This window comes from Danaus plexippus, chromosome 5 (genome assembly GCF_018135715.1).
Source record: "Danaus plexippus chromosome 5, MEX_DaPlex, whole genome shotgun sequence".
NCBI classification, from domain to species: Eukaryota; Metazoa; Arthropoda; class Insecta; order Lepidoptera; family Nymphalidae; genus Danaus; species Danaus plexippus.
This window is the reverse complement of record NC_083539.1, coordinates 3228108-3516465: the sequence shown is the minus strand read 5'-3', so window position 1 is coordinate 3516465 and position 288358 is coordinate 3228108. Positions and strand designations below refer to the sequence as shown.

The following is a 288358-nucleotide window of genomic DNA, read 5'->3' as shown; positions in this document are numbered from 1 at the left end:
CAAATGTCGAATTATTGGGCAGGATCAAAGATAAGTCTATTCTCAAATACAGTTCATTTTTTCGTTTTAAGGATAATCAGTGTATATATTAGGTACCTTAAAATTTATTAACAAAAACACTATGTACATGCAGACTTCCACCGCTACATACATATGTATACTGTGTTTTATAGTCAAGTTTATGTTTAGCCGTTTTATTAATTAAGTTAATTATGTATCTTGATTATTTGCATGTTCATCAACGTAGTAATTTTAATCATATATCTTTCTCTATTCGAGACTAATCACAATTATGGATACTTTTAGCAAAATTTGAAAGTAATGTTTATAATAATAAATTACCAAGAATAGAACTGTTCAATAAGAATTTACATTAATATCCAACGTATTGAAAAGCAAAACTCCTTGCTTTGTTTACGGTAGTGGTGAGGTCTAAACAAATTTAGCCTAGAGTCAACCTTACAAGGGCCTATAGTTTTACAGAACAGATCTTCCACAATTCGTCTTCTTTCACACGTTTTTTTTTTAAACTGTCAGCATCCTACCAAGCTGTGGCCACAGAGAAAGTCCATACGTTGACTAATATTTCTGAGTTTTACGAAACTTTGACAGTAATTAGTTATGAAAATTTCACAAATTCTAGAGAAAGTGTTTGCCTTACGATATTCTTTCCAGTTACTTTACATGTATATGTCATAAATTAGCTGATAAAGTTCAGATGTCTTAGCATTATCATGGTAAATAGGGATACACTAATAACTCAGGGTTTTGCTCTTCTTAGACCGTAAACACTCTTATCTCAAGCATGCATCTGGAGATAGTTTCATAAATAGGCACTGGTTTCCAATATTTTTTGAACTAATGTATGTTAAAGTTATTAAGATTTTAGTGGGCAGCTCGTAAAGGACGTTTGGGTCATAATATTATTTATAATAGCGATATCAGATCTCATATTGCCCAAAAAATGTTGCTTCTGTAGGGTTTCATTTATAACGTTAAAACGTGAAGTGAAATCTGGAGCAACAGATATGATTTTTCTTCCAAAGTTATACAAAATGAGAAAACCACTGTGAATGCATTTTCTCATACAGATCTAAAGTATTATTGCTATTACTGTGTCGTCAAGAACATTATTGCTTGGACGATAAAATTTATCCTGAGTTTTAATTATATAAGAGATAAGACAATGATCCTCATAAAGACAAAATTACAAAGAGAAATTTTTACAATCCAGCTGGTATGGAATGGAACATTGTTCCTAACGTCTTCAGAACCTTTCCAGTACAGGCAACGGTTAAAATTAATACCTATTATGATCAAAACTCCTCGAGGTCGACTGGTTAGGACCTAGAAATTTTATTGCTGCAACGAATTACCTTATAGAGACTATCCCATTAGAGGACTGAACTCTGTCCTACCGTATTTTTTTCTGAGAGTGTGATGTTGAACCAGAAATATTTTATTATAATTTTTTGCATGATTATATCAGAACACAGTATTAAAAAAATAAGAAAAATTAAAACCTCTAACGATTCATTGATTTTTTCCTCGGTCAAGAAAATATCTATTATGTCACAGTTATTTATGTAGATATAATTATAATGCATTTTGACATTTTGACATGGTGACATTTTCAATCTTTTAGCTTTGTCATGCCACCGGTCGTGATGTAACGAGAACAATGGGTACTCACCGCGCGGCGGTTCAATTCGCCCACGTTTTGGGAGCGGTTTGCGGTCCTTTGCTATACCGCCATCTCGGTTTCTACGGTGTGTTTCCACTCGTATTGTTCTTGCAGGTACAGTTTGTATTAATAAATAAATTATTGTGGGCTAAATTATCTTTTAATTCACAAGAATTCTATTCCGCAATTCTTATTCAGGTCAAATTTTAATCCGCAGGTGGCATCCCTTATTTACGTGGTGATAACGGTCAAAGATGTCAATGTCAACAGTGACAACAAAGTTTCAGTTTTCAACTGGAGATTGCCATTGAACGCAATACAATGTTTGACGAGGAAGAGAGATGGCTACAAAAGACTTGTGATACTTTTAATGCTGATTGTTGCTCTTGGAGACAGAATGTTACTGTCAGGTGAGTTATATAACTTTAATGTCGATATTAATTAAACAACTATAAATTTGGTATGACATAACAATATGATCGGTTTGAAAATTTGAATTTAGACCACTTAAATTATTATATTTTTCAAGAAATGAGATATATATTCGAGTTCAAAAATTATTTTTTTTTTTATTATTTTGACTATAAATTTTTATTATCAGCGGCAATAAATTAAAAACCTACAACTCGGAACAGAATACTATTTTCTAAAATTTTATAGACTAACTTCCAACTAATATATCAAGACAACTTGAACTGACTCACTCTAGTGCAATAATTTAGTTTGTAAAACGTCTGAAATACTTTTGTGAATCGTGAATAGGAAGAGAAACTTTCGCGAATGATTGCAGGAAATAAATAATGTCTCTATAAAGAAGTATCGATTTCAGTTGTTAAATTTACAAATGCAATATTATATCAAGGTTTTGCGCAATAATTACATATTATTCTCTAATTCATATTTTATACGACTATTAAAGTGTGGGTGCGGCGTAGGATTGAATTTAAATTGTATTTAAATGTTTGTTTCATTATTTTAATATAACATATTTCGCTCACGGACTCTACAACTGTTGTTATAATTACTGACACAGCAATACTAAGTAAATTAACAAGACGTTTGCTTCACAATACATATGTACATATATATTTCACGCTTTATTATTTAAATTGTTAGTTAAAACGTTCATTAAACGATTTTGATAGGAACGTTACTGTAAATAAAAATATATTCGAAATAATTGCTTCAGCTATGAGTGGTATGATGCTTGAACAATGAATAGTAATTATCGTGTCATTTCATTATTACTATTTTAATGAATAATATATTTTAGTAACAGATAACTAATTGTTTATTTACATTATTGGACATTTAATAGAATATTTGAAGTCTAAAATGTATTTTGACAGCCAGTTATTGGAAAATTTAATATTATAACGGAATTTTTTGTTTATGATAATATTGCATGATTTTACTATACGTGTTTATGTCACTCTACTCCTCCCAGAGAGTTTGAATATTTTTTTAATGCATTTGCGTGTCGATCCAATTGGTATAGATTCACAAAACAGCCCGGCAGATGGCGTTGCAGTCGGTATCTATATTATATAAAACGAAAAGGCTGCCGTAGGTTACCTTAATAATTGTTTTATACATTTCTCTCTAAACGCAACTCGGATGTCAAAGCGGACGCAGATGCGGATAACAAATTATATATATGTAAATACATAGACGTATGTTACAAAACTTAGACTCCGACCTTTTGATTACCGTCCAAAGTTCTTGAAAATTATTTAATGTTGTTACAATTATTTTTATATTTTATTGTACATTACTTGAATAAATTTGGTTTCCCCTTCTTCCTCATTGTTTTCGGCATTGTGTTCAGAGAGGTCCGAACTATGTGTACTTTATTTTAAGTGTAAATTGTATGCTGTTTTTTATATTATATATAAATATCACAATAAGTCCTCTAAGACACGTTAACTATTGTGGATTGTACTTTTAACGCCTATTTGTAACGTCAAACTGCAAGAGAGTTTTTAGTTTTCAATTCTTAAATTTTCCTTCGATTATATTATCAACTAACATATAAAAATGCAAAACTGACGAGGCAAACTTGTCGCACAGAGAAGCATTCCATATACTGAGCTTGACAAACAAGTGCACTCGGCAGCAGTGCTCAGTCTAGACTCTAGACTACCTTTTAGCAAAAGTATTTGAAGCTCAGAACAATACATGATTTTCATGGTCAAATCTAAATCTAGACTCTACAAACTCTAATGACAATAAACAAGTAATTAGAAAATCGTGAAAAGTTTTCTATCAGACAATAAACTGATATGAATCATCTTTCGACCAAAAATATATTTTAAAGTATTTGTCCTTATTTTAAGTACTTGTTTATAATAATTCAAATATTCATTGTACACAAAAAAAAAACAAATAATTAGGATAGCGTATAGAAGAATTCGTTGTAATTAATCTTGAATCAACGGAAGAATACAAAAAAAATTATTAATACTTCCGAGGCTTATTTAAAACAGCTGTCATACAAATTAAAACATAAAAATGCATTCTTCTGTATCACAGATACATTTTCAGTTTGTTTTAGTGTATTCCACTCTATGTTAGAGATTACAATTCCTATTTAAATGAAACTGAGGTTTTCGGATAGTTCCATATAAATGAAAATATTAAAATCTTAGATATCACTATATAATTCCTATTCTTTAATAATAAGTAATTACATTATGTTACAGCGGAGGTGCTACTCTCGTACATGTACTACAGATACAAATTTCAATGGGACGATGTTATGTTTGGATCATTCCTAGCTTACAGGAATACTATTAGTTTCGTGGGTAAGAACAAAAAACTTTTTACTTCTTTTAATATAGTTTTATGAGTTTATATATGCAATCATACGCAACGCATAGTAAGCTTAGTGAGATGTATCCTCCTATCCTAGATCCTGTGTATAGTAAACTTTGCTTGCATAGTCAAAAGCAAACTTTCCCGTTGCCACAGCCTGATGTGGTCCTCTACAAAGACTTGATTTATTCTCTATTTACAGTTCGTTAGGACAGCTTGTACAAGGATGCAGATGAGGCATCATTCTAAAAGTAATATAAAATATGTTAACTAGCCTTATTTGTGGAAAACTCTTTACAGCATAACATTTTTATTTTTCTTTTTCTTTTTTTTTATATAATTATTTAGATTATTGTGAGTCATCCTAATAACATGGAAGAATTAATACCAGTCGATTAACCGCCTACATCAACAACTAACTTCTATACTATCAATATATCTAACAACGCAGATTTTATCGTATTAATGTACATTTTAATTTAATTTGTACTTCAATATTTTAAATGACCGATACAAGAAGATCACGATTTTCGAACCTTGCTTTATAACATATTTAATGTAGGCTTATAAATTTTAACACTTAAGTGTTTCAAATGTAAGTTGTTTTTACATTTCGACTGTTATTGGTGGGTGGGTAGTTTTAAGTGTTCACTATATTTAATAGAATTTAATTAAAAAAAATAATTTTAATTCACCTACGCACGTCATGGTATGGCACAGCTCTATTAGAAAGCAACTTGGACATATTAATTCAAATTTGCTTTAACATTAAAAACATAATATAAATAAGAATTGAGTAGAATTGTTACATAGTATGGAGTAAAAATTGTATTTTTTAATCATGTTATTGGAGAGTCAAACACTAGATTTTATAACAGGATAAATAAGTTACTTCTAAAGAATTTTTTCAAATAATAAGAATAAAATTTTGCCTAAAATATTTTGGTGGCACACGAAGTAATTTAAATCGTTTTTTATGCTATTCCTGCTCCATTAATTTCCCAATACAATAAACCTTATTTTTTACTTTTTAAATCTTAATTATTTCCTTTATTCATTGTCGATGTTACGCATAAAGTGGAGCGATCGTAATTTATTTTTATAAGAGAGTTTCGCTCTATTTATAGAAATCGTATTCCAGTTGTTCAGCTATTGTTGTATTGTAAAAGGTGGAGGGGTATATAAAAGTAACGTGAAAAAATACGGATCGTGTCCCTTTAACTAAACAATTTTGGGAAAATTATTTGGTTCAAGGGAAAAAATCGTATTTACTCTGCAACTTAAATAGAGTACAAACCTGAAAGAACTAATTTGAAATGAGCAAATACATGTTCGTTACATCAAGTGATTTGTCAAACTTAGGTTTTTTATATAGACGTGAGGTTAATTTAATATTCGTCATGAAGAGGTTAAAGAATGTTGTAATCGCTTCATTATTAGGCACTCATATCTTTAAAGCGAACCACTGGCTATAATAAAGCATTTTAACAAATTACTCAATGTTTTTTGATTTATTTTTGTCAGATGTACCTATAACCATAATTAAATGCAGTAAAACTTGTATTCAGGTATTCAGGATGGTACGTACATCAAGTGATAAAAGTAACTTAATGTCGATTTGAAACTTCAACCACCAGGACATGAATCACATAGCTATTCGCACTATACATAATAATTGAATGCCATATATATAGTTGGGATTTCATATAAAGGTTTTTTAATACTTTAATACGATATTAATTAATTACAAGTATTTTTCTATTTTTGAATGTTAAAAATTAAAAATTCTCATGGACAATTCGAGGATAAAACTCTTGTGGACATTTTATAGGGGATCACGATTACTTTCTTGAATCGAATTATTTATATTAGGATAAGTTACATAAAGAGTATACTGATTTTGTAACGGAGAATCATTAGCATATAATATTATTGAAATCATAATTATAATGAATACAATAAGGCCTGGAGGTTAAAGGCCCGCCTCTCATACGTGAGGACGCGGGTTCGAAACCTGGCAAGTACCAATGTGATCTTTTCTGAGTCATATGTACTTTGTAAGAGTATTTTTAGACACAACTGACAAGAGGTGAAGGAAAACATCGTGAGGAAACTTGGTCTTATAATTTCAAATTATAAGATTGAAATCGCCAATCCGTCTTGAGCAAGCGTGGTGATTAATGCTCTAACCTTCTGCATGTGAGAAGAGGCCTTTGCTCAGCAGTGGGCTCCTATAGGCTGATGATGATGATGATGATGATGAAAAATTCCAACATAAATTCCACCACAACTTTTTATTGTTACACTACATACATTGTTTCCCGTTTCTCCTTCAATTACCCACTACATATACTAATATTTATGAATTAAAAACTGAAAACGCTCCGTATGTAGTGTGACACTGAAAACTTATGATAAGCATACATTTAAATGAAACTAGTATCTTTCGTATTATACTACGCGTATTTTATTGTAAGAGATCATCTCTTCTGCCCGTGATCACAGTTGCTGCAAAGTAACCGACACCTCGGGACTATGTTGTATAAAATAATAAAATATGCGCAATATAATCCGAAAAATATTAGTTTCATTTAAATGAATACTCGCGAGAGTACTTACATCTCATTAGATTATCATTAACTCTCAGTTGTAAATTTAGAAAACGGTTTGAACAAACAGTATCATCACAAATTTTATATCATTTTAAATATTCCTAAGAAACGATTTTTTTTTCTACTTCAGGTACGTTGTTGATCTTGACGGTGTTGAAGCGTCGTCTCAAGCTATCAGACGAGGCGGTTGGCGCAATGAGCTGCGTATCTTATATGCTAGCTACCTCTTCACTTATAGCTTCCAAAACCACCTTACTTGTGTTTATGAGTGAGTTTTAATACTTGATTCTTTAGAAAGTAATACCAATAATATATTTATTTTACTCTAAAACGATGAAGTCCACAGTGTAATATTTTAAATGGTTTTCATTTTTGGATTCAACAAACAAATATCAAATTTTCACAGCTAACAAAAAACAGGTTGTTTTGAAAAATTGTTCTATTTAATTTACCTCAGCTATTCGCAAAGTTCACCGATACCTTTTATACATAGTTTAGAATTTTATATGTTGCAAATCGATCTATGAGTGATAAGTATATAAGTTGTTTTTAAATAACAATCAAATTAGTTTATTCAGACTAAACAGCCATTATTGGCCCATATGACTTAGAGTATATGATGCCTTATCAATACCTGAATTTATCTCTTTAGAATAAATCAGATATTTTTACAAAGATTCCGTCTCACCTACACTGCCGGTCAAAAGTTTGAGACCACTAATAAAGAACTTTTGTTATTAGTAAATATTTTCAAAACATTGGTGATAAAAAGTAATCTGCACACCTGCATATTCTATTGTTTATAAAGATCACCTAAAAGCTTATTCTTTTGTATTTAAGATAAGAAAAAGGCAATAAACAACCATTGTTTCCAAACCTCAATGTGAGCCCAGGAAGAGTCCGATGATAATTGCCTGTCAAAAAAATTATTACCTCGTTGCAGCAACTGACAATTATTTTATTTTACTTTAACTTACAATGCGATTGTTTTAAATTCTTAAAATATTTTAGAATTTTTATTTTAACCCCATATTTTCATGGTTATCTACGAATATCTGCAGGTAATCTGATTTCGTTGTTCCTACAGTGAAGACGTCTCTAAAATGGGTAAAGTTCGCGAAATTAGTATTGAAACGCGAGCTGCCATCGTTGTTCTCCATAAAGAAGGCAAATCTGAACGTGAGATTGCATCTCAACTCAAGTTATCGAAGACTTGTGTTCATCGCAGTATTGTGCGGTACAAAGAAACTGGCAGTAATCAAGATCGTCCGCGCTCCGGAAGACCAAGAGCTACTACTTCTAGTGAAGACAAGTTTATTGTGGTAACCAGCAAGCGAAATAGACGCCTAACGGCCCCACAAATTCGTGTTGAAGTCAACAGGTCTCGGGAAAAACCTGTGTCAGTATCTACAGTGAAAAGACGGTTGCGAGACGCCAACTTGTTTGGTCGCGTTGCTGTTCGAAAACCTCTTCTAAAACCGCAGAATAAGAAAAAACGGATGCAATGGGCCCTAGCCCATCGAGACTGGACCGAAGAAGATTTCAAAAAAGTACTTTGGAGTGACGAATCTAAATTTGAAATATTCGGTTCAAAAAGAAGAATTTTCGTTCGACGTTCTGCCGAAGAAAAGATGATGCCACAGTGTGTAGTCCCGACTGTCAAGCATGGTGGCGGATCTGTTATGATCTGGGGTTGCTTCTCAGGCTATGGAACTGGAAATATGGTGCAAATTAAAGGAATTATGAAAAAGGAGCAGTATAAAGAAATTTTGGAGAAAAATGCTATTCCCTCCGGGCTTAGGTTAATCGGCAAAGGATTTATTTTTCAACAAGACAATGATCCTAAGCATAGTTCAAAATTATGTAGGGGCTATTTAGACAATAAACAATCAGAAAAGGTGTTGAAAAATATGACATGGCCACCCCAAAGCCCCGATCTTAACCCTATAGAGCTTTTGTGGGAAGAGCTGGACCGAAACGTCCGGGAACAATGTCCTTCTTCACAGCAGGCCATGTGGAAAGCATTAGAAGAAAGCTGGAGTAATATCTCGCAAGAAACCATAATTAAATTAATTGCTCGCATGCCAAGGTTGGTTAAACAGGTCATTAAATGTAAAGGAGGCTATTTTGATGAAAAATGTGTATAAAAACACTTGTGTATTTTTTCAAACATAGTATTTTTCAAGACTTCATGTAATATAATTTTAATTTTGAATCTTGTGAGCAACATGAAAATAAAAACTATTTTTCAAAAAGTATTAAAAATATTGACTTTTATTTCTTTTTCTCCACTTTTTTATAGTGGTCTCAAACTTTTGACCGGTAGTGTATCTAATATTTGTAAAATTTTTAACTTTACAATGATCACGAGGACTATATTAAACAAGTGTCGACATCTTGCTTATTTCTAATACAAATAAATTTAAACTAGCAAGAAGATATATATAAAAATGCACAAAAATTAGGCTCCTTAAACATATTTTCGTGTTTCTTACATAGTAATTAATCTATTTAACATTAATTTCAGTTCCGATCGTAGGCATCATATCACAAGGCTCGCAAGTGGTACAGCGGCCTTTATTGAACAAACAGATCTTGCCAACAGAACAAGGTATGTTAAAAGCAACGTAATTAGTGACCAAACATTCATTTCCGGTTTACACAGACTAACGCCGCGATACTCCTAAAACAGAATCTGCATTACATTTGGGCATTATTATTGTTAACCAACAAAATGAATGTTATAAATTAAAAAAAAAATGTGTATGTAAATGAGTCCACTATTGTTCTTATAATTTTTGTTTTGCATAAACAAAAAAAACATAGGACTATAAAATAACGACATGAAAAATGAGGATACCGATTATTCGTATACATTTCGCACCGTCTCAAAATACAGCCTGCTTATTTATCTACTATAGAATATCATAAACACATTTATATGATTTCATATATTCACGTAAAATGATTGCATACGTTCCAATAATTCATTTTCCTCTTGTCAAATTCATCGGCTTAATAATGTGTTTCCGGAAACAGTTTCATCATCACTCTATAAAAGCAAAACAATATATATCAAATATCACATCAATCTATTATTAGCTGTAAGGCAACAGTTGTATCTTTATCTGTGACTAAATTTATCTGATGTCATTGATATTGATTTTTAAAATCACCTGACTTACTACGGTTACTTGCGCAACATATATATTATAAGGTGATATCTAATCAGTGAATAGCAAATGTATTGGTATAAAAATCAATAATACAATTCTAATTTCTAATTATTTAATTTTAGGTAAAATATACAGTGTTCTGGGAGCTCTAGAATCTGCGACACAAATGCTGTCGTCTCCATTGTATTCGCTGCTCTATACGAAAACTGTTTCCACTATACCGGACGCGTGGCTCATACCCGGGATCATTCTAGCTATGATACAACTCCTTTCATATCTATACACGAGAAGACTGCAACGATTAACGCCAAATGAAAAAAATATACCCCTACCTGTCATAAAAACAAACGAAAAGGTAGCAGATCTCAAGAGCTGATGTTGAAAATGTTTTATTTAAAATATATATTCATATACATTGGATTTATTTGTTTCTTTCTACTTGATATAACACCACAAATTACATATAAATTTATTTTTTTCAGAATACAACTGTATATGTCAATTAATTCACATTAGGTTTAGGTTTAAAGAATATTTATTTCTCATTAAAAACATACAGTCATTTACATGAGAAAATAAATAAACAAAAAAAAAATATTAATAATAATGTGGGTAGTATACAAAAGTGTTCAGGAGGCTTAATTCGCATAGGAATGTACATGAAAAATTATACAACTTATTGAAAATGAATTTAGTATATGGTACTTGAGCCTGTTCTTAAAAATATTTAATGATTCAATGTTTTTTATTGCGTCTGGTAATTTATTGTATATATTAAGGTATTTTTTTTGTCTATTTTTAAAACAAAATAAAGTCTTCGGATTTGCTTTATATGCAAAAAATATCACATTTATTAATGGGATAAAGTTTGCTAAAAAGACTCACGTGCTGAAGTGACATCATCCCTTAATTTTATGAAATACGTACATTATACAATTAGGTCGTATATCAGTCGTTTTTACCTAGTAGGTAATGTGACGGTATACAATATTTTCAAAGTCTCATGTATTAAAACAAATGTCTCTTATAATAATAAATGAGAGTCGTGGTGTCCTGGAGGTTAAATGCCCGCCTCTCATACGTGAGGGCGTGGGTTCGAAACCTGGCAAGTACCAATGTGATCTTTTCCGAATCATATGTACTTTCTAAGTGGATTTAGACACCACTGACGGACCATGAAGGAAAACATCGTGAGGAAACCTGGTCCTATAATTTCAAATTATAAGACTGAAATTGCCAATCCGTCTTGAGCAAGCGTGGTGATTAATGCTCTAACCTTCTCCATGTGAGAAGAGGCCTTTGCTCAGCAGTGGGCTCCGATAGGCTGATGATGATGATGATTAAAATAATTGTTTAGTGAAAAAATGAAATGATTTTGAAAATAGATTATACTTAGTATCATTATGACGTCATATCATTTGTACATTGCTTATTGCACAAGAATTATTACATTTAAGTTTAGTTTGCAGAAATAAAATTGATTCCCTTAGTATTATTCCTTATTTGAACAAAATTAAGTTTGAGCTAAGTTTTAACTTGCTATTTAATATTAGCAACTATTAGAAAAACAACTTTGTTTTAGTATTTCACTGTCCCATAAAGAAAACACTCCATCATTTTAATAACAACTTTGTTAGTGTGCTTAAAACTTAATTTAAAAAAAAACAGACAAATAAACACTTAAAACTAATTTAAAAGTTCAAAAAACAAGAAGTGTACGATATATTTAGATCTTAGGCATAATATTACGTAAATTAAAAAAATAAATGAAATAAAAACTATGTTTTACGAATATTTTATTTTCACAATTTCTTGACGTCTCGATTACTTTACAGCTACCGTAATCACGGGCAGACGAAAAGTCTCTCTTTAAGTATTGTTATTTGTCATCTATAGCCAAAGATTTCTTAATTTTCTAACATACTGCTCTGGATGCACGCAAAATGCGCTAATTGTGTTTTGAGGTCTTGCGGTGTGGTCACGGACATGGGATTTTATATTTTTGATTAGGGGGTCCCGCGCGTTTAATAATAATACCCTCTTTTGTTATTGTGATGTTTATTAATTTTGTTATGTACCTGTGTTCACGAGCGAGGGTCTGTGGTTGTGGATTGGTCTGTGGTTTGTCAAACTGAATGTGGTGACTTGGTTTGTTCATATTGTGTTCACACAATGCTGACTTCGACGCACGCCTATGTTTAATATATGAGATATTTTCTTTAACCCTTGTACCGATGCACAGTCACAATTAAGTTTGTATACACAAACTTTTTGCAAGGGAATGGAACTCTCAATCGGTATACTCACGTTGACGTGGTTTAAAAAAAAAAACAAGCAACAGATTTATACGTCTTTATTAAAATTACTGTCTATCATAATGACATCAACTGACATATGACATCAATTCTAACTTTAAGAATCTATTCTTATGCAAATTATCATTTAGCGACGTGATCCAGACACTGATATCATTATTATCTTATCTAAATAGTCAATTTAGGCAACGTTTCTTTTTCCAGGATTTGTTTTTAACTGTCTGTTTCAGATAATCATTTCATATCAGTAGTTTAAATCATAGGTTTGTAGACGCAGCCGAATATACGTAAAGGCAACGAAATGGTTTGCGGAGATAGTCCTTATTTATTGAAGAATATCCAAAAAATATTATTATAATAAATGCATTCATATTTAACTTTATCAAGATTCAAAAAGCAGGGTACAGAGGTCGCTACAGTTAGAGATTGTAATGAATATAAAGGAAATAAAATTAACTATGTGAGTATGTTGAAAGAAAAATTCTGAAAATAACTCGTTTTTTTAAAGCTCGGATAGTTTTTACTTATTATAATTTTAGCTGAATCATGATAAGTAAGTACCTTTAATATGGAAAACTGTTCGATTACACTGTAACAAATCGTTTAGACCCTGTGGTATTAAATATATATTAATTAAACTTCCAATACAAAATTATGAAATAATATTCTTCAAAACGATCAGTTTTTGGGCCAGCAATCTCTTGAATATTTGTTGCAGTTTACTCAGAGTCCGGAAAATGATAAAATATATTTTAATTTGTTATGTTATGAATTTGTTATGAAGCGACATTCATCACGTAAACTATTACATGATGAATTAATGATGTAAAATTGCAAAATATTACTTGACACAAATATACGTTAATGGTTGACTCGGTCGTTGGTCAAATTACGAAATGTAATTTTACATAAATAATAATTACAGAAACTAATATAGCTTTCATTTCATTTTTTTTTTTTTGTAAAACGTTTAATATATCAATTTTGACATAAGAGTGGCGTTCAGAAATTCAATTATATTTGTTTTTATATAATGTCGTATTCTGACAATCGACTTCTAACGTTTAGCTGTATATATTATATAGTAATTTTTGGTATTCTTATTGCAGTACTTGAACAAACTTGTAAAACGTATTATTGAACATTTTATTTTGTTAAAATTAAACAGATCTTTTAATTATTTGCATTTTAAAATATTAAAAAGAGAAAACTAAAAAGCGGATTCGGTAATAACAATGAATTCTTTGTTAACTGGAATATAAATTCTGCGTAATAATTGGCTGTTGCTGTAAGTGCAACAAAAAAATATCTATATATATTTAAGTAAACATATGTTTATCTATTACACACTTTTTACCACACAAGTTGCTTCATTGAAACGATAAATCTTGCGTGTTTATTAGTAATGTCCCGGATATTCGTATCCGCCAATGTTTCTTACTTTTTAACCAACTTCAAAATTCGACCGTATATATATTTTTTTGATAGAAATTTATTAAATCTTTTTCCTTAATAGTTCAAGGACAATTAATTAAAAATCCTCTATAAGAGGATTCTTTTAAATTAAATTATAATTATTATTTTTTAAGTTTATATAAATTGTTAAATTTTAATTTACTAATACCGTGAAGAATCAAACATAAATTATCGTCGAAGGTTTACAATCAACTACCGATTGAATAAAATAGTTAAAATCTGAACCCGTAACCTCGGATCTTGACAATAATTCAAGTCCACAGATATTGGAGTGCAATATTTAGCGATTATCGCTTCTTCCACTATGGTTCGTATGTGTCATATTTGTAATAACCTGTGCTATTTTTAGAATAGACGTTTTAATCTCGCAATCTAAGATATAATATAAAGAAAATTGATCAGACTATATATAGATTGATAAGTAACTATATATATTAAGATCGATAAGCTCTCGACGACAGATTATAAGTTGACTACATACTACTAAGTCCCCCGAGGAAAAGTGTCACAGAATATTTTAAAGTCATTGATTTACGTGAGTATTCCTTAAGATATATTGATCATCGGATGACATAAATTAATGCTTTAAAGAAAATTAAATAAACCATCCTCGTAATATTTTAGTGTTATATCTAAACAGTAAATATTGTTAAATTTTAACAGCAAAATGCAGCGGCCAATCAAGAATCCTTCGATGACTAATGGAGAGCCAACTGTTAGTAACATTGCGATGAGCAACTCTTACGAAAAACACCGTATCCACGTCTTTGATCCTTGCTTCAACATGGCTCCACCTGTCTTCCAGCCCAACTCCTGCTTCATGAGTGCCTCATACCTCAGAAAGACCTGCCCTCCTACGACACCGCAACGGCCACGATACGATCCTTGCTTTAACTAAAACATTATTTTAAGTTCTCGGAACCGAATCTCGTGATTGGATTAATTATTTTTGAGTAATTGTGGAGAAATTTATAGCACAGTATTATTCGAGTCGTGATAGTGCTGTGTGTACTTTTGAGGTGATTAATATAAATTGATTTATTGACAGATTCTCGAAGGAAAATAATTTAATAAAGTATTTTATTTTTATATTTGCATTTACTTTCACTACTTCCTGGTCCGAAATTGAAACTCTTAAGGCAGAAATAGATTTTTGCTCCGAATATGATATTGAGTTATCTTATTTATTTTTGAAGCACCAGAAGGAAAATTCTAACAAAATTAAGTATTAATATTTGAATGGCTTGAGATAATTTTGAACATTGAAAATATAAAATTCCATTTGTGGGACTTTTTTATTAAAATAACAGAAATGAAGGCATATGATAGCCCTTAATCGAAGATTTCTAAGTTAGAGAAAAAAGAATATCAAAATTTATAACTATAGTCTATAAAAAGCAGTCAGTTGAATAAAAAAAATCTGGCACTGACATAGCCTTGTAAAACCGGAAAACTCGAATACACTAGTTTATTTATTAAATTATTAAGTATATTATTCTTACCCTCTAGAAATTGCTTTATATATTGAAAATTTAACAATTTTGCGGTATACATTCCGTGCTGTAGTTTTAGATACTGGATCTTAGCAAAGTTTAACATGAATATTATGTTACGTCTTATCTTTTTAATAAGACAATTATTCAATTAATTTTTTTGTATTTTGTGTGTTAAATTTTTATAAAATGACTTCGTGTTATGATGTTTTCAACGCGTTGCAGGGGGATGAGCTTTAACAGTGCCTGGGACTTACGACCCAGGTGTAGGTTTAAAGGGACCTCTGTCCAACCTCGTTTCTTTACCTAACCAAATTTGAATCGAACCTACTATGTCTGTCTTCAAAGTGAGCTCCAAAAATGAATTGATGTTAGTTCTGGATGGTCTTTTAAAAATATTTAGTTTTTATGCCTCTTGCAACCAATTCTACCGCGTACAAATCTATGACGAAACTGTTCCTAGCGAGTACGTTAGTTAGCTCGTAATACTTATTGACCTTAACGGTCTTAGTTGATGTAGGTTTCGCAAGGAACCATAAGCTCTATTAACACAACGTTCTTTAAAATTTGCGAATACAGAAATATGTCTGGTCTGGACGCCGACTCACAAATATGGTCTGGGATTTTGTATTGTTTTTAATTGTGTTATGAAAATTTCATCGACATGAAGAGGATATAGAACCTGCAATCTCCGGAATATTGCGTTTCAAATTCCACTTGCTTTATCTATCAAGATAATTGTTTTAAAATTAATGTTACCATCTCTACAATGATTGTTCTATATTGGAAATTTGGAATAAAAAAACTTTGGCTAGGATCTTCATTACAAATTCAATAGATATCACCTTAGTAATGGTGTGACGGTTAAATATATAGGGTGCTCAATGTACAGATTCAAGTAAGAACTAAAGCTTAATCTGTACACTGAAACACGATATTAGGGATGATCAAATTTCGAATCCTGCTAGTGACGAGTAATGATCATTCTAAATTGTCTAATTTTAATTTTAAAATGAATATAAAAAATCGCCATGTTTGGTTCGGACCATTCTATTTTTAGGATAGACATTTTTATCCCACAATCTAAGATAGAATACAAATATTATCTTTATCGTGATCAAACAATACATAAATCGATAAAGTATAATTGCATCATTTCCTAAACACAGGTGATGAGTATCTTTCCAATAAAAAACCTTCAGGAGTAACCAACAGGAGTAAATAACAATAACGTAAATAGTTGGAAAAACAAAAAAATTAGTAAATCGGGTTCCGACGTGTATCCTATAAAATATCGAGAGGCTGCCTAGTTTAGGGATATACTCGAAATGCTTCGATAGGTTATAACTATATGTTGGCCACAAATACACCGTTTTCCTCAGTTCTCATTGCCAACAGTCACATCTGCTCAAATATGACAGTTGCATTTCACTCACGACCGGTTCTATGATTACTTTGCAAGAGTAATTCTCCTGAAGTAAAGTATGTCGGCACTACTGCAAGGACGTTATGTTTTACTGCAGCTGCCTCATCATTGGAATTAATGAATCAGATTAATGAATTTAAGACGCCAAGGTGTACCTAAAGAAATTCTAAGATGGTATTTTGATTCACACTGTGCTCCCCGAGCTTGAGCAACAGCGTTTAGAATGTTCTGTACGCAACCGTTGCTATCGTATTTCAAGAGACTAAGCTTTATCGCTTTGATAATGCCAAAAATGTATAATGAATTTCAATTTCCTGTCATAAATCATCCGAGGTTTATTATCGCTACAGGGGGCGTGTCATTTTTTGTCATGATTACATTAAGGTAAATTGTTTATACAACAAACATAAATATCATGGTTTTATATTTTGTTTTTTTCCTTATTTCCATGATTTATTTTCCATATTTGAGAATAAAGATACAAGAAGGTTTAAGAATTACATTTTTTTTGTCAAAGAGGCAAACGAGCAGACGGCCTACTTGATGGAAAGTGGTCACTGTCACCCATAGATGTCTACAACAGTCCTTATATTACAGATGCTTTGCCAGCATTATTATTGCCAGGTTATTCAGGAATGAAGAAAGGATGGGAACAGGGAAAAGCAACCGGCTCTCTCACTCATCAGACGAAACGAAGCCATTAAAGATTACTCCACTTCGATCTTCTGTAAGAGAGTGGTACATTCTGGTCGAGCCAGACCATGTTAAAGCTGCAGTAAATTGACCACAGCTAAGTTCTACCGCCTTATAAAATTAATTATCACCGCCTGAATACTACCACATTTTAAAATACATGTCAATAGAATTACAAAAGGATTATAAATTAAATAAAAACGTCTTCTCGTTATCTATGAACTGTAATATAATTTTTGCAAGGTTCATTCTATTAAATGAAGTATAACAAAAGAATCTATTACATTAAAAATTATGAAATTTTATTGCTTATAAGTATATTAATTCGTTGAGTCATTTATATATTATCTGTCATGATTGTCACAACCTGTGCTATTTTTGAAATAGGAATTTTTATCTCACATTATTATATTGAAAACAAAGAATATCAGACAATACAAATATTGATAAAACACAAATATGTATGTATTAAGTTCAATCACATTTACTATATAGGCATGGCATAAACTGAGCCCAACAATTATTTAAATAATTAATATAAAAGTTTCAAATACTGTAAATTTCTTGTTAGAATTAGTAAGAATATAAATATTTTAAGTTTAGCATTTTTGATCTTTACTATACCCCCACTCTTGTCCGACTGTTACGCGACATGTATAATAGATAGGACATAAAATTCGAGAAAAAGTTTAAACCTTCATACTGATTAATTTTTACAGTGACTTCTAAATCTATTTATATTCATTACACTTTATTCAGTTGCATTAATTTTATAATTTTTATATCATGTAGTATTAAGTGTTATTGATAGTACCATAACCAATTCTCCAGGACAGCAACATATCAACTTAATGGATTCTTGCTTCACGTCATCTTTCACTCCAACTCCACGTCTTGGATGCGGATTTTCCTTCATCATTACTCCGGAGGATCTGCCAAGCTTTGAAACCACTACGCTTCTTGCTTCAACTAAACGTTTTTCTTTATCTTTTGTTTGGATATCATTATGAGCCGATTCTTAGAAATATGCGAAGTTATTTATAGCACAATGTTATCTTAGTCATGAAAATTCACTTTTCTATATATATTATTAACATATCAAATATCAAATCAATATATAAGTTGATTTCTTGATGCTATAAAGTTTCATTTTATATATATTTCTTAAATATTTATTCCCAAAAACTCATGTTATTCACATAATGAGATCTAAGATTTTCGCGAGATTTATTCATTTAAATGAAACTAGTATTTTTCGGATGAACTACGCGTGATTTATTTTTGTAGAAAACTACATACTCCCGACGTTTCGGTTATTTTTCATCAACCGTGATCAGGGGCAGACGAGATGTTATTTACTATTTTGGAGAAAAATCTCTTAACATAAAGTAAAGTTGAAGCATAAATGTTATATATTGATTCTTAACTTTATAAGGACAACTCTCAAAAATTCAGTAATTCCTATATTCGGAACTAGTCAGGAAAAAAGATTTATTTTTTATATCTGGTCTTATTGTTAGATGTTCATCTCTTAAATTATTTATTCCTCGGATATTAATTACCAGCCTATGATCCCACTTCTAAAATGTTAATGAAATTCAAGTTGATATAATTTTACATTTCGTTATCAAATTATTATTTGTTTTGGGTGTGACAAATAAATTGAAAGAAAAATATATTTATCTTCTTTATTGCGAAGTATTTGATAAAAGGTATAAACGTTTGGTTATCTTTACAATATTTAGTCATTGTTTGTCACTTTTATTTGTAATGGATAATATTTGTAAAGTTTGTTATAATTTTTGCCAGTTGTATAGAATTTTATTCATACATTATTTTATATAGATTACAAATAATATAACGGTCAGATAGTATATTAATTGATAAAGCACATAATAGTCAATAACAGATTAGAAGAGGACAACTTAATAATACATAGTAAAGTAAAAAGATATTCTCATTTGAATAGACTTTGATTTACACTATTGATATTATGTTTTTCTTAAATTGAAATAGAAAATTTATTAAAAAGATATGATAGCAAACTATTGAATAGAAATGAAAATGAAGTAAATAGTTCTCATATTTAAATAGATATAAAATTATTGAATAACTATTTCAGAATATCATACAGAATTGCGAAGTGCTAAGTGTTCTAGAATTGCTATATCCATGGATCCCTGTTACGTTATGTAACGTAAGAGTCGCAATGTAAATTGATACGTAGAAATTAAAATCGTTAATAATAATTTTTGTCATTGTAATACAAGAAGATATCTGATATAAAATTCAACTCACGAAACTAAAACGTACATTTATGAATTGATAAATTAGCAGCCAAGAATTAGGTACATTCTGTCGTGGTGGCCTGGAGGTTAAAGGACCGCCTCTCATGCGTGAGGGCGAAAGTTCGAACCTGGTAAGAACCAATGTGATTTTTCATAGTCATATGTACTTTCTAATAGTATTTAGACGCCTCTGACGGATCGTGAAGGAAAACATCGTGAGGAAACCTGGACTTATAATTTCAAATTATAAGTTTGAAATCGCCAACCCGTCTTGAGCAAGCGTGGCGATTAATGCTCAAACCTTCTCCATGCGAGAAGAGGCTTATGCTCAGTAGTGGACTTCCGATAGGCTGATGATGATGATGATGATGATGATTTCTTGTAATTCATTTTTCTCACCGTAATACAATGTGTAGAATTTATACAGAATTTTCATTTATCGAGATGGCTTAATCACAACTTAAAAATTTAATAAAATTAGTATTACAATTTTACTTTCCATAGCATTGTACAGGAATACTTCGAGTAGGTCGTACATCAATCAGTAGTATTAAGTGTAATTTAAATTAATAAGTAACCATTTTATAATACAAACTTACCTACATGGAATACATAGTTATGTAACATTAAGTTTAAAGTATGAGATTTATTTTAATAAAAGTAATTTGGAGGCGGTTTAAGTTTTTGTTCGGCATCGGTTTTTCGGAAATTACTACTGAAAAATAATTTCATCTCTTCTGCCTGTGATCATGGCTGCTGTAAAGGAACCGAAACGTCGCGTCGGGATTATGTAGTTGTAAATTACTAAAAAACGTGTAGTGATGTCCCAAAACCGTATTTTTTTTAAATTAATACAAACGAATCATACAAATATCATTATGTTAAACATACATATTAATAAATATATAATTAGTTACATATAAATTTATGATATAGAACGTAGTATGATAATATCGTTAATTACATTTTAATCAATATTAGAAGTATCTTTACGATTGAGATTAGTATCATGAAAATATATTTTGTGAGCGGGGCTTAATATAAGTCTAACAATTTATCTATCTGTTAGTATATGCCGCTCTGATTTTTGTTAACGTTGGAATGATTACGTAAGCACACTTTGTACACTTAATGATTCAGTTTGAGATCAATCTGCAACTAAATAAATTACATCGTAAAATTATACTATCCGCAATATGTGTTTATAGGATATGTATAATGGGGATATTACATAGTGACGTCGTTCATCGTTCCCAAAAGAAAAAGATGACCAAAAGCTAAGATCACGACTTCAATTCAATAAACAGTTTATGATAGGAGCACAAAGTAAAAGAGTAAGGTTAGGATGAAGTAAGAAGGCAAACGATACTGATATATTAATGTATTTTATTCTGTATGAAGAGAATGCCAAAAATAAGATCCATGCAATGAGTTAAGAAATACAGAGTGAATGGTTAGGACCAAAATTGCTCACCTTAATTCATGATTGGTCTCCAGCAGTGCTACAATTTTATCTCAATGCGCTCCAAATGACTCTCTCAGAACGAAGTAATTTAGTAAGGTGGGGTAAAGGTACAGAACAAACTTGCTATATCTGTGGGGAGGAACTGCTAAGCATTTGCTGGTGGGATGTAAGCTACTCCCGGGTAGCAGTCTATACTCGCATTGCCACGATAGGATTATAGAAATCATACGTGAAGCGGTTAGACTTAATAAATAAGCTTTGGTTTTGGAGTATTTGATTATTTAGAGAAAGGAGTTTGGATTGTGGAGGCGAGCGTTTAACGCGCGTAATGGGTCGCAAGTCCCAGACACTGTTAAAGCTACTCTCCCTGTAACGCGATGGAAACGTCACCCACAAGATGAATCCATGGAATACTGAGAAGTTATAACAATAAAGATAATTTTAAACAGATTCGGCTGATTTTAAAAATAATATATTTACAAGTATTTAAATCGATCACATATCTTTAAAAGTAGGAACACACTTCCCTTTCGAATTGCAAGATAAATTTTGAATTTATAGTACTAAGTCATATTTTCAATTAATAGGAATGTCGGAGCAAGTTATCTGTCATAAAAAATATAAATCGGAACTCGATGAATTTATTCCCTGCTTTAAAATGTAACTTTCAAGTTTCAAGATTTCTGTATAAACAATGTACACATAGTCACTTAATATTAATATAAAAAATGTTCTTTTATTGACTTTCATACAAAAATATATATTAAAAAATTAAATTACCATTCGTTATAATCATCACTTTCTATAGCTTAAGCACTTGGTAAAGTATTTTTTTTGCATCACATAAATTCTCCAGGTATCCAGATTCCAGTACTATAGTACTATGAGTTAATGGCCCATAAAAATATAACTAGTGAGGGTCAAACATTGTATATTATAAGAGCACTCAATCGCAAGTAAATAACAGATTAATAAAATATTAGAAGCAATATCTCAAGAAACCAAAGAAATACTTAACAAATGATATGAATGTAAGAAACATTATACTTAATATTCGGTCGTTTGTAAAAATATTGTTGTCACAATATGATTTTTTCCTATTTTGTATGTTTGTTTTAGAATAAACATCGTTATCAATATTAAAATCCAAAATCGAACGAAACATTGCTAAAAATAGAATATTAATCAAGCGGCAGATCAGATCAGATAATGTGTAAACTGATAAAAAAGCAGTATAAAATAGGTGTGATGCAAAATAATATATATCTATTAACAAGAACTCGAGCTACCAAGTGACAGTTTTGTAAAGAGCAGTCGACAATTTTTTATTGGCATATTTCATCAAAATAAACGTGAGTATTTTTTTTTATTCACATTCGAATATGTATTTTTAGATTCCAAATTATGTCTCATATATAAAAAATATTTTATTATTAAGTCATTATCATTATTATTTTTAGAATGCAGCGTCCAATTCAGAATCCCATGATGACTTGCGGAGTACCAAGTGTTCCTTACAATGTTATGCCCACGCCTCAAGGACAGCGACGTATCAGTATGGGCCCTTGTTTTAACCCAGCGCCGTCCACCTTTCAGCCCAACTCTTGCTTCATGAGTGCGTCGGCTCTGAGGAAGACCTCGTTACCCTCTATGATGCCGCCACGAACGAGATACGATCCATGCTTTAGAGAAATGTAAAAATGTATATGATTTATACGAATCTCGATCCTTCTGGAATATTTATTGCAAATGGAAAAGTGTTGATAATAGGATATCAGTAAATTTTCTTCTTATCTGACACTGATTATGTTTGAAAAGTGATGCGTTATTGATGAACGAATATTTTTTACAAAGGAGATAATAGTTTCCTTTATGGCATATTAATTTTAATTAAACTTATTATTTATTAAAATAAACTAAGATTATAATTAATTTTTATTTTATCACTATACTTAATCCTAATTCTTATGTTATTGCTCACATGCCTTAACTTTCTATTGACATATTCAAAGAGAAGGCGTTAATTCAAAAGTGGTATCGATTTAGTTTTGCTCAGTCAACAGTTCCTACCTAAACAAACTTCCTTAGTCATATGCAATTTTCGTATATTATTTTAAATTTTTGGTAATAGAAGCAATGTAACTGGAGAGTCCTACTAGAACGAATAAATATTTGAAAGTTCAGATACCTCCAGATAAGATGAAGAAGAATTACAGACAGAATATAAGACAGAGTATAACCTTCTAAAGTATATTACAAGATCTTCAAGACTAACGACGTGTGTTGCAGTTTTTGTTATTCTACTAAATTGTCTCTACTCAAAGCCTACGTGATACAGGCGTGAAATTATTATGAATAATCAAATTTAATCTCAAGATAAAGTTTTTTTTACAAATGATATTTAGATGAAGTTACGTAAATCGCTAATGTTTGAATTTGTATATTACAATTAAATTAAAACTAGCATTTTTGTAATGATTGTTTTATAATATTTTTTTTATCTTAAAGACTAATACTATTGTAATCTATTTTAAAAGCATGACGTATGAGGAAATTTAATACTTAAAAATTAATTTCATGGACATCCATTTACATAAACTATGTTATATCATACGTTAAAAGGTACATTGTATAAAGTTCAACTAATATTATAATAATTATTTGTATGAAATATAAACTTATTCATATGCACCTAATATAGTCTACACACAAAGGGAAAAAAGAGAAGTGCCGTCATTAAAACAATTTGCAATATAATTAACACAAGGCGTTCATATTATTTAAATATAAAGTATGTTCTATAAGCAATTAATACACGTCTAAAATGTCCTAAATATTTTTCATGAAAAATAAATAATTGCAGTAGCGATAAAACCTCATACACCTAATTGAAATGGATCTTATTTCATTTTAATTAATATTTAAGGCTTGGTCTTATATGAAAAAGTAGTGTAAAATGACCAGTTCAATAAAATTATTTTGTAAACATAATAGCAAGTGTAATTATATTAAATAAAGAATAAGATTTTTTACAACTAGAAGAATATAAACTCATACTAGAATTTCAATTTAAATTTCGAGATAACTGATATAAAAGGTGACAAAATACGTTTAAAATATTAAAATAATCCGACGACGCTTAGCAATAACAAAACAAAATATAGTTTCGAAACTAACAAAAATAATTTTTTTTGCATTGTCATTAAAGTCTATTAAAGTGACAAGCTTTCATTCCATACATTTAATATTATTTTGTTAAAATGTTCATGCATTTACAACAGTTGAACCGCTATAATACTGTAAGTGATGACGCTAACAACAGTCCCAAGGATCGTCCCATAATTCATACGATAGAGATTGCATGCACGGAATTGTAGGCGATTTGAATTTATCACTGTATTAAAAGTATTCAGTACTTCTTTTCTGTTCTTGTCTGAAAAAAAAATGTTAAATGTATTGAGACTACGCCACCATAATCTGTATATTGTTGTATCAATTCGTCCTAACTAATATTGTAACTTACACCTACCGCATTTGAAATTAATTAAATTTTTTATTACTAGCAGTTGCGTGTATTCGACCTCTTGAGTCATTTGCTCGTCTATGAAGCATCCAACACAAAACCATAATATAACTTCAACAGCCTTTATTATCTCTAAAGATGGCTCTGTCGTCTGTAACCAAAGTACTATTGAAAGAGAAACAAAATCTTTTTCATTGTATAACAAATTAAAGACAGCTAGTAATAGTTTTCTCTTAGATATTCATTTGTGAAAGAAATTGTTAGTGTTATTAAAGATATACTTACCTCGTTTTTAGTAATTATAGTTACTGCAGCAACAGCATTTGTAAACATTAACCAAATAGTTAATAGGACCTTCAAAATATGTTCATATATGCTACAGTAAATAAAATATTAATCCTACACTGTGTCCACATAATAATATTTAATACAATATATATAAGTTACATGTATAAATCTGTTTTAAAAACTATAACACCAATATCATCATTAGATATTATTATTTAACAAAAAATATATAAAAAATTGTATTGTTTTAACCCAAAATATAAAGTGTTATTTAAAATCGAAATTTAATTTAATATTTTTTGAAACTTACATCAACTCCATGACATTTTTCTAATAATTGCAAACAGCTGCACAGATCATCGTATATTTTACAAAGAATTTTTAAATCAATAACAATATCAGACTTCACATAAGGAAAATAAATATTGTAGTTGAATATATATGACACAGCGCCTGTTGTTGTTTCATAGCTATATATTACAACGTCATCTGTGCTATTTTTTTTTAGAAGTTCTAGCATATTAAAATTAATAACTTTCAAAACCGATAACATTAATGATAAATGTACTATTAAATGGAATATGGAAAGAAAAACTGGTATCCGAATGATTATAACATATGGTTGAACGACGTATGTAATTTCAAGAATAGCAAATATCGATAATAAGGACAGTTCAATAAAAAACCATACATACAACTTTAATGACATCATTTTTATACTATTTGGTCTTAATTTCAGTTCACGGTTAACCTTGTCAAATACGTCATACATTCTATATATTTTCTCCCAGTTGGTAATGTTGTTTAGAATAATTATAACGCTAACAATAACGTTGTTTGTGTACGATATTTCACTGTGTATTGAATCTACGATGGAATTCATATCTATTTTCATTTGAAACACACTAAATATTATTAAAGACGCAACAACAACTAACGACCATAATGTTCTCCATGAGAAAATTGATGGATTATAATCTGGTTGTGATGATACAAGAGGTTTAGACAAGCCAAAAATAGAACAAATAATGCTAAAGCCTCTGAAGTAGAAATAAAACATTATGGACTTCTTAAGCGACTGGAGTGGCCAAATAGACTGGTAGCCATTTTTCAATTTCATTTATTGTTTAATTTTTTTTTATTAATAAAAGTAATATTTAACTAACAATAGATGTAATGACAGAAACATGTAATGACATTTTAATTATATTCCACTGATATGATAACGAATGAACACGTTTTTTTAATTACCATTTCAAACAATTCTCATCGACTAGCAAAACCGTATTTAAATATAAAAAAATACTGCAATACTTATTCATTTTCAATAGAATTTTCAAATTATATCTAATCAATTATTCGAAAGATAAATGGATTATCTTATCGGCAGGTAGAATTTTTAGCGTCTGATATTGGTTGGTTTCCACAAAGAAATCGATGGACATATCGCCAGGAAGCCTTCTGGCAATACTGTGAAGTTATATAAACAAAACTAACAAAGCAAATAATAACGACGTAGGCTTATTTAGTTAGTGCCGTCGAAACTTTTCTGATTACTAGCTAAGAAATGGCTTATCGTAAGTACCTATATATAGATTAAAAATATATTTATAAAAATATAAAAACTAATTATGTTGATGATGTAATCAAATCAATGTATTTATTATGAAATAATTTCTTTTGTACTTACCATTAATATTATATTTTATATATTGAATTGATTGATTAAATAAATTTATTTCAAATATTTGGCCATATAGTCGTATTTTGAGATTATGAAGTTAAAATCATTTCTGATGCTTCTTTGTGAAGTGAAACCTTTAATGCTATATTAATAGATTTGATAATAAAATTTCAGATCCTCCTAGTGGGCCTCCTCCATACTATGGGTACCCGCCACCCCCAAGCACAGCCCCCGGGGCGTTTACGTACGTTCCAGCCCCCGTTATGATGCCGATGTACCCTGAAAGTAACAATCCTACCTACGTGACTAATTACATTTATCCCCCGCAACCAGCGCCCGAACCTCCTATAGTTATTGATAGTAAGTGTATATAACAAGAAGAGATAAGACTTATTATAAAACGACTCTTCCAAGAAATTATATAATCCAACCTGAACTAACAGAACTTAAGAAATTGAAAAAGAATTATTAACAAATGATTTAGATTAACGTGCATCTTAAAATGTCATATCGTTTTCGATTTGCCTCTATTATAAGGGAGTGAAAATAATGAAAATATATTTAAATTGTTATATACTTATTTATTTTAGATATTGAAAGTGACGTCATCGATTGGGTGCCTTCTACACCTCACGAGGCGCATTCCCTGTACGGCAGGGCCTTTCTGGCTGGCAGAGAAGGTTGGGATAACAGCCCCTTGTGGGCCATCAGAGCCCACTACAACGGGAACCTCGTGCCTGGAAAATTAGCCATTAAACATCGAGCGGCCTACATTCCTTTTGGTGGCAGAGAGGTTCCAGTACATAACTTTGAGGTAATGACTGAATCATTATAATTGATATTCCTTTATTTATTATGGTTGGACTAAATCAATTTGTAATATTATATATATAAAGGTGTTGTGCGCACCACAAATCGCTGTAAAATGGGTGCCCATGAGCCACGGTCAAGTGCCGTCGGGAGGCATCATAGCTGGGAACACTCAAGACGCTGAACCTCTCTACCTCGCCAGAGTGAGACACAAGGGCTCTCTGACACCTGGCAAGGTAATCACCAAGCTACAACTTAGAATAGAATATTTAATTTGAACAGGCAAATTAACGATTAAAGATTTAAATTTTAAAAAATCTGTAATTAAGCAATATCCCTATAAGTGTTTGGATACTTAGATTTATTAAAGTATGACATTATTCTAATAAAATTCTACGTCTAATTGTAGGGATACATAAGAAGAAAAACAAATCTTTCAAACAATAACCATTTTTGATTTTCATTTTATGAATCACACCATACAGACTAAGTTCTCTGTATGAATTTATATAAAAATTTTAATCACATTAAAACCTTTTTTAGTTGAAGAGATTTCTTGAAATTTTTTACAATCGTCTTTTTGGGTAAATATTTTTCTTGATGATTACTTTCGTGTATGTTGTGTGTTCCAGGTTCAGCCCAGCAACTCGTGTTGTTCCATATCTTACGGTGGGGTTGAAATATCCTTCGCACAGTACGAAGTTTTATGTTACGAGGAAGGTTATAATTAAAAGTGTTTAATAAACATTATTTTTTTTCACCTTATATTTTATATTTTTGTAAATCGTATAATTATCATGTATTACGTAATAAAAATTTAATTATCTAAAGTACGCTCCCTCTAGGTCTCTTACTGAACGCTCCCTTTTTGTTTAAGAATTTTACGAAAGGCAAAATATCTATACCATCATCATTTTTAATAATCGTATTCATGGAGTGGAACTTGTTTTTGGTATAATAAAATATCGTAGTCCTAAATAATAATAAAATGTCTTAAAAAACATAATAAAACGGAAGGAACTAAAAAAGTCTTGCTGACTACTTAATAAACTTATCATCACTTGTTATTTTAACAGAAATAATGATAAGAAATGCAGTAAATAATTAAAATGAATCATTTATAAATAATGTTAAGTCTTTGTCTTTAAAGTTGTTATTTTTTTTAATTACCCATTCCCATAGTAAATATAACATACAATTTAAAGTTGCATTTCAAAGGAAAATTTTCAACCTAATTAAAGAATATATAATTTTAAATATATTAAAGAAAGTATATTGATTTTCATATTATCATTTGAGAAAATGTATGAATGAAATACTGCAAACGCTTCGTACTCGTACGTATTGTGGTAATGCAAACGTATGGTAAGGCTACCGAGAAAGTAATCCAAAATTATACAATTCTTATGTAAAGTCAATTGTATCAGCTTATCTAGATGCTATTGTGAATTACTTTTTAAAATTCCTGATACCAGAATAGCCATTGTAAATAAATATGTTCCAAAGGCATATATTGATAAATAAAAGTTGAAGAACATAAAATATTTGAAGGTTCGTGGACTATGATAATTTTAATTATTTATAAAAATGTATGAAGTCTATTTAAAGACATAATGGACCTGAATTTCTTTATTTCATTATTTACAATGTAGAATGTCTACATTATTGTTTTACGTGAATCTGTTATTGTAAGTACTCTATTAACAAGAAATAGAATGATAAAGATTATAGCTATATTTATTTGATACACAAACAAACATAATACATGTATTTTTTGTTACACATTACATTATATGATAAAAACTATCACGTTTCTTAAAGATTAAAAATCAACAGTACTTTGATCCCTTCCATTATCACTTAGACGAAAATTTACTGATACCTAGAACCGTGATTGAAATCACTCAAAATAAATTTACAATCGGTATAAATTTAAAAATTGAGTTATCCGAAAATATTTTAAATTACATGAAATGCAATTTAAAAATTGCATACAGTAAATATTCAAGAAGTTATCATTGAAATAAGTATAAGTTAAGAACTATGATTGATTTGACTAATTCATCAGTAACGATAAGCTAGAAGTCCTGTGAAGTTGTTATGCTATCCTTGGTTAACAACGACAGTTCCTCCTCCAGGATTGTTGTCGTTAATAACAACTCCGCCGCCTCCGTCATTATAGTTGCTGTCATCGTTGCAGCAACAACAGCAAGGAAGACAAGCGCACGGATTACAGTTGCTGAAGCATGCACCCATTTTTGATCTGTCTGGACATTAATTAAAATCAGCAAATGTTGTTTAATCATGGATATTTCGTATAATTCCTATTCCCTAACGTTTTTACATTAATAAGGTAAACCTTCACGCCTGAGGTGAAAGTTATAAAATGTGACTAGCCTTTGAAGATACAGAATACAGATACAGATACGTACTATACAAAAATCATCTTAGGAATTATATATAATTCCTAAGATCATCTTAGGATGATTTTTGAGTATATTTTATAATAATGAACATTATACTGGGAGATGCACCTTCGCATTTTTTCTCTCTATGCTCAATAAAAAATCTACGATGCAAATTGTATGAAGCGACCTCAGCGTTTTTTTCTGGCTTTCGCTTTCCGGCCCTAAATTTGACTTTGGAGATCTAATCAAATTTTTTTTTATAAAAACAACCCCAGATAACTGGACTATCGAACAAAAAACCTCCTCTCGATTGGACCTTCGGTTGCTGAAATCTCCGTGGATGAATGACCTGAGTGGCTAGTATGGAGTACCGCTCGCTTCACTTAATAAATTATTTTGAAAATACAAAGAAAATGAATGAAAGCAAACAAATGTGTTAGGGTTTTCATTAAAATAGACACAGTTAAATAATTTAAATGAAACTATATACACAAATATAAAGACATAACAAGGACCGACTGACAGATATTCACATTTCGTCAGCCCGTGATCACGGTTGCTGAAAAGTAACCGAAACATCGGGATTATGTAGTTTTAAAATAATATAATCCGCGTATTATAACCGAAATATATTAGTTTCATTTAAATTAATAAAACTCGCGAAAGTCTTAGATCTCATTACAGTTAAATAATTATTAACGTCCATGATCGATGTTAAATAAGCTAAAGTTACTCACCAGGAATTACTTTTATTTTCCTTAATACAAATTGTTTCAGTAACAGTGTGTTACCAACTATATATTCATTGAGTGTTTGCTCATATATTTGGGTATTGGCATTTCAAAGTAAATGTGTCAGGGCGATTAGATAAATACAATCAAAAAAAATTTTTTTTTTCAAATTCATATCGTTATGTCGACAATGTACTATCTGGTGGAAATACGTACTTTAGCAGACTATGACGCTTTTTAGGTCTTAGATCATACTTATTTTTGTAAAGTTGTTAGGTGACAGACAAACAAAAAATACTATTAATTAATTGTTATCATATATTAGGAATATTTTATATCAAAGCTCTTGATGGTTGCTATTTAGATAGACGGTTCTAAGTAAAAAATATTATTAAAAAAATATATATTTTTATTTTATTTATAAAAAACATACACAGTTTTCAGTAAAATAATCAAATATTAATTTACAAAACAAATGCTGTTCAATGAAGGTTGTTTAATTACAATTCTATCGATATTAGTTTATCACCATCTTCCGCCAGGTCTTGGTTCAACAATGACGACTCCACCGGGATTATTATCGATAATCTCAGGGCCAGGATTCCAATTGTCGTTGTTGTTTCTGCAACAGCAACAGCAACCGCAGCACGATCCATTGCCGCTGCTGCAGCCTTGGTTACAATTGCACTCGCAGCAATCACAGCAATCGCAGCAACCGCAACTACAGCAAGACGTGCTACAATTTCCCATTATTCAGTCTGGAATATACAATTATTATAAAAAGTGTTTTTAACCCAGATTTCAGTTGTTCAGTGAAATAAATAAAATGTATTTCCAAGTAACGAATGCTTTGTATTTCTTATTTTTATCATAATTACTTGATAACGATTGTTGTTATCTCATACACAGTTTTGTTACAATGTTAAATGCTTAATATTAACTATATTAGTATTTAGGAAATGACCAAAAACATTGAAATCTTTGAAGGATTCCATGGTAGTCAGTAATTCGATTTAAGAAATCGTATTCCGAACATAAAACTCTGTTGAATTGAAGACCAGCACTAGTTCGGTCAGACTACCATAACACCATGTATGTTTTAAGTAATATTCCTATATACAAGAGGCTAAATTCAAATATAAAATGTAAGAAAAACAATTTCATCGCCACGAGCGGAAGTCTCGAACCTCCAACCAGAGCAATAACACTTCAAGGCAAGATATTTCATTCTAAAGGAACTAGAAAGCAACATTTCAAATACTAGCATTCTGTTAATGTCAGTGATTTTTTTATTTTTCATACTCCATTTTTGAATATTACATATATGTAGTTATTATGTTGTGTTTATAACAATAGTCTGAAATGTTTTAAGTAGATATTTAATAAAAATAAAATCGAAGAAATTTAAACACAATACGTTCACTGGATAAAGATAATCAGAATAGATATTTATTGATAAAAAAATTTATACCAAAGCCAATATTATATACAAGCATATCACTATAATATAAAAACTTACCTTCACAGCTTTTTCCGTAAAAGAAATTGTTTGAAAGAGTTCTAGAGATGAGACTAGGGAAGGAAAATCCAAAGCAACAAAATCAAAAATTTGGCAATACTATCTTATCTTGAGTCGTTGATAACACTCACAGCTGGACTTTTGAAATAATATATCAACACACATACCAATGACTGCGATATAATATACTGGCACATTTAAAAATAATTAAATATAATTAAATATGAAATACTTAATCAATAAAAAACAGACATTATTATCATTTACCAATTACACTAGGGCGCGTGAGGTACTGAATCGAGTTATCATTCGGATATGTAACTTAAAATCATTCTGTAAACGAGCTGATACTGTAAATCTACTGGACCGATATTATTCTAACATTGCTAAGAACAGTATGTAGTAAAGAAATTGGAGTCTCTATTAAATAGTAGACGACGAGCTGTAATTAATTAAACAAGAATTCTATCTTTTGGTCACATATCACAAGCCACGATATTCCGTGCTGCCTCAGCGCTTACATGAAATTTGGTATCAGAAGGTTTTACTTCTACAAGTTTGTGTATTTAAGACAAGTTCTTGTAAGCAGTATTAAATATATTGAATTAACCAAAAAATAACATAGAGCATATTTAAGAAGCTCACAAGTATAGTCGCTCTTATTACAAAAACTTTGGACTCCACGCCTGTAACATGATGCCATTGTTAAAATGAGACACTTTGAGAAAACTATAATTTTTCATACTAACTATACTTCCAAATTAATAATCTTAAAATGTGAAATTTATGGTTTGTCTGTTAATGTGACTAAAGAATTTATTATTTATTGTTATGGTAATCTGAATCGGGTGTAATATTCTGCAACTTTACCTATTGATTGTTGTGTATAAGATATATTCAACTTATTGAATAATTACTTATTTACTTCCTTTCAATTATTATATTTGATAAAAAAGGAATTTACAAAACTTGTGAGTCTATTGCCTAATTAATAAATAAATATATTTGATGTCTGAAATCCTCTTCGGGTAATCTTTTGAGACTTTTACTGAGATTTGTTCAACATTTTCATTGAGTTTAAAACGTTGGTAAAAATGTAAAAACATTTAGTTTGGAGTACAACAGTTAAATGTAACAACAAGCTCCCTTTATAAAATAAATTCCCACTTGAATAATTGAATTCAAACAGTAGACATTAATGGGAAGCTGTTTGGAGCCATAAGCGACCGTGGGGTTTTATCATCAATTTTGGGATTTTTATTAACTTTCATACATATATAATATCATAATTGAGAATACCGTTCAAAAATCAATCCAATTCAATCAAAGTGAACAATGGAATATAGAGATTTGACATCACTTTTATTTCACATATATATAAACTAAATAAAATATGGAAAAATTTTGCTCCAAGTATAAGATTGATTGAAACCTTTAAACATTTAATAATAAAGAAATTAAACTGTGACATAACTTTGACTTTGGCTAAACAGACTTTCTCCTTGTTCTCTATTATGCCGATAATTAATACGTACTTTGTATGAAATTAAGTTATTGGCAGTATTACAATTACAGTGCATTGTCAATGTAATGAAAAATATATATATATTTATGGTCATTAAAACTATAGAAGCTTCGTTGAAAGAATACTCATACCCTTGTTGTTATTGTACAAAGGGTTGAGTTAGGTTTCAGGTATTTTTGTTAAGTTTAAAATAATAATGTATATAAACAACACACATATCATTAAAATATTATAGTTGAAAAGGTACTGTGAATTAAGGAATTACTATATTTTATTGTAAATATTAAAGTCCAAACTATTTTTCTATTTGATTTGGGCTTTTTAATTTATTAATTATCTTTAACTAATCAGCAAAAAGGGTAAGTTTAGAAAACATATTTCGAGCGCCTTCGGTGTATACAAAAGTATTAATATAACAAAATTTAAAGACGTTTGAGAACTTCATGTTTGTAAACAAGAGACAACATGGTTTCTAAAGTGTATTTCTTTAGAAATCGATTCTTCCCTATCTTTATTTAAATATATATGAATCTTTCTTTATAATTACGGACTGGGTGGAACTTGACTTTCATTCCAACTGATGGTAAGTGGAATAAAACCATAGATGAAGAGCACTATCCCAGCAATATCCTTTTTACTCATGCCTTAAAATCGTAGCGGCAAAATTTTAAACGATTGAAATCATCTCATTCTACGATAGCCTAAATTAAAAAAATATAAATTAAAAAAACTCTGTAATACCGGCTAGCTCTAGAGAAAAGGCACCCAGAAATGCTAAATAATTTTCACTTAATAATTTTTCGAAAAAAAAAAACAAAGATATGATAACCCCCTTTTCCACGTGATCAATAAAAATATACTTTCAGTAATTATTATCTGTACAAGTATTGCTAGACAGAGGTTAAGTGAAGTAAAGAGGAGTATAAACAGGTAACATTTATTATGAAAGAACATTCTTAAAAAGCTATGAAAGGGTCAACATTATATATACCTACATCATGTGACATTTTTAACTCGTCATGAACAATTTTCATTATACATAGTTCTTTAAATTTTATCTAAAATATTTAAAAATATGACTTGTGATATATACCTACTGTGGCAGGTTAAAGTTATATTTTTAAACCCTCTTGGATCCAATTATTGTTTAAGTATCGACTTTCCAAGTAATACTATAGCCCGGCCATTTAGAGATTACGTTTCTGACAGATCGTGATTGGCCATGTAAAATTGAACTCTCAAAAATTTACTGCAAAATTTTATGTATTTGATAATAAACGTATTACGTTACGTTACTAAACTTTAAGTTTATAAATATATACGTAATTAAAAAATATAATAAAAATAATAGTCTTTAAAACATGACTTGACTTGTCAGACTACATTTTAGTAAGCTTAATACCATAATAATTTATTAAAAATTATACATATATATACATTGATTTACATAAATAAATACAATGAATGTTATAAACAACGTTACTCAATATAATTAATATTATTTATTGTACATTACTAGTCAATAGTCATGACGAATTTAAAGACGTCAGGAACGCAAACACTAAGCGGCCGGGGTATACCCCTGTATAACAAAATAGTACATTCTAAGTTTAAAAGAAACTATAACATTCAACGCCTCAATGTATTAATTTATGTGTATTAAGAATAACAATGTATTTTTTGTTGGCCAATAAATTTAAATTTATTTTGGGTCGTTATATCCCATATTTATTTGTTTTTAATGTTATCTGTATGCGGGAGGAGGTTCATGACGTATCACGGTGACCGGAGGCGATTGAACGACGTGGGTGGTGTGAACAACCGTAGTACGTGGCGGCGGGTCCGAGCAGCAGTCGCAGCACAGACAGGGGATGCAGCAACAGCAGCACGGACGACACGATATGTTGCAACCCATTCTGAAAATGAAATTAACAGAGTTGAAAAATTCATTCTGAAAATGAAATTCACAGAATAAAACCATATTTATTAATAGTGCTTTGTTAAAAACAAATTTCTCTTAAACGATACAGACATGGAATAAAACTATTTAATAGGTTTGAAAATATAGACATTATTTTGGTAAGATTTGCTACTATTTAAGGTATAGGACGTACAATGATTACTGTGTCTTTATTTATCTAGTATGGCAATTATGATTTTGTAAACGAAGGTGAACAAAAAACAAAAGCAACATCGTGATGTGTAAGTGACACTTTAATGATATAGATGATAATTTCTACATTCCCGTGTATCACGTCCTATATTAAGTTATGATTTGTGAAAACCTTATGTAAAAATCGTAGTATTATGTGTTAGCACTTATGTATTAGAAATATCAATTTCTTTTAACATAATACAGGTGTAAATACACCACGCTTTCTCATCTAGTTTCCTCTATCAATAGGGTTTCTGGTAGAGATCTCTTTTGAGAGATAAGTTATCCTTTGTGCATCACTTTTCTTTTGTAATTAATTTTGTAACTATTTCTACTCTTGGTACAGAAATAAATAAATAAATAAATAAATTATCTTAACCACTTTAATACTAAATTCGTCATCGAAATAGAGGAAACTTCGTAGAACAATAGTTTCTGAAATGACAATGCTTTTGATGTAGAAATCAATAAAAAACATACATCGTTTATATATTGAGAAAAAATTAATACAAAAATATATTATTAAATCATCTCTTTTTGTTAGTAATAATGAATAACGGTCATGCTTGAAAGTAATTAATATGGAAAAATTTAATCATTCCTTATCAAAAATATGATTGTCAACTCAACGTTTATCTAACCCATATGAGATCATATCCTTAATAATGTTATCAGTAAATAGAATTTAATTATTAAGCATAATTAGCGTGTACAGAACAAAAAACACAAAAGAACAAACACAACTTCTACGTGTCTTACCTTATTTAAATAATATAAGATCTTATCCTAGTTTCAGACTATCTTTGCATTGGATGGGGATAACCGCCTTGAGGTGGGTATCCGGGATATTGAGGGTAACCGCCTGGAGGAGGCGGAGGGTATCCCCCTTGCGGGTAACTTCCTGGAGGGTATCCTCCCGGAGGGGGATAGGGGTAACCTGGTTGTTGCTGGTCTATTACAACAGGAGGCTGTTGAACGATGACAGTTGGTGGTTGATTCCTGTTCTGATCACCGCAGGCGTTGGGGCATAGGCACGGTATTAAGCAACAAGCACTCAGGGCCAAGCAACATGGATTGACGCAACCATCACAATCCCCACAATCAAATGAAAGACACAGGCCCATTTTGTGTTGTACTCAGTGTTAACTAAAACGAACGTTTATGTATGTCACAAAATGTCGCCGTGATATCTTATCAGGAAAATATATTTGTCTAAATACTTGAAAATCAAAGGAAGACTCTATTGTTATTGTGGTAGAATTCAACGTAGTTTGAGTTCTGTTACTCTTTTTATCAATACTTAGTGAATTTATCGTATGATAAAAGATAGTAAGGCTCACAACACAATCTTAAATTCTTGTTTTTCATTAGTATATGCAATGGCACAAATTACCATAGACGAATCTAACAGTTCACATTCCGAGGGAAAACAATTACCAGAAAAAAGTTTTAATAAAAAATAAAATAAGTGCTGCAGTTCGTTCAAAATAAAAAGAGAAATCATCGGAAATGTATAACGTGAAGGCTATTTCATAGAAATATATTATATGTATAGTATCAATAACACGTTTTAGATAAAAAAATGTTTATTACCAATTTAATTCCTAAATTCATTACGAAAATATACATTTTCTTCTTACCTAATAAATAGACTTCAGACACTGTCACTAAATCCTAGCACATAATGTAAATAATAAAAAATAAAGCAAATTATTTGCCAATATTGTGCAGTCGATCACACGGAAAATGAGCGACTAATGACGTAAGTATGCGCAAGCGCAATTCCTCTTGAGCGCTCCTCACTGTAGCGGCTTCAACGCTCAAGTGAAAATACAGTTACCTTATTGCCCTAATGACTAGTATAGCTTGGAAAATATACACATACTCATCGGCCTTGAAGCAACGGACAGTGTTATATGTAAAATAATTAAGGTTTTGACGTAAATATGATGACAACTTATGATACACCTTAATTGTTCTGGCAATTCAAATAACATTTGTTTTGATTATCAATTACGGTTCTACTAAAATTAATAAACGATAAAAATACTTGTATTTAATGAAATCTAAATTAATTTTCTATATTTCTAATAATTGGTATCATAAAAGAAGTTTTTAAATTTAATATAAATGTTTTTCTTTGTCAATATCAAAGAAAAACTTAGCGTTTCTATTGCAAAGAATCTAAATAGGAAGGTTAGAAGGCATTGACATAAAACGTCTCATGGTAAATGCGCACAAGGTTGGAACCTTGTGATACGTAACAATTGCATTTTATACTTTTTTCATTATATAAATACATTTAAATTTCCTTTCGTATATATTACAAAACATGATTTCCTATTAAGACGTTGATAGATTAGTCACATCTATAACCTTGCTCTTCTAAAGACGAGTGCAAGTACGATAAATAGGATTATATGAATCATCATACATTATATAGTTAAGCCAACATTTTATTGTTGTTGTCATTAGGTTGGTACTTTTGCTAAATGTAGAGGTTGATTAGGTGACGGATTTCCCGACATTAAGGAATGAGTCAATATAAGCCTAGAAATTAAAAATATTGTATATTATTTAAATTAAAAACAAGACGGCTTCATACAAAATAAAATTCTCATCGTCCCACACTAAAATGAATGACAAAAACAAAAAGGATTATAAGAACACTGTGTTATAATCTATCTATAGCAAGGCATTCGTTATTATGAGGCAGAGAGTATTGTCACAAGAATAAAAAAAATGGGGGATAAGGGAACGTTTTCATAAATGAATGCTAAATCATCTAAGAATTTTAATGTTAGGCGTTAAGTAAAATAATAGCTATATTCTATGAATTCTTTTTCACGTAATATAAGAACATTTACACTGAACTGATATCAGTATCCCTTACATAAATAAAGTATGTCGCGTCTAAATTTTACTGGTGATATTGTAAGTCTTGTAACGACTGGATACTATATAAAAAGGCATATAACATTTTCATTCAAAACACCGGGAAGATGTTGCAAATGCCTGCTTACAATCTTAGTAGTAACTTATAACTGTCTTGGTATATTACTCAGAATATTAATATGAACATTTTTTTTTTATTTAATGTAAAATATTTCGAAATTTCAAAATTACAATGTGGGATAACTTACATTTGAGTAGAAAGACCAATAATCACAATATTATTGATTTCCGAAATCTCTGTCAACTATTCTGCCGAAAAGCTCGTGTGAAAATAATAGCATACTGGATAAATGCGTAAATTAGGTACCTTTTAATTCAAGGCAGCGGCTCCGCCTTTCATTTTGTAAACACAAATGGCGCTATCAGACGAACAATACTTAAGTAGCCATTATCTAAATAGTTATCAAATTAAAGTAGAACTATGAAACGGTCAATAAAAAATAGCCCAAAATATATTGTTAAACATAGTATGTTACGGTATAGTTTTGCCAATTTCTCAAAATGAAGTATGCTGTGAAATCTAAAAAGCATTTTACATAATCTTTTCCGAATTTTACAATACTTACTAACGTTTAATGCTTCAATATTTTTGTTTTCTTAACAGTTAAATAAAATATGTTAAGATTGTCTTAATTTAAAATATATATTTACTTGTTTTTATGATATAATATATAATAATATCATATAATTTTCATAAAATGTGTTAATAGGAACTACCTAAAATTGAAATAAAGTGAATGAATTTATTTACAGAAATAAATATTTAAACAAAGACTCAGCAACTCTTTTCGACTGGGCAACGATTGTAAATTAATTATTGCATTATGTTATTTTTTCAAGTTTCCGGCTAGCAATGACAAAGTTAAATAATGAGCTACAAATCAGAAGTAACAAATCTGCATAATATTTTATTATAGGACGATCAAATTAAGTTTTAGGACAGCCATAATAAAAGAAATCAACTCCTGTTGTTGGTAGACTAGCAATCTCTATTTACACGTATTTGAACAAAATTGTTAATAGGCGTCTTTGTAATCAGCGGTATTTAGTTTATGCCTGATATTTTTGAAGCAACAATTTCATTAATAATTAATTACATAAAAATCATAGTATTAAATTAGCGTGTGCAATATCTATAATGAATATGGAATTGAGCTATAATATTTCCCAATAATAATCTTATGGTAGTAATAACCTGTTCACTTCAAACTTTTAAGAGTTTAATTTATTTAGTGATATTCACGCGAAAACAAATTTATATGTCACATTTGTCACATTCGGGTATATAATTAGTTCTTTATTGAAACTTAATAGAATTACATTTCTTATCATGCTCAAGGATATTCACATTATTTATTTCTAGGAAACAAATACCAACTGCTGAAAAATACATATAAATAAATTATGTATGTATCTAAATAGTTATCAAATTACATATAATTATATAATATAAGGAAATCATTACATATACCTTTTCCTTTATGAAAGAAACGTACCCAGTAATAGGTAAAAAAATAATTACACACCTGTACAAAGACAAACTTCGAGCTTACAGTTGCTTATATCATTGCTTTAAACTTTTAGTTCGATAATAGTTTTAAAAACAAAATAAATACTAAATAACATACAAACGTACCTTCTCTGGCCAATATGAATCATTTTTATATTAAAATATAATTAATTAGAAAATTTATAAAAAAATATGGGCGTAATCAAAGCTCCTAATCTTCATAATCTTATCACAGGCACGTCATACTCAATCAATGCCAAAGTTAAGTAGGATCTTCTCTGCGATATACCAAACTAGTAAACGAATATACTGCGCACAATAATGTGATGGTTCAATTATGAGTGAGGAAGAGTGTGCTTTGATTTCTCCTACTAAGAGAAATAAGGAATTTATGACTCTCTTACTTGATGACAATAAACAATTGATAGAAAAAGATAAGAAACAAGGAAAAAGCAGAAGCTTCAGGAACTGGAAGCTATTTCTAAAAATTCCTAAAATTGGATTGAAGCCTAATTTCTCCAAAGTTCATAGGACATTTAAAAACATAAGTTGTTTTAAGGGCGAGGAAGACGAAGAAATTATGATGGATGTTCAAAGGCACAGGAGTATAGATATAAACGTTGGTCTGGCGCGAAAAATGTCGCTGTTCCTATTTACAAGGAAAACGGTGTGCATACATCCATACCATCCGTATACTCCACAACAGACGACAAGAAAGATCTATTTCTTCCACGAAGAAAAACATCACTGACTTTATGTAAACAGAAAAGTACAAAAGCCAACGTATTAAATAGAGCCCAATTTATTTCTTGTATCATATAAGAAATACGATAGGGAGGAATGTGACGGTTTCAAGAAAATGCTACCTGCATAAACCCGCTGTTTGGTTTCCAACGTTGATGAATTAAGGAAAATAAGGAATTGGCTTTCATAATTATAATTTATAAATAGATTTCTCAATGAATCTCCACATTTTTATATTGAATACTGCATTTAGTTCTTACCTCCATGTCAATGACGTAAGTTATAGTTTTTCCAACCTAAATTGGTAAATTCGCTTGTGAAGTCAAAAATGTAACTCAATCAAGGAGGAACAAGAATAGTTTGAATCACGAAGAAATGGTTTGACTTCAAAAATCATAAAAGGATTGCCAAACACGATTGGAAAAGAAAATAAAACACAGGATATTTTTCAATATTATGGATTTTTAGTGGTAACATTTAACATTTAACTCCATTTTACACTCTATATAAACTTTAAATGTAATACATTGTACATAAAACATGTAAGAAAAAATAATAAGCGTATCAAAATAAATATGTAACATATAAAATACTTTGTACAATACATGTAACATAAAACGGATAAGATTAAAAATGGCTATCACACAAATTATAGATTATAATGTCACTTTGATTATATTAAAATATTTATTTTGCACTAAAATATATATATATATATATTTAAGAAATATTATAAGTTCCATTTCTTACCCATACATACATTTTTTGTTAGTCTCTATTAAGTCACAAACTATAAACAGGTAATACTGTGTTCATATCACAGAAATAAATACTAAAAGTCGAGATTCACAATAATGAGATACAATACTGTTCAAAAGTAATACAAAACTATAAGTATTGCATATAAAACATTCTAAAATGCTATACCCGAAGAAATTACAAATACATAATTGAATTGTGCAGAAATACTCAATAAATAAATTGATAATACATATTTTATGTCATTAAATACTTCACAGATAATAAATATGCATTGATGAAATTAAAAAAAAATTAAATCACTAAGTGTCAACTGTCATGTAATGAAGTATATAATTCTATTTCATATAGTGATTGTCATCAATACTTCTACTAACTAAGGCCCAAGACAAACTATTAATTCTTGCTCATCTCCTTGACTCTTAATGTCGCTGCTTCTATAGCATTGATCATTGTAGCCCTGAAATAAGTTACAAATATATTATAAAATTAATATTATATTAGATTAAACTGTTGTAACAAGAAAATATAAAGCATTTAAATTGGTTCTAAGACTATAATTTCCATGTGAAAACAATATCAACCATTATGTAAAAGTTAAATATACATGCATGAAATTGAAATTATATATGCATATGCATGGAATAAATTTTTCTATCTCATAATTTTGTCTTATTTGACCAATGTTACAGTGAAATTTAAAATGTGTGAACAGTGATATCATTTTTATTCACAAAAATTTGTATATAAGTATGCAATCCAAAATGAAAAATAACACATTTATAGATACATGAGACAATTAGTGTATAAGTATCTGTCTGCCCGTGATGATGGTTGCTGCAAAGTAAGCAAAACATCGGGAGTGTGTAGTATAAAATAATAAAAAAAAAGTAATAAATCAGAAAATACTAGTTTTATTTCAATGAACACTTTCAATAGCCTTAGTTCTCATTATATAAATATTTATATTAATATCAAATACTTATATCAATGTCTCTTAATACAAGAGATGGACAATTATGACACTATTTCTTTTTTATAGATATAAAAGATTTTTATATAGCAACCCATACTTATTTAAATTCTTTTTTAGAGATTACCTTAGTTTCCCATTCTCAAGGGCAGTAACTCCAGCGATGGTACATCCTCCCGGTGAGCAGACTTCATCCTTTAGCTGTCCCGGATGCTTATTGCTTTGTAACACCATGGTTGCACTGCCGGCCATCATTTGAGCTGAGTGTCGGAGGGCCATAGCTCGGGGAACACCCTGTTTTACTGCACCATCAGCCAGGGCTTCAATTACCATGTACATCTGAAATATGAAATCAGGTATTTGTAATATTTTTCCTTCAAAAAATGTTGTTATAATAAGACAATAATTGTATTCAGTAATGTCATAGTATGGTTTGGATTACTTTGTAAATATTATAATGGTATTTAAGGCCCTTAATTTCTTTTTTTGACCTTTAACTTACAAATGCAGGTCCACATCCTGTCAGAATTCCCAACGAGTCCATCAATGGTTCAGAAACTTTTTCACACAGTCCACAGCCGGCTAGTAATTTCTCCAAAACAGCACACTGTTCTAGAGTTACATTTTCATCTATGGCATATAAACATGAACCCGCACCCACCGACATAGGTGTGTTTGGAAAAATACGGATCACATTGGAATTAAAAGGCAACTGCTTCAACACCTGATAATAAATTAGAAAAAAATATTCATATATTATCAATTGTTTTCAATTTCCAGGTTTGTTTGTCAAATGAATTTACATAGTGATCATGTTATATTATATGTGATAAAGTCAAAGACATACCACTTATTATTATAAATTAAAATTAACCTGTTTCAATTTTTGTATGTTCACTCCAGCAAGCATAGATATGAACAGAATATTTTTAGGATCTTTTGTAGGTAAGTAGCAATTACATAAAGCATTATCCAGCATTGCAGGTTTCACTCCAATGAATACTATATCACAATTACAAATAACTTCTCCATTGCTAGTTGTTACATTCGCACCATATTGTTTCCAATGTTCAAGATTTTCCTTATGGGGTCCTGAGACCCAGATATTTAAGGAATCGCGGATTTCTGTAATATTTATGAATATGTAAGTCATTTTAAATATTTAAAAACTATAACAGTAAAATGGAAACAAATGTGATTTTTAATATGGTTAAAAAATGCTTGATCACAAATTTAACCTCATAATATAATTATCATACCATTTTTGCATATCCCTTGTACAATCGCAGTTGACATATTTCCACCACCAACAAAGCCTACCTTTAACTGCATTTCTATTATTTCTCTACAGTAAATGTACGTGAAAAAGTATTGATATAATATAGTATTATAATAAATTTCTATATATTAAGACAGACACTGACAAATAACCTAATAAACTGCTTACTGCAATTAAACCACAAGTAGGTACCTATTCAAATTCTTCAATCGGTCGGTAATTTAAATTGCGACTTTTCGCTGGTGACATTAGGAAATGTCATTTGGCAACCTGGGTCGTGTCGAGAAGAGCCCATTTTAATATTATACTATAAAGTACTTAAAATTATAAAAAAATTAATAACTTTCTTCTAAAAAGGTGTAACAATTATTTTTTAGTTAAATAAACACTTATATAGAAAAGTCAAGCCAAGGTCAAAACTAGATAGAAATTAATCATTTTTTTTTAATATAGAGCAACTAAAAATAATTCATCAGTTTTGGCACAATAAATGTTTAAATGCTAAGTCTCGAAAATAATTCATTAAGTTTTATTTTAACAATTCACATCCTAACTATACATATACATATTAATTACAAAAGAATATGTTAATATATATGTTTATTTTCTATCAAATAAAATAGAGAAAAAAAAATATAAACACTATGAATATATATATTTAATACAGCATGACTTTCGCTTACTCATCTAAATATTTCCTTATTATTTTATAGTCTGTAATTCCCAATTTCATTGGGTTTGATTAATTTAACTGGCAATTCCTTTAGTTTGTGGCTTCATTTTCGAGGGTGAGGTGTTTTTACCAACTTTTGGCGTATTTTGATATCGTTGATCAGTTTTAAAATGCTGAAGTAGTGCTTCAATTCTAAAAGTGTTCAAATATGTGTCGTGATAGTGACTTAATAATTAAAAGTTTGGTTAAAGTGTAGTGTCCAACATGTTTCGATGTATACCTTTGTTCAAATGTAATCGCCAAGTGGAATGTGTAGACAAGCGGCATTGCTCCTTGCCAACAGTACCTGAAGACATTTTACGATATTCCAGGAGTTTGGAGGAACTTTTTCTAGATGCAAATCATATACGAGATTTACCGAAAGTAAGTTGTGTTTTGATTAAATTACAATATTCTTGTCGTGGGCGTTCACCTTATCAGTAGATGTAAATAGCGTAAACATTCTTACTTAATTTTTCTTGTATACAATATTGAATAAATTGACATCTTTTTGAAAACGTATCTGTAATTTTTTATACATTGTGGCCACTTATTCTTTACATTATTAAGATTTTAGCTATTTTGGTCATACAAAATTATTTTAGAACTTGTTTTAGAAGCTTCTTGTTTTAGAAGCTTCTCCCTCAGTAGCCATCTATATTTCTTTGCTGTAAAATAACTTATAATTTTTTTATGTTATAAAATATAATTTCATTTATTATACATGACCTATAAATTTAGCAAATTTTAACAAATATAAGTGGAGAATATAGATTTTATTTATTTCATCATATAAATCTTAGAATAATATACCTTATTTTTTTTTTGCACATTGAATAAAAATGTACTATAATAAAAATTAAAAATATATAGCAAATTAATTCAACAAATACCACTGTCTGCATTATTAAAGGCTGTAATGTGAATAAACTTCTAGTACTTCTAAATATTAGGTACAATTATTGAGTTTTTTTTGGATTCTAGGAGCTATGAGTGATATTTAACCATAGCGACAGGTACAGTCTAATGTAGACAAATGTATTTCAATCAGTTGTTGCTGGCTTAGCCGCCTAATTTCTCAAATACCTTGAGAAACATCTATTTCTCATAAAAATAATTTCAAGCTTTAGAATTTGGCATTTATTACTTTAAAATGACAAAAAGAGTTAACATTAGAAAAATGGAAGGACATTAGAATTCACAGATATCATACATCCATAGAGGTGTATAATAAAAATGGTTCATTTTTGGTATTTTAAGATAAGAGCTTGTATATGTTATTGTACTGCATAATTTTATTTTATTAAATATTAACAGCGGAAGTGATGTTTGTATATCATTATATATATTTTGAATTATATATAAACTTTGAATTGATACTAAAGATGTATTTTTACTCTGTATAAATAATTGCTATTGATATATATGACAAGAAATCCTTTGTATAAACAAAAATATCTTTCATTGAATGCCAAGATTACCATTTATTTTCCATTGGTATTCAAAATATAACATTGTACAGTCATTATGGCTTTATTCAATTACCGTCCTAATAAATTAATAGGAGTTTAGAAATTTCAAACTATTTTGTAATAAAAGTGATTTGTAACAACCGACATTAACTAATATTGGTTGTTAATTGGTTTTCTTTATGATTTAAATATAATTTTACAATTTGATTAATATAATTATCATATGTATTTGAATTTTACTCATACATTTATAAATAAATTATACCTATATAAAATTTAAAATTATTTTTTGTTTAGTAAGATTATATAATATTTTTATGTATTTAATGAATGTATCTGTTTTTATTTATTTTGTGTTTTTTAAATGACTTATAAAATTTTCGAATTTAATTTGTTTCAGAATTTCTTCAGACTTCACCGTCTTAGAAGACTAGGTTTAAGTGATAATGAAATTCACAAACTTCCGCCTGATATACAAAATTTTGAAAATTTAGTCGAGCTAGATGTTTCAAGAAATGGTGAGTTCATTTTCTATTGTTTGGTTATTACTTGTTTTTTGCTATATATAAAATTCTCCAAACATACTGATGCTGATACATGCATATTGTTTGTGGAGGATAAATTAATTATTGATATATATATATGACTCTTATAAACTGTTTCCTGTCCGAATTATTTAAACACATCCTTTAATGTGTCAATACTAAGTATATGAAATGTTAAGTTTCAAAAATGGAATCATATCAAGCAATATATATAAGTGAATTACCTACCTCGGCTTTAAGGTTTCGATTAACCTATGAGCACATCCTAAGTACACCTCGTTTATCCTATAGTACTCCTTATTCCATAATCAGGATGTCATCATTGCTTCATTAGAATTTAACGGAATAAAAATACTTGTCACATATAATAAGTGATAAAGAAATTGGTATTTGCTATGTCACAATGGGATCTTTGGAATCATGCTTAATCGAAAACTCTTTTACATCATAAGTAGCTCAATGAATTTTTTGTATGACTTATAATATAAATATATTTATATTAATACAAACAACAACAAAACAGGAATAGAATGAAGTAGTATACATTAACTACAATACAGTTTATTATATTGGAATATATATATATTTGGGTTTTATTATGTCATTGAAGTTTTCTAAAATGACAATACTATTTATTCAATTCCTTGAAGTGTTGTGCAAAAACTTTCCTTATAAATTTCTTATACTTGCCAGTCATAAAACACAACCCTAAGTACTATAAACTTAACGTGTATAATCAAATATAAACGTCACGGTTATACTAAAACTATCGGTCGAACCCATTTGATCAAGTTTGGATAATTTGTATGCGTATAGCGTGCCGCTTCGTCACATCGCATATCAAAACGTATTGGGCAGGTGTTAAATGTATATCGGGAAAATTATTCGCAACATGCTGTATATACTGTTTTGTCAAGCGTTATCCAATTTAGTACTGGAATAATACGTTTGTTAAGTTTATATTGTCAGACTAAAGAAATAGTTCATTCTATTTAATACTTAAAATAAAATGATTACATTAATTTTGATATTATATATGATAAACTGCAGACTACTAGTTCGTTAGTGTTAAAAGTGATAACCGTACTTATAATAGTAAATATTTTAAATACCCATGAGTAACAATTAAGGCTCATAATAATCCTTCTTTGCTCTTTAAATATAATAAGAAAGGAACGACTCGGCATTCAAGTTCATAGAAAAAAGTCGTCTTATGAAACCACTTTTAAATTGTTAAGTGTTACACATACGGCCTTTATAATTTATATAGCTTTGTGTTAATAATTACGTAAATACCTTCAAGAATTTATTAGATTTAATGAATTAAGATTTTCCTATGTATTTTTTCTCTAATTTTGATTTGATATTGTCACTTCTTCTTATTAGGATATTAATTCAACACATAAATAAAACATAATAAAACAAAAATATGGTATGTTCTATATTGGTATTCGAAACTGAATTTCAATATGAAAATAATTTTTAATAGTGAATTAACAATTTATTGACAATATTTAAATGAAACTAATATTTTTCGGATATACTACGCGTGCTTTATTTATTTTTTGTTCAAACTATATACTCCCGACGTTTCGGTTACTGAAAAGTAAGTAGTTTTAACAGAAAAAAAAAAAATAAGGCACGCGTAGTATATCCGAAAAATATTAGTTTCATTTAAATGAATAAAACTCGCGAAAGTCTTAGATCTCATTATTGACATTATATTTTTGTTATATGTATAATACATGTAACAAAAATATAATTTTTATTTTCTCTAAATATGTTCACGTTGATTTTATTTGTAATGTATGATGGTGATGTATTCGGGGCCGGTGATGAATTCAAATGTAACGTCATAATACAATCGAGTCGATTGTACACAACCCTGGACTCTAATAGAGCTGCACAATTAGCAAGCCATTGAAAATTCACTTTGATTCGGGCCTTGAAGTGTAGAATTTAGACGATTCGGTAACACACTCGTGTGTATATAGCGTTCAAGAAGTATAATCAGTGAATTTAATTTAACGGTTTATTAAAAATTACTGGTTTTTTTAGGATTTTAAACTGTACATTGTTCATATTATATCTTGTCATTATTAAAATTTAAATGTAACTTAGTTTACTGAAAAAAAAAGAATATTTATTTGTGATTGATATCACTTAATTTTTTTTTTTTTATAAATCGACATTATTTTCATACTTTTTTAAGGTACAGATACATAATATTATAAAGAATATACACTATACCGTCTTATTATTTTTAGTAGCGAAATAAATGTATTATATGTTTAATATTCAATTTATAATTTGTGACCAAAAGCTAACATGTCATCGCTCTGTTCGTGACATACTTATAAATTACCCGTCTTATAAATAAAGAAGTGAGCATCATATTTAAATTGACTTTCTCTGAAATCGGTCTCTGTGATCTTACGTCATAAATTTTGTCAATAAAAGTTCCATCGGAAACAGAAGTTGTGATATTTTGTTCTTGAGGTTGCCATTGTCTGAGTGTAGCATATAATTATTTCTCTTTGTAAATTGCTTTGTTCTACATATCTCTATCCTCTTATGGGCAATTACACTAAAAACCACTGGACGTTTCGCAATAAATCTTAAATAACCTAACATCAGTTTTAACGCGGTATCTCGAGACAGCTGTACAATTTTAAAACGTGATATCTTTACGATTTAAAACAAGTACGAATAAATATTTTATGGAAAAATTTATCGTCAAAGACAAACCCAACCCTCGGGTCACTTCAATAACATTTGTTGTTTGGATCTCGTTGAGTTCGTGGACCTTTTATGAGAAACTTTGAATCAACAAAATAATTGTATTCCAATATTTTTCTGAAAATTTTTATACTATTATAACGTGTCACACCCAGAGCACTGATTATAATTGATTCAGATTTTTTTTTGTTTCAAGGAAGACATACAAATTAGATAACCACCACTATTCTTCTCTGTTCTATTTTAATATATTTATCAAATGGTATATTAGTAAAGCAATATGCGTCGTCCTAGTTTGTATCGTCACAACTTACGAAGCGTTTTTCCGTTTTTCATTCATTAATCCAAGTTAATACTATATATGCGTATCTTTATGAATGAAAAACTGTTAATGTGTATGTAGCGTGAAGATGATACTTACTGTATTTTATGATATACTGCAATATAAATCGTAACACGGCGTTGAGCTTGAGGTGTGAGTGTGTTTGAATTAAGCTCCATCGGAAGCACCCAAGTTCACGGTTCGTGGTTTAATTGCAATCCCAGCGACCCGTGTAGATGGACTAGATTTCCTGCGGACTAAATGTGTTCGGTGTTATTCACAGTTAACTGCCTCCAAACCAATTCAATACAATACGTTGGCTCCAGTTCATAATCTAGTTGAGACGGGATTTTAATGTTATTAATGGAATCTATCGTAAGAAAACGATTTATTCATATATACAAAATTATTAAAAAAAAAAAGTATTTAAACTTTGAACATTAAATATTTGTAGTTATTGTATTTATTCCCGTATACTTAAACTAGGCTTAATTTACATATATTTCCTATATTCCGCTGCAGTGCTTGGAATGTGTAAAGCGGGTTAAAGTTGTTATCCGTAAGATATCAATTTCCTGATTTGTTACGAAATAGATAAGAGAAAATCCAAGCAGTAAGTTTTTAAGAATTTTCTCAGTAAACGGCAAAGTTATATAACATTAGATTTAATCTCTTATTGGTTGGTTAAAATTAATGTAATAAACGATCAATAGGGATTCGTCGGAATTAATTATAACCTCGTATATCATACTGCCAAATATTCGAACGAATAAATACAAATAAAAATATAGGTATATTCGTTTGCAAGCCATTTCTGTTTATGAGTATATTTAAATAACATCGATACATAATATAATAATTTTAATGGTATCAATACAGTGTGAATGAATCGTATAGTAATTTCTAATAAAAGAAGTATAAAAACTTTGTCATAACTGGTTTATTCGTTTATACTTTAGATGGTATAACTTATTCGGCTATTGAACCTCTCTTTATTGTCGATCGTCACCGCTCCCACGCCGCATCGCAATCTCGGATCGTATCTCCCATAACCTTCTATGCTTCAGCAAACCACCTAGATTTCTCTTTTATTTACTTAATTTAATACATAATTTACAATTTCCAGACAGTTGTTTACGCTTATCAGATATAATTTATTTGTATCAAAATTTAAAAGTTTCGCTATTGGTATTGTATTGGAAAAATTTTTGACTATAATATTTGTTAAATCAATCAAATTATTTCAAACAACAAACGTCGGTTAAATGAGCGTGATGTATTCACGTACGTTTAATGTTATGACAAACGATACAAAATAATTGGTACAGTTTAGAAATTAATTACACCGTTATATGATCGCAAATATTATGTCCATATTGTATATTAGGATTATTGTATTTCTTATTTTTGGACTATATTATTCATCGTGAAGTTATCGTGAAGTGAAGTGTAAAATAATAGTTAATATTTTAAGAACAAAAATAACGTTTTTTCTTATTTTATTTTAACAGTCCAATATGCTTTGTTAGTGATGCTCAGTGGACGACAAAAGTGTCTAGATTCAGTTGTATAGGTATCGAAATAAGTTTTTAATTTAACACTGTTTTGTAGATGAATGTATGTGTGTTTTGTTTGCTATGTTTTAATATACTGATCGTTGGTTCGGGCCGTCACGTAACACCATGGAATCACCAGACAGTGAGATCACACTTAAACCGGTTCCAATTCCGTGTTAATCCCGTATTTCGTAATATAGTTTGCTCCATATATGAAAATATTCTTCAAACTATTCCCTAAGTACACCATATTATATATATTTTTTGTCCCGTTGTAATCTTTTATTAATGTATGTATTATATACCTTTTTTGCTATTTATTTTTAATAAATTGTATTTTGCTTCCTATCTCGTTAATGTATTATAATTTTTCTACATAAAATCCTACATAGGGCTAGAAATCAGTCTATGTTAGAATCTACATTAGCGAGACGAAAGCATTAAATTTTAATGAGTTATATAGGTGAGCAAGTCACATATTAGAGTGATTCATAAAATTTTCAACTGAGAAGCAATAAAACAGAGTTATCTCGCTGAAAACGAGTTCAAATTCGCAGGTGTTACTGAAACGTGTGCGTGTTCGTGTTGCGAGCTCGTTACAAACGTATCGGAATAGCACATTAACGTTATTAAACCACACAAACAAACATACAAGCACTAATAGTTATACAATCCTCATCAAGATCAATGAAAATTAAATTATAGAAAAAAATACTTTAAACAAATTATCAGTGCATTTGATTCGTTGTATGTGTCCATATGTGTATAGTACAACACATGTATTGTGTTTTCGTTTGTAACGGTAATAAAGTTATAATGTAGGGGATATAAGGTATATTTAGTGTGTTACTAAATAGAAACTACATACTATTCGATATTGTTCAATTATAAATCTATTTTAGTAGGTACATAATTATATATCTACGTTGTTTCAGTACTCGATCAGACTACGTATACTGTATGTGTTGGTTTATATGAACAAGCTATGTGGTAGTGGAGCGTTTTGTGGCTAATGATATAGCGATGTAACTGTGTACGTTTATAGAGACTGGGAATGAATTTTCATCCGCAGGCTATACATTGTGTCCGGGGCTTCTATTATTGAGGGCGGTGGATCGGCACAGTCCACTTGCTCATAGCTTTTGTATTACAAACAATTCAATAACACTGTAATGGGATTCAACTCTGTCTAGAGCAAGCCACGCGAGACTGCCTAACTCGCTATATTGTTTTTTTTCTTTCTTTTCTCATTGCATTCGAGGTATAAAAAACGTTGGATTTTGTTATCTACCTTATTTCTATAGATGAAAATATTTACTTTTAATTATTTTGGGCTTTTTAATTAAATATAAAAGTTATTTTAATTATGTGAAGATGCGATGTAAAAGGTTGTTCTCTGTTTTTATTCTATAGTAATGTGATGTTCCGTAATTTTATAAACTTAAAACTAATGTAAGTTAAAAGTAGCCGAGAAAACTTGCGGGAATCAACCAGTGTATTTATATTTGTAATAACAACTTGTGACTCTAATAAGTACGATGTTAGGTAATTTCCTTAAACACCTCGCATTTGATGTTTTGAGCTCCGCAACGGATGTTATGCCTCCTCTTAAATGTACATGGAAATGATTGTCCGTATGCTTCACAAACAATATTCTATATATCTTAATTGCTATAATACTTAATACCTCACAATATACCTATTGGTTGCTATTTTCATATACACATTACAAAGCTAATGTTAATAAATAAGGAGTTTCAAATAAAATATCTCGGCATCTATAGGCGTTGAATATATAAGAGAATTTACAAATAACCTACATATATTATTTAATCGTAAGGTGCTTCGATTAGTCTCAGATGCGTGTTATCGTTTTAAAGGTTTCACACTATTTATATAGAAATTTATCTTCTTACCAGTTACATAACTTGTTAAGAAAATATATTCAATTTTTTACTATAAAAATTATATCCAATACAACACGAGACGTATATAAACAAACTTGTGACGTGCACCAAAACGGTTTCTTTTCAACCGGGATCTAAGCGGGGATCTTCAATCTTCTTCCAAAGACATTTCAAATAAAGCTTGACATGATACAGGCTTCATATTTCTTTGAAAAGCCATTCACCCCTAACATAAACAAAGAAATGCACTTAAAGACATATTCTCAGTAGCTGGGCGCAGCACACGGAAATAGCCTCACTTACATCCAACGTATAACGTAAGCGAACCGTTTTACCGGCAACGTTAAAAAAAAAACTGAAATAATAAACCATTCTCTAGCATAAACATCGGTCAGGTGATGGAAACCTTGATCTCGGAGATTTTTAAACTGTCTGGCTTTTGTGAGTGACGTCATCATCCGACGAGTCTTCAATACGACCCAGATACTTTCTATTGGGCGTCCACTGACGATGAAATGCTTATTGTTAACGCGTCCATAAATGTACTTCCAAGTCCGACAAATGATATTAATGATGGCAAACTCGTTGGAATGTCAGCCGCGAGACCGGATATCAATGCGCACTACCGTTAGTGTTGTGGAATTATGGAACCGGTTTTTGTAATATTAAAAGTGTTGTTTATGGTGCATCTAGTTATAAATAGTATTTCCGATTTATATAATTTACATTTATGTAACCATAAGGTCACTTAATACCAGCCTATGCTCACCTTGAATCGTCCTTTTAGGATACTGTTTCTGATAATTCAATAACGTTAACATTGTGAGATACTTTGTTGTCTGTCACCGTCAGGAATCAATGGAGGTCGATCAATATAAAATAATTTTGAGTATTTAATTGAAATTCACCCAGTTTGTAGAGCGGAATATAAAATCATATATAAGTCAAAACAATTTAGTAAAACGAATCAAGTAAGAAGTAATTTAAAAAGTTAAGTTTGTTCTTCAGTACAGATTGTTTTCGCCCGAGCCAAGTTCGTTATTTTAATAAGTTATCTCATATATTATTAACAGAATTACCGCAGTCGAACTCCTGGCGTATAATCTGTTCTTCTTTAAGAATCCTTCTGAGAATGAGATTTAAATTAGTCTGGTTTTATTATAATTAAAATAGAAAATAATATTAGTATATTTGGCAGTTTTAAAAAGAGCATTCGGCGTCGTTCGAAGCTCGTAACTATGTTTTCATGTAATTAATAAATGCATACTTTAGTTGTTATACAAACTATGGCAAAACTAGGTCTCTGGTATGCGACGTACGAGGCCGGTGTAAAGTTTACTTCAACTGTATACAATACGTTTTACCCGTTATACGATATATTTGATATTATACTTATACCTTAGTAATTCCATACTTAGACTTGTATGCTTTTTCATTATTATTCACTGCATAAAATTGATCATCAATGTTTATATTAATTATTATTAATATTCGCGTATATTTTTAGAACTTAAATTTATATTTTTCGAAAGGTAAAAATATAAAAAGAAATGAGAAGAATGAAATATTTTTTAATTAAAACTAGCGTCTCGTCTCGCGAAGCCTTTGAAGATTTTATCTATAATAAAAGTTTTATTTACAACTGTTGATTAATGTATTTTTAATGTACTAACAAACTGCTAATACATAACAATAAAAATATAATACGTTTATGAATAATTCAATTAAACTCATACTTTAACACTGATAATATAATGATGAAAATACATTTCATTTTCAATTTGTTGCATCACATCGATATAAAAGTTAGTATTAGTTAAAGATATGGAAATAAACGAGTTTCGAAACTGTTATTTTTTAGCGGAAGTGTAGTAAATGGTGAGATCTAAGATTTTCGCGAGTTTTATTCATTTAAATGAAACCAATATATTTCGGATATACTACGCGGATTTTATTATTTTAAAACTACATAATCCCGAAGTTTCGGTTACTTTTCAGCAACCGTGATCACGGGCAGACGAGATGTGAGTGCCTCATCAGTGAGTGTCACATCTCGTCTGCCCGTGATCACGGTTGTACCGCGAAATATAGTAAATGGTTTTGATTTTATTGTATTTTAAATACCTATCATTTAATATACGTGTATGTATGTGTTGCTATTCTAATAGTCACCGATACATTGTTTACGTGTTCCCGAAAATGTTTCATTACAGTGCGGTGTTCGTTACACCGCCTACCAACGTTTTTGATGTTTATTTTAATCATTTCACGTGTTTTCAATTGAAGCCAATCGTATCGAACAAATTACATGTCATAATATTAATATTGGTATTTATCTACACATGAACATTAATATTATGAAGCGGAAAAAACAAATATTAAGGTGAGTGTGTGTTTGTAATGAATATACTCGAAAACTACTGTGGTGATTTCAAAACATCTTTAACCATTGGAAGGCACATTCTTTCTTAGTTACATTTGCTATATTAAAAATATGTATGAATAGTCTCTCTCAATAAAGATTAAATATGTTACTTGAATAAAAAAAAAGCAAGTAAATAATCAGTTTGTCAATATAAACGGATAATGTGGTAACGCGTTTGAAAAATAAAACGGCAACAAAAATATAAATAAGCGGTAAAATAAAAATAAAATATCTTATACCCACCCGTGTAAAGCCGGGACCGGTCTCTAGTTCTCTATTTCATCTCAATCTTAGCACACTTTCAGCTTTAGTTAAACAATATCATTTTAATACTCTTAATTAACAAACCATCGACGATTTGAATATGTGATGAATTATGTACGTTGAAAGTGTTCTTGTTTATATTTACGATGGATTCTCAAATTAAGAACGAGGAGCGTTGGAATGTTCAGAGTTCCTAGCCATGGGAATTATGAAAATGTATTGTCTGTTAAATATTGTGGTGTATACGACCTTGTGCTAAAAATCTGAACGTTTACATTAACGCTATGTAACAACAGAACAATTGTTTATTACTTTTATAATCGCCGCCGTCCGTGTGTCTACATCTCAATTCATATGATGTAACCAATACAATATCCTTGTTTCGTCTACGAAAATATTTAGAAGAATAAAACTATTTTTCTTTGATAGCACAAATTTTACATTGTTTGTAAGTTTTGCAAAATACTTAATAACAGGAAAACGGTTTTAACGTTCGATTTATATTAATTAAAATTTATAATTAGATAGCAATTTATTGCGTCTATCGAGAAACTCCAGTTACCTTTTAAGTGTATAAGCTATAGCTAGCTAGTTGTATGACGATATGGATGTGTGAATAAAAAAAAAATTCTTAATCCTAAAGTGGATCGTATTTTTCATAACAATATGAAGAATTAGAATATAATGTGTGAATGATCACGGTTATTGCGAAGTACATAAAAACTCTGCTCAAATATAGAATAGTGGAAGACTCTAAGTAAATCCGAAGACAAATAGTTTTATTTATATATTAAAAGCATAGGTATTGATAGAGCATTTTCATTAATATTAATTCTTTATTCTTTATTTAAATTATTAAATGTATTGCACACTAAAAGTCACATTAAAATGTACTCGCTTACGATTACGCATTCTATGTGAATTTTGATCGGTATTACCTCCTCTCTTAATCGTAAGATTTGTACATAATATGTAAATGACATTATTTTACTTCCATATTCAAAATCAATTTATACATGATGTAATAGATAGTGGATTTTATACATGACAAGGTATCAGCCCCAGCTTTGCACGGGCTCTTTACAAAAAATATAAAATAGCCTATTTAATTTTGGGAATAACTAAACTTATATTATGATAACTTTCAAATGGTACCCCCGATTTAAATTATCTAAAGAGTAATTAACAGATATTAATGTAGGCTTGAAAACGAAGAAATTTATTTTGATAAGACTTGCCAATTTTTAAAAGTTCCAAAATGGATATAGTATATTATCCTTAAGGTATAGATATATGCCACCGCGGACTTTTCTATTGACCTATATAAGATATACAATTTCACCACGTATTATTTTGTTATATCTCAAAGACTTTAGGCAGCGTTTTCGTTAAAAGCTCTCAGACGGCTCATTTTTTCCCGACATCTTCAACAAATATCGTTAATGTACACACAAGTAACTACAAAAACTTAACAAATTATATACTAAAACCTTCCTCGAGAATCACGGTATCGCGTGGTGATAACTGTTTGATAATCGGTGCAGTAGTTTTTCCGTTTATCGCGAACAGACAGACAGACAGATGGGGAAAGGGACTTTGTTTTATAATATGTAATAATGAATCATCTTGTGTATGGGTGGATTATATTTTATTTAATAAATAAAGTGATTTTAAAGTTTTTAAATATATTCAGATATCTCTTTGTTTCTATAAAATATTTAGATTCATAACTCAACTTCGTTTAACGAAAGTAACAAATGTTTTTACTAACTTTCGTCTTTTGCGGTTCGCGAATTCTCTCTTTTATAAAATGTATTAAAAGTTACATAAACTATATTTGAAATATGAATTATTAGAAATAATAATAATAATAATAGAATAAGTCTTATTGTAATCATTTAAAAATATTTCAGACATTCCCGATATACCTGAGGATATTAAGAAACTTCGGGCACTTCAGATCGCTGATTTCAGCAGCAATCCAATACCTCGTCTGCCGGCCGGCTTCAGCCAGCTACGAGCGCTCACCGTCCTCGGTCTCAATGATATGTCACTGACTAGTTTACCCAGCGATTTCGGCAGGTGAGCTATCCTTATACGGACTGTTGTGAAAGTTTCCTTTCGATATTAAATAACGTGAGTTATTGCAAAGAATAGTTACTCGTCTTATTGTTGATATAATATTTGCTTAACTTATTATATATATATATATATATATATATATATATATATATATATATATATATATATATAATAAGTTGAGCATAATACTACTTCATAGTCTTATTGCTAAATATATCGCAATTAGACGAGTAAATACTCTTTAAGCTATAGTAGTTTAAATAAATATATAAAATCTGCATCTTTATGGTTTTGTTGAAATGTAATTAGAACTTTTTTGTAAATATTAAATCATTTATATGTTAATTGACCGTTAGCAATCCTACAGATAAGAATAATATGACACATCTTGCTAGAAGTACCTCTAATTTATTTAACAAGTAAGAATATATAACGATACTAGAAAAAAGTATGACGTCAATTTATAGATTCTTACTTTTAAAAATAAATTAAGTTCAATAATAAATTCTCATTTCAAACAATTCATTCATCACTAGTATAACTAGAGATCAACCTTTGTCTAAGTCTTTTCTTAAATCATAACTTTAATTAGTCACGATACTTATAACAACCTTCAAGAAGGTTTTCAATTAACTTACGCGTTGTGATCTTAATAGCGTGCTAATTCGGGTGTTAGAAGCAAATCTGTTCCTACCTGAAGCGAAAGTCCAGTGGAAAGTTACTGTCCACCTTGGACCTCACCAGTCTAATGTTATGTAACATCACGTCCAATGACCCACAGATATAAAGCTGCCAAAACAAATTTCACTTACGTCACAGACATCACTGCTATCGGTTAGCTCTTTTTGTTGTCCAAAATAAATTGTTTTATGGCTGTTAAAGCGATGAGCTTTTTGCTTTGATAGTATGAAAAGAATTTTATATTGTATTAGAGGATTAATAAAAAACAATATCATATATATTTTTTTGTAGAGCATTTCAAAAGGTCTCGATGTTCGCGGTTTGTATGACGTCATAGTCTGTGGCAACAAGTTGTTTAATATAAACCCTAAAAGTACACTGATAAAAATAAGCTTCTTTTATATCACAGTCAGTTTATATGCGTAAAATAGTCGTATCTTAGAAGCTAAGTAATTATTCTATGTCCTCCACAGATTATTAAACTATTATATAATAAATCTATAAATGGATTTATGGAAATGTATACAGATTTATATTTCGTTATAACTGATGGAGTTTATATGAAAATTCCATGTAGTTTCAATATCAGAGTAATTAAAGTAACAATTTGATATTTATATTGTGATATAGCCATAACATCGGTGTACACAATCGTAATCACTGGAAGCGGCTAATACGGTATACCGATATTAAATTTCACATAGGAATTTCAAATTAATTAAATATCAGACATATTATGAGTGAGATTATAACACGTTGTTGTAATATTTAAACATAAAAATGTTATGTAAGGTCATACGTGCAATTACTGTTACCGCTCCAATGATAGCGATGCGTTTTATTCACGGCCGTTGTTCGTGAATATATTATCATATATATTAAACACGTTGTTGTACTTATAGGAGATTGTTTTAAATGGAAACTTTGGGTCCGATGTTTTAACTTGAATATAAAAACGATAGACGATATTCGTCCATTTCAAACTCATGTCGAGGGATTTGAGAAATTTTCTTTTTTTTCTAAATACATTTGTGATTTCAACGGACATTGGATTCTGACTGTGGATGGTCTTAATGTATTTTTGTATGAAAATCGTTATTCCTTTTAAGAGTTTAAATCTTTATTTTATGAAGGGTTATTAATATAACAGATTATTCGCTTCCTTGTTAGTTAAAATAGTTTTGACTTTATCAATTCTAAGTGTATAATAACTTGTTTATATTAACAAATATTATTACCATTTGTTTTCTACTCGAATTAATTTTAGAATAAAATTTAAAGTCGGTGATAAGATATGTCAAGTGTATAAAAATATTAAATGCCTAATAATACAAAAAAAAAAAAATTAGTACTATAGGTAAATGCACATAAAATTTATATATGTTCGATCGCATATATTGAGTGTAAAACACACAAGTTCCATCAATGGAAGAAGATAACTGATTTCTCTTATGTACATATCAACATAAAACAAAACTACTAGCATCGGTAAAAATATTCATAGTAATTGTGAAGATTACGCCAAAATATTCAATCGAATGACTATTGTGGGATATTTAAAAATTCAAATTTGGAACTTAAAAAATATTTATATATAGTTATAAATTAGTACGTATTACAAACTTCTATCGTAATGATTTAGAATTCTGTGGTATTATGGAAATTTTAGACTTGTAAAATAAATATCATGAAGTGTTTAATGCTTTAGGAGTTTTTATCCATCTTACGGTAGCAAGTACCTATTGTGTTGGTACTTTCTGTTGGTAACCAACTGCACACTGATGAGAATTATGGTCAAGGTGAACCACGTCAAGCATCTGACCTTTATAGTTGGATATGTTTTATAATTGTTTGACTTCTGATTAACGAAATTACATTACACTTTAATAAGGCGATATCGGGTACACTATTGCTCTCTATATATTCCGATTAATTTCACGTATTAGTTTTTATATGATAACATTCGGGGCGTGCCGGCGATGTTCATTATCACCAGAGACTCCTTCTTATCGTTCCTTTTTCTTTTATTACAGCGATATCCTAGTTATATTAATATGTAGCAACATAAAATACTATGAAACGTTATCATTTAAGCATACCGATTGTCACGGAGGTGTACGTTTGAAATATAAAACATATCAAACCTTTAGAATCTCTGTAAAATTGAAATTCGTTGTCGGTTTTGAGGTGATTATAAAGTATTCTGGGTTTAACTGAGCCGTTAAAAGTAAAAGTGTTTTATTGGCAGCCGTAAACCCGAATAAGTTCGTCTTACTATTTTATGGGTCTGATATAATTAATTGTTGATTTTGGTTTGATTTCGATTTATAATTCGTTATGTCTCCAACGAAAGATTTCATTTAAATAATTAACTTAAAATATTTATTTTTTTAATTCGTTCCAGTCGCTGTTTGATGACTGTGTTCTGTTCTATCTTATGTACACGTATATATATGAGTACTTTGACATGCTCAGGTATGCGCGACCAAGGCTTTGTAAATTAAACGATGTACATAGCGAACAAATTATTTATATGTAAACAATACGTGATTCATTTATTAAATCGATTCCGGTTTTCCATAATAAAATGCTAAATGAAAAATAATAATAAGCAATCTAATACTGTTTGGCATTGCATTGATTTCGGCTTTATATGTATATAAAAATTTGGAGTTGTCCTTGTTGTTGTATATAATAAAATACATATAAATATTATCCATATAAGTAAATTTATATAAATTTGTAACATTAGGTTTAAAATTGTTCACATACCCAGTTAACCTTGTATGGGTGCAGTGCAATGAAAATTGATCTTCCATTAGTCAGCCATTGTGTTTTTATTCTCATTAAGTGTGTCGTGAATCTCAAAACGTTCAAATGTTTGTAGTAACTAAGTTTTGTAACATTATTATTGTAATGTCAGTTTCTTGTAAGAAATATTTTATATTTCAACACATGTCGTAAAATTTTGAGAGTTACGATCTTAATACATCCCGGATGAATAGTTACTTGTGACGAAATTTTTATTTTTATATAGTCTGCTGAATTTCTACATTATATTTCTAAGTAAATTAAATAATTTATGTATATGTTACAGCTTAATATCTCTCCAATCTTTGGAGCTGAGAGAAAATTTGCTCAAGTCATTACCGGAGTCGCTGAAGAACCTTACGAAATTGGAAAGGTTGGATTTGGGAGATAACGAGATCGAGGAATTGGTGAATATACTGTTATACTATACTTTCCTAATTATATTATTATATAACTATTATTTCTTTGTCACTTTCAGCCTGGTTTTATCGGTGAGCTACCAGCTTTACAAGAACTATGGTTGGATCACAACAAACTACAAAATCTGCCATCGGAGATAGGAAACTTGAAGGCTCTCATATGTCTGGACGTCAGCGAGAACAAGCTAGAGAGGATCCCAGAAGATATCGGTGGTCTTTCATCACTCACAGATCTCCATCTATCCCAGAACATGTTAGAGACGGTACCGAACGGTATTGGAGATTTATCGAAGCTAGCTATACTTAAACTCGACCAAAATAGACTTCACACTTTAAACGAAAACGTCGGAAGGTATAATTATATTCCATTCATCAGTAATTTAACAAAATACTATCGGTTTAATGGGAATTTTTCTTAACGATATCATTAATTCCAGGTGTACGAGTCTACAGGAGTTAATTTTGACGGAGAATTTTTTAACGGAACTGCCCAAGTCAATAGGCAATCTTAACGAATTGACAGTCTTGAACGTCGATAGAAATTCATTAGGTGATATTCCGTTGGAAATTGGAAATATGACCCTCCTGGGTGTTCTGAGTCTGAGGGACAACAAACTAACCAAATTGCCTAACGAACTCGGCAACTGCAAGTCACTCCACGTGTTAGACGTCAGTGGGAACAGGTACGGTTTTATAGTGCCATTAATATTATACAACTTAAGATAAATACACTTGTATGATTGTATGTATCCGAACTGGCTGGCTTACTGTTGACGATAAGCCTGACTTTAAATTTCTTGCACCAATAATGTATATATATATATAATTAAAATTAAAATAATTATATAATTTTATATATTGAGTTTAGTGTAATATCAACCTAATAAAAGGAAATTTAAAATCGTCAAGAATATAGATGTTTTATTGATGTAATAGTTATGTATGAAATATTTTCAGATTACAATACCTGCCTTATACTCTGGTCAATCTAGAGCTGAAGGCTGTTTGGTTGTCAGAGAACCAAGCGCAGCCCCTACTAACGTTCCAGACGGATAGAGACGAAACCACCGGCGAGAATGTACTCACGTGCTTCCTGCTACCACAGCTGAGTTACACGCAACAACCAGGCATGTTTATAATAATTATATAGAAAATTTAACGCTTAAGAAATCAGTCTTATCATGTTTCTAAAACATGTAGTAGGAGATATTGAATACAATAATATTTTTCCTATTATTTGTCTCGTTTAACTCAAACATAATAAGACTATGACTTAATACAGCTTTATGCAAAATGTTTAAGCTTTCACCGCTATATAAAAGTTTAAAGAACGGGTTGTAAAAACACGAGGTCACTTTAAGAGTTCACATTACTTCAGAGTGTTTAAGTCGTGAGGTCAACGTACTCTTAAATGTTTTGTTACGCTAAAAACACGCAATCATTATGACATTGCTATAATATAATGTGTGTCCGTCTGTTCTTTACGCTTTATAGATGCACTTAGTAGATATTTCTTTATAGAAAACGCTGACATATCTTTGACAGATAAAGTATGGAAATTTAATGTATGTATGAAATTCAGTGATGTTATTCGAATTTTACCTGTCCGTTTTGCTTATTCGTGCTTCCATTTTAATTGTGCTACGATCATCGGCTATTTAATTTTAGAGGAATTAATTCTCATTTTCTTTTTTTCCTATTGTATGATATAGTGTGAAAACAGCTTTATATTTTGTTATAAATTAATTTATTGTTTTAATGTCGTTTGTATTAAATAGCCGTTGGTTAGTTTTGTTTTTGTTTTTTTTTTTGCTGTGTAAATACTAAAAGTCACTTTCCACGGAACACACTAGAGTTGGAACATACATCAGAGGTCGGCAGTGGCACGTGGTTCAGGGATCACAGGTTTAATTCCAATTCACAAGAGCTTTATAGGATTGATGGTGAGTTCACACTGAGGGGTCCATACACATAAAACGTAGGGACGTTATGCACTCTACCTTATATATATTTTTATCATGTAGGTTAGTTAATAAGTCTTTATTGTCTTGTAAATAATATAAAGAATTTAGTTTTTGTTATGTCCCAAGTTTTTGTTGCTTTTTTTGTTGTTATCGTGAGCGCTAACGGCATTCGTTCTGTCCTTATATACTTTTTTTTATATTTAATAATTATTTTATTAACTGTTGTTATATTTTATATTAGAAGCAAACTATTCCCGGGACCGGGATTCAGATGACGATTGGGAGGAAAAGGAAGCGTCTAGGACGATATCTGTCAAGTTCAATGAAGATGTTCCGGAAGCAAAAGAGGTGAGGATATGTTGTTGTCTCTTTCACACACCAGCTACTAGTGCTAGGTTCAATTATTGGCACAGTCTTTCTAGTGCGAGTACACGTCGATATAAGAGAAGTAGCAATTGGTTTAGGAGTTTGTTCAATGTAATGAATCGCCAGAGGGCGTATCTAGCTCTAAGTACGATTGCAGTGTCACTAGAATAGAATGTCACTAATATTATTTGTTTTTATACAATATAAGTCTAATAATATATAAAAATTCACGATGATTGTTTTTTTTTTAAATTAATATTGTAATTATTGCCATAATAATAAAGGTGTATATTAAATTTATGTTTTATTTTTATTTGCATGTGCTGTTATTTGTTATGTAAGGTTAAATGTTAATATATTTTTTTATTATTATATTGGAATGGTGTTATGATTTTATTTTTATCTCTTATTTTATAAATGATTTTCTTATTTTTATTTTTTTACATATGGCGACATTGTTTAGTATATGACATTTGATTATACACCATAAATTAATTGTAGCTCACTGTACTGGAATGTTAAAAAAGAAATGTTTTTTATCTGATACATATGTACATTAGCATCAGCTATCTTCACGTCGTCTTAAGATAATGCAATGAGCTCATGATATCGTCTCAGATAATGTAAGGATTTACAACACCATTTTTTTTCTCCAATAAAAATTATTATGTATAATTTTAATTTTTTTTTTTATGTTAAATTCATATGTACGTTATTTTAATATCAAGATCTGGGTAAATGAAACGCAATCAGATGCCGGGCGTTTATTAGTTACGGAGGTTCCTTACGTAGAATGGGCTTGTTGAAGGTGAATCACGAGGATGAAGAGGCCGATACGTTCTTCGGAGTACAAATGCTAGGGCTGAAGCGGCCTTTAGATGTAGTCCGCAAGCTAGTTACAACACAGCGGAGGGCATCACTACAAAGACTATCCTCGTCTATAACAAACCTCTCTGAGGTACTGCTGGAGTGCAATCACGGATTTTATTATTAAAAACCTGAAAGATATTAAACGGAAATTAGTTTTATATTAGCTATTGATGGAAGTCACTGTGTATGAGATATTTTGTACATACTTTAACGTCTCTGAATGCACTCCCTTCACGTATACCGCCGCATACAGCCTTGGAAGTATAACCAAATTATAGATTTTGTCGCTGCGAGTAGAAAGCATAGAATAGTGTTAGATAATTTTTTTTTATTTTTTTGTCACCTACAGCTATTGTAATATAATTTTCATACCATCAGTATTTATACATCAGGACTTTCGCGACTATTTATTTAAATGAAGCTATGTTTTTTTCCGGATCGTAGTAACCGTGGTCAGGGTCCAAGCAAAATAATCATAATTACGTATAACTATACGCACAATAATGAAATCGGCGAAGTAAATCCGGAAAAAAATCTAGTTACATTTGATTATTTATAGATCTTCAGACATTTTATTCTCATTCAGTCTCACCACAGCATGCTGAGGGTTTTAGGACCATTAAAAGCACATCACTAGGAGTATCGTATATGTAACTCGTCTAGCACTATTTACACAGCACTGATGAGGTTATAACGTATCTCATGATGTACGTCCTCCTACTCGTATGTTTCAGATGCGTCTGATATCATATCCTGTGATTCATCTGTCGTTTAATAGGTTAAATGCCAATTATGATTTTTCGTGTTCATCAAGGTCACCTGCATACATTTCATTTTTTTGTAGCAAATTTTTTCATCACAAACAGAATAAACTCTAATGTAACTTATTGCGATTATCTTGTGTTTTTGAAAAAAAAAAATTTTATAATTTTTAACGGTTGTTTTTGCCTATGATTTTTTTTTAATAGTTGACATTTACGCTATAATAATGTTCGCTTAAAGGCTTACCTAAACGGTCCTTCGCATATTGGATATTTTTTTTGTAATATATTCATAAAATATGATTTAGGCCAACATTTAATATTTAATTGATAATTTTAAACGTATTATTGCCTGCCACTTCATACGGACTTATTTCGTATACCATATTAAGTAGAATTATTTTTATATTATTAAAATTTAATATGGAATGGGCATGCTGTTAGTATTTTCTTGATAACAATAGAGTAATTATAATTGTATTTAATACCTACATATTTTTCAGACGCCGTTCGTACGTCAGAACACTCCTCATCCGAGGGAGTTGAAGGCAAAAGCTGTCAAGCTGTTCACGCGAACACCTGAACAACAGCAGGAGAGAGAGATCGAGAGGGAGAAAGAGACAGAGAGAGAAAAAGAGAAAGAGAAGATCAATGAGATACCGACAACAAACGGCATTGTACTATCACCGCCGGACACACACGCACCTGATGTTACTGAGGTATTTATATTGAATTAGTTTATAGTTGTAAAATTTTATTATATACAGGACGTTCATATAAATGAATGGATTTTGAGTGATATTAAACAAGAGTATGTGGTCATTGTACCTTCTAATAAATACACTCGTATAGGACCTCATTTCTATAGAAAAATTATTATTTTCAAATCTACGCCACTAACGTACAAAGAGAATAGATTTTTTGTTTATTATTTTAGAACCTTACAATTTTGTATTTTTTTTTGTTGCGTAATTGAAGCCTTAAATCAACTGTCATATTTTATGTGCATTATCATTTGTTTGCATATAGTCTTATAACACATAGGGAATGTTTCAGCCACCGTTGGCTTACGTACACGAAATAACGAGGGACGATGAAAGCGATAGCCAGACAGCTCACGAGAAGGAATCGTCTGATGCTGAGAATGAAGACGAAGATTCGGACGAGTTAGAGGTAACGGTTGGACGGAATTACTGCATACAGCGCTTATTAAGGCATAACATGTGAATTAATAAACCTTCGGCCTGCCCCATTGTTGTTTCGAGAAAGTTATGGGAAATGCTTTATGTGTAGCATACACTAATAACGTGGGATAAATTTTTAGTACTGTTGTCCGGTTTGAATAATATGGTGATAAATGCTTGGAATTAACTTACTAAACTATTGTATAGATAGTAATTTAGTCTCGCTATCATCAGGTTTAGGTTACTAATAATTTTGAAATTTTCATAAAATAATATAGAAATAATGCGTTAGTTGGTTTAACTTAATTAAAAAAAATATATTATTTTTAGAATTAATTCTAATATTTGATATTAATAATACAAATATATAAATGTATGTATTTATATTTAAATCCATTTATATATTTCAACTTAAAAACATTTAATGGTGTGAAATACAAATAATATATAGCATAATAAAGTGGTATCACAGTAGTCCATAAGCTACTATTACCACTTGTACTAAAAAAATACTAAGTTCCCATATAAGTGACTTTGTATAGCTGTATATATATCAATATTGTTAGTACGTGCTATATACTGTTTGTATACGTGGGGTTACTAACTGGTGTAGGGATCGGGGCGTCGTGTAGCGTGGGCCGGTGTCCGTGAGCCGCGGGGAGCTGGTCGTCTCCATCGCCGGGACACCCCCCATCATTTGAAGAACAAACGCGTCAACCAGATAGACGCTGGACGGGCGAGGGATCTTATAGCGCAGGTGCTGCATGGAGCGCTTTAGATCTAGCTACAGCTAGCATGCATGTGTTGAATAATGATTAACTATTAGGATAGGTTGAATCGCATGAGTGTTTTTTTTGCATGCCATAGTCCCACTGTTGTATATGATAGTGAGTGTTACTATTAACTTACACAAAGAGAGGAGTGTTGTAAACTTAACTTCGCTGTGTGTGTGTCTGTCTGTGCCATCGTAGCTCTAAAATGGTTCATCGATTTTGACGCGGCTTCTCAATGTAAGGCAGTTTCCTGATGTTTGGTTGTTATCGGTTCAGCAATGTAAGAGTTTGAGCTTTTTCCAAATTATGTTAAGCAATTTTGGCCTATGATTATTCCAATCAAGTCCCCTACATTACAGTTAATGTGCAGTTGTTATATTTCTATTTTTATAACTTTTAGTTATTTTGCTTCATACTGAAGTGCACCTTCATTATTCGCACGTCTGTATTCAACTGCTCTGTCGTGTCCTATGTCATAAATATATATGGTTATTCACTATTACAAGGACTATAGCGGAGGTGTTTGTGTATTGTAGTCTTCCTTGTAGATGTCTGTGATGACGTGTCCTATAATTTACATTCATAATAAGGCAGAGAAATCACCACAGAGTATTGAAGCCGGGCTACTTGATGGCAGACTGTTTTAAATAGTTAATATAAAGCTAGTACTAATTTATGTTCTTACGACCATTGTACGAGTTGTTATTTTGCGGTGCTTCCTAACTGTACCTCCTTCACCGTTTATTACTAGTATAGAGTTTTTTGTGTTGCAACCCATGATCCGTCTTTGCAATGCCTTAAAAGTGTCATATATTATAACTCGATTCATATAAGTTTCATGCAAATGCCAGTACCATTCTGTGTTTTGACTTTTTTGGTTTTTAGTTCCTGGGTATTGACTTTGCGAATTTGGCACTGGTTGTCTCATCCTTACTTTTTTCGTTGACTCATCTTCCATACAACCGTTCATTTTTATTGTCCTTCGAATTATGCATTTAATCTGAACATTATTGTACGTAACAGTGTTATAACGTATCTCTAATCAACTTGGCCATGCCGGTGTCAACTGTGAGGTAATCGCATAACTCGCCAGGCTCAAGACTGTTATATTAAATCAATAAGAAGCCAATCATTCGACATTAAAAATGGATCTCATAAAAAATTCTAGCCGTTTGTATCAGATTATATAAAGAGAAATATATATATATATATAGTGACCGGAAAAATGTGGTGTTATTGTCTTTGAAAACAGTTTTAGAATATTTGCACATCTAGTTCTGATTATTCTGAGAAGAAAATTAAAGATCATTTTTTGTTTTACTGTCCCATACGTAAATAATTTATTTTTCTGTGATTTCTTTTGTATCCCACACTGTTTAAATAATATTTATAATGTTTTTTATTCCAAAATTAAATGTTATTAAACTCGTGCAACTAACTGAATTAAAAACACCGAAATACAGTTCAAATAAATTTATAATGTATAATAGTAATGATAAAGTTGACTAAATTTTATTAGAAAAGAAAATAAGTGATAACGTCTCCAATAAAAAAAAAACAAATATTTTTCTTTTACTTGAACAATTCTTTCCACCGTGACTTTCTAATACTAATAATATATTCCGATTTCTGCTGCATATTTATTACAATGAGTATTATATTGTTTTCAATACGAAAACACAGCCGTTACTTAGTCGCGACTAGATAATTGCCAACTATAGGACGGATACGTTGCTCATAACGAACGTATCCATGACAACGGTACTTCTGTATTTAATGCAATAGAAAATTGGGTTAGAAGTATCAAATTGTGCTAATGACCAATAAATAAAGAGTCGAATGTTTGTGAAGCACGACTTAAGCGTGGGTAATTGTTGGAATAGTATAGCAGTTCCGGGCTGATGATCGCGGGCCCTCGACCACGACGCTAGCGGTAGACGGTATACCCTCCTAGAGGTTCGCAGAAATGGCTGTATCTCACAGCGCTCGCGACAATCGTTTGTTATTGATGAAACAAATGAATTTTCCCTTGTGATAATATCTTCCTAGCTGTTGTTTATGATAATGAGGTGTTTGAAAGCGGCTGGTGGATTTCTTGCCCGGGTGAGATCTTTGTTCGTTCCCTTGAAGATTGTTCTAAACATTTCTTGCTTTACTTAGCTTTTGTTTTGTTTATTAATTAAATCATTGTGTGCAATTAGTGTTTCGTTTTAATTTTTTTTTGTATAGTGCTCCTCATATAGTTAGTCGAAAATCTTTGTTGGTGTGTGCAATATTTTGAACAAGAATTTCCATTGCAGGCTATAAAGAAACGAGATCAACACGAAATTAGAACGGACGAAGAAGTCACTGACGACGTTCCAGACGGTGAGTTCGTTTTTTTTTAATGTATGTCATTTATTGTATGAAATTAAGGGGCCGGTGATACAGAAACAAGTGGTCTGTGAGGTGTATTTTTCATTGTTTGAACAAATATTTCGTAAGGTTCATGTAGAACATGAATCTTTACAAACTGTTCGGATTGCCAAGGATGGTGACACAGTGAGTAATGTTAGTACCACAGATAACGCTTGCGACATAACTTCACGCGATCGTGACCACATTCTCTTGTAATGATCACGAAGCATCACTTCCATGACAACGTCAAGCTTTAAAAGGTTGTTATTACGAAAAACTTGACACAAAAATACTAAACACAACGTGTTTACAGGATATATACCACGCCCGAAAATGTGCGCCAGAAAGACGCTAACGGCCTTGACGTTTCATATACTTTTTTTATATAAAAATGTATTCGTAAAACAGCAATGGGATACGCAACCTGTACCACGTTATCTGTTATCGCGTTGTTATCGTGCTATCAAAACACTCTACGTGCCAATTTTGTAACTCGCCCATTTATTCGTCACATGTGCCCAGTTGGCTCTAGTTGCATTCATAAAAACATAATCTGTTGTGCGTGACGTCTGAAAATATGCGATAGAAAATTATCAACGTTCAATTCTTTCAGTGTAGTGCGGTGCAGCGTTTTGACTATGTGTTTTTCATTTACTCAAACACGTTATCTGTAATCAAAAATAAATATCGCGAGTGATGTCATCGTAGAAAAAAAATTTATGGTGTATTTATTGTTAACAAATGTACGTCACGGTACGTACAAAATAATCGTCCGTCCTTCTCATATCATTTGAATGTCGTATTCTTGAAAACACATTGTTGAAGTAGCTCGTAACATTTTCAAATACACTCGGCTGTTTGTTTAAAACATAACACCTTGTATTTGTTATTACATTGAAGGTCAAGAATATTGCTAGCATTGTCTTCACCAGCGTCTACGTCGTGTGACTTGCACTAATGTTGTTAACAATACGATCTTATAGTTTTACTGGTCGTGATGTACTGTTTTCTATTGTGAGAACACTATAATTGATATAAACCTGTACTTTCTCTGTTACAACCGCATAATACCTGCGCTAGTGTTATCCATAGCTATACTTAGATTAATTCCACGGTATAGATTGGACAAAAAGTTATTGTACTTTCACATGAGAGGTTAATTATGTTTTTTTTTTTTTGTAGTAAACATCTTATTCTTTATATTCGATTGCTATGGAAGCCGTACCGTATGTATGCCTTGATGGTTCATGTTTTTAATAGCTTTCCATTACTTTTATGATAATTTACTGAGTTTTCTAAGAATATAGCTTTAAATATAACGACTATTCCTAATGAAATGAAGTATAGTTATTTTTTATCTTTTACGTCGAATAAGTAATAGTGAGAATAATTTTTACAAGTTTCATATTAATCAACGTCATATATTCGTCTGATTAAGTCATGCTATTGAACTGATATTACCTTATCACTACCAATAACAACGGTCGACCAGGCATTCCAATTGCTAGTCTGGAGTGGACTCCCTTCGGTCACTTACTGTTAATTATCACGCATATACAATACGATCTTAATTTTTAATATTGTATTTGTCTTTTATAGTTTAAACATAGTTTCAGTTACCGATATTTTGTTTTATAATAGATTTTTTTAGTTATTTATTTTAAGTGTTTTAATTTCTTGGACCATCCAATTTTCTCTATCCATCAACAGCATCTTTGTCTGCGTGTCAGTTAATGTTACGTTCAATATTTTAACCTCCATTAATTTTGACAATGCAGAGACTGTTCTCGGTCTTGTAGTCGTTTGTAGTACAAAATACATTAGTCATGTGCTGTACTTATTCTATGTAACTTTCCATGCTAACAATATTAATAAATCGTCTTTATCACTTTGAGAATGCGTTTGTAATTACTTGGAGTGAGTTGTTTGAATTCTCTCATAATGATTAAATATTCCGTATTTGTATGATATACAGTGAAAGGCAGAAGTGAAATATTAATATGAAAGACAAAAGACTTGAGTTGAAATTGAGTGTTCGTGGAGATGGTTCGTTGAGTAGGAACAGTGCGAGGAGCAGCACTAGGAGTAACAGGAGCAATTTGAGTAATTCCAGTTCAGCATTACCTGTGAGTGAGATATTTGCAACCGATCGCTACCAAGTGCCGAACCGTGCTTTTGATATACTCGACAAATATAGACAACAGTCAATACAAAACGAATATCCAGCGCAGAGTTTGCAAAATTTGCACCATCAACCACAACATAGATATGGATACAGAAATGGAAATTTTCTGCCAGATTATGTGGAATACATAGATCCAAGATACGCTCCGACAGAGTATCCGGTGCGAGGTGGTTACCAGCCAGTGTACCGTGACTCTCCCGCCGGTGTCTACAGCACCGTACCGCGGATCCCGGTATACACACAACAAAATATAATCAACCCAGTTCATTATACTCTGCCACGAACAGCCAGACGTGTCAGAATAAGCGAACATGAACCAGTCGTTTTCGGTTATGGTATGTTTGTTTAATAATTTCATTGTAATTATATATCATAATTTGCAGATTTTTCTATTAATATAATATTCATTATCGTTTTGTATAAATTTGCCATAATACATCAACTTTCATATACAAGTTTGTGCAGCAATAACTCTTGATATAAATGCATTTACTTTCTCACTATTAGAATATGAATTGATCTTAATGACATGATTGCTATATTCTATGATTCCTTCAATTTAACCAGTAGGGATGTTTTGCAAGTTTATCTGACATTTACCAAGAGAAATTGGCCTTAGAAAGCTGCTTAGAATAGAAATTATTTACATCGACCCGCAAGAGTTCCTTATATTCTATAATATCTAGTTGCAACGGATGTTACACGCGTTAAAAGGTTTTGTGTGAATTATTGCTGGATAATACAGAACGGTTTAATGTGGTATGTCGACAAACTAATAATTAGTACGGGACAAGTGCAAGAGATTTACCACAGCGATCTGATCTCTGAATATGACATGTGACTACAAAACTATATGCATTTTGCTCTGGACAGACATTTATTTTGTCATTTTCATCGTGTAAGCGCCATTAATTCAAGCTGAGTGTTTCAAACATAGGACTATTTATAAATAAAATTAAAATTCACAAAAATTGTCCTCCAATAAGTTTTGTAATAGAAATGTTGCAGTTACGTTAATTAATATTCCATACAATAAATTATTTAATATTTATGCAAACTTGCCCATGTAGGACGAGATATCGGTCAGCCGTACCTAGGGACGTACAACAATAGCACACGCACCTGAGTTAATTGGTCCGGTCCAATGAACCAGCCGTCGGGCCCATGCTCAGTCCTTTATAAGTATCGGACCTAATAACTTAGAACAGCTTTGATTTTTTTGCACCATAATGGCTGCAACCAAATCGGCAGTACGCGGCATCATGTGTTCGATCATGGAGCTCACATTCAAAGCAAGTAAGGCCTGTTCTGTGCACGTCTTCCTGAGGTCAGGATCCGCATTCGTTTATGTTTCTGGTAATTTCCTTCCTGTTTTATTTAATTCATCATGCTCATCGTGAAGAACTAATCGAATAATCTGTTTACATCACCTAATAGTTATGCCCTTGATTTTGGTTATAGATATTTTTATTTTTATTATTTATTTTTAAATAACGTGATCTTATAAATGTTTTGTTAAAATTTCTTAAATTTTTCATAATATTTCATATGTTTCTTAAATTATTTTTATTATCTCAGAAAGCTTAATATATTCTTGGATATCGTCTCGTTCTAGATAGAGAACCGTTAAGTTGTGAAAATAATTTAATGACGCTTAAATAGTTTTAGTATTTAAATTCAGATTTTTGAAGGTCAATGAAAAGCAGTAAAAAGATAAAAATATGCTAATGTATCTCGACGTTTTTATATAAATAGATAGTGTTTACACGAATCGTTAAAAAAATTCGTTGTTTGTCTCATATCTTCAATTATTTCGATTGATATGTATTTTTGATTTTAAACATGCCCATTATATGTAAAAATATATCTCTTACAAATAGTCAAAGGTTACACGGGAACATAAAAGATAAAATAACTTCAATAGTTCTTATATACAATATATTACATACAATTATACTTAAGATCATAACTAATTACCAATTAAGGTACCTAAATGTTCTAGGCGTACTTTCTAGAAAATTAAATTTCAAAGTTGTATTTTATAATGGATACGTAACATTTAATCAGTAAATGGCTTACGTAACGGAAAATATATTGGCTAACCTTTTCCGTTCTAAAATATAATGTATTTGAAATCTTTATCAGATAGAAAGTACATGTACTATTTGTGGAGGCTGCGTCCAAAGAATATCAAAAGAGATGATCGTGTAGTTATTACAATTTATTAAAATTTTATATCGTTTTGTAAGCTGAGAAGTGAAATACATTGCAATGAGAACGGACTCGAACGGCATCGGAGATTTGTGCTCGGAATATTGGTCCAAATAATGCTTTGTACCGCTTTATTTTCAAGGCAGGTTTATTTGGCGATACAATCAAATGTTTATTTAAACAACATATCGTGAGAGCAATGCAGAGATTTCTTTAAATAATTCAAACAAAAAAGTTTAAAATTCCGTTTCATATGTAACTGGCAATTATAAGATCGGGTCCGAAATGATTGTTAATTTGATAACTGACTGTCGATCTTTGATTACTAGACGAGACCGTTTCCTTTGCAAACGACGAATTAACTAATCACCCAAACAACAATTACGATACGATGAAAACACTGATATTATCTTGACAAATGAGACACAGTCGTTTAAGTCCAGTACCTTAAATAAACCATATACGTTATCTTGTATATAACAATCATATTTTGTGTATACTCCGTGATATATCAAGTGTCGTGTGGCTTTATCTGTAGCATTTATCATTTGCACATCGGTATGCTATCTGTAGGAAGTGATCTTAGCAGACACATTCACCTTGCCCATTGTGTTTGTAAAGTGCACCTTTCTCTTCTAATTTATTTCATCTGTATGGATCAATCTCTATGTAGCGATCTGTATAGGCTCCAGTTTCGTATATTTCGCCTTATGTTGACCGGTAGTTTAACCACAGTGAGACATCATTGTGGTTTATTTCCAGTCGAGGGTGAAGATCTCGAAAGTGAACTTGTGAAATGAACTAACGAAGCGAGTCCATAATCCGATATTTTATATGATGGCTAGTCTTACAATGTTTATGTTTAAGCAAATAGAAAATATCATTCTGTCGCGTTTTAATAAATAATGTAAAATATGCGTCGATGTATTATAAATTTTAAGACTTAAGTCCACCGACATCCGCCCACTGTGATGTTTTTTGCATGGAATTCTTAAAAAGCTACATCATCTTAACAGTTATTTGTACAGTAAAATAAAGAAACCCGTAAGCAGCAATCCTCAGACATGTCTCTTTAATATTAGAGGCAGGTTAAAGAGTACAATGTCTGACGTGTGCCGCATCTCATTGACATACATACATACATTAATCGTCTATTGATAATAATCTAACATCAAAAATATGGTGTTTATATGAAGAAATAAAATAAAGCAGCCACTTATAAGGTTTCACGACGAATTAGGTAATAATGATTGATACTTCCTTCGCTGACGGATATAACCACACAAAAAAAAAGCATCTGTAAAGGATATACATAGGTTTCAAATTTTATAGCCGTGGTGTATATTTATAATTAATTAATAGGAAACTATAATTTCCATTTGTGTCATGCAAATGTCTGTTCAAATAATGGAAAGTAAATTCAGCCGTCACTATAATCTACTGTCGCACTGAAAGGTATATCCCGGTAGTTTTAATTCGTAGTTTCTAATTTTCTCCTCGCTGGACTATTAAAAGCACTTGTTGCTTATCGACTGTACATGATGTTTGAAATTAACTTTAGATATATTTAATGACACTTGGCACAAATAGCCACTTCTATTTGAAACTTTGTATTCAGTAGCCATAATTATACTCTCCTTGTGGCGTATGTACGAAATTGATTGATGTACGTATTTCATATAAATTTGATATTTGTACCATCTTTTGTAATGACTTGAATAGTGGAGTCGAAATACTTTAGAACATTCTTTCGACTTTCCGGTTTAAAATCCATCAAGAATCAGCTTGTCCGTAGGAATTCTTTGTTTATTTAGTTAATTAACATTACTCTAGTAATGTTAATAAAAACGATAGAAAGTCTCTATTGTTAAGTTTACTTTCGGTTTTGTTTTAATGCTTTTAATTGACACTTCGCTGCAAATGACTTTATATTTTGTTTTGGTAAAAGCGTGACAGCAAAACTATAATAGTCTTAATCTGATGTGAGGATATTTCATCTTTATGTCATCCGCTATAACCGGTATGAAATCTTTTAACTCAATAGCTATCAGTTATTAAGATTAAAAATCGATCAACCAGCGACATTCGTCTACCTGTCTATAATAACATGAAAGTTTCCACCTGTAAATTGTTAAAATTACTCTGATGCATAGATTTAACTTTGAAAATGTTTAGTATGATTAAATCTATGAGGGTAAAAAATATATTAAAGAACGCTATGCGTTGGGTTACTTTCTATTTTTAATGTAACGGGGAGGCTTGCTCGGCGCCGGCGCCACAGCCTCTAAAGCGATTGCAGAACATTCCGTGAGCGCAAGCGCCCCGGGCTGCGCGTGCTTTTGACGCCAACTTATTGTCTAACCTTGCGAGTATTTAGTGATCATATTCTAAATAAAAATATTATTGTTTAATGAGCGACATTAAGGTATTATGTGAAGAAGACTTAGTTTTATTGAATGAATTGTAAGACATTGCCTATTCAGAGCATTCGTTACAACTTCTTTATTTTCATTCAGAAACATAAACAAGACTTTGTTTTACTTGAAATATGGGTGTGATAAGGAAGAAGAAACGTAAGTTTACATTTATTTTTTTATAATTGTATCACAATAAATGTTCATATGACTGTTATTTTTAATATAAATTAAGCTGAATAAATATTTTTTGATATTTTTTATAAAAAAAATGGTATAAAGATAAAACTAATGTTTTTGTTATATTCATAACATTTACATCTTTACGATCACTTGATTATATTTTCACAAACAAACCAGTCGAGACAAGACAGCTGTAGTTCGGAACATCCATCGATACAAATTCTTTGTCTCCAGCTTGTCAAGCATAAAATACTTTCAAGGTATATATAACTATGTCACAGAATTAAAACAGACGTTTAAATTAAACGGTCTGTAGCTCAATATCAATAGGACGATTTATTTCTGTACGTATGTAAACCGTATTGTCTCATTTGAAGGTGAAACTGTGGTAGTTGCGTGCGATGCGGTCATCATTGACCGAGGACTGAGGTGCATTTCTTTAGAGCGTAAATAAAACGTATTTGGAGTTAAAGTTTTTACGGTTTTGATGATATGTATTATGAATATTAAGCTTAGATTGACATTTTAAAAATAATAGCGTGTTTTGACTCTAAAAGGATTTCAAGCTTTATTGTAACTGAACTAAGTCTTAAATTCCAGGATTATTTCTGTCACCGAGATGCAAATTATGATGTACGTTGAACAAACATTGTAGTATATGATTAAAGCAAAGTGATTATTACCTTGGTGTTAAATTCGTCACAATTAGCATCTTCGTAAAACGCAGCGATTCCATAGGTTTGTTACTTTAACTATGTGTGGGTATAATTTTTAAACCGAGGTCTATGCTGTTACAGTTTGTCAGTTAGAGCTTAAATCAAACTAAACTTGCCATCGACCATATATAATATGATAAATCAAATTATCTTATATAATATGTATGTTGAAGTGAAAAGGCTTGCAGTAATAATCTTGAAGCCAGATGCTACTCCGATTTTATACTGATAGTTTTATTTTTTATGAACACCTGTTATAAAACTCTTTAAACTATTGACCTCGTTTAATTAAAAAACATGTTCTTTGTTAGAAATTTATCTCTAATCATCTTATATAATTGTCCGTACAAAAAATTCACTAACCTTAATATTATTGAAAATTCAGTGATGTATATTGAAAAAATTCCAACATGTATAGACCATATGTGCATGCCGTGTAGCGAAGTACACCTGTCTCTTATACATCCTTTGCATCGAGATGACTAATGGATATACCATCCATGTCTATTGACACTTACCATCAATTTATCAACTTTGAACTCGACAAAAGCCACATATTTTTTATTGCCTTTTCCATGCTTTTCACTTTTAATGTAAATCGTCTCAATAAAACAACAAAAATCATTCGGTAGCCATAACTATTGTTCGGAATTATATACGCTACCATAAGCGTTGCTTTCTTCAGAACGAATCGGTTATTGCTAACATTAAAAACCGATAAAGCGATTTGCAATTTATCATTGTTATGTGATTGATAAATGGAATAATTTATACTTTCACTTGTTCATAAAATTCAATAAAGTTGTGTTCCTAGAACGGACTGTTTCCCGTTGAAACGAGTCTACATAGATAGATGACGGTCACGATGCTGCGTCTCAACTATCACGACTCGGCTCTTGCATACAATGGGTTTTGCTGTTACAGCGTTTAGTTTATGGGGGTGGGTGAAAGTACGATTGGCCATTGTACGGGCTTAAGCGAATGATTTCTGGATATAATTTCATTGGGCTGCATTCCTTTATCTCTTCTCGTTGATTGTCGTGTGAACTGTGAGAGGCTCAGTGAGATCATTTATTATTCGATTCAGTACCGTCTCCGGTAGGGATTTGTGTTAGAGAAACTACGAGTGTGTTTTATTGGCGGCGTATATGTACTCTAATATTATGGTCCATGCTGTAATATATCTAAGAGGACGTTATCTGTTAGGTATTGTATGTTATTTTGATTTTAATAGCATGTCATTTGACTTTTTCATTTATTAGTACTGAAGTTTTTTATCTATGTTTAGCTTGACTTTGAAATTAGAATGCAAATAATACAATACATCGTCTTCCAAGGTATCAAGGGAGAACTATACGACTAAAGGTCCCAGTTTGACGCCCAAAATTAATTATCTGGGGACCTTGTTTATTAATTACGACTACATCTTTTAATGAAATAACTCATCTTAAATGTACTTTGGTTAGAAGTAGAAAGCAATGGAATGTGCCAATATGTGATCAAAGCCCGCCGGCTAACATTTATGTCGTGCCTTTGCTGTGCTAAAAATATTTTCCTCTATTTATAAACCTATCGACGAGGTGACATTAAAACGAATTATGTACTTTTATAATTAAAGTCTACATAGCAAGACTTCCCCGACTCTATCATTATAGTGTAGTAATTTTTTACTGTTTATCTATAAAAAATATTAGTATGGAATATTTATGAAATCCGATTACTTTGAAGCATAAGGACAAAATATAGTTATATATAAGGACAATATACAATATAAGGACAATATATGATACGTTTGTACAGCATGGAATCATAATACGAGCTCTGTATGTACATACAAGCCACTCGGCATTGAATAAACAACGTGTTGTACATACTTATGGGTTATATAACTGAGATTTGCTATTGCAAAACAAACTATTGAATAAAATATAAGTATTTGATGTTATTATTGGATTTTAGTTTCAATTATTTCAACTCTATGCTTAGACAATTTTTGACGCAACTTCATAAATCTATATTGTTTGTTCTAAAGGCGAATCGGTATCGGAGCGTGCTGACAGCGAAGTACGTATAGTGAACGACCAGAAATGTATAGAGGTGCGTATAGCACGGGCGGCTGGTGGTCTGGGTCTCAGTATAGCTGGAGGAAGAGGATCCACACCATATGTAGGGGACGACGATGGCATCTTCATATCAAGAGTCACTCCTAATGGACCCGCATATCTCGCTGGGCTTAGGGTGAGTCAGACTAACGTCTTAATTCTATTGGATGATATACTACTTAATTGTCCTGTTTTAAAAACCTTCGTTAAGCCCATACATATACTTTTATAAAACGTTTACCTATTGACGAGTGACACGGAATGAATTTATAAAATGGAAATAGCATACATGTCCGCTGACAAAACAGGTGCAACTGCTAGCACTACTAACATACTGTGTACATATTAGAACTTTAAGATATATATCTGTGTACACACACATATATATATATATATATATATATATATATATATATATATACATATTGCCTTAAAATATTGTTGTTTAAACTATAATATCGGAATTTTAATATCGTCTAGCATAAACAATTAGCAATATTTCATTTGGTTAATTTTTTTTATATAATAATGTTTTCGAGATAGAAACAAATATGACTACTACATATAGATACATACATATGTATAAATTAATAATACTATCTCCTTTACAAACGGTTCAACATAGTGTTTATATGTTTTGCTTGCATTATATTTGTTCTATGTAATGTCAGGTCGGTGATAAAGTGCTGTCAGTGAATGGTACGTCAGTGGTAGATGTCGATCATTACTACGCTGTTGAGGTTCTAAAAGCGAGCGGACAGACACTCACTCTGGTTGTTACTAGAGGCTCGCCAACGTCCACTAGGTACAGTTTTCATATAAATATTTAATATTTAATAACTGTTTAATCTTTTAATGTTATTTCTTTTATAAGAGCTGGTAGATAATTGAATTATGAAGTTTTAAAAGATTGATAAATGTTGATATAATTAATGTATGGTAATGTTGTTCAGAACTCACAGTAGAGCCCCGAGCGGTGCAAGTCATCACTCTATATCCAGCACCACGGACACTGTATCCACATTGGAAAATGGACAGGTATTGAATATATATTATATATATATATGTATATAAAATTTTGATTCTGAAATATTTATATACATATACATGTATATGACTGAGTCAATTAATTATAATAAATCATTAAAATTAAATTAATTCTATATATTTTTTGTATACACGATCAGGTTCCGACCGGACGCGGTATATTATCGAAGCCTCTCATTATCAGCAACCAGTACGCTGAGGAGTTCGATCCGGAGATCAAGGAAACTGTCAGCAATCAAACAAATATAGGATACGGAACCAACTATCAAAGACTACAGGCTTCACCTCCACCTATTACACAGCCTTATGTACCACCGGGTAAATATGTTTAGCTTATATTCAGCCAGTTTTACAACCACACTAAGGAGGTTTAAATTATTATTTTTTTCTTTATCTATCACCTGTATATTCATCTATGTATATATAATTTTATATTTAATTTTCTATTTAATTCTAATATTGATGTATTAATTTATATTAATGAGATAAGACGCAAATAATAATCTGATCTTATAAAAGCCAGTACTTGATTCGACATGTTGATTTCTTATCTTCCAATTACTTTAAAATTTTGTAGTATTTTTTGACAGTACTCTTAATTGGTCGGTTAAATTCATAATTGAACACTTTTTTATTTAATATTATCTTGAAATTTAATCAAATTTAATTTAGTCTTGTACATACATATGTAAATGTATCATAATAGTGTGTGTGTGATAATTTGTATGTGTGATGTTTGGTCGACGGCGACGTCATTCGAACGTTTATACCCGCGTTGTTTTAGTAAATATTTTGCATATGACGTAATGGTTAAGGTCATCGGTTTATATTTGAAATTTCTGTTACAATTGTATATTTTAAATAAAATTCTATCGCAGCAGGTGATGAAAGAAACACGCACAGACACACACACACACAGACATATATATATATATATGAATATGAATATTTAGATCATTATCATGAAGGTCATTTTTGACAAGTTGATAATAATATGTGTTAAATATCGTTCAAGTCACATAAAAATGTTTTGTATTATCTCAGACAATAAATATTTATCTCTTATAGAGTCTTGATATAAAATAACTACAGAAAAGATTTTAGTTCCAAAAAAATAAATACTACTCAAATATAATGACTGCAAAGTTTTAGACAGAGCATGCCCTGTAAAAGAAAGCTTTTTTAAGGATATTGATCCGTCTAAATATTACTAACACCAATACAATCTAGAAATCTAGATTTATTCGAGTATAAATATGCATATGTTCTTCATTCGTCAGTGTTAATAATTTTCCATACACGTATATAATAAACTCAAACAATTTTTAGAAATCGCATGCTCTTTTAATGTCATTTACGAAATGTCCTGTCTAAACATTACAAAGCTCATATAATCTTGGTACATTTCAGCGTATCAACAGAAGGTGCTAGTTCATACGACGCTGATCCGGGATGGGACTGGTCTTGGGTTTAGTATTGCTGGTGGCAAAGGTTCCCCGGCTTATAGAGAAGACAGTGACGCCATCTATGTATCCCGGATAAGTCCTCAGGGAGCCGCTGCCAAGGATGGGAAAATGTTGGTCGGGGATAAGGTCGTCTCGGTATGATCTCGGATATATACTTGTATATTATTTTTGAATAAAAGCTACATTCTTTAATTTCTTTATTAATTCTATGGATCCTCTATAACGTATATGAAATTTATAATACTGTTTATATTTTCTTATAAAACCTTAACCTTTTTAACTGTAAAAAGGTTTTTATCTCTCATCCCGTTATTATATAGTCTGTTAAATTATAAATAACACTTCATTTCAGATCAACGGCGTTGATATGGAGCAGGCGACTCACGAAACAGCTGTCTCCTTACTGACGGGTCACGAACGTTTCGTGAGACTTGTACTACAACGGACAATAACACAGGAACAAGGTATTATGATGCTGTTAACAAAATGTTACCATATAAATTAATACTCGGTATCCTTAGAACGAGTTTGCAAAGTTGAAGTATATACGACACGTTTCCAGTATGTTTTTCGTAAATCTACGTTGATAGTATGTGTGAGAAGATTTAGGATTTAAAAACTGGCTAATCTATTTAAGTAAACGTCTTGTAAGGGACACATTTATGATCGATTGTAAGCTTTCTGTGTATCATATTCATTTCATGTTAATCAAGAATTCATTTTCTCATAAGTAACACATACATTCACCGAACTGTTTGTGATTAATTCTATCTATCAAAATTAATGGTATGATTATAATACTGCTATTGTCTATAGGAGATCTTATACCACGGAAGTCAACATCGGAAGAAATAAAGGAGCACAAGACGAGCCTGCAGAACGTGAACATCACGCCGGCACAGAAACCCACCGCCAACCACGTGCCATTGATTGGCAACCATACAGCACCACGCGCGAACACACACGCACCGCAACCGAACACGCAGACAAACACGCAACCAACAACGCAACAACACACACATACACAAAAACCGTTGATCACACAGACACACACATTCGCAGCACCACAGCCAGCCCCAAGAAAACTAAGTCAGACTAATGGAACGGTAAGGCTTCCGCTTTGTAGATCGGCTTGGATTATATGTATATAATAATAGCAGTAAAGTATATAGATTATGTACAGATCAGCATATAGTGGTAGTAAGCTAGGGTGACGCGTTGAATGAGGGCGCTAGAGCTAATGAATTCCATGTTGACTCCAGGCGAGACCGGCAACTAACAGTACGAGCACGCCTCTAACTCCCGGCGCAAATAAAATGCACGCATCTAGCGACGACGTGTTCGAAGATATCCAGGTAAGATTCATCCCACGGTGGCGGGCTAGGGTCATAACACACACGAGACGGTCACATCCATCACCGCTTACACGATCGCCGTCACGGCGGACGCTGTCGTTGACGTCGCGAAATAACGAGCTCATATTTCGTGAACGTGAACGTCTACGTCCTACGTGACGGACGGTCCTATGATATAATGTGGGCGTGTCGGGTTAGCCGCGGGCGATCACCAGCGAGGACTTCCAAGCGATGATACCGGCGCACTTCCTCGGCGGTGGCGGCGGTGGCGGCGGTGGTAGCGGCGATGGTGGTGACGGTGGCCGCGTGCGTGTGGTGGTCGAGCGCCCGCGGCCGCCAGTGTTACCGCCGCCGCCTTCCACCATCGGCCGCGTCACCGAAACCATCACCAAGTCGACCTTCACCGAGACGACGGTCACACGCATCACTGATAACAAACTCGTCGAGCCACTCATCATTGAAGTAAGATATACACAATAAATGAATAAATGAAATAATGAATAAACGAATAAAGGAATAAATGATAATAATTATTTATTAATATATTTATGGCCGTTTATAACGACGAGGAAATTGAGAAACTTTATAGTTACACGTTTATAAAACGCTATGCTATTGTATTTAACGATATATTAACTATTCACATAATATATTCATACGTAGATATAGATTTTTTACGTAGTAAATTTAATGGCTATGTTTTAAGTAGTTATTATTTTGAAATTTATTTTTTTTAGTAGGAGCTATGAAAAAATAATTACTCCTATATTAAATTTTATGCAGGTTATACTGGCAAATATAGGTAAACCAAAGAAAACATGGAGAATAACTTAATTTCAGAGATGTTTTACATAATATTGTCCCCTTGCAATGCTCATCTTTATTACAATTACAAACCATTACCACGGTTTCTAAACTGTTAATATGAAAATCGGAGCGATCTTCAGTCAATCATTAATTATTTGCTCACAATATCACATTATAATTAAGTAAAAACAATTGCATATACGAAAAAATAAGTTAAATATTAACCTTGAAAATATATATCTTAACTGTATTCATTACGTTATGTTAAAGTTATATTTAGTAAGAAGTTTTCTTTAAGACAGTTTGATGGATAATCAAGCGTTATCTTAGTTTTTTTTCAAATACACTATTTTATATGTCATTGTTCCAAAGTATTCCAAATATCTTAAAAGTTACATACACTTTAATGAGATCTAAGATTTTCGCCAGTTTAATTCATTTAAATGAAACTAGTATTTTTCGGATAAACTACGCGTGATTTATTTTTGTAAAAGACTACATACTCCCGACGTTTCGGTTACTTTTCAGCAACCGTGATCACGCGTAGTTTATCAGAAAAATACTAGTTTCATTTAAATACATACACTTTCATTGAGAAGATTTTTTTTATAAAATTAAGCTAAACACTTGCAATACAGTTGTGTTAGTGTGGAGCTGAGTCATAAAAGACAGTTATATATATTAGTAGTAATAGCTCACGGTATGTTTTTAAATAACAGTACATTAAGTGAAACTCGTAAAATACCTTATATTTATTGCTCTAACTATGAAAGTTCGCGTTTAAGTTGTAATGTATTGAAACGACCGTTATAGTTGGTCTCTGAGATTAGTTGCACGTTCTCAGTACAACGGACTAATGACGAATATTTAAAACAGTTCTTGTAACAAATTACTACGTTATTTTTTTTTAATATGAAGAAATTATACTACACTACTTAACGGAGTTGTTTCACTTTCCATTTATTATAAATTTCAATCGAATAATAAATAAATATAATTTTTATTTTATTATCAACTGTTATATACACGTAAATTGCAATACTAGAAAGTGCTATTAAATTAAAGTTTTCATATAAAATAAAATAACTTTTCTAATTATTAAGTGAATTATAGAGTTAAAAGAGAAAGCAATGTCATATCGTAATAAAAAAAACAACATAGAAGTATATAAAGAAACGTAATTATGATAGCAGCGTAATAGTAACCTCATGTATACCGTACACGTGAAAGTAATGAAGGCGTAAAGGCTAACATTGACTCTGAAATCATATTGAGATCATTACGTAGGACAATTGCCGTCAAAACGAAGACTACAGAAAAACTAATATATATATATATATATATATATATATAATAATTATTTTGGTTTCTTATTAATAAAACACTAGGCTTACTATTAAGTAATTATTTAATTTAATCTCAGAGGGGAATATTGCTTTAATTCCCTAAGGAATGTCTCTAAAGACACGTTCAGTACCAAATTGAATTGTCGCTTTGTGTATTTTTAAACAAAGAGTTATAGCAGTTAATGTTAAGCAAATTTTTTTATTATGTTTTCTTATATTGTAATTATAAGTGTACGTAATATATTTCGTACCTGTCCCCAGAATACACTCTTTTTTATTATTTCTCGGTTCTATGACGTGTGTAATAAAATGCTTCTGTTCTATTTACATTGTAAATGAGGTAGTTTGTGAGGATGTATGTATGTTTATTGTTCTTTCAAGCAAAAACTGCTGAACGGATTTTAATGAAATCCATTGCTGTAGCAGGTAGCGTATACAACAGACCAATATATAGGCTAGTTTTGTTACCTATATGGTCTTTTTAGGAACAAAGTATGTTGTATCATGTCACGTATCACAGATTTCAATCTAAGTATACATTAAATTCCTCTATGAATTTAATTCTAGTCTTCGTGGACGAAGCCGCCTTTATAAAGAAGTTGTTCATAAGTTATTAGCTGAAAAAGTATAATCGCATCAAAATCTATAAAATTTTTGTTGCTGTTGAGGTTTCAATCGAATAATATTTAAAAAAATATAATGTTGATTGAATGTTCCATTAATTCGATTTTAGTAAATTAATTAAGTCGTGGTGGCCTGGAGGTTAAGGGCCCGCCTCTCACACGTGAGGGCGCGGGTTCGAAACCTGGCAAGTACCAATGTGATCTTTTCATATGTACTTTCTAAGAGTATTTAGACACCACTGACAGGCGGTGAAGGAAAACATCGTGAGGAACCGAGTCATATAATTTCAAATTATAAGATTGAAATCGCCAACCCGTCTAGAGCAAGCGTGGTGATTAATGTTCTAACCTTCTCCTTGTTAGAAGTGGCCTTTGCTCAGTAGTGGACTCCGATAGGCTGATGATGATGATGATGAAACTACATCAATAATTGTATTATTATAGCAATTATATTTTTGTACTTCGAAATAATAAGAACCTATTCTTGAAATAAAACTAATATTTTTCGGATACTACGCGTTTATAATTATTTTCAACAACATACTCTCGACGTTTGGTTATTTGTCAGCAAACGTGATCACGGTCAATCTTAGATCCCGTTAAGTATCTATTCTTCCAATTTAAACTATGAATTTATTTAATTGAGGGCGTAATTAAATATAAAATTTAAAAAAAACGAACAGTATTTACCAAAACAGGGAGATATTTTTGCTTAGCCTTTTTAGTAGCCATGTATAAGTCGGTAATGAGACATTATTTTAAATACAGAAGTTATTTAATTGTCCCATAACTGCAAATTTTGCATTTATTCTTAATTATAAAATTCTCACGCCTTTTTTTAGTAAGCACTCTACTTACTAAAGATGAAACGGATTTGTATGTGACTTCTTACGTAAATTTCTCTCGGTACAAAAAGAAAAATAGTGAATGCTTTTAAATATTATGTATTTATCGCTTCTATGACACGACAGCATTACACTCAAATTGTTACTGTAGCTTCATGGAAATAAGAGCTACTTTCCATAAAGTTCGGTGACGATATTTGTATGTTCGTTTTATAGTATCGGCCAAATCTATCAATAGATAATTTAATATGTATGTGTCTCAAGCGTAAGACTATAAGGCGGTTTCTGTTTGTTGCAGGATGTTATATTGGTTAAGGACGGCGGCTCTCTCGGGTTCAGTATAATCGGTGGTACCGACCACTCCTGTGTGCCATTCGGCGGCAAAGAACCCGGCATATTTATATCACATGTATGTATAACTAACTGATCATATTATCAAGCAATTTTGTAATGTTTATGAGGTTTGAACGTAATTATCCTTTAGCTAATATTCTGCTTTATTTGTCCTATATCAGTCTTCTTATAACTATTGTTTTAATATAAATTCAAGTAGAAAAATTTTGTTTAAAAAAAAAATGTCGTCATCCGAGAATCGAATCTGTTATCTCCGATAAGTCATATTGATTTTGATATAGAATTTAATTCATACTATTAATGCTTATATCAAAATTTGCATCTTCACAGATTGTTCCGGGCGGCGTGGCGGCTAGATCTGGCAAGCTTCGTATGGGCGATCGTTTGCTTAAGGTGAACGGCACCGATCTCCCCGGGGCCACTCACAGGGACGCCGTCCAACTGCTCCTACAGCCGGGGCCCACCCTCACACTCACAGTACGACACGACCCGCTACCGCTAGGATTCCAGGTTGGTACATGTCATTACACACGTGACACAGGAATCGCCATGTTACACACCATACTGACGATATATAACAGACCCGCTGTTTCACAAAGTATCAATAAAAGAATTCATGTTTGTTAATAGCATAAGGTAGAAATTAATTTAATGTATTGTTTGTAGTTTAATTTTAAATTAAAGTATAAAAATTTATCAAAACGTAAGGTTTACAACATACCTACTGTATATTTATTTGTTCTGGCGATCCTGTGTCACGAGTGCAGTAAGTCGTTTTGAATGCCAAATGGGTGACGAAGCTTTAATAATTTTTGTGAATTTTAAGTCGTTGCATTGCAAGTCGGTAACATTTGTATGTCATAAAATAAAACACCATGCGCAGTTTCCAATAACAGATTAACGATTGTCTCATGTGCATGACTGCAAGTTATGGGAGAGAAGAAGCGATTATGTTATCATAAGTATGTTCGAAGTAGTATAACGAACGCTTAAGTAGTTTGGAGAACAAATATGTAGTGCATCATATCAACTTAACTAGGCCGTGGCAGAGCTGCCGGGACTGTCGCTTATGAAGAAATTATTAATATGTATCGTTTGAGTAATATAATATATATATATTTTGTTCCACACGTGCACACTACGGCCATCACAACACACATACAGGGTCTCATTCAAGTTGAGATTGTTAACGCAACTGTAAGTGATCGTCAGACCAACTCGAAACTATGTGTTTTAAAAACTATTTATGTCCCCTCCCCCGCCACGCCCCTAGTCACGCCCCTCCCCCTTATACAGCGTGTTCAACGCGATAATTACCGCTTCCATAGTTGGTTATTTAAACCCCGATGTCTCAATTGCTCAGATATATAAATTAAATAAAGCTTTCTTCCCATTTTACCTTTTGTTTATGAGCAATATTAAGTGTGTCCTATGAAATTTTACGTGGATTATTATAATAGCTGTACTCGACCGTTCAACTTGCATGTTTTGTATTTGCTTTGCATGTTCTTGTTCTTGTCAGCACAATGAACAGCTTGTGTGTGAGTATGTTTGTGTCGAGATATATTTAGGGTTAAACCATAAATGTTGCAGCTTAACGACGGTTATACCGAGCTTTTTAGACATCTGAATTTTATTTATCGGTACTAAAATTTACGTTATGTTGCAGGAGTTGACCATAATAAAGCAAGAAGGTGAAAAACTGGGTATGCATATAAAGGGAGGTTTGAACGGACAACGCGGCAACCCTAATGATCCAAATGATGAAGGAGTGTTTATATCGAAGATAAATAGCGGCGGAGCAGCCCGGAGAGACGGCAGACTGAAGGTATGACAAATTCAAATAAAACTATTATATTCATAATCATAATGTTGCGTTGTAATAAAATTATCGTTTTGAAAGGAAGAAAACTCAGTTTCTCTATATCTAATATGTAGGTATGTCTCATTAAGTAATTTGTGTGTGTAACACACAAAAACATATGATTCTTGGTAAGATGATGTGTCAGGAGTCTGCTTGGTCATGATAATTCTTACTCTATAAAAAATTCTTACAATGTTCAAAAACCAAAGATCTTTGTCCGTTAAAATTGTATGTGTAAAGTTTGAGTACCATATATTAGCTCCAAATGATAGTTCTCAGTGACAGGTCGTGAAATTCTATGATACATAATAATGCAATTGAAGTTTTCTTTATCTCGAAATTTATTAGGTGTTTTTTATATCAATATCTTATATATGTTTTATGTTTAAGGCTGGCATGCGTCTGTTAGAAGTGAATGGCATTTCCCTTCTCGGTGCTACACACGCGGAAGCTGTAAACGCCCTAAGATCTGCATCGGACGCCCCACTAACACTAGTCGTCTGCCATGGATATTCACGTCCGGAGAAGAGTACTGTGAGCATAAGATCATTTAACAATTTTATAGACTGACGCTATATTATTTACCAGTTTATATACAGGGGTGCAAAATGCTACTATAGCTAGTTGTTCAATTTGCACATCATGTATTCTATAGCCTATAGTTTAGTTGTATCACAAGCTAGTACACGAATACCATTCACACAGACGGGCAGTGAGAGCGGGACGGCTGATACCGGCGGCTCTCTGTCTCACTCTACCTCCAGTCTGGATAGAGACGAGTCCTTGCATCAACAACAGGTTTGTTAGATAAAAAAAACACGTGCATATTACACTGATTACTCTAATTATTTATTATCAAAGTATCTAATAGTTTTGTATTTATTTTTAACGTAATGATATTCACAACTTAGTCAGTTTCATTATAAATATTACTATGAACAACTCTATCATAGGAACAACATATCCGACAAGATTTAGTGGAGTTTGAACATGAGAAGCAAGTCGCCGAGGTGAGGGAGAAATCCACCCCTGAAAAGGTAATTTAAACGCAAACTTTGTAGTACTATTTGCATAGATAGACAACTCTATCGCACAGTTTGATACATAAAGTGTGAAAAGTTTTCTAAAAGTGCTGTACCTTTCATCTTATAATACACATTAATTTCTGTATAATGATACTTCAAATAACTTTTCCATGTACAAAAATACATTAATACATACCATATAAATATTTTTTTATGTACAAGGTGCTAGACATAGTGCATGCTGTAGAGAGTATCGCCCTTGATCCTTCACCACCCACGCCGGAACCGCATCAGAAGACCACTACCGTCGTCATGTCTAAGCACACTCTGCACAACCAGGTATGTCCTTAAGTCAATTGTGTACACATGTCCATAGTGTATATGTTGGTATATAGTGTACATAAACTACTTTAGTGCCTTAAAAATAATCGTTTTGATTTTTAAAAATTTAAAAAAATATTTCCTCTACATATGTGACCTCTGTGTTCACTTGTATTTTATATTTGAATTATTGATTTAAATGAACATATTAAATTCCGTACAGATTATAAAATTGTTATTCCAAATAAGAGTAGCTTATATTTTTTCCGTCTATTTCTTTTTGAGAAATTAACAATAAAAAGCATGGAATTGAATTATGTAGATATGTAGAAATAAAGCTTAATTACCTTTAACATATTTGAAATGCACGTCGGTCTATCGATGGCATGCACCCTGTATAAAATAGCTTGCATGAAAATATTATAATATATGAATATAATATTTAATATATCTTCCAAAATAAATGTTATTTATTGTTTTATATTATATAAGGGAACGGTTATATGTGGACTATTATTTATAATCATATTCTGTTACTAGAATTTTTTTATATGTATAATCTGTAGTACCTGTATCAATGGTATGCATGTTATCTTGTTTATGTAAAACTTAAGAACTGTAATGGTCACGTGATCTCCCCAATTCTCTTCTGCAGCATCAGTATATACTCCATAGTCGATGTCGTTATGTGCTAGTTAAGAGTTGTGACAGAACAAACAGATGTACTGACAAAAGGTTTACGTCCATTGCAGAATGCAAAGCCAGACGGAATGGAAGGGAACACATAATACATCAAACATCTGTCCAATGTACATAGTTTTTAATCTATGGACTATATAATATGAATATCATTATTATTATATTACACTTTTGTGTTGCGGGTGATGTGTATTTACTTGAGATTTGTTTCATAACCAGCTAAATGACGGTCATATTTATATGTATGCTTATGGATTTATAATTTTACTATACAAACCACACAATCTTCACACCATGTCATGGACAGCATTAATTTTATTATTTAACTCCATATGTAAAAATAGTATCTGAAATAAAAAATATTTGTTATTTAAATCCATGTAAGATGATTTTATTGTCATATATGTAATGTTATTTACAATATTATTTAATTCTTATATATATCATTTAGTATAATAATAATTATTATCATTAGTATTAAATATTAACTGAAATTCATACCAGCTACTCTAATGTACCGTTTCTATGCTCATGACAATATATTGAAATTAAACCAAAGTAATCCTACTTGATTGTGTTATGGAGGGTATGTTGATGTTATAAATGTATAAATAATTGTTATATTTCTAAAAGTATATCATTATACTCTGTTTAATGTGTAGATGTTTGTATGAACACCCTGTATTATGAATATCCTGATTCTAAACAGCCTTATTGCTTTATCAATTAAACATAAATTGCTTTATCAATAGCCGATCAGTTAATATAATATAATATAATATTAAATGACCAATGTAGACTCTTAGTGAACTGTCTAATGTACTGAAATCTCATCCTGATTCTATTTGAAATGCCTTTTGTATAACAATTTACATATATGTTAGTGTAAATAAATCTTTTTAACGATATATACATACAATCATTATTTACAATTGATATATCATGTCGTTTCTTCCATGAGGATTTTTGGATTGTGACTGTGTTAAAAAAAATATATGTCTTATGTCATAAATTATTATGGAATAAATGTAATTATGTAAAATTACCTTTTAATGATTTGTATCTATGGTATATATTATAAGTGCTTGTTTCTTGTATTGCTGTATTGTATATTATGCTTTTATAGTGCTCCTAGAACGAAATGGCACATTTAAATTTAAGAGTTGCTAAATTTTTTTTTTGAGTAAGACTTAAGTCATTGCTACAAGGCTAATAAAATATATTTTGCTTTTTGGAGAGCTATAATGTTATGATATGCTCTTGTTTCGCTAAACATTTTTTTATGTCCAAACTATTCATTTACTTTAACTAAGGCGGTTCTATTGATCATGTTTTTTTGGTCTACCTTTCATGATACTTTTGATTTATGTAAAAAAAAACAATAACATATCAAATTAAAATTTCTGTAATGTTATTTTCATTAAAGATATAAGCATTATATTATAAAATTTGCCAAATCTTAAAACTGCCATTTATTTTGGAATTTTACAAATGGAATATAGATGTATGTAATGTAAATGGATTGGCACCTTTCTTTGTATACAAAATTATTCTAATTGATCTTATACTTTAGTGTTGAATTTAAATACACGTTGTTTTGAAATTGGTGTTTTTATATGTACTTGTAAGATTTTTGTTAGCAATTTTCCCGTAACATTTATTTTGGAAGATTTAGTTTCATGTTTAACGGTCAATTATTTTTACCCCGTTTTAAGTTTTTCTTTTTGTTATTGAGGCTGTTTTCTTGCAAGTCGCTTCCGCTAAGGTCCTTTAGAACAAGCACAAATAGCTAAGTAGTATAAAAGCAGTGTAGTACAATTGTTGGTTTGGTTAGTCGTCTAGTGCGCCGGTTGCGGTGTCACCGTTGGGGGTCACACAACACAAGCCGAAGAGTCCACCTGCTGATAGTCTTGGAACATCAATCGACCCACCGACTAACCCACCGCCGGTCAAACAGAAACCACAAGTGCCTAAGAAGCCACAAATGAAGCGAGTTAGTTTCACATCGGAAGCACAAGATATGACGAACGAATCGAACGAGCGAAACATAACGCATCTATCGCATGATACATCCCCGATGGATACTACTAACGATGCATGTCAGGGAAATAGCTCTTTACTAATAAAACATCGACCCACTAAAATTGTGAATGAAACCAAATCAAGTATCGTACGCCCCGAAGAATTTATCATCCCACCTCCGCCTTTATTCGCGACTAAAGTAAGTTTAAGTCATTTAGTACATGAGGCGGCACCTCAGCTAGACGCCTCCCTCATCACTGTTGTCCCTGAGAGAGTAGTCCTGCCAGAACCTATAGTGGCCGAAACAACTGTGCAGTCTAGTAACTCAACCAATTCACCAGAAACAGAATTCCCTCCACCCGTCAACTACAATGCGCATCCGATTTTAGATAGTTCTTTAAGATTAGATAGGGATCCTCTTGCAGCACCAATATTTTCTGAAGTGCCTTCACCTCAAGTCTTCCGTAATAAATTACCGTCTAGCGAGAGTAGTGAATACTTTGAAGAATTATCAGTTAGTCCTGTAGGAGAGCCAGAGCCACCGGAATTGTTGTATGCTCAATATAAAACTCTTCCTTCTGTATCACACGTACCGAATTCACCTTGCTACTTGCATCCTATGAGAGGCCAGTTCGATGACTCAGATGCCAATTACTACACTTTGCGCGACTTACGAGTTAAGAACATATCGCCGAACATGGTCCATTCTATAACTTATCCTCCTTGTAATCCATACCCCTCGTTAACGACGGTCGCGGGTACATTCAATCCATATACTTGCACGGTCCCATCAAGGGCATCTAGCGACGAATCGTTCTCGCCATCAAAACCGCAACTGTCACCGTCATTAATTAGTTCAGTAGGAAAAGATATAAACGCCAATGTCACACAACTTGTTACGATTAAAGAGGAAGATGCTCCTAAAAGTGTTCAATTAGAAAGAAGAGTCCGTTTCGGCGAAGTGACGACTGCGCCAGAAATTAATAGATTTTCAATGGGTTCCGAAACTGCGAGAGAGGGAAGTACCTCGCCCGCATCCACCCTGAAACCCTCATGGAGCAGCAAAATCAAATCCTTTGCCATCGGCGAGGTAATCATTATTGTACGGCATTACCCACAACACTCAGCTTCTTATGATTGTGTTCGTCGGCAACCCGTCTCGATATACTAAAACACACGTTATGTCATCGTCCCATACATACCATTGTTTTACCTCGTTACAGACATTAACAGGCATTTTATTATAGTTTGCATGTTTTTAATTTATTTTTACTTACTTTATTAATATTGTTATTTTGCATATAATTTTGCTGCCACCAAGGATTAACTTATTGACTGCATGGGTGTTTATAGCCGGATATGGATTTTAATCATAGCTTGTAAATTGTGCTTTTTTTATTATTTATTTTTATTATCATCACTATATATGATATTGCTATTTTTTTGGTTGTCACTTTTTATATAATTAAATATTACAGGCTTCCCCACCTCAATCTGGTAATTTTGTGAAAGCATCTGTGAGCGATAAGAAAAAATTCTTTGAGAATGCTATGGAAGAAAGTCACAAATCATCACCCAAGCCAGGTAAATCAAAGTTATTAGTAATCTCATACTTTTAATTACATTTAAATTGGTTAGCGTTATGAGCAATTTAATTATAGTCAGTGATATTAGTGTTAACTATTCCATTATGCGTGAGGGCGCGGTTTCGAAACCTGGCAAGTATCAATGTGATTTTTCATAGTCATATGTACTTTCTAACAGTATTTAGACACCACTGACAGACGATGAAGGAAAACATCGTGAGAAAACCTGGACTTACAATTTTAAATTATAAGTTTGAAATCGCCAAACCGTCTTGAGCAAGCGTGGTGATTAATGCTCTAACCTTCTCCGTGTGAGAGGAGGCCTTTGCTCAGCAGTGGGCTCCGATAGGCTGATGATGATGATGATGATGATGATGATTCCATTATCTGTATTATATGTAACCCTTTTTTTGTATAATGACAAAAAAAAAATTATCCATTTTATTTGTAAATACAAACGAAAATTTTTTTTTGTTACTTTCACTAGTGTCTTAATAATGTTTAAATGCAAAATTTAAAAACTAAAGCTATGTTTGGTTTAAGTAATATTTTATATGTTCACTTTTTAAGTTACTAATTTGGTTCAATATGTATTGATACATTTTAAAGCAATGACCATTGTGGAACATTAACAAGGACCTACTGGGTTCATCAATCATGAATCATTTTATCAAAACTCCTTACACCTTCCAGAGAAAGTATTCGCATTCTTATCAGCGGATGAGGTGGAGAAATTGAAGCAGGAAGAGGAGCGGAAAATGGCGACGCTCTCCCGAGCTGAGCTCGCCTCGTGGTCGCCCGACCGCCAGAGCGGAGACAGCGAGCATTCAGACGATGAACCGTATGAGAACGGTCACAGGTAATACTAGTGCTCTTTATGCAATACATTGATATTCTGCACTATAGGAATTAGGGGGTATTTTCTTTGGTACATTCAAGACATCTAGAAAAATTGGTCTTTTGTATCAACTGATAGAGACGTAACTTGCCTATTAAATTGCCTTTATATACATTTGGTCAGATATGTCTTTGGAATTATTTCATTTTCATACGATGTAATAGTATAACTCTGTTCAGTTAAATGATGGCCTTTTAAAGAATTGATACAAGGAATGCGGGTCTCGTTCAAAAGTACTTTTTTTATTATGTGAAATATGGCAAAAGAGCAGACGGTCTACTTGGTGGGCAGTAGTCACGGTCGTTTATGGACATCCGTAACATCTTTATTGCGGTGCGTTGCCAACCTTGGTTGTTTAGGAATAGGAGGGGTGGGCATAAGGAAATGATAGAAAAGGGTGGGAACAGGGAAAGGGCAACCGGCTCTTATTATTGCTATAAAAAAAGAGACAGCTTAGCGACAATTTTTTTACTTCAAAAAGGCTACTTCTGATATCTATCATATATATATTATTGACATAATATCGAATTAATTCAAATATTTTCAATCTGTTATCGCTAGCGCAGGTGAACAATAACTATTATATATATGACATAAATCATTCCAGCGTTTCGTTGGGTGGTGTTTCCCCCTCAGCGAAATCTCAGCGTCGTGCGGGACGCGATGGTTTAGACGCTGAGGCTCGCGCAGCACGACGAGCAGCCTGGCGAGCAGCCCGTCTGCGCTCGCTAGAACAGGTGACGACCTCTACCATGTTATACCTTCACTGCGTTTACACTTAAGAACTTCGATACGAGGCAGAGATAAATACGTCATTTTCGTACATACAACCATCGAAATTGGCGACGTGAGGGAGACTTGGTAGTGAGGCTGGAAGTTCATTATAATCAGTATAATATCTGAAGTAAAACTCCATTGATGGTATTATTCCCTGCCTTGCTCAGTTCTGGTGAAAACGCAACCTAACCAACGAGCTATTACTAACTATAAAATCAATTGCTTGCAAATATTTCAGAATATTCTGGATTATTTTGCATCAGTAATATATAAAAGATGGCATGTAATCTAACTGTATGAAAGATATGTCGTCTATGAAATTCTATCGTTATCGTGAGTAATTTATGATTACAATCGCGTCTTAGAATTGAATTGTAATGGGAAAATTAACATTTTAGGACGCGATTGAATCACAAAAAGCAATTAAAAGCATGGTGGGTCCAGCGCATGAAATCATAGGAGAGGTGCCGCCAAGGGATAATTCTCCTTCCGAGGTAAACATTGTATTGGTACAGTAATATGTATACACGTTGTTCTAATATACTAAGAGATGGATAGAATCAAGTCATACATGTGATTTAATTCCTTCCAAATAAATTTGTATGTTCACTTTGTTTTAAACCCAAACCTAATGTGTTTTTTACCTGTGAGGGTATTTATTAAATATAACGCTGGGGTAATCTCAATATCTTGGATGAGTGATCCAACGATGCCTTTGATGATATATACAATTCACTGTTCACTAATCAGATACAAATAGCACTTGATGTCGCGCTTCGTAACGCGTTGTCCAAGAACGAGACTAAAACTGTCATTGTGTTAACTATATACCTGTCACTGGTTGGGTGTATATGTCCGCTTCGCATAATATGGGGATGTGTATGTGAAATTGGCTTTGAATTATAGAAATGGCCCCTGCCTCGTATCGCGTTACGTACAAAGCCGGGGCCAATACTGGCCGTGAAGGAGAAGGAAAAGTTGTTAGACGAGCGAATAACACTGCGAACTGAGGAATACGTCTGTCCGGCTACCGGCGAGACTAAAGTGCGAACCGTCGAGTACATTGAGAAAGTTATTGAGAAAGAGGTACGCGACTGTACGCGACTGTACGCAACTGTACACGACTGTACGCAGCTGTACCGTCCGCGATTGTACTTGTCCTATATACGCCGCTGTACACAAGCAATGCGTTTTAGTGTGTGGTTTCTTTTTTGTTATTTCTATGCAGTGTGTATTATAGGGAATATGCTTAGCTTATACGCAAAATATACGACTCTGTCTTGACATATGATCGTTTAATATTTATATGACTTGTGACTGTGACTGTTATACGCAGATGAAGGGGCGTGCACATTAAACAAAAAATTTTGGCATTTTATTACGTGCAACACCGTATATATACGCTGATTTAGTAAATAGTAGAAAATGGTAGTATTTTAAGCAACTAATTTTGTATATATGGTGGGAGATAGTGTATTGTATATATAAAAATAAAATTAGGTATAGAAATAATGATTTCATAGGAACGGTTATCGAAGATTTCTTTTTATTGTAAGTTTTTGTTTTTTTATAATTACACCGTTATTTAAGTGTGTTGCATGATATACTGGCATGGCATGCTAACATTAATTATATATTTGTCAGACAATACCCGGATTCTAGCCACGGAATCTTCACCCAACAAATGGTTTGTTTCGTTTTAATATTATATAATGCTTGATGCGATGATTTCATTGTTTTTTTTTTGTTATAAAATTATTAATATCGTATATATTTTTATAATGAAATTGTTGCATTAATCTCGCTTACTGCTTGCTCTAAAGCCTACCTGTCTCACTGTAGTTGGTGTCGTGTTGCATGTTTAAATTTACATTTAACATTATTTTAAACATTAGAAAAATAAATTAAAAAAAAACAATTCATTTATCAATTTAAAATTTAATCATGAACATAATTCATAGAAATAATATATGAAAATTATTCATTGTGTAAATAATATGAATAACATTTTGTTATATCATTCATACAGTTTGTTCATATATCATTAGTGAATTTATTGATGAGAGTGGAAATTAAATAATTTATTCAAATAAAGGTGGAGACGACTCAAGAGAAGATAATATCATTGGAATTAACAACGAGTCCGAGTAGTGAGACGGCACCGGATTTAGAATTGGGAGCTAATCTGGAGGCAGAAGAATCCGGGGAGAACTCTCTTCAGCCAGATATCATACAAGTGGTGAATCCCATACTCGATGGCGGAGCCGGTCACGTGACTTCCATACCCGTAGGCCCCGCCCACAGGCTCACCTACACAGATAAACAGTAACGAGGGTTGCCACCTCTATGTTGTAGAGTTGGTCTTAACCTTCGACGTTATATGGAATTCATATTATTTATTTCAATTTGATGATTTATGTTGACTTGAAAAATTATTTGTTTAATAATAATTTTAACTTAAAGTTGGCAACCCTACGTCCGTGACAACGCTATCGGCTAGACTAGTCGACTTCACGTCGAGGATCAAACTCGATCGTAGATTTCTTCAAGGGAACGAACGAAATTAAAATATTTTACATCCATTTTGTATTATAACTGTGATAATAAGTATAGAATTCCACCGATTTTTGCTCTTATTATTGATATGGAAATCGTTGAAGAAATCCACCAGCGAGGTGCATCTACGTGGCATTTTTATTTCGATCACAATTTTTTTTTCTATATATATATATCTTGTCATTATTTTCCGCGACGGAGATTTATATTTGATCTTAGATAGTTTTTATCTATTTTGATAATAAAATTTTTTCTTGATGTACTTTACGTATCGTAATTTTTAAATGTAACTTCATTCCGTGCAAGTTTTATTGTCTGACTGAATGTTGACTGTACCTGCTAACGGAATTTGCTAGGTTCCGTTGGGTATCGGATTTTTATTCAAACACGGCTGCGTTGCCTTATACAAAATGTAAATAAACACGGCGCATTGGCATCACACGACTTACTATATAATACATTCATGTTATATACTTGGTACAAACTCATATGTACATAAGTGTAATTTCAATCATTGTCGTTATGAACTGATGTATTAATATTATAATTTTGACATTTTATTTTTCTCTATGTAAGTGGTGCCTTAATTCCTCAGATGTACTGTATTCATACAATTCATATTCATTTTATAATAGAAGCTTGTCGAACGTTTTTATTATAATGTAAACTAGTTTTAAGCGATTTTATAATAAATAAAATTTATTTGTCGTATACAGATAGTGATCTATTCTGCATTTTCATTGGATGTGTGTAACGTGTCGAGATGGACATGCCCTTACGAAATGTATATTTACCTTGGTGATGAATTTGTAATAGATTTTGATATTTAAATTGAATAACAGTTAAAATTTTAGTATTATTGTATCGGATGGGAGAATGGTATGGTGTGTTCTTTATATCTTTCTAAGGATCTTTAGTAATGTGGATTGTAAACTAATGAAATTATTGTATGTTTGTCCAATAAATGGTTTAATATATATTTTAATAAAATTACATAATCCTTTTATTCGTAGGGTTTTCTTTTTGACAAAAAAAAAAATATATACTTTGAAATGGTAACATTTAATTTAAATAAAATTAACATAATTCTGACGACGTTCTATACATATAAATGTATTATTTCTTCGGTGCTATAATTCCTTCCAGTTGTGCCTGTAAGAGGAAACGTTGGTAAATATTATTATGTTATATTAAAATCTACCCACCTTTCATATTGTTTTTTTAAATTAAGAATAAAAGAAAAATATAAACTTGAACTATTGTGGAAATGAGTTCTGGATACGAATTTTTGTCAGTTTTAACATTATTTGGCTTTAGTATAATGAATATTTTTTACGAAAGATATGTTATTCCTGTATCATAATGTAAGTATAAATGTTTATCGTACCTTGAGCTGAGCGTTAGTCTTCTTAAGCGCAAGTAACTCTTCTTGATGTCTTTTCTCTTCTGCTGCTCGTAATTCTGCCGCACGTCGCTCCAATTGCTCAGTCTTCTGTTTTAGTTCTGCACACTGCTTCTCTAATGACGAACGTTCTGCTTCCAACTTCGCCACTTGTTCCATTAGATCGGATTTTCCTTGTTCCGACTAAAATATTTACGTTATTTGTAAAAACTGTACTATGAAAGAATTTATTTAACTTGAATAATAGAAATATGAAACTCGTTCGTTTGCAGAAAGTAAATAAAGCTTTCCTTAACAATACAATAAAAAGACAAATTTATATTTCTTTGATTAGTTTCTTTAAATCGCTGTAACCTTTGTGTTCTCGCAATAAAGGTTACATGTTAAAAAAGGTAAGACATACCTGCAAAGCTTTCCTCATGCCGAATGCAATGGAACTGCAATACAAAGTCTGATAGGCTTCCATTGTTATCCTCGCTTCATCACGTACTCTCAATAAAAGAAGCCCTCTTTCACCACAATTAATAGTAACCTGATTAACCGAATTAATTAAAATCATTGTATTTTTAATTTTTATGATCCTTTAACATATAGTTTAATATCAATCCTATGCCGACAATTTACCAAAGAGGCTTAGAAATTACCTGACGTATAAGTTCATCGAAACACTGAGTATAAAGTTGCCTGCGAACCGGACATATTCCCGTTTCTCTTGCCTGCCTTTGCTGTAGACGTGTATCCAACATTTCTTGAAGATTTATCACATCTAATCTCGTTGCTGGAGTAGACGATATCTGATCGTAAAGAAAGCAATCACTTATCTGTCCTTTGGTATATTAAGTGGCTAAAGTTATTTCACCTTCTGAGTCCATATCTGTCCATCTTCTTCCCATTCTTTAGGTGGTAAAATCGCATTGAGTATTTCTTCAGTTTCACGTTTTGCTTCTGTAGGTATACATGGCTGAGCTATCGTACCAGTTGTTGGGGATACCTAAAATGTTCAGGATATTTGAAGGTTTTCTTTCATTTTATACATAATATTGATTATTGAAACTACTGAAGCGATATGAAACAAACACATTTTTAAACAGCGCTTTACAAAAAGAATATTTCTTCCAACAAATACTTACTATTTTCTCTGGTTGTTTTGTAACTAATACTGGATTATCATAACGAACTAATGTATCTTCAGCAGAAACTGGAGCTCTTTCTGCCATTTTTCTTATAGCTCTTAATGTTTATGTATATCACTTAGATAGATTCACCTATTTTTAAAAACACAATTGTATCCTTGACAACAATGCGGTATCATAGCAACGACCGCCGGGATGCTATTTCGTATATCAGATTAGTATATCTAGTGGAGAAAAACCTAAAATTCGATAGACATAGGTAATACCTAAAAAGGAAGAAATAAATTTAAAAAAGTAATACCAGTTTACGTTCGCTGGGACCTACAGGTTGCTGCGTATTGTATTGTAACTGTAATGTAATATGTCTTGGAATATATACGATGCTAAGTTAATTAAGAAATTCAATATCTCTTCGGATCAAGGCCGTTTTACTCAGATTTCATTTCATTATCAACTGTTTCTAAAGTTTCCATGATGATATATTTGATAAAAAAGCGCTTAATTCGATTCATATTTTCTTACATAGTTAGCCTAAATGCATAGCTAAATTGCGTTAAAACACGCAGATTCATATCGTAAATAATTTCGATTGTAATACGTTTAAGAAAAACGTTTTAAAATTAATTAATGTCTTGTGATGTTATTTGTACGCTTTTTTGATGAAAAATAACATGTAATAAGCAGCGACAACCCATAACTATAAACTCATATATCATTTTTAATTTTTTAACTATAACTACGACAAAAATACAAAATGCTTAATATAATTACCGTTACCTACTGCCCTATCAAGATATATTTTTTAAATAATAAACCTTATTTTTATAAAGAAATAAAAATGTAGTAAACATACATTACTTTTTTTACAACAACATGTTATGTGTGTATTTGTTTCTGAGAACAAATAGCGTAGAATCCACAAGTTTGGGTTATTTAGTTGCAAAAGTATATTTCCCAAATATAAATCGGGCTTTAGCTTTCCTTAATCGCGTCTATAGCTTGCGGTATCACGTAGCGCAAATCTAGCTTATTGAAGAGACTCGGTCTTTATTGCTATATAAACAGGATAAGAGCCAACCCTGGCCAAGAGAATATTGTTAAAACATAGTTGATCCTGTCTTTTTGGGACCAATACTTAGATTATATTCATATTTTTAATGTTGAAATTCTTAGAAGTCAACAATAAATTGATTTATTTAATAAAATCCTTAAGATCGACTGAGACGAAATCTCTTAGCATTCCACTGATTCACCGTGCGGGTGCTGGGTCCATCGCGTTGCAGGGAGAGGAGCTTCAACAGTGCCTGGGACTTGAGACCCAGGTGTAGGTGTAGCTTTTTCTATCGCGCGATAAATGCCCATCTCCACCGTCCAAGCTCTTCTCTCTACCTAACCACATTTATAGGTTTATAAGGGCTGCCTTCGAAGTACGTTCTAAGAATGAATTAATATTAGTTCTGGACAGTCAAAGTCTTTTAGCAGGTTTTAGAGAGATTTAGCTGTTATACCTCTCGCTCCCACTTCTACCGTGTACAAATCAACGACGAACCTTTTCGAGTGTTAGTGAGCTCGTAATATTTATTTGCCTCGATGGCATGGTCTTTGGGGATGTTTGTTTCCCAAAGAACCGTAAGCTCTAATATTACAACCCGCTTAAAAATCGGGAATACATAAATATGACTAGTCTGGAGGACGACGCACAAATATCCTCTGATATGTTGTATTATTTCTATACATATCCATCATTATAGTCCAATCCGAAGCCGCTTTTAAGTAGTAAGTTGTAAGAGTAAGGTTTGACGTTTGATTTTATAGCCTTAGTGCCTTCTCCGACAAAACCTACTGATCGCTCGTTTGTGGTTATTACCCTTTGCGCTCTAGCTACCTACCGAAAGACTAACGGCTTCACGTATGATTTCCAGAACCCTATCGTGACGACGCGAGTATTGACCGCTATCCAGGAGTACCTTACATCCCACCAGCAAATGTCTTCCTACAGATATAGCAAGTTTTTTCCCACAGATATAGAAAATTTTCCATACCTTTACCCCATCTTACTAAATTACTCTAATATGGGAGAGTAATTTGGAACGCATTGAGATAAAATTTTAGCTTTGCTGGTGACCAATCACGAATTAAGGTGTGCCATTTTAGTGCCAAAATTATATTTCATCAAAAAGTTTGTAACCTATCATTCAATTTTACTAAGGAAGGAAAACTGTGTTTTTTCTACAAAACTTCTTATAAAGTAAAAAATTATGGGAAAAGATTTTTATTAAAAGGAACTAATAAAACTTACTTAATAATATAAACACATTGTATATACGAGAGTCATTTTGAATTAATATCTTACACGTTACTAATTTTTTTTATTCAAATAAAAAGATTTTGAGAAAAAGTTATATGTAAGGAATTGTTATTAGATGAGAAAGGTATTAGGCCTTAGGTTGGAATAAAGAATTCTGTATGTCTTTTAGAAACAACTTGGTTTCAGAACTACTGTAACCAGAGTCGGTGTTCTTGTTGTAGACGATATAACTTATACATGTGGTATAATAATAGGATCTTCAGCCAATTAAATAATTCACGAGCCATTTATAACATCTTCTGTCTCGTGAGCTTGCTATATATATAGGACTATTCATATTCGGCATTTCATCATTGCATATTCGTAAAGTTTTAATTATAAATTTGTTGTTGTTGTAAATTTTTATTCTCTGGTGAATTACTTCTGAATATACATAAGTACCCAGTATTTAACATTAATTTCTATGTTCTTTCTTAAATCTCGGTGATCCAAGTCTCAATAATCCCAGATACAACTGTCAACCAGTTCGATCATTCTGTAAGATCTTTGTAACGAAAAACAAATCTTTAAAGTCGATTGTAAAGAAACTTGATAAGGATAAAATAAAAATTTTGATTAAATTTCTGAGACGGCCATGTTTGACGACTTTAGAGATTTCTTTATGAAGAGTCCGTTAGTGATTTTTTTTTTAATTATTTTTGTTTTCGACTTTATCCGTAAAGTGGAATTTTATTTTATCAATATTCGAAAGAAAATCGTAAGAAAGGTTCCGAGGGTTCCCTATAATTACGACTAAGGCCTTTTAATTAGCCTTGTTAAAAAATTTGTTATTATTAGCGATTTATTCTTTGAAGCTTAATACTTTTTTAATTTGAACAAGTCAATAATAAGGCTGTTGCTTGATAAACTTAGAAATCCTTATATTTTGAAAAAAAAAAAAAAAATGTTAAAAACGATTATTTGAAGGTATTTAATTTTGTCATGATTATAAATAATCGAATAGGATTACGCATTGTACTTTTAGTCACTTTAATATGGCTTGTGTGTTCTACCGCAATAAGCGTCATAAACACATGTGTTGAAGATTGTTCATCATCTTAATGAATTTTCAGTGATGTTTAACAAGAGGTCAACGAATATGTCGCTGTATGTACTAAGTTGATATTTTAAAATGCTTGTCTTTATTACTGATAAATATTGTAAAGTTTAACGTGAAGACGATATTTTTATTATAATACATTGTATATTAGTTTGTTTATGTTATGACAAGCTTCGTGATAATGAATATTTATCATACATTGGCTAGCGGGAATAAACTAAAAATAATGCTGATAATTTGAAACTACAATGGACTGTGCCTGTTCAAAAAGCTACACGTATTGCTCTCCTTAAACATTTTTAAATTCTGCACTGTGTATACGATAGCTAATAGTATTGTTGGTAGATCACTTCAACTATTCAACTTCATCCATTCCCCGAGGGGATACTTCACTTTAAAGGTATCGCTATTACGTGTTGGATCTAACATAAAAATAAATACTATTTAACTTAGAATTTAAATGATTGTCTTCAATTTCACGTAAGACTATAAACAACTAAATGAATAAAATTTTATTTATATCTTTTGATAATGTTCCCCAAGGAATTGATATGAAGGAGTTTTTAATGATTCAATCAGCTTGTAAACATCTTAATATCATCAATTTTTTTTTAACAGTTTATTTTATAACAAATGCTAATTCTAACACGGAACTAGAACTGTAGTATTTAATAATTAATGGCTATGACAATCAGATCACTCTCCTTGGAAGATTTAACTTGGGACGTATAATAATGTATTTGTGTATTTCTAAACAAGCTAATTTCATACAATATCACTTGTAAAAAAAAACGAATTTAATCCGTGCATAGAAAAAATTACATGATAGATATTATTAGCCTTAAAGGGTTGCAAAAGTCATATTATACGGCTTTGCCTCTCTTTATTTAAAATGCAATTTTTTAAATGTCGTCTTGGCTCAGGACAAACTCTTGGGTCCTCACCGACGCGGGGCTCTTTAGCAGTTTCTCGTAATTAAGCTTGGAACAACTAAATTGAATGTTGTTTTTATTCTTAAATCCAGAGAGAATCGGTATCCCAAAAAGTTCTCAGAGGTATTGTACTTATTACAGGAGAGGCTTTTCCGATTTATTTTGTATAATGTTTTAAACCCAATTTGTTAGTTACCTCGTAAAGCGGATAACAATTTTTATGCCTGATACAAAATAATGAAGTGTTGTGTAAGATGCTATATCTGTACCTAATACAATATGTAATGAAATCAATGATATGAGCTTTCCTTGTAATATTTAACAATTGATTAGATTACTTTTAGTTTTTATTCTTACAGAACTTAGTATACGCATTTAAATTATCATAGAGAGAATAAATATAATTAAATAAGTCAAACGTAAAAGCTTCTTCATTACTTCTAATGTATTGAAGAATTTTCTGCCTTGAGTAAATTGATATACATTAAAAATAAAATTTTTATTGAACCAAAACCATAATAAGTAGACGAGAGTTGAAAAATAAAAGTGGGAAATCTAATTGAGTTGATTTATTTGACTTGGTATTGGCTTCAAAGATTTCGTATCATATAAACAAATTAACCAATATCCAAACCAGTATTTGTGAACTCAAAATAAAAAAGTTATCTTACACAGAAGAACCACTAAATAAAGGAAAAGAGTTACAGAATTCCCAATATATTAAATGCCATGGATTATGGAAATGGTTTTATTCAAGATCTAAGTGGGACATGAATATAATACGTACTATATTATGATACCCGTTCCCGTTACTGAAATGGAAAATTTTATTAGGAATATAAATGATATATTCATTTGCTGAAGATTTCGTTTTGAATAAAATTTCACAGACGATATTAATTAAAAAAAAAGTAAGTAAAACGTAAAGTAAAATTATTCAAAATATTATTCAGAAAATTTATAATAGTTTATTACATCAAATAGAAATATTGATTAGTATAGTTAAAATGATGAAAAACATACTGAAGTATTCACTATATTAGGTTTAGGCCACAGTTTAGAAAAGCGAACGATATTTACTTAAAACCGGGTTAAAGAAAAATGAAAAGCACAATATTTTCGATGCTTCCAATTACAAAGTTGCTGGAGCTGTCAAGGAGTCGATAAATCTCTGTAGTGAACCAGCGAAGAATGCAATCCAAAAAATCCTACTTACTTAGTGCTAGTGAGCCAAGTTAAGTAATTTTATGAAAGAACGTAACCTGCACTAAGTTTGTGACACCATTCTACTTTTTGCAATTATGTGAAAGAGTAATTCAAAGCAAGGCTTAACTAAAATAAGTCTAACGTCAAAATTTATTTACAATATTTTTATATTTTATTATTTTATTAATAAATACATTTAATTCAAAATAGGAAAATAACTGTCACAATATTTTTTCTCTTTATTTTTTTAAATTAAAATTATGGCTTTATTAGCACTGAAATTGTAGAATATTTTGCCATTGTCAAAGGTTGAATTTGTTTGACGAATTATAATCATGAATTTTATCTTTTTCGTATTTTGTATCATCGATAATGAAGTATTGACTTCTACTGTCATTTGTCCTTGTCAAGGAATGGTAACACTGATCTAATATTTCTGATTATAGGCTCAAAAGGACTTGTATCCAGAGCCGTAAAAACATTTACAAAAAAAAATCTGATTATTTCAATCTGTGGAGGGGAACAAGTGACGCATTCTAAACCCTACATTTAGCAGCAGTTGTCTTTGGCGCCATTTTGTATTAATTTAGTAAGTACTACTTGCAAAAATAATGACGTAAGATTAAGCAAATAGTAAAATAGTTTATTTTATTCAGATGCAATTTTACTTTGCTAACTTGTAGGTAAGCTAAATGTTTCAAAACTTTTTTCAATCCATGAAAAAGTCTTAATAATCACAGACAGATATAGCGGGAATGTTTGAGTTCTCGAATTTTATAGATTTCTTGATAAAGAATCCGTGATTTTTTTTATTTTCACATAATTTTTAGGGTGTTTATTTTTAGAAGCTTAATATATTTTTATATTTAATAAGACAGTGTAGGTATTGTAAGGCTGTTTCTTGATAAAATTAGAAGTTATTATTTTAAATTAAAAAAAATACTTCAAAGATGGTTGCAAAATACTAATTTTTTAATGATAAATAATAAATAACATTCACACATTGTACGTTATGTCACTTTAATATGGCTTGTGTGTTATCGCAATAAGTGTCATAAACACGCGCGGTGAAGATTGTTAATCATCTGAATTTTCAGTAATGTTTGACAAGAGGTCAACGAATGTGTCGCTGTATGTACTAAGTTGATATATTAATACTTTAATATAATCACTGTGAGACGTGTGTGTCAATAAAATTATGGCATATTTTTAAATTTTGTTTATTTAAAAATACTATATACTGTAATGTACAGTATATAGTATTTTTAAATAAACAAAATTTTTAAAAGTACATGTACATCAGTATATAATTCAAAAGTGAAAAAAAATAAAAATACCTTTTTCAAAAGTTTTTTGTTACGTAAGCTTTATAGATTTTAATATGTTACCTATAGAATGTTACTATAGTTAAGTTTGTTCCTTAGATTAAGGACATGACAAAATTTTATATTTCTTTTTGCTTATTTACATTCAAAGGTCACTTTAAACTTAACAGCATATAAAGATGTTTTTTTGCAGCGGGACAAACTTTGGGGCCTCCGACGATGTGCGACCTTTCGCATAGTTTCTCTTAATTAATCTTGTGACAACGGGATAGAATGCTTAACAGACTACTTACAGAAACATTATAATAAAGAAGGCATTTCCAAATTAATTTAGTATGTGCATTAAAACCTAGTTAGCTAATAAAACAGAACAAATTAATCACTTGCCCATAATGTAACATACATTGTTTACTAGCTATTGCCCGCGGCTCCGCCCGCGTGTTGGTCGCTTTTCATATATATATCAAACTTAAACCATTAACATACAGAAAAGGGATGGTAACAAATGATAGATAAACTCAACTAACAAACCATAGTAATCTCGAACCGCATGGTAATCATTACACAACGGAGAATCTTAACACCACGATCTAGGTTGATAACGTATATTAAAACGCCATCTATCGAGCACAGTGTTCAACGCTTCAACCGCCCCCGCGCGCACCTCGTTATTTTTTATTTTTGTTACGTCTCATAAGTTTTAATATTAAGATTAACATATATTAGAAAATATGTTTTAATAACTAATATAACTAATTAATTATTAACTAATATATAACTAATCAATATTAAGTTGTAGTGTTTAAAAGTTTTGAAGCAGTGCTTGAAATAAATTTTCAATTGACCATAACTTCTTTTTCGCTTAACCGATTTTGACGAAACAAAGTTTTGACAATGCTCCTAATTATATGTAATCCAACTGTGAAAACCGCGGTCAAATCCGTTGAGTAGTTTTCAAGTTACGCCGTACCAGAAAGACAGAAAGACAGACAAAAATTCCAAAAATTGATTTTTTTGGTTTCTATAACTCTTCTTTCATGGCTTTCTATCAGTTTTTTGGAAAAATATTTCATGTACAGTAAGTAATGTACATTTTATGTAATGTACATATTTATCTACATTTGATTTTTATTGTCTTATTATATGTATAGATTTAGGACAAAGTGAATTGGTAATTATTTAATACAAACTGTAATTTATTTCCAATTTTCTTTTCATGGAATATTTAACGGTGTAAAAGAGCAGATAATAGCATCCAGTACTTAGTATATGGACTTTGAAGTATGCCTAAGGGAAAAAAATAATAATGAGAAACGTCTAACATAAAAGCTTTATCTATTAAGTATTTTCTAGTTCGAGTAAATTGATCTTCGTGCACTTTAAAAAATTTAGAAAAAAAAAATTGAGGTAAAATAAAACTTTATCAGTTTCTCAATGAGCATTAAACTGTGATATATTATTTTAAGAGATGTAATTCCTTTCTATATTTATTTATTTTAATTATGAACAATACTGATTTTTCCTAAGATAGAAACTCATTAGAACTGATGAACAAAGATCTATACGTAAAATTCAAAACTAAGATTTTGATATGTTATGTTAAAAATATTATATTTTAGGTTGTGGCATTGGATTTATTTGATGAAAGGAACCTTATATTCGTTATTAATAATGAAAAAATTAAAGAAAGAGAATGAATGAAAATTTAACGTGATATTGTATTGTAAAGTCGTGGTGGCCTCGAGCTTAAGGCCCGTTTCACATACGTGAGGGCGCGGCTTTGAAACCTGCTAAGTACCAATGTGATCTTTTCCGAGTCATACGTACTTTCTAAGAGTATGTAAACACCACTGACAGACGGTGAAGGAAAACATCGTGAGGAAACCTGGTCTTATAATTTCAAATTATAAGATTGAAATCGCCAATCCGTCTTGAGCAAGCGTGCTGATTAACGCTCTAACCTTCTCCATGTGAGAAGAGGTCTTTGCTCAGCAGTGGGCTCCGATGGGCTGATGATGATGTAATGCCGTTATATTAAGATTCCCCTAATCTATGTTGGTCGTTTTGTTAATAATTTCTTAATATATAAAAGTAAACAAATATATTTTTTAACTATATTTCCCGTCATAAAATGATCAAATTTAGTTTAAAGTTTAGAAATAAACTACTTAGTTAGTTCAGTTAATATATAAAATAAACTATATTAATGTCGAATAATTCTTGATTGCTTTTATGTGGTAATCAGTATTTCACGCACAGACCAAAAATAGTGTGAAGGATTCTTCTTGAAGTCTTTTTTTAGAAACGCAATATTCTCAATGGTTTCAATCACAAAGCTGCTGGAACTGTCAGGCAGTCGATAAATCTCTGTAGTGAACCATCGAGAAATTAGATTTCAAAAAATTCTATTACTTAGTGCTAGTGAGCCAAGTTAAGTAATTTGATGTATGGAAACAAACTAAACTTTCTCTGTTTAATTTTTTTACTATCGTAAATCTTTGTTTGGATGACACAAAGCATTTGTAATTAAATTTGTTACTGAACTTTTTGAAACATGGAAAAAGATTAGTAATTGAAATAGTTTATGTCCTAGTATTATATAATTCTTCATATTGGATTTTGTATCTTGTGTTACATTGAACTATAGTAACTATATAATTAAAGGGTAATATTTTTTCATTTATCACCTGTGACTTATCCTACCCTCGAGTAGTGTCAGCTTGTTATCTAAAAGATCAGTCACAGTTACTTCAGCTACAGTGTATTAGACTAGTTCTTCTGAAGTGAAATATTGTGAGTTATACTATAATGAGTGAAAGTGTAATGCATTAACATTTTTATGATTTGGAATAAAGTGATTCATAAGGAGAAAATTGTTCGTTTCTACGTCTTATAACTTCAGACGCGGGATAATGATAACAAGGTAATCAAAAATTATTATTATTTCTGTTCGCATAATCCTCTTATTATCCTAAAATATTTTGTCATGTGTATTGTACGTTGCTTCTTGAATTGGTCAAGGCACATTCTGATATTAATTAAATGATCCACTATTCGGATGAAATCTGTCCGGGACAGACTTTGGTGATCTGACTGCTTTTAAAAATATAAATTTTAAATAAATATTAATGCGAATTGTTGACACGTTGATAATTGGTGCTCCCTGTAACTAACTTATAATATAGTATGCTTTAATTTCATTTTTAATGTCGACCATAGCCATAACATAACGTTACCTCCAAAATTGAAAAATTTTAAAAATATACTGAATTGTGCTAATACAACCATATTCATGAATATTGGAACAAAATTGGTTTAATCTTGATCTGAATCCGAAAATGAAATAGTAAGATGTGATGTAAAGGAAAATAATCATCAGGAATATCAAGACAAAAATCTTATTATTGTTGTCATTTAACAAAGTTTTATTTATTTATAATAGTAATAGTGGTTGTGGTTGCTACTGAAATGATATTTTTAAATGTGACATGGGTTTTTTGTGCCCGCAACTAGATACATACGTAAGTACTCACGATCAGAGAGCGATTTAGATTCCCTATGAATAAAGTACTTTGAGGCGACAGAGCGTGCACGATGCACGCTACAGAGTCTATTAAAATTCTGTATGAGAAACATCTCAAGAGATTTCGAATGATGGAAGTAACGGAGCGTAGAATACTTCACCTTTAGTATTTTTATTTACATGCTGGTCGGTTAATGAATTCAACTTAAATTAGAAACTTTTAACATCTGCTGTGCAAGAATTATTATAAGGAAAAAAAAAATGTGATATCAAAGTTATTATTCCAAAGAGAGTATTGTTTCATAGATGAAAATTTAAAAACTTGTTTAAGAAATAGTCTTGATAAAAACAAAACGAGGGAAATTGACAATTTCTTAAGCAAAGTGTTCTCGCTATTAGTAATGATTATTATCTATTATTATCTCTGATTTGGCTATAGTAATGAGTCCCATATAATATTTAATTTTAATTGTTAATAAGTTCTGGTCAGGCTTTTTGAGTACTTTTTTATATTTCAATGTGTTTTAGATTATAGGGCACTATTTGTCTTTATGGTAGTATATTGATTTTGTAAATGTCTTCTTTTTATAATGCATAACAATATATTTACATGAAAAGTCACTCCAATATTCACATCTGTAAGATATATCTCTTAGTGTTTTCTCCCAATTTACTTGCAAAGTGTTTCTCCTTAAGATAATGAGCCTTATATCTTTTGTTAAACTAACCAGCAAACTATCATTAAATCTGGAAGGGAAATGAAAGTTGTACGGACGTTTTATGGCCTCGACTTTGGTTAATGTCGGCTGACCAGGAGGTGGTAACTAATAATGGCATAGATACATGTTATCTATACTTATATCACTAAATATTGAACTTTTTAATTTTACCGTATGCCTTATGGATGTAAATAATTTCATTTAAGATTTAGTTTATGAAACATCCATAACGTTTCCTCTCTCATCTTGATCTACATACTTTATCGACATAAAAATATTGTAATAACCAAATTTCTACGAAATCGTTAAAAAGTTTCATTGAAGTGAATTTGTCAAAAATATATATAGGCACATGTTTATAAATATTTTTTTAATGATATTTAATAAGTAAAGAGAAGTATAAACATATTTTAAAATAAAAACTTCAAAACAAAAATACTCGTAGTATGGAAGGCCTCTTTGTTTAGGATTTATGTTACGAATATTGAGTAATAAATGTTAGTAAGAAACTTCCTTATGTTACATGTATTTTAGAATTGCGTAGAAAGAAATGGCTATAAATGATGAATTCATTATATTTTGAGAAAGAATGAGTGTATTTACATTAGACACAAGTTTGTGTCTAGAAGATAAATAAATTAAGTTAAGTTTAAAGCTGAATAATTTCATTAAGACTGGGGATTTAATAAAATTTATAATACCTATGTACACTCATACATAGTTTTTATATATTAATTGATAACTAATCGAATAGACGTCTTATAATGTACTTTGTGTCACTTTGATATGCCTCGTGTGTTCAAACGTAATACGCGTCATAAACACGTGTGTTGAAGATTATTCATCATCTTAATGAATTGATGAAGTCGCTGTATGTATTGCATAAATCTCTGTTTGCGATTTTTCTTAGAGACTAATCCTTGTTCATAAAACGTGTTTTTGAATTGAAATCAACTATTAAGAAGCTCCTGTAGGTTATTTTCTTTTAAACTTGTAAAAAATGATTATCAAAAGACTCTTTCCGTTCAAAGAAAAGCAGGTTTCATTTTCCTAAGTCGTATTATCTATACATGCACTTTATAAATTTGTTTGGACCTAAAGACATTTCCATCTTCATTCATTAGCAGCGATCACGTTCTGATTTGAGAGGTTTTCGTTTTGGGTGTGTGATCTTAGGCTAATATAAATGTGTAAATGAACATTTAATCAAAAAAAATTTAAGGCCTTGAAAATTTATTCTTTGTAAATGAAAATCACAAAAACTAAATATACTTAACTTAGTCTTACTTACAAAAAAACAGTAGTGAATATTATATTCTGTAAATAAGATATACAGTAGATAACTTATTTTTTCTTAGTCATAAGTTTTGATAGCAAAACCCTAATGACATTACCATAATGAGTAAGAGCAAACTTAGCTGTCGGTTTTTGCAGTTGGAAAAAGTAAGACAATTATCGAAGTTGAAAACAGTTATATTACTTTACTTAAGTTATTTCCATAGTGAGTGTCTTCTGAGCTATTGGACGCTACTTGTATATAATGTAATTTTTTATATTACAAATAATTTCTGTCTAGCTTTATGTGAACTAGTTCGAAATTCTTTGGAATAATTAGAATTAATAAGTCTGCGTAACAGCCTACTTACACTATCAGTTTCAATAACTTTTAAATTTTAACGATTCTAGTAATCATCATATATATAGGAATTTCAGGAAATACCTTGTTACTACTGTTTAAATACGTGTCAAAATGGTGTAAACATTTTTATTGGTAATTAGTAGACATTTTTTTATGAATATCTACAATCGCCTGATTTTAAACCAAAATCGAATATTTACTACGTCAAAGGGTACCCATACAGCAAATCTGATTTATTTGTATGTTGAACAACTATATTCATAGATTATTTTACACTTATAGAACTTTAAAAAACTGTTCTACTTTAATACCAGAAACAAGTATCGATTTGTAGAGGATATTAGATGACTGAAATAGATTGTCAATGCCTGAGGGCAAACATTTGCGATCTTATTTTACTTAAACTGTAGAAATTGGATGAGGATTAAGCTTAAGACGGATGTTTCAATCAAAGTAGATAGTTTTGAACTTACTTCACGAACGGGGACTTTGTAACTAGTGTTAATTCAAACAAGGAACTTGTCGAACGCTATTCCGGAACACCTTGACTTCAATAACTTAAACTGTGGTTTTCCCTTTAAAAACTTGTTGTTGTACAATACATGGCAGATAATTTTATTGATGAATTATGTTGTAAGTGTATCTCATTTAGCGTACAGTAAATTGAATTCTACTTGACGTATATTTTTGAAATGCATGAAAGTTTAAATAAAAAAAACATTTTAATGTAAGGATATTAAAATATTATAATATATTGATTCAATTATTTACATATATCTAGATTTTTAAACCCATAACCAAGTATTGTGAAGCTATAGTCATGCCACAGGACGAGTTCTTAGGATGTATCTCTTAATTAATCTTGTATTAACTAAATTAAATGAAGTTGAGAGCCTCTCCGGACTGTTAACTTCCTAGAGGTCTTGTATGATAAGGAATGCATTCATTTAAATAAAGTTTACTGCAACTCAATTTAGTATACAAATTAATTGGTTTACCCTTACTTCAAAATAAGAGCTTGTTTTGAATTATTAATTATGCTAAAAATCAGCTGTTAGCATATATTTTGCATTACGTAAAGCATATCACACTAGTTATTCACGTTATTTATATGGCAATTCCCTAATATATGTATTTTACAAATTGAATATAATACATAACGTTTATTATCGACTTAAATTAAATCCTTATCTTAAAACAACTCCAGTAATATTTCCTAACAAGTTAATATTCCGCTGAAGCTTGTGAATTCATCTAATCTATTCCATACATATCAAATAAACTTGAAAGATATAGTCTATAAAAACTGTTACACGTATTTTTTTCAAAAGTATCCTTTTTATATAGGTAATAAGTATAATAAGAACCTAGGATTTGATAAGCCTCCCTTCCTTTGATACTTACGTACGTATTAGTGGCGAAATTTGACTATTGCTTACGGTCGAATGTAGTCAGGTTGAAAAGTGCAAGAATCAGCCCTTTCCTTCCTGGGTAGAATTTCCAAACAGCAGAGCTCCGGGCATTACTTTTAAATCGGTATTTTTTATAAGCGATAAGGATGAGCCTCCTTCTTAAGGTTAAAGTCAATAAGAAAATAATACAACTGAAAGGTTTTCAATGCAAATGTTTAATGTGTTTATTAGTATCATAAAAAAAAAATGTCATCAATAATTGTTATCTTTCTTAGACAAAGAACAGTATTGACCTTTTAATTATTTAATTACATATTTTTCTTCAAACACGAGTACTTTGTTTGAAAAGTCTTGGATCTTCTCAAAGAAACAATAGTCTCGTAACTTGATTAAGTCATTAGGTAACATTTCTAGATGTTTTAGAATTTAGAGCGTACTCGTTAGTTCTGGACATCATCTGATACAAGTTTTTACTTTTCATTAACACCGGTTAATTAAGAAGTGAACTGTCATCCAATATCTTATTTCCAAACTTTTGCTGTTTGTTTGCATTGAAATAACCGTCTAATATTATAACTCATATATTTAGACTTAGAAATTTCATTATTTCAGTTTTAGTGTATCATATCAGTTTATTCACAAAGCATTACTCCTCAAAGTAATAAGGCTTAAATTTTTTTACACTAATTCCCACACTGGAAGAGAAATGAAAGTTGTACGAAGGTTTTATGGTCTTAACTTTGGTTAATCTCCGCTGATGAGGTGGAAATTAAAAATAGTATGATATTGGACTATCTTCTGTATATGACTGAATTATAGAGATACCTATATTAATTGTAATCAAAGCTTATAATAATTAAAAGTTTTCGAAACATAAGATATAGATCTGATAAAATAATAGGACAGTTTATTTCAGCCAAGATATAATCTATAAACCATTAGTGATATTTTTTTTCTTAACACCTTCCTCTTATTTATAGACACAGAAATAATAAAGCTTTGACTTTTAATAAATTAATCCATTAATTAATGAACGTATTTATCTATTAATGAGCTAATCAGCAAAATGCTTGAATTAAAATTCAAATAAAGAAGGTTGGTTTGAAAAATAAGTAGCTTTTTACCCATTGATATTAAGCTTCTATCATACTACATTTATACTCTCGCCTAGTACCTCGCCTTGTGCTTCGTCTCGTATCACAGCTCGCAGCTCTGGACGCGAGCGCTGCGAGGCGCGAGACAGGAAGCGAGGCGAGCCGCGAACGAATATTTAGACTCTCACCTTGTGCTTCGTCGCGTGCCTCACCTCGCGACACGTACGCGAGTGTAAATCTACTATCAGAGAACGGTCATTTGAAAGCTATGTTTTGGAAATTTATCAATACTAAATCCGTTTCCAATATTTTTAATATTATTCTTATATTCTTATGGCTTGTGTTCTACCAAAACGCATCATAAAAATGTATTAAAGAAAATTTATCCCCTTGAATTGTCAGTTACGTTTAACAAAAGTTTAAGGAATATAGTATATTAAAGTAAATTTAAACAAAAACTTTGTATTTTTTTTTAAAGGCAATTGAGGAAATGGATGAACACTGAATTAAATATTTCAAATTTATACGTGTACAAATCATTTTTTACATAAAACATAATAGAAATACATTAATTTTCCATGCACAAACCGTGAAGATTCCTCAATGGGTATATTGGCACTAAATGTCAAACATAATGACATTTCTATTCTGCCATTGATCTTGAAATATGTGCAAAGTTTGGTGGACTATCGACCGTTGGGGAATATGTAGCATTGAGAGATATTCTTCTATGGAAATTTTACTTGGACCTTTGTGATAATATAACTAAGTATATTAATAGAAAAAGTTTCGTTTTTTAGAAAATATTTAGAACATTTTAAAATTAATAATTTATCACTGGACTATATTCATTCAAAAAGTACCAATTACAGCTCTTCTTAGCCCTTGTCACATACCATTGTTCCCTCACTTTATAGCCTTGCGTTTAGTTTAAATCCCGTCTAAATCAACTTCTTTATTCATTTCCCGGGAGCACACTTTTCTATAAATGGATCGCTTTTTTAGTGTTGGAATGCAACGTAACAAATACAAAATGGACTTTTGTATTGATAAATATAAAATCCTTTGGCTTGAAAATGTTTACTATCATCTTTAAGCTAACGAAATAAGTTATTATTGAGTTTTACTTACATACAGAGTCTTAGGAATAATTTATTTTTAATTATAAAGCAATAGAATTAGAGGAATTGTTTTTCTTTCTTAGTTATAATTTCTAATTTCAAAATTGTTTACTCATCTTGAAATTACGACTTAACTCATCTGACGAGTTTTGGATCTAAGAAAGTAAGATAAATAATGGACGCTAATTCCGATTGATTTGCTTACTTTATTTCCTATATCTTATGACATCTTATGAACTACTCTGAAAAATTTATAAAATGAAGTCAATTTTCATTTTACAAATACTTTCTGTGGTTTACATAAAATCAACTAGCTAGAGATTCCGTGGAGAAATTGACATTCTTAATGTTCTCTCATAGTACATGTACTGTGACATTTTTTTTTACTTTGAACAAATTGAAAAATCATCTTATTAAAAGCAATATATATATATTTAAATGAAACTAGTATTTTTCGGATAAACTACGCGTGATTTATTTTTGTAAAAAACTACAACTACTACTAAAACACGGGCAGACGAGATGTGCGTACGACGAGACGTTATCACGGTTGCTGTAAAGTAACCGAAACGTCGGTAGTATATATATATACAACTTTAATTTTTTTAAGTAATAGGCGTTTCTTGAATAGAGCAACTATAACCATCTTTAAAATTTTCGAGTGCTTCTTCAATGGTACAAAATAGATTGTAATTTTTAAATGAGTCAGAGGAAAATTATTTATCGAATTTATTTAGTTCTACATAAACAACTCAATAATTGTTTTAATCCAATTATGTATATAAAGGTTGTTTTAAATGAATTCGTGAACCTGACAAGTGTTAATTGAAATATTAAATCATCTAGGTAGTTATTTTCCATTATATAAAATCTTAATACAGTACATTCAATATATAAATTAAAATAATGAAAATAACACAATTATTATAATCATTGTATTGTATAAGGCTCGAAATTGTCCACATTTAATATTAATGTTATTTGGTCTTTATTAAGGTTTTCAAAAAGTAATTTAATTATTTAAAAATAACAAAAAACTGACTCTTTCTGTTCTATTAGGAATATTTTCTACAATTACGCTGACTCAGTGAATTCGTTCAAAATCCATAAATATATATGAGTGATAGCGGCTAGCTACGATATTATAAATAAGTAAGAACACAGCATGAATATTTTTACACGTAAATAAAAAAACCTTTTCTTTTTTTTAAAGTTCAATTTTATTACCACATTTTTTTACAAACGATTCCAGAGTGACTCGATTACTCATTACGTACAATAAAATGATTTTTTAAATATAAAGTCGAGTATTACAGTAAAATATGTACTTTTGTATAGTGGATTTTTATGCAATGAAAAAGTAACAAATATGAAGAAAGAAAGATTATATAATATTAGCAGTTTGCATAATTAAATTACATTTGATTAAATTTATTTTTATATTAATCTATATCAATGCTAGTCTGAATTTGGGTGACTTGGGGTAATTGTTGGTATTTTCTGTTACATTGATCTGGATAACATCGTATTGGTTATAAACAAGGAAAATATTTTGATTTATTTATTTTAAATCTCTTTAAAATAGCGTAAATTTAACTTAAAAAATCTGAATAAAATGTTGAATTTACTGTGGGTTTTAGTACGTATTTTATAATTAAACTTGAGACAGCTATAGCAAATGTAGTTGAAATTAATCAAATTGTAGAATTCGAGGAGGGCTTGGATGATAAGGAAAATATTTTTCGTATATAAAAATAATAATTTTCTATAATTTTGTTACGATTCAATTATAGTAAGATACGTATGTAATAAAGAATTTATTTATTTCGCAATAAAAAAGTGTTTTTAAATAATTAACCATTTGAAAGAACAGCTAGGAAAAAACAGTAGGAGAAACCATACTCAGTGTATGGTCTTTGAAGTAGGCAAAGACCAAAATAATGTAATTACATACGTCAAACACAGAAGCTCCTTTAGAAATTCCAATGTACTTCAGAATTTTCTTTCTAAAAAATTTGAAATAAAATTTGATATTAAATTTAGACTCAACTGCCATTAAAATGGATAAAGGGCGGATATTTTTATGTGTAATTTTATTTCTTCGATAAGTATGAAGATTTAAAATAATGATGGCAATGTATTAATTCAAATTTACGGACACTATGATCTTGTTTTATTTTTTAATTAATATAATAATAATTATAAATGTATACACCAATCTGATATTTTTTATTAACGAACAAATATACTGATATATTTTGGTATTTATGTTTTGATCTGAAAATATTCTGTTTTATATGAAACTACAAGACCCGACATAGATATGTCATATCAAAGTTAATATTCAGACCAAGGAGGGTAAGGGGGGTATATAGTTCGATTTTAGAAACCGTAGATTATGGATTTCTGTCATAAAGTCATTATTTCCGACTTACATAATCCTAATTAGAGTAAGAAAATAATACAACGTTACTTTAGAATTGTGAGATCTATTTCAACAACTGACTGACAACTGGCAAACAACTAAAAGTTGTTTAAAATATACTTAGCAAAAAGTTTATTTCAAAAAAGTTTTAAATAATGTCAATTGTGAATATTTCTTACACTTTATATTTTTAATTTACTATTTTTTATTGCATAAGAATCTTCTACTAACAGTAAAAACCACAACTACAAAAAATAGTAAAATCGATCCAGCCGTTCACGCGTAATAGCGTGTCCAATGGAAATGGGGATTAATTTTTATGCTTATAGAAATTTTTTAAATATATTTCAAAATAAGAACGTGATTTAAAGTAACTTTATAAATTCTTAAAAGTAATTATAATTTATAAAAATATTTTTTTTAGTATTATCCTGCCCAGTCCGTATAAAAAGGAAGAACTCTTATATTATTACTTTTTTATCCGTCTGTCCGTCTATAAGGACGTCTATCCTTAGGAACGCTTGAAGTTACCGAGCTGAGATTAATATCAAATATTAAGTTCCTCTTGGAGCAGAAGGATTACAAAACTTTTAAGAGAATACAAACTAAAGACGAACCGATTTGGCTTTAATTAAATTCGTGTATAAATGTTAGAAAAGCAATAAAAACCAAGAGAAGTAAGACCTAAACTTATGGCGTAAAAACTTAGCGGCTTCAAAATTTTTCTCTTACGATGATAGGAAATTTTCAACAATTATATATTTAGGTTAAAGTTAGCCTTGGGGCAGGGGTCCGTACGAACTAATTAATGTGTTAGAATTAGGAAGTGTATGTGCGCGCGCGCGCGCTTGTGTGTGTGTATGTGTGTGTGAAAACCTGTCGGAAACATAATTATAATGTAAACTATAACAAAACTTGGATAAGTAAAATTAAAAACTTGTATAAGGAAAAGTAAATTTCATTGGAAGGAAATTACGTGTTGAGAAAAAATCCATACACGCGATTGATTATTCTTGATGTTAAAAATTAATACTCATAAAAGTAGTAGCAGCACACAAAACGTTAAGTTGGTAGAAACTTGTCTGTGCCTGTGGGCAGTACACATTTGTAGTTACTTATAGCAACTGTTTCCATACGGACCTATTAAAAATCATATATTAGAATTCTCATTTCTCTCCATCAATTCGTTTGCTCAAATGACTCATTGAACTTACTGAACAAATCTTATACCTGTACAAAGTAGTTTTAAAAAATATTTACATTGAAAATTAAAAATTAAAATATAACGTAGAGTTGGGTAGAATTGTCAAAGCATAAATAAAAAGTAAATGTTCTGTAAAACTTTAATTGAAAATTAGTCTGTCAGATTCAAAGCCATAGTTATGAAATAGAAACGATATTCCCCTGATAGGTATAAAGGAAAGTAAGTAGTAGTAAGTAAGTATAAAGGAAATTTAAAAATAGAATATTTTAAATGAATCCAATTACAAAGTTGCTGCAGCTGTCAAGCAGTCGATAAATCTCTGTAGTGAACCAGAATGAAGTTCCAAAAAAATCATATTTACTTAGTGCTAGTGAGTCAAGTAATTTTATAGAAGGAGATAGATTGTATTAAGATATCGAATTCGTTATACAATGTCTAATATCGTAAAATATTAATTTAAAGATTACACCTTATAATCGATTTCTTTGTGAAATACTATGTAATGAATTTATGTTTATACATAAATACCTAATAAAAACTGGTCAATATTTCAATTTTACCTGATGAGGAAGTGAATTTGTCTTTATAAACCTGGAAGCATTTTTGTTCTTTCCTACTTACTTTGATTTATTAATTAAGTAACATACACTTTTATCCTTATGGAATGATCAAAGGCTTTTTATTGATGGTAATGTTATCTTTTCCAACCACATGCTTTAACACGCACGGAACCAGAGATAAGGAATTGATTTAGTAATGAATCGCCATCATAACTATTCAAATTTGAGAAATAAGTGTTTAAAATGTTTTCACGTCACAAAAACACTAACTGTAGCTAAAATTGTCATTGAAGTTTATGAGGCACGAGGGAAAAATATTCGATTAAATTATTTTTTCTTAAAGTAGTCTTAATTATGTGTCTAGTTGTAGGTCAAAATATTAATCAAATTTTCGTTAACATAATGTCCACACGAGGGCGTAGATTTGTATTATCTGGTAAAGAAACCACGCACGCAACTTGTATATTAAATGAGCCCATTTCGGACAGCATGCCATTATAGAAATAGGGTAGGTGTGTCACAGAATATTACTTTAAGAAAAAGATTAGAATCTTATATTGTTGTTTATACACAATATGCATAAATTTGTTTCAGTTAGGTACATTCACTACACATTACAATATGTACGAAATATTAACAAAGAAAGCCTTTTAAATGTAATATTATTTTTAGTCTCATTTCTGAAATGTTCAAACTAATTCGTTAACATTTTTTAATCATTAGTTTAGCGATTCAATAAAATTGCTGTCTATAATTGTGGACAGGACATATATTCTGATATGTTGTGTTTAAAGGAAGACTTGTATATTTTGTTAATTTTTTATATAGCCTCGTAACAAATACATATAAAAGTAATATTGTATGACCTAGTACATTATTTCATAATAAAAGGGTTTTGTATTGGGAGCTTACGTAATGAACCTATTGTAACTGAACTGTCAGTAACAAAAACATATTATAGTAATACTTGAAAAGATGTTTGCGTGTAAAAGAGTAATTTCCAACGAAATATAACTGTAACAATGACGGAAATTATAATAGTATTTAGTTACTGAAAGACTCATCATGAATTAAATTAATACATTATATATCAAAGCTCAGATAATGGCAAAAGGATAATGTATTTATACTATAATACAAGATAAACTTCCAATGGCTAGTCGTAACTCGGGAAATCTTAAGGAAATAACAAAAATTCCACTATACACGTGATGCTCAGAAAAACGTGTCTTAGTAACCTAAACGTCCGGAGTATGTAGTTTTTTACAAAAATAAATCACGCGTAGTCTATCCGAAAAATATTAGTTTCATTTAAATGAATAAAACTCGCGAAAATCTTAGATCTCGTAACGTGTCCTTTGTCTGCAATTATGTAATAAAATTTTACTTAATTTAAAATTTTAAAAACCCACATTATAATTAAAATAAACACGAGGGTAATTATTTCCGTAGCTCCATTGTTATTCTTCGTTTTTAGTTTCAGGGATTCTATAGTCAGTTGACATCTTAGAGAACACTGATCCATTGTATTACAATAATTATGTAACAGTATTTACTAATAAGAGATATTTTAAAAATGTCAAAAATACCAATAATCATAAATACCAATACCAATAACTATTAACTTTAGCATAGCTTTTATAAAATATTAACTTTAGCACAGTTATTATAAAAAAGCTTATAATAAATAAATAAATAAAGTTAATCGTTAAAATAGTGAAAAATAAATAGTTAAATACAGAAAAGTTGTATTTCTTTTTTGTTACACAAATGAGATATAAATTTTAAAAGTGAATGAAAAGGAAATACAAACATAAAAGAGAAGCTACTCTTTGCGATCTTATTTTAAATAAGTATTTAATAGTCGAAGGTTCAAAATAATCAAAATAATCAAAATAATCAAAATATAGGTCTAACTTTATTCATAAAAGAAAAACTTTATATTTTCTTTAAAAGTTTTATTTTTATCTGTACTCTTCGGAAGAAATTTATATATGTCGGAGTAAAAGCAAACCGTGGTTTTTAAAAAGTATAACCGTCAGCATAACTGACGTCACCAATGCTTATATTCTTAAATTTCGTCAGGATCTCAGTCTCTTGAAGGTAACCTCGTAGACGATTTGAAGAATAGGGGTTGTAGTAAGGGTACTTCGAAGAGATCCGTACTCTGCAACGACTCCAGCGAGACTCCCTGTAATCTGTACTCTCGCCTCTATTTATTCCAACATTGTTGTGACTACACTTGTGGTACATTTTCACTACAGGTGGTTATGCGAGTAACACCAGATAATTTCAACTACCCTCACTTATTACTTATTCAAATAATAAGATTTGCGCTGATATATATTTTCCCTTTTTCAGTTAAATTAATATTAAAATAATTGTATCACATTCAGTTTCTATGGAGCGACAAAATGATTTTATTTGCAGGTTTCTCTTAAAAGTAATGGTAATTGTTATATAGGATTTCAATCACAAGTTTTGGTCAGCAGTTTTGAAACAGCGAATATCATTATTCTTATTTAGTTTATTCGTTTATAATATTATATAGGTAAGCATTATATACTCGTACATATTTTTATATGCTCGCAACCGTTCGGAGTACTCACTCTAGACTTTCCTTGAATTCAGTCTTTGAGAGACAGTGTCTGATGCGCATGTCTATACAACTAGACAAGGTTATCTACATTCTACGATGAAGATGTCTAGAGATTTTCAAGGAGACAGATAATGGAAGAAGGATTACACTTTTTCATTGCTAATTATCTTATTGGTTGAAGTATACAATCTAAAATGGCAATTATGTAAAAAGTCTCTTATACGAGAAAATATTTTGATAAATTTATGTAAAGAATAAAATCAAAAAATTACTGTATAATTAATCTTTTTAGAATATATAAAATTTGTAAATTTATGTTAAATACATTGCATTATATAAAGTAAAGCTGGGAACTTTTACATGTTAGTTGTCACATCAGCAAGGTGATGGTCATTTCTAATTAATATTGTAACAAACATATATACATACATATATATAAGTGATGAAACTAATGTTTATCATATTTTTATAGTATTTGTAAATTGATTTAAATTATATTATTCAATATATGTTTAGTAAGAAACAGTTCAAGGAAAATCTTTTACTGTTCTTACAGCTTTTTAAATACAAATACATAAATTAATTTCAAATAAACGATTGGTTCGACTAAAAATATATCCTTGCAACCATATAAATTAAATGAACATTTTCAAATATCTCAGACGTAATTTTAAATAACATGTTGACGCTCTATCATTTTTCGTTATTTTATGTTATTTAAATCTCATTTTTTTTAATATTTCAAGCTTAATTAATGTTAATTATAATCAATCAACCTCGATGGACTGATTGGAGTGTTTGTTGTAATTTTAATTTATTTATTGATTCACCTCACTTTTTTAACTTTGATGAATGTATTGTTTCTGTCTTGTTTGCTCTTTTGATTATAAAAACAGTCCGCGTTAAACGTTTAACTAAAGGCGTAGTTTAATTTAAAAAAATATTTTGCGTTATAATTTAAAAAAATATTCTGCGTTATGACTGTGAGGGTATTCGGTATACACAAAGTCATCGTATTATTCGACGTTAGAGTATTTGCTTTGTTTTACATTTCTATTCACCGGGATTGACGTTGCGCGGCAATTAAAATGATTTGGCACGGAATAAGGAGTTGCATATATAAAAGTATTGCCATTCCACAGGCAATACTTTTATTATTGCCAATAAAGTTTGTTATTTTATTTTTAACTAAATAGGACTTACATTGATATTTTCTTTTAGTTTGTAACGTATTTCCTATTGTTCAATATCTCAAATATTTCACAAGAATAATTCAACTACAACCGCGGTTTTGGCCCAATTTTTATATAAGTGTATGCGTAGAATCATGTTCGTTTGAAGCTCTAATAACGGAGATTTAAGGTTTCTTTTTTTTACATATAATATGCATTATATAAGGTTGACTAGAGTTTGAATAGAAAAAAATAAAGTTAGTTACTACCTTTTAGATGCAAAACGTACAAAAATACACAGTTGCATTATTTTGAAATAAACGACTCCTGCTGAAAAAAGCCAATCTCTTACATTACAAATAGTATTGTATATAAAATGATTTAAATTCAATTAAATTTTCTGACATATGTATGTTATTTCTTTAAATTTATTTCAAAGAAATAATATTGTAGTAAGTTGTTGAAGTCATTAATGTTTCTGGATGTTTTGGAGCATACTCATTGTTCTGGAGTTCACCTGAGATAAGTTGGGTGTTTGAATTAACACTAGTTATAAAGTCCCCGTTCGTGAAGTAAGTTCAAAACTACTATCTCCTTGGATTGAAATAACTTTCTTATATAACTGTTGTTATTTGTTATACTTTATATTTTAAAATTTAATAAATAGTTTTGTAGATAGCTTTATCTTTTTCATGTTTTTAATGTGCTATAAGATAGCAAATTTATATAGCGTTAAAAATAATAGCACAATATCCTCTAAATCATCTCTTAGATAGATGAAAAACACGTAAATTAATTTGATCAGAAGAGTTGAATTCCAATTAATTAATATTCAATTCAAGCAATAAATATTACAATATTATATTTAATTAGTAATATCCAATAGAACATTTCAGAACTAACGGAGTCTAAATGTAAGGTCTTTGTATATAACCTCAGTTTAATAACAAATAAGTTTTAAAGATAACGAAGCTTCTGTCTTTGCTTAAGTCACCCATCACACAATAAAAGAGACGCGTTTTTAGCTTCTCTACTTATTGTTTCATCCAAGATAATTTAGACTCAAGTTTTTGCATTTAAAGAATTAATGTTAGTTTACGAAGTCGACCAAAACTTTAGCTAAATGCTAACTAGACTCAATGGTGTTTCTTGGCATTACACTTGAGATAATTTTCATAAATGCTTACTGAATATGACACAAGACATGTTTGAGACATGATTATGTGCTACTGGATATATATTTATTACGAAGACGCTACGACACGTGGATGTTTCTAAGCCAAAAATATTTGTGTTAATGAGGTCATTCAAGTATTCATTGTTTTTTTATTCCAAATTCTAGATAGATTGGAAGGGACCAAAAGTTTCAATTAGGAAACTCTAGATACTCTGTACGTAGTAACCTAAAAATAGGTTTATGAGGTCCGAGATAAACCGTTGTTACAAGCGAAACCCTACCAGATTTGATTATATGCTATTGAAGAATATATAAACCATTTTTCAAATAAAATTATGGACAAAAATGTATACCTTCTGGAAGAAAAAGGCCTCGCAAACAATAGTACAAAGACTATTGTTAATGCTGGATGTCAAATAAAGGACACAAACGGGAATATTACACATAATAACATTAAAAGACATTATGCAATTGAACAATTTTATCGAAATACCATAAGATTACCCTGAGAACCTTATGTAACGCTTTCGAGAATCCATGTGTACTGACATAGCTGGCGATGTTTTATTAAGAATAATACAATCTCTACTACTACGTAGGTGAAGGCTCGACTGTCATATACCAACATTCAGGGGTAGATTTAAAAGACTATTTCGAAAATACAGGCATTGTCGATTTAACATTTATATCTTCTAAAAACAAAAGAATCAAGAATTGAGTATTCAGAGAGTTCAAAACTCTTAACATTGCTTTATACATAAATAGATTAATACAGTTAGAAAAAATGAAATAGATCGAAACAAGAATACGGGAAAGATAAAAGACTAAATGGCTTTTCTAGAAAAAGCAGTTATCCTATTGAAATTGCAATAATAATAGAAATATAATTTATATGGAAATAAGTTAATATAGTCAAATTACATGTAATCATTACGTAAAGAAGAAAGAAAATTATAATGTAAAGAATTATAAGTTACACAAACACAATAAAATGTTTAAAGGAATAAAAATTATGAATGAGATTTTTTACTTAACAAAATCCTAGTGTGACCTAGCTTTGGTGGATTACCACCGAAAAATAAAACACAGATAAATATTCAAATTAAATTTTGTAATGTTAATAAAGTATTATTACGTAAAGAAATAAGTGAAAGATGAAGTATTTGCTGTCGTCCGAATAGTATTTTGAAGTAATTTTTGGTTCTGTTTTTTTTTTAAAAAGTGAATTCATTTCACTCTTATTGTATTGGCTCTAACCGACATGGTTTTAGCTCGTATATCTTCGGTGATTGTCAATTGACATAAACGTATAAATAGACAGGCAAAATTTTAATAAAACTTATGGCAGTCCTTTTCTTTTAGGGTACTAAAATATTTGAAAACGAAAATTACAATAAAAATTTTTGAAAAGAACAACTACATCGATTTTGGACTACACTACAGTCGTACTAGAATTAAATTAAAAAAAATACTTTTTAAATATAAGATAGTTAATTATTTTCATAAAATTTTGCATATCCATCTGCAAACGGATGAAAGTAAATAACTTTCCGTTAAGTACAATTTTATCAAAACTGATTTATACATAACTCTACGCATGCAATAAACTTAAATTGGTCAAAGTTGTTTAAGAAGTGCGATTAAGCGGGAGTGCGGTTGGATATTACACTCGCGAATGAAAATTGCCTATCTGTAAATTAAATTTCTTATATATTTTTGATAGATGTTCCCATTTCTTAGATATAAAATTTCTTTTCGGTACTTAAAATGTATATTTAAATTGCTATAATATATTGAAGGTATGCATTTAAATTTTTTCACCTAAATTATTCCTTCCCCCTTATTGAAGGAATTCTTTTCTAATACTTCTAAAGTACAAAAAGGTTTTGATAGCCTGCTTAGCCTTAAAAGTTTTTAAAAATATTTTCTCATAATCCTTAGGCAATCTGTTTTGAAACATCCACGGATATGAGAATTTGAGAATGAGCAATTATAAAGAAAAAAAAAATAAACTCATTTAATAAATATACCTATGAATATAATGCCGATATTAATTAGTTTTAATTTTTTTTATTTAACTTCTGTATTTGAAATTTGAATATAGCAAGTAAAATATTTTAAAAAATTTGCAAATTTAATGCTGAATGATTTTTGCAATTTTTTCCAATTTATAATCTGTTAAACAATTTTGTTATGAAATCTAGCGACTTAAAGTAATTATTAATTAAAAAATAAGTAACCTTTGACATTTAACAGGAGCGTAAACAGTTTGTGACCTCTTGATATAAGGATTTATATTGAATATTGTAGAAATCTAAAATTAATGAATAGTTTCAAGTCCCTTTTTGTTATGAAAATATGGGTATGGTATAAGAGATAAAACTCTCATGATTTTTAATGTTCTTTTTTTGAAAAAACAATGAAATCATTTTATCTTTCGCAAGTTCTTTTATTTTCAAAAAGAATGCTTCTTAATTTTGTTTATTTATAGGCTAAATGCAATAACTTGTTTCCTTATTAATAAACTTCAAAAAAGGAAAAGGTTCCATTTTTAATTTTACCGTAACTTTTTTGTTTGTTACGTACACAGTTTTTTTATGAATGAATTTTGACGTGTCTTTTTTGTTCGAAATAAGATATTTTAAGTTTTTGTAAGGGTGATTTCATATTAGCATTTTTAGCATCCAGGAAAATCCACGGAAACTTCAAATATCTTATTATAAAAGTTCGAATTATATAATAATTCATAGGATAATAGTTCTTCTTTATTAACTAACTTTAACGGTTCATTTTTACCTTGATATTGAGGTGATGATGCCAGTGATGTCAGGTTTGGAATCCTGGCATCCTTGGCATGCTTGAAAATCGATATAAAGTTCGAATATCATATCTAATTGGGAAATCGTTTAATGTTAACCGATAAACTGATTTGTGCGGTATACAGTACAAGCTGAATCTGCAGAACATTAACTGCTACTCTTCATGTTCAACACACAATGTACGATTATTTATTTAGCGACATAAAACTTGACTGAGAACCACCAGTAGTCTTATATTTTATTATGGAGTTTCTATAAACACCCTATGTGAGGACAGATCACTAGTAACTAAATCGTTCAGATAGCTGTGAAGCAGATTCGTTTGACAGTAACTCATAAATCAAACTGAGACGACAGGCACTCGGATTCGTTGGAAAATCGCTTATGTATCTAACTGCGCCAATGTCCACGGGCTTGAACGGTTGCATTTGTTAAGTTTTGCGTATTATAGAAAAGCTATGGTCACGATATTCTTGACTTTCATTGCTTAATCTATTCGACTTAAAAGATCTCGAACCTTATAATTTATTTTCCCGCTCATCTTCATAACTTTTAATGAGATTTTAATTCATTTTTTGTAAATATTTTTTATATATCACTATCCTTGTCGAAGCGTCGTCGTATCTTAATCCGGAAACAAGCATTTAATTTAATTCCTTTTAAATTAAAAAAAAAAAACTTCAACAAGTTAATTAAGAACTAAAAAAGAAATTTACTCACCACAAAATAACAGGTATTTGACTTTGTTACTCAGAAATTATCCATCTTAGAAACTATCAAATACATTTTTAAATGCTATATACATACGTGTACTGTTTTAAAGTGTTATAGGCAATGAAAACAAATTATCATAAAATACTGAATACAATTGAGTAACAGAAATTTTTTATATAAAACAAAAGAAGCAAAAATTGAATTCGACTATATAAAAACATAAATAAATGACAATATTTATCAAGCTAAGGTTAATTAATTCTTAAATTGATTAATATACTATTATCCACGTAGGCAATTAGTTTGAAGTTTTGATAGATATTTATAGCAATAACATATGTGTTAACTTAAACGAAGTCGCAAAATCTATTATTAAAGCAAGAATAATAATGTGTAATGAAAACAAAATCCACATCCACAATATAGATAACCCACATAGCAACTGTTCATTAATAACTCACTAATCAATTACCTAGTAATATTAGCTTGAGTTGTTAGAAACATGGATAATTCCCAAACCTGATTATTGTCTTACTTGGCACTGAATATATATTGGCTATTTAATAATTTCTGATAAAGTAAATCGAAACATTATTATTTTATGGTAAATAAATATATTTATGTATATTTTTAATTTAGTTTGTGATTTAGATGTTTTTTTCTTTAACAAATCTTTTATTGTTAGGGCTTGTATCGTTGGTCAGATTGATTATGTACAAAAATGTTAATGTAGCCAAGTTGTTAATGAAAGATTTTACTCGAATAAATCTTACGTATTTTTAATTAACATGTTGTCAATAAGGCAACGTGAAATAGTATGATTTAAAATTAATTTTAATACATTTTTGTAAGTGAGTGAAGCCACGCAGTATACCTACGTATTTTAATTTTTTATATTTACATTAAATTTTTGTTCGCATTTGCGAGTGTTAGGTGCCGTGTTCATGAATTCCGTAGTTAGGTATTGCATTGTTAGAAAATGAGTTTACAGGTGCGGGTGCGGGTGCTCGATGCTGTGTCAGCTGTGGTTTAGATATCGTAACTATGTAGCTATTACTTAAAAAAAATATTTAAAGTGTTACATCAACTTAGTATTCCAGGTAATTCTCCTAATTTTGCAAACTAAATTGAAAATTGTTAAAAAACAAACAATCTAGCTCATTGGATACTGAGGATTGTTTCTTGATTTAGTTATATTGTTGATAGTACTTAGAAACAAGTGCTTACATAATATTCTAGACAAATTATAATCAAGTTTGATTTATTCACTCATATTTTTACTATTTAATGACCACTTTTTATGAAAGTATGAATTTTAATTACGACCATCAATAAAGTTTGTAACTCCAACATACAATGATTATACAAACGTGCTCAGGGTACTGTTTTCATAACTTTTATCATATACGGGATGTATGACACGTGACAGCTATCACATCCCCTGCGGGTAGTTAGCTGCTTGAATATTGTAGGTGTAATTTATAATAAGTTTGATTCAACAGCCATATATCGTAGAAAATTTTGCGATAAAAAAATTTGAACTTCACTTTCATGACTTCGGACACAGCCTGTTTGATAGATTATTACAATGGTTCACTTTAAAATAAAGTAAATCATATTATAAAAATATATAATCCCATATGTTATAAACCAAATAAATATTGAACGTCATAGCATTCCTCAATAAGTATTACTAATAGTGTTTCTAATTTATTCAACGTTTAAAAAAAACAATTCTTAAATTTTGTAAAATTATGTCTTTGTTTGACTGCCCGCAAAACTTGAACAGGAAATAGTATATAGATGGAATTAGTATTTAGGCATTTGTGTTTATAGAAATTTACGAAGATTATGAAGCGATTATTGTAAACTACTGAACAGAAAATAAAAAAAGACTTCTTCCTCTGGGATTGTACATTCATGCATGCATCTTGAATACCAATTAAATAACACACACACCCGAACTGGTGATAGAAACAGATTGATATAGAAATATTGGAATGATATTTAAAAAATAAATACTTCATAAATATTTATTAGAATTGAATCAAATCCAGGATAAGGACAATTATAATATTTAATGGAACTGAATGATTCACTTATAACTCTAACAAAGGTTTAGCGTAGTAATAAAGGCTTTCAAAAATATTAGAGCTAACTAGAGTAATTACATATAAACTTATCAAGCGATAGGAGAGCTTGTTTTTCATATATTTCCAAATAAATGGTGTGGTGACAAGAATGATGTTTGGGAATACAGTAATCGTTGTAGTTTTGCCTGTTTTTTTCCTTTAAACCAAGACTTATCTTGGACTAAACTTTCCACTTAAGCTATTAAAACTAGAAGTTGCTTACATTAAATATAAATAATAAAATCACAGTAAAAATAATAACTGAAATCAAATGTCCATTATATACTTTTAAAGAACTCACATTAATATTTATGGTTGAGTTCTCACAGTCTGGATATCAAGAAACTTTTAATTTAAGAGAGTATAAATCGAGCACATGTTGTAGAGCACTTTTTTATTAGCACACGTGTAATAACTACACTGATAAATTTGGTCGCGATGTCTGAAACTATAGAAAACAAATTATAATTCTGGTTAAGAATAATCAAATGTAGACCTTATAAATGAGTTCTATGTCTCGATATAACAAATAGGTTACTAACCATATTTTTTGGCAATTTGTTTTACACGATCAAACACAAGTTTTGCTATGGATTGATTTCGACGCTTTATTGGAATATAACAAGTTGAAAGTTAAGGTAGTTTAAGTCTTATTTGTGTCAACATATTTTTAAACTCTATCATTCTTTAAAGAAAATATAGTTGTCTTTTAAAATTACAACAAAAAGATTTTTAGAGAGAAGTTAATTTATTTTATAAACAACGATTTCACAAAATAAATTTTACGAATACTTCTTTTACAATGTCTATGTTTCTGCACATATTTCGTTCATTCCCCATTCAACTGGCCTCAAAATCATTAATACTAATACGCGTGTTGCGTGCCTCTTTTCATCATATGTACAGATATATTCCGTCACACCCACTTATTACAGTGAAATACGTAAAATTGAATATATATATATATATATATATATATATATATATATATATGGTCTATATATATATATATGGTCTATTGAGAATGATTCCTGGTCTAGTAAAGTGAAATTATAGTGTAGTTTTAAAGGATCATTTAGATCGATGGTAAAGCTTATTTATTAAATTCTATTTTAAATGAATATAAATTCGGTGATATCTTTTTTGTCTGTAATATAAATGAGCATTTAATTTTTTATTTTTTAAATGAAAATAAAATTAATGGAAGCTTATTTGCTTTGTTTTAAAATTCTCTTACATGGAGCTTGACGTTGCGCAGCAATTTAAAGTATTTGGCACGGAACAAAGAGTTTCATCTATATAATAACTACAGTCCGTGAAGCTTATTGCAGAACGTTTCATGTTTGACGTCCAAATAAAACAGTCAAAGGGTTATAGTTCTATTTGGTATACATATTAGTCATTTTGATATAATCAAAACATTAAATATATTTGACAGAATTTAATAGTCCGACTATTTAAGGCAGAAAGAAGTTATTAAATTATATTCTATTTGAAATAGTATTGTGTAATATATGTACTGCTATTTTATTAATAATATATTATATCTGAAAACTAAAAATCCATTAAGTTATATAAATTAATAACTTATGGGAAAGAATAAACTATTTTGTTTATTAAATATGAAAAACTTTCTTTGTAACATAGTTTTGAATTGTGACTACTGATATAAATATTTACTGATGGCTCCTTTTTTCCCGCCGCAAAAAGCAATTTCGCTTGTATGTATTTTTTTATATCGCTTTGCTATCATTCCATCGCTGGTAAATGGGAATAAAGTCATAGGTAGTGAACTAACTATTTGAGTAACAAGCTATTAAGTCTAGACTTGAAGACAACCAAATTATCATTATCACTATTAGAATTTTGCAAATTATTTTACCACTTTTATAATTGTAAAAATTTTAGGCTTTAATAATATAATAAATACTAAATTCCGTTTATTTAATAAAACTATGCTCACGGAATGAACTGAATTGTGTTTTATATTGAACCCGACTTTTTTATTACTTAGAACTAGCCGTGTTCACAGAAAAGCGAGATGGGGGTGTCTTTGTGAAATGTATATTCTTTGTAAAATTCACACTAATTGTGATATATTTATAGACGCTTTTCTCAAAGAAACTGTTTCAACTTGTCAGTAAATGCTCTTGCTGGATGTTTTCGTAGCGTGTGTGTTTTTTCTGTAATTTAAAATGTTTGAGCAATCACTACTAGCGAAGTTTCGAGTTGGAAAGTTCCTAAAGTAAACAATGTGTGTGGAATGTATTGATGTTGATATATTGTTACATGTTTATTCTTTGTATTTATGCTATGAAATTTTTCATTCCATTTTTTTCCATTGTATCATGATTTAAACAACTTCAATTAGTTAATCGAAAAACGTGAACTGTATCAAAAGTAATATGTAAATATATATTATTTCGTCAACTTTACGACAAAATTTACTTTGTTGTTGTTTAAATCTTCCACCTTAATACACTCTTAATTAGTTAATGTATTGAATTAATTACATTATTTTTTTAGTTTCGCGTATGTTATGATGTCTAATAATCTAATATGATAGTAGTTTTCAATTGACTTAAAATAAGGAGTTGAACTTAAATAAAATAAAAACAGGCTAAAAAATATACCAAATCTACGAAATGAAATGAGTGAAAAATTTCATTAAAACTATTAATACTTTTACATAGTCATAACATTTTTTTTTTAACATAGACTTTCTATCCAGAACCAGACTATTGATGATCAGAACATATGAAAAATTCAGAATGTTGGTTATGTTCACATTTCTTTTATCTTATATTCAAAACGTTATGAAGTATGAAGCTTAAAGGAAAGATTAGTTTAAAAGGTTATGTTCCAAGATATTTATGTACGTGTCATAAGTATATTAATATCAAGTGATTACACACACATAGGTACATACACACACACACCCAGTGTGCACACACACACAGTATGCACACACATAGGTGTACATTATGATGAAAATAACATTCGAGTCACCATTTTTTGGTTAAAAAATTTCGAGTAAATGAATAAAACAGATTATTGTACGCAACGTAATATAACAAAAAAAGTCAATTGAAAAAATAATTAATTGTTCTTCATCTAATAAATTCGTTTGCCATAATACGCTAATTGGTTATGTAGCTAAAGCCATATAATTATTTGAATAGAATGTTATAATCTTTTAAAAATCATATATTAATGTTACTTATTTATAGCGAGTTGAGATTGCAGAATTGGTTGACATAAATCAAACTTGGGTTTTTCAGTCTACTTGCACTGAGTATTAAGAGAATAAATAATAATAGCTCCTATATAATATAAAAATGATATTCTTATATAAGAGAAAAAATAAATAAACTATAAAGAAACTGATATTAAATGTTAAATCCAAAGTATAAACACACTTTCAAACATTTAACCGGAACGCAGTGAGATTACCGTATTATAAAATTTAATCAACTCAAAGCGATGTATCAGCTCTGGAAATGCATTGGCGCTAAATCGTTTGAAACGGTCTTGAACTGTAATCTATGTAAGTGCGATTGAGTGTGTTTGGTAATGATACTCCTGTGAGCACTTGGAAACGTTTATTGCAACGCTTCTTAAAATGCAACTGTTAAAACGTCGATCTAATCCATATTTTAATGCTAGTTAAAATTGAATTATATGTCACATTAGAGATAATAACTTTTTTATATAAAATATTTCATTATAGAATATATTTAGAAAGATATCATATAACTTTTACTAAAAAAATGTGATCTACACTGCAGTTCAATATTAATTATATTTTGACTGAGGTTTATACTGTTAGTTTTTTTACAAAGGGACTCTGTGGCTAGGTAGCGAAATTTAAAATGTTAATAATAAATGTATGCACTATCAAAAATAGAATAGGTTAAGAATAACCGAGCTCAGTGTGGATCAATAAGGGTGAAGTGGCGAGACTGGAAAATTTATATTTAGTTAAAATCATTCGGATTTACAAGCAGATGCAAAGTAAAATACTGTTAATTTGATAAAATAAAAATGTTGTTCGCAAAATTTAATTAAATAAAAATTACGTTTATTTTTGTAGAAAAGTAAAAATGTCATAGTTTGTTTTTGAAAATTCATACTTTTCCCATGAGTAAACAATGCCGTCCAGCATCAAGAGTAATGTATTGTTATTGTAATAATTCGTGATTTGATGCAGAGATACTATTAAGTGTTACATAATAAAAGTGCTTATGTCTTGGGAGTGATCAGTTGCTTTGGAATTTTTATCCAAAAACGCAATTATCTACTCCTTCATTAATATATATATCCTGTAATGATATTTATAATATATTATTTTAATCGTTTACACTGCCAAAATTCCCTTTATTTATCCACAGAAAGGCTGTGCGTGTATAATGAGAGACATGTCACACTCCATGTGTGTTTTATAAGACTTAACTTTGGTAAAGTTATGTGATATATATATGTGTTATATATGTATATATGTATATATATATATATATATATATATATATATAATACGCCATATATATCAAATACTTAACAAATATGTGTTATCATTAAAGTTCCTCATAATTTTGAATTTGTTTAGCATCTATTTAATTAATTTGTAATTTGACATTGAACTTTAAAGAGTACCTTATGTTACTATTACTTTATTCTATTTTACTTGTATAAAAATTATCAATAATTTAAAAATGACGATATATCTTTACAAAAACATTTACTAAAATATTTTTTACTATAATTAAACAGATAAAAACGCTTTTAGGTTGATGGTAACACGTATAAAGACATTTGAATATAGATGAGGAGATGTAATTATTTTAAGTGCAATAAATCATCAATGTTAAATTTCTAGAAATTCAATTATGTTTTAGAGTTTATTTGGCAAAGAATATCAAGAAAAACAATATTAAGAAACTATGTAATACCGAAACAAAATTAGATGTATTTACTATCTTTCTTTACATCAAATTCAAAATAAGTAAATGAAATATATAAATTAATTGTTGAGTTCAACACCCTTGTCTTTGTAATGCTACTAGTAATAAAAACTAAAAGTTCTCTCCGTTTTCATCCCTTTAGAACATAAATTACGAATTAGGGCGGTTGTTTGTTAGAGAAAACGTGACTTTAGCAGCTTTTGCGTGAGAAAACTTTTGATAATAGTATATATAAATAAATAAATATATATATATATATATATATATATATATATATATATATATATATGTGCTTTTGACGTTTAATCCATTTAAAGCAAATTTGGGGCCATAATATTTTTTTACCCTCCAACAAAAACACAGGTGTGTGCTGGATTATGATTGTAAACATAAAAGGAAATATAATATAAATATATTTTTTGGGAAAAAAAGTCTTCAAAGTAATGAAATGTTTTCCAGATAATAATTTGGTTTTCAATTATTTTTTATTCACATGTCGACGAACATTATTTGCCTGTTAATATACACATATCAACAGAAAGAATGTCTCAAATTTCATGATCATGCAATTTAAGCAAATATAAGAAACGTACAAAATAAGAAAATTAATAGTTTTAAATTAATACTTTACATTGTCTTGGACTCAGTAATTGTTTACAATTTAAATAGTAGGTACCAAATAAAGAAAAAGAAAATACCATCCAAAAATAGGTATTGGCTACTTGACAGTTACAATATGATGGGAACAAATAAATAGTAAAAATATTTTTTTTTATAATAGCTTTTAGCTAATGATTGGGCTTAACAGAATCGTTGGAGGGGGTGGTAGTCCGTTTGTGACCTTTGAGATTAGGGCCCATGGGCCTAGCCGAACATTTTCCTTCTAAGAATGCACTATGAGAACGAAACTTGACTTAGGATGTCGTTGGAGGGGGGAGGCACATGGGATCATAAAAATATTTTATTCTGCGACCGCAGAATGCAAAAATGTTCTGTAGTAAGTGGAATCTCGTTTTCGAAGGTGTGAGTGGGTGCCGTTTTAGCAGCAATCTTTTACGTCTGTTGTTATTTTGTCGTCAATGTCAGAGTATACGTGTTTCGAACAGAGAATACGTGTGATGTTGGGTGCTGAAAGTTGTCTACTACTTAATCGTTTCGTGGGTGTTGAAGAATGCTTATGAGATCATTTCAAGTTCGTAGCTATAGTAGAAAATTGGCGATCCTTATGGTGTACCAGTATATATTTGTAAGCAAACAACCAATTTTGTTTTGCCAACTGGCAAAGGACTAAGGAAGGATCGTACATGATGCAACAATTGCTAGGGTATGACAGGTAGTATGCAGGTCTTCTGAAGTGGGACTTTTTTAAGGGACATCTTACCTTTACTGCAGATTAATGATTTTAAGCGGCTTTCTTGTTGTTTTCAACTATTTCTATTTGGGAACGAAAGTGAATGGACTATTTGTGGTGACTATCAGATTTTTAACTCTATTTGGCTAATAAATCGGGCAGTTATATAATTTGATTGTTCTCTATTGAATATAAAAGGGATATGTTAAGAAAAAAGGACGATGAATTTATCTTTAATCTTTAGTGATGACGTAATTTGAGGCCCTACATGAAGTATAAACTGCGGTATCGTTTGCGAATGTGGCTAAACGAGTTTCTAGTTTAGGTTCCTTTATTGATTTTTACAGAAATAATAGTGTCAAATATTGATAAAAAATAATAATTTACGAGTTGTCAAGGCGAATATATAGGGAAAGAAAATTGAGTTAAATGCCGATTATCTGGCTAGCAGCCGTAGGAAATCGAATACCCTAATTTCTGTTTGTGCGCTTTGAACAAGGTTCGGTTCACAGTGCGCTCAGTACACTGTCCAATTCATAGTGATAATCTGAAAAAGCACTAAATTCGGAAAACGAGCAATGTCGAGCTTCATAAGGCTGTTTAAATAACAGATTTCCAGAATAAAGTCAAATAAACGTTGTTAAAAAGCTCTTATCTGTAGACTTTTTTATATTTAAATTGTATGCTTTAATTGCTAAATAAAGCATCTATTGTATGAGAATGGAATGCGTATTTGAATAAAGTAACATACTTCTAGTTTGCCACGAGTTGTAAACTAGAGTTGTTTGTGAAAAAATAGTTGATACACTTTGTTATGTGTGTACTTTGAACTAAATAATTTATTACAAACTACCTCTCATGTCCTTTGCTAGTGGAGCTGTAGTGGACGTTATCTCACATAAGAAAACTTTCCTACAGTTCCAGAGACACTTGTTCGAACACGTTTCTATGTAGCGATGAAGTAGAAATCTTGTTCGCTAACTTGATTAAAATCTTTTATAGTAGGTATATGTTTACGTCTAAACTTTGTTAACAAGCTACTAGTGTAAGCTTTTAACTGCATTGTGTAATACTTTTATATTTCGTCTCGATTACAGAGTGCTACTTAGTAACAATATCACAAAGACGTTTTGAAAAAATTGCGTCTTATATTATATATTTGATTTGATTTATTTATATATTTGACCTGTTTTGGCAACAGTAATGTTTTCAAAGTAATATAAGTCTCATGAGATCAACCCCAACTAATTGATAGCATTTGTAAACATGATTTTATTTATGTTTCATTAATGCGTTAGTAAAATATACGACATTTAAAAAGAGCAACTTTTCTAGTATTTTGAACTATATTTTTTTATTTATGCAAAATTTATCTGTCAAAGGAGGTTTACTTTAATTTTACAAATAGTACCAGTACATTAAAAAACTAATTTATTTTTTTTAATCATAATTTTTATAATAACTGTTTGTTATATGATTAAAATGTTGCCTTTTACTGGTTTTAATAGAGCCAAATTAAATTCAGGCATCATACATTTTGTTATATTTCTTTCCATACTTTAATTGTTTGTAATATATCTATGTATACAGTCTACTGTAAAACTCATATATTTTTCAGGAAACTTTACAAACACACAATTTATTTTCATTTAATAGGCGCACTATTTTAGTTTCACATAGAAAGCATTAGTCTCCAACTCACTAAAGGAACTTAGAATTTAGATCCCTTGTTTATTAAGCACTACAACTGGTACAACAACTTCAAAACACAAATATTCTGAAACCGTTGTCCATTACATGCAGGAATTGTGAGTCAAAATTACTCTTCTTCGAAGTAGATTCACTTGGACTTTTTTGCGTCGCTGTTTATATTTAATTGGAAATTAAAATAGTGCTTATTAATAAAACTAAGATATTTTAGTTAAGTTTAATGTTGTTTTAAAAAACCTCGTTCCTTTGTGCTGAAACCTTTAAACCGCTATGAATTAAAAGAGAATTCCTTTATCTTGAAGTAAATAAATTAAGTTAGAAAATATTAAAAATATTGAGTTTTACGAAGAAATTAAATATTTTATGATATTTTGTATTAAATAGAACGTCAAAATACTCGTCAAAGTCCATACTTACGTTTTACTTGTTCTGTATCTTTCTATACTTCCATTATTAATTTATTTCCTATTATCGTAAAACACAAGAAACTAAAAATTGCGTAATATTTATTTTATTATATTGATAACACATATTTTATTTAGATGCTTCATCTATCTCTGACAGTTTATCTGCTTTCATACCTTATAAAGCGGTTACATACATTTGAATATAATGTATGTTACTATATAGTGTGCGTATCCAAAACGTTTCACTGCCAAATTTTTCATAACAAAATTTGAGGATTTGATAAAAAAAAAATTCTTATAACTATTAAATTAATATTGTTCTATGTATGTGTACACATTTATATGAATATTATTCTGTATTACGAAAAGTGGGAAAGTAGAAAAATATGCAAGTAGTCAAGACAAGTAAGCTTTTGATCTCGAAAATAGTCGTAATGCAATCCTCGACCTATTTATTTTTCCTTGTATTTAATAGAAGCTATAAACTTCAGCTGGTACTTATATATTTAGCGAAAACCTACGGCTGTAAGAGGTGTATAGAGTATTTGAACATGTTAATTTATATGAAAATGTAATTAGTGTATTCAAAAACAACAGCACAAATGTTAATCTTGTGTAACAATGTTCATAGTAAAGTGTTTTTATATATTATATTATCATCATCATCATCAGCATCATTAGCCTATCGAAGCCCACTGCTGAGCAAAGGCCTCTTCTCACATGGAGAAGGTTAGAGCATTTATCGCCACGCTTGCTCAAGACGGGTTGGCGATTTCAATCTTATAATTAGAAATTATAAGACCAGGTTTCCTCACGATGTTTTCCTTCACCGCCTGTCAGTGGTGTCTAAATACTCTAAGAAAGTACATATGATTTAGAAAAGATCCCATTGGTACTTGCCAGGTTTCGAACCCGCGCCCTCACGTATGAAAGGCGGGCCTTTTAACCTCCAGGCCAACACGACTTTTTATATTATATTATAGTAATGTTTATAATAATTAAATTCAAATTAAGTCATTTATTTAATAAAAAAAGTGTAAACACATGTAATGTTCCATTATTGAAATAATATATACTTACTTATCTTGTTTATTTGCATAACCATCAGGATCTATTTACTCAACTCATGATAGTTGAAAAGTGAATTTTGGATTAAAAAAAATTCCTTTAAAAGCCGTGAAGTGAATTATATATTATGCTCTATGAGAAGTCAGATCACTGAACCTGTTACTGCTCTGTGAGCACTTGAGAAGCACTTGAGAAGCTCACCTTGAGCCATATGTCTGCAGTGCGGTATTGAGCAACCGTGGTTTCACTCGGGGATTGAAGGAGGATTAGTGGGAACCAGAATCGCAAAGAAAGGATATTAACAATCAAAGCAGAGTCTTTTATCATGCTATAAATAACTAGAGTACTTATACTAAGATTTGAATAGTATTTAAGACATTAAAATTCATGGGTCGTAAGATATTTTGTGAAAAATATGTTATAATATGATGAAAATTTTAATTATTTATAGAATCACATACTATATATTTTGTAAGTCATCTATTACGTATTATAATTACCACAAGGTTAAAAATGTTACTACTATCCACTTTACCTCTTTTTATTATTTTATTGTTATATTATTATTATAAAATAAAGAATTTATTCAAATACGGTAGAGACAAAGTTTAACAATAAATGTTCATTTCTCTACCTGCATTTAACCATTTTATAGAAATTAGAAATGACTAGGAAAAAATGTCGCCGAGATACAGAGAGGTGGCCTAATCTGTTATTTTTCGAAAATGTAATCCCTTAAAGGTATTGGTAATATTCAGGTTTTAAAGATTAGTGAATTAAAACCATCCAGCTATTAATTATAGTATTGTATATATATATTTAACATAAATATTAAGTAAGTATATTTTGTATTAAAAAATTTTGAAGCCAGAAGAGTAAATATTTGGGTATAAATAGTGCGGTGTACTAATAAATAAAAGAAAATATATTAAAAGTATATAACAATGTTTAGGAAGGTTACAATTGTGGTTAAAAGGTGTAAACACAAGCTATCGTGGTTATTTTCACCTCCAAATCTAATCCCCAGGGTACTTGGTCATTTAAACCAAGTTAAGGGGAGTTACATATTAATAGCTCCGAGATGGCACAAAGTGTTTTGGCAAGCGGATCTTCAGGACCGGGCCTTTTATCCATCACATGTGATTCAAGATCTGAATCAAGTTCTTCTATACACCCTAACAGGAATACATCCACCACAAGTTCGAAACCTACAGCTGGAAGCTTGGCTGATTTCGGGTGGCAGGAAATTTTAACAAAATGGATCTAGTCTGAACAAGGTTTACTTAGATCCAGCTGGAGGGATTCAACTTTGAATACCTATAAACCGGCTTGGGTTAGGTGGAAGAATTAGTGTAATCTAAATTCCGTAGATCATACATTTTTAAAAGCAAGCCAAGTAGCGCGATACCTAGCTCATCCCCATTGCTATATTAGTCTGGCGTATAGGATCATTCTAGTTCGTAAACCCGTAATCTCAACTTTTACACATTTAAATAACAACACAGTTTTATCATTGAATTTCTTAATAATGCATATTCTGAGAGCCATGTCAATCTCACACGATAAATCCGCAAAGCCACCTTTCTGGAATCCAAAAAAGTTCATTGATTACACGAGTTCACACAATCCCAATCAAAATAGCCTGTCTGATGCTTCAAGACGTGCCGCCGCTCTTCATTTACTTTTATCAGTTCATAATCAATAGGCATATGAAGAAGGTGATCCGATCTTTTTGCCAGCTTTTAGTTCTAAATTTGACAATGCTAACCATTCGCCATCTGGATGGAGATTGAAACCACATTCAAATCTTGAATGCTATGATATATGATATATTTTGGTTGAAAAGCCTTTATTGGCTTTTAGTTCAGACTGTCGCAGAGATTTAGATTATCTCTTTATCACACCAAGAGGTCATGACACAATGATTGGTGTATGTATCAAGTTACTTTTAAAAGATGCTGGTATCGAAGCGTCTCCAGGTTTAGTAAGATCAGACGTGGTTTCCCTTAATTTCGTCGAAAACTTTGCTTTAGACCAAATAGTAACAACTAGTAAATGGAAAACAATACACACCTTTCAGAATCACTACCAGAGGGATTAAAGGATTATAATTCAAATAATTTAAATTCTTTTGTTTCTTTATTTAAAAATTTCAATGCAATTAATTAAACTAAAAACGTCGAATTGTCAATACATAAGTGTCTTAAGCAATTGATAAGTAAAAACATATCTTAATTTATGTAATTATTACTCTTCATATTATAGCGTCAACAATTTTATTAAACACCAGGAGATAACAAACATATCACTCAAGATATAGACCAAACAAATAATAAATGTTTTTTATTTAATAATACATATACAATTAAAAGAGAATTGTGTCAAATTTATTTATATTTTATAGTTATAACAAACCTTTGCTGCTTCCTATTCAATGACAATATTCCACTTAGGTACTATTATTATATTATTATTGCTTACGATTGTCAGTAGAATCCGTTATTGTTGTCATTTTTGTCGTAGGTCAGTAAACAATTTTATAATAAATATATTTCTTGGTTATTATGTGATGTAATGAGATCTAAGACTTTCGCGAGTTTTATTCATTTAAATGAAACTAATATATTTTGGCAACCGTGATCACCGGCAGATGAGATGTGAATGTTTGCCCGTGATCACGGTTACTGAAAAGTAACTGAAACGTCGGGATCATGTGGTTTTAAAATAATAAAATCCGCGTAGTTTATCCGAAATATATTAGTTTCATTTAAATGTATAATGTGATGGGTTTTTGAAAATGGATATATTTTAAATGTATTTTTTTATAGTTTATAAATATATATTGGTATGATTATTTACCTTAACAATTGATAAGTGAACATAAAAACTATTTTTATGTGTAAAAGATATATTATCAATATTGATTTGAATTTCCATATACTAAATCTGTATGGATTCTGAATCTGATAGGGTAAGCTCTAATCTAGTAATTATTATCATATTGCTGTTGCTAGTTAATGCGAAATTACTTAGATAATTACGTTAAGATTTTAATATGTTATTGATAAACTGTAAAGGATATTATTAATTTTGAAAACATACGCATGTACAAAACGTACCAAAATTATCTGAACCCATTGTGGGTCGTTGTTTTGTATCTAAGTTTTATCTTTCTTTATGACGTCAAGGGCTTTGGGTATCGTAAATTAAGTTATCATCGATTAAAAAACGACACTGTTACATAAACTTAAATCTAAGTTCTGGCGGAAGAGAGATAAAAAAAAAGTTTTAAAAAGTATTAAAAACTTATTGTTGTAAAATGTGGTAGTTTCTTTAAGTATGGATATGCTGATTGGTGGACTACCACTGAACCGAGGTTTTTTTGTAATAGCAAGACTAAAAATCTTGTTAAAAGAGATATTTAGTTTAAAGGCATGCACTAGGAGTTAATAATATGTTGACATTAATTATAATTACCTAGTTACTATCGCTATTGCACAAATATAAGACAGAAAGAATATATATTGATTGTTGTTGACGAATTATTTTTTGACGAATACAGCAATTTTTTTTGGATTTATGTAACAAAGTAAAACTACTCTAATAAGTTTTTGCTTTAATCGAGTACACAACCATCAACACTAGAAGGAATTTTCGATTGTTTAATAAAAATATATTATTTTGATAAAAAAAAATATCTTAAATTCTCTGTTCGGAATAGAGTTAAAGGTAAAGTCAAGTGACTCTTAATAGTTTTCTAAACCTTTAAGATCCATTGCTGTCAACTTCAAGCAACCAAACATACGAAACAATTTGGGAATTTCATTCTTGTCTTCTAGTTTTGCAATTTTTTTTTTATTTTGGCTGTAGATTTTAGCTTCAGACTAAATATTATTATTATTTATTTTTCTAACTATGTGGTGTGTAATGTGTTGTAATTGATGCAAATTGTATAATAAAAGTTTGTCCAAGTGAGTCCAGCTTAAGCCCTTGGAAACGATATAAAAAGGGGTCTTCAGATTAGTACTCAACGAGATAAAATTTAGCCAATTAGCACCCAACTGAAATTTGGAAAGATTTTTCAAAACACCGTTATAAATTAAATCTGGAAAGTTCTGATCGATCCGACACTTTTACAAAACATTTCAAATAAAAGGTTACATACTGGTATTTACTAGGTAATTTTTATATAAAATTTTGTAAAATGTTTGTCTCAGCTAATTTTACGTTAAAACTCACATGTAGGCTGGAAATCTGCTTTTTGGTAGAAATTTGACAAGAACTTCATTGAGAAGATTCTTACGTCTAAAAGTTTTTTTTTCATTTAAAACAATGAGAAAGCTCCAAGTTTTACTTCTATATTTAAACAAAATATTTAACAATTATCCGTAATACGAATTAAGGTTTTCAAGAATATAAAGCGAACATTATTTACATTAATAATAATTATTGTTAAGTTAATGCAAGTAGATATATCATATATATTTTGAAGTCACTCCAAGATTTACTACTTTGTTATTCGAAAACAAAAGTCGAGCAGTCGAACAGTTGAGCTGCAAAAAACACTTTTAGACAAACTAAAAACATTTATTGCACCTCCAAGTTAAATCGTTACTTTAAATACCGTATTTCGAAGAGATAAAAATTTCAGAAAATATTAAGTTTGCTTTGACAAGAAGGACAAACTATTGTAACTCATTGAATTTTAAGATACCAAAGTTTTAACTCAAAGCTTTTAAAATATCTTTATATTAAACTTGTGTTTCATGAAAAATTACTGCTTAAACAAGCGCTAAATTCGTTTTTGTATCTCTAAGAGGTTGATAAATATATTGAAACATTAAATTCTGTGTTTAGATTCATGCATGCAACCCCTTTTCATTAACTTAAAATTTTTTAAGTAAAAATCGTTTTAATGGTTGGGAACTAAGTGAATTGCGGATTTCACTTATGGACGCTTTAATTGAATTTTTAGGTTTCTAGTCGTAGCACAAATGTAAAACACATTTTGTTATTTGATAGTTGGATATATGCTGACGAAACTTTAAAAGAAGGGCAGTGTCAAAACTTGTTTGCCAAATTTCGTTCTGGCGATTTTTCACTCAAAGATGAAAAACGCTCTAGTTGTCCAGTTTAAGTTGATGACGTCCTAATCAAAGCAATAATAGATTCGTCACAGTACTTACCGTGTACAGTACAGTACCCGTGAGATTGCAGAAAAGCTTCACGTATCACATACATGTATTGAAAATCACTTAAAACTAAGTTGGTTATGTTAAAAAACTCGATACAGGGGTTCCTCGCGAACTGAAAGAAACGCATTTAACGCAACGCATTAACACCTGCGTTTTGCTAAAGAAGCGTAATTAAAATGATTCATTTTTAAAACGACTAATAATTGACGATGAAAAATGGGTTGGTTACAACAATATCAAGCGAAAAAAATCGTGGACCAGCTAGGTGAACCAAGTCAAACCAAATCAAAAGCTGATATTCATCAAAAGAAAGTTTTGTTACCCGTTTGGTGGGATAACAAAGGAATTGTCTACTTTGAACTCTTACCTCCCAAACCTAACAATCAGTTCTGATGTCTATATTGAACAATTGACGAAATTAAACAATGCAGTTAAAGGAAAGCGTCCCGAATTATCAAATCGAAAAAATGTCCTATTCTATCATGACAATGCAAGGCCACACATATCTTTGGACATTCGCCAAAAATTATTGGTGCTGGGTTGAGCTGTTTTGCCACATCCACCATACAGTCCTAACCTTGCACCATGTGATTACTTTTTGTTTCGATCTTTACAAAACTCCTTGAATGGTAAAAAATCAAATACTGATGATGATGTCAAATCGTACCTGATTCAGTTTTTTGTTAATAAAAACCAGAAGTTTTATGAACGTGGGATTATGTAGCTACCTGAAAGATGGCAAAAGATCATCAATCAGAATGGGCAATACATTACAGAATAAAGTTATGCTATGTTCCATGAAAAAATTGTCTTTGATTTTCTAATAAATATCCGCAATTACTTAGTTGCCAACCCAAATTAGAACATCATAAATTAATTATCTTACTATGCTCTATTATAAATTGGTCTACAATTTATCATACTTCTTTAAAACGAATATTTGTCCCTTTTTAAAGTCATTACAAAAGTTTTTGATTATTCCACAGAAAAATAAAAAGCTCACTGTAAGTTATGTGTGTTCAGTGGATGTAATCCTAAAATTTTGTGTATTTGGTTTTACTATAATACTTAGGTAAGAAGAGAAACGAAGTTATATCAATTTACATTAAGAAATTTGTACCATAATTTTACTCCAATAATAAAAGTAATGTAAATAAGGAAAGGAAAAATTATCAGAAAACTAACTGAGTGATATTTTAATATTACCACTTTGAATTGAAAAATAGTTTGCGTCCGTTTCTGTTGTGATATAAATCTTCGGATAAGACAAATTAAAAGTTGTAGTTGAAAGAACTACAATTTCCGTAAATGTTAACCCAAGGTTATTAGGTATAATCGTTTACATAAACAATTTCTAGAACATATTTTACCTTCTTGGACAAATAGTACCTGAAAAAGCGGAAAATATTTATTTATTCCTAATATAAAACTATAGAATTAAAACCTGAGAATTCGTATCAGGCTAATTCCTTATTGCAATAGATACAAGGTTTAATTTTTCTTACGGCTTAAGATAGTAGCAGCATGATTGACTTTGTTTTATTGACAAAAATGAATATAAATCATGATATTTTACAACCATAAAGCTCTCATCTTGTGCCTTCTGAATCAACTAAGATCCCTCCTTACTGACTAGGCTATAGACTAATTTAGTTAACAGTCTACCACAGCTGCGATTGACAGTACGCGGTTGCGATTCAAGTACCCTTTGGAAACCTCAGCTGACTGCTTCTTGATTTTAGCAACCCTCACGGCTTTTATATTAATTTTTTTTTTCTATTACAATTGTAAACTTTTGTTTATCATATTATTAACAAAGTTAAATAGAAATCATCGAATACTTCTCTTTTAAACGACATATTATATGAATGAAATATATTGATAGATTTTTTTAACTTTGCGCTACATGTTTTGTTTCTCATAAATAAAAATTAATTTAAATTTACGATATAATTTCCCTCGTTGACCTTTTGGTATTAACTTATATTGCTTAAAAATTATATCTTTAACAATAAATTTTTGTATATTAAGTTATTGTACATTTTTCACATCATTATTCTAAGGAAAACGTATCTAGATGAAAAAAATGTGCTTTTTTTTTTAGTACAATATTTAAAAAAATATATCAATACCTTTAAACATGAAAGACAAAGTGTAAGTGTGAGTCCACATAAGTATTTATGGGGTTTTCCAATAGGGACGCTTGAACTTTGACAGCTGATTGCGGCCATGTTGTTTGAGTGACAGCTGTCAAATGCAGTGTGTTATATTCATTCCGTCCTCCCAAACCACCATGGCAGGTTACAGTGTCGAGCAGCACGTGCAAATCATAAAATTGTTTTATGAAAATGGGTCTTCAGTTCGAGCAACGTTCCGCGCACTTCGCCCGTTTTACGGTCGCGATGATCGTCCTGCCGAGTCGACTATCCGTCGATTGGTGGACAAATTCGAGTCAACCGGGTCAGTTAACAATCAGCCGGTTCCCGTGCGTCAACGTAACGCGAGATCTGCCGAGAATATCGCCGCTGTGCGCGACAGTGTCCTCGAAAACCCGCGGCAGTCAATTCCGCGTCGCGCACAGGAACTCGGCCTTTCGCAGACGACAACTTGGCGAATTTTGCGTTGTGACTTGAGCCTGCACCCGTACAAGATCCAGCTGACCCAAGAGCTCAAGGTTAATGACCATAGACAGCGCCGTGTGTTCGCTGACTGGGCATTAGAGCAGTTGGAAGTTGACGCCGATTTTGGCAAAAAAATCATCTTCAGCGACGAGGCGCATTTTTGGATGAATGGCTATGTCAACAAGCAAAATTGCCGTATTTGGGACGAGACCAATCCACACGAGGTTCACCAAGTGGCAATGCACCCGCAGAAAGTGACTGTTTGGTGCGGATTTTGGGCCGGAGGCGTGATTGGTCCGTATTTTTTCGAAAACGATAATGGTGTGGCCGTCACCGTCAATGGTGAGCGATACCGGTCGATGATAACCAACTTCTTTTGGCCTGAAATCGAGAATATGGATCTGGACAACATGTGGTTTCAACAGGACGGCGCTACGTGCCACACAGCACACGCTACGATGGAAGTTCTGCACGAGCAATTTCTGGACATGGTCATCTCGCGCGGAGGCGACGTGAACTGGCCACCGAGATCGTGCGATTTGACCCCGCTGGACTTTTTCTTGTGGGGTTTTCTTAAGTCGCAGGTCTATGCCAACAAGCCGCAAACCACCGATGCCCTCAAAGTCAACATACGCCACGCCATCGATCAAATACAGCCCGATTTGTGCGCCAGAGTCATCGAAAATTGGACCTTTCGTGTGCGCGCCACCAATCGAAGCCGTGGCGGTCATTTGAATGATGTCATATTCCATACATAATGGGGTCGATAGACCTTCCAAATAAAAAAAAATTTCGCAAATATCTTTCCTACATGTATTTTTTTTTGCATTTCAAAGATCAAGCGCCCTTAATGGAAAACCCTATATAATGCGAACAGGATTAAAGAGAACTGTTATGTAATATGGTAAGACGAAGTATTTTGAAGTCTTACTTCTTTTTTTTGAAGAAAATATTTTCTTGCTTTTGAGGGCAATATCAAAATAGTAATAAAAAATTTCATCGCCTAATTGCATTTCTATTTATTTGAGTATATAGAGAGAAATTGGTACATCAGAGTGATTTAAATCATTTAAAAACAAGATTTAATAAAATTGATTTAAGATTTATTTGTGTTTTAATAAGCGATTGAAATAAAAATAAAGCTCAGTTTTTAGTGTTATGATTTTTTTTACAAAGGTTAAAATTCTTCTTGTTCTTTGCCTCTTCCCACGTTAGGTGGGGTCGGCTTTCTTTACCTTTTTGCGACAGGACAATCTGTCCTGTGTTGTCGGGTCAGGCAATTGGGACTTGTTAACTATATCGACCATACTAGCTTAAATTTAAAGCAAGAAATTTCTTAACAAGAGATCCTATTTTAAAATAAAATAAATAATATGATATAAAGATATCCGAATTATTTATAACGTTAAGATTACAAACTTGATTTTAATACCAAAAAAAAAAAAAATACATAAAATTTCAGTTAAATGCCTACGATAGAAAAATATTTTTACTTGTATGGCGTCATAATACCACTTTGTTTTGTAAAATTTTTGTTGTGAAAATTAAATCTCTAGACATATTCTATTTAACAACATAAATAATAATCCTAAGTTCAATAAAAAAAAGAATTAAGAATGTAATATCATTGTTATATTGCAATCAATGGCATTCGATCCGTTACACTGTATTGAATTACACTTCCAACGTTGCACCGAAGAGCTGGGTACGTTTATTTGGTGAAAATGTAATTGATTTAACAAATATATATATATATATATATATATATATATATGTGCTCCAATAAATAGATATGCCTTGAAGTATCTTGAAGATTATAGAGACGAAACCTCTTAGCATTCAATGGATTCACCGTGCGGGTGCCGGGTCCATTGCGTTGCAGGGAGTGGAGCTTCAACAGTGCCTGGGACTTGCGACCCAGGTGTAGGTTTAAGGGGCCCCTAACTAACGCGCGTCAAACGCTCACCTCCACTGTCCAAGCTCCTCTCCCTACCTAACCATATTTGAAAAGAACCTACTAGGGCTGCCTTCGAAGTACGTTCCAAGAACGAATTGTTGTGAGTTCTGGACAGGCCCAAGTCTTTTAGCAGGTTGTAGAGAGATTTAGCCGTTATACCTCTCGCTCCCACTTCTACCGCGTATAAATCCACGACGAACCTATTTCGAGTGAGTTCGTTTGTGAGCTCGTAATATTTGTTGACCTTGATGGTATGGTCTTTGGGGATGTTGGTTTCCCAAGGAACCGTAAGCTCTATCATCACAACGCGCTTTAAGATTCGCGACTACATAAATATGTCTGGTCTGGAGGCCGACGCACAAATATCCTCGGGGATTTTGTATTGTTTTTCATACGTATCCATCATTATAGTCCAATCCGTAGCCGCTTTAAGGATGGAGTAAGGCTTGACATTTGTTTTTCTAGCCCTAGTGCCCTTTCTTACAAAACCTACTGATCGCTCGTTTGTGGTTATTTCCTTTTGCGCTCTGGCTACCGAAAGACTAACCGCTTCACGTATGATTTCTAGAACCCTATCGTGACGACGCGAGTATTTACCGCTATCGAGGAGTACCTTACATCCCACTAACAAGTGCCTAGCAGTTCCAACTGCCTTCCCACAGATATAGCAAGTCTTTTCGGTACCTTTACCCCATCTTACTAAATTACTTTGATCTGGGAGAGTCATCTGGAACGCATTGAGATAGAATTTTAGCAATGCTGGCGACCAATCATGGATTAAGGTGTGCCATTTTAGTGCTAATGGGATGCAAAAATCTCCTATGTCTAACCACTCGTTCTGCATTTCTAAACTTATTGCATGGATCTTATATTTATCATTCTCGTCTTGCCGAATAAAAGACTTCAATATATCCGTAGCTTGGACCTTCCTACTTGATCCTAACCCTACTCTGTTACTTTGCGCTCCTATCATAAACTGCTTGTGGAATTGAAGCCTTGACTCTAGCTGTGGGGCATCTTTGTCTTTTGGGAGCGATGTAACGACGTCATCCTGGGATTTCCCCAGGATGTATCTCTTGGAAACTCTCAGGTGTTTGTAGAGCTCCGATGGCCTTTTTAGACTCATCCCAAAACTATTGCGATCCCTAAATAAAGCCGATGAATCAGCCGTTAGCGCGAGCCCGAGCCACAACTTCAACATCTTTATGACGCCTGCATCTAACTTTGACAAAAGGGTTTTATTGAAATCATAAACGAGGAAAGGCCAATTTAAACGTGAAGTCAGATAATTATCGTAGACCCAAGCTTTTTTAACGTTACTGATCTGTTGGCTATCTACCTTGTTGAGATCGTTTAAAAAGCTATCTACTATACCTTCTAAAGATGGAGTACGACCTTTATTATCAATCTTCCGACCGAGAAATTTAAATGGTGCATTTTCTGTAACCGTAGAAATGCATTGACCGCCTAACGATAATCCCGGATCGTATGAGGTGTATCTTGTACTCCGCCTACCGAGACACAGACAGTGACATTTACTTGGTTTTGTCCTCAATCCATCGGTCCACTCACAGAATCTATCCACTTCATCTAATAGTACTTGACAGTGTTTGGGGTTACGTGTCAGTATATAGTTAAGTTTGAATGATGTATAACAGACTTAACTATATGTATATATACATATTTGCATCATTCTTTATATAAGTTCTAATAAATATAACCTCAGTATTGAATTTATGATAAATGATCTATAAGTAAAGGTTGCACTAATGTGGATTTGCTACATATATACAATTTTACCGTTTTTCTATTATTTTAAACTTTAGCTTATAATTATTTCATGGTATAAATTGCAGAAATAAACCTAAGAATATTTGATTTTCGTATTTTGAGTGGATTCTTCTTTCTTTTCAGGTTAATAATTTTCTAAACTGTATTAAACTTCTTGACTTAATACATTTTTTTTATAGATATTTGACGTTTTATTATCCTGTGGTACTTTTTCTAAGTGGCACACAGTTTTATTTTAATAAAACTCAAGGCACGAAATATTGCATGTGTATAAGCTTCACATTGAATTATGTTTACAAGACATTATATAATGATGGAATCCTAGAGGTTTACCTCAAAGCTAGCAATAACGATGACAATGATAATGCTGGTTGATGCAAATTGCTGTGATAATAGTTATGTTAAGTATTCACTATCATATAAACATACTAATAAGATTATTTATGCCTAAGATATGCATTCATTTAATTAATTGAATTTAAAAACACGACACAATACGTTGTGCCCACATTTAATAGTCCTTACACGTGTCGGCCGAGAATATATTTTTAGTCTACTCCTACATATTGTGGGTCGGAATGAAATGAAGATCTACGGACTCGGATTAAGAAACTTTGGATCACGACTTCTTACACAAAATAGAACCTATGTGAATGAACGGAACACAACGAAGAAATGCCTGGGAAGGTTGTCCCGAGGGCATTTTAATTACATATACAATTTAGGTTAGGAATTTTTTTTTAAAGTTTGATTTTCTTATAATTAAAATTTATAAAATTCCTATCTTCGGAATTTTATACTAAAGATAATTGGTTAATAATAAAAATTTTCATATAAACTATTTGACATGTACAAATATGTAGGATCACTGCAAAAATATAATTAAATTAATTTCTCAGGCAAACAACCTTATTACAAGAGACACAAGGTTTAATTTTGGGGGTACTTCCTTTAATGATAAGGAAGAAATCAACGTCACGAATGCGCATACCATTATTAATATTAACTATAGCGAATGAATTTCTCTGCCAAAAGCGTGGGCCAGATTTATGAAAAGAAATCCACTTATATATACGTCTTAAATATTCCGAAAGACTCAAATATTAATAATCTAAACAATCTTAATGATTAATATTGAATTTAGTACTTATATTCCTAGTACAAATATAATGCATTTTAAACGTAAATAAAATTTCTTGCATCCTAGAAATAATCAAATTCATACATTAGTCCATTCTTAGAAATATAACGAATAGTTTTCTATCATATTCTCGCTTATTATGCTTGAAAATAATTCGTCTAATATTGTTTCACTAGAGTTTCCAAATATAGTACGAACTACCACACAGTGGTTTAAAAATTAGTGCATATTTTTAATTAGTGCTATATTTTCATTCTTATTATTACAATTATTTTTTTTTTACAAATAATATATTCAATAAGAATTCAAAAACAGACAAAACAAAGTTATCAAATAAGATAGAAATTTAATTTTCAAACTACATAAACTATAAACTTGGATATTCTGTTTATTTGAACCAGGACCCAGTGTAAGTGAGTACATGCAGAAATAGACAAAGTTTTTAATATTCAAAGGCATCTTAAATGTCTATACAAGTTATACAGACTGTAATTTATTGCCTCTTTATTTTCAAAGCTTCTTTGCAAGCGCATACATATAGTATTCGAAATTTTATTCAAATTTCAGTTTCTTTAGTGTTTCATAATATATATTTTTTACTATATATAAAAATACGTTTATTTTTCCGTACTGTTAATTGCAAAATGTTTATTATTCTGGCTGTTTTTACAATAGCATTTCCAGTGCTCCAATAAATACATATGCCTTGAAGTATCTTGAAGATTACATATTATAGTCAAGTTTGAATGATGGCTTAACTTATTTAATGCAATATACGTATTGATTAAATTTCAGCAACGGCTCGTAATAAATGATGCCAGTGCTTCATGTTTCATAATACTGAATCTTGAGAATGCATCCGTGAGCACCGACCAATGAATTTATGAGGACAACCCATTTGTGTTATGTTCATACATATATGGACGTCAAAATGATCAAGGGGCTTTAATGTATCAATTATAAATGGGTATCCATGATAATTTAATTATAAATAAACCCAGGATAAAATTTTTTGTTAGGCAAAAAACATTAATATTCATTACAATTTGTTACAAAATCTTTAATAGAAATACGAAACTCTTTTTTCGTTTAAGGTAAAAACAAAAACACAATCCATAAATTTATACCTGTTCTAAACAGAGATGACATAATATACTATTAATTGTGGTCAAGTCTTAATGTACAGACTAACGTTTCGATACTTAAAATGATAAGATATTCGATTAATTTGAAAATTAAAAAGTTCAATATTTTTTTCACCTTCGTTAAGTCAATTTGCTTATAAAGGAATCATTCCATTTGATAACACATTTTATTTATATGAACTATATTACTTCTGTGAAAGACGAATATTTTAAATAAAAAAAAAATATATCATCGCTGTAAATTTTTGCCGTTAACATTTGTATAGTTACAATATGAATTCATTAGACCAACAAAAATAAATAATAAGTACTGAATACTCATATGTTATTGAAATATTTCAATTCCCTTGATATTTCTGACGTATATTCGTACAAACACGCATGAAGATAGCACAAATGGGTTCCTCCTCATAAATCCAATGCTCGCTGTTCTCGGATGATGCATTCCCTGGATACAGTATTATTAAACATGTAGCTGGTATTATTTATTGTGAGACTTTGTAAATTTTTAACAGCGAATAATACATTTTGAATCTGATTTATGTGGTGCTTCAAAAAGAATAAAATCGAGATTAACAGTAATAAATGGTTATTATTTTTTTTTATGCTACAGCTTTCAAATAAAGTAGCCTTCACATTCATCACAAGTTCGAATTCGAAGATTAAAACAAAATAACTCACTCGCTTACATCAAAGACTTTAAGAGTAAAATATAATTATTTTGGATCTACTTTATACCCTTAAATCTCTCTAACATCAAACATTCAATTTGTAATAGACAACGAAATTAATATTATATATTTTGATATGTGGTTGTGTGTTTTAATATTAGTATTTGAAGTAAAGAGGTGCGAGTGTCTTTAATGTTATTAAAAAATATTGTATACTCTCGAGATAACACATCTCGTTGACACAGACCTGTGTTATACGGGGACATGCTCAAGAATATTCCTGTCAACAGAATGTTTGCACACCTTATCGTTCAAAACTCCTACAATTATTTCTTACCATAGTCAAGACAAATACTTCGTAATTTTTTTGTTGTTAAAACATCTTCATGCTTCTGTTTTACAGAAACAATACTGAAACAGATATCATAACCCGTCAAATATGTATTAAATATTTATTATAATTTGAGTTAATCATAATAACACATTTTAAACAGTGCTTTTTATATATGTAAATGATTAGAATTTTGTTTTAAATACATTGAATTTACTAAACTCAACCCGTTAAGGTTGTGGTCAGAACACCTTTCTGAACTGTTCTCAAAGAAACATGTGATTAGCGACAACGACAAACATTACTCCGTATATCTTAGTATGCAGACGTTTGCAATGCTTTTGAATGTTCTAGATTTGGTTTAGTTGTGCAGTTTCTCACCTACGTTTAGTTTCTGTTCTAAATAAATAACATACCCTAGTTTAAAGTTTCTGTAGTTAATTCAAATGTTTTGCTTCTTACCTTATTCAACACATTTCTTTAACACACTTTGCATACTTCTGTAATTATTGTATTAACTTCAAATTTTATATTATTGCAATAATAACATTGCTTATAAGTAATATTTGAAGTAATGGTACAACTTAAATTATAACGAATATAGACAATATTAAATGAAAACTTCAACGACCCTATCGGCTAACAGGTATTGAACCTTTTTTAAAATTAAAACTGGAAAGTCCTTGGCTATCATGCCACTAGAAAGGTAGAAATCTTCATTATCTCAGTAAAAACCTTCCTTCATGACTCTCAAACTGTAAGGGAGAACACATACGCAGGCGAACTGTATTAATTCTTTGCTAAGTGTTTGAAAAAGGATGTCGCATCGATTTTACAATATGCGAGAAATAACTAAAACGAAATGAATGAGCCTCGTGGTTCATCTGGTTTTCCACTGGTTAAAAGGCCATGGAGAATGATGTCGTGCAATTTACATTTAAGACATTGGATGATGTGGTGTAGACTCATCTATATTGTAATATAGATGGGAACTACAAACTAGACCTTGTATGTTTTGCAATCAGGTTATCAGCTTCTATTAATTTGTAATTTATATATAGTTTTCTTTAAGGAGAGAATTAATATTTTGTGTTTCAACTTAATGTAGATGAAAATGTTTCAAAATCAGTACATAAGTGTTAAACGCTCACATTGTTATTGTTAGGATTTTAAAATGCGATTTAAGAGGTCGATAGACGTAAAGAAAAGCAATTATATTTCGATCAGAAAAAGAGAAATTAAAACCTTTTTTTTTTGCAAACAGATCTTGAGGAGGAAAGTGTGATAATTATGTTGTCAAATAAGTTTTATAAAAGATTTCTTGCCTTTTTTCTAATTTCTTAACATAGTTTTTATTGTAAATAAGTGTATTAAGTAGTGGGTAGACGTTCCTTTCAGTTCGTACATTTTATTTCATCCTGCTTATCAACTTAAAATTCACTCAATTTTATACTTTGATAACATGTATTAGGATTAGGACGACTGAGAATAAGTGAAAACGTGACCTATTTCACTTTTATTAGAAGGCGCTCTGAAAACACGTGTAAAGGATTTGTATAGACTTAAATGGGGGAATAGCAATTTGCGTCAAATATAATATAATATAATATAATATAATATAATATAATATAATATAATATATAATATAATATAATATATATAATATAATATAATATAATATAATATAATATAATATAATATAATATAAATATATATAATATAATATAATATAATATAATAATATATATAATATAATATAATATAATATAATATAATATAATATAATATAATATAATATAATATAATATAATATAATATAATATAATATAATATAATATAATATAATATAATATAATATAATATAATATAATAATAATATAATATAATATAATATAATATAATATAATATAATATAATATAATATAATATAATATAATATAATATAATATAATATAATATAATATATATAATATAATATAATATAATATAATATAATATAATATAATATAATATAATATAATATAATATAATATAATATAATATAATATAATATAATATAATATAATATAATATAATATAATATAATATAATATAATATAATATAATATAATATAATATTTTTTTCATTCCATTGATTTTTCACAAAGTCCTTCATCAAACAGTTATTGCTCTTATTTCACACCTATTTTCTGCAAGGAGATGGTAATTTTACGGTTAGAAAAAGGCTTAATTTAAGTTCGAATAGTATTTTAAAAGTGCATTATTCTATTAGCGTAGTTTATTATGCAGAAATATAATAAATGGGTTTCTTGTCGTGCTTCTGGACCTCGATAATAAAAATGCACAAATCGATTAGCTAAAGCTTGTAACACGTATGCTTTTTTAATATATTAAAAACGAATGTTGTACCTCTGTTGGAAGGCTATTTACACTCATGAAATATTATATTTGGTTTTAGTCAAGACAATGAATATCTGTTGATTTAATGTTTAGTCCCAAGTACGTAAGATGTTTATAAGTTTTTGATCCGATTAAGGGACGTTGGTCTAATATTAAGAGTTTTTGAAATATTGTGTAACTATAAATTACAATATTATCAATATATATTACTTTTCAGAATGCTTACCTTTTGTTTAAATTAAATATTTAAGGCATTTCTTTATGATATTTTATAAATTTTTACATTCAAAAATTTTATAACAATTGTACCGTTAATATATACCTATCTATACAATTTTTTTATATACATTTAAATATATACCTCGAGTATGAATCACTTATAAGGAATAACAGTTTGCTGAAGAATATATATTTATGATTCTATAATTGAAGTAATGAGAGAATTTCTTAGGCATTCATTTTTATGAATCGAGTAAAGAGCTATTATTTGTAATTCCTCTTTGGCTTTATTTTGTATGTTAAACATTATAGCATAAATGATTCGCTTCGTTCTAGCATTTTTCCTAAGTATGGAAACATGTACCAATCATTCATCTCTTCGGGAAACACAAAACTTTGATTGAAGATGTTTTCGTGCATTTTGCTTTCCCCTTTTTTTTAAAACTTTCCCAAAAATTTTTATACATATAGCCTAAACAATTTTTTACCTATGTTACTATTTTTTTACTTATCTAGGAACTAACCTTTAAGTCCTTTTCAATCCGGATTTTGTCGTGGTCATAAATTGGTTACTGTATTAGTGAAAGTCGCCGATGACATTGTAACGCTACTTGTTAGTAGGTTGATCATTATTGTTCGAGATATAGTTTGAGACTTGATTTTTAATGTTCAGCATTACTTCCAGTAATGTCTAACGAAAAGGCTGTAGCCAGTATCTATAGTTTTCAAATAAGAGGTGATACGTAAATATTGCCATTACAAAATTGCAATGGTTCAGCATTATAATCAATTACAATTCGTCATACAAACAATTCTAACAATTAAAGTATATTTTAATTAGTACGACAAGGATTGCGCCTTTTGTAACATTATATTCTATTGGCTAATATAACGTTCTTAAAACAACACTATCAGCTCTGGACTGATTTTGGAACTACTGCACCAGTCGTCGAGAACGTCTACTGTGGGTAGGTATTCCCGTTTAAATGAGCTCACGGCAGGAATATCTCAGGCGTATTACCCTGTTATTAAAAATATCTCCTCTCTACTATTTTTATGCTCAAAATATGAAAATATATTTAAATGCTTCCCTTTAAAATCAAACCTGTTCTTTAACACACATTCTTTATGATTTGGCCACCATTAGTAGGTAGAGTTGCAATTATTTTCTGATATTCAACCCAGGTTGACTGCCGTATGTTTCCTGTTATTAATTACAACTATGTAGCTTTACTATTTCTTGCAAAGGCACACCTCCACTGTCCAAGCTTCTCTCTCTACCTAACCATATACGAAACGAACCTGCTAGGGCTGCCTCCGACGCACTTTTCAAGAATGAACAGATGTTAGTTCTTGTTAGGCCTCAGTCTTTTAGCAGGTTATAGAGAGATTTGGCTGTTATACCTCTCGCTCCTACTTCTACCGCGTACAAATTTACAACGAACATATTCTTAGTGAGTTCGTTAGTGAGCTCGTAATACTGGTTGACCTTGATAGCATGGTCTTTGAGGATGTTTGTCTTCCAAGGAACCGTGAGCTCTATTATTCTTCACTCATTCTGCATTTCTAAGCTCATTGCATGGATCTTATATTTAGAATTTTCGTCTTGCCGAATAAAGGTCTTTAATATATCCGTATCTTTGGCCTACTTGATCCCAACTCTACTCTATTACTTTGTGCCCCTATCGTAAACTATTTGTGGAATTGAAGTCTTGATTCTAGCTCTAGGGCATCATTGTCTTTTGGGAGTGATGTAATAAATTCATCCTGGGATTTCCCCAGGATATGTCTCTAGGAAACTCTTAAGTGTTTTTAGAGCTCCGATGGCCTTTTTAGATTCATCACAAAATTATTTCCATCCCTGAATAACGCTGACGAATCAGCCGATAGCACGAGCCCGAGACACAACTTCAAAACCATTACGATGCTTGCATCTTATTATGTCGTTCAAAAAGCTATTTACTATTCCTTCTAAAGTTGGAGTACGACCTATATTATCTATTTTACGACCAAGAAATTTAAAAGGAGCATTTTCCGTGACCGTAGAAACGCATTGACCGCCTAACGACAATCCCGGATCGTATGAGGTATATTTTGTATTTGGCCTACCGAGACACAGACAGTGACATTTATTTGGTTTTGTCCTCAATCCATCCGTCCACTCACAGAATTTATCCACCTCATCCAATAGAACTTGACAGTGTTTGGGGTTACATGTCAGTATTGCGAAATCGTCAGCTAAGGCTAAGATGGATTTTGTGTATTTGTTATTGAACTTGAAAACTAATGCTTTTCTGTGCAATTAATTTTAGGAGACCTAAAATTTAATTTATAAGTATTATGTTGTAGATTTAAAAATATTATGTAGTAGGTTTTTATTTTTGTGTTATTTACTTTTTCTTTAAATATTATTTCACCATATATAGCTATATCTACTTCAACAATAAAAATATTCTCTAGGCCTAAGTTTATCTGAAGAGGTCACTACGTGGTGATAAGTCTGCCTGCTTATTATTTTTCTACGTCGTTTGATTTTATACTTTTGTTATTTTTCTGTATTTCGGTGTAAAATAAACAATGTAACCAAAAATAGTTTGTTCAATCTAATTTTAATTATTTTCTATGTAATGTGAGATCGGATATGTTAAGTGTTTTAAAAAAAATATGCGAAGTAAATGTAGTTGATTCTGAGATAAAGTAATACCTTTCCAATTTAACTGACTTTAGAAGAACATTACATGTCAATATGCTTTAAACAGAAATGCATTAAATGCTTGTTTGTAATAAAGTATTATGTAAAAAGTTTCTTACTTTCAAAAACGTTTGTAGGGTAAGCTTCTTCTTTACCAAGACGTTAATTTGATATTCACAAAATCGCGTTTCTTTATTTTAAATATTTACATGAAGGAAAAAAGAAAATCTAGAAATCATTACTAAAATATAAAGAATGTACACTACTAAAAGTATGTATATACTCTTACAAGTATATATTAATTAGCTTACAATTAGACAAGAACTAACTATACCTCTTCATGATAAGTAGAATAACTAGAAACGCAATATACTTGTGATAAGACCTCTTCCATTTAATTGGTATTGCTGTTTGCCATAAGAAAACAAGTTCTCAAGTTATAAATAGGCTCGGTAAAATACACGGTCTTAATTGCTCATATTTCTATCTCTATTAGAAAAACAACTGCATTTCAACGTTTTATATGTTTCAACGAAGCATTACATAAAAAATATAAATGTAATTTTTAAAGAAAAATATAGTATTTTAATGAAAATATGAATATAATAAAATTCCAATAATCGATTCATCGAAAATACATAAACGACACTGGTCCACTAACTGTTTTTGCTGAAATTTTTCTACTAGGAAATTTCTAATGCACTTCACAGATTTATAGCGTGAAGTTCTCGTAAATTTGTAACTTTCATAGGGACTGTGCTCTGCGATAACTTTTATTAAATTATTTGGATACAATTACTGTTAATTAATAAAAACATTTTATATCATCATAACACAAGCTATGAACACGTAACACGTTAGAAAACACCTAACGAACATTTTAGAGACCAACTATGACCTTTCAGAATTTATGACACAAAGCGTTACGGCCATTGTTGTATTGCAATGAATGCTATTAAAAGTTATTTTCATTGAATATACAGCTCGAAACGTTAGTTGCAATTAGCTTCACAGTCTATAGTTCAACAGATCCAACCTTTTGTTCATCGTCAAATGCATTTAATTGCATACCTGCTTTGCTCTCATTGAATTTTACATTATAGATTTATCTCAACTATTTATCTTTGTGCGAATACCAGTAAATGGAATTGTAATTCAATGTAATGATTTAATTTATAAATGTTTATAAATTAGTAATTCTATATTATTACAATTTCATTCTCGAATTAACGGATATGAATTTGTCATCTATTTTTCATCTAGAGTCTTTTTGCATTCATCAAATATTTTCTCTATTATTACAATAAATTAATTTTTTATGGGTAGTTTTAACTCTTAACTGGGTTCTTTTAAAATTACTTTTTTATTGTTAGGCGTATTTTTTATAAGTGTTTTATTGTTTTAGGCATTCAAAATAAAGTATAGCCATCAAAATAAAAATGTAACAAACCTTTTCAAGTTTCACGTTTAAACTTCTAAAGGTATCGATGGTAAAATTTTTGTAAACACGTAATAATATCTTCATTTCTAATTTCAAGTTAAACTATGAAAATTTAAAAGTTTTTCCCAGGAAAATCCTACATGGAGCTAGACGGCTAGCCGTTATGAAAATATATGAATAATGAATATAAATTTAACAGAGTTTATAAACAAGTGGCGAGAGTTGTAATAACTTTTCTTACGTCATATAAATAACATGTTAAGATAACTTTTGTAATAATGTTTTTGAACGTTAAATGAATTAGTCAGGTCACGATTATGAAATAGGTGGACAAATTAAATGAAATAATGCTTTTCTTGTCTTCACAATTTTGCTAATTAGAACGTTTTGGTATAAATAAGATTTTAAATTTATTATCAAAGTTCATTTATGTCAGCCACTAAAGTCGCTAAGAGTATGTTTAGTTACATAAGCAGTTTTTAAAATAAAAAAATGTACATAAAAGTAATTAGACAAAATAAAAATTACATAAAGAATTTGAAATATTCCTACGTTGCTTTTTAAAATGTTATTTGTTCATAATTTCTGCGACGGTCATAAAAAAGTAAAACAATTTAAAGTATAAAATTTTATTTTCAATTGATTTACAACGTTTTCTATTATCATATAAAATTTTTCTTTGGAAGAATAGGCTGTTTTAAAATTTTGCATCACTCGATTCACTATTTTGGCAAAATATATAACAAACTTATGGAAAAAAGGGGTGTAATTAGATTTTCACTTTTTTAATTTATTTGTCCCTAGTAAATTTTCAGATGAAACATATTTTAGTTTTTCATATTTTTACTGACAACTCAACCAATAATTTTATCACAGTAATGAATTATAACTATGAAATTTTGTTTTTTAGTAAGATTACTTGTTTCATTATGATCTCAAATAGAAAGCGCTGCCAAAATTCTGGTAGGAATTGTAGAAAAAGATATTTTAAGACCAGGATGGTTAAAAAAATCGTTTTATGTCTTCCATAATTAAAGTTTATTATAATCATAATTGTTTATAGAAAAATTGAGCGTAAATTAAATTAAGTGTTAATTAAATTAAAAGAAAATTTCTTTTTTAAAGTTTTGTATGTTTTACGTAAACAAAAAATATGAACATAATATATTTCTAGACTTAAGGAAATTAAATGAAGATATACTGTATTTAAGAGTAATAAAATCATTAAGGATGGTTATGATCATATAACCTATGTAACGCAATTTACCACAGCACAAGAATAATCATCATTAGGTTAACGTTTTAGATAAACGTTTTTTATCATTTTTAGGTAAACGTTTTTTACATCATCATGTACTGAATAGTGATGTTGATAGAGAGTAGAGAATGTCTTGTTTTAGTTCTTTATCAGAAACTATCAATCACTTCTGTTGAGGACAAGTAATTGTTGAAGATCTGTGTCAATAAAAATACAAGTATTCTTAACTTACCAACTCCAAGCGTTTGGAGAAGTTTTTATGGTTTTGTAGTATCGCATCTTACGACTCATTTGTGAATGTGGTGTCGATTATGTATTGATGAAATTACTACTATTTTATTTTACTTAACATTTACTAAACATTAAAATGAAAAAGATATTTGTGAACAAGATTTTTTCAAAACTATAAAAATCTGTGATACAAAGTTTATGTTGAAGAAGATGAATAACCTGAAAATTCTTTTTAAAGCTACTCTCATCATTAAACATTCGAATATGAGTAGGCAAACAAAAATTTTATGCAAAAAGTACTTTACGAGCAGGAATAGAATATCCAATTCCATCAGGTCAGATAATCGTAAGTTGTATATGAGTATTTAAAATTGAAAGAGGTGATTATAAAACAACCTACAAAGTTCTTCTTGAAGTCACAACAAAAGGGCTAATGGACAAACCGAAACTCGTATTGTTGGAGGGATTTCATTAAAGACTATGACGGCTGTTGTTTTTCTCTATGATGGCATTTCACTCTGTCCAGTCTATTAACTACAGGACGACTTGGTTTATTTCGTAAGCAATGAAAACCAATAAAAAATTTTAAAACAATTTTTAGAAATTTAAGGAAACAATGTAAATATTAACAAGAAGGAAAAACATTGATTAAAAGTTACTTAAATATAAACAGTAAAACTGTTATTAATTATGAAAAATGAAAAACCCGGAAACTCAGAAGGAGTAAAATTGATAACTATTTGGGAGTTAATTGTGTACTACATGTACAAGACGTGACTTATCAGCTGTATTCCGTTTTCTCAGTAACAGCCAGATTATAATAAAAATCATATACACTCTAAAGTATACTTAAAAATTTGAATAAGCCTTTGTTAAAGTTTAAAAACTGAATTAAAATTGTAAGATCGCAGTTATTTTTAAAAGCCACTAAGTAGACAATGGGAGGTTTTTTTTTGTATTTCTGTCTCAGTTGCCTTATATCTATATACACTTTTACTCAAGAGTACGAAGTGTATGGTAAATATTAAGTAGGTCGATTACTTCTTATAATTAGTTACAGTTGCAACACACACAAGTGAAAAAGTAAAGTGAAAAGCAATTTACATTTAAGGACTTGAAGTTTAACGATCCGTGACTAAAGTTGTATATTGTAATAAATATTAATAATTTTTAAATGTTAGTCATATTTTCATTTCTTTGATAAAATTCTATTACAATTCGTAAAGCAGTCAACAGCTAATAGGTTTTATTTTGTAAACAAGGAAATAACGTCAGATTCAAAGAACACAAAAACCGCACTTAACCCACAAATCAGTAGCGCTGTAAAAATGTTGGCTATTTGTTCAGTTTAATTCAGAGTGTAAGTTCTATTTCGATCTCAAAGGAAAATGAACCAACGCTATATGTTATCTTAGTTGATCACATTAACATTTTATTATTAGTTAACAATGTATTAAACGTTAAATTACACAAAACCAAAAGTACAAAAATATTATTGCAAAAAAATGCCTTTTTTGTAAGCAGTTTTTGAGTAGTATCTAATCAAGGTATAAAACTAGGATACGACGGTATTGTCTATTTGTATTATGTAAATATTTTTTGAAAAAAAGATTTCATACGAATAACATTAATAAAAAAAATCTTGTTCTATTTTCATTGTATACTTTCGGGGTTGGTATATGATATTTGCTTATATTTCTAAAACAAAAATGCTAGATGGAGTCAGCCGTCACAAAGATAAATGAGTAATAAAAAAAATTAAACAGAGTTAGCGAACAAGTGTCGTGAATTGTAGCAACTTTTCTTACGTCAAACAAATTTCATGTTACCACAAGTTTTGTGATAATGTTTGTACCAACATAACTTTTATGACAATGTCTTAGTCAAAATATTATGTAATGGATGATTTAATGAAATAAAACAGTGGTCGGAATTATTAAAAATATTTGGTCAATAGTTTGCAGTATTCTGAAATTATTTGTCTGAATGAGTATCACATATTTTGTGTAGCAGTGATTTCGTATCAGGAACTAATATCGGCAACTATAATATCAGTATTTCAAAGTTGTAGTGTTCAGATAAACAAATTAATATATACCTTTTCATTTAATATATTTGAAGCTTAATCTTTCTTAAAATTACACCAATTGTAAGTTTATTAATTTAATAAAAAAAAATTATTGCCCTTACTTTAGTTATATTAGAAAAATATAAAACTTAACAGTCTTCGTTGACGTTTATTTATTAAATCTACAGTTTAAATTCAATGTGATGCTATTGAAATTTAAAAAAATATATAAATTTTGATAGAGAAGATGGCTGGAATCTATCCAACTCCTGGGACCCCCCCTCCCCCATTAAAAACATAATATCCCATGTCCGTGACCACACCGCAAGACCTCGAGACAAAGTTAGCGCATTTTGCAGGCATCCAAAGCGGTACGCCAGAAAATTAAGGAATCGTTGGCGGTAAATGATAAATAACAAGACCAGCTGATAGACATTCTCATCTCGTCTGCCCATGACCGCGTTTGCTGCAAAGTAACCGAAACGTCGAGAGTATTTTGTTAAAAATAATTATAAACGCGTAGTAAATCCGAAAAATATTAATTTTATTTTAATGAATACTCGCGAAAATCTTAGATCTCATTAAGTATATTATTAAGTATATTAATATATTTTTTATACACAATACTTTCACGAATAAAACCAAAATTGTTTGTTTTTGTATTAGTAAAAACAAAATATTCTTTAATATAAGAAAAAAGAATCTTACATATAGGAGATAAAAATAAGTTAGATAGCTCATATTAAAATTCTATATATAAACTTAACAGGCGTTATAAGAATATTTTCACATAGACTACTTTAATAACATTTTTATTTAAAAACATGAAATAAACAAATATTTGTGATGAAAATATATATATTCAGTTCTTAATAAAACTATATCTATATACACTTTATTATAATATAAACGAGGTTTAGTTTCGTGGTGTAGTTTCTGCTACGTCAAGGATGAGTCAAATAACAGGTCCGTATAAAGTTATTAACACTAACTTCAGTGACTAACTTTATGATCTATCAAAAGCAAGGTCTAGATTTATGACACCGAACCCATTTGCTAAAAAAGGCTAGCTTCACTAGCGTATCACAATATTCAAAACTTTTATATTTTCAACTCAACTTCTTATTAATAGTAAAAAGGAACAGATATTAGACACTTTAAGTTTATTGTCCTTTAAAGTGAGATAAATTTAAAAGAATTTGTATTTTATAACTTGGATATGCATCATTCATTACCTGGTCGCAATAATATGATCATATTTTGAACTTTTTGAACACAGTTAACAGACTTATAGAGGAACACTGACTTATTCTTAGTAATTATACAAAGGAATTTAATCATACTGCCTAAAATAGTAAAGCGAAATGTTATAAAATATATTAAATTTGATTTCCCTAATGCAATATAAATATAAAAGTTGTAGATTACTTTTTCATCTTAGTTTATAGGTTAAACTTTTATATTATTAAATATTTGATAAGCACACTTGGTGTATTTCGAGCATCGTAAAATGATCTCTATTTATTTAATACTTTTCATAAACACAACACAGAAATTTTTAATATAAAGTTTGAAAGTTTCAGTGTTTGTTTTAGTCAATCGTTTATGTTTAACATATTTATTTATTCGTGTAATATATATAAAAAAAACTTGCTGTCATATTTAAAATATAAATTCAATAGATGAATTTCAGTAGAAATGGAAGAAGTTTATCTTCCAATTTTAAACGCATTTGTTTATGAGGATGACCTAAAAGCGAAAGTTGTATCAATATTAAAAATTTTTGAGTCATTAAACTGAGTTAAACATGATTTAAATTTGGAAATATTTTCATAAAATTAAAAAAAAAAAATAGGTAGATGCTTACATCTCTACCTATTAATTCCTTAGAATGAATTGGTAGACCCAAGCAATGTATTGAACAATGTTTGTTGTGTATTTGTTTTGTCCTAATTAAGTAACACTTTAAATACAAGCAAACATATATATAAGATCTTAAAAGCAAATTGCAAACAGCTACTGTGTATTTAAATTACTGTTTTTTTTTTGTTAAATATTAACAAATAATTTAATTTAAAATTATATAATTTGCCAAAGCAGAGCCATACAATTTTTGTTTGATTAATATACTTGGTGTAAGAATTGATTAATTATATTTAGTGTATAAATCGATTCCATAGATTATTATTTAAGGCAATGCTATTTCCGGCACAAATATATTTGGTAACGTTAATGTCAGAATTCCTCTAACATTGGACGAGAGTTAGGCTATCATCACGTGTGAAACTAAGCGATTGACATTAAAAAGTTAATATGACATGGGCAAAACATTCCACTTTTTCTTTGCGAATTAAGCCATAGCATAAAAAAGTTAATGTTAAAATCCAGTTACATCGAAGTAATCCGTGAATACTTCTTTGAAAACCGAGTTGATTCTTTGTTGGAAGGGTTTACTAAAATTTGTAGTATCCATGAAATACTTTAATAAAGTATAGTATTGAGATATTCTTAGAAATTTCTAAACTATTTAAATAAAAAAACTCAAGTTTATACCATCGTGCAGCACTCTGTATAATATTATATAAAATGTTTAAAGTTTTAAATAGCGATTATTATAGCTTTTTTTGAAACATTTTTTGTACACTTTCAAAATTTATTAATAATGAAGAGATAATTTTAATTCCAAATTGTAATCAGACGTCCTCCCAAAGGCCTGCATGCTTGAAAATTTTGTAGCCTTAATATTGTAATTTTTTTAAAATTAAAGTTCATCATACATAAAAAGAATTATAAAACAGTTTATACATTTTTAATTTCAATTTCTATTAAATTTGGGTGTTTTTTTCATATTACAATAACCTATTCTTTATCACAATAGGTAGTATTTCTGGACCATAATTATATTTTGTATACATGGTACAGACTACATAACTGTACATGTGATACCCGTGTAACACAAGTGTACAACAAGGATAAACGAAAACGACCTAGACTCATGAGTCTATTTATCATGATACATGTGCATCTTTTCGAGCTCTTGTACTATAAATACCATAAAAATATTTACATTATGGTGATTGAAATACTTCGTCATTTTAACCATTAAGTATAATATCACAGTAAGTAATCAATCAATAAATATTATCTAGTTCAGCTGGGTTACGTTGGAAATATAATCCAGCTAAGAGTGATAGATATCAACTCATTCATTTCAAAATAATAGCATGGGATTTATTTATTGCTAACATTTTTGACAAAACAAAAAAAATAAAATGATGAATAGTTGTTCATTTGAAATCCGCAAAGCAATTAGTTTATAAATATTATCCGGGTTACTTGTATTTCATCAGACAAAAAGTGAATAATTTATTATTTGTGCACCTAGAAGTGTATATATTATATAAGTGTATATTCGATTCAAAGCCTTGGGGAAACGTATCAGTTCGTCAGGACCCCAAGGAAGGCGAGTTACAATATGTTTGGGAGGTCTTCTAGATATTTGTGAAAAAATCAATAGGCACAAATCTCTCAAGTTCAAGGTTCCCATAACATTTACTTAAATCGCTCTTATTTAAAACTTCCCACTAATATTACTTCACAAGAGTTTTTTTTATGTAAAGGTTGTTCTTCCATGGTCAAGTCCGATTATTCTAATTGAAATCAGTTTAGTATAGGTATTGTTTTGTTTTTCAATTGGAACATTAAATACCCAACACAGAATGCTAAAATACAAATGACTTGTAGTTCTATAGAAAAGACCAAGAGAATCTACATTATTATGAAAGAGCAAACCACATATATTAAAATAATATGTTTAGATGGTCAATCCTGTTATCATAAAATAGTAACTTTTTGTTGACTAACATTAAAGATAAATATTTTATGTAAATTTCTTTTGTGTATAATGTAAATTTTTAATGTGTGTAATGTAAATTTTTAATTTTTCTAATAATAAGATTTTCAAAAGTCGTGGTGGCCTAGAGGTTAAACTTCCCACCTCTCATACATGAGGGCGTGGGTTCGAAACCTGACAAGTACCAATTTGATCTTTTCCGAGTCATATGTACTTTCTAAGAGTATTCAGACACCAATGACAGACGGTATCACCGAGCAGTGGCGGGATAACCACAAGCCCAGCCGGGAAACTAGCTGGAAGAGACTACAGTAAGCGTTGGGGTCTAAACAGCCCCAAAAAGTGCTGGTGCAGAAGGCAAGGGGAAACCACTGCAATTATCTTCCCAAGAAAGTCATCATGTATACGGATAACTGATACGTGAAGACCACAACGAGTCTTCAACGATTCTTGCGACGACGATGATGATGGTGAACAATAAGATGTCAATATTGATATAGTTTAAACTGCTCTCTAAGGATCAATAAAAGTAAACACGATTTCTATGTATACCCTATATTGGATCATACAACACAAGCGATTTTATAATCTCTAATATCATTCAAGTTCGCTAATGAAAACTAAATTCAGACAAATTTATTTCATTGACACATTCTAACTTGTTTTATATCCATATACAAACCATCCACTTTTCAGATTTTACATTTAAGAATTATTTAAAAAATAAATTATTTGTAACTATTTTAACAACAAACAAAATCCTGATTTTATGAAATTTCCTCTTAAAGAAACTAAGACCTTTCAATAACTCTTTCTCAGTACGTACATGTACGTAGAAACGAGATAAACTACTTGTAAGAATGCTCTTCCTTGGTAACAAACGATCTTGGGTGTTTCATTTAAACATATTATAATTTTATATCTACTTTAAACTCTATTTCATTTATACTGTATATTTTTTTACTAAACCCATACATAAATTTAATGTATGTTATTTGCAAGGGATGCATTCAAAAATATCTGTCCAGATAAATTTTGAAAAGGTATTTGGGGAGTGATTTCAACCAAGAACTTTGACTTATTCATTTAGCTAGAGTAAAATTGTGTTCGATAGATAAAATAAATTCAGCAAAATTCAAAGGAAACAAGCTAGTAATGTGTCAGGAAAGTGTTGTCAAATAATTTAAAAGGTTTTTCCTTCTCAACTCTACCGAAGTCACTTTTATAAAAAAAAATAACCAATACTCGTCACTTTTAAAATAAAGAGAGAAAAGAAATGTAGACAATGATTGAGAATCTTCAGTAAATAAATTATATCTTCACTTAAAATATATTAAAGACTTTTGAATAATTTCTGTGTCGATATATTTTTGCACAATTCACATAGTTATTCATAAAAATCAATACAACGTAAAATACTTAAAAATAATAATTATTATATAATATTTATTATTAGAATTTATAAATTTTCTATTTCATCTTTATAGTTATTTATACTATTCTGATCTTAACCACTTTGGAACTGCATATTTATATTTAACCATCGCGAGAGACCTACAACCAATGATTGTAAATACATAAGGAATATTTGTTGTACATTATATATTCATACAACTCTATAAAGGCAGCAACAGATATTACGTTTTATTTTACAAACAAGGAAATTACAAAAACACAAAGACCGCATTTAGCCCCACGAATCGGTTGTGCGGTAAAAATTTTTTTGCCGTTTGTTCAGTTTAATTAAGCGAGTAAGTAATGTTCGATTTGAAATGAAAATGAACTTACGTTGAACGAAATCTAAGTAAACTAAATGTGGTTTCTTTTCTAGCAACTTCATATTTCAGAACAATTGTTTTTATATTACTTGTCAATTAATTTTAATAAATTAATTTTATACAATAACCGACCACTTTTCTTCTCGACGTTACGTTTTAATTTTTTTTTATCAAGTTCTCCTAAGGAATATTAATGTATCATTTTAATTAATTTGTTTTATCTAAATGACCATCAAAATAAAATTCTTTTTGCCTCCATCGCTCAATACATTTAAGTATAAAACATAAATTGTCATCTTATTATATCATGTCATTATAGGAATATTTGTTTGAAATCGACCTTTCCTAAATGATTTGTATGTAAACACACACACACACACACATATATATATACTAGGTACCAGCCCCGGCTTCGCACGGGCTCTATACAAAAAATATAAGTAGCCTATTTAATTTTGAGAATTATTTAACTTATATTATGATAAGTTTCAAATGGTACGCCCGATTTAAATAATTTAAAATGTACTTTACAGATACTGATGTAGGCTTGAAAATGAAGTAATTTATTTTGATAAGATTTAATACCGTACTTATGTAAATAGTTTTCCAATAAACGCTTTAGAAATGCCAATTTTTAAAAGTTGCAAAATGGATATAGTATGTTGTCTTTAAGAAATAGACATATGCCACCGCGGACTTTTCTGTTGACCTATATAAGATATACAATTTCACCATGTATTATTTTGTTATATCTCAAATACTTTAGGCAGCGTTTTCGTTAAAAGCTGACAGACGGCTCATTTTTTCCCGACATCTTTAACAAATATCGTTAATGTACAAACAAATCAAAACAAAACCTTAACAAATGATATATTAAAACCTTTCTCGAGAATTACGCAATCGAGATATGAAAACCGCTTAAAAATTGGCGCAGTAGATTTTCTGTTTATTGCGAACAAACAGACAGACAGACGCGGTGGGTTACTTTATTATATAATATGTATAGATTTATATTATAATTAAGATTGTTTAGTAATAATATCAATATTCTACTTGTAAGCTGTGAGAAAATATGTAATTAAATTAAATTCTATACGTATTAAAGTAGTAGAATAGATGATAATACGAAACCAAAACTATTAAAGGTTATATTATAAAATTATAGTATAATTTCTTTATTCCTATTAATTTTACCACTAATGAATATGTACTGTTATCGTCATAAGTTCTTTAATGTTTGCAAAATTATCAGGTATAACACCAAATTAACTTTTTAAATAAGTTGTATTATTATTAGCTAACAGCATGTACGTGGGTAACACTGAAAATGTTAAGAATGGGCCAGTTAGAAATTTTTATTATGAATTTTTTTTTTATTTCAATTTTAGGGCTCTTTGGTAACCTAATGTTAACCTAAATTGTAAACACGTGAAAATGTACCTAACGCGAGAACATTTTCGGTCAGTGATTTAGTATTCACCTTCGTGTGGCCTCACTCAACAACAAAGTTATGATAGGCTACCACTATTTACAATTGGTTTAACGAGTTTAAGCGTGGACGTAGCAATCTCAATGATGATCCGCGTGAGAGATGTCCTTTAATAGCGACTACTGAAGATAACATCAGTGCTGTGCGACGCATGATAGAAGAAAATAAGAGAGTGATCTATCTGCAAATATGGGCAAGCCTAGGCATTGATATGAGTCAAGTTCAAAAAATATTACACGAACACTCAGGCGCCAGGAAGCTTTGTACCAGACGGATTCCCTATGGGGAATCAGTAAGTCAGTCAAAGTATGCTTTTACTGACTACCAGAAACGCCTTCGCATGGATAGGTGTCGCCAAATGTTGAATATTTGACTATAGCAGGTGTCGAGATTATGAGTCACCCGCCATACAGCCGTGACCTGGCGCCCTGAGGCTTTTATTTATTCCCAAGAATTAAAGATAAAATTCGAGGTACTCGCTTTATTAGCCCTGAAGATGCGGTGTAAAAATACTGATAAAGTAAAAGAAAGAAGTAAGGGAACGGAGATTACTTAGAAAAACAATAAAAGTATTTTCAACTTTCTACATTAACCCATTTTTTCATTTTCTAAATATTTTCAGTGTAACCTAGGTATAGTACACAAAACTTCAAAGCCATTATAATATTCCAATGAATTCTATTGCTATATACAGCTCGAACCGTAAGCTGCAATTAGCTTCACAGTCTATAGTTCAACAGATCTACTCCTTTGTTCTTCGCCAACTGCCTTTAATTGCCTGCCTGCACTACGTCAATAAAATATCACATTTTACATTCAATATACTCCTTTAACTCAGTGAGATTAACTTAAATTTAATTAAAATATAATTTTAAAATAAATAGTACGATAATTTAATTTTTAATAAATAGTCAATCATACGAAATGGACTTATTACTGCCCACTTTTCTTAACGGCATGAATTATAAAGTGAATGTTTTCTATTATTTTTTAATGTACTAGCATAAATTTTATTTAACAAATAAATCTTCACGTCTCATGTAAATAAAACAATTCGTTTTGTTGCTACAACTACATTGCATTAAATTACTTTAAATTTTTAATACTTTCAGTTGCGTTTTCGGGGCATGTTCTTAAATTTAAAATAAATTGATACCTACTATGTATTCTATTTAATAAAAAAAAAGTTCAAGTAGATATCTATAAAATATGTATATAATAAATTTAAAACAGTAAAAATATTAAAAAAAAATTATAGTCACCAAAAGTATCGAATAGTTTATTTTTGTAAAGTAGCAATAACGATTTTTTTGAAATAAAATTGTTAAATTTAAATAGTCAAGAAAAAACATTTGTGTCATTTGTAGTGATAATATATTGCTTAGTATATTTTATTTATATTATTTGTTGTTATACATTTTGATTATTGGGAATATAAATTTACAAAGGACGTAAGAATACTACCATTTTCTATACATTTTTTAAATGCGTAAACAAATAATGCTGATGGTTTCCCAGCCTGGGAACAGGCAACACATAACTATCCATGAAAAAAGCATGGATTTTTCTCATTAACGGCGGAAGTACTTCAAAACTGGACCCTATGATATTTTATTTGTGGTCATTGCGAAAGAAAACCGCAGTGGAAATTGCAGTTGTTTATGTTGCGTTAACAATACATAACTTTTTTTACATCATACAAATTCATTCAAACAGTATAACCAATTAACTTTCATAAAAACAACAAATTCCACAAGAACGCGAATTTTTTTGTGTAATTTAAGTAATTTTTTTTTATTTTTTTGGCTTAATAACTTTCCATGGGCCTTAAGGAACACAAGAAAAAAAATTGCTCAAATGTTCGAGCCATTTTTAAGTAATGCCATTAGCAACATCCATTTTCATTTATACATATAGATGAAATTGATTGATTGGGGATTTGTTGTGAAATAAAAAAATGCTTTATTTCTATTTAGAATGCAAGTCGTAATTTTTGGTTAGAATATGCCAAATATGTGTGTTTTTACAAACATTTAAAAATTGTTTAGGTTTCACTATTTATTATTTATTACAATAATTTGTATTATCTTGTCTGGAGTGTTAGCAAACTGTTATTTTGTAGAAATTTTGTTTCAGCAACTACTGCAGTAGGACAATAATTTAAAATAATCTTCCAGTTTTCCCATTACATTTCAACATCCATTAATTACTTAATGAGATCTAAGATTTTCGCGAGTATTCATTTAAATGAAACTAGTGTTATTAGGATTTACTACGCGAATAATATTTGCTGCAAAGTAACCGAAACGTCGAGATTATGTATTTTTTAAATAATAAAATCCTTGTAGTAAATCCGAATAACACTAGTTTCATTAATTACTTAATTGGATAACAAATAACACATTTTGTTCCTTTGCCGCTTTGTCGTTGACAAAACTATCCAGCTAAATAATTGTGACTATAATCACTATGCTGACAAAATTTATCATTTTGAGGGGCTAGTTCATGTTTTATTTTATATTTAAATATTATTTTATTGTTTTATATTTTACCTTCAATACATTTTTTGTTTGACAATCCGATAATACGGATAGCTACATAACTAATTTTTACATAAAGATATTATATTTCAACTATTACTTGAAATTCGCTACCAGGAAAGTGCCTATTGCAATTATAATACCAGTGTGCTCTATTGTTTAGTAAGGGCTGCTAAAGATATTTAAACTTCTAAATTAAGCTTCCACTTTAAATGATATATAATGGTATTTTTCTTTTAAATTTATGTTCTTAATGAATTCTATTGATATAACATTATGTTAAGTATTCTATTTTGAGATTTTTCGTATCTGAACATCTCTACGGTTTGCCTGATAAATACAAAATTGACAAAATGCAAATAGATTCCTATCTGTAAACTATAATAATTCTTTCACTCATGTAACAATATTAAACATCAATTTAAGAGCGTTGAAGAACAATGATGTAAAAAAAATTTAGGATAAATTATATATTGAGCCAATTTGTATTTAATTAAGTTATAATAATAGTTAAGGTTCTGTTATTTAGTTTTTGAGGATGAAATATATTTTATGGCCTTAAATATAATATAAAATAATACATGTTTATGGTGAACACGGCAATGAGCTAAAAAAAATATAATAATAATATATAACTATTTGATTGCATTTCTATTCATATATTTAAACTGTATAAATTATTGAAATATATGTTATGGTATGTTGGCACTACGAAAAAATCCTTTTGCTAAAAGTATATGATAGTTTACATGATATATGTATGCTAAAGCAACTTTTAATGTTATTGTCAGTCTGTTTGTCTATCTCTTTGTCTCCGAATTTGCTCCACCAAATCTCTGAAATTGTTGGACTCCTTTGGAAGAGGCTTCCCTGACCAGCAGCTGAATAATAAGGAATAGGCTAGTGTCATAAAATGATTTTATTTTTGTTTCTTTTTTAAGCAGTACTGATCCTGAAAGGATTGAAAGATACATGAGGTATAAAGAATGACATTGTTACAAATTTTTAACAAGAGTCTTGAAAATAGTCGTTTTCATATAAACTACTTCAATAAAATTTTTACCTGCTTGGGGCATAAGATTGTCATAAACAAATATTTGAGATGAAAAATATTTACTCAGTTTTATATAAAACTACACATAAAAAAATACTTTATGACTAATGGAAGAAGGTTTATTTTCGTGCTTTAGTTTAAGTTACAACGGGGAAGAGTTAACGTCGCGAGTTCGCATACCGTTATTAATACTAACTTTAGCGACTGAATTTATGATCAACTAAAATTGAGGTCCAGATTTACGACAAGATACAAATATTCTTATAAACAAAGGGGAGTGAAAATAGGTTTTTTCAAAATTATGGTCCTATTGGATGCAGTCACTTCGTAAGAACAAATTTTATATTTAGATCTATTTATATATAATATTTATGTCTATGTTTAAAATGAATTTATTTAAAACCACATTCTTTAATCGTGTGATTCTTCAGATGTTAGTCAAACCAAAAAGAAGTCCTAAAAGAACATAAAGATTTGTAAGATAAATAGCAAAATCATCCGCACATTATAGAATATTATTATTTAAATTACTTTTCTTATAACTAATACCAAAAATTGCAAATCAAAACAGTAAAGGATATAAGATATCTATCTAACTTTTTTAACGCATCATTCATTAGTTGGATAAATGTTGAAATCGTTGTCAGTTATAGATATATATCTAAGATGCTTTTTACAAAATTCCCACAACGTAGTTTGAGGCAATAGAAAATTATATATAGATATTATCACATTCAGGAGCGGTGTCTGTACCTATATTAAATTGATTTATTTATCACACGAACAGTAATAGGTATATCTAATAAGTTTTTTTTGAGTATATGAAGAATTGTTTGGGGAACCATAAGTATTGTAATAATGTTGGAGCTTTAAGTCAACCAATCCACCTCCAGATCAATATCACTCTCACTGAGGTGACTTTGTAATTTTACGATTTCCGTTACTCTCGCTCTATATTACGTTGGATTATACTTACAGCCTATTTAAACTTGTTTAAACTGTTTGGAATAGGATTTTTGGTCAATGTAACTAATGCTAATCTTTTCTTATTCTCCTGACTGAGAGAGGTTTCGAGTCCAAAATTCCCTGGGACAAAAAAATATATTTGGACTGTGACAGAATTTACTCAATGGTATTTTCAAATTTGCTTCATATTTACGATATTTTATCTAATTAGTACGTTTGAAATGAAGTCATTTGAAACTTTTAAAGTCAGAAGAATGTCATGAACTGAATGAATAAATGGTCATTAAAGGTGAAGTAGTTATTGAGCACCTAAATTTTAACGCTTTACTGGCGAAGCCATTCTGGTATAATTCATGATATTCATTGAACAGTAATTAAAATCTTGTAGATGAACCATTGTTCAGTATAACAAGGTGCTGGAGCCAAAAAATTTCCTCTACTATTGATTTTATTTGACCACAATGTGCAATGACCATTGACACTAGCATATCCGAGTACTAGGGTTTTAGGTATAGCTACAGAGAATACATTAGCCAATCTCTATAAATGGTCCTTATGTCAGATGGACAACAAATATTATATTTTTAATGCATATAATAATAATAACAATAATAATACATCTTTTTGATCCTGATATGTAATTTCTATTCCTGAAATTGTATTATCTGCAATATCTTTACAAATTTATAAAGTATTGTTTTTTTTAATATAGCTGCTCCTCCGTATACTTCCTATATTTTGAAACGAAATATATTGTAATATGAAGCCTTAGTAATCTTATTTTCACTGAACCATGTTTTACAAATTAAGGGATATGAATTTTTCCTGGACGAGTAAATGTTGGAATGATTTTTGTTTAAGAATTGAAGATAATGAATTGTACTGAAATAAATTTCAATAATGTTTTTATTAACATCCACTGTAGCTCATTAAGTCAAGCAAACCTTTTATTACAGGTAAAAGTAATTAGATCTTCAAATGTATCGACAACTTAGATTATTTAGCATTTAAGATCTTTTAATATCATGTCATGATATTGGAGTTGAATAATAAATAAGTTTTTGACCTCATTAAAAAATAATTGAGTAGAAGAGTCTCTTATATACAGGTTCATGTAATTTTTATCAGAGAGGTCACTTAGCTGGTTTATAATTTTGACCAAGCCCATTATTTTTCTCCTTGTCTTATGTATTTTTTTTATTGTACTTTTATACCTCTTCTATGTTGGTTTTAGATGTTTTATAGTATTTTTTTTCAACCTTCTACTTTCCCAATTGCGCAAGTATTTTAATAAATTTATTGGGTTGCTTGTATTGACTTTTACTATCAAATATGTTGTTGGATATACAAGACAAGATTTGGTTTGATTTATTTGGTTACCGCTACAATTAGATTATTAAAAAAAAATTGTTACATTTTGTATGGTGTCAAATGTGTTTAGGATATTTTATCCAACTTTAGGACAATTTTTAATAATTTTACAAGGACACTTTTCATCAAAGTGTATCAATCATTAACGACCTTTGATCGTAAGTGACCAGAAATATAAATGGATCCACGTGGATCTTCATATTGTGTAGGTATAAGGAGGAAGTCTAGTTCCAATAAAATCAATTCTTATTTTTTACTTTCAATCAATGTATTAGCCTAACCTTCGATTAAGCCGTTTAATTGATGCAATGAAAACATCTGATGTAATATATTCTAAAAGTTTTGGGTCAGTCATTTTAAGCTCAATATTTTAAATCCAGACAGAGGATACGCCCATTAAACACGTCTACTGAATTCGTCGATCTAGTTTATTGAATTTCTCATTCTTGGTAAACTTATCAGCATATAGAATTCTATTATTGTCAAAATCCTCAAGCTATTTTTGATGAATTGATAGACTTTATTCAGGTAGTAAGATTTATATTGTTAGACTTACAAAGCTTTGCAAAAGCAACTTGTTTGCATAATATATCTTTGCAGGTAATACAGACTTTACTTGAAAGCCTTTGCTTATTTTAAGTATTTCTGGATACAGTATGCATCTTCCTCACTGTCGTCATTTTCATACCTACAAATATTATGTTATTGTGTCCGAAATACCCATTTTATAGAGGTCGTCTAATTACCTGCAAACGAAGGGAAAACGATCGAGGACCCCTCACCAACTAGCTGATAATTACAAACAATAGTTATGTAACTATACGAAACGCGACTTGTTCATAACAAGTGCGATAAATTACTGAAACATATCACCTAAATCAAAAAACATACAAAATCAGCAAATTTTACGTAGATCTAAATATAACTTTTAATTTTGATAGATAGACATAAATTTTGATACGTCAAAAATCATCTAGCAAGCTGTGGGAGTTTGTTATTTTAATTTAACGTTAAAATGTTTTTTTTTTCATATATATAATAAAAATAATACCTAAAACTGAGAGTTTCTTAATATAATTATTTTTTTAACTTAATCACTGTTTATTTCTTCTTTCACTCGAATAAACTAGATTCATCTTTATGTACAGAATGATATATATATACAGAGTCTACAAGTTATTTGCTCGTGGAGGAATCAACATAATAATAAAAATATTAAATTTCTAGTACTATAATAAAAACATATAACCGCCGTAGTGTTATAAAAGGTATATAGTAATAGTAATAAGAATTTAAAAAATCCACCCTAAATAACAAATAAGAAAAATGTATACCTCGAATAAAATATTTTATTATAAGTACAAAATAAACTATTTTATATAAGAGATGAAGAGAAAATCAAATTTTTATACCTAATAAAACAATATCAGAAAGTAAAATGAAACGAGAACTGTAAAATCATATCAGTTCTATTTTCGCTGATCAATGATTCAAAGCCAATTCAAAGCCTTAATAAAAACAATGTAACAATTTGCTATTTTATTGTCACCAAAAAATATTGCGAAAGATTTACGAATAGTCATTTCTATTTAATTAGGACGAGAAAAAGTATCGGTATATTGTTTATAAATATCATATATGTATCTAGAAAAATAATAGGAAGATTTATACAACAATGGAAATTGATAAATTTCTTAATTATACACTTTGGAAACAATTAAAATAAATATAAAATAGTGTGAAGGATCCGCTAATATAGCGATCAGTCACAGAAGTTATTTGCATTGTTTACAGTATTTTTTTCATAGGAAAATCTAAGAAATACAATATGGAAGTCATGTATGATTAAAATAAAATAAAAATATATAATCAATTGCAACATTGGTTAAACATATACATGTAATGGCCCATTCACAATAGCCGGACTCTCCTTTATATCATGAATAGAATTCAGACTAAAAAAATGGTGACTTCAACAAAATTTTAGGATATGCAATTAAAAAAGTTTTTTTTTTAGTTTCCACAATTTTAACCTTAATTTAAAACATTGGAGCTTATCTGAGCCAATATAAAAACAATTTAGCTGCAAATCATATGATTTCTTTATTGGATAACAAAATTACAATTATCACAAGACTGTTTTCGGAATTTATTTCACGGAAAAAGTATAATATAAAAAAAATGAATAAGGGGTCCAATGTAGGTTTCTTTCATAAAGTGATAAATGAAGTGATTATAAACCTGGAAATGAGTCAGATTTTAATAAAGATATGGAATCAAAAACCTGTCCAGTAAACAATCAACAAAATCGCTTATATTTATTACAACTCTATTCATTCAGATATTTATTTTTCATTTAACTAACTTCTTATTGTAACATTTTTGGTTATATTTCAAATCAACAGTCGTTTTATGTATATAATATCAAGTACAGAGCTGTGCGTATGTTAACTGTGTCATACAAGTGTGAAACAAGGATAAACAACTGCGACCCAGTCAAGTGTGAAATATATATAGCGTTCGAGTTTCTGTACAAGAAATATTGAACAATAAAATATTTATATTCTGATGATTACAATTATTCATCCATCCATTACATAAAATATAATTATAGGATGAACAATCAACCAATAAATGTTGTCTCGTTTACCTGTGGAACAGTACAAATATTACTCATAAAAAAGGGTTATATTTGTACAAATAAAAAGAAAATGATGATAAAAATTTTCCATTCCATATCTGTAAACAAAAAGTATACTGTTTAGATATCGGTAAATATAATAAAACCGATTCATCATTTTTAAGTAGTATTTAACATACCAAAAAGTCATAATGCTAACTCGACATTTTTTATTTGAAAGTCCTGTTTTATCATATTTACAGCATTTTTAACTTTTAGACATAATATTCTTTCTATAAAAATTATAAATATTTCATTAGAATTTTAATACTATTATTTTTATTTATAAGTTAAACAGCTTAGGCTAATCTATCCCTCTCTCTAACTCTACATTCTTATCTGTTCATTTGGCATTGATCCCTGTCAGCGAAAACTATGTTCTTGATAACTATACTATACGAGTGAACTTTCAGGTTAATAAATTCAGTCATTGTATTCTTGCTCTCAAATATTTCTCAAATAAAGTCATATTAGACAGGCCAGACTTAAATAAAAAATTAAAATCCAACCTACGAGGCTCTTCTGCATTTTTTATGTGTTATTTTCAATCAGTAAACTTTATCCTTACGTATTATTGTTTGATATGTTTGTCTTATATTAATACATAGCAATAGCTATGAAATTGTATTATTCACCTCCAATATTATTGAAACGTACGTACATATCTACCGAAAGTATCTAAACTAATGTCCAAAATTTAGGTTTGAAATTTGAATAAAAACATTAATTCCACACTTCCCAGTTTAACATTCAAACTGACGAAAATATCACTAAACTTATGAATAAACAACCCTTAATACATTTATACTTTATCTGTATGGGTCGAAAGTGTCCAAGTTTTTTAATTGATATAGCTAAGCTGACCAATCCTAGTTAAAAGTGATTATATTAGAACAGATTTTAATTCAGTGGTAAGGAAAATTACCTAGTTACTGTAGGGATTATGGCTGCAGCCAAGAGTTGTAAGTGTGGTCCCGCGGCTTTTTATTTCAGCCTGTAAGTTATGTATGTGTTAATATTTACTTTGATAAATATATGAACGTGTAAAAATAAAAGGTAGGCTAATAATTAGAAAGGTACACTAGTATACTCTTGGATAAAATTTCCCAAATAATTCCCTAAAGAAATATAGTTAAGAGCGACAAAAAATCTCGAATTATAGAGTACGTGAAGTTTTAACAAAATTAATACAGTAAGATGATTCTAATCTCTTAATATCAACCAAATTCTCTGAGGACTGTTATACAGAAATGTGTTTGACAAATTGAAAAACGGTACAAAATAATGTTACTAAGTTATTTTGCGTTCAATTGTGTCTCTACAATTGTGTCTCATATCTATATCCAATTAGGATCCATTAAACATTTAAAATTATAAATTTTAGAATTAATCACAAGATTTTTTACTACACCTTATACAAGTATTTTAACTATAAATACATAATGGATTTTATAGCAGTATTTCCTCTTAAAGTAAAATAAAACTCTTCGATAGCTCTCCCTTAGTAATATCAACGATATAATCCCGCTCCAAGTATGCGTTCGATCAGTCTCGATTCATCTTTTTCATAATACTTCTCTCCCTTCTCTAAACCATATTTAAACCATAAGTTCATTTTAACTTTGTCTTGGATATATGTTTTTGTACAAACCAAATCAGTATAATTAATTTGTGTTCTTTTTAAAGTAATATATGTGATGAACTTGAAAATGTCTCTAACATATATAATTCTTAAAGAAAGTAGTATAGTGATTTGATACAAAACGTCGTAATTAATTCATTTTTTATCATCCAAATAGTATTAATAACAAATTTATTATTAAAATTCAAATGAGACGAGGTAGAATTGTGTGATAGCAATATCGTCAATGTAAGATAAAGAGTTATTCTTTTCTATCTGTTACCCCAACTTGTTAATAATGAGAACAGTTATTGTGATGATTTAATTAACAAACATTGACCAAATTTTCATCGTTTTAAATGTTCTTGCGAACAATGTTATTGCGTTTACGATGGAAAGCTTATCTGCTCACGCGTTTTCTCTAAAATGTCTCTGCATAGTTTACATACTTTTCATTTAGAATCAAAGAAATTTAGAATCAAAGAAATGTGTGTTTTAGTATGTTTTAATTTTTTCTTTAATACCATAGTTATCAAAAGTAGTTGTTGTCTTCTCTGGTACTCATTTGTTTAAAGACGTAACCTACAGCTTTATTTTTTCAAAGTTTAAGGATATTCATAAATCATTAATTATAAGATTACTACAATTTTATTTAATATTTTATTCTGTTTCATATAAGCTAGCAAATTTTTGATACGTTTAATTTACAATATATATGTTATACCCGGCAAACAATAACAAGATATCAGCATTTCAAAGAACATAAAGACCGCACTTAACCCACAAATCGGTAGTGCGGTAAAAAATGTTGGCCATTTGTTCTGTTTAATTAAGCGAGTAAGACCCGTTCGATCTGAAAGGGAAATGAAATAACGCTAAATGAACTCTAAGTAAATTAGATTGGGTTTAATTTTGGATAACTAGTTTGAAACAATGCAATTAGAATAGTACAGTTAAATTTGTATTAATTAATTAATCTTATTTCAATCCCCAACATTTCAATTTGACAAATTATACGTATATAATAATATAATTTTTATATCATAAAATTCATTTATGCAATTATTCTAACAAGGTAAGTTTATTTGTGTCAAAACATACGGAAACGAGCAATACATAGTGATTTGACTGCTATATAAATTGTATCTTTTTTATTATCTTCATAGCCATTTCAAATTAATGTTTTTATAAATATATTATTAATATTATAACTTTAGGTTTTTTATTTTTTTTGAACAATTCACTCTTCTATTTTAAAAAGTGTTCTAGTATTCCTACAACTAAAACCTTGCAAAAATGTATGCGGCTATATGTCAGTAATAATACATTTATAATAGAGCGGTAATTTTACTTTGTAAAATAGAAGAGTGAATAGTTTAAAAGATATTACAAAATTAAATTCATTCTTATAACTTATTATGTAAATATTTTTTTTTATATTTACATCTGTTAAATCTTTATGAATAGTTTAGTAATTACTAACATTATTTTACAGTTGTGTAATGATTTGTTATTTTACAGGTAATTGCATTAAATAGCAACGTTAGCTAATAGCATTTAGAACACGCAAAACGTCACAGCCATTGTAATACTGCAATGAATTCTAATAAAAGTTATTTCCATTGAATATACAGCTCGAACCGTTAGCTGCAATTAGCTTCACAGTCTATAGTTCAACAGATCTACTCCTTTGTTCTTAGCCAAGTGCCTTTAATCGCCTGCTTGCGCTACCTTAATATAATCTCACATTATATAAGTTAACCATCTAACTTTGAGCCATTAGCTTAAATTTAATTATATGAACATTGTAACTCGTATAATGTTTTAATTAATAATTTTCATTAAAGCATTAATTGTAGACAATTTCAATTAAAAAAAATGTATGATCCTCCTGAATTTTAAGAAACCTTAGAGACTTCTATATCGTTGAAAGTACTCGTAATATATTTTTTATATACGAATTTTCATAATTAATTATGTTTCGACTGATCATCTTAGTTTTAGGTTGTTTTAAACAACAATTTTCTTACTTTTTATTGTTAGTACGTATGTTGTTATCTTCTTACGAGTTAAATAAAAAATAATTTTGTAACAAATGTGTCCAAAAAAACTTCTTAAAAATTATCAACATAACTGTTTCACGTGGAAACGCGTAAAAATATCGATAAAGCTGACACGTTTATTAAAAAGTTTTCATAAAAATATTCCGCTTTGCCGTCAAATGCGGAAGGTTAAAAAAAATTTAACAATCTTCCTATAGGCAATAGATATGAAATTCTAGGTAATTTTATTTGTTAATGTTCAAGCTTACTGTTAGTAATTATATAAAAATAATAATTTCATTCAACAGATATCCTAGATCAAGCTAAACTGCTGGCCGTCATGAAAGCAAATGAATAATGAATATAAATTAAAAACAAGTGGGTAGGGTTGTAACAACTTATCTTACGTCAGATAAATAACATGTTAGCACAACATCTGTGATTAAGTTTGTTTGAACGTGAAATTGATTAATCATGTTATTATTGTATAATACAATAATAGAGTGTTGAAACTTTGTTAGATCTTCGAATGTTAATCTGAAGTTCTTGTTAAAATTTAAAATATACCCTATTCATAACGAGAGTTAAACTACAACATTGCTGTTCCTAACAAAAGTACATATTAAGGACTTAATATTTAATATAGGCGATATGAATTATTAAATCAGGTAATCCGATATTAAGAAATATTTTTTTTATTAAATGTTATTTCGTGGATTATATTATTATATTATCATTATATCATTTTTAGAATATTTAGTGAAGTTGTTTTTATTGTTGTCTCATTACAAGTTTAAGCATTGTAACTTTATTAGTAATATCCATTTTAAACTTTACGACTGCTTAATGTATGGAAATTGTAACATTAAAGTTCAGTTTCACAAATAATTAAATTCAATCATTAAATTGACACCATAAAGAGGCTGTTCTATTTATTAAAGTTATAACTCAGACGTAGATTTTATTGATGGTGTTTTATTGGAAATATATAAAAAAATATATTTCTTTTAAAGTTTCTCTAAAATAAGCGTAAAAAATAATTTTATTCAAGATACAAATCAACTGTTCAGATACAATATTTCACAAAAACCTTCTTATATTTTGGTTTACGAAACATGTTAGTAGATATTTCATACGTTAAGAAAGTTGTTTAAAAAAACTTAGTATTTCAATAAATTTAACCTTCAGAATTTTGTTTAGCTTTGGTTGTATATTATCTTTAAGAAACAGCCAATACATTATTCAATAAAAGTACACTTTGTTACATAATATCTTAATATGTCTGTTTTGTCTTGCCTTATTTTGGTTTCACGTAAAGAGAAACTTTTTTGTTATATCTTTAACGTCTGGAAGTGGTTTTGATAACTGGTAATTACTTTCTGATAACAGGTCAAACAAACAAGAAATCCAATCAATTCGAGGAACGTATACACTATGTTATCGATAATTGACATTGATACAAGAAAAAAGCTCTATTAATTAATAATAAGGATGAAGAAAATACGTAGTACACTAATAGCGTTTTTGAGAAGTTAGTTTTATACGTATGTTTTGTATTGTTACAATATAGAAACGAAAAAATACAAGAAATAACGTACATATTATAGGCCTTAAGAAGAGTAATTGTTCTGCAACTTCTACTTTATAGTATATTTTTCGGGTCATGGAAATTTGAATACATAAAACAATTAAGAACTTGAAAGCATATTAAGATAAATTATCATTTCTTTGAAATGTTAGTGTGGAATTTGATAAATTTAATGAAACAGAAATGAAAGCCTAAAATTTGTCTAATAATCACCTCGTTAATTCATTCCTTTCTTTTCCTAATCAATATTCGTTTCAATAAGATAATAAATTTATATTTTTATATATGTTTTTTGTTTTTTATTTTTAGCTGGGAATGTGAGAAAAGTAATAGAAATTAACGTGGTTCTTCGGAAGTACTCATATCATAAAACTAAATTTTTAATGTAAATTGAATTTTTAATACAGTTTTTATTACATCGATGAATAATTGACTGATACAAAGTATATCGAAGTTCAGACAACTCTAACAACTTTGTGATTTGTTTAATTTAGTATTGCAACTTAGTCATTAAATTTGCGTCTCACACCTCTGTGAAATATATTTATGCCATAATGATTTTCAAGCTTTCGTTAGTAATTATTCAAATAAACTATGATTTTAAGATAAATTAAACAATTTATTTTATTATTTTATATTATACCCAATGTTTCGGTTGTTGTAAAGTAAGACGCGATGAAAGTATCTGTATAAAGAATAGTATTATATAATATAATTACATAATAACATATAGACATATTTTTTAATGTATACAAAGTCATCCTAGTTCTACTAATATTCTAAATTCATGCATTTTTTTCAAAAATGGTTTCTTTATTGCCTTTAGAATTATTTTGCATTCATATAACAATTTTATATATTTTTGCAGTAAAACCGAATGTCACTATTCAGAATTGACGTTTGAAACAATTAAAAGGTTACAATTAATGCTATTTTTGAGATACCGAAGTAAAAATCATTAATATATATATTGAAATTCTGATTTAGAGAAAAAAATGACGTCAGAGCTCTTAAGATATCATACTGATATAGATTAGACAAAGCAGAATAGAACGAAGTGGAGCTTTTAACAATGGACAACTTAGCAACTTACACTTTAAAGATAATGAACAAGACTGTATATCATTTAGTTTAAAGTAGACTTTAGAAATTTCTAACAGTGCAAAGTGAAAGTGTGTGGTAACGTTTGAGTTTTGAGGGTTTCCACGCCTAGAACAATTGCTAATTTAAGGCTTAGTATATGGCAAACTCATAAATTATATAATAGATTTCTATCAATAAAGAACTTTTGAATCGGACGTCAGATGATTTTTCAAATATTTCCTAAACATATTTAAATTATACTGAAATAATACTTAAAACTTTTTTAATTTTATGGTCCGTGACCACACAGCAAGATCTCAAGACGCATTCTGCGTGCCTTCAAAGCGGTACGCTAGAAAATTAAGAAATTGTTGGCTGTAAATGACAAGTAACAAAACTAACTGACAGACACTTCGTCTCGTTTGCCTATGAACACGGTTATTGCGAAGGAACCGAGGCATGGAGGTAATGTAGTTATAAAATAATAAAAAAAGAAACTGAACAACTAAGTATCATTTACATGTTTATACGCAAAAATTTTAGATATCATTTTTACTTTTTCATAATACATCAATCTTGAACAGATTTTTTAATTGAAATTTTTACAACATTAGAAGCGATATTTTACTATGGATTTCCAAACGTTATACTCGATAATATATCATAGAATACATTTCTGTTTTACATAAATATGAGCCTGAGAGTGATAATTTTTTTTGATTTTTACATTACATATTTCTTCTCGACATTGTATAGTAACATATAACCATCGTAAAACATATTCATTCATATAATTTAATTAAAAATATGATAATGCAAACAGACCTTTAATTTCATTAGATAATTTCTTGGAGGCTACTACTGATCGCAACATTACAAATACTTCCATGTTGTGATCAGTAGAGTGGGGCTATTGAAGTTATGATCTATAAATAAGAACGCAAAATTTATGTCTTTTAATATGTATATAGAATAAAAGCGCTCTATGCAATATATAATAAAATCGACTAGTATCTGAAATATCTGTAAATAAATTGGAGTATTTTTTTCATATAAAATAATTGGTGGATCGAGAGGCTATAAAATAATATAATATAAAATAAAGTATATTTCTTAAATTAATATCTTGTACCCATCAGTATTTTATTTGTTTACTAAATAGATTTTTCATAATTTCGTAATAATATTGAAATTTACAAATGCCGTCATATAATAACACCCTATGGGTACATTTTGGTACTGCAATTATACATTCTTAGATAAAAAAATTTATTTTAAGCGGTTTAAACAAAGAGTCTTTTTTATTTATCATCTACTTCGTTATAATCTTATTATCTGACTTCATTGTTTGTTCCATAAGAAAGAGTATAAAAACATTTTTGTTCTTTCGCACTAATCGTGTTCACAGGCAGACGAGATGAAAATGTCTGTCAGTTAGTTTTGTTACTTGTCATTTACAGCCAACAATTTCTTAATTTTCTAGTGTTCCGCTCTGAATGAACGCCGAATGTGTCTTGAGATCTTGCAGTATTTTTTTTATGTGAATGATGGCAAACGAGCAGACGGCCTACTTGTTGGGCAGTAGTCACCGTCGCCTATGGACACCCGCAACATCTCTGTTGCGGTGTGTTGCCAACCTTGGTTGTTTAGGAAGAGGGATGGGTGGGAATAAGGAAATAACAGGAAATGATGGGAATAGGGAAAGGGCACCCGGCTCTCTCACTCAACGGACGAAACGCAGCTCTTTAAAGACTTAAAAGTCTCACGCCGATCTTCTGTGAGTGGGTGGTACTTGCCCGGTCGAACCAGCCTATGTTCGATCTGTAGTTACATGACCATAGCTAGGCTCTACCATTTATAGCACCTATACCACCTTTCTGCTTTTCTGGTCACGCAACATAAAAGTAGAAAGTTTTGCCTGTTATTACTCTATAGATTTTAGTATAATTTAAATCATCAACATCATCATCATCCTATCGGAGCCCACTGCTGAGCAAAGACCTCTTCTCACATAGAGAAGGTTAGAGCATTAATCACCACGCTTACTCAAGACGGGTTGACGATTTCAATCTTATAATTTGAAATTATAAAATCAGGTTTTCTCACGATGTTTTCCTTCACCGTCTGTCAGTGGTGTCTAAATACTCTTAGAAAGTACATGACTCGGTAAAGATCACATTGGTACTTGCCAGGTTTCAAATCCGCGCCCTCACGTATGAGAGGTGAGCCTTTAACCTCCAGGCCACCATGAATTTAAATATGTTTTGGAAAAAATTATCAAACCACCGAAGGTCCGATTCAAAAGTTCTTTATCGATAGAAATCTATTATATGATTTGGGAATTTGGCATATACTAAGCCTTAAATTAGCAATTGTTCTAGGCGTGTAAATTCTCAAAACTTAAACGTTACCATACACTTTCACTTTGCACTGTTAGAAACTTCTAAAGTCTACTTTAAACTAAACGATTTCTTGGTCTTGTTCATTATCTTTAAAGTGTAAGTTCCTTAGTTGTCCATTGTTAAAAGCTCCACTTCGTTCCATTCCGCTTTTTCTAATTTATATCAGTATGTAAACGATGAAGAGTTGAAATGACCTTTAAATAGAGTGTATTTTACCAAAATAATAATTAGTTCATAAAAGATATGTAAGTTTTAACAAAAGTACTTCAAAGCGGGAAATTGAACCCTACTCTATCACGTGCCAGGGGGCACACTTATCACTATTATAAAATACGTAAACTTTATTAAGTATTATTTGGACTTACTAATTATTTGTATTCTATACAGAAAAAACAATCATGAATCTTAATTTCCAAGAAAAGTCTCATACACAAATTGAATACAAGAATAATGTAATTTTCAAGAAAAGTCCGTTATGATGTCGGTTCAGGACACCATAGATCATGTTAGCGTGATAGAATCTTATGAACAACTTTATGACACTCGACTCCTGCTAGACGATATTATTAAATTTATTTAGTTTCAAACTTAAAATAATGCATGAGATAAATATAATTTATCAATGTTTAAAAAGATACATTTAATTTGTCTTCATTTTGTGTTACTATACAATCCATTGTATGACTAAAAAAACTAAAATTATTAAATTATTTGACTACGATGACGTAAGGACTCACTTTTAATATAAATTAGGATTTTTATGATGTAGGTTTGTGTGTATTGTTTGCATTTTTTAATTTCTTAAATAATTGAGCTGCAATATAGTAAATTCAAATCAACATGTCCCCAACAGCTTTCACTCGTGTACACTAAATACTAAATCCTGCATTCATAAATGAAATAGGATTATATATGAAATAGAAAACTCTACTTAGGCGAAGGTTCAAAATTTATGGTTATTTTTTTTTGTCTGTTTATAAAATTATTTTCCTTTTATCTTAAATCAGTAGAGAAAAGAGTAACGTACTTTTCTCTAGACTTCTTCGGCTAACTAACAAACTATATAAAAACCATGTGTTCATATACTTTCCATTTAAGTGTGGTGATCACATAATAACATTTTAAAAGTGTTATAAAATAAAGAATTCAAATTATTAAGTTTATTTTTCGACTTAAAATATCGTTGTCTAAATAATCAGTTAATAAAACTATATTTACATTTGTATTGTATTCTCCAGTGTAACATATTTAGTCGACATTTTTTAGAGATAAGATTTCTGACCCCATAATTTTAGACAGTCTGAAATAAGGCTGCTCAATGCTCATGCTTACGCTGTCGGAAATAAGCTCTTGTTGAATATTGACCTTGACAAAACATTAAAAAATTAAAATTATTTAATGTATATTTTTTCACTAACGATCTTCAACAAAAAAATATTTAATGATAATTCGTATGAAAACAGACAAAAGTTTATTTTTTATTTTTAATGTAACCAACTTTCGAATTAAATAACGTCAATAATCAACGGAGATCTTTATTTAAATTTTGAAATTAAGAGTCAACATCCATCAATATGACTTTAATGCATGAAAAGAAAAATATTTAAACTGCCTTAAAATTTATAGGATTACATGTTTTTTTTATTACTTATGGACTGACTATAATTGAACGCCTTTTAGAACAAAATCCTTTTCAAAGAAAATGATATATCATTAAATATAACAATTCAATTTATATTTTAGCATTTTACATTTATATTTTACACTCTTATAGCATTAACTTAAAAGGTGACAAAATTAAAAACATATTTAGTTTTTAATCGAGTTCTCAATTATCTATTAAACGTTCTTAGAAGAGCTATTAAATGATTTATTCATTTTCTTAAGTCTTAACTATAAACATAATTTAGTTACAATATCACTTCCGCGGTAACTTATGTTTTATAACTTATTGCCGTACCATATCCTTCAATAGGTTTATTTATAAAAAAGAAAAAAAAATCTGTTTTAATTGATTGTAAGTTTTGATAATGTACGAGTATTTATTGATAAACTGAATAATTGTTTCTGATAGAAGTTTTATATTTTATGTTTATTGTAGTAAAATTTTTAATGTATTTTACTTCAATCAAATCTATCTCAACGTCATTAAAGTAACATCTATTGTTATAAAATGTGTCAGAAGTTCCTATTATGATTATAATATACACTTTGTGAATTTGACATATGTTAAGACAGAAATTAACAGTTGTGTGAGATATGTCAACACTCAAAACTTAAACACACTTTCACTTTGCACAGTTAGTAACTCCTAAAGTCTACTCTAAACTAAATGGCTTACGGTCGTGTTCATTATCTTCAAAGTGTAAGTTCCTTAGTTGTTTATTGTGAAAGCCTCCGCTTTGATCCATTCTGCTTGGTCTAATCTGTATTAAAATAACATGTCATGAGTCAACTTTTTAAAAGATATATTTTAAATCACTTGTCTGTTACTTATAACAATATATTAAAATAACTTTTTCACTAAGTATGCAGATGGTTTTTATCTTTATGTTACATTTTCTATAAATATTATGGTAAATATTTACATACTATGCGATAATTCTTTGTAATATAAGAGAACGAAAGTAATAAAAATAAATTAAAAATGAATTCTCTACTGTATAAATGTTAATAAAATTGGATTGTCTGTTTGTAATATTCAAATAACCGTTATTTACATTTACTACGTACATATGAATATGTAAACGGTACGTGCACCGAAATATCATTTTTTATAATGTCTCTCTGTCTGTTTTCTCCGGCTAAACCCTGATAAATTCGACCGATTTTGAAGTGGCTTCTATTGGCAGGTAGGTGATGTAACAAGGAGTAACTTAGACTACTTTTTATCCCAATCCCGAAATTAATCGTTATCACGCGTGAGTGGGAGGCGGGGAGCATGTGGCGCTGAAAAGTTCTTTCATAACAGCTAGTTTACACTAAATACCTCTATATCATAAATGACTTCACATATATTTCAAACGAAGAAACATGGTGGAATTTCCGTTATGATACTCTAATAACACGACTATCATTATACGTGGTATTAGTTTTAATATTTGGTTTGACTTCATAAATACAAATAAGTAGTAAATAAAGTGGAACATTCCACCTTTATTAAATGAACCGATTTTAAAGTTTATTTAAAGCTGAAAACATTTAATTTGTATAGTTTCTAAGAATATGTTTGAGGTAGTAGAGCATAGATGTGGTCATGTTTGCAGCTCGAACACGGGCTGGCTCCACTGGGGAAGCACCAGCCTCTCACAGCTGCGTTTTTCTCAATGAGTGAGAGAGCCGGTTGCCCATTTTCTTTTTCCACCCTTTCCTCTCCCTCTTCCGCGATCAAGAGTGGCAACATCCTCAAAGCTTTGTTCCGAATGTCCATGGGCGACAGTAACTACCTCCATACGGTAGGCTGTCTGCTCGTTTACCACCTATAGCAAAAAAAGAAAATAAATAACAAAATAGAAGTATATTATATTTTTTGATTTATAGGCATGACATTTCTAAATACTCTGTGTGTAACTTAAATAAATTTGAAAATATTATTGTAGTGTAAAAGAAAGCGAGTGTGTTGTCCCTTTATTCTTTGTATTTAAATTATATGTGACATGTGCTTAACGACAACTATACTTGACAAGGGTGCGAAAAAATATCATAGTAAAATACTATGTAATAGCAAAATTTTCAAATTCTTAGTAAGTGATATAGTATTAATGTATTTGTGACAATAATTTATTCAAAAACAGGTATTTCAGAAGAAAGAATCCGAAGTAACAGTTTCTTTATGTTTGTATTGAAGTAGACTGTATTGTCAAAAAATATAAAACAATTTTCCTCATTAAAATTAACTTCAAAGAATGCAAAATTTAAAGTAAATTTTATTTAATACAAAAAAATACCTATTATTGAAGATATTACAACATTAGAAAGAATATGCACCTACCTAAGTGACAGTCGGCACTACTGATTGTTAGACATTAAATTTTTATATTTTCAGACATTATAATGTATACTATTTTATTCATAATCAATGATATATTTATTAATAATTTTACAAATCAAAAAATATATATTCTTTCGATAAACCAACCAAAAACTTATGTCAGATTTTTCCGAACGTACATACATATATGACTTGTTGGTGCATCTAAATTCTAAATTAAATTTCTTTAAAAATTATAGACTTGAAATGTAGATTAGGGTAATTTTTACGGATCAAAAGCAATAATATTTGTCGGCTAAGTGTCCCAAAATGACCACGTCCCAGTGACACAGGAGTTAGATGAGCTCAAGATCTATCAGAAAATCACAATTTGACCTCAGTAAAAATATCACGATTTTCGAGATATTCGCACTTTTTTAATTTTTTTTAAAATCGCTACTTTGTGTCGGATTTTCTGCTATTGTTGCCTGGAATAGCTTCGGATTGTAATTTTTTTTATTGTTCTGACATCTTGAATAGCTTATCCAAATATTATAATTATTATTTTACCGAAAGATACTTTAATTTAAAAAAAAATAATTGTTTTACTGTGACACGTGACCTTGTGAAAAGACAAACACTAACTTTGACTAGCTGGTATGAAAAAAAAATATCCCTTAGATATAGCCTTAGATTAGTTCAAATATTATATATCAAAGAAGTACAGTACTTATCATGTGTACTTTGAAACCACTAATTTTATTTCTGTTTTACTTGATCAATATTTACAATATAAATACCATTTTCTTATTTTATGGAAATAAGTTAATTAAAAACAAATCTGCACTTTGGCAATCAATTTTGATAAAATATTATTATGCTAACATTCACAAAACAGGACCACGTCACAAAATATGCCTTCGGTTTATTAAAGTGGCTCTTGGATTTATGTTCTATAAATAATGAGCTCAAGATTCATGACTAGATGTATCTAGAATCTTTCTATTAAAAGTATAATAAACAAATTAGGAGTATATGAAATATAACTTAATAATTGCCACTAATTTATTACTTTGCATCAGACGTAACTAGTGATGTTAAATGATTTAAAAATAAGTTTTTCTGCATACTTGTAATTGTAAGTAATTAATATGTACTAAACATCCTAAAAGTATTGTTTTAACTGGTTTATTTTTTAAATTATAAAAAGAATCTGAAAGGATAATTTTTATTAGTTCCTCGTTAGTTAGTTATGTAGACTGTTCTTGTTTAAAGTAGAAAAATAAAATAAAAGTCTTCTAAGTTTGTTCTATGAGAAAAATTTTATGCAATGCATATTATGATAAAAATGTAATTAGTCGCTGTCTATAGGTACATGGAAAATATGCGAGATTTTTTGAATTGGGCTTTGCAGCAGCGTAAATAAAATCAAAAACAAAGATTGTAACAATTTTTTCTGTTTGTTTGTGTGGTGTATGTTATAATTTCAGTATCATATTATTAAAAAGGAAATCCACATCCTCGGTAGTATAGTGGTAAGTATCCCCGCCTGTCACGCGGGAGACCGGGGTTCGATTCCCCGCCGGGGAGAAGTTTTGTTTAAAATATTAGTTAATTTTATAAGTTTTTAATGATTTGAAATATATATTTTGTCTGCGTGGAAAAGTGATTTTAGGTAGTCGATTTTTTATATAAATCTTTTGGTTTATTGATAATTACATACACTGTCGTATTATTTAAAAAAAATATACAATAAAGCTGCTTAATAAATGACATTAGACGTATGATCGTTTGACAAGAAAACATATGGGCTGCTAGAATTACTAACGCTTGATGTATAACTCTGTTTAGTCTTATTGATTACATAGACCTTACGTCAATTTATTATTTGATTATATTTCTTAGCCTCTCTTTTTCATTACAATTTTTTATCATTTATAATCATATCATACTTTATATAAAGTTTCAGATGATGCTACTAGACATAGAAATAATAGACATTTCAATAGACCAATAAAATAATTAATTAAATGTTCAAAGTGATGCTTTATATTTACGTATTTTTTTTATTAATTTTCTGATTCATATGGTTTAAACACTAATCATTAGTTGTAGCTCAACCACAATAATTGAGAAAACCACATCTTAATCAGGTAAGCCATTTCTGAGACTAGCGTGTACAGACGTACAGACAAACAGATCAAATTTATAACAATCATTGTTTTGGTTTTTTTTTTTGTTTGCTTTGATAAAAGTCAAAATATTATTTTCTCGTATATCTTCCACAGATAGTGACCTGTTATGTATAAATTAAATATTATAAATCTTAAAGCAATTATTTATTTGTATTCAATTAATATAAAACTCATGTGTAGGGTATAGGAGTTCTTTTAATTATGAGGGTGTATATTGTGTATTCTTACTTTTATTTAAATTTAACATAAAGATGAAGTACATAAAATACTTATGCGACCTTCTCGGTCGACTACAACTTACAGACTCACTACATTTCATATTTAGTTAAGAACCAAGACCCAACAAACGCTATTCTCACACTTTTACTTCTTTGGGACCCTTGGCTCTTTTATTACACTGCAATAAGACAACAGATGTTGAGGGTTTACTCATAAACACACAAATTTTAAAATCTTAATCCCTTAGGTACCATAAATCATACTCTTACATTTATTACTTAAGTGCCCTTTAGTGAAAGTATCTAAAATAAAATAAAATAAAACAATACTTGGAATCTATAAAAACACATATACGCGCACTTAAAATATTCTACGATCCTAAACATGTAAATTTCATACATTGATTAAATAAAACGACAAACTTATTTTCGTGAAAAGTCCGTCATTATGTTGGTTCAAGACATCGCTGATTATATTAGCGAGATAGAATCTTATGAACAACTTTATGACACTCGAATCCTGTCAGACGATATTATTAAATTTATTTATTTTTGAATTTAGAATAATGCATAAGACAAAAAAAAAAGGCAAACAAGAAGCCAATATGAATATGATTTTCATAATTAGTTACAATATTTAATCTCTTTGTTCATTAAAGCAATTTAAATGAAAGTGAATTGATAAAAAAGTTAATAAAGTAATTATCCTACTATAACTCGTTCGTTACAATTAATAAAAAAATAATATTCAACTTCGATATTAATTTCGTTATCAATGTTAGATATTTTAATCACCCTAGCACTATCTTTTAGTTTTTTCAACCAATCTCAATGTTATCGCTGAATCAAACAATATATACATATAATAGTGATTATTCTGTAATGTAAGCAAGACTTTTGAATTGTTCATTCCAAATATCGTTTTTCATACATTTAATTTCCATAAACTTTTGCATTTATAATTTAGATAGGTATGATGAAACCACAAACTGTTTAGAATATGTTAGTTGATTGAAGTTATAAACGATACCCTACAAATTTATTAGATTTCTGAATTCTCAAGATTCTAACTTGAGGTGATTCCAGAGTACTTGTTACTTCTACCCTCGGCAATATAATGACATGAGTTCATTTGCATTATTTGAATTTTATTGATTACGTAAGAGTATATATAGAATAATATAATTTAGTTATATGAACTAGAATTACAGAACTTTATACAGTCTCATATATATAAAATAAAAAAACATTATTAGAATACATTTATGCCTTTCAAATGATGTTATTGAGGTAATGTGTAGATTTACTTTTATTTTATTTGATATCTAGTCTAACATATTCTTTAGAATATTAGATTGCTGAACGCGTAAGGTTAGTAAGTTTATTCCCTCAGGAATAAGACGGGTACTTTCTAAACTTTGGAAAACAAGTTTTCTCCAACTCTTGACGCATACACTTTAACGATACCTTTCAAAATACATATAGAATTATCGAACGTTTCACTTAACAATAGCTCTGTAATAATCTGTAAAATATTTTTTAATGGACTATAAAATTTAAGAATGTAACCCATTGTATTGGATATTTTATTCACACATACTTTATTGTCCATTTCCATGACATCACACCAATCAACCTATACCTTATATAGTGGGTACGAATGAAAAAAAAATAACATTTTAAAATACAAGTATGTAACCTTACATTATGTTTTCCGTTAAATTTATATTACAAACGTTTTAATACCATTACGATAAATAAGTAGTATGTCTTTATTTATCGTCTTGTTTCGCTGTATAATGCCCCCCAAGTTGGCTATTACCTATAGAAAGAAAAATATTCAGATTGCTTTAAAATTTATAACAAGACCCTATAACAGTAATTTTTTTTTGTTATAAATCTAAAATTATACAATTCCTTTAGGGAAACAATCTACTTATAAAAAGAAAGCCACTTAAATTGCTTAAATATTGTTAGGTAGCTAGCTAGTTTGCTACCAAAAGAAAAAAAAATGGTGCAGAAATTGCTAATGGTACAAATGTCGTTCAAAAACTTTTGGTACTATGACTTTTGGTAGTATAGTAATATTTTTTTTTTAAATATCATTTGCATCTTTTGTTTCCTTATGCTATTAATTGTATCTATAAATGTAATGAAAAAGTAATTGTTCGCAGCATGTAAATAGACATATTTTATGTAACATTATTTGAGTTTAAAAGATAATAAAAAGTATGAGTACCTATAATAATATTTTCTTAAATTGATGCTTCCAAAAACTTTAAAATAAGTCTTATAATTATTAGTAGAATAGTATAAAAATTATCGATTAAAAGAAATTTCCAAAATTCCTTAGAACTGCAAAATATGTATCGAAATTACGAATATAAATAATAAAAAACAAAGTTATTTCATTAATATTTTATTGCCACAATTTCGTATCTCTTTTTTTTTTCACTTATTTATATGACAACTCTTATTGTATTACTTTTTAAAGTAGTAGAGCCTAGCTGTGGTCAATTAGCTACAGCTCAAAAGTGGGTTGGCTCGACCGGGGAAGTACCACCCTCTCACAGATGATCGGCGTGAAGTAGTCTTTAATGGCTAGGTTTCGTCCGTTGAGTGAGAGAGCCGGTTTCCCTTTCCTGTTATTTCCTTATTCCCACCTCGCCCTCTTCCTAAAAAACAACAGTTGACAACTCATCCGCAACAGGGTTGTTGCGGATGTCCATGGGTGACGGTGGCTACTGCCCACCAAGTAGACCGCCTCCTCTATTACCACCGTTCCCATAAAAAAAAATCCACGATGGTAATTTAATATGTTCCTCTTACTGTTATTTTTTTTATCCTTTTATTTAATCTGCAGATTTAAGTTTTAATTGTTATTAGAAAATATATTGAAGGACTAAATAAGGACATTTCAAAGATTCTAGAATTAAGATTTCATACAGGGGAACCAAATTACAAATGTATTCATATGCATAAATTTTGTGATTTTCAACAAAAATATATGACTATGATTTTCAAGAATTACATTCGGAATTAATACTCTTGAATATGGGATCAGTTTAACACTTTAAAGATCATTGAAAGCTTAAACATTTTATATTTGATTTAACTTTTGTTTTAAGAGCTATTTATCGTTGAAGTTACTCAATAAGACTCGAAAAGTTTCGATGATCTTGTACAGGTGAGTGAGTAAATTTTCATATAAAAACCTCTAAGCATTTAAAATTTAGAGTTTCTGGAAACATTAAACAAGCAACTTTCGACCAATAATATTTGTCCGTACTTTCATATGTAAAATACAATTACAATGGCAATTTATTATTTCCCATAAAAAACCATTTAAAGTAATTGGTCCGCTCTATTGGACATATTAAATTGCTCGAATTGTTACCATTATATACTAATTAGGCTATAGTTATATAACTAAATAAATTTAATATTTTAATTGTACTTAAACTATTTTTTAAATTAATCCTTAATCTAGAGCAAAATTTTACATTAAGGTTTGCGTGCATAATTCCATACAAACATTATTGACGGAAATTAAACCGAATGAAATTCTTGCAGAGTTAAGCGGCAGTTCATTTCCCTTTAATATCATACGGAACTAAGTTAGAGCACTCAATTTCAACAGAAACGTAAACGACCAACGATAACATTGAAAATGTTGTGCTCTTCATAAATTGTCATCGTAATGTCTATAAATCCGTTGAGGGTAAAATAAATATTTTAAATTGTTTATATAATCATGGCCTAGTAATGAGCAAGTAAACTAGTAATAATTAACTTTTAAGTATTTCAACACTATTTGAATACCCGGATTATAAATTTTGCTACAATACACCTTTTCCACCCCTCATAAAATTAAAATTATATATTAAAGTATGCAGTTCCTTTTGAAATATGGAATAAAGTGTTCATTATTTATAAGGCGAAGATCATTTCTACATATACAAAAATCATCTTACTAAAGACTGTAAAGACCTAACAAAAATGATTCACCTTTAATAAATAAAAACCATTTAAAATACCAATTGTTGAAAAGTTATGGACCCTTGAATAACTTCAATAACTTGTTTAATCAAACACATATTGAAATTGAATTGCACAAAATAAAGATGAATTTATTTCCTAAAATAGCAATACCATGAATGAGATTGTGCCATAAACATTTATTACTTAAAATGAACAGATTCAATTTAATAGAAACTGAATTCACCAATTGATAGGTTTTCATTCGACTAAAATTATGTGGTTGTTAAATACATGTGAATGTATATGTGCCTTTTCTAAGTGACGTAATGAGAGGATAATTGAGGTACCAACGTATAGAAAGCGATATTGTGGCTTATTTGAGTTAATGGCTAAATATAGAAGATATATAATAAATGGATGGATAAATGGACCATGAAGTTTTTTAGAATCCCCGAGTAAGGAACCATTTCAAGGCGAATATTTGTACGACTTGACTATAAATCAAATGGTGTAGTAATGCGGAATTACAAATAATGTTGAATCTCGTGTATGTCACAGCTTTGAAACCTTCCAATTTATGGCACAAGCGCCATGTTCTACGTCAATGGCGTTCTGTTAATAGATGATTGGGCCTCAGGGAAATCTATCGAAACCTGGTTGTTGTGCATTGGTCTGGTCGCCTTGGTGGATGTGGATACGGAAGTTAGAAATTTTAAGATGCTCAATGACGCACGCTAATGGCAAACGCTTCTGACATCTCAGCGTAGATCGCTTTAAAGTAACGGCGAAGTCTTTTTGCCTAATTTGGAGGAATTTGTCTAGACAAAAAGTGTATCAGAATAGAACGAAAAACAGAGAGACAATGATACTCACACAATTCTGAAACATCGTCCGACGTCAAATAAGAAAGTTTGGAGGGCAGAGATCTGTTAGTCAATTAAGATTCGAAAGAGTTTGTCCAGCATCGAAAGGAGAGGTTACAAAAGAGGACACCATGTTTTTTCTCCAGTGACACAGGAACAAATCTTGTTTTTATATTTACTTATTGTAATTATTTTTTTTTTTGTGGAAAGAAAACTATATCTAACGCTTTGGAACTAATTGTTTTTGTATATAAAAATATTAATGTTGGTCTAGTTACAAAATCTATTTGTCACAGTTATAAAATATATTTTTTGACAAGAAAAATCTTTTATATATTTCCAACTGCAACATCTACATTTTCCTACTTTATCCTTATAATTTTTTTAACTTCTTTTAAATAAGCAGTTTTATATAAAAGAAACGAAAAAACATATTATTTTAATAATTCGCTGAAAATAATTCTTACAATTAAAAGCTGTTCGCATACAATAAGGCGGCGGAGTTATTAGGCTATAACCTGTAAAACTCATTTCGAAAGTTGTTACTATGTTGTAACTCTATACAAGTTACTATGCTCTGCAACTTCTTTAGTATTACAACGTGTATTTAATTTTTTTAACACATTTTCCTAAAGTATTTTTTTTTTCACAGTAAATGATCCGTTGTAATCGAAAAATTACTCTCTCACGGTTTTACGTATTATATTTTAAAAAAATGCATATATAATTTTGCTTAGTTTCATTCTGACTTGCCTACGCTACGATATTTTGTTAAACAAAATATTTTAGTACTCTTAACATATTTCATTATTATACAAGAAATATACGATATGAACGTAGAAGAATGTTGCTAAAATACGCGGTGAATAAGAGTAATTTATAATAATGCTTAGATATTTGGATTTATTGCTACTAAAAGCGGGTAATAAAATAAAACTTTCCTACTGAATATTTTATTTAATACTATTACTAATGAAAATTGTTGTATTGTTTTTTATAAAATAGTTATTTTAGAAACAATCAACAACAACAGTCTTTTTATACCTTTAATATTTAAGTTATATTTCATGCACATAAAATATTTAAATATTACTCTATATACAAAATACAAAATCTATCACAAACAATTACGGTTTTTTTAATAGAAACAAAACAATAGAATGTCATATCGATTGACCTAAAACCGTTGTTGAAAATTCATTAAGAAGATTAACAATCCTCGACACATATGTCGCAGTTCGTGACACTTATTGCGTTAGAGCAAACAAGAGATAGCCGAGTTAGATGTAGTGCCATATTCAATTGAGATTACAATCATACTATACTGTTCTAACAAACTTTTATTACTTTCATCTGGATTAGAAGCTTATAATAATATCGGCGTACATTCACAAATATGTTTTTGTATTCGTATCTTTATTAAGAATCAATCAATTATTATTGTATATTTCGTTTATTTATGTGGAAAGTTTAAGAAAACTAGGTTAGAAAGAAGTAACAGTTATAAACCGAGATCTGGATTTTTTTTACTATTAATAATAATTATTATAATTCACATTAACATCACCGATGTTAAGTTAAATTGAGTTGAACGTAATTAAGTTACCTTCAGACACTTCCTGTTGTAGGTTTTATTAATTTTTTAATTAAAAATTAAAAGAATTTCCGGTTCACAGGTCAAGAGTCAGGAACGAAATATAGTATTTGTTACTATTCAATACCGACTGGAAAGTTATTTCAGTTTATTGGTTTTAATTTGTTAGATGGTTGGATAAACGGACATGTTTTTATCAGAAAAACGTATCCTGATAAAAATCTTCACCAATTTATTTAAATTTTTATAAACTTTTTCAAAATATTATAGTAATAATATATTTCCTAATAAATATAGGAATCTCGTAGAGAAAGTTTTAAATGTTAATGTCACCATTTATTAAATACTGACACTCAGTCTGTTTTGAATATAAAAATTATAAATTATAAAGATTGTGCTTGAAATTGAACTGTTTTTTTGCTATTATAATAATATATGGAAGCTATAGAGTATAGCTTGTCTATATATATATGGCATGAAAATCGACAGTTAATATTTGCAATCTTACATTTGTGGTTACAATACACTATTGTGGTAATTAAAATTTTTTTTTATGAATTTCTAATATTAATAATAGCTTTGTCACTTTAAAATATGTATAAACAAAATCAACTTGTTTATTGCGTAGTATCTTATTATCAATTTGTAATCGCAAACTTTTGGAATTATAATTCAAGTAGAATTACTAAAATATAATTAATAACCCGTTTCGTATGATATCGCAACATTTTGATTTAGGTCCTTTTATCTTAAATAATTTGGGAAGAGCTGTTTTGATTATCATTTCCAACGGTCCTACACCTGTTGAAATCCACTATATTGAAGTGGTATTAATATTCGTATCATAAAATTTTTGTTACCTACTGAAGCCTGTCACAGGTATTTTTTTATAAAATTGTGATGAACTGTCATAAAAACTCTAGTACATATACTTCATGTATACTGCAATTTGTTTTTCAAAAGCTATATACGCAAAAGTTTTAAGTAAGACACTATCCGATCCTTAAATATCGTGAAGGGATAGCAGGTTCAAGTACTTGTTCATTTTTTTGTATTTAAAAATATATATGAATCAAAAAGTAAGTAATTTTACAGTAAAATTAAATGTCATTCTCTTTGAATTACGTCATTTTATATACAATTTGAATGTATAACCATGATAATGTAATTTTTTTTAATTATCGTTATGTTTAATAAAGAATTACTTTCGTTAAAAAGTCTGAACCTCGTTGAAGTAATGATAGATGCTTTCATTTCAATGATGTTTAGTGAATCAATATATATATATATATTTAAGCAAGCATATAACAACTCATATTCGTCGTAGTGTACCGTGATCAATTATTTTTGAGTAAATTGAAAATTAGAGAAAGCTATCATCTCAATTTCACTTACTTAAAATAGTCTTGTACTATAATAATAATAGTTATACACTATATAAAAATATGATAATAAAATAAAATGAATATATTATATGAATGTAATATAAATTATGGCGTGGGATGAATTCAAAGGAAATGTATAAGTTTTTTAAAGTACATGATTTTATTTCCAATTCAATAAGTTCAGTAAGCTCTCATGAAAACAATATATACCCTATTACTATTATATTTTAAGACTGTCACATAAAGCTATAAAATATGAGCATGAGAAAATATCATTATACAAATATATTATAAAGTTAAAATATTTTCTAAATAAAATCCATCCAATTCAACTGAAATCGTGTCATACAAACACTATAGGAGTTCTAAATTATTATAAGTAGTATTTAATATTTGATCCTGTTGGTATGGTACTACCATACTATATCGGCTTATTTTGAATTTTAACCTTAGGTTTAATTTAATTTTCGAAAAAAATATCTGCATTTTTGTCGACGCTACGTAGTATTCGAAAAACTTATTTTCAGAAAAAATATACTCGGAATTGGCAACTATCTGTTTCTATTGATAGAACGTTAGTTGTAGACTAATAAAAGTCGGGGTTTCGAATATAGTTTGATTAACTCCACATTCTAGTTATTTGTTTGATTAGAAAAGGATTTGTATTTATTTGAAATTTAATATAACATATAAACATTAAAAATGCTATGACGTTTTAATATATGTATCTCTAATGTTATTAATTTATATAAATATTATTATAAAGGACTGTATTATGGTTTGATGTAACTTTTAATTTTCTTGCCAGAGAAATTCTTATTAATATATGGTGAAAACCTTATATTTTATAAATATCACAGAAACAAGCTTGGTTTGAAGTTTAATAAAGTCATTTGTTGGCAGTCGCGGTACTTGTTTGTCATCAACTTTGTGTATAAATTACTCCTGGGTTTATTTGAATACTATAATAGTTCTGCAACTTATTTCAAGTCAAATCAATGACACGTGCGGTTTTCTAAAATTGTTATTGTTATGATATATATCGGATTTATTACAAATTCATTATTTTAAAGACAGAACGCCAGCCTCGCTGGCGTCACTAATGTCACTTGTTTCAGTACGTTCCAGATATTTTAAAATGAAACTTCAATTCTTCTAAATGTTCTTGTATTTCTCGAAGGTTCTTCATAGTCACATTCTTTATGATCCGCACTCGCTGAACTCTGCAGTCCGCTGTCGTGCGTCCAGACGTCATATTTATACCAGAATACAAACATAGTTCTATTCTCCTTTTAAACAGTCTTTGATTTCGTTTTACTTTTAACAATAGTAACGACGACCAATAAGTTGTTATAATAATTGATGCCAGCCTTAATTTATTTTCATGTTGCATCCGTCATTGAAGCTGCTCGCGCCGATATATACATTTAGAATTCTAACAAAATTATTAAAAAATATAGTTGTCTTATAAAGCCAGTACTTTTAAATAAGAAATGAAAACGTACAAACGATTCCGGTCTCAATGCACTCGTAATAAGAACGGTAATTAACACTCTCGAGCGACTATTTAAACTGTCACCTAGTGCTTCGGCTCGTGCCTCGTCTCGCGACTTGCACACGAGTGTAAATCCCGGCTCCCGCGTAAAAATTTACAAACTAAATGTCATAGCTTTAACGTCATCTCGGGTGCCTTCGTTAATTTAAAGGTTCGGTTCAAATTAAACATGTGTTCCATAAATATTCTATAATATTTATATGCTTTTAAAATTACATATTATTATTAATTTATATTATTTATATAGGAACTAATGTAACTTTTTTGTTATTTATAATAAATATTTAGGGCGATATGTTAAAAATAAAAAAGATGCCATATAAATTTGTATACAAAAATAAAATTATATCAGATGTAAATCTTTAACAATATAATCATAACTTTGTTTAAATATTAATTCTATTAAGAAGAATTCGCATTGATTAAATTATTAGATAATGAAATAAAACATTTATTTAATATGGTATGTAGTTTTTTATTTCAGTATCTAGTTTTGTCATCCTCCAACAGGATTCAGTATTCCAAACAATTCAAGTTAGCTTTTTGAGAAAGTCGTCTAGACAATGCGATTTCGAGACGTAAATTTTGTTTCGTATATCACTAACGATACATCATTTAAAATAAGAATCAATGGTTGTAAATTTACTGGAATCGTTGTAAAAACTCCTCGTAGACCTCGTAAACCTCGTGTCCTCGTAAACAGATTTATATCAGTAAATAAATAATCCAGGTATCCTTTCTCATAAATTACTAAAGAATTTCCGTATTACTATTACTGCAAATAAAAACTTTATATTTATTTAACTTAAAGTCAATCAACTATTCATTTCTCGTCAATGTAACCAATGGGTTAAAATCCACAAAAAACAATTTAATTAATCAGGCTAACTAAAAATTTATGGAATGCAAGAACAACGTATGTTAAGTAAAATCGCGTGTTGCTATTGTTTAGAAATAGGTCAGGAAACCGAGTGCATTCCGTAACTTCACTTACGTTATCATTCCTTTCTTACTGTTGTTTCATTTGAGACCTTTGTTTTTTAAAGTAACACTCATGAAGTCCGTGTTAAATACAATCTTTATTGTATTTAGCAAGGACTTCTTAAGTGCTACCTTACTCACTTATGCTTGCTTTTTACTTAAACTAATAATGAATTAAGAGAATATTCGTCAACACAATAAATTGCGGATAGCTCGTTATGCATGCAGCAAACGCATATATTAGAACATTGAGTTGTCTATCATTAAGAATTATTAATAATTATAACTTTAAATAAATAGTAATAATATTATGATATAATTAGTTTTTATTTAATGATGTTTTTTTTTAACTTATAATCGGATGAAAAATGAAATGATCTAAAATAAAAATCAGCTGTAACATTTGATAAAATCATGCATTAAGTAAAAATGGATGTAAAAGGTTTTTATTTGTATTATTAATGCTTTTAAGAATAAAAAGTCAACACTAAAATTTATGTATTTTTTTCAATTTTAAAAGACTACCAATAAAATTATTACTAATACAGTAAATTTAACAGTTTAAACAGTCTTAATAATCATATGTAAACAACACAAAGGTTATGTAAATTCTTTAAGTTTTAATAAGAAATGAATTCTAATTATTAACAATTTTAAATCTTATTAAGAGAAACCCTAAAATATTGACCAAATAAACATCTCCGCAACAAATTTCTCTGTTAAGACAAATATTTGTATTTTGTTTTAACGAGCAAAACCCGTGCCGCTGAAATCTTGTAGCCCGGGGTCGTGTATGTCAAGCATGCACTAGATAGCAACCAACGCAAGAATTGTAGCATCTTCAATACATTGAATTCCGTAAGAAAATGTGAAAAACTATAATGAATGAACATCTCCGGATGTATTTATTCTTGAAAGAAAGATCAGTATTATATGTCTTCTATATCAAAAAGTCATTTTAAATAAAATATTTAAATAGTAAAGCATATAATTAAGTTGCATAAAATGTAACTGTAGGATACATATATATGAAATAATTAAATATAATTATTGTTTTAAATTGTGCATACTTACATAAGCATAATTGAGGAATTTATATTGAATATATGTCCTGCGTCAAACCTATAGTTTGAAGGTTGTTTCATCAAATATTTCATAGGTGGGGGGGGAGGGTTGGAAAGGTATTCAAGTAGAGGCCCAAGATGTGATCTTTTTTAATATAAACTGGATAAGTCTTGATTATGATGCCGTCGATAGTAGTTGGAAATTAAGACTAAGGTGAAATGTACTGTCCCTCTAATAGCCTCTAATAGCCCTCTAATATGCTGAGAGTGGCCCTATTATGCGTTTGCTCAATGTTGATCATATTGGTTTGAACCAAATTATAGTCACCAATATACCGTCTCTAAACGCATCCAAACCTGCTCATTATAAATAAATAAATCTGTCATAGAGAAACCGCGGTCAGGTAAGCAAGGTGGTGTACGTTTTGGTTAACAAGACATGAGTTTAGACTTATCACCTTCAGCAACGAACCATAAGTGAGCTTTGCTACCAGTGTACGAGTACGAAAGTTCCTGAGTGGCCTCCTGGATGCCACTGTCTGATATATCGGTTGATGATGTGATTGTGTGTGATGTGGTGCAATTATGCTGCTGACCGACATTATAATCTGCCACCAAAACATTTCCGACACACAACTCTGCAGGCGCAACCAAGGTGCAGGTGCTACGGAGTACCCACACAGCCTCATGAAATTGAATGAAATATATATCCTTTTTAAAATATCATACTCGATGAATACCATTTCATTAAAACTTATTTTATCTTTAACCATTAGACAACTGCAATCTGCAATCCCAGTTATACTGAGCACATTATATGCAATAACTATTGGGCAACCGCTGAAATCAATTATTATTGTATATTTCGTTTATTTGTGTGGAAAGTTTAAGAAAACTAGGTTAGAAAGAAGTAAAAGTTATTAACCGAGATCTGGATTTTTTTTTACTATTAATAATAATTATTATAATTCACATTAACATCACCGATGTTAAGTTAAATTGAGTTGAACGTAATTAAGTTACCTTCAGACACTTTCTTGTTGTAGGTTTTATTAATTTTTTAATTAAAAATTTAAAGAATTTCCTATTCACAGGTCAAGAGTCAGGAACGAAATATAGTATTTGTTACTATTCAATACCAACTTGAAAGTTATTTCAGTTTATTGGTTTTAATTTGTTAGATGGATGGATAAACGGACATGTTTTTGTCAGAAAAACGTATCCTGACAAAAATCTACACCGATTTATTTAAATTTTTATAAACTTTTTCAAAATATTATAGTAATAGTATATTTCCTAACAAATAAAGGAATCTCGTAGAGAAAGTTTTAAATGTTAATGTCACCATTTATTAAATACTGACACACATTCTGTTTTAAATACAAAAATTTCTAAATTATAAAGATTGTGCTTGAAATTGTGTTGTTTTTTTCGCTATTATAATAATATATGGAAGCTATAGAGTATAGCTAGTCTATATATATTTGGCATGAAAATCGACAGTTAATATTTGCAATCTTACATTTGTGGTTACAATACACTATTGTGGTAATTAAAATTTTTTTTTATGAATTTCTAATATTAATAATAGCTTTGTCACTTTAAAATATGTATAAACAAAATCAACTTGTTTATTGCGTAGTATCTTATTATCAATTTGTAATCGCAAACTTTTGGAATTATAATTCAAGTAGAATTACTAAAATATAATTAATAACCCGTTTCGTATGATATCGCAACATTTTGATTTAGGTCCTTTTATCTTAAATAATTTGGGAAGAGCTGTTTTGATTATCATTTCCAACGGTCCTACACCTGTTGAAATCCACTATATTGAAGTGGTATTAATATTCGTATCATAAAATTTTTGTTACCTACTGAAGCCTGTCACAGGTATTTTTTTATAAAATTGTGATGAACTGTCATAAAAACTCTAGTACATATACTTCATGTATACTGCAATTTGTTTTTCAAAAGCTATATACGCAAAAGTTTTAAGTAAGACACTATCCGATCCTTAAATATCGTGAAGGGATAGCAGGTTCAAGTACTTGTTCATTTTTTTGTATTTAAAAATATATATGAATCAAAAAGTAAGTAATTTTACAGTAAAATTAAATGTCATTCTCTTTGAATTACGTCATTTTATATACAATTTGAATGTATAACCATGATAATGTAATTTTTTTTAATTATCGTTATGTTTAATAAAGAATTACTTTCGTTAAAAAGTCTGAACCTCGTTGAAGTAATGATAGATGCTTTCATTTCAATGATGTTTAGTGAATCAATATATATATATATTTAAGCAAGCATATAACAACTCATATTCGTCGTAGTGTACCGTGATCAATTATTTTTGAGTAAATTGAAAATTAGAGAAAGCTATCATCTCAATTTCACTTACTTAAAATAGTCTTGTACTATAATAATAATAGTTATACACTATATAAAAATATGATAATAAAATAAAATGAATATATTATATGAATGTAATATAAATTATGGCGTGGGATGAATTCAAAGGAAATGTATAAGTTTTTTAAAGTACATGATTTTATTTCCAATTCAATAAGTTCAGTAAGCTCTCATGAAAACAATATATACCCTATTACTATTATATTTTAAGACTGTCACATAAAGCTATAAAATATGAGCATGAGAAAATATCATTATACAAATATATTATAAAGTTAAAATATTTTCTAAATAAAATCCATCCAATTCAACTGAAATCGTGTCATACAAACACTATAGGAGTTCTAAATTATTATAAGTAGTATTTAATATTTGATCCTGTTGGTATGGTACTACCATACTATATCGGCTTATTTTGAATTTTAACCTTAGGTTTAATTCAATTTGCGAAAAAATATCTGTATTTTTGTCAACGCTACGTAGTATTTGAAAAACTTATTTTCAGAAAAAAATATACTCGGAATTGGCAACTATCTGTTTCTATTGATAGAACGTTAGTTGTAGACTAATAAAAGTCGGGGTTTCGAATATAGTTTGATTAACTCCACATTCTAGTTATTTGTTTGATTAGAAAAGGATTTGTATTTATTTGAAATTTAATATAACATATAAACATTAAAAATGCTATGACGTTTTAATATATGTATCTCTAATGTTATTAATTTATATAAATATTATTATAAAGGACTGTATTATGGTTTGATGTAACTTTTAATTTTCTTGCCAGAGAAATTCTTATTAATATATGGTGAAAACCTTATATTTTATAAATATCACAGAAACAAGCTTGGTTTGAAGTTTAATAAAGTCATTTGTTGGCAGTCGCGGTACTTGTTTGTCATCAACTTTGTGTATAAATTACTCCTGGGTTTATTTGAATACTATAATAGTTCTGCAACTTATTTCAAGTCAAATCAATGACACGTGCGGTTTTCTAAAATTGTTATTGTTATGATATATATCGGATTTATTACAAATTCATTATTTTAAAGACAGAACGCCAGCCTCGCTGGCGTCACTAATGTCACTTGTTTCAGTACGTTCCAGATATTTTAAAATGAAACTTCAATTCTTCTAAATGTTCTTGTATTTCTCGAAGGTTCTTCATAGTCACATTCTTTATGATCCGCACTCGCTGAACTCTGCAGTCCGCTGTCGTGCGTCCAGACGTCATATTTATACCAGAATACAAACATAGTTCTATTCTCCTTTTAAACAGTCTTTGATTTCGTTTTACTTTTAACAATAGTAACGACGACCAATAAGTTGTTATAATAATTGATGCCAGCCTTAATTTATTTTCATGTTGCATCCGTCATTGAAGCTGCTCGCGCCGATATATACATTTAGAATTCTAACAAAATTATTAAAAAATATAGTTGTCTTATAAAGCCAGTACTTTTAAATAAGAAATGAAAACGTACAAACGATTCCGGTCTCAATGCACTCGTAATAAGAACGGTAATTAACAATCTCGAGCGACTATTTAAACTGTCACCTAGTGCTTCGGCTCGTGCCTCGTCTCGCGACTTGCACACGAGTGTAAATCCCGGCTCCCGCGTAAAAATTTACAAACTAAATGTCATAGCTTTAACGTCATCTCGGGTGCCTTCGTTAATTTAAAGGTTCGGTTCAAATTAAACATGTGTTCCATAAATATTCTATAATATTTATATGCTTTTAAAATTACATATTATTATTAATTTATATTATTTATATAGGAACTAATGTAACTTTTTTGTTATTTATAATAAATATTTAGGGCGATATGTTAAAAATAAAAAAGATGCCATATAAATTTGTATACAAAAATAAAATTATATCAGATGTAAATCTTTAACAATATAATCATAACTTTGTTTAAATATTAATTCTATTAAGAAGAATTCGCATTGATTAAATTATTAGATAATGAAATAAAACATTTATTTAATATGGTATGTAGTTTTTTATTTCAGTATCTAGTTTTGTCATCCTCCAACAGGATTCAGTATTCCAAACAATTCAAGTTAGCTTTTTGAGAAAGTCGTCTAGACAATGCGATTTCGAGACGTAAATTTTGTTTCGTATATCACTAACGATACATCATTTAAAATAAGAATCAATGGTTGTAAATTTACTGGAATCGTTGTAAAAACTCCTCGTAGACCTCGTAAACCTCGTGTCCTCGTAAACAGATTTATATCAGTAAATAAATAATCCAGGTATCCTTTCTCATAAATTACTAAAGAATTTCCGTATTACTATTACTGCAAATAAAAACTTTATATTTATTTAACTTAAAGTCAATCAACTATTCATTTCTCGTCAATGTAACCAATGGGTTAAAATCCACAAAAAAACAATTTAATTAATCAGGCTAACTAAAAATTTATGGAATGCAAGAACAACGTATGTTAAGTAAAATCGCGTGTTGCTATTGTTTAGAAATAGGTCAGGAAACCGAGTGCATTCCGTAACTTCACTTACGTTATCATTCCTTTCTTACTGTTGTTTCATTTGAGACCTTTGTTTTTTAAAGTAACACTCATGAAGTCCGTGTTAAATACAATCTTTATTGTATTTAGCAAGGACTTCTTAAGTGCTACCTTACTCACTTATGCTTGCTTTTTACTTAAACTAATAATGAATTAAGAGAATATTCGTCAACACAATAAATTGCGGATAGCTCGTTATGCATGCAGCAAACGCATATATTAGAACATTGAGTTGTCTATCATTAAGAATTATTAATAATTATAACTTTAAATAAATAGTAATAATATTATGATATAATTAGTTTTTATTTAATGATGTTTTTTTTTAACTTATAATCGGATGAAAAATGAAATGATCTAAAATAAAAATCAGCTGTAACATTTGATAAAATCATGCATTAAGTAAAAATGGATGTAAAAGGTTTTTATTTGTATTATTAATGCTTTTAAGAATAAAAAGTCAACACTAAAATTTATGTATTTTTTTCAATTTTAAAAGACTACCAATAAAATTATTACTAATACAGTAAATTTAACAGTTTAAACAGTCTTAATAATCATATGTAAACAACACAAAGGTTATGTAAATTCTTTAAGTTTTAATAAGAAATGAATTCTAATTATTAACAATTTTAAATCTTATTAAGAGAAACCCTAAAATATTGACCAAATAAACATCTCCGCAACAAATTTCTCTGTTAAGACAAATATTTGTATTTTTGTTTTAACGAGCAAAACCCGTGCCGCTGAAATCTTGTAGCCCGGGGTCGTGTATGTCAAGCATGCACTAGATAGCAACCAACGCAAGAATTGTAGCATCTTCAATACATTGAATTCCGTAAGAAAATGTGAAAAACTATAATGAATGAACATCTCCGGATGTATTTATTCTTGAAAGAAAGATCAGTATTATATGTCTTCTATATCAAAAAGTCATTTTAAATAAAATATTTAAATAGTAAAGCATATAATTAAGTTGCATAAAATGTAACTGTAGGATACATATATATGAAATAATTAAATATAATTATTGTTTTAAATTGTGCATACTTACATAAGCATAATTGAGGAATTTATATTGAATATATGTCCTGCGTCAAACCTATAGTTTGAAGGTTGTTTCATCAAATATTTCATAGGTGGGGGGGGAGGGTTGGAAAGGTATTCAAGTAGAGGCCCAAGATGTGATCTTTTTTTAATATAAACTGGATAAGTCTTGATTATGATGCCGTCGATAGTAGTTGGAAATTAAGACTAAGGTGAAATGTACTGTCCCTCTAATAGCCTCTAATAGCCCTCTAATATGCTGAGAGTGGCCCTATTATGCGTTTGCTCAATGTTGATCATATTGGTTTGAACCAAATTATAGTCACCAATATACCGTCTCTAAACGCATCCAAACCTGCTCATTATAAATAAATAAATCTGTCATAGAGAAACCGCGGTCAGGTAAGCAAGGTGGTGTACGTTTTGGTTAACAAGACATGAGTTTAGACTTATCACCTTCAGCAACGAACCATAAGTGAGCTTTGCTACCAGTGTACGAGTACGAAAGTTCCTGAGTGGCCTCCTGGATGCCACTGTCTGATATATCGGTTGATGATGTGATTGTGTGTGATGTGGTGCAATTATGCTGCTGACCGACATTATAATCTGCCACCAAAACATTTCCGACACACAACTCTGCAGGCGCAACCAAGGTGCAGGTGCTACGGAGTACCCACACAGCCTCATGAAATTGAATGAAATATATATCCTTTTTAAAATATCATACTCGATGAATACCATTTCATTAAAACTTATTTTATCTTTAACCATTAGACAACTGCAATCTGCAATCCCAGTTATACTGAGCACATTATATGCAATAACTATTGGGCAACCGCTGAAATCAATTATTATTGTATATTTCGTTTATTTGTGTGGAAAGTTTAAGAAAACTAGGTTAGAAAGAAGTAAAAGTTATTAACCGAGATCTGGATTTTTTTTTACTATTAATAATAATTATTATAATTCACATTAACATCACCGATGTTAAGTTAAATTGAGTTGAACGTAATTAAGTTACCTTCAGACACTTTCTTGTTGTAGGTTTTATTAATTTTTTAATTAAAAATTTAAAGAATTTCCTATTCACAGGTCAAGAGTCAGGAACGAAATATAGTATTTGTTACTATTCAATACCAACTTGAAAGTTATTTCAGTTTATTGGTTTTAATTTGTTAGATGGATGGATAAACGGACATGTTTTTGTCAGAAAAACGTATCCTGACAAAAATCTACACCGATTTATTTAAATTTTTATAAACTTTTTCAAAATATTATAGTAATAGTATATTTCCTAACAAATAAAGGAATCTCGTAGAGAAAGTTTTAAATGTTAATGTCACCATTTATTAAATACTGACACACATTCTGTTTTAAATACAAAATTTCTAAATTATAAAGATTGTGCTTGAAATTGTGTTGTTTTTTTCGCTATTATAATAATATATGGAAGCTATAGAGTATAGCTAGTCTATATATATTTGGCATGAAAATCGACAGTTAATATTTGCAATCTTACATTTGTGGTTACAATACACTATTGTGGTAATTAAAATTTTTTTTTATGAATTTCTAATATTAATAATAGCTTTGTCACTTTAAAATATGTATAAACAAAATCAACTTGTTTATTGCGTAGTATCTTATTATCAATTTGTAATCGCAAACTTTTGGAATTATAATTCAAGTAGAATTACTAAAATATAATTAATAACCCGTTTCGTATGATATCGCAACATTTTGATTTAGGTCCTTTTATCTTAAATAATTTGGGAAGAGCTGTTTTGATTATCATTTCCAACGGTCCTACACCTGTTGAAATCCACTATATTGAAGTGGTATTAATATTCGTATCATAAAATTTTTGTTACCTACTGAAGCCTGTCACAGGTATTTTTTTATAAAATTGTGATGAACTGTCATAAAAACTCTAGTACATATACTTCATGTATACTGCAATTTGTTTTTCAAAAGCTATATACGCAAAAGTTTTAAGTAAGACACTATCCGATCCTTAAATATCGTGAAGGGATAGCAGGTTCAAGTACTTGTTCATTTTTTTGTATTTAAAAATATATATGAATCAAAAAGTAAGTAATTTTACAGTAAAATTAAATGTCATTCTCTTTGAATTACGTCATTTTATATACAATTTGAATGTATAACCATGATAATGTAATTTTTTTTAATTATCGTTATGTTTAATAAAGAATTACTTTCGTTAAAAAGTCTGAACCTCGTTGAAGTAATGATAGATGCTTTCATTTCAATGATGTTTAGTGAATCAATATATATATATATATTTAAGCAAGCATATAACAACTCATATTCGTCGTAGTGTACCGTGATCAATTATTTTTGAGTAAATTGAAAATTAGAGAAAGCTATCATCTCAATTTCACTTACTTAAAATAGTCTTGTACTATAATAATAATAGTTATACACTATATAAAAATATGATAATAAAATAAAATGAATATATTATATGAATGTAATATAAATTATGGCGTGGGATGAATTCAAAGGAAATGTATAAGTTTTTTAAAGTACATGATTTTATTTCCAATTCAATAAGTTCAGTAAGCTCTCATGAAAACAATATATACCCTATTACTATTATATTTTAAGACTGTCACATAAAGCTATAAAATATGAGCATGAGAAAATATCATTATACAAATATATTATAAAGTTAAAATATTTTCTAAATAAAATCCATCCAATTCAACTGAAATCGTGTCATACAAACACTATAGGAGTTCTAAATTATTATAAGTAGTATTTAATATTTGATCCTGTTGGTATGGTACTACCATACTATATCGGCTTATTTTGAATTTTAACCTTAGGTTTAATTCAATTTGCGAAAAAATATCTGTATTTTTGTCGACGCTACGTAGTATTCGAAAAACTTATTTTCAGAAAAAAATATACTCGGAATTGGCAACTATCTGTTTCTATTGATAGAACGTTAGTTGTAGACTAATAAAAGTCGGGGTTTCGAATATAGTTTGATTAACTCCACATTCTAGTTATTTGTTTGATTAGAAAAGGATTTGTATTTATTTGAAATTTAATATAACATATAAACATTAAAAATGCTATGACGTTTTAATATATGTATCTCTAATGTTATTAATTTATATAAATATTATTATAAAGGACTGTATTATGGTTTGATGTAACTTTTAATTTTCTTGCCAGAGAAATTCTTATTAATATATGGTGAAAACCTTATATTTTATAAATATCACAGAAACAAGCTTGGTTTGAAGTTTAATAAAGTCATTTGTTGGCAGTCGCGGTACTTGTTTGTCATCAACTTTGTGTATAAATTACTCCTGGGTTTATTTGAATACTATAATAGTTCTGCAACTTATTTCAAGTCAAATCAATGACACGTGCGGTTTTCTAAAATTGTTATTGTTATGATATATATCGGATTTATTACAAATTCATTATTTTAAAGACAGAACGCCAGCCTCGCTGGCGTCACTAATGTCACTTGTTTCAGTACGTTCCAGATATTTTAAAATGAAACTTCAATTCTTCTAAATGTTCTTGTATTTCTCGAAGGTTCTTCATAGTCACATTCTTTATGATCCGCACTCGCTGAACTCTGCAGTCCGCTGTCGTGCGTCCAGACGTCATATTTATACCAGAATACAAACATAGTTCTATTCTCCTTTTAAACAGTCTTTGATTTCGTTTTACTTTTAACAATAGTAACGACGACCAATAAGTTGTTATAATAATTGATGCCAGCCTTAATTTATTTTCATGTTGCATCCGTCATTGAAGCTGCTCGCGCCGATATATACATTTAGAATTCTAACAAAATTATTAAAAAATATAGTTGTCTTATAAAGCCAGTACTTTTAAATAAGAAATGAAAACGTACAAACGATTCCGGTCTCAATGCACTCGTAATAAGAACGGTAATTAACACTCTCGAGCGACTATTTAAACTGTCACCTAGTGCTTCGGCTCGTGCCTCGTCTCGCGACTTGCACACGAGTGTAAATCCCGGCTCCCGCGTAAAAATTTACAAACTAAATGTCATAGCTTTAACGTCATCTCGGGTGCCTTCGTTAATTTAAAGGTTCGGTTCAAATTAAACATGTGTTCCATAAATATTCTATAATATTTATATGCTTTTAAAATTACATATTATTATTAATTTATATTATTTATATAGGAACTAATGTAACTTTTTTGTTATTTATAATAAATATTTAGGGCGATATGTTAAAAATAAAAAAGATGCCATATAAATTTGTATACAAAAATAAAATTATATCAGATGTAAATCTTTAACAATATAATCATAACTTTGTTTAAATATTAATTCTATTAAGAAGAATTCGCATTGATTAAATTATTAGATAATGAAATAAAACATTTATTTAATATGGTATGTAGTTTTTTATTTCAGTATCTAGTTTTGTCATCCTCCAACAGGATTCAGTATTCCAAACAATTCAAGTTAGCTTTTTGAGAAAGTCGTCTAGACAATGCGATTTCGAGACGTAAATTTTGTTTCGTATATCACTAACGATACATCATTTAAAATAAGAATCAATGGTTGTAAATTTACTGGAATCGTTGTAAAAACTCCTCGTAGACCTCGTAAACCTCGTGTCCTCGTAAACAGATTTATATCAGTAAATAAATAATCCAGGTATCCTTTCTCATAAATTACTAAAGAATTTCCGTATTACTATTACTGCAAATAAAAACTTTATATTTATTTAACTTAAAGTCAATCAACTATTCATTTCTCGTCAATGTAACCAATGGGTTAAAATCCACAAAAAAACAATTTAATTAATCAGGCTAACTAAAAATTTATGGAATGCAAGAACAACGTATGTTAAGTAAAATCGCGTGTTGCTATTGTTTAGAAATAGGTCAGGAAACCGAGTGCATTCCGTAACTTCACTTACGTTATCATTCCTTTCTTACTGTTGTTTCATTTGAGACCTTTGTTTTTTAAAGTAACACTCATGAAGTCCGTGTTAAATACAATCTTTATTGTATTTAGCAAGGACTTCTTAAGTGCTACCTTACTCACTTATGCTTGCTTTTTACTTAAACTAATAATGAATTAAGAGAATATTCGTCAACACAATAAATTGCGGATAGCTCGTTATGCATGCAGCAAACGCATATATTAGAACATTGAGTTGTCTATCATTAAGAATTATTAATAATTATAACTTTAAATAAATAGTAATAATATTATGATATAATTAGTTTTTATTTAATGATGTTTTTTTTTAACTTATAATCGGATGAAAAATGAAATGATCTAAAATAAAAATCAGCTGTAACATTTGATAAAATCATGCATTAAGTAAAAATGGATGTAAAAGGTTTTTATTTGTATTATTAATGCTTTTAAGAATAAAAAGTCAACACTAAAATTTATGTATTTTTTTCAATTTTAAAAGACTACCAATAAAATTATTACTAATACAGTAAATTTAACAGTTTAAACAGTCTTAATAATCATATGTAAACAACACAAAGGTTATGTAAATTCTTTAAGTTTTAATAAGAAATGAATTCTAATTATTAACAATTTTAAATCTTATTAAGAGAAACCCTAAAATATTGACCAAATAAACATCTCCGCAACAAATTTCTCTGTTAAGACAAATATTTGTATTTTTGTTTTAACGAGCAAAACCCGTGCCGCTGAAATCTTGTAGCCCGGGGTCGTGTATGTCAAGCATGCACTAGATAGCAACCAACGCAAGAATTGTAGCATCTTCAATACATTGAATTCCGTAAGAAAATGTGAAAAACTATAATGAATGAACATCTCCGGATGTATTTATTCTTGAAAGAAAGATCAGTATTATATGTCTTCTATATCAAAAAGTCATTTTAAATAAAATATTTAAATAGTAAAGCATATAATTAAGTTGCATAAAATGTAACTGTAGGATACATATATATGAAATAATTAAATATAATTATTGTTTTAAATTGTGCATACTTACATAAGCATAATTGAGGAATTTATATTGAATATATGTCCTGCGTCAAACCTATAGTTTGAAGGTTGTTTCATCAAATATTTCATAGGTGGGGGGGGAGGGTTGGAAAGGTATTCAAGTAGAGGCCCAAGATGTGATCTTTTTTAATATAAACTGGATAAGTCTTGATTATGATGCCGTCGATAGTAGTTGGAAATTAAGACTAAGGTGAAATGTACTGTCCCTCTAATAGCCTCTAATAGCCCTCTAATATGCTGAGAGTGGCCCTATTATGCGTTTGCTCAATGTTGATCATATTGGTTTGAACCAAATTATAGTCACCAATATACCGTCTCTAAACGCATCCAAACCTGCTCATTATAAATAAATAAATCTGTCATAGAGAAACCGCGGTCAGGTAAGCAAGGTGGTGTACGTTTTGGTTAACAAGACATGAGTTTAGACTTATCACCTTCAGCAACGAACCATAAGTGAGCTTTGCTACCAGTGTACGAGTACGAAAGTTCCTGAGTGGCCTCCTGGATGCCACTGTCTGATATATCGGTTGATGATGTGATTGTGTGTGATGTGGTGCAATTATGCTGCTGACCGACATTATAATCTGCCACCAAAACATTTCCGACACACAACTCTGCAGGCGCAACCAAGGTGCAGGTGCTACGGAGTACCCACACAGCCTCATGAAATTGAATGAAATATATATCCTTTTTAAAATATCATACTCGATGAATACCATTTCATTAAAACTTATTTTATCTTTAACCATTAGACAACTGCAATCTGCAATCCCAGTTATACTGAGCACATTATATGCAATAACTATTGGGCAACCGCTGAAATCAATTATTATTGTATATTTCGTTTATTTGTGTGGAAAGTTTAAGAAAACTAGGTTAGAAAGAAGTAAAAGTTATTAACCGAGATCTGGATTTTTTTTTACTATTAATAATAATTATTATAATTCACATTAACATCACCGATGTTAAGTTAAATTGAGTTGAACGTAATTAAGTTACCTTCAGACACTTTCTTGTTGTAGGTTTTATTAATTTTTTAATTAAAAATTTAAAGAATTTCCTATTCACAGGTCAAGAGTCAGGAACGAAATATAGTATTTGTTACTATTCAATACCAACTTGAAAGTTATTTCAGTTTATTGGTTTTAATTTGTTAGATGGATGGATAAACGGACATGTTTTTGTCAGAAAAACGTATCCTGACAAAAATCTACACCGATTTATTTAAATTTTTATAAACTTTTTCAAAATATTATAGTAATAGTATATTTCCTAACAAATAAAGGAATCTCGTAGAGAAAGTTTTAAATGTTAATGTCACCATTTATTAAATACTGACACACATTCTGTTTTAAATACAAAAATTTCTAAATTATAAAGATTGTGCTTGAAATTGTGTTGTTTTTTTCGCTATTATAATAATATATGGAAGCTATAGAGTATAGCTAGTCTATATATATTTGGCATGAAAATCGACAGTTAATATTTGCAATCTTACATTTGTGGTTACAATACACTATTGTGGTAATTAAAATTTTTTTTTATGAATTTCTAATATTAATAATAGCTTTGTCACTTTAAAATATGTATAAACAAAATCAACTTGTTTATTGCGTAGTATCTTATTATCAATTTGTAATCGCAAACTTTTGGAATTATAATTCAAGTAGAATTACTAAAATATAATTAATAACCCGTTTCGTATGATATCGCAACATTTTGATTTAGGTCCTTTTATCTTAAATAATTTGGGAAGAGCTGTTTTGATTATCATTTCCAACGGTCCTACACCTGTTGAAATCCACTATATTGAAGTGGTATTAATATTCGTATCATAAAATTTTTGTTACCTACTGAAGCCTGTCACAGGTATTTTTTTATAAAATTGTGATGAACTGTCATAAAAACTCTAGTACATATACTTCATGTATACTGCAATTTGTTTTTCAAAAGCTATATACGCAAAAGTTTTAAGTAAGACACTATCCGATCCTTAAATATCGTGAAGGGATAGCAGGTTCAAGTACTTGTTCATTTTTTTGTATTTAAAAATATATATGAATCAAAAAGTAAGTAATTTTACAGTAAAATTAAATGTCATTCTCTTTGAATTACGTCATTTTATATACAATTTGAATGTATAACCATGATAATGTAATTTTTTTTAATTATCGTTATGTTTAATAAAGAATTACTTTCGTTAAAAAGTCTGAACCTCGTTGAAGTAATGATAGATGCTTTCATTTCAATGATGTTTAGTGAATCATATATATATATATATTTAAGCAAGCATATAACAACTCATATTCGTCGTAGTGTACCGTGATCAATTATTTTTGAGTAAATTGAAAATTAGAGAAAGCTATCATCTCAATTTCACTTACTTAAAATAGTCTTGTACTATAATAATAATAGTTATACACTATATAAAAATATGATAATAAAATAAAATGAATATATTATATGAATGTAATATAAATTATGGCGTGGGATGAATTCAAAGGAAATGTATAAGTTTTTTAAAGTACATGATTTTATTTCCAATTCAATAAGTTCAGTAAGCTCTCATGAAAACAATATATACCCTATTACTATTATATTTTAAGACTGTCACATAAAGCTATAAAATATGAGCATGAGAAAATATCATTATACAAATATATTATAAAGTTAAAATATTTTCTAAATAAAATCCATCCAATTCAACTGAAATCGTGTCATACAAACACTATAGGAGTTCTAAATTATTATAAGTAGTATTTAATATTTGATCCTGTTGGTATGGTACTACCATACTATATCGGCTTATTTTGAATTTTAACCTTAGGTTTAATTTAATTTTCGAAAAAAATATCTGCATTTTTGTCGACGCTACGTAGTATTCGAAAAACTTATTTTCAGAAAAAAATATACTCGGAATTGGCAACTATCTGTTTCTATTGATAGAACGTTAGTTGTAGACTAATAAAAGTCGGGGTTTCGAATATAGTTTGATTAACTCCACATTCTAGTTATTTGTTTGATTAGAAAAGGATTTGTATTTATTTGAAATTTAATATAACATATAAACATTAAAAATGCTATGACGTTTTAATATATGTATCTCTAATGTTATTAATTTATATAAATATTATTATAAAGGACTGTATTATGGTTTGATGTAACTTTTAATTTTCTTGCCAGAGAAATTCTTATTAATATATGGTGAAAACCTTATATTTTATAAATATCACAGAAACAAGCTTGGTTTGAAGTTTAATAAAGTCATTTGTTGGCAGTCGCGGTACTTGTTTGTCATCAACTTTGTGTATAAATTACTCCTGGGTTTATTTGAATACTATAATAGTTCTGCAACTTATTTCAAGTCAAATCAATGACACGTGCGGTTTTCTAAAATTGTTATTGTTATGATATATATCGGATTTATTACAAATTCATTATTTTAAAGACAGAACGCCAGCCTCGCTGGCGTCACTAATGTCACTTGTTTCAGTACGTTCCAGATATTTTAAAATGAAACTTCAATTCTTCTAAATGTTCTTGTATTTCTCGAAGGTTCTTCATAGTCACATTCTTTATGATCCGCACTCGCTGAACTCTGCAGTCCGCTGTCGTGCGTCCAGACGTCATATTTATACCAGAATACAAACATAGTTCTATTCTCCTTTTAAACAGTCTTTGATTTCGTTTTACTTTTAACAATAGTAACGACGACCAATAAGTTGTTATAATAATTGATGCCAGCCTTAATTTATTTTCATGTTGCATCCGTCATTGAAGCTGCTCGCGCCGATATATACATTTAGAATTCTAACAAAATTATTAAAAAATATAGTTGTCTTATAAAGCCAGTACTTTTAAATAAGAAATGAAAACGTACAAACGATTCCGGTCTCAATGCACTCGTAATAAGAACGGTAATTAACAATCTCGAGCGACTATTTAAACTGTCACCTAGTGCTTCGGCTCGTGCCTCGTCTCGCGACTTGCACACGAGTGTAAATCCCGGCTCCCGCGTAAAAATTTACAAACTAAATGTCATAGCTTTAACGTCATCTCGGGTGCCTTCGTTAATTTAAAGGTTCGGTTCAAATTAAACATGTGTTCCATAAATATTCTATAATATTTATATGCTTTTAAAATTACATATTATTATTAATTTATATTATTTATATAGGAACTAATGTAACTTTTTTGTTATTTATAATAAATATTTAGGGCGATATGTTAAAAATAAAAAAGATGCCATATAAATTTGTATACAAAAATAAAATTATATCAGATGTAAATCTTTAACAATATAATCATAACTTTGTTTAAATATTAATTCTATTAAGAAGAATTCGCATTGATTAAATTATTAGATAATGAAATAAAACATTTATTTAATATGGTATGTAGTTTTTTATTTCAGTATCTAGTTTTGTCATCCTCCAACAGGATTCAGTATTCCAAACAATTCAAGTTAGCTTTTTGAGAAAGTCGTCTAGACAATGCGATTTCGAGACGTAAATTTTGTTTCGTATATCACTAACGATACATCATTTAAAATAAGAATCAATGGTTGTAAATTTACTGGAATCGTTGTAAAAACTCCTCGTAGACCTCGTAAACCTCGTGTCCTCGTAAACAGATTTATATCAGTAAATAAATAATCCAGGTATCCTTTCTCATAAATTACTAAAGAATTTCCGTATTACTATTACTGCAAATAAAAACTTTATATTTATTTAACTTAAAGTCAATCAACTATTCATTTCTCGTCAATGTAACCAATGGGTTAAAATCCACAAAAAAACAATTTAATTAATCAGGCTAACTAAAAATTTATGGAATGCAAGAACAACGTATGTTAAGTAAAATCGCGTGTTGCTATTGTTTAGAAATAGGTCAGGAAACCGAGTGCATTCCGTAACTTCACTTACGTTATCATTCCTTTCTTACTGTTGTTTCATTTGAGACCTTTGTTTTTTAAAGTAACACTCATGAAGTCCGTGTTAAATACAATCTTTATTGTATTTAGCAAGGACTTCTTAAGTGCTACCTTACTCACTTATGCTTGCTTTTTACTTAAACTAATAATGAATTAAGAGAATATTCGTCAACACAATAAATTGCGGATAGCTCGTTATGCATGCAGCAAACGCATATATTAGAACATTGAGTTGTCTATCATTAAGAATTATTAATAATTATAACTTTAAATAAATAGTAATAATATTATGATATAATTAGTTTTTATTTAATGATGTTTTTTTTTAACTTATAATCGGATGAAAAATGAAATGATCTAAAATAAAAATCAGCTGTAACATTTGATAAAATCATGCATTAAGTAAAAATGGATGTAAAAGGTTTTTATTTGTATTATTAATGCTTTTAAGAATAAAAAGTCAACACTAAAATTTATGTATTTTTTTCAATTTTAAAAGACTACCAATAAAATTATTACTAATACAGTAAATTTAACAGTTTAAACAGTCTTAATAATCATATGTAAACAACACAAAGGTTATGTAAATTCTTTAAGTTTTAATAAGAAATGAATTCTAATTATTAACAATTTTAAATCTTATTAAGAGAAACCCTAAAATATTGACCAAATAAACATCTCCGCAACAAATTTCTCTGTTAAGACAAATATTTGTATTTTTGTTTTAACGAGCAAAACCCGTGCCGCTGAAATCTTGTAGCCCGGGGTCGTGTATGTCAAGCATGCACTAGATAGCAACCAACGCAAGAATTGTAGCATCTTCAATACATTGAATTCCGTAAGAAAATGTGAAAAACTATAATGAATGAACATCTCCGGATGTATTTATTCTTGAAAGAAAGATCAGTATTATATGTCTTCTATATCAAAAAGTCATTTTAAATAAAATATTTAAATAGTAAAGCATATAATTAAGTTGCATAAAATGTAACTGTAGGATACATATATATGAAATAATTAAATATAATTATTGTTTTAAATTGTGCATACTTACATAAGCATAATTGAGGAATTTATATTGAATATATGTCCTGCGTCAAACCTATAGTTTGAAGGTTGTTTCATCAAATATTTCATAGGTGGGGGGGGAGGGTTGGAAAGGTATTCAAGTAGAGGCCCAAGATGTGATCTTTTTTTAATATAAACTGGATAAGTCTTGATTATGATGCCGTCGATAGTAGTTGGAAATTAAGACTAAGGTGAAATGTACTGTCCCTCTAATAGCCTCTAATAGCCCTCTAATATGCTGAGAGTGGCCCTATTATGCGTTTGCTCAATGTTGATCATATTGGTTTGAACCAAATTATAGTCACCAATATACCGTCTCTAAACGCATCCAAACCTGCTCATTATAAATAAATAAATCTGTCATAGAGAAACCGCGGTCAGGTAAGCAAGGTGGTGTACGTTTTGGTTAACAAGACATGAGTTTAGACTTATCACCTTCAGCAACGAACCATAAGTGAGCTTTGCTACCAGTGTACGAGTACGAAAGTTCCTGAGTGGCCTCCTGGATGCCACTGTCTGATATATCGGTTGATGATGTGATTGTGTGTGATGTGGTGCAATTATGCTGCTGACCGACATTATAATCTGCCACCAAAACATTTCCGACACACAACTCTGCAGGCGCAACCAAGGTGCAGGTGCTACGGAGTACCCACACAGCCTCATGAAATTGAATGAAATATATATCCTTTTTAAAATATCATACTCGATGAATACCATTTCATTAAAACTTATTTTATCTTTAACCATTAGACAACTGCAATCTGCAATCCCAGTTATACTGAGCACATTATATGCAATAACTATTGGGCAACCGCTGAAGATGCTGAGCCACCAGGATGACGCTGCACGAGCAATCCCAATGAATACTTAGTATCAGCACTTAGACAGTATTTACTCGTATTATAATTACCAAGAGACATTGAATACGTAATCTAGCATCGATCACTATTGTTTTTTAGTATAAGAAAGCTCTAGTTTTTTAAAGACCTACGGTTGTCTTAAACGTAATAAACTTCCTCAAGTATCAAGTGGTTGGTATGACTAATAATACTCACATAACTATTAAAATGCATACTTTCTATTCTTTTCTTTTTCATATTTAATTCATGTATACCTTCAATTGATAAAAAAACTTCTACTAAGATTATGTACCTATTGAAATTATGTTTTATAAGAAATTAGTTTTAATAATAAACTTACATTGTATGCTTTGATTAGTTAATTGACTTAGACTATTTTATTTTTTTAGGTACAGTTTTAATTTATTATAATATAAAAATAAATATATTTTTGGTCAATCATTTACATCTCAGTTTCAACAAAATTTCAATAATTCATCTTATTAATGAAGTTCTATGAATTGTTTATTAATTTATTAACAAAATAAATATAAGCAGCTATTGATGTTAATTGCATCGTTGAATATCTATGTTATGATGTCGTTCTAAAGTTATTATGTACTTCAAGAAATATTTTTTTACATTTTTTAATAAAACAGTAATCGATATTATAATTTGGAATTAAATATTCTTAATTAAATATTTTTTATAACATATTCTTCAATTTGGTAGACATGTTTCAACTTTATAATTATATCATAAAGCTGATTATTCTAAAATCAAAAAAATTGAAAATTTTTACATAAATATTATATGAATTTTTACATATGAGTGTACGTAATACATATGGTTGCACGTAATTAAACGCTAACCTAGACTTATACAAGTTACACAAAGTTTTGTATAAATCTGAATATTTTTGTTTTATCAAAGCGAGTAAACATCCCAAGTGTGCCTCAGGTTATTAATACTAGCTTTATAGACTAGATTTATGTTCCATGAAGAGCCAGATCCAGATTTATGACGGGAAATCTATTTGTTCCTCTCGTATACAGGACTGAAATAATGCTAGAATTTTAACTGATATTAAAATGAATGTGTTTCATATCTCTACCTCTTACTTCAGAGATTTTAAATATCTAAGTTTTTACTATGATTAATATTGTATTATTAATTTTTACAGACTTAAGTACAATTTTTTGTTTTTGAAAAATAGTGTCGATGAAGTATTTCAAGAGAATTAAATAATGTTATGCAATATTTTGAAGCATCAAAGTAGCTTATTTTCAAATAGTTTCGTACGTATGGCTCAAAAATAAGAGGCATCGTATATCGATTTATTTCAACTAAAATTACCTATTTTAATATAATATTATGCGCTGTTGTAAAATTTAAAATGATACATAAAATGTAATTTCCGTAAAAACTAAATAAATAAGTGATGCAAGTACACTTCCGGAAGATTTCTTTATTGTCAATGAAGATCAGCTTCTTGCTTGCTTTTATTTCAATCTTAGTTCCGGACAAATATTTTGTCAAAATAAACAACAAAATTATTCTATATCTTTACAATCTTAAAATATTACTTTTTGTGAGATTAAAGTTTGTTTTAATTAATTACTGATAAATAATTTGCTGATCGATCTCTTTGACAAATATGTTATACCTTTAGACCTATAAAATTTAAACGCTTTCCAGCTCCATGGCTCAAAGCAAATTCAAATTAGAAGCTACTGAATTCAATAGTTATAAATATATTGAATTAAGCTCTTCTTTCCCTAAGTTCATCCTCTGAACATTTTTTTTTAGTTTCGACTTGGCTGTAGCCGTTAGCGCTATTGCCTTTGACATTTACAGCTTCACCGTGACTGAATTTATTGTAAACGCTGACAATGATAAGGCTCGACTTATTTGTCTAATAATCTAACTCCTTATTTTTTCTCTTTCTCTCACCGAATATGGTTAAAATAAATGGTCTCACTATAGAAAAGAATTCTACTCACCTACTTTGATCCTATACTCGCCTATAACTAAAAATATTCAAATCTTACTAGCAAAATTTTCAGAAACTTGAAATAATTTAAAATTCACTCGTCTATACAAAAAAAAAAAATTGGCCTTTTAAGATTTTTACAATATTTCTTTTCGCCCATGCTTTTCAAATCGCACTCAACTGGCACTCCCTGCTTAATTACAAGGTTTAATTAGATGACGCTAGCCTCTTTAATATGGGATAAATTTGATAAACTTCGGCGTGTCCAAAATATGATCATACGATGCATACATAATTGACTTCTTCAAATGTGATCTTGTCTCTTAATTTTGTAATAAGCTGAAGTAGCTCTCCATATTTCAACGCAAGTATTATATGGGTTTACTTTTCAGTACTTTGGGTTATTTGATCCTAAATTTGCCTTTTACCTCAAGTTTAAAATCTTGTGTTTTTAAGGAGACTCAATTTATTCACAATTGTTAACTTTATCTGTTCCTGTTAACAAGAAAAAGTTTTAAAAGCAATGTTTCACAATTTTAGTTGTTTTATTATGGAACGTTTTGTCCCTGTTTGTACGGCCTATTCAATCTTAAAAAGACGATTTGTTAATCTCCTTTACATAATTTTAGTTTATCCAAAGTACTCCATATTAATGAGATCTAAGATTTTCGCGAGTATTCATTTAAATGAAACTAGTATTATTCGGATTTACTACGCGGATTTTATTATTTAAAAACTACATAATCCCGACGTTTCGGTTACTTTGCAGCAACCGTGATCACGGGCAGACGAGTTTCATTTACTCCATATTAGTATAGGTCTATTTAGATGGTTCAGATTTTTTCCTTAATATTAATTTGATATTATTTGACATGTAGTATGTGTGTAATTATGATTTTTTTGGGCCACTATTTTTTTACTGCATGTAGCTATCTACTAGCTACTACTAGCTAATACTACTAGCTACTTGAATAGTTTAATGGTTTGTAGTCCTCAAAGTGCCTTGTAAAAATAGTCATTCGATGATAGGACTGTCTTTTATGCACTTATTGTTTTTATTAGTATTTTTTCTTATTTGGATATACTATAATAATAGTATTAAAAGTTTGTATATATGTATCTAAATTCATGAAATAACATACAAGCGTTTACTTTCTTATTTGTTATTTTCTGATTGGACTTTCCGAGTTCATTATTTAGCTCATAAAAACATTTCATTTTTGTAATAAATAGGGGTAAGTGCGATGAAATTGTGTCCATTAACTTTTTATTTTTGACATTTTGTTTATCGCTAATTCTATGAAAATAAATTAATTTAGGATAATATTTTAAACATTGTCATACTTTATAGAATGTGATTTAAAGGAAAAAAAAATTGCTGGGTTGATAGTCAAAGAAAATTATACAGGATAATAAATTCTCTTAGTCGCGAAATCAAGAGTATGTACAATGAAATTTACCGGCGTTTTGTATTCACAGAGATTGCGGGAGGCGATCCAGGTGTGCCCTCATGTATTACGTGCCCTGAGTAAATAATTTAAATTTAAACTTGGAACAGTTTAAATAATGATCAGAGAAATGTGTTTTTATTCAAAATTAGTCTCATACATTTATTTTAGGACTATTTGGAAGTAAAATTAAATTATAACAATTAGAATGAAATTACCAATTGACATTTACATGACGAGTGCTAAACGCATTCTCCACAATATGAGCCTATACAATAATTTTCTGATTTCTTTAACTTAACAAAGCTCTAAATAATGTATGAGTGTTAGTACTAATCACTTAATCAAATTATGAAATTTTATAAGGAACGATAGAAAAGACGTAATAATTCTGTGACAAAACTTGTGTTTTAATTTTATTAGGTAAATAATTAACCAATAAATAAAAAAGTATTTTTCATTGGAGTATAAAGATACTTTTTCCAAATAAATTTTGACCACAAACTCATTATTAAACTCTAAACTATAAAATGAAGCCAAAATCTCAATTATGATAAAAATATTAAGAGACGGTTTATTCGATATATTTAAGGAATTTTATCTCATTTTGTGTGAATTTTCAATAAAATTTGTATTAAAAGCATGTTCAATATCACCACAGTTTGGCTTAAGAATGTATCGGACATTTTATTATTAAAAATTCTTTGTACTCAGTATAACCTTGAAACTATATGTTCATATTTAAATCCTAAATAAAGGAATTTCCCCTCAACTTGAGGCTACTTTTTCATCATTTGGGACGTTTTAGATAGAGAGCCGATGTTTTGATTATTATTATTTTGATCGTTTGATCGTGTCTATCAAAAAACTTTCAACAAGTCGTCTTTGACTCGTAAAATTATATTTAACATTAAATCACTATTGAAACGTCTGAGACTAGTACAGTCTTTTTTATGTATAGGTTCCTTCAATGACAAATACCAGGTACTAGTTGTTCAGTGAGTTTTCAATGTAGAAGCGTATGGATGTGTTTGAGTTTGTGTTTTATTTATATTCATATCAAACTTAAGTAGTTAAATTAATTTGTTGAATGATTTTATAAAAGAAGAACTAAATGTAACCAATTCTATTAATTTGTTTATTTGTTAATGGTTTGGAACTGTTATAATGAGTTACACAGGAAAAGGTCGGCAAATGGCACCTTACGATGCCAGAATGAAACGCTTTAAGTGTCATCAAAATTACAACGCATTAATTATCATTTAATATTTATACTGGCACGCACGAAGCGCTGTATAAAGTAATATTATGCCAAAAATGCCATTACATAATGTTGGAAAAGAGCTAATATTCTTCTACTGCTGGACCGATGTTAAGCAAACATAGTTAAAAGCCATGTTAAGAAAACTGTTTTCTGAGTAAAAAAAAATCATGTTTTTTTTCAAATCCATTTTATAGTTACGATGCCACAGATAGGGACACACACACATTCAGACAGACATCAAGTAACCGTTGAAAATATCTTTTATAGCTTAAGTCACAAATGTGGAGAGATGAATAGAAGTGAAAGCAATCCAGCTACATTTTTTAAGTAACACACTATTCAGTATTCAGATAATACTTGGAAGGAAAATCCATCGCCCTATCTTCCTTGTAAAAGGGCACAATACATGCTCCTTCTTGCCGAGGGAAAATACTCCCAAACGATGGCTGTTATTGAAAAACAGCGTTACTTGCCTCTTAAACCAATTATCGAACACCAAAACAAAAGCTGAAACACTTTTCCACGTGGCCCGGTGTTGCGGTAGGCCAGAAACCAATCGAACTAGCTCACCGTCTGTTCCATAGAACTTGTTTGACTATAAACATAGATTCAACGATGACAGGGGGATCTTATTCACTCCTTCACTTGCGCATTAATTTTTTTTTATTTGCCAGAATTCTAGACATTTTTTTAGGCATTTCCTACTAATCATTTAAAAAAAAAAAACTTAGTAAGAAACTAATTTTAATTTTTTTTTTAATCACTGGAGATTTGTAACATCATTTGAGACATATGAGTCCCAAACTTGGTCAAATAATTTTCTCGTATATTGTTAAGCTATTAACTATGACTTCGTCTGCGTAAAAAAATAACAATAAAAAAAAACGCCGTCTAAGCTCCTCCCTTTAGCTTACCGAATTTGAAACGAAAATTCTAGAGGTACCTTAGTAGTACGTTCTAAGAATAAATTGATGTTTAAGAGAAGAAGAGATTAAGCTGTTATACATTTCGCTCCCACTTCTACCGCGTTCAAATTAATGAAGAACCTATTCCTAGTTCGTTAGTGAGCTCGTAATACTTTTTGACCTTGATGGCACGGTCTTTGGGGATATTGGTTTCCCAAGGAACCATAAGCTCTATTAACACTACACGCTTTAAAATTCGCGAATAAAGAAATATGTTTGGTTTGGGCCCCGACGTACAAATATCATCTGAGATTTTACATTGTTTCTCATACGTATCCATCATTATAGTCTAATCCGGAGCCGCTTTAAGGATAAGTAAAGCTTGACGTTTGATTTTATAGCCCTAGTGCCTTCTCTCACAAAACCTATTGATAGCTCATTTCTGGATATATCTTTTTGCGCTCTGGGTACAGATATAACAATTGTAGTATTTTTTCTAAATTGATTTTATAACTTAATTATATATATTTATTTATTTATGCTTCTTATTAGACCTAAAATATATTATGTCACGACGTGAACAACCTCAAGGTATGTGCATTCTCATAGAAAACATCAAGTATGCATTGCACGTGGACTGCAAGTATTCATTCAAATGAAAATAACAACACGTGAAAACTCAAGTGCGACTCAGGTTTCCTTATAAAATTCTCACGGCTGTCGTTCCGAGTACTCGACTTATAACTGTAAAGCAGTGCAGAACTTGTGCCGGGAGAAATTGTTTAAAATCTGTAAATGGACTTTAGAATCAGGTAGTGAGAATCTGAATTATAACTAAAAAAATATATATATATTAATTGAATACAAAAGCATCAGAAAGTGATCAATATTTAAATCATCCCATTTTTCACATCATCTTCGATTTATTTGAGATCAGAACATTAAATATAGCGCATCACCCGATCATACCTTGTATATAAATTAGCTTATTACCTTGTACGGTAACAGTTCATCCCAACTTTCATACAAACTTCCCGAGACATTCCTTTTGTACATGCCTATTCGTCACGAGTTATAAAATACAATATAACTTGAAGATTAAATCAACACTATAGTGATTAGGAGCTAGTTGATTGATTGATGAGTGATTTTATATTTAAAAGAATGTATTATTAACTTCTTTCATAAAGTGTGTTTTTCTGTACTGACACAACCTTAAAGAAATTTAAACCACAGACTTCCAATTATATACTTCTTTAAACTCTGTTAAAACTGAAACTACTTTCAAGATTAAAAGTATTAAGGGTACAGCTAAAGCTTTTCCATTAATCCTAGGACTACCGCCGCGACAAAGTTAAATGGGGGATTTAAAAGCAAACTCTCACTTATTAAACTTTTGGAGCAATATAACCCATTCTGGCTATTTATTATTTTATATAACTTATTTTAAATAAATTTTACCTTATTCTTTCGTGTTAAATAATGTTGTGAATTTAGTTAATGAAACTTACGGACATATCTGTTTGCTGTGGAAGTATGTAATTATGTATTATATTAATGGTAGAGTTAAAATGGTTAAAGGGCCAATGTTTAGGTTTGGCCATAGTATGTATATAGTTCATGTGATGTTAAAATACACTATTACAAATTATATGCTTAAAGTATTTAAATTATATATAATATAACTAATAAAAGAAAATAACTCTAAAAGTATTCAATTTTATTTCAAATTTTCTTTTATTTTCTTCTTGTTTGGCTCTTATTTATATGCAATCTTCTTTTAATTTCCTACACCAATTAATTAAAGCACAAACAAAAAAAAATTCTTAGGAATTTAAATAAAAAATCATAGAATGGGAAAATCATCGATACTTGCAACATATAAAGTTGTGGAATATTTTATTTTAGTTTCTTTTTAACCTAAGGTAATATTAATAGCGAAATTGAAGATTAAAAATAATTTGTTAAGAAAAAACAAAGATGTCATATAGATCTATTTTATTTATAAGAATATTTACATTTTGGAGCGAAGATCCTCGTTTATTGAACCACAGTCGAAAGTTTTTTTTCCAAAATTCCGTCGTAATCTGCAAAAAGTGACACCGGAGCTTCTATCCTTCGCTCAAAGCGTCCAGTCGCCTTTAGTTCTGCGAGCGAGGGAAGAGATACTTTGAAGAAATGTCTTTAATAAATATAAAATAAAATTCATAATTTTTCAAACAACATCATGATACTTTTTTGCTTTTTGCAATAACACAGAAAAGCTATAATTAAATGAAGTAAAAAATCCATATATATATACGAGTATGCTCTCTCATTCAATATGAGTCGGAATATTATGACAAATCAAGAATAGTAAATTAACGTAACGTTATAAAACTATCCATGAAAAAATATTATTTCGCCCTCTAATTAACAATTTAAATAACAGTAAATTTTTTACTCCATAATTATAGTCTGATAAGTATTGCAGCATGTTTTTGACAAGGTACAACGGTTCTCTGAAAAGAGTACCAAGTCATTAGCAAGACAGGTTTTTCGCCATTTATATTAAGACCTGAATTATCCCACTCCAGGCTCCTAACAATCATCTCTAGTGCCGCAGAAAATAATTTGGGTGAAATGGGATCCCCCTGGCGCACTCTTCTTTGGACACTAAATTGTTCTCCAGTCGTTTTCAACTTCACTTGGGCTGTGTTTCCTGATTATGCACTAAACGCTTCAAATTATAATAACTATATATAGTTTATTTATAATAGAGTAGAATTCAACTTCAACTGCATGATATTTTAAAATTAAAGACACACTTTCATGCATTATTCTTATTAAAAACATTTATTTCATTATCCTTAAATAATTATTCATAAAAAGCAACTGATGAATCCTTTAATTTTAAATGGTTATTGTACCTTAGAGATTTCGATGTGTAATTGTTAAATACCGTAAACCGAGTCTACATAATGTCTGTCATTTATATTTCCCGAGTATGTTTTATTTTTAATGTATATAATAAGGCTTGACTGTTTAATATTATTTTATGGAAATCAAACGCGGCTTTATTCCTGTTAAGCTGAAATTACAAGTAGCATCGATATTTAAATGTTCTAGAACCACATCTTAGTATAGCCGAAGTAGTGGTTAATTTAAAAACACACACAAAAATAATATGAACGATCTGTCGGATATATTTCATTTCAAATAAAAAAACTGCTGCCTCACTACAATATTTATTAAAGTGCTGTCGAGCGACATACTTGTTCTGTATTTTGAAAATATCATTACATAAAAAAGTTCATAGTCACTTCCACTTTGTTATAATAGAAATATAATTAACAAATCACCTCAGTGAATGTGCATTATATTGTTACATTAATGGTAACAGATTTATTCGAAACACGCGATCTTTTTATTAAACATTTACCAATCTAAAATATTTCAATGTATAAACTTAATTTTTGAAACCGTTAGACATACTTTAAAGCTAAAATTTTCTTTGTTGAACAAAAGATTTTTTTTTGCAATTTCTAAATAATAGTTGAAATACAAAATTTTATTAAATTATAAACTGTTAGTTCTAATTTCTTGAATTCTTAAAATAAATATTTTGAAATTTATGACAGGAATAGATAACATAAAAATCAATTGGCCAGATGTCTTTACAATGTATTAATTAAATGAATATTTAATTTAGTAATATTTTCTTTGAATTTAACTCAAAAATGTTTTATTCAGTGAACACTTATGTATAATTCGGTCTGGAATATAACTAATGTCATTTATCTAATGTCATAGTAATTAGAACAGAATATTTTAACAATTAAAATAAATAATTTTATAGCGAAGAAGCTCGTAAATAAATATATCTTAGTTTAAATCAGTAATAATAATAAATGAGATCTAAGATTTTCGCGAGTATTCATTTAAATGAAACTAGTATTTTTCGGATTTACTACGCGGATTTTATTATTTAAAAACTACATAATCCCGACGTTTCGGTTACTTTGCAGCAACCGTGATCACGGGCAGACGAGGTGAACCAGGCAGGCTAACCTAACGAGGCAACCGTGATCACGGTTGCTGCAAAGTAACCGAAACGTCGGGATTATGTAGTTTTTAAATAATAAAATCCGCGTAGTAAATCCGAAAAATACTAGTTTCATTTAAATAATAATAAAAATGTGAAAAATATTTAGTTGAAATCTAAGACTATAAAAGCTGCAATTCTCCTAACAATTTATTAAGACAATTCTTGTCATTAACTCTCTCGATTTAACTTTACTGCAATCGAAGTCTCAGTCTGATCACTGAGAGCGGTTTCGTAATAATTTTTATTTATTTTTTTAAATTTGGAGTATCCAAGAGTTTTGAGGCAGAAACTTTTATAACTATTCTGTAGTATTGTTTATATATACTAAGTATGTATGAAATTAACAGTTGAATTAAAACTTTGCTTTGAAATTTTAACAAAATTTTTATTAAAATATTATTATTTCTAAGTTAATTCAAATATTTAGCTCAAAATTGCTTTGATGATTCATCTTATTGGTGTCATCTTAGAAACACTTTATAAAAACTTTATGAATTTATTTATTGCTTTATTATTAACTTTATTGCTTAGAATTTAGTACAGACTTTTTTCCGACATGATCATTAAATATATAGAATGCTCAATTCATAGACTCAAGTCACGTCATGACAACTTAATTGGTTCAGATCCTGCACATATTGCTGAATTTTTATTTCTATATTAAAAAAGAATTGAATGGTGACTTCTTGATCTTTCTTTTATAAGAACTGTAAATTATGTTAAGAAATTAAAAAAAAAGAATGCTGTAACAATATTGTTACAACGAAGATGGTTGGATCAAAGGCAGCAAAGAAGAATTGTTTGTTTCGTCTACCTATTTTTTTTGAAAATTTAGTTCTCTGTAACGATGTATGTAGTTGTTCAAACTATGTCTTCAATTACCCGTAATAACTGGCCTATGGTTTAGGTAAACGGTACTTTTGAATACGTACGACTCTCAGGCCTTCATTAACAAACAGATGCTATGGAATAAATAGGAGTGCATAGCTGCATTTGCAAGACTTTTAAGACATTTTCAAAGAGATTTCCTGAAAAGCAAAATATCATTCGATTCAATCCTTGAGACATAAAAATTAAAAATTATCTCTCATTGCATATATTAAGATATCTTCTAGATGCCAATACGAAACTAGTCCTAATTGTGGCAAAATAATTTTAGTTTAAGGCATACTCTATAAGGCATACTCTATTGGGAGAGGCCTATGTCGAGCAGTGGACGAAGAGTGGCTAAATGATACTCTATACAAAGAGCCATTTAAACATAATTCCTATTTATGCTTAAAAATAAGAAAAACATGATGCGTTTATATAAGAAAATGTTTCTTAGTTGCAACTGAAATTAAAAACTACAATGTTTTATATATTTTTGATGCTTTTGTTATTTTCCTGAGCATGACAGAGAAAATTGAATTCCTCCTCTGCAATGTTGTAGCATCAACTCTGCAGCAGTGGCTTCTTATATTGATTGTTTCATTACTATATTCTGTTATTTAAATTTACTTTAACTGATTGTTTAATAAAAGGTTGTGGAAAACGCAAATTCGACTCACTCACAGATTACTCAATGACAATGAGGTAAATGTTAATACAATTCTCTTTCTGTTTTCATTGTAATGTTACTATTTAAACAACAATAACCAAACGAAAATTTGCCTTTACAATCAAGTAGAAGTAGTAACATCAGTTCTTTGAATTTTTTTTAAAAGAAAATAATAGCTTCTGAACTTTAGAAATTCAATCCATATTGTTCTACTTATATTGTCACTCTCATTGTATTCTGTGACAAAAAATTATCATAACTGTTTTTAATTGAATATTTTGTCATTCAAATAGAGCGACTAGTGAATGAGTACCATTCCTGTCATCTAATTGCAAAACACACATAAAAATGTAAAAGAAATTATTTTATACAATACATATATACTAATTGATTTACGAACATGCGTAATATTATAGTAAATTTAGTAAATTTTAGTAAATTTCGTCTCAAAAAGATATTGTTGTATATAAGAGTCCGCTTACAAGTTTTATGCATAAACCTTTTCAAGATTTATAAGTCCTAGAATCCACCTCTTATCAGTTACAATTATATTGCCTATATACTAACATGTCGGCAGAAAGTTACCTAAAAAGTTTAAAGTAACTTTGTCTCGGATCCATAAAATTTCATCACGTTCACCGATAATCACTAAATTTTATTAAGAGTTATTGAGAGGGTTTTTGTTAATTATTCCTTTTTTATGGACTTATCGGCGGTAGTCCGTTCGAAGTAGATTTCTTATCAATTAAGCTTGTCGACGCAATTTCCGTTTTTATTGAGGAATATCTGAGAAGAATTGATTAGCAACATTAATTAACAGCCCTCTGATAGATGATAGTATTCAATCACGGAAAGCCTTAGGGGTTAAAACTATTTTATGTGGTTTTTTGATTGTATAACTTAAATATGAGTTACTATTGAATTATCCAAAATAAAGAGATCCCAGGAAAGATTTGAATTATAAATAAAAATCAAATACTATTGATGTTAATGTATATTTTATGTATTCGATGTTATAATATTTCTTTTAAAAAGTAAACTATAGACCGTTTGTTTTGATTTATCTAAAAATAAAAGGTAAGATAAGAAAAACGCTACGCATGAATAGTCGTTAACAATTACACTGATATGCTTAAGCACATTAATATAGTAATCATCTCTAGTTTCGAATTGACAGTACCTGTTAGCCCTAGGCTTTTACAGCGTCACCGGGAGGGGTGGGCGGCCCGATGGGACCTACCCGTTATAGTAATCATACGCCGAAAATGCCTTTTATACTTTGTAAAAGACCTGGTACCCTTACTATGATATTAACCAAATATAGCTCAGAACCACTGAAAGGAAATTGCTTTCAAATTAAAATAACCACGTAATCAGTCGATCGTCTAGAGTTCTAGAATGCCACAGACAGACATCGATATTGACGTCAAACTTATAACACACGTTTTTTGGATTCAGTGTAAAATAATTTACTTATTCAGCAAACGCTTCCTACATTATATCATCAGCAGCCTATCGGAGCCCACTACTGAGCAAAGGCCTCTCCTCACATGGAGAAGGTTAGAGCATTAATCATCACGCTTACTCAAGACGGGTTGGCGATTTCAATCTTATAATTTGAAATTATAAGACCAGGTTTCCTCATGATGTTTTTCTTCACCGTCTGTCAGTGGTGTCTAAATACTCTTAGAAAGTACATATGAAAAGACCACATTGGCACTTGCCAGGTTTCGAACCCGCGTCCTCACGTGTGAGATGCGGGCCCTTAACCTCCAGGCCGCCACAACGTTTTTTACATTATATGGAGTGGAATAAAAATTTTCATAGAGATTTTTATGTAATGGTCAAATTGTGAAATTTTGTTACTACTCGTATAATTATAGTAACAAGTAAAAATTGGTTACTGTGTTTCAATTACTATGTTTAACCTGAAGGGTAAGGTTACCTTTATTAAAGTTGATATGTAAAATTTTATGACCGTTGCGAGACTTTTTCGTACGATAAATTATTTATTATACACGACATGGTAACTTGGCGTTATATGTACAGCACTCTGCGTAATAAGAGTGGATCAAAGGTTAAATATAAATGTTTGGTTAAGGGAGATACTTTTGTAGAATACATTTCGTATTTTATTCGCCTTTTGTATATAAGGGTAAAAATATTTTATTCTTTCAATAGCAAGAATCAAAATATTGTCATAATATGTTCATCTATGTAAAATATCATCTCATTGTTGAAGCATCTTTCAACTAACATTTAATAAAAAAAAAAATATTACTCTTTTTATCACTCCCTTTGCACCCAAATATTATATTTTAATATGTGTTTACTTGTCATAGGTTTCATTTAGCCATATTTTAATTTTACCAATGAAGTTGTAGTGGGTGAAATTTTATTGTGCTATAAGTATTGTGTTTTAAGGAAAATTGTTAAACTAGCGCAGAGAAGCGGAGAGAAGACTAACCGCCTGAAGTGTTTTGTAACACAAAGTAACTGGAAAGGTTTCTCGCAATTCTGAACTTGGTCAATCACTCCAAAATAATTTGCATCACATATAATTAGATGATAGGAACTTATAAAATAAACTGGAATCCATGAGCCGCAAGCAGTTGCTTTTTGAGCTTCGTTCCCTTTTTTGTTATATCATATTGAATGATTTTAGAGTTATTCAAAGATTTTAAATATTAAAACATTTTTTTAAAGTAACTAAAACAGTAAAAAATACGTACTTAAGAAAAATTTCTCCTTAAAGCAGTATTCTTCATCACACTAATAGTCTAACCTTGAACATCAACTGATATACATTAGTCATAACTTGCTACGACACACAGTTCGCGATGACCGCTTTCATTGCTTCCATTTTCATAGAAAAATATAAAATATTAAAATTAAAGCTCATTAAATGTTACTGTCAGCTAAATGTCCGTTAGCAATGTATACTCGATAAAAGGGATGCCACTCCATTCATGCACCATTTATTATGGACATCTTTACGCTCGTCCGCGTTTATTGTTTAAGCTCGCTTGTTTTAAATAATGTGGTAATCATAAGTAAAAATCATATTTTCTGAAGAAAAAACTTGTATATAAACATTTTATAATTACTTTAAACATATGTTAATATTTAAAATGCTAAAAGTAAACGTTTTTAAGTAATCATTTGTGTAAACCCTATTTGGAGTAACAATACATAGAATGATATTGATGATTTGATTTCTGTTATTGTAGGTATAAATCGCAAAATTCGGTTTGAATAATTTCACAATATCATAAGCAGAATAATGGGTTGATATTTTGTGTAAAAGTGATGAGCAAAGATTATTAAGTTCAATGTTGTATCATTTCATATAACTCTGTTTGTATAATTTATTATTCGTTAAGTAAACATCAGCGAATTACGCTTAAAAAGGGTGTTAATTCCATACACGAATGTATCATCTAATGAGATCATTCGAATGTAAGACGTTGTGATAAAACGCTATTACGTTAATGGAACCGATGTCTTCTTAGAGCTAAGCTGTTAAGGTGACAGCTTTCTTAGTGTCTTTCATCTTTCCTTATTTACTTATAAGATAATACTGTGATTACTTTTAAAGATTAATAAAACAAGATGTTTAATATAGTTTAAATATAAAAGTAAGATAAAAAAAATATATATTCGACTTTTTTTGTTAGCTGCTTATAGTGAAAACAATAAGTTATTTATTTTTTAATTTAACAAATGATTATTATCATCATCACTCTTTCATCGTTTTTCGCTGAACGTGAGACTTTTTTTTAATCACCTTAATCGTAGCCTTAGTCGTAGTCATCAAATATACATATATATATTTATATATATATAACATCGTTGAAAGATTTTAAGTCTGCGTATTGCAAAGCATCCTCCATGGGGCTAACTAACTCATGGGGCTGCTTCATGCCATGTTTCACAGTTTCTACCAGCAGATTATTCATGATCAAGGCACAATAATGAAAACACAGTGTTTGAATATCTTTAAGTGTTGTGGTACTGATGATCTAAAATAACTTCACATACTCCCGATTATGACCAACTCAAACTTATTTTTAATTGACCTCTTTTTTAAATTGTGAGATTCTGGTGTGAAGTAACATAATTTCGTAAACTTTTAAATGTATTGCTCTTAACCAAAACCGCCTTCTGGAAGAAAATGTTGACTTTTGAATATTTATTTCTTGTCAGATTCAGTCTTATGCTAAAGCTATTAAGTATATTTTCCACATTGTTTCGAGTTTTGAAAAAGCTAATACAAAAAAATATATATAATAGTAAGCAGCATGTTATTAGTAAAAAGTTGAAATTAAGGTTGTTCTGCAGATGCAGCATTGACTCCAATCAAGTCATTTACGGTCGAGTTGAAATTAAGCTAATATACAATCAAGTCGCAAATCTTAAAATATGATAAATCTGGTAATACGGTTATCGACATACAGTAACATTAATCACAGCAATTTTTGGTGACATAAAACAAAAAAAATATGCTTGTTAATATTCGATATCAAAAGCTGATTTCGAATTCCTTAGTAAAATTTGTTCGAATAGTTATATAACAGTAAAATCATGGAATTTATAATCGCGTGAAACCTTGTTTTAAGTTGGAATAAAATATCCTAGTCTTCATTATAATTACATGAAGTCTGCACATTTTTATAGGTACGTAATGGAAATTTTATACCATAAAAAATACAGTAAATTTTTATCCGTGAACTTTAGAAAATAATTCATTTATGACAGTTATAAACAGCCCACTTAAATATAATTGACACTGTCCAATTTGAATGAGACCCTCATTAGACGGTGTCAGGAAACCCTTGAAATTTCTTGAATAATTTTTAAATTAATGCAACTCCTTAGTTTTTTTAATCTCATCTGTTTGCTCATAATTCCTTTTTTACTTTTAATATTAAAAAATTACCGTATTTATCAATAATAGAAATTAAAAAATATATATAAATTTAATTTTAGCGTAGTGTCTACAACTCCTGTTACAGTCTGTGATAAAAAAAAAGATAATATACAAGCTTATGTGTTATTATTCCGTGTTTATAAGCCACAGACGATTGATTGCTATACTTGAAAAGAATATTGCACCGCTATCCCCTATTGATAACTAATACATTTTTTATATTATTTTCTACTCTTCACAGTGTATTATGAACTTTTAAACTTGAAATAAAAAGTTATAAAATATATTTCAGTTCAATTTTGCAATATTATAAATTTACTATCTTAAATCTTTCAATGAAATTGTATTAATGAGTATAGAGAAAGAGCACTATTCAAGTGATCAACTGTAGAGATATATATGGCAAAAATTTGCCTTTGTCTTATATTGTATCACTTTTTCTCGTCCACTTTCCTGGCAAGATTGTGAAAGCGGCAGGTCTAACAGAATTATCAATTCATCTGGTTTAATAAACATTGGAATACATTTTGTATTATATCAAAAATATTTTTATTTTCAATAAACGAATTTCAATTTTAACTGTTAGTGCTCGCTGTTCTTATAAAAAGAGGAGAAAACTGTGTGGTCTGAAAGTTTAGTAACGAGATCATTCCTATTTAAATCCTCCATTTGTCGCTTTAAAAGTCCCTGGATAAATTGTAAGATTTTGGCGGAAGTTCCAACGTTTTTATTAATTTGTCAGTTTCTGTGTGAGAGAAGTCTTTAATTTTTAATTTGAGCTACTTTTGTTTTGTTCTAATATAATGACTATATTTAGTTCTGTACCAACATTATATCATAAAAAAAGCATTGATATTTGGTGGTATTTTTTAATATTTAATTTAAACTGTTAATGGGTGAGTTATAATAAGGACAAAAAGATTTAAGGAATTAAAATCTATTTCATGAGCAAAGAATATAAAAATTCAAAATAGTTACTTAATTTAGATGCCAAATCTTATAATATAAATATTTTAAAATTAATCCATTGTCTAAGCATAAACATGTTTTATTTCTAGTATGTAACAACAATAATAACTTGCGGTGTACAAGTGTCATCCGGGTTACTAATGGAGTTGTTTACATTTCTGACACTAGATAGTAGTAACCATAAAAATCAGAATGCATTCTTGTAGTGTCTAATTAGTGGAATTTGTAATGTCTTGAAAATATAATACCGTTAGTATACAATTATATTTCTCACGATATAGAAATGTATGTCATCTAAAATTACGTTTAGATTATAATAGTGTTTAGGATTTTTATTTTTTCAAGTTTTTGAAAGCAAAATAAGTTGACAAGTAAAAATTTAAAAGTGCAAGAGCATAAATAGTAAGCGTCAACACTTTAAAAACAGTTCTGAAAATAAATTGTGGTGGATCTGAAACAAAGCCGAGAGAATTTATATTTCCAAGTGCTATTACAGGATGCTCGAAAGTGTGCAATGGTATTTTTAGCTGATATTTTGAGTTTACAAATATTTTACAATTTTTTCAGAGTACTGAGGTAAATTATATGGATGAAATTTTTTTGTTTTCAAATTCAAAATTTTGTTTTTTTCTAATTTCGTTTTATTGCCATTCGAGTTATATTGTTATTTTCAATAATAGTTTCCGTAGTAATTTTTTTCCAACAGTCTATTTATTTTTTATTTTTTGGAATGTAATTTTATAGTCAATTGTGGAGTAGGGATAAAGGCTTGGTAGAGTTCGACTGGGCTGGACTGAGTTGAACTTGTAGGTGTATTTATATTCACACTCATTATTCGTGTGCTTTGATTAGTTATTGAAATAAATATTGTAATCACCTCCCGACATGTCTCTATAATTAATATGAGTGATTGTATTCCGTACCATATGTTCATGTATCATTGGCTCCATACTCCAAAACATGATGTTAATATTAATTTATTATTAAAAAGACACGTTTTTATTATCCTCAGTCGAAAAACTTTCCAAAAATATTTCATTTAAACAACTACTATCCGAAAAATATAATCTTGCATCGTATTAACATCGGTGGTCACATTCCACTTTATTTTAATTTCAAATATATTACATTTTCTAACAATTATTTTTGCTAACAAATTCGCTAAAAATCATAAAGTCCACTGTACCCAGTAACTTTGCTTTTATAAAAAATGTAACTTTCATTCCAACGGACTAGACTAAAATGGTAAGGCTGACTAAAAAGCTAGTAGCTAGCTAGTATCTTTTAAATTAACTTTGCTGACTTTTCTGTTTTATACGACAGGGTCTTTGTTGGGAAAAATATACGATACTCTAAGAACGGTATTAGTATGTAGATTGTATTACAAAAGTTTTTGTAGTTACACCGAAAGTAAAGTCATAGAGTCAAAAATAATTTACTATAAATTATTGTCATTTGCAATCGGTATTAAAGCAATATATTTTTCATAATATAATCAATAGTATGACTGAATTTTGATGATTCAAAATAATACACAAGAGATATAATCATTAATCAATTTAACATAGAATACTTAAATTAGTGATAATATTACGTCATATTTTATATAAATTATTTGAAATCCATAATATTTTTAATATCTTTTTTGCCTTTTTTCAAAATATTATGTGAAATTTAATTCATTTATAAGCTATTAAAAGTAAACAAATGGAGGCATTATATAGTAAACAAAGGGGGGTAAGTCATTTAATAATGATAAAAATAAAACACAATTGGTTAAACTTGCCAATGTAGATGATAAATAAAAAGTATTTATTTTAATATTAAATGCTTCACCGAAAGGAAAATATTTCTTTAAGTTCCATGTTGTATATTGAAATGGTTATAAAAATAAGTAAAATAGAGAATTCTTTTTGCTAGTATTTTTAACTACACAGAAATATTCCTTTTCAAATAGAACGCTGTACGTTCTATTTAAAATTATAATGAAGTTAACGAATTTAAAGGTCCTGATAAAATGCTTTTACACTAATGGAGCAGATCACTCATTATGGAGAACTAATCCTATAATACGATTACAGCTGCCTTGCTGCATGTTATAAAATATACTTCGGTTAATAAATATGTATAAGGGCATGTTGTATAAATTATTCATAACTTCATCTAACTATAAAACATACTCTCGTTGATAAATTATAAAATTTCGAAACTACTGATATGTTTCAGTGAGTTTTATATTAAGAGCTGAATTGATACATATATATGCATTTTTTTCTTTGGTATCGTGACTTAAATACTAAATAATTTAGCGTTTTTAGATAATATACGTATATCTCGATAATAGTCCAAGTAATTTTTCATATGAAAAAATAAATCGAAATATTTTTAACTAATAGATACGACTGTGCTACAAAATTATCATAAATGGCTAACTAATACAGGAAATAATGACTTCATGCTTCCTAGCTAAGGATATTCATCAAACATATTAAATAAATTGTCTCTTCAACTGATAGTGATAAGGATTAGCAAATATTTAATAACGAATCTCATTGATAAATTTTCCACATTGGTCGCTGAATCCTCGTTAACTCTCAACCCAAATATACCTCAAATTGTTCTGATTACTGATTTGCAAATAATCTGAGACTGAGCTGATATTCAACATTAATATCAGTGATTTGGTATTCATAGGACTGTTATTCTGATTGTGATTATTACTCATGCAATCTGAATATGAACTGGGAACATTCCGGTGATTAGATATTCTTTGACAGTCGATTGAGTTCTCTTATTCGATTAAAACAACTAGTCTGAAACATCATTAAGATACCACAGTAAGGGATAGAGTCGTTCATAAACTAAACAATTAGTGTATACATGTTAGTATCTTATTTTGGAGGATTCAGCGACTTAAACGATTTAATAAATTAAAATTTTGGATTTGAAATAGTGCCAAAAGTATCTAATTCTACATTTATTAGTCAGTGTGATGAGCTTTTATTTTAAAATTAATATGATATATTCAGATAATATCAGGTTTCTGTTTATGTAATATCAACGACTGTGTATAGACAAACAAAATCGTTATAATGAGGAGTAGGTACTAAAATTAAAAATGATTCCAAAATTAAAGATATTTTTAAAACTTCTATAATATTAACAATGTTTGTGCAAATAAATCTCGTTATTCCCAATAGTGTAATTTATAAATATATATTTTTTTTACATAATTTTTTAACTAAACTTTAATTATTCCAGTTAAGTAATATTTAAAAAATGATTTATAACACTGGCGATGGGTAAACTAAGACTATTCTTTGACTAGCCCAAGATTTATGATCTTCACGACTTTTTTTGCGATATATTACTAAACGACACACAGTTTTTGCTTAGAGTTTTCGTTCTTATGAGTATGGAATGAATTATAGCATTGTTTAAACCATAAATATTTATAACTCTACGTCTATGGGAATCACGATAGAGTTTGAATATATTAATATCAACCTGAAAGAAAAACTATGACATCAATTTTGCTGTCATTTTTAGAATAAAAATATATCAAAGTGATTTTTTTCATATTTTTCATTACGCACAATCTAATAATTTAGTGTGTGAAAAAATTCAGAGCGGTTTTTAAATGGTTTGACAATCTGTTTTGTTCTTTGTTTCATAGATATTTAGGAATAGTATTAGAAAATCGAATAAACGCAATTTAAATTTTTATTTTATAGATATTTGAGATTTTATTATAAAATAAAATTAAAAATAGTGAACAACAAAAGAATTATTATTGAAATAAATTCTACTATAAAATAACTCCGAGTCACAATAATTCGAGATAATCTTATTTTCTTAAACTCTCAACATTTCAGTAGCGCCGCGTGAAATTATTTAATGAATTTCGGTCTATGGAAACTGCAGGCTTTGCGGTAATTTTATCTCTAGAGGATTTTTATGTCCGCTAGCGTTTTGTATTGTTTTTCTTGCTAAGTCTCCTTAAATAGAAGCGTTTTCATAGTTTAATGTAGGATCAACATAACAAAAAATAAAAACCGAAACCTTTTTGCTAAAACTTTAATACATTTTCAAATATTTGCCATGAATTAAGTATGTTACAATTTTTCAAACAACTTTTATAAATCGTTTTCTATACTTTCTACAAATACTATAACCTTTTGCATGCGATTAAAAGTTTATGTAGGGTAACACCAAACATTGTTATCTTTGGTTTATTTTTAATTGTATCACGTATAACGAAACTGTTGCCAAGAAGGGAACTTGTAAAATAGATCATATTAATTTTATTTGTGATATGGGAATCGACATTGTAAATTAATGACTTTAATGAGATCTAAGACTTTTGCGAGTTTTATTCATTTAAATGAAACTAATATTATTCGGATATACAATGCGTGCTTTATTTTTTTAAAAACTTGAGACCGATCAAGAGTACCATTCCTTTGCAACAAGCGGGTGTATACAAACTCGATTGTGATTGTGGTTTGTCATACATTGGACAGACAAAGAGAAGTATCAGTACAAGGGTTAAAGAACACATCTCAGACATCAAAAATAGGCGCGCATCGAAGTCAGCAGTGTGTGAACACACAATGGACAAATCAGGCCACTACATTCGGTTTGATAAACCCCAGATCCTCGCTCGTGAAGACAAGTATATACCGAGTTTAATTCGTAAGGTTATTGAAATTAAAAAACATCCTAATTTCAATAGAGAAGATGGCTGAAATCTATCAAACACGTGGGACCCCCATTCTTAAAAATATAAAATCCCATGTCCGTAACTACACACGTTAGACCTCGGGACACCGTAAGCGCATTCTGCCAGCACCCAGAGTTTTACATCGATGGCGATAGATGATAAATAACAGGACCAACTGACAGACATTCACATCTCGTCTGCTCGTGATCAAGGTTGCTGAAAAGTAACCGAAACGTCGGGAGTGTGTAGTTTTTTAAAAAAATAAAGCACGCGTATTATATCTGAATAATATTAGGTTCATTTAAATTAATAGCTTTAAATGTCATTCCTTTTCTTACAGAGAAACCATTAATCTTTCAATTGATTATGTTATCCAAATCACAATCTTATATATTATAAAACGTCATTTAAAGGTATTTAATTAGAAACTTATAATTCGATACGAATCGGGTAAAAAAACGGGAAAATGACACTGACGTCAACTGCAAACGAATATCACTGTAAATTGTCTCCTCACATGTACGGCAAATATATATATATATATTATATATATACTCGTATTATTACTTTTAAAAGCGAAAGGCAATAAACCATGACGTTTTAATTTTTCTTTCATATGATTATAATTTGTGTTACTCATTGCCTAACAGATTCAGTGGTTGAGTATATGAAAAAAAAAAATGATTGCTTCTTTTACCAAACAAAATATAAAAAAAATAGATTTAAAAGTGCATTTAACTTCATAATTTTATAATACTGTAAATAAAATATATAAATCGCATTTTTTCGCGTAATAATAATCGCGTATTTCATCAAATTAAGCAAGTAAAAAGATGGCTTAAAAATATTTTTCTATAAGAATACAACTGTACCTATTAAAATTTGATTATAATAGAAAGTGATGAAAATGTATTCCAAGATAAGGAAATTGTATTTTTATTAAGTCAATACGTAAATTACTAACTCTAGATAATAACGACGAATGATACACAAAAAAAATTGTTTCTTATAAAATTTATGATGGACTCATCATAATTATTAACGTTTTATTATTAAACTGAGATCTCATAATGTTTCAAAATACACTTTTAAAGACAAATAACTTCTTAATTGATTAAAATATTCGAGAAAGTAACATAACTTTTGTTATATATTACTAACAAATAATGTTTTGCTGATATTAACAATAAAAGAACATTCAAAACCTATTTAAAAATAACAAAAGTATTTATATAATTAGTAAGAGCAGACGGAAGAAATCAGACTGCTGCGAAAGTTTAATAGAGGCGGAGTTCGCATTTAAATTGTCTATTTTACATTATCTCGACGTAATTCCTAGGATTTATTGCATGACTTTGGCTCTAGTCGAAACACTTTTGATATCTTTTCGTATTAAATTTATTATTAATACTTTAAAAAAGTCTTTGTATTTTTAAATCTTAAAAGTGTCGAAACTTTTTATTTTTCTCCTTTACGGTTCAATCAATAAAAGTTTTTCCAAGATCACCTCAACGATTCCCTTATTCGATATCTTAGGTCATCGAAAGTCATCCTTTACCATGCAAACAAATTAATTCTCAAGGATTTTGACTTATGTTTAAGAGATATAAATTAATATTTTTCTAGTTTGTAAAGCAAACATCGATTATTACTATTTTATATATAACTAGTGAGTAATATGTCACAAATGAACTTTTTTTTAAATATTTGCAGTTATCTCGTTTCGCTCTAGACTTATCTGAGTTACTCATTAAAGAACCGATTTGCCCAGAAAGTGATCTATAATTGTTAAATGTACATATATACAATTCTAAATATTTTAAGATGCGACAAGAGTAATATCTCGTCATTGAAACTGTCACTTAAAATTTGCCTGTAGCAGTTATAATTATAATATTAACTTAAAACAAAACCAGGGAACCTTCCACCAAATTTCATAGTTTATCTAAAGATACACTATTAATTTTGGTAAAAATATTTGGTAAAAAGGCTTTACATCTTTATCCCAAATTAAATAATTTTGATTACAGTAAATATATTTGCTCTATCCTAGTTTAATATATATTTTCAGTAATAAAATTGCAGTTGATATTGATACAAATAGATTATTCGAAGATGTTAAACTCCATATGGGGAACGTAACCGTCGAAATAGTATTAAGATCGTAAATCTTTAGCGTGTCCGAAGCGGCACGTAAAGCGGTCTCAATGTTTGCGGTTGTCAGTATTACAAACAGATTATATTGGTACGAGGGTAAACTTCAATAGGGGATATACATATACAGTAAAAAATAACACGTCCTCGTGATCGTTGATTTATTTAGTTATTCAGGGAAAAAAATACTAAAATAGAATAAGTTCAAAAACTCATGTGTTTGTTTTTTATACATAAAGGTTGAAAATTATATAATTGACTTCAAATGTGTTACAAAAATATCTCATCAATTATTCCAATATTTGTACATAGAGTATGAGTTCTTATCACCGCACTAATGGACACGATGATGGAACTGGTCAAATATTTTATTATTCATCAAAAAGAGCAGGAAACAGAATCATGAACACTTCAGTGAAATATTTTTTATTATTTAGAGAAATTGTCCTTTTTAATATTGTACAGAATAAATAAAATATGCCTTACCCTATTATAACTATTATTCTATTATAATCTATTTTTAATAAGGAAATATTAAGGATAACAGCGTCTGGGTACAAGCGTCCAAAAGTCGGACAGACCGTGTGGGTAAAATAAATATAATATGATAAAAGGTTTTTTCCCGTGGTTATGGAATAAACAGCAGACTGGACTGTGAGTACGCACCAACTACATAAAGGAAACGTATTAAAAACATCTCAATCTATACGAATAATAGATAATTTTTATTTTATTTTTGAACATAAATAATGTTTTATTAATCTGTACATATCTACATAAAGTTGATGCGAATAAAACATATTAATTAACTATCATGATAAACATACTATAATAACAATCAGTTTAAAAGTAGGAACTAAATGATCCTTTAAATTACCTTTGTTATCTTTACTGTTTTATTTAAAGATTTGATAAAAAACAGGTTTACTTCAAACGACAACACAATTATGTTAATAACATCTTTTATTCATTTGGGTTGACTGCGTTAATTAGGTAATTACACAATATAAACATAAGTTGGATGTAGGAATAATTAAATATATAGACAAAATTTATGAACAAAAATAGATTATATTTAAAAAATATAATTTATTCTATTGCTATAATATGAAAGTGGAATTATTTTGCTCCATTTAAATCAATGATTAAGAGAATAAAGTCACAAAATTGACAAAATGAACAAAACATTATACAGTTGTGAGATCTAAGATTTTCGCGAGTATTCATTTAAATGAAACTAGTATTATTCGGATTTACTACGCGGATTTTATTATTTAAAAACTACATAATCCCGACGTTTCGGTTACTTTGCAGCAACCGTGATCACGGGCAGACGAGGTGTGTCCTGTCACACAATAATAAAATCCGCGTAGTAAATCCGAATAATACTAGTTTCATTATACAGTAGCCCTTGTCTCTGACATCACATTTTTACTTACTATACATTTGGTACCTGGATTACATATGTTACCGACATATTAATCCTTGATATGGAATATCACATTTTGTTTGTTAAATGACGTTAATATTTATAATAACTTCTAAATGTGTTAAATTATGACTATTAAACTTATATCGATTTAAAGGAAATGTTTTACCAATTTATTTTTGTAAAGTAATAGTTTTTTTTACGTAGGATATTATTTTATTTTGTTTTTGAGTATGGTATGATTCTTAAACGGAACTCGATCGGTCACTCGCTGTTAGATACCGATCGAGACGGTAGTACTTGAAAATATAAAATCATTTAAAAGTATCAAGGTGTTTTCTTGCAATCGACTCATCAGGATATAGCCTACGAAGTGCTAGTCAAAGCACTATTAGAATAATATACTCCCAAATAAGGTTCCTGAGCGTAATCGAAAGGAGTGTATATTACACATATAAAATAAAAATTATAATAAATATAAATATATTAAAATGTTTCAAAGCAATTTATTAATAAATCTTATCCATTAAGGTACATAATTTTAAATTTAAGCATGAGGGTAATCGCGTATATCGCGTGCGATATCACGTCTTTATAATCTAGCTTATTGAATACGTTCGGACCGTTTGCATAAATAAACAGGTTCCATTGTAGTTAAAGCTTGCTGTTAAATGTTAAATTAAAATTTATGGGAGGTTTTTTTTTTTCACTGTTACAAACTTAACGACCGATAATTATATGTTTTTTGGTTTTGTCCAACGGTTACGACTTTAATTAGGTATCGTTTGTTGTTATTGTTGCATTAATAGTATTGGTAATACTAATATTTTGTAATAAATTTTCAGGTAAATTTAAAATTTAATGCTACAGTGGATCGAAAATAAACCTTAATTATGATAATAATGTCAATAAATATGTTAGAGTCTTTTTAAATCAGAACTCAAGATCTTAATAGTAGAGCGGAATTCGTAGGAACATAGTTATAAAGAAGACAACAGAAATCAATTTTAAATCAAATATTGCATTTCCCCTCAAAAGAAATTGTCATGTCCTTATATATCGAATGTAAAAATTCGTATCTTTTATTCCTTGTCCTATTATAAAATAAGAATTTATAATTTATAATATATAAAATTGCACTTGAAATATGTTCATGCAGCTCAGGGTATGTCAAGGAACTTAAGGACTATGCAGATTTTGATAAGAAACGAAACGAATATTATCATTTATTTGACGAGAGAGATTTAATTAATCGCGCACCTTTTCAACGAAGCCCAGTTGAAAGCACTTACTAAGCTTAACTATGTTTTAATTTCGGAAGGAGATATAAAGAAGCGAGTTAGAACAGAGGCCAGTATGTCTGCAGTCTATTGAATAGAGTTGGTATAACTCTTTTTAAAGAAACATTAATATTAGCAACAAATTACGAGAATGAAGTAATTTAATAAAAACGGTTACTCGAAGACGATAGTGGTTGTTCACACTACCACTACCCGCGAGAGATCTTCCCTTGGGAGATAAAAAAAACGGAGAAGAATATCGTACATCATATTATAACAGGTAGAAATAAAGAAGGTGGTTTATGAATCATAGACAAAGTAATTCTAAATATAACGTACTTCCATACACTTTTATACAATTTCTTCTTTTCCTGAAACCTTTGGCAAACTTCCAGACTAGATAATTAATTTGTAGATTTCTTATCCTTCTCACACTGCCGACAGTAAATTGTTTGCATTGATTTATAATATTTGTTTTTTTTTTTTTATAGGAATATGGGTACAAGTTATTATTCCCTTATATCCAGCTAAAATTTTAAAGAAATTAAAAAAGGTTAGCCAAATATAGTGTATTTCGTAAGGGTAACTTTTTGAGAGCTGTTAACAGGCTTAAAGTATATAAAATTATTCAGAATTCCACTGATAATTAAAAAGAAGAAAATGAAATATCAGAGAATATACAAATAATTAAAAATATTATACAACCTTAAAAATACTAAAACTAACTTGGAGTATGGAACAAGATTTAATGACTTTTATAAAGTTATATTTAATTTGAAATAAACTCATTATTTCGTTTAGTCAATATAATTTTGCTAACTGTATAATATTTTATTAAGAAAACATATACAGAAATTTATTTCAAATTAGAAAAACTGATAATAATGGCATTTTCAACAATTTTATTTTAATTTTTAAAAATATATTTACATTATTTTCAACGTTCTTACTTTTCCCACAAAACACATATGAAGTGGGATATCTAATAAAATATTTACATTTGTTTCATAAAATTATTTCACGGCTGTCGTGAAGGTGACATAAAAATAAAAGTATAAAATACAATTTCTTTAAGTAGATTGTGGTACGTGTTCCTCTACACAGAGATGACAGTGATATAATGAAAATTTCTGTGACATGTTAGGGGTTATTAAGGATTTATAGAAATAGATATTACCTGAGAACACATGATAAACAATCAGTGAGCATTGTTTGAACTAAACAAACTAAATTTACTTGATTACGTATATTCTGACTTAAGTAAGAGTCAAAGTGAAATGATACAGAAGTATTAACTCAAAAAGACCTTCGTAAATGATTCCATAGTTTTTAGTGACTGAAAAAAGTTACATAGAAATGAATTTAACTAAATACATATAATTAAATACATATAATTGAGTATCTTCAGAAATATCTTTTGAAATAAACATATAAAACCTTCGTATAAAATCTTAATTGTCAACATTGATATACCACGTTGTACTAATACAGTTTCAAAAAATTTCTTAATCAGATTAAGGATTATTCAGACTATGAAAACTATTTGAAGTAACAGAAATAAAATTTGTACTGTACTCTACAGTACTGGTATGTAAAGTATTTTTCAGTGATAACGTTTTCACTGGTGTTCCGTGAGAAGTAATTAAATTCAATGTTAACTTGAATCGCTTATTGTTACTCTTATTATAAAATTTATTATATCGTAGCTTTCAATCATAACATCAATCAATACAAACAAGAAACTATAAAAAAATTGAATGGCAAAAAGTTTAAATTTGTCAATTGAATGTAAATATAATACAATTTTAAATATATATTATTTTTGTTCAATCTAAAAAATACATGGTAACCAACTGTTCATAATAATGTTAACATTTTATTTGAATAAGTATTTATTTGTTTTTCCATCCTTAAGTATGAAGTGGAAGTGAAATGGATGAATGAAAATTATTTTTAGATAAAAATTTGGAGGTTTAGATAATTATGTAAATATGTAATGTGCTCCATGCAGTATAAGCGTATATTTTTTATAGGAGAGTAATATTTTCAAACTAAATAAGAGTCAAATATATCAAGTGTAATGTCATCGTATCATAACTTAAAAAAAAATGCGTTAAACAGTTTAATTTGAGAAAATGAACAATTTTATCTCTGCACATCTCTACTCCGGAGTTTCTAATGGTAGAGGGCACAAGGAGTGTATGATAATACAAACTTATCCCTTTTCATAGGGAGTGCCAGCACAGAATTGGTATTAAGTAGCAAAATTTTACTAGCTTTGGCATACATGGGTATTCAAACAGAGCATTTGCTGTAGTTTGCATTAAAATCAGTTACAAACGGAACCATATCAATTTTCCACCAACTCCACAATTGACAATATTTCAAAACCTTGAAGAAAGTAAGTACACCGTATAAGCCTTGTTCGCTACTGGTACAAACTCAATAGAGTTTACAAGTGTTTGAAAACTTGTAAAAAAATTTGGACTGCAACAGTTATTTTTAATACTATTGCTTATAAATAGACGGAAAAAAAAAACTTTTAAGTGCCAGACCGAAGCAAAATAATTTTTTATATATTATGACCGTTTTTTTTGTTTGGTCTCAAATATATTAGAAAAAGATAGTACAAACATTTTTTTTTTAAATTCTTATAAGTCTTCTTTTTATTTATTAATAATAAGATTTATTTACTTTGATTTCAATGGCATTACTAAAAGCTAAAAAACATAAAAAACAAAAAATAATTTTATTTCAGTCACCTATGAATTCCAACAATATTGTGAACAAAATTTGAAAATCTGTAATTTCTAATATTAAAAGTATAAAAGCATGAATTCAAACTGTCAACACATTTTGAAACAACTCCCAAAATGAAAAGTGGCTGTTCTAAAACAAAGCGGAGAGAATTCACATTCAGTGCTATGTATTCTCTGGCTTTTAATGTTCGGTTTTAATTGCTTATGTTTCTATTGAAATTATACCTATTATAAATATATACTATTAAATGCGTCTTCGTTTAAAAATTGGTGATAATTGTTTGATAAAATATTGATGTAAAGATAAAAATTCAGTTTTTTACTAATTTGTTCTTCATAAGAAGTCTTTTATGTTAGACAAATTACAACCCAGTTTTTAATTATCATAGACAGTAAAATAATTGCCTTTTAAATTAATTACTCATAATGACACCAGTATTGTTAGACATGTAACAACTATGGAAAATAAAAAAATACGTAATTAAATTGAAATTATTTATTGATTATAGTTTTAAATTTAATGATTACCAAACGAGTATAGTTAAACGAAGCATGATACGATTCTTACACCAGGATGATGAATTCGATTTTATTGCTTGGCAACATATTTTTTGCCAGTTTTTAATTATCATCGCTACTATTTACATTATTATCGCTACGAAGCTTCATTTGTCAGTCCGAAAAATATTATTTTTTAATGATCCATACACTTATTTTAAAATACAGGTATCGATCGCATACTTGGTTGTGGGAGTATCAAAAAGATTGTTTTTTCTGTATGAAAGCTGAACATATTCATAGGGTTTTTTTTATCTACTTAAACCCTCTAATGTGGATTAATAAAAATAAAGTAATAAAATTGTTTGCTTAAAACTCCTTATGATAATTTATGTTTCTTTATGAATTACACTTATAAGACCTGTGTTATTGCTGTAAGTTAGATAATTTTATTAAAAGTTGGGTCAGTAATATATTACGTAACCAAGTTTATTTGATATATCTGAGACAGCAAAATTATTAAGCATTTATGTTTTCGACTTTAATTTTGGACAACAAACTTCGACGAAAACAGAATGCTTAATCAGGGCTAGCAGTTAATTATTAGCAACCCAGCAATTCTTCTGAATAACAATTAACAAAATTATTTATTTTGGAAACCTTAATTTTAATCTTGACTTTCTTTTGCAATAAATTAGTTTTATTTTTACCTAAACTGTTACAATTTTAAATATTGTTATTAGATTTTTTTGCATAATAAAAAACTAAAAATTTGTGATTTAAAAAAATATTACCTATTTAATTAAATTTTTACAACCTATGATAGGGTAAGGCCAACATTTTTATGATTGGTATGAGTTGGCTCAAACGAATTATAAAATATTACAAATGGTTAAAGACCGCGCATTTTAAAAGAAAAAAACGCTATGTCCCTTTACCAGATTGCGTTATAATGTGTTTTTGTGAAATTATCTAATATAGGAGTGTTCATTACGGTATTTCGATCCAGCAGGGTTTCAATTTTTAATTTCCACTGGTTTTGATACTATATGTAAATGTTATTAATAAATATAGAGAAGGTTTCCATTAAATTTTGAATACAATACTTTTGAGAAGGTTGATCACTAATATCAGCAAAAAATGATTCTTTACTTAAATGATAGAATTCAAGCTATTTATATATTTCTATGAAATAAAACCAAGACTTTTCTCACATACTATGCATTTTTTTTATTAAAAGAAAATATGCATAATCCCGACGTTTCGGTTACTTTGCAGCGAGCAAGATCACGGGCAGACTAGTTGAAAATGTCTGCAAGTAGGTCTTGTTATTTGTCATCTACTGCTAGCGATTTGTTAATTTCTTGTAGGACCACTTTGGATTCCTGCAGAATGTGCTTACTGTGTCTCGAGTTGCTGCGGCTCACCGCATCACAATTATGAATATGGGATTTTATATTTTTTTAAGGAGGTCCCAGGTATTAGATAGACTCCAGCCATCTTCTCTATTAAAATTGGCATGTTTTTTAAATTTAAATTTAAATAACCTTGCGGGTTAGTCTCGGCATGTACCTGTCTTCACAAGCGAGGATCTGTGGATTATCAAACCGAATTTAGTGGCCTGGTTTGTCCATCGTGTGTTCACGCACTGTTGACTTCCACGCGCGCCTATTTTTAATGTCTGATACATGTTCTATGAGCCTTGTACCGTTGCTTCTATTTGTCTGTCCAATGTATGACAAGCCACAATCACAACTGAGTTTAGATACACCCGCTTATTGTAAAGGGATGGTATTCTGAATTGGCCTCAACAGTTGACTTACTTACTTTTATGGTTTGTATATATTCTTGATAGCAACCTTCTATCAAGATTATATGCAATTGTTGCCTATTCTGTCAGTAACTTCCTGCATATATGGTAATATCACAGGTTGTTGTTCCACTGGCTGGCTTTAAGTTGCTGGCTGGCTGGCTAACTGGCTGGCTGGATGGCTTTAAGTGGTTCTCGCAATGCTGGCGAGGTACGGGTAGGCAGTTAGTTGGTGGTGAGAGCACGTTTTTCTTGCTACAACTCGGACTTTAGACGCAACGACGCAAAGATGTTGGGCTCTCTAAAACAACGATTTGCCACCGGTAGTTAACTGGATAAAGTGTTGGCTTGAGTTACCACTGTGACATCTATTGATATATGTGGGTTTCACAGCTAGTCTCAAAGTATTGTCAGGATTCCTAAAGACAAGTATATTAAGGAAAGCTAAATTTGGTTTCATTTAAATGGATACTCACGAAAATCTTAGATTTTATTATAATATTATTTTTTTTTTGCCGATTTCTGAAACTATAATTTGTATGGCTTAATATCGCAATAGATATTTAATAGTTTCAATGAATGTTAAATAAAAAAGTAATGAATGTTAGTAAGGCGTTCTTATACACAACCATTTAAGCTTAATACTATATACAACAACAGGCTTATAAGATGATTGGTATTCATCAAACACCAAATCAATATGCATGATGTATTGACATTGATCCCCCCAGGCACCACCCAAAGCATGATAATTAATTCTCTGGTCTTTACTGTGCTGTTTGTTTTACATAAACTTCGAAATGGAGTTTGCCTTACATAGTATCTTTAAAGTTCGAAGGCAAATGAAAATATTGTTTCAAATAGAAGCCACATTCTTTCGTTTTCATAAGTGATATATTCAGAACTTTTTTCAGTAAAAGAGAAAAAATGTATGCTAGGAAAAAAATGTTGCAATATCAATTTTGATGCATTGATTGAACATTAAAAAACGTTTCATTATTTGTCACATATTATATGGTATCAAAATTACATTCAGTTATTTAGTATGCCCAATGCATTCACATCACAAACGTAAGCAAACCAAACAGCGCGATATGCGAACGTGTTGGCAATGAGCGAAGTCAACTCGACATGTTCACGTATATTGTTCAGGTCCACCATCGTTTACACTCGGTGGATATCAATGCTTACCTATTCACCTATAAACTCTTCCCCTGTTAAATATCGTCGTCGTTAAACGACAGTTAGTATAACATCCATTCTATAACTTATGAATTAAAACAGTGCTAGAAATATTTTTGGGCGTTTTTTATAATAAAAATTCTATGAATATAAAATAGTAATGATAATATTTTAATTTTCATACCGATAATTTTTAAGTTTGCTTAAGACATGTTTTTCTTTTAAGCTATTACCTTGGATTGTTTTCTTTTGGTACTTCAATATGTACACAAATATGTACATCCGTAATAATAGTTGCCAGGAACCCTTTTAAGGACCTCTCCAAATAAGACAAAAAAGCAGCAAATATATCTTACCGAAAAAAGGTGAATATAATATTATATTCTAACACATATAAAACATATTTTTTCCTAATATACTCTGGATAAATTTGGAGGATAAAAATTATGGTTGAATTTGGAGGATAAAACTGGAACTCTATAAAATAATAGATTCCATGGTATGCATAAACAAGATAGGAATGTTGGCAACCGAACGAAGTCAAGAATCAACAGAACTACCTGGCATTTATCACGTCGTGTCGTTTGCCCGGATGCATATTAATGTCTCACTGATACAGCATGTCGCTTGTGTTTTGTATGCCTGTGTCCTAAAAGGCATATTCATATCAACTTTGAATCTCTTTCCTAATTATTTGCATTTAGAAACAAATACTTCTACTAGTGATAATGGATTAATATATTTTTATGTGAACTCTAATATGTGTCACACAATTTATGAGTGTATAATATTTTATACAGTTCTTGGATGCGCTAAGACTAGAACTAATCCATAAACTGTCTGTACCATAGGGATTGATACTCAGCGGTCAACTACACAATTCCATCTGTTACAGGGATGGTCAGTTAAATCCCCAAGCTCCATGCAAATACAGTTCGGTGTATTTGCAATTGTAAACGTGCAAATGTGCATTCTAACTTGGCATTTGGACAAAAGTTGCAAACGGGCTGCGTTATTGCTATTTCAGTATCTATTTTATTATTCTATTAAATTATTCACATCTGAAGATATGGTGAAGTCATGGCTCCTTTAACATAAAAGGACTGACTATTGTTTATCCAATTTCAAAAACAAAGGACGTTTTCCTATTTGATTTTTACATTTTTAATTTTCTTTCGCTACAAAATGTTCTCGAACATACTTTTTGTAAAAAAAAACTAAATACATGGCTAGAAATCCAATAAAAACTATGTAATAATATAAAGAAAGTGAAAGTGTACACGTGTATTCTCAAATTTTGATTTAGAAGGAGTTTAAATATTGTTTTGTTTAAATTTGTCAGTTAGGTCGAGCATGAAGTTGATTTTTCATATTAAAAAAAAATCTTTTTTCGAATTTTGGATCGGAAGAAATTGTACAATTAAGAACGTTCTGATTTATTGAAGCTATCAAGAAATGGGAGCTATTTTAGTATATTTAAAAATCTAATTTAATAATTAAATACTACTTAATTTTCATTACTAAAGCAACATTAGATATTAAACGAAATTCCAAGCAAAATTCATTCTCCACCATATGTTTCAGTATGGAAATTTAATTATCCCGGGAGACTTTAAAATAGTTCCGTGGAGGTGCTGCGAACAATAGCGTAAAGTCTTACAAATAAACAAAGCTCCAAGCTAAGACATTTTCAAACAAATAATAAAATTGTTAGAAATCCTGGTCTGTAATTACATTTTATTGTAAGTTAAATCCTCTTTAGAATTGACAGTAACAAATAAACAATAACTCGTATAATTCCTATTCTGTATTTTTTTCTTGTCTTCTGCATGTTGATAATTATATTCCAATACTTAATAACGCTTCGTTGTTTTAAAAATACATAATATAATTTTATGATATAAATAAAAAATAATGAAAAACGTGTTTTACACATTATGAATCCTTGTCATGTGGAAATTGACACGGGTTTCTACTCTCGTCTAAGAGCAATGATCCTGAACAAACATCTTAATACCTTCATGGAAAATTAACACGGTCTTGTAATATTAATTATTATTCTATATAAGGAACTCTATGTTATAAATTTTATAACTTATCATGCATTTTATAACTTATAATGCATATTTTCTTTATTTGTATTTTCTTTTTAGTTTCTCGTCATTTCGGAAATAATATGTTTAAACAGAAATTTAAAATTGGTATATAAAAGATTATCATAAAAATTTCGTTTAGTATCAATTAATTATTTATTAATTATGATACATTGTAGCATCCTAAAGACTCCATGGGGCGATTAAACCACATTACCGCAATATGCACATAATTGCAATTAGTTGTTAGAGATCACCTGTTATAACCGGTTAATTATTTATTTTGAGATAAATATTGTATTGATGTAAATGGAAAAATAAGTGTAACTAATATATAGATAGTGTTTTTATTTATTATTTTAATTATATTTGTACCACGAATTAAACAGTCGTTTTATCCTTATCGGTAAGATAAATCACTGTGTTGTTTTGAGACAATTTCTTTCGACTGAGCTTCAAAAAATTACGTGCCGTTTTTCTGTCACGTTTATTTAGATACAGTTGGTCCGTGGGGTTTTTGTCATTTGGTGTGTGGTTTAGCCTAATTAGTGCACTAATTTCAAACAAAGCTACCACGCATGAGTGAGTGCAGCTTTTTAATGTTGTATTAATTAGAAGTTTCTAGTTTGCGTGTGACTACAATATGGGGTCACACGATATTTATAAATAAAAAATGACCGGTCAAAATTGTGTTATACACCAAGCGCTTTATACAATTGAACGGCTTTTATATTTTGCTCTTTTGTTGGGTGTAATTATTTGATAACTCATTTTGATTCTTAATTGGATACATATAAGACTTTTTTTGCAGGAAAGCTGTATTGATGTAATACATGAAAGTTTGATCCGGCTTTTTTTCAAATTCAGTATCTGTAAAACATTCTAATCCACAAACTGGCAAATCTGCAATCCCGAAAAAATTGTAAGTTCCCAAATACATAAATAAAAAAATGTGTATGTCCATATATATATATACCTCAACTTTTATTGCCCTTGGCAATCTGACATTAACCCAAAAAGACATTGTAGCTAAGGTACTGTCGTAAAATATCTATTACAATAATTATACCAGAGATTACCCACGCCGTGTTAAAAATATTAAGTTAATGTGATCCAGCTTTCACGGCATTATGACAAATATATTTGGGATTTTTCCCACGTAAGCCTTTGTATGAATACCTCACAGACACAAGACTGTGTAATTCAAGCGAACTTACTGTTGAAAGCCTGATGATACTGGTCCGTTGGCTTCAGTGTCACGCGGTCTACGACGTAGAGCGATCGTCTACGTTATGCTACGTTGCTACAATCCGCGCGATTTTACATTACGTATAACTTTCCAAGAACCAAGCAGTGTTTTAATCATATAAAGTAGTTTAGTACATTGACATTTAAAAAAATACAGTGTTGCAACCAGTACAGTAGCAGTGAAAAAATTAATAAGTGTCATTTAGGTTGAATTTTCAATATTAATGGTAAGTATAAAACAAAAATGGATTTGTTATTCCGAGAGATATAAAATAAAGACATAAATTGGTTTTATAGATTTATTTCTATTTTGATGAAGAGTTGTAATAAATATTTTTACGGCAAGCTCATTTTTCGATAGTAACTATTTATTCCATGAACTATATAATCATTCTCAAAATTCTCAAAATAAAATCATATTCTAACATGATATAAATGGCGTTTGAGCTCAGTGAGTAAAATTTTTCTGGGTGTCATGTAACTGTTGGTTGAATTATTCAGACTGTATTAAGACCTCCAACCGTACTAAGAGTTGGCTTCATTATTTTATTTAACCATAACATATATATGTTTATTTTATAAAAAACACATACATTAAAAACGTTGGTTAATAACTAATAATATGATATTCTCTATGAAAATATTTTAATAAATTAATGAATGAAAAAAATATCTTTGTCAAAATGGTATTATTTTAAGTACTAACTTTATAACCGAATTAATGACTATATATGTAATGTGTTTTTTCGGTTAATGTTTTTTTTTTCTATTGGAATTCTGATTGAACCCTCATAGTTATCTGTAAAACAACTTTCAAAAAGTGTTTTAAAGGCCAAGAGGGAGATCTACTCTTTTTATTTATGTGGTAATAAAATGAATACTAAAATTATGTGCTATGTACACATAGAAACAGTTCTGTATCTTCAAAAGTAACGTTTTAACACAAGAATATTTTTTCTTTTTAATCGCCATAAAACCGAAAGTCTTATACCTTACCTTAAAAATATATTATTGAGATTCTTTTTATATCTTTTTGTTGAAAAGACAATAAAATGTTGTATTTTTATTAACTTACAAGATTCATCTCATACAAAATGCTAGAAATTTGCAACTTACCTAATTTCATATCTAGACTAAAGCGTATATTTAAAGCTGTTTAGTATCAATATCAAATATGTGCACATTAATTTTTTTTTAATTAATTGTTGTATTTAAATGCTTATTATAAAAATCCTTTCGGTATAATTTTTTAAAGTCCAAATTCGCTTTTTTCAAAGAACTAATAAAATCGAAAATGTAATAATAATATTTTTTTAACCATGCAAGCATTTATAATTCTGTTTGAAGTAAAAGGTTTTTTCTTTTTAAAAATATAATTCAACTCATGATTTTTATAACTCTTTAGTGAAAATCTATCGCATTTTTGCTGCTGTAAATATATATTATATTTTTGTTCAGTTAGTTTTATACACGCTAATGTATATATTATCATGTAACAAACAATAAGCGAAATAATACTATGGGTATTTTATTGAAATTGTATAAGAAGGGAAGTCCTTATTATACAGTTTATACACTTAAACCACAATAGAGAAGGTTACATTGTCGGCAGCTTGCCAATCAACATACCCGATTATTGACTGTATCTACAACTATGAGTAACGTATGTAATAATGTTTTAGTTATTCAGTTGATATACTAGATTGAACAATGAATACAAAGAAAATGTGCTTTTTATTTTAATAATACAATAAATAGTAATAAAGTTTGCATGTAATGTTTTAAATTTCACTGAGAAATATTTAGCCTTAAAATGCTCCAGCAAAAACGAGGTATCGTAACTAAAAAACTATAAAATTTTTGATTTTAAAAATAATCATTATGTCTTATATACAATTTACAAATTCATGCTTAAGCCTTATGTAAATAATATTTCGTGTCAGTGAACAACGTATGTTAATATTGTACTTCTCGTTTACCTTGATAAATAATCCATTAGCGAAACACAAACAATCTATTGAATCATTTACATAATGTTAACCAGTTTTGAACATTACCGAATATATAACACGTATAAACATTTACTTTATTTTTATTTTATTCAATTCTTAAACATACATGAGACATTTTATTTAATAATAATTTAAATATATTATCATACTGTAGCGTTTGGAATCTGAATAACTAAATCGATTCTTAGTCTATGGTCGCGTGTCGAGACGTTATTAATGGATTTTAAATTGCCCTTTTATAAAACCACGGACGCCTTGTATGTCATCGCATTTATATTCTTACTTAAAGTTTTAGTTTATGCTTACTTCGAAAGAATCTAACTTGAATAGTTTCGATCTGAGAAGAAAAGGAGTGTTAAACTAATCTCGTGTGACTCGAAAACTTTCATAGATTATATTTAAACAAAATTTTAATAAAATGTTAAATTAAAAAAAAATCGAAATCGAACTCGATGAAACAAATAGTAAGTAACATTATAAAAGGATGTAATAATGTGACCTTAACCTTTAAAGAAATAATGGCTTCCCCTTAATGTATGCGCTAATGATTTCTCAGAACAGTAAGTTATGATATCTAACTATTAACTAAATATTTATTTTTATCGACTTTGTTATAATATTGGATGATTACCATTTCAAAGAATTTAAAATATACGATTATGTAATAGTAACTTCAATTTATTCATAGCCCTTCAGGAGCCTCGAATTCATTATTCATAAACTAATTAGTTCAATAACCGGTTATTTAATTTCCATTAAGCAAGTATTACTTTCAACTCATTTTATTTAAAGCTACATTATATTTTAGACGTATAATAACATGCAAGGAAAAAAATATATATATTAAACAACTATCTCTGAAAATTGTAATTCCTACTAAGTATAATTTATTTGTATAGCATTATAGTTTTTATATTATTTCAAGAAATTCAGTATGAATTTGACATATAACTACGAGTATATTTGGTAGCGTAAAATTTTCTTATTAAAATAAATCTTGGTTAATTCTATAATTAGGATTTTAAATCTTCCTACGACTATTTCAAATTATGTTATTAACATTCGAACTAATTCTTGCAGACTTAAAACCTTAAACACACAATTATCATATGTGAATTTAAATTGGTGTTAACAATATAAAGATTTTAGCTAACAATTTTTAATCAATGACGAATTCTTTTACCTCCAACGACTGCACATTATTTCCCTGGTAGTACTGATTTCCTTAATTACCTTGTTAGAGTATTTCCTCCAAATTTTGTTTAAGGGCCATCAGTGTGCCGCTGATGCATTATGGTATCACAGTCTTATCGATCTATCTACCGTTGTGATAGCTCCTGAATGCAAAACTTTTGTATATATGTGGCTTGGGTTCGGTGGAATTTACTATACGAAACTTTAATAGGATGCAAGAAAATTGGATTAGTCAGCTGTTATTAATCCAAAAACAATTGGCAATAAGCAGGAGAAGTAACTACACATTTGCAGGCAACTTAATTCATAGATATTATACATTTTGTTAAATACTTCACATGACACTAGATATGAGTGAAAGTTTATCGAGAATGGTAGCCTTATTGTGGCAAGCTGGAAACACTTGAAGTGTACAAATTGTGTTCAAATACTGTTATTAATATAGTGTTAATTTACTTATTAATCATGTCTGATCTAGATTTTCTGCGGGTGATAGCATGATTTTGACAATGTATAGCATGGCAACGACGAAGTCACATTCCAAACTTTTGCATTATTTAACCGATGAATTGAAGATTGTCCACTGTATCATAACTTTTTCACTACCTTAGTTTATCTTGATTCGTATTAAACTAATATCTGAGATTTATTAAAAGTGTCCGACAAGGGATAGGAACTAAAAATATCTTGTTTTCCTGGTTTAGCATCGCAGCAGGGAAAGCCCAAAGAGGGTCAAGTTAATTCCACTTCGTCTTCCTGTATCACCCAATATACGACTTCTCCCTAAGATGTGTATGAACAAAACAGTTATATTACACTTAAAGCCTCGATAACCTTTTATTTACAATACCTACTATCAATAATTCAGAAAATTCGTTAATGGTGTAGAAATTGTGGCCTCCAAGTAAACCAAGCTGAAATTGAAGAGATTGTTATCAATGTCTTATATTATACATTACATATTGTGAGAAAAATCTTTGTATTAACTTAAACAAAACACTATCGCAATCTGTACAAGTTAACACAAAAACCAAAATAGCTTTTCTAGTTTTCACTTTTGATATTTTCCTCCATTTTCCACCAAAATCATGTTATCACGTTCTTCACCAAATTCTATTTGTAATACATGAACAGGTTGGCTTCGTTAAGACTTTGGACAGCTTGATAAATTACTGTGTATCTAAAAACAATACTTTTTTATCTTTTACTATCTCATATTTTATAAAACAAGCATGATTATATGTCTGAATTGTAGCAAAAATTTAAGTGGCCTCCTATGTGTAATCGTAGATCTTGAATGTTCTTTTCCTCTGTAATCTATATCATTTGACTCCTAAATTGAGAGTGAGTGAAGTAAAAAATTTAATGTTTAAAGGGTGTCAGATATATCGAGAAAGTTGTGAAGTCTTAAATTATCTGAACCTTCACATAACTTTATATTTTATAAACAATCCTGCACTTTCAATGAAGAGTTTCATTCACATATTTCATCACTTTCTATTAAAAAATATAAGCCTTAAGACAGTTTTAAAATATCTGTTCAACAATTGTATTAAAATTGCATTACAGCAACATATAACTCACAATGTTTATTTAACCATTTTATATATGAATTTTAATATTTACATTAGTTCGTTGATTATTTCATGTTTTTTTTATTAATATTGTTATTATGACGCCATAGCCTGTTTATATAAGGATGCTTCTACCTTTTTATATTAGGAGTAGATAAGGCTACCTTTGTTCAACTATCGTTTTTTGTACTTCTCCTTACTATAAACAATTTTTATTGTACTATGTTTAAAAAAATATATATATGTTAATACAAAATTTAAATTTAAATATTTATAACAAAAAAAATGGTCAAGCGTCTTCTTTTAAAAAATAATAATATAATACATTACTTTAAATATCCGAACAATAATACAAAAAAAACATAAATTAATTTCTTGATTATTTTTTTTTCCGTTAAAACATCAAAAGTCCTAAACATAACCTTTCTAGTTTCCAAATTATGTAAACGAAGGGAAAACTAATAAAGCCATAATAAATAGCCTATTATTAATGATTAATTAGATTTGGTCGAAAATTTATTCCACCAATAGCTAATATATTAAATGTAGAACAATGACATTTCATATAATTGAATTATGTAATATTCATGCTATCCTATTGAGATAATTAAAAATAATGTAAGTGGTGCTGATATTAAATCTAATTTAATAAAAAAATCTCCGTTATAAGTATAGAGTGTGAAATATATATGAACAACACATAAATAAAGATTTATATCACATTTCTTTATGGTAATTTTATTTGTATTTTTCTATTTTATTTAAAAGTATTAACGTATTAATATAAACTGTTTAGTAGCTATGTATAATAGGATCTAAGACTTTCGCGAGTATTCATTTAAATGAAACTAATATTTTTCGGATAACCATACTTCATAAATTCAATAAATACAGAAATAGGTACAGTTGATTCTGGAAAGTGTTGGAAGTTCTGACAAAGTAACTTGTTATATGTTTAACACTTTCTATGAAGATTTTATATTTATATTACAGAATCATAATAAGTTCTTAAAGTCCTCTTATGTATCCAAGAAATATATATACATGATATTAACAATGTTATCTCTGAGAATTATCTCTGTTAAAAATAAGTGTTATTAGCGTTTTTAATAAAGCTCACCATAAACACATATCAATTATTCCATTTCACTAGTCTCGATATGACCTAGTTCATCACCAATCAGAGGAAGTCATTGCCATGTCACAGATCTCCGCTAATGATTTTATATTCATTACGTCTCCGTATTTTCCGGATTCAATCGTTGGTTAAATTTATATGTGACCTGAATTTTGCCAATTAATCGTTGGGTCTTGAATTTCATCTAACCTGACCGGTTATATATATACATAAATCTAATATATATTCTTTGTATTTAGTAAGTTAATAATAATGTTGAATCTTAGAAATATCTAGTAACAAACACTGCGATTTGAAATTGTGTTGTATGTAAGTAGTTATACATCGTTTCATGAATATAATCATTATGTTTATTATATAAAAACGATTTGGTGGTTTTAATTTTTTTTTATGTTAAATCCATTTACATATACTATATTTTAATCCCCGCGTATTACTGTTATTTTAAATAGCACAACAAAACTCAATCAGATATAAAATCTCATTTTAATTAAGTCCGCGTCGAATATCGCACCGTGCAATGTAATCCACTTTGTTTTGGACTGGATACGAAGATTTTAAATTTTATTATAAAAAAAATTAAACAAAAAACACTCTAGCATCAATATTAAATTAGTACTTAAGTTATGTTATATTTTTTTTATGAAAACTGATTGTTTAAAGTTACCAAACTAATAATTGTTTTCCTTTATTTATATAAGATTTCAATTTTATATTCTTCCCTCATCACTTTTCATCTCGACGCCATCTTTTTTCAACCGACATTCACTAATTGGTCGTGTTTTCATAAAGGTAATTTATTTTCATTATTTAAAGAACAAATGCTTTACATCCTGTGGTTTCGGGGTGAATTCGTATTGTTTGAAACTCAATTAATTACATTATAAAAGACACCCCAAACTCATTTATTCAATTTGATGAAAAGCGTTACACGGGAAATGATTTCTGTGGTTTATGCTTTTCCTTTACATCATAACTTTGACTTTAAAGGTTCTGTCATTGGAAGTAATTTCATTTGCTCTATAAATTTAAAGTATATTAAGTCAAGAATATTAAGAGAATGTTTCTTTTGAATAGTTTTTTTTATGTTTTAGGTCATGTTATAATTAAAATGAGATTTATAGACAATTGCATTATGTAAAGTTCACTTTCATAGGACATTGACTATTGAGTTTATAGTAAGGCAATAAGCAAATTAAGACGAACATCACTTTGACTTATAACGTTGCAGAGTCAGTTGCAATCGAGTTAGGGGCACTACGTGGTCACGGCTGCGACTAATATGATTACCAAGAACGTAAGTGGTAGTATAAAAATTTTCATCCTATTCAAATCTAACATAAAATGTTTTATTAAAATATCTCATATATATAAAAGAGTCGTTAAATATACTGTCGCTATAAAATATTAAAAATTTCATATAAAAATTTATCCTTGTCTATCGACATAAAACATAAACTATAATCATGTACATAATACTTTCGTATTAAATTAAGCTGAATTTAGCTTAAATGTAAACATATTTATGAGATTTAAAATGACGAATGGAGAGAAATTGAGACAAAGGATTGTACAACAGCGTTCTTTACATCATTGTGGTATATAGCCGTTTTGAAACTCAAGAATTCGACGAACAATAAAATGTAAATAGCTACAGAAGTGTTAAGAGGAATGGTTGTAAAACTTCAGTTCACGAACTTGGCACTCAGCGGAATCTAGTGCTTTCAGTACGATACAAACAAAAGATTATATATTTATTCATATCATAATTTATATATTTTATTACAAAGTTATTAAAAAAACAAACTCATCCCAATATTTATGGTATTGTAAAATAAACCAAATATCATAAAACCTTTTAAAATATGATATGCTATTATCATAACATGTTGAATGAAATAGCATATATAATATTGATAGCTGGTGTCTTGTATAAGTTATTAATTAGAAGATTTGGCTTTCAATTCCATATCTCTTTAACTAATTCATATGATATCCAACAATAATTTGGCTAAAAATAGAGAGCACAATGTAAATTATAAAGAAATTGCTTCTATTTAATTTAATTTTGGACTCTCGAGCGAAATATATAAATTCGCAAATCAGATAAACTAGCACAATATCATTGAAGGAGTTGAAAACATTTTAGACACATTACTTTGATGAAAATAAAAACATTTCAAATAACTTTATGGTACCCAAGGGATGTTAATGAGGTCGTACCACTAAGCGTAATGAGGTCCCCTCTTCCTCTGTCATCCGGATCTATCTCGTAAGAATACTATATGATAACGAGTTAGTAAATTTAATGGCATAATTTCAAAATACTTTCGCTTAGATGAACCAACTTCTTTTTTTTCTGTTATATCTTATCGTGTTTATGTGTGAACATATTCCACCTTATTGGTTAGAAAGAACAAGATTTATACACATTATCTGCCATATAAATTTAAGCTATCTTTGATTTTCTGACTGTTAACCCGTACATTTTCACATTTGTAATGTCTTAAGTTTAAACTTTAAGAGTATAAATTACTATCAACATATTAAATAAAATCATTTGGTAAATGTAATTTTTCTCATTTTATTCTCATTCATTCTAAAACGATACCTACTCTTGAGATGAATTAGTGATTATGCATATTTTTATGCCTCTGTTCTTTATCAAAGAAAAGTTTAATAAACCTTATCATTGTAACAAATAAACTCATTGATTCTTATAGAATTTTAAATGTTATGATTTCATAGGAAGGCCTTAATGATTATTTATATAAAAGTATTTTCACAACACTTCCACAATGTTCTAGTATTCGAATAATGGTTTTGATTGTTTGTACGATAGAATAAGTAGAAAAAATTTTCACGCACCACCATCTCATGTGCTTAACCCCTTTGCTTCAATTCACAAGCTCTGCGTTTGACGTTAACACATTTCAGGTCAATCTCGCATACACGTAATCTCTGAAAAGAACTTTTTATAGTTGGTTGTGTAACGATGCTATCTTTTCTAGTTTAACGACTCTTTGTTTATCTATATTTCGAAGATATAAGCAAAAAATCGTATGTATTCCTTTACTTAGTCTTCGACATAACACTTTCCGTTTTTACTTATATGTAATCTTTTGCCATCATCCAATTGATTGCTAAACATTTTGGAAAAAATCTTAAGACGCTTCACACTTCAATACTTATTCTCTATGTCTTACAAGTTTTCATTGGTTACGTGTCTTGAACCTAACTGTAGACTACATTATGTAATATTTAAATTGAGGTTAAGAAACGTTGCAATTATTATATTAATATTTTATTTATAACATCCGTGGTATGAATATTTGTCTGGAAAAGAGGCTGCAATTTTATAAAAATCAACTTAAATGTCAAAGAGAACGTGAGAGATACTTTTTTCAATACCAAGCGTTCTTTCGCTCAGTCAATAAACAATGCACAGTTGAGTTGTGGAAGCATTTATTATATGCAGATGCGATTTATTTTATAGAAATAACATAGAGTCATGCATCTACAGAGAGTAAATATGACATTTGAGTAAAATCGGTTATTAAGCATAGATTCCATATGTATCATTATTCATGATCGAAATCGAAAAATCGTTTATTCGTACGATATCGTAGTTGTCATCATCTCATTTAATATTATAATTATAAATGAGATCGTTGAATAAACGTTGAATGAACCATTTACGAAATTACTTTGTTTTCCGGGCGAATAAAGGCAATCGCATAAAAAACTCAATTTGTTTTTTTTGATTCATTAATCAATACAATATATATTAATGCTTTAGATAGGAGAAAATATCTTCTAAGTAAATTTGTTTTTTCAACTGGCATATTTATGATTTAGAAGTTAATTTTGTAATTTCTTATTTTTTTGTTACCTTCCAAAAATAAAGGATCCCATTTAAACTGGAACCATGTTTCAGATACAAAGTGTTAAAAACGTTTAAAAAAATACTGAGACAAAATAGATGTCTTGACATAATAAGTACAACCGACTGAAAGCAATGACATCAGTAACTTTTAGTAAGTTTTTGTCAAGGTCGAGCAACTACAAAGGCTTCAAAGGATTTAACAAGTTATTTATATATAGCAATATACGTGCGTATGTTGCCATTTAGCTTCTTTCAAAAGTTCAGAGAGTCCAATACAAAACATGAAGAAATGTGACAAAAACTGATAGAAGGCAAAAGTAAGTAAACAGAAAGCTATTGTTTTCCAAAATGAAATAATTATTTTTCTAAACATAAGAGTATATGATTGAATTTGAGAAGGTAATGAAAGGAGTAATCATGTCGCAACTTATTTATTCAGTAACAATTAACATGTAAAAATGGGAAGTTTCTCTTATATCAAACTAAAATATATCAAAGACAATTAATTTGATCCTCCTCATGGATTGGGTTCAGACAATTTTTATTATTGGAGTGAATACATGTGGTGTAAAGTAAAATGGATTATTGCACTACATTTTACTTTATATCATAACGATTTAATAAAAACTTAATTCCTGTTAGTGAAAGAAAGATAAAAAAAAATGTACTAGAGTTTGTGCTTTCCACGGAATGCGATTTTAAAATCTTTTATTATTTAAGAGATCTTATAATATACGATAGCTATTTTAATCACTTTGCTTTTCTTATACAATTTTCCTAATAATTTGTCAAAGTGGAGGAAAGCATATAAAACTATAACGCAAACTAATATAAACAATAAGCCTAAATTATATTGGGCTATTTGGTCCCATACATGAATTTTGGCTAAGGATTCCCCAACTATTCTGGAAGGGTTTCTTCAGTACGCAAAAGTATTTGGAATTGTCCCTTGGGGCTTTTTTTTACTCATTGACATTTAGTCAGTGACATTTAATGGATAATTAATTCTATTTAATAATCTAAATGTATTTATGTATAATGAAAATTTTATTTAACAAAGCCAGGTTATAGAATTATTTGGTTTCACCCCCCATGAAAAGCTATTTCTTCCTATTCTTCTCTAAGTAAATAATTTATTCTTTGATCGTTTTCCATGTGTCTTTCCGAGTATGTGGTTCAGCATTGTCTTGTCGTGAGAAAATTCGTTTTCGGTTAACTAAAGCTAGATATTTCTGCGATAAAACATTATATATTCTAATAAGTTGTCGACTATTTCCCTCGGTGATAATACTTCGACGATCTAGAATAATTTTGATATACACAAAACGTTTATTATTCCATCAGACACGCATACAGAAGACTTTAAGCTCGAATCGGTTTAGGTAATTATCTTTTATTAAACCACTGACATTCCAAGTAAGGGTTTTCAAGATCCATGTTTCGACCCAAGATGTTACTATTGCTACCTTTGTGACCTCAATACCTTACACAGGTGGACAATCTGATCGCGGACTACCTTCAAACGTTGAATCTCCACTATTACTATGATTGAACTAACGCTCTGCTGTTCGCTCATTAACTTTCTCTTTCTGTTCAATTTCACATGTTTTCCTTACTGCCAAGGATGTTTTAAACTTTTTTTCAAATAAGGTCTCAAGTATATCCAAATTTAAAAGAAACAATTATTGATAGATTGTTAACCACTTGCACGCTTCCTATAACTAGAAACTAATCTTAACAAGTTCCGATATGTTTCAATTAAGACGAAGAAATTCTTAAATATGAAAACGAACAATACTTGACGCTCTCTGTTTGATATTAATTTCTTTGTAATTTACAACAGATTATTTATAATATCTTTACAATTATTTAAGCTTTCGAATTTTATATATAACTGTTATACAATTTCTGATATTTGTGTATAGAAATTTTAAACACTTATATTTCTTTGAACTAATTTCGAAAAATTACGAACAATTAATTCCATCAAGATAATACCTAATAATACTCTAAATGGTTTACTACGGAATATTACCTTATATAATAGAAAATTCGCTCTAAATACAGGTCTTTACAAGCAAGGTTCTTAATGATGTACAAAAGCTATAAGATTGTATTAATTAGTCTTCGTTATCAACACAATGTAATACTATCAAAAGCCTATGTTAATAAGTTTTCTTTTAGTGGTTCACAGCACGCAATTTATGTTCGTGTTAATTATAAAAAGGGAGAAAGGTTTTTATGTATGCGTTTCAATATTTATTTCATATAGGATATATATAACTTATACTATCATTTCTAACTTACAATGTATAATTTTCTTTTGGCTGCAATTTAGCTTAGACTCATAAACAGGTTGTATTAGATTAATTGAAATTTTGTATGCTCTTTGACCGTAGATGACAATTTAAGGAAAGCTTAGTTGTGTTATTCTGTAATATACATATTTTAAGGTAAATTTAATAGCACTAAAAGCCTACGATTTCAGAATATATGCATATGTATATATATAAGTACAAATGTACATATATAAAGAGAAGTGAACTCATATGTATGTATATAAATAGCAAATGAAATCTAAATAAAAATATTTAAAAATTAAAACAAACGGAAGGTAATTCAAAGGTTTGTCTTAAACAAAAAGCTGCTGATCACATAACGATAAAAAATGCATTATTTTTTATCAAACATATCAGAACATGATTATTCTAACCCTTATAAAGGTACAAAATAGTATTACATTGTCACTTTCATATTTAAAAATTTCTTCATAATTACGATATACGAGTACAAATGCATTATGTATGGACACAAAAATATTTCAATGCAAGAAATTATATTAGCTTGTACTAATTGGATCCTTAGGTAAATATTTTAAAAGGCTGGCAAAATGTTAAGTAAAATTTTTTTTAGTAATGCAATTAGGGAAGGAACTTTGAAATAACCTTTTTGCTCAATTAAGGTTAAACTAGAAGGAAATGACTTTGATGTTTTAAAATTTTTACGTATTTATATTCTTAATTAGTCAAATAGTGTTTTAGGTGTTTCTTTCAAATGTACTTTAAGATAACTTTAAGAGATTTAACAGTTGTCTATAAAATAGTGACAAATATATATTTTGATAGATATTAATGATTGCTGTCTTGATATAAGCAAACGACATAAAAGGTAAGAAAAATGGCATAAGAAAATGTTTTCGAAAACTATATTTTCGTTGTCAGTTTGTAGCAATGTGACAAATACTCACCAATGTTTTTACTTATGCTGGGAAAATATCGTGCCACACAAATGTGTGTGAAACTTTTATATTACTTTTGTTACACTAAGAAAATATTTCCCATACCCTTTTAAAGAACTGCACTATTATGATAAATTATTACTTACCTATTCTTATGACATGTATGCGAATGTTGTGCCATCACGTTAACTTCTTCCAGTCTTCGTTTTATTACACTTTGAGATGCTCATAAATATTCTATTTTGGAAAATTTTCCTTCGAACAAACACTAACTCAAGTTTAAAATTTGCCTCACTGGATACAATGTATCTGACCCATATTTCTATATAATGGTTGTCTAGAGTCTAGACATTCTTCTACCAGTTGCATATAAAATAGACTAACTGCGTCACAGTTCTTACAATGTACTGACTGTTTTGTTATGTAAATTCAAAAATTTTAACCATATATTCACATTTTGTGGGGAATACAGTTATGTTGTCACTATAATTGCAAACGTGCCATAATGAAATATACGCTTGTGAAACAACACGCGTAGATTGGTAAGTCCTTCAAGTATTCAAAAAACTGATAGCTCTTTACTAAAGTTTTTATTACCAACATAAGTAAACCTCTACTGTAAAAATATAATAAGACTAAATAAATGTTCCTTTTGTTGCAGAAACTGTGAAAATATTATGGCGATGACAGGTCGCTATGGGACAAAGTAGTAGTGCAATGAAGGTACGCAGTAAATATTTCCCTCTATATATATATATATATTATGTATTTTTTTTATTCTTTCTAAAATGTGGACTCAGTAACCAGATTATTAAATTGCGATATCTCATAATCTCTGTTCATTAATTTGATATTACCTACAACCACGGCGGGCATATTAATGTTCAAGAGTATAAAAAGTTAGTCAATTTTCATCTCATTGAAGTGACCTTTGTGTAGCTTCATGTTTCATAACTAAAGCTATGGATGTGCTTGGAAACAGATTAATTTATTTTTAAAAACATTGTCACAGCACCGCTTGTCAACTGTTTTTGTGAGATTATATTTTTCAGCTTCGTCCATTGTGTCGTCTCTAAAATGAAATTACATTTGTGTGGATTTTAAATGTTCAATTCAACGTTTGATTAATTAATGCTTTTAATACAATATGAGCTGTTTTGTTTTTTAGTTAATTTGACTTTGAGTTGTTAAATCGTCTTTTTTTAACAAACGATGTCTTTTTTAGTTTATAAAATAAACGGATTATCATGAAAAATTGTAAAATTAAGACTAGTCTAAACTTCTTAGGGATTATTCTAGTTTTAAAAATAATGATAGGAATCTCACTTTAAAAACAACAAACCATGTGTCCAAACAAGAAACCAATTAAATTTCCAAATTGCTCTGTGAATACAGAATCAACGAGGTTTTATTACTGGATTTAAATTAAAATAAACACATAAAATTTCAGAAAGAGATAGGTCTAATTAAAATGTCGTAACGGTTTTAGTGTCGAGTTCCTCATTAAGTTTGAAATCTCGTCATGGTATTTAAGCTAGTTAGGTTGTAACTGGCAGACCTCCAGAATGCACAAAGGAAAAATATATTCTTGTTTCTTTTTAAATCTTCACAATGACTCTGGATACTAACAATGTCGCAGTAATCCGATTAAATACACACTTTGAATAAATTATTTCGGCCTTTGTAAAAAAGACATACTGCATAAGAAGATCTGTGGCATAATTCAGTCCATTTTTTTTTTGAGAGGTTTCAGTATAGAATCTAAATTAATCATGTTTCAAAGTTATCAACTATTACTTTAATACTTATAATACAAATGATAAATCTCTTATACTCATACTCTTATAAGGAGCTAGATAATTTAATGGAAGAAAAGCAATGAATAGAACATTTTAACAATAATAATACAGTGCGCCGCAATAGTTAATATTATACTGTAGGGAATAGTATTTTATTGACATTTCGGAGGTCTCCAATGCTCGAAATGTTTCCATATACGAGTTCCATAAAGTCATTTATGGTAGGACTAAAGGAATCGTTTAAGTCATTTCGATTTTATGTAAACGCATTCTCTCAGATACACATGAGACATATTAATTTTTATTACATACTTTGCTTTACATTTATCTGGTGATAACTGATACATTTGTTTGTAATGTATCTTATAAACCTAGAAGTACACATACACATACCATTGAAACGTTCAAGCTAAGAGTAATATTTATTTAAAAAATATTTATTTTAAATATACTAAACTTAGGTCCGTAAGGTCTGAAAGATGTTCAAGTCATTTATATAAACTATCCTTCAGTAATGAGATAGTTATTTAGTTTTATGAAACTATTCTGAGTGTTCGAACCCGCTTATCTCGGCATCGATAGACGTTAAAGCAAAGTTTAATGGAAACGAAAATTAAGGATGGTCCAGTTCTGAGTCAAGAGTTAATTCGTGAACTCATAGCGAAGTTCAATTCGTAATCGGCCTTAACATGGACTGGTTTAATTAAATGAGTTAAACTAGTGAAGCTGTTAAAATATTGTCGACTAAAGAATTGAATAACTTTACTTATAAAAATCGTTGGACATATTTTTTTTATATAAAATCGAGAGTAATGGATAAAAAAATATAAAACAATGATAAATTGTTGAACACTATGAATGAAACTTTCATTTTTGGATGATATATACTTCCATTTTAATTATGCAATAAAACTTATGTTGAAACTAAAATAACTTCACTTTCGATATCTTACGCGCCATCCAAATATAAATTTAAACCAATTTTTTGTTTAAAAATGTGTTATATAAAAATATAAAACACATACATGGTCATCATATTTGATAAAGTTTAAGTTTTAAATTAATAAATTTGAAATTAGAGTTTCTTTTTTGTTATCTATTATTTCAAAATTTAGACTAAATGTCAGGCTGATAGTATGAATTTTACATTGTTTTTCTTTTATTTTAATGTCAGTCGAATCCTCTCTGGTGGCAATTAAAATACCAGCTACCTTTTTCCATAAACCTTTTTCTATTATCTGCCTTTGTAATTCAAAATTCGTTAAACCTCTTTCGCCCCGAAGTTTAAAGCCTCCATCGTCACCGGAGCGACATTATCGCGTTGTAAACCGGAAATTTAACGATGACTTTGAAGGTATTGTAGAATATTTCAAACCTTAAACTGGTGAGTTTCAAACTGGCTTTACTTTCTTGAAAAGTGTCACAGAATTTTATTTCACTTTATTTTATTGTCCTTTAAAATAATTTAATAATAATAAAAAATATAATATAAAATAACTCTTACAAAAAAAAAATATTATCGCAACATATTCAAGACATTTTTATTTTCCTTGATCTTCCATAACATTTTTTCTAAATTATTCACAAATCCGCTTAGTAGAACCAAGGGTCGTGGTCGATCGCTGATAGGGAGAGTAGTATTCCACCTTAGAAATCAATTTATGGTGATTTTTTAAGCTGATGATATAAGATGTTTCAAAAACAGTTGTTTTTATCTGTTATTGTTACTTGTTTTTATAACTTTAACACTATTTTTAAGCCACGATGTAGGACGAGTCTAAATTATAATAATATACTAAAATATATACACACAACTTTCTTACTTAAGATCCTAATAGTGATCAATGGAATCATAACGACTTCAGAGAACTTAATTTTGTTAAAATATAACATTCATGAAACTTTTAACAACCAAAAAAGTCAAGAATTATTTATTACTTTATTTAATTAAAATGTATATATTTATATATATATATTACCATTTACATACTATTGCTGTTCGGAGTGGTCAAGGATTTGAATTCCTTTTTAAGAATGGCCATGAAAAGAAAGCTTTATCTTATTCAAATCAAATACTGTTTTGAAAGTGTCCGATCTAATCAAATTCAAAGAAAATAAACATTTATATCCTTTTTATTACCTGTATCTTAAAATAACAACGTAAATGATGTATTCATTGAAAATTATATTCGAAAGTTTTATATAAATGTCTGGGATTTTCGAACACGCTTGTTAATTTCATAATATGAGCGAATTTAATATCATTAATAATTTTCTACAGATTATCATGTCAAGCCGTTATAATTCTTTAGATACTGTGTATATTAGTAACATTAACATATGTTTATAGCTATAATAATAAAATTGGAGTGTCTGTTTGTAATATTGAAATAATCTTTTTTACCACATGCATGTGAATATGTATACGATACATAAATAATATTTTTTACAATTTTTGTCTGTCTGTCTGTTTGTTCTGGCTAATCTCTGAAATGGCTTGACCGATTTTTGCAAGACTTTTGTTGGCTGATGTAATAAGGTAGCTGATGTAATAAGGAGTAACTTAGGGTACTTTTTATCAAGATCCCGAATGGAATGGAAACGGGCGAGTGGGAGGCAGGGCGCATACGGAGCTTAAGTTTTTTCATTGCTTCTTATTGTTTCTCTTACGCAGACGGAGTCGCGGGTAGTAGCTAGTATTATTTAAAAATTTACATTATTTCTGAGTATTAAATTTAATTTTAAAGTATAATTTTTTTAAATAATATTATGAGTATACAACATTATGTGGATATATTTAGTTTTAATTATATGTATATGAAACTTGATCAAACCTTAGGAGACACAACAAAGCACATAACCAATACGATGTAAAATAATTTTGTATATATACAAGGAACGCTGAATATACTATTGTAAATAGACAATACTATGCAAACTTGTACTGTTAAGTTAGCGCGGTCACGAATTTTATCAAATATAATTTTACAAAGAAAATTCAGATTTTTCCGTCTTCTGTATAGTAAGACCGAACGTAATCTTAGAAAATTTTTGCAATATTTTGTAATAATACGCTGGAAACTTTAGAGTTATTGCGGTTCAAAACAAGCAACGCCAATAATAATATTAGGTAACAAAAGAAAAAATGCTCTTTCTGAGCTGGGTTATTAATAATACAAATCGATCTCTATGGGTGATGCTAAAAATATAAATAATTTTATACCTTTAACCAGTAGGAAATGACCTTAAATAAGTAATTATCACTCTTTTCATAGTATCAGGTAGCGCCGGTCTTTTATTATGAAGAATACGATAAAAATTGCGATTTCTTGGGTTGCATTAAGGAACATTAGCTGGTAAACAAAGGATGATGACAAAATGTCTTACGAAGATAAAAGACGGAGTGAATAACGTCTCATTGTATATCTTCATCCTTCGAACAATGTGGCACTTCTCTTATTGTATCTTCATAGTAGACAATAAGCCGAAGAATTAGTTATTTTTTTTAATTGTATTATTATCTATTTAAAAATAAATGACTAACATTATTCATAAAGTATTCTATACATTTTTATTGGGATTTGACCTTTATTTTACCTGTAAAGGTTTGATATTTGATCTTATAAACCACATTCAACGTAGATACGTCATAAATAATTGCAGCTCTTAAAACAATATGTTACCAATTTCCATCAAATGTATTATCTAGCGGGCACGGGATCGAAACCATATGTCCTCCGGGCTTAACGAAGATTTAGTGACTTGGTAATACCCATATGTTATATCTATGCGCTAATAACCGAATTCCATAATAGAGGGGATCATGATATTAAATTCGTAAGCGTAGAATATGTTACATTGGAGTTTTTACTTAGGAAATTTTGTATCATCCCTTTTTTTGTTACTTATCTGAACATTTGGTGTGTATTTCGTATTTTTCAACACTTTCTTTGTTACTCGTAATGAATAGCATTATTTTACTCTGATCTCATCTTGAACAAAGATCCTTTAGTCTGAAAAATAATGAAATATACACTCAAATATATCGGACAGCACCTAAACTGTAATAACACTTATTAAACCTTTAATCTTATAATAATAAATCTTAATTTGTTTTTTTTTATACTACTGTTATAAAATTAAATTTTTCTACGTTTGTAGACAATACTTTTAAAGTACATGACATAAAATACCTATTGCTTTAACTTCAAGGTAAGCCAAAATCGTTTATGTGCTATCATTCGGCTATTTACAGAGCGCCATGCCGTCTTTTATTGCCCAACTTGGTTTGATATGATTCTCTTGTATCGTATATTAAAGGCATTACTCATGGAGAGCTATGATAGATATCTTCCGATAATAATAGTAACTCTAACGTTTTCTATATATTCATACGAACATTTTCTGCCACCCCGCAGAAATAAGGTAATTAAAAACTGTGCTCACAATTTCTAAAATAAAGTTTACTTGCACTGTGAATTTGCACGTTAGGAAATATGAAAGCCACAAATAAGAATAAAATATTCTCCTCAGCAGGAAACGGTAAAAAGAAAAGTTTAAAAGACCATAGCAAAGAGATTTTAAAAGCAAATAAGAAGCCTTTATATTTTAAAATTTCTCTATAGCGCTCGTATTGAAGCCTTTTACTCGAACAAAGATGAATTCCCTTTACTTATCTAGCCATTCATAAAATTAGAAGATAACTGCATATTATTGCCTTTATATCGGTTCATTTTAATAATATCCGAATATATTATGAGAAAATATACACAATTCCTCACTAAAAGCGAAAATTCTTAATCGTATTCACGCCTCAAAACCAAAATGAAAAATCACGTTATACTAATTTAACGAAAAATTATATTAAGTTGAATATTCCAAATATAGCTGCCTTGGCTTTTCTGACTTGTAATGAATATTTACAAAGTTTTTTGTTTGTTTTGTTAAAACCTAATTCAACATGAACAACAATTTCATTGCGAGCTCTAAAAATATTTTGTTAGGTTATAATTGACCTCAAATAATAAATATATACGAATGACAAATTAACTTTTTTTTATATATGATACAAATTAATTTACAGTTATTTTAATCACTTTTCTTATTATATTAAGTTTTTATAATTTTTGTTCGGCATACGAAGCGTACAACTCGGCTGGTTAAACTTGCGCATTTAATTACGTTTGATAAATTTGTTTCGGATATGACTCACAATAGGTTGAATATTTGCTGAAAATTTCCATTCACCCGTATTAAATAGCCCATTTTTGTTTCGCTTGAATGTAACAAAAGGCGAAGCCAAAAATATATTTTCATATTATATTCAATCTGGTGTTTATATTTAAATAGTTACGTTAAAATTTACTACAATTTATAATACTTACTTCCTAAAGATATTATAAATTGAAAAATATAAGAGAGTAATATAAAAGAAACAAAACGCTTAAGAAATTATATTTAATTTGTGTACCTATAAATATTGAAGGCACATGTAACCCTAATTAGGAAGCACTCTGCATTTCGGGTCGCCCACACAATGCTGAGCTTTAACCAGAGCATTAAGTGCGTCAAGCGAGAACGTCCGTTTAAAATTTAAAGCATAATAAACATCTATTTGTTTTCTCTATTGCGAACGATATTGAATTTTGCTGGCAAATAGAATCTTGAATAGAAATACCAAATGTAAATCAACTCTACAGATTTGTCAAAGGTTTAATTTTTCGTGAATATCAAGAAACAACAGCGTGACAGAATGTAATGGAAGGATTGCGCTATGTACATCCTTAAATAGAAACTTTGTAAAGAAACATATAACAGACTTATATTTACGAATTTTTTTTTTTTTTTTGGAGATGGTTAATTTTAACTATTTACTTTTTTACAAATGAAAAATGCCTGATATTAATATAAATATTTTTTAAGAGGAAACAATCAGCAGTGAAAAATTTATCCCGAATATAAATTTAAAAAGTAATTTTTCGGTGATATAGTAGGTTTTATTAAAGGACTACCATCAAAAACGTTAACCTACAGACTACGCCATCTGTCGAAAACCGGGATTATTTCACTTCTCTATTTAATTCCTTTTTTATTTCCTAAATCAGATGAATTGTTAAATACTATAAATACTGTTTAAAGAGTAACCATATTCATTTTCCTTTTGTAACTTTTCATTTTCCAGCAAGCTGTAATTCATTACTTATAACTTGCTGAAAAATTTTATGGAAAATAACTTGATAAATAAATCTATTTACTCATTATATAATTTTGTTTCAGATATCAGCAACATTGCTTGTTCTTCTGCATTTGTCTATGCATGTGGTAGACGAAGGGCAAGCTGTCAATCCTAGTAAGTATGGATACTAAATGTAACGTAATAGTAAAAAAGAGTCTTTTAAAGTAAAATTTTTCATGCATAAGAAATACTTCTGTTGTATCATTAATGTAAATTTCTGGTTAATCAAGATAATTACTCGTTTCTGTAAAAAATTACTGCCTCATGTCTGTAAAAAAATATATTATATATATTCGTGTCCATAATGATCGGTCAGTTCTGAATTATTAAAAAGGGATAGTGTTCTGATACAAGAAATGATTCGGGCTGATAGACAAAGGCGGACATGTATTTACGACCTTCGATTCTTATTTGATACATTCGATATAATATATAACACGTTTTTCGTTTTATCCTCATAAAATTTTCATTGATTTGTATACAAAATTATTGTTTCGATGTGATAGTCAAGATATGAATACATTCAAGTTACGAAATAAAATATTCGTTTAAGCGAGATTATTATTTGTTTATTAGTTTTTAAAAGTATTTTACTTTTAAACTGCGATGTTTCATGTCCATTCACCTTTTTTGATTTAAGTTAAGAATTGTCTTCCTGATTGATGAGCTATATTGGTAGGCAAAAATTTCCCGTGGTTTAAACCATTAGTAAACAGTTTAGAATATCTTAATATATTTGCACGATGCACAATTACATCAATCCACGAGAAACAACGAACATCTCAGAACGCCGCTTCATTAATGATTGGAATTAAGAAATACATTAGTTGCACCATCAAAATGGTGAACCAAAAATTAAAAAATTACTTTTTGTAATATCTATCAATCACACTCATATGTATTTTACAATTCACAATGTCACAAATAAAGTAAAATAAATTGACATATAATTTTATTTTAACAAGCCAAAATATTCTCTGAAATACTTATTTCTAAAACAATATTATTTTCTTATAAAATAATAGTTCCTTTACTGTAAAGCAAGTCAAAGACAAGTAACACAAAGGAAAATCAGGACGAAGCTATTTTGTGGAGCTAGAATTTTGTGTGTATTTCTACGTACTCCTAAAAATGTTAGACTAAGAATAAGTAGGAGTTGAAAAAGCTTTAGGTAAAAAATATAAATTGAAAAATAACAATTATTTAATAAATTTAAGTTTATTTTCCGGTGGCACAAAAAAATTTTACTGCCACTTGAAATTAACGTTTATTACATTGGTTTAGGGATGTTCAAATAATTTTATCTTTTAATAATAATTTCCAATTCCAGAACATTTCCCTATATAATAGTGAAAGCATTATGTTCTTGGGGGTCGATATATTGAATGAGGTCCACTTTCAGATTCATGCGGGAGAAGTTAAACTTTATTAGCTTCCTAAGAGAAGGGAATACCAAATATCGCGAGACGTATTTCGTACTGGTAGTCTTGTTCTTTCCAC

General features: G+C 29.6%; 6 protein-coding genes, 5 long non-coding RNA genes and 1 other non-coding gene across 22 annotated transcripts in view; 6 read left to right on the top strand and 6 right to left on the bottom strand.

Moving 5' to 3' along the window:
* The window catches only part of LOC116769086 (lysosomal proton-coupled steroid conjugate and bile acid symporter SLC46A3-like), a 12331-nt gene extending 1625 nt beyond the window's left edge, over positions 1-10706 (top strand). Inside the window, exons 4-9 of the mRNA XM_032660067.2 lie at positions 1646-1798; positions 1902-2094; positions 4387-4488; positions 7241-7378; positions 9638-9721; positions 10409-10706. Of these exons, the coding sequence (XP_032515958.1) occupies positions 1646-1798; positions 1902-2094; positions 4387-4488; positions 7241-7378; positions 9638-9721; positions 10409-10662 (924 nt within the window). The 3' untranslated portion in view covers positions 10663-10706. The remainder of the gene's footprint in view (positions 1-1645; positions 1799-1901; positions 2095-4386; positions 4489-7240; positions 7379-9637; positions 9722-10408) is intronic.
* Positions 10707-22616: 11910 nt separating this feature from the next.
* On the top strand, positions 22617-23374 carry LOC133320672 (uncharacterized). Its single transcript, XR_009753877.1, has 2 exons — positions 22617-22794; positions 22903-23374. It is a non-coding gene; the product is annotated as an uncharacterized LOC133320672 (long non-coding RNA).
* Positions 23375-24647: 1273 nt separating this feature from the next.
* LOC116769245 (uncharacterized) lies at positions 24648-26313 on the bottom strand. The gene is made up of 4 exons (XM_061529418.1): positions 25564-26313; positions 25251-25355; positions 24972-25116; positions 24648-24875 (listed from the first exon to the last, which is right to left on the bottom strand). Exons 1-4 carry the CDS (start codon positions 26311-26313, stop codon positions 24715-24717), a joined length of 1161 nt encoding a protein of 386 aa, XP_061385402.1. The 3' UTR covers positions 24648-24714.
* Positions 26314-26669: 356 nt separating this feature from the next.
* On the top strand, positions 26670-28578 carry LOC116768990 (uncharacterized). The gene is made up of 5 exons (XM_032659946.2): positions 26670-26830; positions 27112-27297; positions 27528-27751; positions 27834-27983; positions 28380-28578. Exons 1-5 carry the CDS (start codon positions 26821-26823, stop codon positions 28476-28478), a joined length of 669 nt encoding a protein of 222 aa, XP_032515837.1. The 5' UTR covers positions 26670-26820; the 3' UTR covers positions 28479-28578.
* An 888-nt stretch (positions 28579-29466) lies between these two features.
* On the bottom strand, positions 29467-31024 carry LOC116769037 (uncharacterized). Its single transcript, XR_009753794.1, has 2 exons — positions 30893-31024; positions 29467-30014 (listed from the first exon to the last, which is right to left on the bottom strand). It is a non-coding gene; the product is annotated as an uncharacterized LOC116769037 (long non-coding RNA).
* A 3829-nt stretch (positions 31025-34853) lies between these two features.
* LOC116769222 (uncharacterized) lies at positions 34854-37930 on the bottom strand. The gene is made up of 3 exons (XR_004353448.2): positions 37726-37930; positions 36845-37231; positions 34854-35846 (listed from the first exon to the last, which is right to left on the bottom strand). It is a non-coding gene; the product is annotated as an uncharacterized LOC116769222 (long non-coding RNA).
* Positions 37931-41736: 3806 nt separating this feature from the next.
* Positions 41737-44519, bottom strand: LOC116769145 (pyrroline-5-carboxylate reductase 3). Its single transcript, XM_061529393.1, has 5 exons — positions 44286-44519; positions 43901-44151; positions 43529-43750; positions 43154-43365; positions 41737-42513 (listed from the first exon to the last, which is right to left on the bottom strand). The coding sequence occupies exons 1-5, from the start codon at positions 44356-44358 to the stop codon at positions 42450-42452; spliced, it is 822 nt and encodes a 273-aa protein (XP_061385377.1). The 5' UTR covers positions 44359-44519; the 3' UTR covers positions 41737-42449.
* A 558-nt stretch (positions 44520-45077) lies between these two features.
* Positions 45078-100961, top strand: LOC116768909 (protein lap4). Of its 11 annotated transcripts, XM_061528318.1 has the most exons (37): positions 45078-45401; positions 46890-47007; positions 58161-58329; positions 62108-62228; positions 62300-62592; positions 62678-62923; positions 63198-63367; positions 64094-64183; positions 64446-64552; positions 66705-66920; positions 67258-67374; positions 67999-68142; positions 70459-70525; positions 80297-80502; positions 81038-81171; positions 81320-81404; positions 81554-81731; positions 82824-83014; positions 83232-83343; positions 83696-83985; positions 84142-84234; positions 84433-84696; positions 88154-88264; positions 88540-88719; positions 89879-90037; positions 90464-90607; positions 90779-90871; positions 91027-91110; positions 91321-91437; positions 93953-95230; positions 95619-95724; positions 96420-96585; positions 97232-97361; positions 97800-97895; positions 98308-98487; positions 99046-99088; positions 99497-99542. In XM_061528318.1, exons 1-36 carry the CDS (start codon positions 45243-45245, stop codon positions 99061-99063), a joined length of 6432 nt encoding a protein of 2143 aa, XP_061384302.1. In that variant the 5' UTR covers positions 45078-45242; the 3' UTR covers positions 99064-99088; positions 99497-99542. The 11 variants fall into 11 exon arrangements, with proteins under 11 accessions (XP_061384302.1, XP_061384316.1, XP_061384293.1 ...); XM_061528332.1 differs by lacking the exon at positions 99046-99088 and having other exon boundaries at positions 93953-94111; positions 99497-100961; XM_061528309.1 differs by lacking the exon at positions 99046-99088 and having other exon boundaries at positions 99497-100961.
* Positions 65322-66196, bottom strand: LOC116768913 (uncharacterized). The gene is made up of 3 exons (XR_004353414.2): positions 65813-66196; positions 65647-65727; positions 65322-65568 (listed from the first exon to the last, which is right to left on the bottom strand). It is a non-coding gene; the product is annotated as an uncharacterized LOC116768913 (long non-coding RNA).
* Positions 100962-101000: 39 nt separating the features above from the next.
* LOC116768911 (putative inner dynein arm light chain, axonemal) lies at positions 101001-102827 on the bottom strand. The gene is made up of 6 exons (XM_032659806.2): positions 102490-102827; positions 102219-102350; positions 102004-102153; positions 101763-101891; positions 101345-101542; positions 101001-101109 (listed from the first exon to the last, which is right to left on the bottom strand). Exons 1-6 carry the CDS (start codon positions 102574-102576, stop codon positions 101074-101076), a joined length of 732 nt encoding a protein of 243 aa, XP_032515697.1. The 5' UTR covers positions 102577-102827; the 3' UTR covers positions 101001-101073.
* Positions 102828-112108: 9281 nt separating this feature from the next.
* Positions 112109-286975, top strand: LOC133320811 (uncharacterized). The gene is made up of 3 exons (XR_009753937.1): positions 112109-112285; positions 279486-279547; positions 286900-286975. It is a non-coding gene; the product is annotated as an uncharacterized LOC133320811 (long non-coding RNA).
* Positions 198286-198357, top strand: Trnad-guc (transfer RNA aspartic acid (anticodon GUC)). Its single transcript has one exon. It is a non-coding gene; the product is annotated as a tRNA-Asp (tRNA).
* Positions 286976-288358: the final 1383 nt, after the last annotated feature.

Coding starts and splice junctions, on each gene's coding strand:
- LOC116768911 (XM_032659806.2), bottom strand. CDS start 102,576: ATGGCAGAAAGAGCTCCAGTTTCTGCTGAAGATACATTAGTTCGTTAT. Junction 102,154..102,218: donor GACAGATATGGACTCAGAAG/GTGAAATAACTT, acceptor CTTTACGATCAG/ATATCGTCTACTCCAGCAAC. Junction 101,110..101,344: donor AGACTAACGCTCAGCTCAAG/GTACGATAAACA, acceptor TTCCTCTTACAG/GCACAACTGGAAGGAATTAT.
- LOC116769245 (XM_061529418.1), bottom strand. CDS start 26,313: ATGTTTTATTTCTACTTCAGAGGCTTTAGCATTATTTGTTCTATTTTT. Junction 25,117..25,250: donor CTATAATTACTAAAAACGAG/GTAAGTATATCT, acceptor CTTTGGTTACAG/ACGACAGAGCCATCTTTAGA. Junction 24,876..24,971: donor TTTAATTAATTTCAAATGCG/GTAGGTGTAAGT, acceptor TTTTTTTTTCAG/ACAAGAACAGAAAAGAAGTA.
- LOC116768990 (XM_032659946.2), top strand. Junction 27,298..27,527: donor ACCTCCTATAGTTATTGATA/GTAAGTGTATAT, acceptor TATTTATTTTAG/ATATTGAAAGTGACGTCATC. Junction 27,984..28,379: donor GCTCTCTGACACCTGGCAAG/GTAATCACCAAG, acceptor TGTGTGTTCCAG/GTTCAGCCCAGCAACTCGTG.
- LOC116768909 (XM_061528309.1), top strand. CDS start 45,243: ATGTTTCGATGTATACCTTTGTTCAAATGTAATCGCCAAGTGGAATGT. Junction 62,229..62,299: donor ATAACGAGATCGAGGAATTG/GTGAATATACTG, acceptor TGTCACTTTCAG/CCTGGTTTTATCGGTGAGCT. Junction 84,235..84,432: donor ACGTGTTCGAAGATATCCAG/GTAAGATTCATC, acceptor GTGTCGGGTTAG/CCGCGGGCGATCACCAGCGA.
- LOC116769145 (XM_061529393.1), bottom strand. CDS start 44,358: ATGCAGTTAAAGGTAGGCTTTGTTGGTGGTGGAAATATGTCAACTGCG. Junction 44,152..44,285: donor ACAAGGGATATGCAAAAATG/GTATGATAATTA, acceptor TAAATATTACAG/AAATCCGCGATTCCTTAAAT. Junction 43,751..43,900: donor ACATACAAAAATTGAAACAG/GTTAATTTTAAT, acceptor ATTTATTATCAG/GTGTTGAAGCAGTTGCCTTT.